Raw genomic sequence first — 263,090 nt, 5'->3', positions numbered from 1 at the left:
AATAACAAATTGTAGCAAAAAATATATTTTTTACATGAAAATAAAAAATTTTTTTGTTTTCAAAAAATCATGAAAAATTTTAAATGACAGAAATTGTTTAGATTTATTATTTTATCGCAAATCCTTATGTAATAGGAACAAAATGAGACTTTGATCAGAAAAATCGATTGATTTTTTTCGAATTTATTCACAATTAAGTGAATTCGCTCATTTTCACAAAATATTTGTTTTATGTTGGATATACATAAAATTGAGTAATTAATGCTCTTCTTTTGAATGATTGAATTTTGAAAACATTTTCCCCACGCTATGTACAAATTTTCACATATATACTGCGTTTCAATCGGCTCAATAGTTTCGGAGTTATATTAACAAATTGAAGCAAAAAAAAATATTTTACGTGAAAATCAAAATTTTTATTTGTTTTAATAAAAACATGAAAAATCGAAAACTGCAGAAATTGTTCAAATTGATTACTTTATCCCAAATCCACATGTAATTTGAACAAAATGAGATATCGATCATAAAATACGATTGATTATTTTCGAATTTATTCACAATTAAGTGAATTCGCTCATTTTCACAAAATTTTTGTTTTTTGTTTGATATACATAAAATTGAGAAGTTAATGTTCTTCTTTTGAATGATTGAATTTTGAAAGCATTTTCCATGTGCTATGTACAAATTTTCACATATATATTGCGTTTCAATCGACTCGGTAGTTTCGAAGTTATAATAACAAATTGAAAAAAAAAATATATTTTTTACATGAAAATAAAAATTTTTTTTGTTTTCAAAAAATCATGAAAAATCGAAAACGGCAGAAATTGTCATGATTTATTATTTTATCGCAAATCCTTATGTAATAGGAACAAAATGAGACATCGATCATAAAAATCGATTGATTATTTTCGAATTTATTTGCAATTAAGTGAATTCGCTCATTTTCACAAAATGTTTGTTGATATACATAAAATTGGGAAGTTGATATTCTTCTTTCGATTCGAATGATGCTTTCAAAATATTCAATATTGTCACATATTGATGTATGTGATGTAAAAATCTTACTTGTTTAAGTTTCCTTATATCTTATTTTTATTACAAACTTTAAAAGTAAACAATTGTTATATGATTTATTTATGTCATGTTTTAATAAATATTATACAACCCGTAATAATAGTTAATAATTTATTTATTTATAAAATATGTACTTAAAATATAATAATATTCGTACTCGAACACATAAATCTTGTTTTCATTGAATTAATTGATATAAAAAAATGTTTGATTTAATAAAACATAAAGTGATTTATACTAAATAAATTAAAACATAAACAGTTTTAAAACTTACAACAAATGTAATGTAATGTAATGCAATTTAATTTATTTTATTTACGGTAGGTTCAGGTATTTATAAATTTATTTATGTTTCAATAAAATGTTTAGTTAACATGTCCTTGGTCTTGAACTTTACGGATGGTTAGATGAGAGTAGATTTGAACAATAAAATAATCTGAAACAACACAAAAAATAATAATAATAATATTGTACATAAAACTAAAACAAATAAAAAAATAAAAAAAATCACATAATAATTTTATACTTTTATAAATAAACTACAATGTGTATTAAACGTAACAAGAATAAATTCATGTTATTGACGTTTCAATAACGTGGCATTTTTTTTTATAAAAAAAAAATGTCTCAGACAATTAGACAGTTATGGTCAGTAGTAGTGGATTTGAAAACTTAAATATAACTAGACATATTATCTAATAGAGATAAATGTCAGTAAAGAATTACACAACAAAAAAAGGGAATGAATGATTTAATAAGACCTGAAATAAAAGTGATACTACTTTAAACATAGACTAATTCGCATTGCCAACTTATTCATTCAATCTATCAGTTACCTCACTCTGTCATTTTACCGACTTACCTATTTATTTATTTATCTCTACTGACTGACTACGTGATCATTTGACATATAGTTTATTCTAATTGAAATTAAAGACATGAATTTATGTACTGTATGTCGTAATGTATTTAGATGGTTTTTTTTATAAAATTTAATTTACAACAGCATTTTTGTGTTAATTTTTTCTTGTTTAATTACTGTTTTTTTTCTTTAATTCTTCACATTAAAAATGTATGGATGATAATGATACAAAATGTGATTGTTTAGAAATCATTTACCGGATTTTTTTTTATTTAACTTAGAAATATTTAATTGTTATTACATAAGACGGAATTAAATTTTGGTAAGAACACTTTGAATACAAATGTTTAATAGAATACAATCAATCAAATCATTAATCATTCAATATTGTTAACAAAAGACAACCGCAATGATTATGAGCAGCCAAATTAAGGGCGGTGATGTTCTGAGAATAAAGCATAATACAGATATTTTTAACTACAATAGTTTTAATCTTAAGGATAATTATAATGTTTAATACACATAGAGAAAAGGCATACACAGAAAAAACTATTTCTTAAACCGTTTCAATTCAAATATATATCACATATTGAACTGGTTTCAATTATTTTATTTTATTCATGTGCTCAAAATCAAAATTTTCTAATATTTTGAGTTTTGAATTTGATAATTTTGACAATTGAATATACAATTTTCGTTATTGGTTGAATTTTAGTTCAGTTCAATATATGATAAATGTTTGAATTGAAATATAATTTTTTCTGTGTAGTTACTATATAGTTGCACCAAATATACTATGCTCTTTGTAACCATTAATAACTTAATTGTTAAATACATTTTACTTCAATAATAATATGGTTTCACCGATAATGCTTTGGTTTATATTTTATAATTACTTAAATGAGTGTCGCTATATGTTTGGCAATGTGATTGATTTTGAACCATCAATTCTATATGCAACTTAATTACGATAACTAACAATAATTTTGTCATATTTATAGTCTTATAGTCTACAAAATCACAAATACTCTATAATATGTATGGTCATGTGGCTACAACTATAACATTGTCATGTAGGTTTAAAATTAATCATATTATTAATGAGATAGAATCATAATAAGGTTGGATTCAACCACAATACAATTGTGCAACTACCATAATATGATGACATCTGCATGACATAACCATATTATGATTGAGTTCAAATCATATAATTTCGAATATTCTACTTTTGATCCGCTTTCATATACAATATATCGAAAACTATGTGCTTTGTATTTGTCCAGGTAAATCGATATTTACCAACTATCAATTTTTCCAATATTTCTCAAATTTGAAGAAAAATAAAAAAAAACAAATAAGAAAGTATGGTCGGACAAGCCCGACCATATAATACCCTACACTAAGTAAAAGAGCAAAAACATTTTTCTTTTAAAATTTCAATAATTTATATTATTGAGTGATTTTCGGAAGTGGGCCTTATATGGGGGCTATGACCAATTATGGACCGATCACCATGAAATTAAGTCGTGTGATTTATGTCTATATGAAAGTTTTTTGTGTTGTATTTTGTGTATATACCAACATTTTTAAGATATTTATGCAGTTAAAGTGATTTTCGGAAGCGGGTCTATATGGGAGCTATGAGTAATTATGGACCGATCGTAACAAAATTTGGTGACATGGATTTTGTATATATAAAAGTTATTTGGAGCGCAATTTGTGGAGATACATTTATAAATTAAACATTTATGACCGATTATGTCCAATTTCGGAAAGACATTTGTATGGGGGCTAGGTGAAATAATGGACCGATTTCAGCCAGTTTCAATAGGCTTGGTCCTTGGGCCGAAAAAACAATATGCACCAAATTTGATCGAAATATCTCCAAAATTGCGACCTGTACTCTTCGCACAAAGTTTACATGGACAGCCAGCCAGCCAGCCGACCAGACGGACGGACGGACGGACATCGTTTAATCGACTCAGAAAGTGATTCTAAGTCGATCGGTATACTTTAAGGTGGGTGTTAGACTAATAGTTTTGGGCGTTACAAACATCTGCACAAACGCATAATACCCTCCCCACTATGGTGGTGTAGGGTATAAATATCAATTTATATATTTGCCATATTTTCAAAATAAGTTCTTTGATTATTCATTAAGCTAATGCAAAAATTCACAACTGCCCGACCTTGTCCCATTTTTTGCTAGAGGTAAAATTTTTAAAAAAAATACGACGATATTTACCAACTATACATTTTTTAATATTTCTCAACTTTGATGGAAAATAAAAAAAAAACTATCAATTTCTATATTTGCCATATTTTCAAAATAAGTTCTTTGCTAATTCCTTTACCTAATGCAAAAATTTCCAGCTGCTTGTTCTTCCACAAATGATATATGGGCAATTCCACGAGAATCGCTACCACGACTGAAAACACAAAAACCCTTGAAACTTTTTTTCAAGATGATTTGAATAGAAGAAAATAATAAAATATTACTATGTGAAAGTATTTACATATTACAACATTTTAAAGACAAAAATAAAAGTTTAAATTAATTATAAATTAGTCTAAAATTGCTGCGAAAACTAGGCTCCCAATTATCTTGTAGTATGAAATGAATTTGACTCTGATTGTTTTTTGCTATTGCCAAATTGTTTATTGAAACCGAATGTATATTTTCTATTCACTATTTTAGTTTTTGTATACATATATTAACAGAATATATATTGTCTTATTATAAGACAAAAATCTGTCACGTACGGTATGTCACGTACGATATTAAATTTTATTTATTATAAAATCATCCAAAGATTGTTTTTATTTAAATATGACAGATTGTAAAGGAGTTCCGTTTAATGTCATGTACGATATACCCTTATTTCGCTCAATATTTTGGATAACAATATTTCGAAAGAACTTTTTATTATTTTAAAATATAGTGAATGGTACATAAAGACCAAACTATTTTTCAGATACTCTTATTTTTGCATAATCTATTCCACTCTATAGGCGTACAAATGTCGCGTACGTATGGAATTGACAGGGAAAAAACCAACAAAATATTTATTTTTTAATCTTTTCTGGAATAATTTTAAATCATAAAAGCCTTTAAAAATAAACATAAAAAATTAAAAAATTTTAAAAAATATAAATAATATAAATTTCAACTTTGCTAACCCATAAGTAGGCACCTGAAAGGTGTAGAACCATTTTCAAACACTCATTTCACAGGCCGATCAATTATCTATCATATGCTTTTTAATTTTTTTAATTATCTCATTTGGTTCAAAAGTTATGATTTTTGCAACGAAAAAACTCAAATGGCACGACTGTGCGTCTGGAGTCCAGAGTACGGAAATAAACAAATCGAAACATTTGCTTTCGTTTTGTTTTGTTCTTTGCAGTGACTAAAACAAAAACCAAACAAAAACAATGAGAATGATTGTTCCATTTTGTTTTGTATTGTTTTTGCTCATGAGCGCAAACAAGGACAGTATTGAAACATTCTGATAAAAAACGTTTGGTAATTGATTTACTCATTATAATAGAGAACACAGTACAAAAAAAAACAAAACGAATAAAAAATACGTTTCTCTATCTGTTTTGTACTCAAATGTACGATTGTAACGGTAAATTAAATAATGAAGATGAGTGAAAAGCTAATCGTTTCGTTTTCTCTCTTTGTCACATGAAAAGTTTTTGTTTTGTTTTTGCTCATGTACAATACAATATAAAAATTTTGATTTGTTTTGTACATTTTGCAAACGTTTGCGAAACTTGCATACGGTACAGGTTCACTGTTATGGTCTGATCAGATTTCAACAGCTCATAATATTTGCTCCCACCAAATACAGAAAATTACCTTAGAGCATTGGATATTTGGTTTTGGTGTCGATTCGACTGGTTGACCGGGCTTCACATACGATCTCTTGCGCTTCGGGTAATTTTAAAATTTTCATTTAAAGTGTTCTAGCATCATTTCGGACATGTTAAATCGTATTTCAAGGTCTTTCGGCTTCAATTCCCTGTTTTTTGATGAAGTCAGCTGCTTGCAAACATTTTGAAATTGCTGCTAGAGTAACTCCCAATGATTTTGCAAGCTTGTTGAGTTTTAAAACAATCCTTATGGAGTAATGCCTCCAATTCTTGGTCTTAAAACTTTATTGGCTGGCCTGGACGATCTTTGTTTTCCTTGTCAAAATCTCCACTTCTGAATCGAACAAACCATCTATCGCTCGTTGAAACCGAGCAAACGATGTGCTTCAGCAAGACTATTTTTTTAAATTAAAGAAGTAAAGCTAAACTTCCCACAAAAACTTTGTTATTTACACTATAATGTTCAATAACTAAGTGAGAATAAATGACAGATATATAACCTTTAAAATGACATATAAGTTATTAAAAACCTACTGAAATTAAATTGAAAAATTAGAATTTTTCCATTAAATGCTTATGCATTTAAAAAAATATTCTTAAATCTTAAAATATAAAATGGTACTCAATTAAAATCCTAACTTACATAGATTTTAAAGCCATAAACAGTTTTTAAATTTTTCATTACATTCTAAGATTCTGAGATAAAATAAAAATAAGTTTTAAGTGAAAACCTAAAAATTTAAATGTCTCGAATTTGTATTCAATATGGCAGAAATTTATACAATAAAGATATTTTGCACGAGGAGCCCAATTTTGGGTGTCGAGTAGTGTTATGGATCGTGTAACCATATTATGATTACACATGATTATATTAAGATTACCAATAAACAAAATAATTATAACAATGTATTAAATTATTGTTAAATGAATCCTATTATGATATTAAATTTTGGCAATGTTATATCACATACAATATAATTTGACAGCTACCATAAATTCCAATCATAGTATGTAGCTATTCTATTATGCTCACCACAACCATGTTTATTTTTTGCGAATATGAACCTATGTACATATTAGTTAGAAGGGATTTGATTATTTTTATATTTGTTTGAAATAATACCAAAATATTATTAAAATAAATTTTAATTCATAGAAACTGATTTCAATCTAACCCCACTTCCTTATTTTATTTTATTATTTTATGATTATAGTAAATAAACGTAATTTCCCTCCAAAATTAATCAACCGCAAAATATTAATTGGCTTAAACGATGGAATATTTTCTTCGCTGGAACCTGAAAAAGAAGAGACTTTTAAAAACAAATATATTAATCAAAATTTAGTAAACAATATTATTGTATTAACAAAAAACAAAGCAGACGAAGTAATAAAAAAAATAAAAATAAAACATTATGATTTGTTTATTATATTCTGCGTTCTTTCTACTTCTTTATTTAATTCTAAATAATAAATATTTTAATTTCATTATTTAGCCGCAAAATATTAAATTTTTAATATTCTGCGGCTAAATTAAATAATTAATTTTAAATTAAAAAAAAAGAATAATACAATACAAGTATTAGATTCAAATCATTTGAAATAAATTCCCAAAAAAAAACACAAAGGTAAATGTACTTTTTGTACACAAAATAATTCCAACAAACAAATACATACATTTCCGGTTTATAAATTTAAAGAACAAAATTAAACAAACTACACTTAAACAGTATTAAGCTCACAACAACAAAAAAAAACAGAACAATGTTTTAAATAAAACAAATTCCCTTTCTAATTTGAATATTCAACGAATATTTTTGCTGTGGTTTTAAGTTTAAGTTCAAACTTTTCTTTTACATAAACAAACATTTTTTTATTTATACATCTAAACAAATCTATACTAATATTGATTTAAGACACCAAATGTTTATATTAGCGGTGTTATCTATTCCTGATAAATTTCCCTTGCAAACATACCAGGTCTAGTATAATTACACATTCATGGTAAATTTAGTTCATGTACCAAGTTTAGTATAAATGCTATGGGTTTGCAACAAAATATATGAAACTGTGATTCAGCTCTTTACTTCAACAAATTTGCAGGATTAAATATCATTACAAAAAGCCATTGTTTATACGCTTCAAAAAAGGGTTTTAACAAAATGTATAGTATCTGCTACCCTTGCAAATATACTAAATAAAAATAGTGATTATAACTATTATATTTTCGATTTTAGCATAAACAATATTGAAAAATTTGCTTTGAAGAAATGTAAAATTTAAACAATTGAGTCCTTACAGTGGGCTCATATTAATCATCTCAAGTGTGAAAATCATTTTGTAGTTCTTCACTTTCCATTATTAGAGATTTTAGCGCATCTTGGATAATACTAAGAAGAAACTAGGAATAAAATATAGTCGGTCAATTCCCTACACCAAGTATATGGTCAAATTTAGTAGCTTAATTGCTGTGCATATAAAACATATTTGAATTAAATTTTATCTCGAGTGATTTCCGGAAGTGAGCTTTATGTAGGAGTTATAACTAGTTATAGACCCATCGGGATTACACGATTTCAAATCAAACAAGTAAGAGATCTATATTCGACTCTGCCGAATCTTATATACCATTCACCAAGTTATATTTTAAAATAAACGTTTTTAGGTTTTTCGAAATTTTTTTTTTAATATTTTTTAAAAGTTTTTTTCCATTTTTTTTTTTTTTTTGTAAAAACAATTTTTGACAAAAAAAAATTTTAATGAAAAAAAAATTCGGGTTAAAAGATAGTTTTCCCGATTTTGACCCATTGTAGGTCCAACTTACTATAGCCGTATATACACATCGTTGCAATGGACTTTGAAATATCTATCATTAGATATCCATATTTTCTATATTAATGATTTAGTAATTCAGATATAGATCAAAAATAGGCCAACAATCGAGGTTGTTCCGGTTTTTTCCTTTGTAAGCTGATCTTGTCGATTTTAAACAGCAACCGAGCCGGAAGAATTCATGATATATTGATGTATGATTCATGTACATATGTAAGTTATTTGGGGGCTACGGAAAGTTGATTTCAACATACAGACGGATAGACGGACATGGTTAATCGACTTCGCAAATGAAAAATATAGAAATTACAAACGGAATGACAAACGGTGTCAAATCGATAACGTATGGAGTCAATACAGCAATTGATACAGTTCGTGTACGACTTGTGTTACTTTTTTCGCCAGATATATTGGTTGTATGACTTAAAAATGAGGGATTTAAAATAGATGGCGTATCTTTTGAATGCGATTTTTGTTTTTAATAACTTATATAACATTTTGAAGGGTACATAACTGTCATTTATTCTCACTTACTTATTGAACATTACATTGTTAACAACAAAGTTTTTTTGCTTCGAAAATGTCGAATTTTGTATCAACGAATAGTCGCATTCTAGAAGTTTTGATTTACTTTTTTAATTTAAAAAAAGTGCCGCTGAAGCAAACCGATTGCTCACCAAAGCTTATAGTGATTGTGCTGGCCCAGGCCAGCCAAAAAAGTTTGAATTGGAGACATTACTCCGTGAAGATTGTTGTAAAACTCAAAAAGAGCTTGAAAAATCAGTGCAGCAATTTCAAAAAGTTTGCGAGCAGCAGGATTAATCCAAAAGCCGAATACGAATTGAAGTCGAGAGACCTTGAAAGACGATTTTGCATGTCCGAAATGATGATTGAACGCTTTCAAAGAAAATTAATTTTTGCACCCAATAATTACTTGCGATGAAAATTAAATTCATTACAATAACCTAAAGCGTAAGAGGTCGTATGTGAAGCGCGGCCAACCAGCCGAATCGACACCAAAACCAAATATCCAGTGCGCTAAGGTAATTGTCAGTATTTGGTGGGACCCAATCTATTGTGAACAGCTGAAATCTGACCTGCGCATTGGTCGTAATATTCCATCATGACAACGCTTGGCCACATTTTGCAATACCTGTTAAAAAGTATTTAAAATGAAGTGGTTGGGAAGTTATGTCTCACCCGCTTTATAGTCCAGACCATGCTCCGTTCGAATGCTATTTGTTTTGATCGATGCAGAACGATCTCTCTGGAATACGCTTCAGTTTGGAACAGCGTATCCGATATTGGCTTGTAATTACTATAATAAATTAGCTCTTGTAAGGTCTTACAAACGACTTCGGATAAATTAATGCGCAGTACATTACGACAAGTGGTATAGCTCTCTGCTTTGGTCACTTATATTACGGCAGTACTTTTCCATTTATTAAGCCAAATTTAATTCAATATAATATCGCTCAACTTGTTTGTATTGATGTATAAATATCATATTGAGAATATTTGTGGTTTGTGGTTTAGAATTTATAAAAAACTTCCAGTTGCTTTGGATTTAAAAATTAAATAAATACGGAATATTATTTTTATTTAAAATTTCCATTAAAAACATGGGTAAGGTGGCCATAATCGAACAGAGTCGTATAATGATTGGTTTCTATGCTTGATGTCAAATTATACTATAGTAGTAATAATCATAATATTATTAATGTTACCATTTATTTATTGCTGTACTAGGGTTCCTACACGGGAAAAATTGCACGGGAATTCCCGGCAATATTTTTTTTTTTAATTTTCGGAAAATGTTTGTAGGGAATTTTCGGGAATTTCTTCAAAAGTTTTCTTCTAAAAGATACAATATTCAGATACGCTTCGATGGCCAAATTTTTGCTAATTGAATTGTTTTATAATATCCATAGATTTGTTCGGTTCTAGCAACAGATAATCAGTTGGCAATGAAGTATTACTGTTGAAATAACCGAATTATATAATATATATAATAAAGGAATTACAACTTTTAAGGATATTTAATAAGAATTATTCATATTTAGAGAAAATAATAACGATAATAGTGGTTCAAATTTGTTTATCTACAATCAGATTTCATAATTTTTCTAACTACGCATGTTTTATAGATTTAACATGGTTGAAATTCTTAAGTTTTTTAATTAAACAAAGAATTTATTGATTTAATACTGATTAAAACTACGATTGTGACAATACCGATCAAATGTCACTATTAAATTAGAAACCCTTATAAAGACTGGACCAACATTCTACAACCAAATTTAGTTATTTTATACTTCTTTTAAAACCCTGGTGAAATTATACGTCAATTTATTGGAAAAAAAAATTCTGGTTTTTGGTTTAATTAAGTGTTAAAAAATTCACGGGAACCAAACGATTTTTTAATTTCCTCCCGGGAAAGAAAAAAGTCTGGGAAATTATTAGGGTTCCTAATTTACTCTTATTATGGTTGTCCAATCATATTATAATAGTAGCACAACTATAATATGATTTAAGTCTACCGTTATATAGATATATAACAATATGATAGGTTATACACAGAGAAAACAGATTCGTGATAGCAACCGAATTTGTTTCCAATCGAATGATTCTACCTTAGTGATCGAATTTTACAGTTGTGGCTATAAAATTTTGGAAGAGGAAAAATTATATGTGTGCAACCGAACCATTCGATTGGCAACAAATTCGGTTGCTATCACGAATCTGTTTTCTCTGTGTAGGCAACGTCGACCGGATGGACATTTTGTTCTAATTTTTTTGTTTACTGATTTGCCCATTTTTTATATTAAATCTTTGTGATCAACAGAAAATTGCACAGTGGCTGCATTTGAGTTTTTTCGTTGCAAAAATCATAACTTTTGAACCAAATGAGATAATTAAAAAATTTAAGAGGCATATAATAGATAATTGATCAGCCTATGAAATGAGTATTTGAAAAGGGTTCTACGCCTTTCAGATGCCTACTTATGGGTTAGCAAATTTAAAATTTGTGGAAAAATCTATTTTATAGGAAGATAAAATATTTGTTATGTTTCTTTTTTAGGATTTAAAATTATTCCAGAAAAGATCAAAACAAATTTTTTTTAGTTTCTTTTGGTTGGGTTTTCACGAAACTTGTTGTTTCAAAATTTTACCTCTAGCTGGAAATTTTTGCATTAGGTAAAGGAATAATCAAAGAACTTATTTTTGAAAATATGGCAAATATTGAAATTGATAGTCTTTTCTTATTTTCCATCAAAGTTGAGAAATATTGAAAAAATGGATAGTTGGTATAAATATCGATTTACCTGGACAAATACAAAGGAAACAGTACAATTTTTCTTTATTATTTTCTAAATAAATAGATCTATCAAGTTTTCTATACATTGTATCAGAAAGCAGACCAAATTACCTTAAAATGGCATTCCCACGACAGCCGGTTCTACGCACCGGAATGACCGAGATCACTCTGCCAATGGCTGTCAACACAGAAATCTCTGCTGCTACAACAACAATCTAAAAATGGGGTTTTTTTTTTGAAAACAGAAAATCAGTCAACTTTGAAGGTCTATATCTTCTGAACAAAAAATCTGATTGTAATAAGAGTAGCATATTTGAAATCGATGGACAGTTTTCTGTAAAATAGGTTTATTAAATATTTTTTAGGGGCCACTATAGGCGGTATCGTGCCTTGAACTAACCAACTGACATGTCATGACAGAAGGATGGACATAGCTAGATCATCTTGGAATTTTATAAGCACCCAAAATATATACTTTTGCGATCAATATGTCAATGTGTTCCACATTATATTTCAAACAAACCATTGGCAAAACTGATTCACTGCACTGAAAACTCCTTATATTTGCATTTTACTAATGGGAAAGTTTGTTACTGATTCATCTCTGACTTTAATAAGTTTAAATTATAGTTTTCTTATATAAAAATTCATTGTGTTCTTGTACTTTAATCAACCACGCTCTAAATTTAACAACCACACCATTATGATCAGATCAATCAAATAAATCCATAATTATTTGTAAACAACACTGTGGGATTCCCAAAACACATAGTGCAGCATGTTGGGGTATCTACTGGATAATCATATGTTGAGCTCTAAACACATGACACTAACTAGAATGCATCTAAAGAGTCACGGGCAAATTGGAAACCAGTTGTTAAAGTGAGGTAAATCCCAAGAAACAAATCAAAAGCAAACACACAGCAGCAAAACTTGTATTCTTAAGATACAAATGATACAAAACGAGTGCGTAAGCAAAGATTAAACAAAATTGTTCTTAAAAAATGATTCATACAGCAAAACATTATTGAATTAGTTTTATTTTTATGAAAACAACATGACCAGGGAATTTCCCAAAATAACATACGGAACATTAAACAAGTAGTGGCCACTAGTAGCGCCGGTAGATACAATTTAAGCCAAGATTTAGCCCGAAAGTCTACAGTTTCTTGTTAACTAATTAATAATCAAAAAGAAAAACTACAAATTAAATTGATTGCGTAGATTGGTTTTAAACATTAATGATGTTGTTTTGTTTATCTTTTGTGGTTTGCGGTTAAAATTATATAAATAATCTATAAAAAGTTTCCAAAATTTATGTTAAAATGGAAAAATTTCTAAGTAAATTGTTTGTTTTTAAATTTTCTTAATTTTATGCATGTTATTAAATACAAATTTTAATGTTTTTGTTATTATTATTAACAAAGTTCATTCAACTTTTTTTTATATACTTATATTTTGGAGGAATATGTATTTGAATGTTTTTATTTTTTTTTTAATTTTATTTCCCAAAACACAATCTTATTTATATAAATTTAGAAAGAAACAAAAACCTGTCAACTCCTCCATTTACACAACTCCAACTTGTTGTTTGTGTATAGAACTGTTTGCAGGAAGTAAAAAATAAATTGTATTTATGGGAAAAACAGATTTGGTGATTTAAAAATAATTCCAATTATAATTAATATCGCTTTTACATACATAGCATTAAAAGCTTGTGTTGAAGCCGCAATAAACCAAACACAAAGTCTCATAAATTGCTAAAAATAAAACAATAAAAAGAAAATCTGTAGTTTAAAGGGAATTGTGGGACCTTTTTAAAAAAAAAATAACGTTCAGAGAAGCGATAAAAATGTAAAAAAATTAGCAATTTGAAAACAGTGCAAAATGTTATCACCTGGTATCAGCTGGTTCCAGTAATATGGCATTAGAAAACAAACAAAAGAAAATTTCAAAATAAACAAGCTGTGCCGAATCTTATATACCCTTCACCAAATTATACTTCAAAATTTTAAATATTTTTAGGTAAACAAAAATTTAATTTTTTTTCAGTTGTTTTTTTTAATTTTTGTAAAAAAAAATTTTTTCGATTGTTATTTTTTTTTTTAAAAAAAATTTTTTTTTTTGTTTTTTCAATTTTTTTTTGTGAAAAAAAAATTCGGGTTAAATTTTTTTTTCCGATTTTGACCCATTGTAGGCCCAAGTTACTATGGTCTTATATACGTCGTTGCAAATGTCTTTGAAATATCTATCATTAGATATCCATATTGTCCATATTAATGTCTTAGTAATCCAGATATAGATCAAAAATAGGTAAAAAATCGAGGTTGTATTGGTTTTTTCCTCATATCTCAGCCATTTGTGTACCGATTTTGCTGATTTTAAATAGCAAAATTCTCGAAAGCATGTCTGACAGAATTATTAAAGATTTAGATCCCGAAGATATCTGGGGTCTTCAAAAAATTGATTTCAACAGACGGACAGACAGACGGACATGGCTTAATCGACTCCGATATCTGTAAGGATCCAGAATATATATACTTTATAGGGTCGGAAATGAAAAATGTAGAAATTACAAACGGAATGACAAACTTATATATGTATACCCTTCTCACGAAGATGAAGGGTATAAAAAGAGAGACAAATAAAAAAAGTTCCTGCGATTTATCGCACGAAAAGTATATTTTATTATATTTAAAGTTTGTAGATTTCAAATAACTCAACTTCTGAAATAAAAACAATTGTATTTGAATAATTGAATGCATCAATCCATAAAGATTGTTGTCAAACTCAACAAGAGATTGCAAAGTCATTGGGAGCTACTTAATCAGCAATTTCAAAACTTTTGATCAGCAGCAGGATTCATCGAAATGCAGTGAAATTTGGTACCATACGAATTGAAGCCGAGAGACATTGTAAGTTGATTACATACACAGAGAAAACATATTCGTGATAGCAACCGAATGATTCGGTTGAACACATCGAATTTTTCAGTTCTATCAACAGAAAGTCAGTTGATAGAGAAGAATTTCGGTTGAAGCAACCAAACTTTTGTCACCCTTTCTGTAGCCACAACTGTAAAATTCGATCACTAAGGTAGAATCATTCGATTGGCAACAAATTCGGTTGCTATCACGAATATGTTTTCTCTGTGTATAAATTCGTCTTTCAAGGTCTCTGGTTAAACGATATAAAAGAAAATCATTTTTGCACCGAATTATTACATGTGATGAAAAAATTATCCATTACGATAACCCGAAGCGTAAGAGATCGAATGTAAAGACCGGTCAACCAGCCGAATCGACACCAAAGCCAAATATCTATGGCGATAAGGCAATTCTCTGTATTTGGTGAGAGCAGAAATGTGCTATCTATTATGAGCTGCTGAAAGCTGACCAGACCATCTGACTGATTCGTTGGAAGCGAGCATTGACAATACTCGGCCACATGTTGAAATACCTATTAAAACTATTTAGAATGAAGTGGTTGGGAAGCTTTGCCTCACCCGTTTTATAGTCCAGACCATGCACTGTCCGACTACTATTTCTTGTGATCGATGCAGAACGCTCTCTCTGGGATACGCTTCACTTCAGAATAGAGTATCCGATATTGGCTTGATTAGTTCTTGGCCTCAAAAGATGAGCAGTTCTTTTGGCTCGAAATCCATATTTCGAGTCAAAATGTATTGGCTAACAATTGCCAATACATTGAATAAATTTATATTGTACAAATGTTTCAAAATAAAAGCTAAACATTTTAAAAAATCTCTCATTTTTATGTTAAATACCAATAAAATTATTATTAGTATTAATAGTTATTTCGGTAATGGTAGCTTAGTTGTAACGGTGGTTGAACTGAAGGGTATTTTGGGGGTAACGGTAGCTAAGCGGTAACGGTAACCAACCTTGATTTTATATTTGAACATCTTGGAAGCAACGAAAATTCTAAAATAAGGGTCACTGTAATATAAAGGATCTTCCCATAGGGACTTCCAAACTTTGACCATTGATAGCGGTCATATTGTTGAAGCTACATCTGTCAGATTGGCTATCATTTATTCAGTTTGTTTTTTCAAATCACCATGGAAGGATATAGCGTTGAACAACACGTGTAAATTATAAAATTGTTTGATCAAAATGGGTAATATGTTCCGTGTTTTTCATTGATGAAAAGTGTTAATAAAAAAATTTTGAATTTATTTTTTGTTATTTTTCGTTTCGGTTTTTGATTTATATAATTTTCTTTCAGACAGCCTCAGCTTAAAATATAGCAAACTTTCTAATGTGAAAGAAATAATAAGAAACAATTTTGTTATCAGTGCAATTTATTTAAATAATGTTTCAAAACAAGATTTAGCTTCGTTAAAGTAAAATATACAAACTTTTTGTAAAAATTTATCGTTAAGGTGACATAAGGCTCCCAATTAACGTTTTCAGTTAGTTTTCGAAATATTCAGTTCTTTTTTTCATATGGTAACAGAAATATAAAAGCCAATACTTGGTCAAAGCAACGAGGATCCCAAATTTAGTGGGACAAAATTCTACAAATTTCTGATTTGCGAGCTATGACCATTATTTATATCTGATCAAATATAAAAATTTTACTTTTTTCTAAAATTAAATAAAATATTAATGTTTACCAGCATGCCACGACCACAATTTCTAATATTTCGACCAAATATTTTGGCTACCTAAGTTTTGACATGTTTACATGTTTAAAATCGATGACAACAAAAAATGTATATTTTGAAAATTCACTATTACAAAACCCAGCTGTACGTGCTCATGAAAAACTCCTAAATTCCAAATTTCAGACATAGCGGTCCAAAACTTTGGCTGAAATTAATTATGGCTTAAAAAGTAGGTCAAAATACCTACTGTGCATGGTTATCTCACATAAAGGTAATGTGAACTGGTCACCGAGATCGTGTGAATTGACCCCGCTAGGCTTTTTCTTGTGGAGTTTTCTTCTGTCGCAGGTATATGCGAATAGGCCACAAACCACAGCGGCCCTCAATTCCAACATAACCCATACCATCGGTCAAATTCAGCCTAATTTATGCTCCAGATGTTATATTCTATACATAATTTCATTGATAGGCTTTCCAAAAGAATAAAAAATTTCGATGTTTTATTTCAAATTTAATGATAGGAAGCGCTCAATGAAATACCCTTTATGTATTAGTTTGTAAAATGTTGAGGTTCGGACAACAAAATCAGTCTTACACGTTTTATTAGTATTTATAAAGGAATTTGTAGCAAATTAAATTTTATTACACAATTCTGAACAAAAATAAATACTGTGTTCAAATGCAGAATAAAATTATAAATTTTTTTTAATTTGTATTGTATTATTTTTAAATATATTTTCTTAAGCGTTTTAATTTGGCAAATATGAATTTAAAATTTAAATTTTATTTCACATTGATATCAGTATTTGAATACATACATATGTGATTTTGTTGTTGTTTTTTTTTGTTTATTTAAACCATAAAACTCTTCTTTTGTTCCAATGGAATGGAAAATGTATGTCAACAGATGTCAAAAACAGGACCCAACACTTGTTGTTGTTTTAGTTGTCATGGCCAATGGCAACAGGGCAAGAGATTTTACACAATGTTTGGGTGTTGACCAACCAAAAAAAGAGGAAGGGGTCGCATCAAAGGGTTAACAAAGTGTGTCTGCATTTTCACCGGGCCAGATGGTTTAAGTTTAAACTGACTCAACGGTTTTAAGGGGGTTTTTTAAGCAAAATAAAAAGAATGCATGATGGTTGGTGATGATGATAATGATAATGATGATAATGATTATTATTGCTTTAGTTTTAAAATTTATGTGAATTGATATTAAAGTTACCCATCCCCCTTTTTATTTCTTTGTTTATAAAATAATATTACGTTTATGAAAACGGTAGTAAGTAGTAGAGTAGTGTTTTTCAATATTCTCATTTGTATGTATTGTAGTTTTTGAAAATGATAAAGTGTCATTGTCGGTTTTATTGAGTGTTGTTTGTTTATTTATTATTTAATATAAGGTTATGAAATTTTAAATACGATTTTATAATAAACTCAAACAATTGTTTCAAGAGAGTTGACAATTTTCTTATTTAAAAGGTAAATGAAATAAAAGAAGATTTTACAGGAATCTTATAAAAATAATAGGAAGACAGAAACTTTTTTATATACCAGGAATTTTAATTTATAACGAGAATCACATTAAATTAAATTTTTAATTCTTAACATTGATATATTCAAAATCTACAATAGATCATATTTATTTATTTCAAACTTAAACTATTTATTAGCTTTTGGCACGTGTCATCAAACATTCAAACATTTACTTCCCTTAAATTATTTCTTAATTACAAACACGCTTTTTCTAAAATCCAATAAATTCTTAATTGCTTCTAATCTTGTCTACAAGTTAATATTTAATTAGGCCTTGATAATTTATGGTTAAAACAATTTCAATTATATGTTAAATAGTCTTGTGTTAAAAATTATAAAATAATTTTAAAAAATTGTTAATGAAACAAACAAACTACATATTAATTACTGCAACAATCTAATCGAAAAAGGTTAAATAAAGTTTTTACCCTATAATTTATTTCATTATTTAATTAATATTTATTTTAATAATAGTTTATAGCATGGAATACATATGTAAATAGAAGCGTTACTGAGAGACAAAAACCCTAAGTCTTGCAACAACAAAATACAGGAAAATCAATGTATTTTGTTGTTGTGTCAGCCATAACATTTGGAGGGAGAGTAAATATTTTTAATATACAATATTTTACTCTCACTTATGGTTTATAGTTTTATTGGTAACAAAAATTTTCGAAATTTAAAAGTCTACGAAAAATGGAAATTATTTTTAAAGCTGTGGTCGGAATTCATAGCCACCAGAGGCCAAATCACACAAATGTTAGTGTTTACCAGTATGCCACGCCCACAATTTCTTATATTTTGACAAACATTTTTTGAGACACATTTTCTATAAGTTGCCTTAACAGACGTAGTACACAGCTTTTTAAAAATAATTTTTGGAAGCAGAGAATCCAAATCCATATAAAAACGGCACCATATAATATTGTCCAACTCAAGTTTCTGACATCGATAACCATTATATTCTCAAATTTCACATTTTTAAAATTTTTTTAAATTTCGTTGAATTTCGTTCGATTCTAATAAATGCTAAATGGGAATTAAAAACGCTAGAGTTTTACATGTGTTTTGTTATTGTAACAAAAAAAAACACATTTAAAATTTCCACTCAAAGTACTCGCATGTAAGCATATACAATTTTGTGAAAATGAGCGAATTCACTTAGTTGTGAAAACAATCAATCGATTTTTATAATCGATATCTCATTTTGTTCCTATTACAAGTGGCTTTGCGATAAAGCAATAAATCTGAACAATTTCTGCCGTTTTCAATTTTTCATGATTTTTTTAAAGCAAAAAAAAAATATATTTTCACTTAAAAAATATACTTTTTTCTTCAATTTGTTATTATAACTCCAAAACTACTGAGCCGATTTAAACGCAATATATATATGAAGATTTGTACATAGCATGGGGAAAATGTTTTTAAACTTCAATCAATCGAATAAAGAACATTAACTACTCAATTTTATGTATATCCAACAAAAAACTAAAATTTTGTGAAAATGAGCGAATTCACTTAATTGTGAATACATTCGTAAGGAATCAATCGATTTTTATGATCGATATCTCATTTTGTTGCTATTATAATATGTGGCTTTGCGATAAAGCAATAAATCTAAACAATTTCTGACGTTTTCAATTTTTCATGATTTTTTTAAAGCAAAAAAAATATATATTTTCACTTAAAAAATATACTTTTTTCTTCAATTTGTTATTATAACTCCGAAACTACTGAGCCGATTGAAATGCAATATATATATGAAGATTTGTACATAGCATGGGGAAAATGTTTTCAAATTTCAATCAATCGAATGAATAACATTAACAACTCAATTTTATGTATATCTAACAAAAAACTAAAATTTTTTGAAAATGGGCTAATTCACTTAATTGTGAATACATTCGTAAGGAATCAATCGATTTTTATGATCGATATCTCATTTTATTGCTATTATATGTGGCTTTGCGATAAAGCAATAAATCTGATAAATTTTTGACGTTTTCGATTTTTCATGGATTTTTAAAACAAAAAAATTCTATTTTCACGTATAAAATTACTGATCCAATTGAAATGTAATATTTATGTGAAAATTTGTATGTAACATTTGGAAAATGTTTTCAAAATTCAATTATTCGAAAGAAGAACACTAACTATTCAATTTTATGTATATCAAACAAAAAACTAAAATTTTGTGAAAATGAGCGAATTCACTTAATTGTGAATAAATTCGAAAAGCATTACTTGATTTATACGATTGATATCTCATTTCGTTGATATTATATGTGGCTTTGCGATAAAGTAATAAATATGAACAATTTCTTACGTTTTCGATTTTTCATGATTTCTTACGTTTTCGATTTTTCATGAATTTTTTAAAACAAAACAATTTTATTTTCACTTAAAAAATATATTTTTAGCTTCAATTTGTTATTATAACTCCGAAACTACTGAGCCGATTAACACGCAATATATAAACTAATTAAAAGTTATATAAATCTCAATTTCTAAGTTTATTTTAATAATATCGGACTAAATTGTTTTGAGTTTTTATTAATTGTGTGGAGGAACAATACATCAAAATTGTGTAGCGGTTTGAAAAACCTCTAAAATTAATTAGTGTTTTGGGTCAGTAGTTGTACATATTCCGAATTGAAATCTACAAATTTTGAGGAAATGTTGTACCGTTACCGCTAAAATACCATTACTGATATAATCATAAATACCAGGTCATTCTTCAAAGGACCCTAAACATACCAATTATCCTCTTGCTCATTAAAATGTTTTATAAAAATTGGACAATTAGTTATAAAAATATACACAAAAACGTAAATACATTTCTTTAAATGCATCCCTAAATTTCAATTATCTCAAGAACCCATGTTGCCATTCTGAATTTTATGATGATAATATGATGTTTGTATGCTTAAGTTTTTTTCGCAGAATCTTTCATATTTATAACTATTGTATTTAAAGTTGTATATTCCTAAAACCCCAATAGAATTCTTAATGTTCTCTATTTCAACTTGAAAAGCAAAAAAATAAAAAATACAAATTAAATGGAAAGTACCTTTGTCTACTGCATTCGCATTAATTTCCTATCATATCATTTATCATTAAGTACATCAGTGTTTTGTGCAAGGCCAGTAATAGTTTTTTTTAAATTTTATCCAAATAAGACAGGAGAAATCAGTTTCTAATTTGTATTCTTAGCTATTTTCGTTCTGAACAATTAAATTTATTTTATAAACCAAACTATTATATTTTTTTTTCTTTTAAACGTTATTGTTTACTAACTAGTTTGAATGAATTAAGTAGTTGGTTTTTTCGTGTTAAAAACTACTTAAAATTGTATATTCCTAAAACCCAACTAGAATTTGTTAATGTTCTCAATTTTAGCAAGAAAAAGCGAAAAAATTACCAATTAAACAGTTATTACACAGGGCAACAAGATCGAAAAAAATTTTAGAGGCTTTTTAAACCACTACACAATTTTGATGTATTGTGGTTCCAGTAATTCTATGGAGAATTATTTTTTAAAAAAATATTAAACGAATTTTTTTAGATGTTTGTCCATAATTAATATTAATGATTACTCCAAAACGGTTAACCCGATATTATTGAAGTAAACATAGAAAAATTGCAATTTGCATAGCCTTTAATCTGTTTATATTTTGAGTTTTAATCGGCTCAATAATTCGGCTCAATAATAACAAATTTTAGCAAAAAATATATTTTTTACGTGAAAATATAATTTTTTTGTTTTAAAAAAAATCATGAAAAATCGAAAACGGCAGAAATTGTTTAGACGTGGCAAAGCCACGTTTAGTAGGAAAAAATGAGATATCGATCATAAAAATCGTTTAATTCTTTACGAATTTATTCACAATTAAGTGAATTCGCTAATTTTCATAAATTTTTTTTTTTTTTTTTGTTATACTTAAAATTGAATAGTTAATGTTCTTCTTTTGAAAGATTGAAGTTTGAAAACATTCTCCCCATGCTATTTACAAATTTTCACATCTATGCTGCGTTTCAATCGGCTCATTAGTTTCGAAGTTATAATAACAAATTTAAGCAAAAAATATATTTTTTTCGTGAAAATAGAAAATTTTTTTGTTTTAAAAAACTCATGAAAAAATGAAAACCCCAGAAATTGTTCAGCTTTATTACTTTATTGCAAAGCCACATATAATAGCAACAAAATTAGATATCGATCATAAAAATTGTTTAATTGTTTACTAATTTATTCATAATTAAGTGAATTCGCTCATTTTCTAAAAAATTTAGTTTTTTGTGGGATATACATAAAATTGAGTGGTTAAAGTTCTTCTTTCGATTGATTGAATATTGAAAGCATTTTCCCTATGCTATGTATAAATTTTCACATGTATATTGCGTTTCAATCGGCTCACTAGTTTTGGAGTTATAATAAGAAATTGAAGCAAAATATGTATTTTTTAGGTGAAAATAACAATTTTTTTTTTTAAAAAAATCATGAAAAATCGAAAACGGCAGAAATTGTTCAGATTTGTAGCTTTATCGCAAAGCCACATGTAATAGAAACAAAATGAGATATCGGTCATAAAAATCGATGAATTCTTTTCGAATTTATTCACAAATAAGTGAATTCGCTCATTTTTTTGTAACAAAAACAAAACATATATAAAATTTACACTCAAAGTACATGGACTAAAGGTTAGCTAAATCTCAACTTCTCTAAGTTTATTTTAATAACATCGGACTAACCTTTTTTGAGTTATCATTAATTATGTGGAGAAACGTCTAACAAAATTTATAATTTTACTTAAACATTTTTTTTAAAAAAATCTATCCATAGAATTCAAAAAGTTTACAATTTTTGTACTTAGGTAGCCATGATGCATCAAATCTATATAGTGATTACTCAAGCCTTTATTTTGCTGTTGACCTGTGTTATCTTCCTTGACAGTAGTTTGCAAATTCACATTAATTTCCACAAAACTTTATAATTTATCATTAATTTTGATATATATTTGCTGTAATTTACAAAATCACACTAATTATTTGCAATTACAAATTGAAACCACAGAAAAAAAAACATTAACAGAATTTCCCATTTGCCTGGCTAGGATTACTAAAACAATATCTCAACACAATTGACAGTAACTTAAATCATTTACACATTCATTCATTCATTAATAACAGTTGGGTACATTAAATGATTAAACATCATATGATTAAATTATTAAGAATTTAATTGATACATTTCACTTAAATTTTTTAATAACACCAACGAGGTAATTAATAATTTGAAAAGTCCCCTTTTGAAGTTTGACAAATATGAATCATACGTTAGAAAAACGTCAAATTATAAAACAAAATAGTAGGTTTTTGTTGGACCACAGTACTTTGCCAAAACAGCAGACAAGCGTCTGCATGGTTGCAGACGTCAAATTTAAATGATGCTGATGCTTCTTACAAATCGGATACCAAACCAGCAACTTCAACTGACATACGTTATTTACAATATTATTGTATTCAAACATACATTTGTATATAGAGACAGACGTATTCATATTAGGAAATGATAAATGTTTATTAAGTTTAATGTTATTAAATAAATATAAAAGTTTATAATGATGCTACTATAACAATCATCTCAAGAGTGGATTATAAAAAAAAAACAAACAAATAAAATATTCAAACACACCCAACAAAAACTGTTATTAACACAGTTTTTTGTTTGTATTTCTTTTGTTTTGGTTTTATTTTTTGTTCAATATTTTAATTCTTGTTTAATTTCTTTATTGATTATGCAAAATTTGAAATTTAATGTGTTTAATTTATTTCAAATTTTTTCAAAGATTATAAAATATTTCTTATTATTGGTGTTTTTCGCTTATTTATCACGTGTGTTAGAACCAGATTTTTGTTAAAACAGCAAAAAATAATACAATAATTTGTTTTATTTTTGTATACGACAATCATATGAAAAATAAGGTTGTTAAACGTTTTTTTTTGCCAAATTTCTACTGACGTCAAGACGGTTTTCTCAAGAAACGAGGAAAGTTTTTTTCAATGGAATTTTATTTAAAAGTTCAGATTTATTGAGTAGTTTTAGTTGGATAGGGAATCCCCTTCTCAGGAAGTATCTTACTAAATTGCTATATAAATCGTAAAGTAATGTATTTCTTTTCCATATTGATGATTTACCACTCCAAATAAAGCCAGTTTTTGTTAAAGAATACAACAAATTATTCACAAATTATATTCAAATTCAAATCTCAAGGTTGGCTACAGAATCGAATCGGCTAAAAGTTAACGGTAACACTAACCCCAATTTACACGAAATCTGGTTATGCCGTAACTAATAGTTATACTGTCGGTTAAAATAATTTTTATATGAAAACTGTCAGTATAACTATTAGTTAAAACATAACCAGACTTCGTGTTACTGGGGGTAATTTGTATTCTTTCGGCAACTGTAGCTTAGCGGTAAAGGTATTTTGTTTTATTTCGGTAACGGTAATTTCGGTCTGACTAAAATGGCTGAGATATTAGGAAAAAACCAGGATAACCTCTATTTTTTATCTGTATCTAGATTACTAATCATTAAATTTGTTTTCACTAAAAAATTTAACAAATAATTTTGATATGAAAATTAAAAAAAAATATTTTGAAAAAAAAACTTAATAAAAATATTTCGGGTGTGCGGAATCTTATGTATGTAAGTAAACAAACCCAAAAAAAAATTTTGGTGAAAAATAATTAGGGGTAAAAAATACCGCTGTGTGTTAATTTTGTTCCTAGTTCCAATAAAACTTTATAGAATTTCTAAAAGAATCACAATATTGCTCTTCAGAACGGGTTCTAGAAATAGTTGTGATATCACTAGTTCTATTAATGTTATTAAAGAATCTGAAGTCTGGTTATAGTCATTCTAGAACTAAGAATTTTTGAACAAGTTCTATGAATTTTCAAGGGTATATTACAATATTACAAATTAAAAACTACAAACAATTTAATTTAAATAATTCTAATATATATTTTTACGTTTATACCTTTTAAAAACGGTGGTTTATTACCTTTAATTAAACCGGATACTTTTGATTGCAAATAAAAGCAGTTTAGTAGTTTAAGATTTGTAACAACTCTTTTTTTATTTAAATAGTCACTATTTTAATACACACAAATATATTATACTAAGGTGACCCATACATCCTCTTTTTTAGAGGACAATCATCTATTTTAACTGGATGTCATCTATAAAATGTGTGTCCTCTATATGTCATCTTACATTACAATTATGCATACATTTCGAATCTTTTAAATTAAATTGCAAATTATTTAATGGCAAAATTTTTACAAAAACTTAAAAAAAAATAATTTTTCCCCTTTTAAATGCACCTCAAATCTTCAATGTCGTTGCGCCACCAGTTAAAGTTATTCTATCATCCTAATAATATACTTCTAGTGGGGGACGGCCTGTACCCTGAAATGTTTCTTCGTCCATACAATCTTGGAGCACTATAATATACATACATATGCATATGTGAACGTAAATTTTTCTGTAAAAAATGTTGAATTCAAATAAATTTTTTACTTTTTTCTTTATGTCATCTATTTTCATTTTCAAAATCTGGTCGCCTTAATTATACACTTTCTAATACACTGGTAATGCAGTTGATGTTCACTCACTGCAACTTGCTGTTCCTATTTATATACACAGTGCCATATTGTGGAAGCATCATAAATTATCTAAAGGACAAAATTAGAAGGCTCCATTTCTAGAGCTATCGGCAGCTTTGACATCTAATGTGGGCAGCACTGTGCTGCCAAGTATCCACTTATAACAATATACACAAAAGCCGTTGGATGTGGAAACCGGTGTAACAATACTTACTGTTTGTCACAACATACCAAAAATGCGAAACATTTTTAACCAATTTACTATTTATTTATTACAATATTTAAAATATTAATTACAATAAAAAGTAACTTTTATTTTTTCACAATTTTGTTTAACACTATTTATAAATTTTAGACAAAATGCTAAATGAATGTGCTTAGATACAAAACTCTCAATGAAGAATATTGGTTTGAGACAAACTTAATTCGAATACTAAAGTATCGAAAACAAAGAACATAGATTCATATACATTTAAAATTTGTTGACTGACTTTTGGACTGAATTTATAATTAACAATATTTATGGGTCAATGTTCTTAAAAACGCAGACTTAACAAAAGTTTGTATAAAAATTGTTTTAAGTAAATATAAAAATGAATATAGTATAATAAATAAATAATATTGGTCAACTTCTGCAGCTTCTATTTCATTCTTGAAATTGCTGAACCGGCGTTTTCGCTTGACTCTTTATACAATGATATTTCTTGAAGGACTAAATGCTAATAAAAATACTTCATTTATAATATTTTTTATTCTTTTTTTCTTTATTTTTAGTATTGTTTAAACTAAAAGTTTAAAATTAAAACGTTAATACCATATTTATGCAAAATGTTTTAGTTTAATACAATGAATGAATTAAATATAACATTTTGTTAAAAGTTGTTCATTTCTAGCTGTCGTATTCATATTTTTTTCTTTATTAAATCAATATTTATTATTATTGTTGTTATTTATTAATTATACCATAAACTAGTTTAAAAAAACATACAAAAAAATAGTTAGTTTTTTTTTTCTTAAAGTAGCTACAACTAAAAAATCCTCCACATGCTATATTCTAAATTCTTAATACTAAATACATAGATATTTTATGAATATGAATTTTCTTAGGAGTAAAACCACACACCTGTTCTCGAAATGAGAAAAAAATGTTGTTTATTATTTTCTATTGCTAGAAAAAATAATAAAAAGGGAAGTTAATAACAATTTATTATCTGTAAAATGGCACATATTACATGTTGTAGAGACTATTAACTAACACAATTTACTAACTTAGATATTTAGTTAGTTAGTTGTGACTTAAATGACTAACTATAGTATTGGTAGTATGTATATAATATTATTAATACGGATATTTAGTTTTGAAAATCAAGGTCTTACACACTGAAAAAGTGCGTTATGAAAATGTCATTTGCGATAGTTCAAACAAATGTTCATGTTATTGATCACGTTCTCCTACACTTTCACTTTATGTTAATGCCAGCCAGCAATAGAAAAGTAATAAACAAATTACGAAATAGAATTGTATTAATTACTAAGAAATATTTATTGTAATTTTTCTACTAACGAGGCTGTAGACTAAACTGAACTGAAATGGCACTTATTGTTATAAATGTAACGAAATATTTGTTTCAATTGTTTGCTTAAAATCAAAGATTTCCAAAGGTTTTACTTAGAATATTTAGTTTTATTATAATTTGTACATCATACTAAAATTTAATATCCAAGAGTTTTTTTTACAGTGAATATTTTTACTTAGATCCTGTTGCCAACGAATGTAAAACCATTTGACAGATAATAATCTAGGGTTTGGAAAAATGTAGCATTACAGAAGAGAACAACATATTTTCATTGTTGAAATTTTTGGGGCAAAATTCTGATTTTTTGAGCAAATGTAATTGTTGAAAAACAAATGCATCATACTGACTGCTGCTCGATATCACAACAATATAACAGAGTTTTTCCTGCTTAAATTGGATGATATTGATGTAGATCAGACGAGTATTCAGGAGGGTGAAAAAAATTAATCCCCCCAAAACCGAATAGTTTTAAATAAAAAAGGAAAATAAATTTACTTTATTAACCCCCGCCAAAAAATGTTGACCTGAATCCGTGCCTTCGTTGATCAGAATAGGCCTAATAGATCACACAGTTGTTTAGAAACTTATAATTTTGGAAATAATTTTGAATTTCCCGAATCTTAAATGAACACTGCTCCTGACTCCTGTCAGAATTTGAAAGTTTGTGTTTGACTGCCATTGATATAAAATGGAAAAAAGTTAATTTCATGTGGACAATATGAATTATTTTTGCGGGAAAAAAACATCACTCAAACCAAGGCTAAGCTTTATAAATACTATGGAAACTCTGCACCATCGATTTCAATGGTAAAAAGCGATGCCCAAGGTTTTGGCCGCCCAGTTGGGGTCTCTACAACCGAAAGATTTTATTGGCCGATCGGAGATTGAAAGTGCGAGTGATTGTGGAAGCCATATGCATCTTATGGCTCAGTGGTTGAATGATCACTTGGGTATGAGAAAGCTTTCCGTAATCGATAATGAAAGGTACATACATGTTCACTTTTCATGGCAAAAATTAAAGAATTTGAATACGGATTGCTCGCTCATCCGCCATATTCTCGGGATTTAGTCCCGAGTAACTTCCCAAATTTTGTAGACCTCTGGTCCACAAAACTAAAACAAAATCACCAAAAATTCAGTTCTTATCCGAACAAATGACAAAGGTTGTTTCGCTATGTTAAGCGAATAGGCTGAGCTGAGTAATATGCACTTGATCTTCAATGCAAATAACTCAGCCAGTCACTCCTTAGATGACAGGCGAAAATCATATAATCCTGATATTATGTTCATCGCACAGTATTTTTTGCAACTGGTATTCGAATCATACATATTGATTCAAACCTTAACCTTTCCTCCATTTTTTTTTTCAAACTATCGATATATGCAAGGGATTTCAACAGCCATCATTCATCCTGGAAGTATATAACTGGCTATGTAGAGTGAATGGGCTGAGCTAAGTAACGTGCAAATGACTGCAGGCACTTCCACTCAGGCGAAGATCATATAATCCTGATATCATGTTCATCGCACTGTATTTATGTATTCCAAATTATTGATTCAATTGCATGTGCTATTCATCTCTTAAAATTTCAAAGTTATAGGAATTTGAAAATTAAAATTTAAAAATTTTGCCATACCTTGGTGCCCTTTTTTAAAAATAGGCCGTAATTTTGGACCGAATGGACTCTAATTTTTGTTGTTAGTTAGACAACTAAATTACCAATAATATGTAAAAGATATCAGAGCATTATCAATTACGGATCCAAAAATAAACGATTTTCAATTTAAAAATTTAAAAAATAGTAGATTTTTGCAGTTTTTTGGGAGAAAATGTAACTTAACTCTTTTTTTATTAAAAAAAAACTTTCTTTAAGAACGTATACAAATTTTATGTTTTTCTGTAAGGTATCTTTACGTAAAACATTTTGATATAAAAAACATTTCCTATTTTTTTAATGTGTCGCCCCTACGCCCTACGACCTTCGGAATTTGACATATTTTTTATCAAAATTTTAACTTTGGATCACATGTTCTAAAATGCCAAAGCTGGGATCAGAAAATTTAAATTAGTTTTGGAAACCCTTGTGTATTCCCTATTTATCTCCAAAGTATTTTCCCAGCCCCAAAGGAAAAGTCTACATTTCTAGGGGCAAAAATGTAAAAAATTAAATTTTTGGGATTTTCGCTGTTTAAAAATTGTACATGTCGAAGGTACTTTGAGCTCCATAGCGCCGCCGCAGGAGCATTTGTAGGATCCATTTTAATAACTTAAACTCGACTTCTCCTTGTCTACGCCCATGTCAAATTTCATACTGATCGGATAAGCTGTTTAGAAATGCCAGATTTATTTCCAAAAAATTTCGATTCTGCCCCACTGTGTGTTGTGAAGTTCGCGTGAAGTAGTTTTTTATAAATAGGGTTTGTTGAATACGTCTTACTTCAACAGACCTTCAATTAGACATTTATTTCCAGGCCTTTTAATAGAAGTTCTTATGTATACATTTTATGAGGCATTACGAGGCAGGTCTCCCCACTTACAGGCCTTTAATGGAAGACCTTCTTAAGAAGGCATTCTATCAGCACTCTAACAGAGGCGAGTATTCAAGCAAATTGAAACGATTTTTCAGTCCGGCTGGGTATTCATGTGTCTGTAAATTACGGACTTTAGGAAGGCGTCTTTACTGTAATTTTTCCCCGCTGGGAAAGGATAAAAAGGTGGTATTCAGTATTTGAAATATATAGAAATGTTGGGCTCATGGTATACATACTCGTATTACAAATATATGTTGAGGTAAGTGACTGAACTAGTTCGTTCAAAAATGAGAAATTGTGAATTCCATATTTCTATTCAGCATTTCTTAAATACATAGAAATGTTGGGCTCAAGGAATACATACTCGTATAACAAATATATGTTGAGGGAATTTCGTAATTGAGTGAACTAGTTCGTTCAAAAACTCCACAAGACTAGTTTAGTTCATATTTAGCAATCACTTCTGTTCCCTACTTTCATTACACTTTCCATAGGATTAAAATTATTAATGATTATTATTGTTTGTATTAATTAAAAAGCTCTTAATTCAATTTCACACGACTCATCAATCTCTATCCATTCATCCTTCTTTCCATTTTGTAGCCGTTAAAAGTGATGACAAGTAAATGTGTTAAATCTTTTGTTTATTGTTTGTAACATTTAAATGAATGGATATGATGCATGTGGTGTTTTAAAATATATTTTTTAATTAATTGTTGTTATTGAATGATTTTTAAATACGAAATGAATGAAATGAAACAGAAATTGTATTTAAAAGTAATGAATAAAACTTCTTAATAACTTAATTACAATTTTTACTAGACACTATTATGCAATTTAATTTTCACGTAATTTTTAGTTGTCGTTGTGGATTTTAATCGTAAGAATCTTTACAGTTTACAACTTTTTGTAATTGTTTGAAAAAGTATTTAATAATAATAATGATAATGATAAAGTACACAAACATATTAACAATTAATCTTAATTAATAAATCTACATATTACTTAAACTCTGGCAGTAATTAAGACACTTTTTTATATTATTTTTAAGTGTATATTTTTTTATTTTGTTAACAATGTTGTGGTTATTTGAATTATAGTTTTTAAGAAAACAAAATCTCAGACAGTTTAATGTTTTTGTTTATTTTTTATAATTTATTTTTAATTTAAGTGTTTAAGGGTTTTTTTCATAATAAATTTTCTTTAGCCTTCCTTTCTCTTTAGTTAATTTTAAAATTTGTATGGTGTTTTCTTTTTGGCCTTGTTAATAAAAACTTCCTTTTTTTTTGTAAAATTTTCCATTAATATTTTTATTATAGTTTTAAAAATATAATCTTTATACTTTGGTTTTAATTATGATCTCATAAAATCTTTTCTTTTTTTAAAGGTTTGTATTTAAAAAATAAAAAAAATATTGATTCGGTGATTGGCAAATTTTGGTGCTTGTTTTAAACTATATTTAAAACAAACAAATGTTTAAGGAAGATAATCAAGTTTAACTTGTAAGAAGATGATGTTCATTAATTGAGTAACGCAAACTGATCAGTTGCAATGATCATAATTTATTTACACCCTTCTTTACAAAGCACCAGAGTGCTTGGATTTGATAGTTGTTTGGAGGCAAACAATTAGATTTTAATTATTACAAAATTCGTTTTTTATTATCTCATTAGGTAACCAGTAAATGATGTAAAACTATTAATTGATTTATAAGGACTTTCTACAAGATATCTTAGAAATAATGTACGAAACTGATATAATATATACAATTTACATTAAAAATAAAATTTCATCATCAACATTTTTTTTTCTCCAGAAGTACTTTTTCAATTCGTTGCCCCTTTGTGTTTTATTTGCTCACTCTTGTTGTCAATTGGAATTTCATGATTTATATATGATACCAAATATTGACAAGCAATTTATACCTGTTAAACTTCACTTTAAATTTATAAACTGGTAACATAAATAATGCTAAATTTACAAAGTATTTTTTTTGCTCATGTGATCTTTATTTGTAAATGTTTTGAACTTGTGTTTGAGGAATGAACTTTTACATTTTGCTTTGTTGCCAGTTAACAGGAATGTTATGAATTTCTTCGTTTTCTAATACAAATCATTTCATTAGAAATAAATAAATCTATTCTTTAGAAAGCTTTATATTAAGATACGCTCTATCTGGGAACTGAGTAAATTAACTTTAATGATAAAAAATTAGTCACAATTTTACAAATCACACTCAAGTTTTTATAATTTATTTTTATACCCTAAACCACCATAGTGGGGAGGGTATAATGCGTTTGTGCAGATGTTTGTAACGCCCAAAAATGTTAGTTTAACACCCACCTTAAAGGTCGACTTAGAATCACTTTCTGAGTCGATTAAACGATGTCCGTCCGTCCGTCTGGCTGGTCGGCTGTCCATGTAAACCTTGTGCACAGAGTACAGGTCGCAATTTTGAAGATATTTCGATAAAATTTGGTATATATAATTTTTTCGGCCCAAGGACGGATCCTATTGAAATTGGCTGAAATCGGTCCATTATTTCACCTAGCCCCCATACAATGTCCTCTCGAAATTGGATTTTATCGGTCATAAATGTTTAATTTATAAATGTATCTCCACAAATTCCCCTCCAGATAAGTTTTATACATACAAAATTCATGTCACCAAATTTTGTTACGATCGGTCCATAATTAGTCATAGCTCCCATATAGACCCGTTTCCGAAACTCACTTTAACGTGCATAAATCGCTTAAAAATGTTAGTATACACACAAAATTCAACATAGTTAACTTTCATATAGACATAAATCACACGACCTAATATCATGGTGATCGGTCCATAATTGGTCATAGCTCCCATATAAGGCCCACTTCCGAAAATCACTTAAAAATATAAATTATTGAAATTTTAAAAGAAAAATGTTTTTGCTCTTTTACTTAGTGTAGGCTATTATATGGTCCACCTTGACCGACCATACTTTCTTACTTGTTGTAAATAACTTTCGTAATGAGCATTATATAGGAACTATGACTAATAACGGACCGATCGCCAGATTACGAAGGGACAATTGACTCTCCAATGGATTACCACTGATGGATAAAACAGATAAAAGCTATTAAATTTGATCTGCTTAAAAATGTGTTAAAATGCCGGAGGATAAATAAATATATCATCGAGTCATTCGATATTTTAATATTTTAAACAACAAGTAGTGAAAAGAAAACAAGTTAAACAAATTAATGATAACTGTTAGAGTTATGTGGAAATGCATACGAATACAGTAAACAAGTGTAACTCTAGAGAAAAATACTTTCAAGGAATATAATGATTGTATAAATTGACTTTTTTCACTTTGAAAATTGAGAACATTAAGAACTACGATCATATTCTAGGAATAAACAACTTTAAGTATTTATGAACACGAAACATTCTACGAAAAAACCTAAGCATACAAAAAATTATTGAATTCATTTATTGCATTTAATATAAAATGGATATAACATTGTTTTGTATAAATACGAAAAAGGGCAAATATAGATAAAACTTTAGATAAAATAAATGCAATTACCGTTACCGTTGAATATTTGCAGACACACATTAGTATATAAATTCTGGATCCTCATAAGATTCTAAGACGATATTGGTCACTAGGCTAACGATGCGATTAAGATCTTCAGTGATCAGAAATCTTTTTCAAAGCTTTATAATCATGTGAGATGCATATTATAATTCCAAATTGGAGAAAAAATCTAAATTTAAATTATTTAGAATTAGAATTTCAATAAACCCCATCAAAATCTGGAATAAACCGGATTTGTTTTAAAAAAAAAATCCACTATATTATTAAATTCAATGTGACAGCAATTAATTTAATTTGTTAAACAAAAAATTCTAATAATTTAAAGCAATTTACTCTTAATTTGTTGTTGGTTTGTTAATAATTCTAAATAATTTCTTAAAAATCAGCATTTAGCATTAAGCTAAAAGGAGAATAGTAACAAATTCTACCGCAATTTATTCATCAAATTATAGCATGTATTAATTGTTGCAGCAGCAGCAACAAACCAACCATTTTTGCTTTTGTTTCAACCTACCATTGAATATTTACTTAGAACATAATACAACACTTAACTAAACTTTAACAAAAATCTACAGAAAACAATTGTGTAATGGAAAAAGTGTTTGACCTTCAATTAAATGAATTTGAAAAAATAAAATATACTATACTATAGTATAGTATAGTTAGTATAAATATAAAAAAAAAATCATTTTTATTTAGTAGCATTTTGTTTTTTTAGCCAATATTAAGTTATGGGTTGCTTGATTATACAATTATGACTATTCTATTCTGTCTGACTGTTGACTAGTTAGATACTTAGATACTCAATTGGTATTACTGCGTTTAAATACCACAAGTACTTTGTTTTTAGCCATTAATAAATAAAAAAACACGGCAACAAATTGAAAATTAGCAAAAAATAAAGATAAAATGTTTCTATTTAAACCAACTGTTTAATTGCCTAGGGAAAAGAGGGGAAATTCTCAACACTGAGTGACTAACTGATTCAACATTGACCAGCCCAAACATGAAATCATAGAGACATGCAATTTGGACTATACGTTCCCCTCTTGCAGTCTAGATCCACTAAGACGGGATTTAAATCGAAAGTTTATAGCCCTGACAGACATGTGGTTTCTATACCACGATATGTAGGGGGTAAATTATATCGTCTAAACTAATATAGATACAAACACAATTAAAAATGCATCTTTATTTATTTAAAACACTAATATACTAGTATTTGGTACTTTTTTTAAGTTCGAACCTGCCTGTATAAACCAATAAATCTATATATATAAAAATGAAATGGTCCATGTATGTAATGGCATCACGTGAGAACGGCTGGAGCGATTTGGCTGATTTTTTTTTATTCGATTCGAAATTTTCAGGAGATGGTTTGTGAAGAAAAAAAAATTTTAAAATTCCAGGTAAAACTCGGAATTTTTTTTTTGAGTCCAGTCAACTATAATAAAAAAGCTCCCTAAAGTAGAAATTTAGATATTTTATTTTTGTAAATAAATAAGAACAGGCAGTGATATGTGTGTTGGAGAAACTTGGAGACTAACATTAGTAAATGCTACCGGGCGATGCCGGTGCAGTCAACTACTATAGAAATAAATTCCAAATCGTATTCTTTACTTATTAAAAAATAAGAAGGGATTTTTGAAAATTCGAATGCGTAGGGGGTAAATTCGGTAACTGTATATCTTCTAAACCAATATATATACGAACAAAACATAAAACTCATCTTTATCTACTTATAAAACCAACAGACAGCTGTTTGGTACTTTTTTGAAACTCGAACCTTTTACGTGAGAAAACGGGTAAAAACTGTATTTTGGTACTTTTTTACTTCGCCATGTATCTGGGGTTGAGAAATAAATTTCAAAACGTATTCTTTACTTAAAAAATAACAAATAACATTCGAACAATTAAGGGGTAGAAATTTTATTTATTTTTGGTACTTTTTTCATAAAATATGTTTTCTATATAGACATAGATTTTATTATGAGTGACCTCCACGATACAGAAATTTATTAAAATAAAATGTGTAGCATTTCAATGGGAACAGAAAAGTACCAAAGGGGTAAAAATGGGAAAATATTCGAAATTATACAGCTAATTTTTATCAAATTTTAAATATTGGTTTCTGCACTAACAGGATATTATTTGAAACAAGAGTGTGAAGGTGTAGATTGGTACGAATTCGGGTAAACAGTTTGGTACTTTTTTAAAATATGAAATATCTGTGACACAAACAAATTTCCGCAAAATGAAGTATTTTGAGAATTCAAACTTGGAGGGTGTTTAAGATTGAAAAGGCAAATTGGTAATGCTTCTCCTAATACTAAAACGTTTTTAATATTTTAAATTACTTGGTATATTCGAACTTTTTAGGAAAAATAGCGGGTAAAAACTGTATTTTGATACTTTTTACTACGTATCTGTTAAACCAATAAATGTAGAAATAAATTTAAAATCTTTATTTAGTAAAAAATAACAAATAAAAGTTCGATATTTTTTTTAAATTGGAACAAGTAAGAGTGCTATATTCGGCTGTGCCGAATCTTATATACCCTTCACCAAATTATACTTAAAAATTTTAACTATTTTTAGGTAAACAAAATTTAATTTTTTTTCCAGTTGTTTTTTAATTTTTTGGAAAAAAAATTTTTCGATTGTTATTTAAAATTTTAAAATTTTTTTTTTTAAATTTAAAATTTTTTTTTTGTTTTTTCAATTTTTTTTGTGAAAAAAAAATTCGGGTTAAAATTTTTTTTTCCGATTTTGACCCATCTATCATTAGATATCCATATTGCCTATATTAATGTCTTAGTAATCCAGATATAGGTCAAAAATAGGTCAAAAATCGAGGTTGTCTTGGTTTTTTCGTCATATCTCAGCCATTTGTGGACCGATTTTGCTGATTTTAAATAGCAAAATTCTCGAAAGCATGTCTGACAAAATTATTGAAGATTTGGATCCCGAAGATATCTGGGTCTTCAGAAAATTGATTTCAACAGACAGACGGACAGACAGACAGACGGACATGGCTTAATCGACTCCGCTATCTATAAGGATCCAGAATATATATACTTTATAGGGTCGGAAATGAAAAATGTAGAAATTACAAACGGAATGACAAACTTATATATACCCTTCTCACGAAGGTGAAGGGTATAAAAATTGAGAGGTAAAATTTTTATTTATTTTTGATACTTTTTTTCATAAAATAGTTTCTCTAGATATTGACACAGACATATCAATATTTTATTATGACTTCCTGGACGATATTGATTTTTAACGATTTTATTTTAAAAAAAAATTATCATTTCAATGGGGAAAAAAAGTACCAAAAATTAATAAAAACAGCAAAATACATTTTATTCGAATTATAAAGCCAATATTGATACAATTTTAAACATTGGTTAAAGCAGTCAGACAACAATTAACTAGCATGATATTATTTGGAACTGCATTATGAAAGTGTAGATTGGTACAAATTCGGGTTAACAGCTTGGTACTTTTTTAAAATAAGCTAAGTTATTGAAAATAATAAATAAAATGAAATAAATAAAAATAAAATATGAAGACAGATTTGAATCGCTTGAGACATATCTGTGACACAAAACAATGTCAAAATTGGTCAAAATTTCAGCCAATTTTGATAAAATTTTAAACATTGGTTCCTGCAGCCATACAAAAATTAACTAACAGAGTGATATTTGGAACAAGAGTGTGTCTGTGACACAAACAAATTTCCACAAAATGAAGTATTTTGAAAACTCAAACTTGGTGGGAGTTTAAGATTGAAAAGGGAAATTGGTACTGTTTCTGCTAATAGTACTCTTTTAATATTTCAAATTATTAAACTTGTGGCCACAAAACTTAGCGGAAGTGCATCAGAGTGAAGTTAGAATCAAACATAGGGTGGACTAATGGTACTTTTCGTTCTTTTAATGGTACTTTTTGAATTTTTTATAATAAGGGACCTAAAAATATGAAACGGAGCATACATATATGCTTCTAAGTGAAAGGGGATAATTCTTGGTACTTTTTCTTATTCTTCTTTATAATCTAAAAAGGAAGATCAGAACAGCCAGAAGACATCATAACTGTTTATAGATTATGTATTTTAGATAATCGTAGGCAAATATTTTTACACTTTCAAATGGATTTTTAAAAAATCCATTCATAGTTTTACTACAAAGCGAACCGATTTTGCTAGTATTTAATATATGTATTTTACATCTTTTCGCTAATCAAGTGTTTTCTATTTTCCCTGTTTTCCTAATTATGATTGTGATTGCATGTGAGAGCAACAGATTTATTCTCGTACTTACAGTGTGAACTTTATTAAGAATGAAAAAATATATATTGAATAATAGCAATTTGTTGCTGTTTTTTTTTCTCTATATTTCGCCTAAAGAATAGGAATTCATTGTTGAGTTAAAAACGCTAAGTACAAAAAAAAAATCAGCTAATAAATAATTTCAAATTGAATTTATTTTCATAATTATTTATTGTTGTAGAGTTTTTATTTAATTTTTTTATTTTTGCTTCTTTTGTTTGCTGTACAACTTTAAACAGAATAATTACAAAGAAGTGAAAGTATCTTGTGGGGGATTTATAACTATAGTCGTATGTTTTAAGAGTTTTACAAAATAATTGCTTAGAAAACCACATAACAGCTATCATATGATCTAATTGTTTTAGATCATATGATTTACTTGTTAACTTGGGAATATTTAATTAAAATTAATAATGATTGTATTCCTTCCTTTTCAATTATAACTTATAATTAATAATGTTAGAATTTTTCTGCGGCATTCTATTAAATATCTAAAGATGTCCGCTTATGTCAATTGATTATGTGTTAAGTGCATTTATTAGTAATTATAAGTACTTACAAATGAATTGTTTTTGTATTAAATGAAATTCATTGAAATAATTATAGGGCATGTTAGATTTTAATAGATTAACAGATCAAACCACTAGAATGAAATGTGTTTTTTTTTAATTTTCCCTGTAATGCGGATTTTAAATTTATCTATATATATTAAAGAGGAACGTTACTGAGTGCCGGAGTGACAAATGCCAAAAGGTAGAGACAATTTCGCCTATTAGTTCCCCTCACACTATGTACTTCTAACAAGAAAGGATTTTTGAAAATTCAAAAGCTTAGGGGATAATATAGATACAAAAAAATTTAAAATGCATCTTTATCCAATTGTATTTCATAAGTTTCTAATTGTATTCCAGAAACTTTTAATGGAATTTCAGAAATTTCTAATTATATTTCAGAATTTTCCAATTGTATAATTGGAAATTTCTAAAATTCAATTGGAATTTTCTGAAATACAATTGGAAATGGTGTAGTTCAAAAATTAACAGACATGTGTTTGGTATTTAGTAATTTTTTGCTACCAATAAACATAGCAACAAAATTTTGAATCGTATTATTTACTTATTAATAAATAACAAAAATATAAGTTTGGTCCTTTTTGGAAATTCGAACAAAGGTTTTTTAGGGCAACATTATTTAAAACAAGTAAGAGTGCTATATTCGGCTGTGCCGAATCTTATATACCCTTCACCAAATTATACTTCAAAATAAATATTTTAAATATTTTTAGGTAAACAAAATTTATTTTTTTTCCAAAGTTGTTTTTTTTTCATTTTTTGGAAAAAAATAATTTTCTAATTGTTATTTTAAATTTTTTTTTTTTTAAATTTTAAAATTTTTTTTTTGTTTTTTTAAATTTTTTTTTTTGGTTAAAAAAAATATTCGGGTTCAAATTTTTTTTTCCGATTTTGCCGTATACGTCGTTGCAAATGTCTTCGAAATATCTATCATTAGATATCCATATTGTCTATGTTAATGTCTTAGTAATCCAGATATAGGTAAAAAATCGAGGTTGTCCTGGTTTTTTGCTCATATCTCAGCCATTTGTGGACCGATTTTGCTGATTTTAAATAGCAAACTTCTCGAAAGCATGTCTGACAGAATTATTGAAGATTTGGATCCCGAGGATATCTGGGGTCTTCAGAAAATTTATGTCAACAGACAGACGGACAGACGGACATGGCTTAATCGACTCCGCTATATATAAGGATCCAGAATATATATACTTTATAGGGTCGGAAATGAAAAATGTAGAAATTACAAACGGAATGACAAACTTATATACATATACCCTTCTCACGAAGGTGAAGGGTATAAAAACAAGTTATGATGGGCTTACCAAACCACAATTTGTTCAGAACATAATACGAAGAAGGGTAAAAGGCTGAATAATGTCATCATTAATACCAGAAAAGAAAACGCCATTAGTTTCACTAATAAATTTACCATGGAAAACAAAAGACTTTAGATACAAACTTTCATTAACTAATAAGTACAAAACAAAGGATTTAAGATGGAAACTCGAAAATAGTGATTTCATACAAATTTTAAATTTAATTTAAATAAAAACTCTCAGCATTCTAATGAATTTATAAGTTGATGTTTATTTTTTTTTTTAATAAAAAATTTATTTTGATATTAATAAATAAATGTTGCCTTTAGGCAATCATTATTTCAATTGATGTCTATTTTTATTAACTCGATGATACCAAATGTGTTCAATGAACTTTGTATTGTTTAATTAGCCATAAGTTGTTTATGAACACAACATAAATACATTCTAACATATTCAGATAAAAAGATATTTGTTATTGATCATAAAAATTCAAAGTTTTTTTTATTTGTATAACAAGTAAATTTAGCATAGTGACCAAGTAATTAGAAAGAACAAACAAAAAACACTTTTAAATTGAGCTGATTTTAAGGTGTGACCAAAGGAAATAATTGTTACTGGCTAAAAGCAATTTAAGGTAAATTGTTTAAATAAAATTCAAAATCAATTTCAATAATAAAGAGGATATTTGCTAAATAGTGCAAACAATTCAATGGCAATAAATAAATAAATATTAACAATGAAAATCTTATGAATGAAATAAAACTGTAAGAATTGTTGCGTGTTGTTTGGTTTCGTTATTTGAATCCCTTTCTGTCTGAGTAACAGAGTGATTGGCTGGGAAAAATAAAACGGTGTGTAGTCTTGGGTTTCTATTGACATTCACTCCAAGTTGTTTACCTCGTTTCGCAGCATACACGTAACGTAGCAAATGTTTTGTGTTTTCTTAACTGAACTTGGAATGAAATTACTTATCAGCAGTAGCAGTTGTTGTCTTAATGTTGTACAACTAATTTTTTTTTTAATTTATTTTAATTATTTTCAATTAAAAACAACTTCCATATTTTTTTTTTGTATTTTTTTCATTTCATAAATATGCAACTAAATGCTACTAATATAAATATTTAAAACATTTCTCAGTTAAATTACAGAAGAAAGATTAAAAACAATAACAACAATTTGTTTTATAAAATCAAAGAAAATGCAACATGTTTCTAAGCAACTTGTTTTATCTAAATTGTAATAAAATTCCAACACCAGATGTTTAAAAACGCCTGCATTTAAAATAAACTAACTAATCGCAGTCTTTGTCGAACTCGTCTAGAATCACGTGTTATTTTTTAATTTTTTTTTTTTTTAAATTTATACAATTTGTTGTTATTATTTTTCTCTTTTTATAAGCAAAATATTGCAAAATATGAAATCATAAACAATTTGAATACATTAAGCTGATTTTATGCAATAATAATACAACTAATAATTATTATTTATTTACCTGCCATTAATTTTATTTCAATATTGTTTGTTGTTTTTGTTGTATTATTTGTTTACCAACAAAACAACAACAAAACAAAAAACGAGAAAGTTTAAATTTACATATTGTATTCGAAATTTTATATATAATTCATTAAGATTTTGTGTTAAAGTTACAAAATTCAAACAAATTTTAGTACTTTGTTAATGAATTTTGTAAGTTTGTAGAGTTTGTTTTAAAAAAAAATATTGACAAAGAATGATCTCAGACAAAATGTAAACATAATTTAAGGTATTAGTTTAAACATTTTTAGATTTTACACAAAATTAAACAACAAGTTTTTTAATACTCTTTCTATGTTATTTTCAATTTGTAGATAAATAAACCTACAGCTAAAGTTGTCTGAGTATCCCAAAACACCTTCATTAAAATTGAATTTCACTTAAGAAAATAATAGTTTTGTTTTGAAGGAATAACATTCTCTTTTTCATAGAAAAGTTGTTGCAAGAATAAAATTAAGATAAGGTTATTAATATATTGTCACCTTAAATGCAAACGGACGTCTACACTTTTATGTTTTTTATGATTATAATTTTTATTGCAGCAAAAATTCCCTTCGATTTTCTTTATATGTATTTCAATATTTTACACTAAACTTACAACAAATTATTTAGTATTCATCCCAAAATGGATAATGTTTATGTTTTCCAGCTTCACTGTTAAAAAATAGACATAAAATATTAAAAAAAATTTAACAATTTTAAAATAATTCTTAAACCTATTGGATTTTATTAACATAACGCAGATTTTTATTCATGTCCCCAAACGTCAATTCCCAATTAAAAGCATTTAAATTGCTTTCAATTCGGGATTTTTGTATAGATTTTGGTATTACTATATTGCCACGCTGTATTTGATAACGTATTAGGATTTGGGCAGGAGTTTTATGGTAACTATCGTCCATATCAACAATCTGAAATGTATTATAAATTAAAACGAATGTACACTATATGATTATATAAAATCGTGTGGAAGTCTTGACGTGAATCTGAATTTAAAAAAAAATTCCATAGAAAAAGAGAGAAGCTATATTTGTTTGATAAAAAATAAATTATAATTCCGCCGCATTCCTAAAATTCATATAATCGATCAGTTTTGACTTCATGTCAGTAACTAAAACCATGTCAGAATCAGCTGGTTCCAGTAATAAAGCAAAAACAAACAAAAGAAAATGTCAAAATGGTTGTGGTTTGGAAAGAGGGGCTAATATATATCACACTCGTTGTCTATTGAAAATTCTATTTTTTTTCTCTCGCTCTGCAAACAACAACCATTGAAATGTCGTACGCCAATATACCATACACCACCATAGTGGGGAGGGTATAATGCGTTTGTGCAGATGTTTGTAACGCCCAAAAACACCCACCTTAAAGTATACCGATCGACTTAGAATCACTTAAGATGTTTCGATCAAATTTGGTACATATTATTTTTTCGGCTCAAGGACCAAGCCTATTGAAACTGGCTGAAATCGGTCCATTATTTCACCTAGCCCCCATACAAATGTCCTTCCAAAATTGGACTTTATCGGTCATAAATATTTAATTTATATAAGTATCTCCACAGATTCCACTCCAAATAACTTTTATATATACAAAATTCATGTCACGAAATTTTGTTACGATCGGTCCATAATTAGTCATAGCTCCCATATAGACCCGCTTCCGAAAATCACTTTAACGTGCATAAATCGCTTAAAAATGTTAGCAAACACACAAAATTCAACATAAATAACTTTCGTATAGACATAAATCATACGACTTAATTTCATGGTGATCGGTCCATAATTGGTCATAGCTCCCATATAAGGCCCACTTCCGAAAATCACTCAAAAATACAAATTATTGAAATTTTAAAAGAAAAATGTTTTTGCTCTTTTACTTAGTGTAGTGTATTAGAACTGTCATTTGTTTCGTATCTGTATAATCAGTGCCCACCTCTTTTGATTCCAGCAAACGTTCTTCACCTTTAACAGCATATGGCCTCGTCTCCGAGGAACCCCAGGGACTATAGGCCATAAATACAATATCCCTGCAGCGACAAAATTCCATTAATCTTTTTTGATTCAGAAACGGGTGGCATTCACATTGCAATACAGCTCTATTGAAATTTGAAATGCCAATTGTTTTGGTTAGACCTAGATCTTGTAATTCTTCCATAGCTTTCCAGGTTTCTACGTAATCAATATCGGAAAATTTCGTATGACCTTGAGTGTCACGAGGCAATAAGATTTTGCCTTCTTGATAGGCGGTGGGCCAGTGCATAAGATAAAGATCCAAATAGCTAAGTTGTAAAACATTTAAGGACAGACGTATAGCTTGGGACACTAAGTCAGGCTGGTGGTAGGTATTCCAGAGTTTGGTAGTTATGAAAATATCACATCTGTAACATAGTTTAAATAGGATTAAAACTACATTGATGATATTTAAATGATGAACCTTTTTACTACTTTTTCCTGCAACATTTGTTTGATGGCTTGACCCACAAATTTCTCATTTTGATAAACAAAAGCGCTATCAATCAATCGATAGATTGCCGTTGTTACAGCAAATTTTACTTCATCTTTCAAAATCTTTGTTGTAATGAAACAAATTTAACTTTTTGTTATAATTTTAAGCTAAAATACAACTTACTCCCCAAGTTCCTAGTCCAATTACCGGAATTTTATGGCCACTACTTAAAGTTTTTGTAGGAATTTTGGGATTTTCAATGCAGGTTCTGGTAGAACTTTAAATTGAAGATCATTATTCGTTTTAAATTAATGACATAAAACTTACTATTTGCTGTCATGTAGTAAAAGCTTAGAAAGGGAGTTACAAAGGCATTTGTAGAAACTTTTCATTGCTGTATAACAAGGCGTATTAACAAGGTGAGTGCGTCCCGGCAACAAATACAACAATGGAAAAACAACAGGCAATTTGTTTTTGTTAAAATGTACGGTAAATGTCAAAATCAAGGCGAATTAAAATATTACTATGTTATTTACAATAACAAATGTAAACATAAACAAAGTTTGACACATAGTGTACATAAAACCACAGCGAATTAAGAAACAGCTGATTTTATACACTCACCTTGTTAATACGCCTTGCTGTATAACAAATTTGGTTTTATTTAACAATTTGTAAATAACAATAATTTCGTAAATTTATCAAAATAAACTATTTTATGATTTGTTTACAATTTTCTATTTGTAATTCACATAATTTTGATAACTTGTTTCCACTGAAAACAATCGATTAATAACTTAATGTCAACCTTTCACGCAAATTCATTGATGATTAACGCCTATTATTTATTAGAACCGTTAATTGCCCTACATGTGTAACTCATTATCACATTCATACGTCATTCTGAAACAGTTTAAAAAATGATTATAATAAATGTAACATTATAATTAAAAGGGATTCCCCTGATTTAATTAGATTCAACAATTTTAACTAGGCCTTTTAATCGTATTCAATAATATTCCACTTCAAAATCATACAAGTCATTCGATTTTTATTTAAATGTTTTGCAAAAAATTTCCGTTAAACTGTAAAATGTCTTAATTAAAATATTTAGATAAAATTACTACTTGTCAATTTTAAGATGCCTTTATTTAAAAAAAAAAATCAAAAACAAAAACATACTCATTAGATATGTGCAATAAATTATAAATCAATTAAATGCTATTTCACAATAGTTTGAAATTGTTAACAAAATATTTTATAAATACGAGGTTGGTAAGCAAAAGAATTTGAGATTTTTTTATAAAACGAAACGACAGAATCATGTTGGATCAATAGCAAAAATTTTGACACCCTGCATCTCACTTTGTATTATAACAGGGTGGTCACGATTATTTTGCAATCGGATAACTGCACCCTTTCCAATTGTACTTCAAAAGTTTCTAATTATATTTCAGAAAATTCTAATTAAAAAAAAAATTCCAATTGTATTTCAGAAATTTCCAATTGTATGGAATGCTATGGAAGAATTACAAGACCTAGGTGTAACCAAAATAATTGGCATTTCAAATTTCAATAGAGCTCAAATAGAACGTTTGTGGAAAGTAGCGCGTATTAAACCAACTGTGTTGCAATGTGAATGTCATCCGTTACTGAATCAAAAAAGATTAATGGAATTTTTTCGGTGCAGGGATATTGTATTTATGGCTTATAGTCCCTTGGGTTCCTCGGAGACGAGGCCATATACTGTTAAAGGTGAAAAACGTTTGTTGGAATCAAAAGAGGTGGGCACTGATTACACAGATACGAAACAAATGACAATGGATATTTTGACTTTCTACAACTATTTTTCAATGGTTGTGGTTTGCAGAGCTAGAGAAAAAATACAATTTTCAATAGGACACAAATGTGATATACATATATTTGTCATTCTTTCCAAACCACAACCATTTTGACATTTTCTTCTGTTTGTTTTCTATTGCCATATTACTGGAACCAGCTGATTCATATCTGTATAATCTGTGAAGGTGGTTTTCTGATATATGGTTTTAGTAATTAAATTGACTAATGTCAAAACTAATCAATTATATGATTGATGGGTATACATCTGACATAAAATGTACATATGTTTTATCAAACAAATCTAGCTTCTCTCTAATTCTATGCATTTTTTTTTAAATTCAGATTCACGACGAGTCTTCCAGACGATTTTTTTATATAATCAGATAGAGTTCGGATATTCTAATATATAATACATTTCGTTAATAAAAACTCCTGCCCAAATCCTAATACGTTATCAAATACAGCGTGTCAATATAGTAATACCAAAATCTATTCAGAAATCCCGAATTGAAAGCAATTTTAATGTTTTTGATTGGGAATTGACGTTTGGGGACTTGAATATTTTGGATGACATGAATAAAAATCTGCGTTATGGTAATAAAATCTAGTAGGTTTAAGAATTATTTTAAAATTTTTAAATTTGCTTTACAAATTTATTTTCTATATTTTAACATTGAAGCTGTAAAACATAAACATTATCCATTTTGGAATGAATACTGAATAATTTATTTATGAGTGTAAGTTTAGTGTAAAATATTTAAATACATATGAAGAAAATCGTAGCGGAATGTTTGCAGCAATAAAAGGATTTAATCTATACAAATTGATGTTGTAAAATGTTGGTACTAATATAATATTTATTGTGATATATTATATGTTCTAGTTATTCCAATTCGATGCCTTGATATAGTCCAGCAGATTAAACATCTGATATCAGTCAAGTTCTGAATTAAGTATATTAAATAATCTATTTGATAATTCACATAAAAAGTGATATCCTCGAAAGTCTCCCTGCACCATTTACATGTACATATTGTAATTTTTTCATATCCCAAAGTTTCCTACATTCGTTTCGTCCCACTCTTTTCATCAATTTGTTCTTGACTACTTATCCCTTGACAAATATTTATCATAACAATTAATGACGTCTTTTGTCAAGACAAAGTTGTCCGAGCAAAAGCACTAACAAAATGTCCAATAACAATGGAGACTGATCATTTTTTACCATGACAACGTCGAAATGCATTTATCATGCCAAAAATGTTTAATTATAGTCCTTATAAAATACATACACAAATGCTGAATTTGTGGCTAATGGAAGGATTCAAAATTTTATAGTGCAAAACTTTAGATGGTTTGATAAAAAAGTGCTTGCTTCAATCTTAATTCATCTTTATCAACTATCATTCCATTGTTAGGAACAAAAAGAAATGATTTAGAGAATCCAATCAACAAATTAGATTTTTCTGTGTGTGATCAGTAATACATGTCTGGCTGTAAACATCTCGTGACCACCAGTTAATATTTGCTTAAAATAGATACCAGAATAATGGAAAAAAAAAACCTGTAACTTATCTAAGAAAATTGACGTTAAAGCTAGAGGTAGCAAAAACATCCAGATGAAGTAATTGGATATGGACCATCGATCAAGAAGAGCTCTGGCAATGAAAAGAAAGCTTAGTTTACCATATTGGGCTCGGCTGAAAAATTTATACAGTGAACTAGAATGAAGAATGCAGAGGACAATCCAACTTCTTTAAGATTGAAACAAATTAACAGCATAGCGTTTCTATTTTAATATTAGAGTATTCAATAACCGAAACCGGAAACCGATCAAACGTTTCAAATCGACCGCTTTCTAATATTTTGGAAGATAATTTTTGTTCAAGCAGAAAACCAAACTTCAACCAGATTTTTCAGCTAGATCTGTATTCTAAATTGATGATGAAAAAATAAAATGTTTCACTTGTCTCCACAATTTGTATTTGTCAACACCATGCAAATAGTTCAAATCTGGAAGAAATAGCAAGGTTTGCTACCGATTTGTAAAGTTTAAACCGTATTTTAATGGTATTTTTCGGTAACGGTTTTTTACCGGTTACGTTGTTTGCTGTTATTTCTGTAACGGCATCTTAGCGGTAACGGTAATTTCGTTTTGACTTAAATAATTAAGTCAAACACGTTTGCGTGTTCAAACTTTAAAAACTAAAAAAGTGTCTTCTGAAAAATTACATTTTTCGAGTTATGACAACGTTGCAGCAAATGAGCGATATTTGTTTTTTCATTATTGAAAATTATTTGTAGAATAGCGGTAACGGTAATTGAAGTTATTTCGGTAAGCGTAGCTAAGCTATAACGGTAATCAAACTGAAACAGTATTTTAGAGGTAACGGTATCTTGCGATAACGGCAGCCAATCTTGAGAAATAGTAATATCCGTTTTCATGTATTATTTGTTTCATATATGATGCAATATTAAACAACTAGTGTATGATCTCGTATATTCTTGGGTGATTAGGTCTTAAAGTTCGATCAGTATTATAAATATGTCGAATTTCAAGATCTTCATGAAGCTTCAGAGAAAATAATGCAAATAATGGAACCAAAGAAAACAAGTAAGAGTGTTATATTCGGTTGTGCCGAATCTTATATACACATCATCATTATGTGGATTTGGCCTTCATGTGGACTTGAATCAGTTATGGTCCGAACTGAAAAGAATTTGATAGAGTGATTGATTTCTTAAAACTTAACACTTACTTCGTAATAAATTAAACAGTCGGCCGGACTAAAGCATGAACGTATTGGTCATGGCACCATCCTACAAAAAATAGGCAGGCCAATCATGGGGCAAGAAACGGAATACATAGTACCTACATCTAATTTTAATAGAACTTTTATGATCAGTATACCGTCAAGGGATGATTGCGCCGCGAATTATGTCCTAATGTGATTTCAATCTACATGGATGGTTGAAAGACAGAAAGGGACACAGACTCGGGAATTTTCTCCGATGATCTATACGTTTTGTTGTCTCTTCGATTACCCGATACCTGCATGGTTTTCAGGCAGAGATCTATGCTATCGATACAGCCGCAAGAAGAATCCGGGAACTGAATCTCGAAAATTCAACTATACATATCTACTTGGACAGCGTGCATCAATCAAGGCTCTTAACTTCAATGTTATTTGGTCGAAATGTCTTCTCAATTGTATCCAATCACTGGCACAAATACATAGTACTTAGAACTAATTTGTGCCAAATTGTATCAGGATTGCCGCATAATCAACATATCTATAGCTGTTCAAACAGTATTCCGGGGTATATTTGTATGGGGGTTAGGTCCGATAAAGCCCATTTTCAATTCCAAACAAACCTTATCAAAACAGAGTATTCAGTTTCAGTTAGCTTGCTCCTTTCCTAGGGGCCCTATCGTATTTTCAACAGACGGACGGACATAGCTAGATCATCTTAAAATTTCAGAATTACCCGAAATATATATTTTTTTGTTTGTGTACGATGAATATTTCGATGTATTACAAACAGAATGACAAAATCAATATACCCCCATCCTTGGTGGGTATAAAAATTTTGGTGAAAAAAAATTGGAGAATTTAGTTTAGGAAAAAAATGTTTGGTAACACAAAAAATTTTGGTGAAAAATCTTATATCTTAGCCAGTTGTGGGCCCATTTTCTCGATTTTAAATAGCAACCTACGTTGGAATATAGCAGATATATTGATGTATCACTCATGTATGTTAGTTATTTGGGGGCTTCGGAAAGTTGATTTAAACTAATGTACACGATCCAGAGTATATCGTCCCATCAATAAAACAATAGTGTATAAGCATATACACCATTATTTTTTTATTGCATAATAAGAATCTACATAACTGATCCTATATGTGGTCAAAATTTGGTGAAATTCTACTTCCATAAAGTCAAAAGATCAATTTAAATATTAATTTTGTTCTAGATGTCTACTAACACAAAAAATTTAAACTCAATTATTTCGAAATAGCAAAAAAAATTTACACTATTGTTTTATTAAGGGGACAATATACTTTATTGGGTCGCATATGAAAACTGTGGAAATTATAAACGAAATAAACAAAATGTTGGTAAATAAGTTATTTGTTTCAAGATTTATGGATCGTTTTAGATGAATTATCAATAGTTTCTAGAAATTTCAAAATCCATTTGGGGATTTTCTACATTTGATTACATGGAAGTTGTTATAACAGCAATACATACAAATCCAGAGTTAAACATTTTGATATTGGGTCTTCTTAAAGAACAACAAATTGTAATTAGTTGTTAATAGTATTAATTAACATTGAATAATAGGTGCTATTGTTTAGAATAGTGAAAGTAATTACTATTTATTAATTAATTACAAATAATTTTAACGGATTTAAAACATCAATTATGATTTCATTTGCTTTAAACAAACACCATAATTTGTGATCATTTAATCACATAAATATTCCACTAAATAAATTCGTGAACAAATTTAAAATTCAAATTCAAGCGCACACTTAAGCAAACATAAATAAATCTTTTGTTTGAGGAGATTTTGAAAAAAAAAAAAAAAAATTTATAAAACTACGGGTGTTTTACTCGTACTAGCAATAATTTATTAAAACTATAGCTTAAATAAAGTTGTTCTTATGCAATAGAACGAACTGTTAATAAATTATTTAAAACTAAAGTTTAATTTTATAGTTTGCCATTAAACTTATTAACATATAATTGCAATTTAAATTAAAGCAACAGCAGGCAACCAGCAACAACTAACTACAAACCTAAAACTGTTAAATAATCTGAAAAAAAAAAAAAATGATTTAATGAAAATGAAAACGGGCGTGAGTGTTTGTGAAAAAAACCTAGAATATTTGAATAGTTTAAGCAAAATCCTCACCGGAATCATTGACTTTATGAAAAAAAAGTAACTTTACAAGCAACCACATCTGTCTGAATAAATATTTTATTTAATTTTAATTTTTTTTCTATTTTATTAAATTACAACAAATAAACACTTGTTTCCCGCCATTAGAACATGATATTTAAACAAACTAACAAACAAACAAAAAATATATCCATGAATTATAGAAACTGAAACAATTCTATAAACAAAACCCAGATGGCAAACTACAATCACCCATTTACCAGATATTTACTACTCACTGATTTCAAATGTTATACAGAATAAATTCAGAATAAAACTTAAAGGGAAGGAAGGACGCCAACGAGGACAGACGTCTGTATGTTCGTTTCTAACAGGGTTTTAGAACTTAATTTTTTATAGAAACTATTGCACAATTGTAGTTAGAACAACATGCGCTAGATGTATTGAGATATCATGCAACATTTTTATTTTATTTTATTTTTTTCTAAATTCTATTTCCCTCTAAATAATATTTTATTGAAGGAATATTAGCAACAAATTTATTGTAATATTAACAATAATTGAAAAAAAAATTCCAGAAAATCACGATTTATTGTTTTATTTAACAATGAATTTAATGTTAGAACTTTTCTTTTAATTTTTACATTTACAATTTTAACTGATTGATAAAAAAATATTGCATAAATACAATGTATTTTAAATTAAAGCAGCAAAAACTGAAACTTCAAGCTAAAGTAAGTCATGAAAATTTAGTTGTAATTCCGTTCCAATACTACCGTAATATTTGCATAAATACAACAACAACAACAAAATTGACGTCATATCAAGAATGGGGTCTTTCAAATCGCACACGTTTTGTAAAACAAAAGACTTAAGCTTAACGTATTTATGTATGCTTTGTTTTTTTCGTTGTTTTTTACTGTTTTATTTACAACCGGCTTTTGCATAAAATGGAGTTTATTTTTATTACTCTACATACATTGTTGCTTTATACATTTGATGCTGTAACACTTCATTTACTTGTAACATATTAAGGAAATTTACTAAACGTTTCTATTAAGTCTGTCCTTCCGTCTGTCTTTTATATTAAAAGTTCAAAGTCCAAACGTTTTGAAGCGTTATAGCTTGTATTTATTGGTTTTGACATTTATACGAGTCTTGCAATTGATTGGTTTATGTTAGAACTTTCAGCATAAGTATCTATCAAATGACTTGTCAAATAGACACATATATTTGACATTTATGTTCATGCATAATTGTAGAAATTTATTCGCTTTCATGTTTCAAACAAAAATCAATTACTATTTTATTTTAAATAAAAATGTTAACTGGAAATACAACAGCAATACAAATCAAATCTGTAAAGTTTATTGCTAATAACTCATACAATCTGTTTAAAGTTGATGCGATTTTTATGATATTTTGAAAACTAGAGATACTTTAGTGACTCCTCAAACAGAACTTCAAGTCTGTAGCTTGAATTTTTTTTTTGTTCAATTAAATCATGAACATTTTCAATCTTGGGTTAGTTTGATTAAGTAGTTAATTTAATACAACGTTTAATAACAAATGTTATAACAATAAAATGTTATAATTTACGGTCTTGGTTTATAAAATTTTTATTTTGGAAATAATTTGGTAGCTCGTAAACGATTGAACATATCTTAATGAAATTTCACATAGTCATGGACTCCTGGTTGCAATGGGGGCTAGTAGGCGGCCCCCCAAATTTGCGCACATCTCGCCTAAAAAATATTAGAAATCTCTAAAAATTCAGTTTTTATCCAAATGTCAAGAAATTTTCTATTTAACCACAAATGTGGGTTATTTCTTTTAGTTCAAGAGATATTAAGCATGAAAAAATTTTATAAAATTTTTTAATGAAACACAGGTTTTTTGTTAAAAAATCATTTTGTTTTTTTTAACATTGTCTCCTTTGAGATCTATACACTTTGTCCAACGTTTCTCCAATTTATTTTATCCCTTCCTAGAAATAAGATTTGTCAAGATCATGAAAATATGTATTTTTTTGTGAGATGATTTCATCGTTGGAGTCAAATCTCTTTCTGCAGAGCCATTTCTTCAGGTTTTGAAACAAGAAATATTCACTCCTTGCTAAATCCGTGAATGAGGGAACAATTTGTAATCGAATTCATGCTCTGGTGAAAAATAACTTTATCTTAGGCAAATGCGGTCGTTTCTTTTTCAAATCCTCATTAAATCGACCCAATAAGTTTTCATAATATTCGCAATTGATTGTTTTACCCTTTTTAAGATGGTCAATGTTTTACTTTATTGGCTGACAAATCCACCTTGGTCTCTGGTGTGTTGTGGTGGATCCACGATTACGAAACGGCGCAAAAACTCGTCCATATTGCAATTGAACAATGCCATAAACTACTGCGAAATTGTCACACGATTGCATTTTTGATCAATTGTGAGCAAACGCAGCAGCCATCTTGCGGAAAGCTTTCTCATACCAAATTCAGAACCATTGAGTCATGTGAGATGCCTATGGCTTCACAATCTCTCGCACTTTCAATCTCCGATCGAGCAACACCATATGGTGAGTTTTTTCAATTGTTTCGGGTTGTAAGGCCACAACGAAATTCAGTAAATAATTCAGTCATAATATTTATCAAGCTTAAACTTGGTTTGAGTGGTGTTTTTTTTCGGAAAACAAAATAATATTTAATGAGCATACGAAATTCAAATTTTTAATTTTCTCAAGTGACGCGGTAGTCTGCTATCTATGGCTGTCAAACACAAACAAAATGACGCAGCTTATTCAAATTTTTACAGGAGTCAACTGACAGATGCCTGTTGACAGGAGCAGTGTTATCCTTATAGTTAAGAAATAGGAAGTTCAAAAATTACACTAAAAAACTTGGCCAATTTTAAAGAAAAATTTTAGATTTATCTAAAAATTTCTAAATAAAAACAAGTAAGAAAGTATGGTCGGTCAAGCCCGACCATATTATACCCTACACTAAATAAAATATCAATAATTTATATTCGTGACTGATTTTCGGAAGTGGGCCTTATATGGGAGCTATGACCAATTATGGACCGATCACCATGAAATTAGGTCGAGTCATTTATGTCTATATGGAAGTTATTTATGTTGAATTTTGTTTGTATACCAACATTTTTAAGAGATTTATGCTTTCATGTGATTTTCGGAAGCAGGTCTATATGGGAGCTATGACTAATTATGGACTGATCATAGCAAAATTTGGTGACATGAATTTCGTATATATAAAACATATTTGAAGCGAAATTTGTGTAGATTCTTATATAAATTAAACATTTATGACCGATAAAGTCCAATTTCGGAAGGACATTTGTATGGGGGCTAGGTGAAATAATGGACCGATTTCAGCCAGTTTCAATAGGCTCGCTCCTTGGGCCGAAAAAACTATATGTACCAAATTTTATCGAAATATCTTCAAAATTGCGACCTGTACTCTGAGCACAAGGTTTACATGGACAGCCAGCCTACCAGCCAGCCAGACGGACGGACGGACATCGCTTAATCGATTCAGAAAGTGATTATAAGTTGATCGGATCGGTATACTTTAAGGTATACCCCACTATAGTGGTGTAGGGTATAAAAATATTACTTTTGAAAGACCCTATCTATAGTTTGAATACACTAACCCCCATTAACACGATGTCTGTTAAAATAATTTTTGTATGAAAACTGTCGGTATAACTTTAGGTTAAAACATAACTAAGTATACATTGCGATAATGGCAGTAAAAGTTAATAATAAATCACACTTTATGGAAAAACTAAATCTTTGGAACATATCTTCCACATTTTAGGAATTTCGTCATTTATCCGTTCCAATTTTACACTAATTCGCATTTTAAATTTTTCTTCACGGAAAAACTAAAAAAATCATTAAATTTCAGGTTTACAATTTATATATATAGGATACAATTTATTCTTCAAAATTTTGCATTTTGAATACCAAACAAACATTATCAACAAAGATTACTTGTGGAAAATTTCAGCCAGCTTTCAACAGACATACAAACGGACGAACAGAGCTACATCGTCTTAGAATCTTATGAGGACCCAGACATATATACCTTTTGGTTTTACTACGATATGTTACAAACGTAATGATAAAATCAACATATCAACATACCCCCATCATTTTTGGTGGTGGGTATTAAAACGTTATCTTTTATCTTTTTAGTGTGAGAATATTATAATTTCAAATAACCGTTTAAATTAAAGTGGACCCCTTATTTTCAGTCCCTGTTATAAAGCCATTTGAGTATACAATAGCTTTCTCATTTAGCACATATAAAATTACTTTACATCTAAGAAGCTTTCCGGAATCAATCCATAAACAAATAATTTAAATTCCTAAATGTGTTATTTCCTCCATAAATATTTGGATTAGTTAAGGTGACACATTAAAGGTTTTTATCACTTGAATTTGTAAAAAACCTCATCCTGTATGAGTCTATTTTTAGAATTATAAAAAACAAAAACTAGACTACTGGAATTTCCAAATTACATACGTAATTTTATTATTGTTATTATGTAAATTGTTCTTATTTTTTTTTTGTTAGAAAAAAAAACAACAATAAAATGTGTACAAGAATTCAAATTAATTAACACTTTGACAGTTAAATAAAAAGTTATTGAAATAATTATAAGTACAGCAATACGAAATATCAAATATTTTGTAAAGAGGAACAGAGCTTTAATTTTGCATGACAAAACACAACCATTTGTGACATTGTCTTTGATTTGACAATTTGAGTAGTCACAACATAGCAGATCATGAAATATTCGAGTATATCATTCTTCTACAACATATTTAGTGGATTCAGTGTGAATCCACTAAATGTGTTGTTTAGGATTTTAGTATGCTATCCGCATTAAAAATGAAAATCTGTATTCTATAGAAACTAGTGATCCTCGAATTATTTCCTTGAGTGCACTCGTTCAAAACCAGTGTAAATCTATTTATTACTCTAAGTAAGACCATAAAAATATAAACTGTATTACAATTTATCGTTAACGTAATAACAATCTCAGTACCGTACAGATGTATGTTTTTTTTTGCAACTTTTTTTTATTGGGTTTTTTCTTGTAAGAGCGCGTGGTTTACATTATTCACGCGTTAATAGTCTATATTATATTTATGATAATTATTGTTATACTTTATCCGTTATGAGAATAAAGTGAAAATGTTCTGAACAATTAAGTATGTATAGAATGATTAATCAGCTAAACAAAAGTACAATTTGTTATATAAAATGCTACTACTTGGAACAAGTATTTATTAAAAAATATTAATAAATATGTTCTATAATAATGTTGTTTATAAATTTTGAAATGTTTACGGAAATCTTTGAAATGTCTATTCAAAACATTTATATTTTAATAAGGATCTAATTATTAAGCATGAAATTACTCAGTTTTTATTAAATAATTATGTCTATTTATTAGTTATTAAGTCATTTTTTTTTTATTTTAAATATAAAATTAAATTTAAAATTTGATTTCTACCATGTCAAAAAAAAATCAATAAAACCAAAACACTAAACATATATTAAGAAAGTAAATGTAATGCTTGAGTAGCTTAGCGAATTCAAATTTATTTTTAAATCTACAAAAATTCTTCAATTTTTATTATTTATAGTTAAATATTAAAATTGTTTGTATTTATTAGATAACAATGGATGTTGGTTAGCACGTTTTTTCTCAGTTTCGATTACGTGTATATTTGATGTTCTAAAATTAGAAAATATTTGCATGTTGTCAAAAACCATATTGTGGGTTAATGTCGTACGGCTTAGTGGCCTTAATTATATTTACGAAAATAATGCTAATTTATGTTTAATTACATAAAACAATGATTTATTGTGCACGATTGGTTTTCAATAACGGTAACGTAACAGTTAACGATCAGAGCTTGATATTTAAAATAATAATCAATATTTGGTGGGAAATATGTGTGATTATTGGCCTTTATCCTCTAGGACCTCTTAGATTTTTCATATAAAAATCGATATTTGGTGGGAAATATGAGTGATCACAGATTATTGTCCTTTATCCTATAGGACCTCTTATTAACGATCTATGAGTAATTTTAGATTTTTCATATAAAAATTGATATTTGGTGGGAAATATGAGTGATCACAGAATTTTGTCCTTTTTCCTCTAGGACCTCTTATTAACGATCTATGAGTTATCTTAGATTTTTCATATAAAATTCGATTTTTGGTGGGAAATATGAGTGATCACAGAATATTGTCCTTTATTCTCTAGGACCTCTTACTAACGATCTATGAGTGATTTTAGATTTTTCTTATAAAAATCGATATTTGGTGGGAAATATGATTGATCACAGATTATTGTCCTTTTTCCTGTAGGACCTCTTATTAACAATCTATGAGTGATTTTAAATTTTTCATATTAAAATCGATTTTTGGTGGGAAATATGAGTGATCACAGATTATTGTCCTTTTTCATCTAGGAGCTCTTATAAGTGATTTATGAGTGATTTTAGATTTTTCATATAAAAATCGATATTTGGTGGGAAATATGAGTGATCACAGATTATTGCCCTTTTTCCTCTATTACCTCTTATTTGCAATCTACGAGTGATTTTAGATTTTTCATATAAAAATCGATATTTGGTGGGAAATATGAGTGATCACAGATTATTGACCTTTTTCCTCTAGGACCTCTTATTAACGATCTATCAGTGATTTAGATTTTTTATATAAAAATCGATATTTGGTGGGAAATATGAGTGATCACAGATTATTGTCCTTTACCCTCTAGGACCTCTTACTAACGATCTATGAGTGATTTTAGATTTTTCTTATAAAAATCGATATTTGGTGGGAAATATGAGTGATCACAGATTATTGTCCTTTTTCCTCTAGGACCTCTTATTAACGATCTATGAGTGAATTAAAAGTGATTTGGTGGGAAATATGAGTGATCACAGATTATTGTCCTTTATTCTCTAGGACCTCTTATTAACGTTCACGAAAAATCACTTTGTAATGAATAAAAGTTGTTATTGATAACTGAGTGATTTTCATAATTAGTTTTAAAATAAGTTTTCTGTCCGTGCTTCTGAATCATCATACCCTAAGCAATTAAAAATGTGTTTTTAAACAATAATTAATCAATTAATAAGTAGTCATTCATCTAATTAGAATGTTTTTTATTATTTTTTTTTTATTTAATATTAATCATAATAAGCATCATTCTCATTTAGCATTAGTTGTAGTAAATCAGTTTAAAATCAAACAAATCTAAAATATTAATAACAAATTCTGTTAACACTGAAACACACAAAAAACGTTTAAGATATTGAAAAAATAAAAAAAAAACTTTCAGTTACCGTTTTGAAATAAAATATTACTCATATTATGATTCCTTATGATTGACACATTCTATTTTAAACTTTACTTTTCTATTGTTTTGTTTATTACTGGATATCTAAACAATTTAACTGTATATTTGAGTTGTATTATGATTATTTGCAATTGAAACAAAATAATTATTTCAAACATTTTTAACTCGAAACAACAATGACTACAAAAAAGGTAAAAAAATAATTGGCCTTCATTTCGAATAATTTTTTTTGTTTAATTTTACTTGTATTTTATTATTAGAAATGCAAACAATTTGCGCAAAAAAAAACAAATCAATCATAAATTTGTTTAAATTAATATTTAATAAAGAATATTTTACAATAATTTTTTTTTATACACTATAAGGTCAAAAAAGGTTATTGTTTAAAATTCACTATTTGAATAGAAAAAAAAAATTGAAATAATTAAAAAAATATAATCAAATATAAGTGAGTCTATTTATCTATGGTTTGGTTTTCGTAATTGATATAAGGATATCCGTTTATAAAAAATGTATATTCATACATTCGTACATATTTATGTAAGTATGTACATACTTATGTATATATTGTACATATGTTTATTTATACTTACACATGTGTAAACAATAAAATATTATTAGTTAAACAATAAATACAAGTTTTATTTGTTAAAAGTTGTACGAAATAAAAAAAAAAAACTGTGTATTTTTATAACAATTGTGAAACCATTAATTTGATTTATGATCCATGATCAATAAACTTTAATTATAATAATCATCATAAAGAAACACTCTTTTCACATTTGTTGAAACAGCAAAAAAATAATAAAATAATAATAAAAAATTTAGAATATTTTACGATTTCCTACGTATTTTTTATTTCATTTTTTTATACAGTTGTATAAAAAAACAACAACAAATTATAATAAGGTGTTAACAATTTTTATGAAAAAAGCTTCATTTTTCATATAAAACACAACAATTCAAACATATAAAAAAATGTATGTATTTGTTTTTATTGATAAATGAAACGTTTAAATAAATCACATAAATAAATTATTGTATTCTAAGTGGCTGCTAATTATGTTTATAAGATAATAAAAAATACAAATTTCGTTTAATTAATTATAATATTATTCTCATTTGATATGCTGCTTATCAAACAAAAACTGGCCAAAATTATAATCCCATTAAATTTCTTCTGTGTTTTTTTTATTTTAAATTAGAATTCATTATAAATACATAAATTGTAGTAGTTTTAAAATAACACGTAAGAAGAATTTTGTATAAAATTAAGATAATCATGTTTTGTTTTATTTTTAAATCAATTTAAATGCAAAATTGTTCATAAATTATATTTATTTGTTGTCTTTCTTCCAAAAAGGAATTTATAAATTGCTAATTTGAAATCAAGTTTCATTTTAAATTATTTTAAATAAAAATGTAGCATAATTTAGGGCTTTTGTAAATAATGTTGAAATATTGATTTAGTTTAACGGTTTGATTGAGAAAAGCTTTATTTATTTAATCACAGCTTTTAGGTATTAAAAATATAAATAAAAAACAGCTATGTAGTGTAAAAATAAATAATGAGGGTATTCATTTAAAAAAAATGGAAAATTACATTCTGATTTTTTTTAACTTTTACACAACAAACATCAGCTGACGATGTTAAAGTTGATAAGAGTCTCAAAAGATCGAGGCTTTTCAGCTAATGTCCGATGACGTCAAATCTTCCTCTAACTTCTTGTCTCTTCGGTTGTTAACAAATGTGTTGAGATGTTAAGAGATGAAGTGATTTTAGGAAATGGTAACAGACCTCTTCCAATATACTGTATCATTTGCTTTAGATTTTTCATCCAACTCCTTCTCTTTATCGTTGTTCAAAGCTGGACTTAATGCAGCCTTATTTACAGTCTTCGAGGCTAATTCATCTATAAGGGAGGGAGTGGACGCCATAGCAAAATCATCTGTTGTTATAATAGAGCCTAAACTTAATTTGGGCACAAAAAAAAATTGGAGAAAAGTTGAAAAATAAAATGATTTTTCCGATTAATATATGTATTTATGACTGCTCAAACAGTATTCCGGGGGGTCATTTATATGGGGGCTAGATGAAATCAAGTACCGATTTTGTCCATTTTCAATACCAAACCAATACCAATATATTAAGGTAACGATATGTACTCTGTTCAACGTTTCTCATCCAAATAGGTATTCGTTTGTGAGATGATTTCATGGTTCAATTCAAATCTCTTTCCGCCGAGATATTTATTTCTTCAGATTTGGAAACTATAAACGAGAATAAATAGGGCGGATGGGAGAGCAATTCTTAATGAAGTTTGGCCACGGAAACTGCAATATGTGTGCATCCGATTGTGAGCCAAGCTTTCTCATACCCAAGTGATCAATGTGAGATACCTATGGCTTCCACAGTCTCTCGCACTTTCAGTCTACGATCGGCCAACACCATATTTTTTCAATTGTTTCGGGTGTAGAGAACTCAACTGGGCGTCCAGAACCTTCAGCATCCTCCGTGCTTGTACGTCCACAATGAAATTCAGTAAACCACTTGTTTACCATTGAAATTGATGGTGCAGAGTTCACATAGTATTAGATTAACCGTTAATCGGTTAACCGTTTAATTTTGGTCGGTTAACTGTTAAAATAATTCAGAACTTCAGATTTCCAAATAACAAATAAACCGATTAATTTGTGTCGATTAACCGAAATTTCTTTTTTTTCACTTTAACATACTTTTTTTGTATTTATTTTTCCATTTTAATTCAAAGTACAATTACATATTTTTTCGAACGTCCAAGAAACATATTTTGTGAGTATAACAACTGACATTTAATTTGCATGTATTTGTCGGATGAGAACATGATAATAGACGAAACTGGAGACAATACTGAAACGAGTTTTTATAAGAACTGATCGAAATTATTAAAAAGTATGGATATTCTTTACCATGCATTACTTACGATTTATCCAACATATACAATCAGCGAGAGATTTTTTTCCAAGTCGAGTTTTATTAAAACAAAAGAAAATTATTTACTTTTTGGTCGAATTGTTGTTTTGTTTATAGGGTTTTGTTCTTTTTATTAATAAAATACTGAAATAAGTACAGACAATTCGTGGTTTTATTTTCAGTTTAAAATTTAAATTATTTAAAACAAGTAAGAAAGTATGATCGGTCAAGCCCGAATACCCTACACTAAGTAAAAGAGCAAAAACATTTTTCTTTCAAAATTTCAATAATTTATATTTTTGAGGGATTTTCGGAAGTGGGCCTTATATGGGGGCTGTGACCAAATGAAATTAGGTCGTGTGATTTATGTCTATATGAAAGTTAACTATGTTGGATTTTGTGTGTATACCAACATTTTTAAGCGATTTATGCACGTTAAAGTGATTTTCGGAAGCGGGTCTATATGGGAGCTATGACTAATTATGGACTGATCGTAACAAAATTTGGTGACATGAATTCTGTATATATAAAACATTTATAAATTAAACATTTATGACCGATAAAGTCCAATTTCGGGAGGAGATTTGTATGGGGGCTAGGTGAAATAATGGACCGATTTCAGCCAGTTTCAATAGGATTGGCCCTTGAGCCGAAACAATAATATATACCAAATTTCATAGAAATATTTTCAAAATTGCGACCTGTACTCTGCGCACAAGGTTTACATGGACAGCCAGCCAGCCAACCAGACGGACGGACATCGTTTAATCGACTCAAAAAGTGATTCTAAGTCGATCGGTCTTTAAGGTGGGTGTTACTAATATTTTTGGGCGTTACAAACATCTGCACAAACGCATTATAGCCTCCCCACTATGGTGGTGTAGGGTATAATAACTTAGACTAGCAGAACCCGGTGCACTTCGCTACCCCTACCCTAGTAAAATTAAAAAAATATGAATGGAAATACGAAAATAACACATACAAAATTTGAGAATCTCTCAATTACAGTTCACTTGATATTCGAAAATAACTAACTAATTTTGTATGGGAGATACCACTCCACTGCTCTGATCCCACACATTTTTAAACCTTTTATGTAAATATCAAGCTTTACTTTCCTTTATAAGGGAGGGGTCATTCCTACTAAGCTTTAGCTAAACTTCGAACAGGGATCAGGAATAAATTCGTTTTTAGCTAACCTCCTTAGAATGGTAATAAATTGATTGATACAGAGTTTAAATTCTTTTAGAATTATAGTTCTCCAGATATTCAAAATTAATTATTTACTTTGCGCCATAACCACTAATGCAATCCAGACCATTTTCAGCCAATCTGTGTAAAATGGTAAGAGAACTATGCGGACAAAGTTTGAAGAACCTTGCAATTAATACTTTGTATGGGAGGTGACTCACATCCTTTTCCGACCTCTCCCATTTTGGGTGCTATGCCCTCTAATCTAATTCCGTCTATATTCAGCTAAACTCCGCACAGTAATAAGAAATTAATTCGCTAAAAGTTTAAACACTTTTACAATTATAGTTCTACAGATATTCGAAATTAATTATATACTTTGTATTCCAATCCCGAACAATTTCAGCGAAACTATGAAAATTTATAAAATAGCCATTTAGACTAAGTTTTAAGAATCTTGCAATTATATATCACAAAATATTTAGAAATAACTATTTACTTTGTATGGGAGGCGACTCACCATTTTTTCCGACCCGTCCCATTTTTCATTGAACTTCATGCAGTGATAAACCGTTGAAAATCGTCACAATTATAAAATAATTATTTACTTATCTACAATTACATATTTACCCCCATATGCATAAACAGTCAAAGGTTTATTAAACAAATTTTGTTTTATAAACCTTTGATAAATTTAAAAATTGATTATGCATATGGGAGTTAAGGTAGGATCACACGATTGCCGCAATGCACCAATTATTGGTCTATTTTATACGTCAATCGTGTGATTTCACAACTTATTGGCTCATATGTCAAACCACAACAATATTGTGCTTATTTGGCCCAATCAAATGCAACCCTGGTACGGCAATCATGTGAATGCTTGATAGGCAACATGCACCAATAAAAAAGTTAAAAATACACCAATATTTATTGTGTTCTAGTGCGGCAATCAAAGAAGACAATTAGCGCCAATATTAATTTTTGTAAATGAAATATTGTTTTTGTGAGCCACTCTCTGACCCACATGCATCTTTTAACATTTCTTTATTAATTTTTTTATATGATAATTAAGGCCGACGCAATTTTCTTTTTTTATTTAACAAATATTTTTTTCAAAAATAGATTGGTTTTACATTTATGTAAACAAAACAAAATTTAACATCTAGCACAACAGCTGTTTCTCTGAGTTGCCGTAAACTAGAACAATCGTGTGACTGAAATGCGACAATTATTGCCACTAAATCGCTTTGCGCCAATTTACGACAATCAAATTTATATAAAATGAAGCAATCATGTGAATGCAGAGAATTTGATTGGGACAATTTCTTTATTGGGCCCCAATTCAGCACAATAAAATTTGTATTAAATTGGTTCATTGCGGCAATCGTTAAAGGGTTATAACTCCTAAAAAACTGAACCGATTTCAATAATATATTCTGCACTTCTATGAATAAATCCCTTTAAAATGGTATATTTTTTGTCCAAATTTAATGTATAATGTGAGCGTAAAAGGGGTCTAAAGAAATCCACTTGCCTATTAATATTATGATATGGGATATTCTTTATCATGCATTACTTACGATTTCTCCAACATTAAAACTAAAGAAAATTATTTACTTTTTGGTCGAATTGTTATGTTTTGTTCTTTTTATTAATAAAATACTGAAATAAGTACAGAAAATTCGTGGTTTTATTTTCAGTTTAAAATTTAAATAGAAATTATTCGGTTAATCGAATAATTTAAAATTAATCGATTAAATCTAAACCCCGATAAGTTATTTGTTCGATTAACCTATTAAATCAGAAACCCGATTAATTGAATAGCCTAGTTTTAAAGCAAAAAATAATGCGTAATGAGCACACGAAATTCACTTTTTTCCATTTTCTTCTCAAGACACGCGGTAGTCTGCTATCAATGGCTGTCAAATACAAACTAAATCATGCAGCTGGTTCAAATTTTGACAGGAGTCAACTGACAGATTCCTGTTAAAAGAGCAGTGCCTTTCAGTTAAGAAGTGGGGATTTCGAAAAGTCACAGACAAATTGACAAGCCCTCGTACGTAATATCTATTAACAGTCTCAATATTTTAATTTACATTTGAAAGAGGTTTGTTTACTCGAAAGTAAAAGGAGCAAATCATGTGGATTTGATTTACTGAACACCAAACTAGGGGAATTCGTTTTAAGCCTCCGTTAGTCGCAACTGATCTGGTTGATACAGGGAAAACAAATTTATTATAAATTTTTGTAAACACCCTAAATTTTAAGTTATTTTTTGATAAAAATATATTTTTACTGCAATTTTATTTTTATTACTCTTTGAAATACTTTGAATTAATATTGTTTTTATGTTTTCGAAATAAAAAGTGAAGAAATTATTTTCAAATGCGCCTTTTATATAGATATCAATTTGATACAGTGTGACTAGTCTCAATTGAAAATGATTGCGACTAACGGAGGGTTAAAAACAGTTTACAGGGGCGTTTAACCAGTAGTGTAAAAAAAACAAATTATTTTTTTTTTATAAATTTTTATATATTTTTTTCTCAATATGTCAATATATATTTTATTTTCATTACATTTTGTTTTGTTTTTTTTTTGTATTTTAATTTAATTAAACTTATATTAGGATGCAGAATAAAACTGCATTATTATTTTTTTATAATTTGTTTTTATATATAAGCCAACTATATACTCGTATGTATGTATATTATACGTTTTAATTTATTTATTTATATTTTTGTTATTTTTTTTATCATATATATTTATGTATATGTATATCATAATAATAATAAGTGTGTTTAATGATTTTTATTTAAAGTATTTTGAGTAATTCGTGTTGATTTAAATTGTTGTTATATATAAATATTGTTTTTTTTTATTATTATTATTAATATAAATTAATTGTTTTCCTTTATTAATTTAATTTACACTAAGGTACGTTTACTGTGTTTTTTTTTTAGATATATGTACTTTTATTAGAGTTTATTTGCAAAAGATTTTAAACAATTATACAAAATATTATAAATTAATAATTTTTAAAACAAAAAAAATGAAAAGTTTAATAGTTTACAATATTTATAATTAAGTTAATGATGATTTAATAAGAAATGTTTAGGTGTAGTTTAAAAAGTATTTAACAATTTAAATAAAGAAAAATAATTATATATAATATATGTATGTATGTATAATGTATGTTTGTAATGTAGAGTATGTAAAACATAAAAAGCGTTTAATTACTATGTATGCATATGCTTTTATTTAAATTTTTTAACCTTTTTCAAGAATGAAGCACAATTTGTAATTTATAATTTTGTATTGACTTTTTTTTTAATGTTTATAAATAACGAAAACTAAGACACTTTTTTAATGATTTTTTTTATTTATTTTTGTTTTGTGAGAGCTATTATTTTGAGTTTTTAAATATGATTTTGTGTAAGATTTATTTTGAAGCTAAAGCTACTAATATGACATGAGTTTAGCACAACTTTTTTTTATATAAAACATATTTTATTTAAAAAGTTTGTTTATTTGTATGCATTTTTTATTATAAAATCTTTATTTTTTAAAAAAGTTAACAAAAATGTTTGTATTTTAAAGATTTTGTCCAGGAATGTTAACTTTATTTGTTTTGTTTGCTCAAGAAAAATAAATTGTTTCCAAAAAAAAATAAAAACCTAATATGAAACCAACGTGTTATAATAGTAAAACTTATTTGTTTTGATTATATACAATTTCTTATTTTGTTAAAAATAAACAAATTTTTAATAAAATTATTATTATTATAAACAAAATTAATTAAATTTACAAAATTTATTGTTTTGCGGTGTTTTAAATATAATTTAAAATTATTTTGTACAAATTAGTTATAGTTTTAGTTCAAAATTAACATTAGAAAAAATATTTTATACTTTTAATGAATAGAAGACTTGTATAACGTTAATCACATTCTGTTTTGTAACTATAACTGTAAAATTTACTCTAAATTTTTTACTAGATACTGAAAATTTAACCAGAACCTGGATTCGTTTGGAAAGGAATCTCTTTTCGAATTACAATTCGAAAATTATCGAATCGAATTGATCGATTGTTACCGCTTCTGTTTTAAAGCTCATTAATAATTTATTTTTTAATGAAGTTTTGTTCAGTCTTCGAAAAGAATTTCGAATATTTTTTCTCAAATTATTATTGGAACTTGATAGGGTGTTTTGAAAAAAGCATAACAAAAAGAACATACGACAGCGACGCCCATAGTTTGGCTGAATTTGCAATCTCACTTTCATTTTCACTTTTTTGAATTATTTAAAAAATCCTCGGATTTAAAACTGAATTCAAGTGCGAGTTAATCTTGGGGGATATTGATCTTGCTTTAAAGCATGTCAATAAAAGTAAAAGGTATTTTTTATTTTCAAATGAATTTTAGTCTAGTTTTCGAAATATTGAAAATATTTTCTCAAATTATTATTGGAATTCAAACGGTCTTGAGGTGGTTAATTCGCGATTTGAAAGATATACCACAGCGATTCTCATAATTAGGCTGAATTTCAAGTTTCTCTTTAGTTTTCACTTTCGAATTACTCTAAAGTTCTCGGATTTATGTCTATAAAGACATGTTTTAAATCCAAGAAAATTAAATAGTTGTTCTACTGAATCTATGAGTGAAGTTTTCCTTTTTTAGAAAATAGAAAGATATTTGAAATGGGTCTGCCATAACAATACTGCATCTAAAAACCTTTTTGGATTTATAATGATGAATTTTTCTAACGATTTCTTTAGAATTTCTACTTAATAAGAAATACACTCAATAAAAGATTATGTACAATGATTGTTTATTCACACATATTCGAACATATTCAGGGGGGTTACTGCGTAACTCAATCCGAAATCGGAAATGTTAGAAATTGTGTACTAAATACATTGTAATTCGAAACTATTTCCTTTCGATTCGAATTAGGGAGTAACGCCCCAGATTACCTTGAAAAGCAACACATTTTTAAAGATAATTAAGATACAAATTTAAGGAAATGTATTGAAGTTATATTTTAAACAATCCCCCGCTATAGAATTTCATTGTGATCAAAAGTAGAATTTCGTATTTTGCTTGCAATTTGCAACTACTACTTTCAGTTTTCTGAGTGGAATTGATATTTTTTTGTAATAAGATCTTCGAAATGATTTGAAATATAAGGACTTATGCGAAGAGCATCAAGAAACCCATTGCATTACTACATCTCCCCAACGCAGCAAATCGAGTCTCACTCGCTAAATTAAAACATGTCAATAAAGAAAACGATCTATGATGCAGTTATTTTCCTTGATGCTGATACTCTAGCCTTTGAAATATTAAAAAAAATCTTCCAAATGATTTTCAACTAATATGGAAATCTGCTGCATTTCTTATCCATTTATTCATTCTGTCACAGAATTTCATTCGGGGTTGTCATAGAATTCAATCATTGTCGGAAAACGATATAAAAGATACATTTAACTAATGAATTCCAATGTAATTTTTAATTTAATCGAAAAAGATTTTAATTCTAAATCGAATATAAAACCAATATCGTACGATTTCACGAGACTAATGTACTTTTTCTGTCGTTTTCAAACAATTCCGACAACTATTGGATTCTATAACACCCCCGATTACAATTGAAAGAGGAATTAATTCCATATTTTGATTTTTTAATACAAAAAAGTCACCCTTTTTGCCATAACTTTTTCCTCTTATCTTAGAAAATGTAACACATGTTCCTTTCAACATATCCATTATTTTTTCTAGTAATATTGACTTAAACTTATTATAAATCTTAAGTTTTATAGTTACAAAACAGTGCAATAATGGTTGTGTATTTTTTTTTCAATAATAACAAAATCTTAAAAAATTCTTTACTTTTGCATTTAATTTAAATTATATATAGTTTCTTTCTAACCTTAAAAACACATTAATATTTTTTATTTTTTGAAATTCAACAATTTATAGTTTAAATTTAAATCATAAATGTTTTCCTTACTAAATTTGTTTACTCAAAATTACTTAAATTAACTTAGAATTAAGAATAAGAAGTATGTGTTTGTTTATCTTAAAATTTAAAGCGTAAATTTTAATTTTAGTGTACATAATTGTTAAAGTTTTGGTTTTTTTTCTTAAGATTTGTTTTGTTTTTATTATAAATTAAAATCTAAAAAACTTAATAATAAAATTAATCATAAAAAACAACTACAAATATATAATATATTTTTGTTTTTTCTTTTTTTTAATGTTTTTGTTGTATTTGTCTTCTTAGCTAATGAGTTGAAAATGTTAGATTTTAAACTTTAAATTTTAAAGTTTTTTTTGTTTAGTATGTATGCCATGTTTTAAGTTTAAATATTTATTTCTCTTCAATTAAAAAGAAGTAATAAAGTCATATTTATGTATGTATGTAAGTCATTTTTAGCTATTGAATAGTAATAATAATAAAATAAATTGAATTTCAGTTCAAAAATTGCACTTGGAAATATAAATGTTTTAAAAAAAAAAAAACAAACAAAACAATATCAAATGAGTTTAATTACTTGTAGTATTGAAAATTTATAATTTACATGATTTGTATGAAACAAAAAAATAATTTAAATGATTTAAATGAATCAAATATGTTTGAAAGAAAATCTTTGTAGAACTCAGTTTTTATAGGAAACTAGAGAATTTTTAGTCTAAATATAATTTGTTGTCTAGTTAAAGACTGTTTGAAGCAGTCACCCGTATTTTGAAACAGTAACAGCAATTTATAATGATGATGCAACATATTGATGAAAATATAAATTCGTTCATACAAATTGATGAAAATGTTCATTAACTGAAACATGTTTATATTTTAAAACCTGCTAGCAACAGTTAAAGCTATTATGTGTTATGAAATTTAAAATTAAAATTTAAAAATTTGGTGACTCACATTTTTGTGTAAGTTAAGATAACGCTTGTTACTTTATAAAAAGACAACATTTTGAAATCAAAGGTTCGAAAGAATTCATTTTTAATTCAATTTTCAAAATCAAATTAAATGTTATATCTTAACCATTCCGTTAATGAATTCATTACGAATTAATTCATAGGCTTAATTGCTTAGTACTCCAAACATATCATTCCTTTGAGAAATAATTGTTTATTGAATCATTCAAGTTTTTTTTAATTCAAAAAAGCTTTAAAAATGTGTTTAAATTTTTCTTCATCTTTTCAATTAATTTTGAAATGATTAAAAGCTAAACATAAACAAATCGAATAAAGAATAAATATTTGAATTCAATTTGTATTAAATTTGAATTAACAAAACTGAATCATTTAAAGGTTGAATGAATTTTATTATAAATTAATTCCATAATGAATGAATTCTATTAAAATAAGCCTTTCAATACATTTTTTTTGTAGGCAATGATTTTATAGAATTAGTTGTAATGAATTAAGCCAATATTCAATTAATTAATTCGAAGCTCTGTTCAAAATATTGAAAATTCAGCTGTTTTAAACTAATTTACTTAAATTTTGAATGTTAAGTTCCCCAAAAAAAATGTTATGAAAAAAGAAATAAATAACGAATTTTGAAAAACAACTTAAATAACAAAATATGCCTGTGTATGTATATAAAAATATTCCCACGACCAGCGTTGAAATCCCCAACAATTTGAGTAGATTCAATGTAATTGATTGTTTTGATGATTATGATGAGAATGTGTGTTGTTATCTTGCTGTTGTTGCTGCTGTTGTTGTTGTGTTGCCATCATATTCATTTGCTCAGCTGTTTCCGTATCTAAGGATGTTGATTGCTGCTGCTGTTGTTGCCCATTTTGGGCGCACTGCTAGAACCAGGGTCTAGGATTTGCAGCATCATATGGTTTGGGCATACCCAAAGATGAAGATCTATACGCTGAAGGTGGTGGTTGACCATAACCAGCTGCGGCTGCTGCAGCCGCTGCAGTGGCAGGACCACTCAACAGTGATGGATTAAATATCATGCGTGTATGATAGTCATCACGTCTCAAATATTGTTGATACAATTGACTATTGGCAGCATCCAATTGTGAGGCAGCATTCATGAAATACGGCGAGGCTCTGGTCGAGGGATGTGCTGCTAGAAAACTGTAGGGATTTGGTGTGGCGGCTGGATTTAAAGCCGCTTGGGTTTTATCCATAACACTGGCCGAAGCAGAGGCGGAAGCATCATTGGCTGTTGTACTTCTGCTGTGGGCAGGTGCAGGTGGCATATAGTAGGGATTGGAGGCATCTCTAAATTGATCTAAATAACTGGAACCCGTTTGTTCGCCATACAAACCCAGAGTACTGGCCGTGTGGCCAAAATTAAAAGCACTTCCTGGTACCATGCCGGCGGCAGTTTTCAGCGAGATGGCATCTAAGGCGGATGCGGCTGATGATGAAGTGGTCGATGAGGAGTTATTGTTGACATTTGTACTGGAGTTTTGAGAGCCTACAGTAGCTTGTGAAGAATTCGAGGTGGACAGGGGCGAACCAACGCCGGTTGATTTGAGGCCGGCATATAGTTGGAAACTTTGTAGCGCTTGCAACTGATGGGCTGTGGAAACAGAGGCGGCAGCGGGATTCTGAGAGTTTGGATTGCTGTATTGCGAGGAGTGTAGACTTTGTTGTTGTTGCTGCTGCTGATGGGCAGCCTGGGACTGATGATGTTGGTGTTGTTGTGATTGATGCTGCTGCTGTTGCTGTTGCTGCAATTGTTGAGCCTGTTGTTGGGCTTGTTGTTGAGCCTGCTGCTGTTGAGCTTTGGCAGCTGCAGCTGCTTGTTCAGCTGCTATAGTTGAAGCCTTTTTCTTACGTCCTCTCTTAGCAGGCGGTGGTTTTTGAGGCTCCACATGTTGTTGTTGCTGCTGCTGTTGTTGCTGTTGCTGTTGAGCTTGCTGTGCCGCATTTGCCTGCGCATTATTACCTGCTAAACTGTGTAAATAACTGGAAGCCGATGGCATTTGATGTGGATTACCATAAATACTGGCCCCGGCAGAACTGGCTGTATTGCCAGCAGCTTGCATCGAATTCAGATAAAGTTGTGAAGCCGCAGAAGTTAATCCTTTAGAGGCTGTAGCCGCCGTTGCTGAATTGTATGTGTGGGCTGCTGGTGGCATAGTTTTATCATAATAGTTACTGGCAGCTGATTGGCCCGTCAGACCCATAAGCGAGGGATCTCCCAAAGGATGTAGAAGAGAAGCAGCTGGATTATTGTAGGTTTGCGCTGGGGGTGGTGGCGGTGTGGGTTTATTATAGGCCGACAAATGATGAGTGTGCGAGAGATGATGAGAGGCTGTCATTGCATTTAGTAGAGGATTATTGGCGGCTGATACCGTATTAGATGTTGCAGTCTCATGGGTGTTTACTGAAGAATTGTTGGATGCAGAACCTGAGCTTTTATCGTTAGTGGAAGTGTGTTGTTGAGTTTGTGGCTGCTGATGTTGTTGCTGTTGGCCATAAGTGTGGGTCAATTGCTGATGTTGTTGCTGTTGTTGTGCAGTTTGTTGCTGTTGTGGGTTTTGTGCTAATTTACTATTGCTATTGTATAAACTATGTTGTTGTTGTTGCTGCTGCTGCTGTTGTTGTTGGTGCATTGTATGATGTTGCTGATGTGCCATGTAGGTGTTGTCCGTGTTAGACATATTTAAAGGTTGTTGTATTGCAGATTCTGTGGATTTTTGTTGCTGCTGTTGTTGTTGTTGCTGCTGCTGCTGTTGATTATGTTGCTGCATTATATTGCTAGCTGAACTACTAGAGGAGCCATAGCCCATGGGGGTTTTATTCATCATATCTAGAGTAGATTTGTTTTGATGCTGTTGCAATGTTTGATTTTGTTGCAGAGTCTGCTGTTGTTCTGTAGGTTGCTGTTGTTGTTGATGTTGCTGCATTAAATGTGAGGCCAAATGTTTATTTTGCTCTTGATGTAGAGTCTTGTGTGTCTGTTGCTGTTGCGGCTGTTGTGTTTGCTGTTGCTGCTGCTGCTGCGGTGTTTGTTGTTGTTGTTGCATTTGACACGATTGTGTATCTTTGGTATAGTCTTTAGGAAAACCCAATGATGCAGCATGATTGTACATGGCAAACGCCTTCTCGGGTGCTATATTACCCAAATGTTTGCCAAACGCCATGGAACCCAAGAAAGAGTCAAACATTTGAGAGTATTTACTCAATTGTTGCTGTTGCTGCTGTGGATCTTGTTGAGTTGAAGCGGCTTGAGTTTGTTGTGGTTGCTGCTGTTGTTGGGATTGTGTCGATTGTTGTTGCAGTTGCTGCTGTTGTTGTTGCGATTGCTGCAACTGCTGCTGCTGCTGTTGTTGCTGAGTTTGTGTTGGCGGTTGACTTAACAAAGCCGAAAGGGTTGATTGTTGCTGGTGCTGTTGTGGTTGCTGTGGGGCAGGCTGATGTTGTTGAGCCGTTTGCTGAGTTGTTGCTTTATTTTGTTGCGTTATTTGCTGCTGTTGTTGTGGTTGTTGCTGCTGCGGCTGTGGTTGTTGCTGCTGCTGTTGTGGTTGTTGCGTTGACGCTTGTGGCTCTTCACATTTCTGTAACTTTCTACTTGTTCCTCCACTATAATCCATTCCCAATATATCGTCACCTGGCCTTTTAAGTGGATTTACCACAGGTTGCTGAGTTTTTTGGGCATGCGCCTGTTGATGCATGTGCTGCATAAATGCAGCCATATCTCCGGAATTCGAACACGATCCCAAACTACTTGGAGCATTCGCTTGCAGGTTGTAACTTTGCGCAGCTGGTGATGCTGCTGCTGATGAGGATGAATTGGAGGAGAGACTGTTATTATTGGTCTTATTTTCTTGATTTAATTCATCGATTGAGGATGTCGTGACAGCTGCTTGTTTACTAGCAGTCTCCGCTTGATATTGGGCATATGTGGGATATGACGGTTTTGGTATTAGTGATTGCTGCTGTGTTAGATTCGTTAAAATATTGTGTTGTTGTTGTTGCGGTTGTGTTTGCTGTGGCGCTTGATTTGTTGCCGTTGACAATGTTGTATCCCTCCAATCATTGGATTTTACTTCTGTTGTGGTTTTACTATTGTTATTGTTCAGCATAGAGGGGTTGTAAAGATTGTGTAAGGTATCATTAGTTTGTTGCTGTGTTTCATTAGCATGATGCTGCTGTTGATGTTGTTGATGTTGCTGTTGCTGCTGTGGCTGTTGCAATTGCTGTGCCACCTTAGAAGGTGGTGGAACGTATGAATTGCTATTAGAATTTAAGTTTTGTCCAAGACTTCCGTTATTATCTACAGACATTTGTGATGAGTACATTCCTGTTGTTTGTTGCTGCTGCTGCTGTTGCTCTTCTAATGTAGCAACTTGTGGTTGCAGAGCATTGGTGGTGCTGTTATTTGGCTCTCCATAACCCATAGCATTTGATGCAGTAGTAGTGTTGTGATAATTTGGGGTTGCATTTGCCAAAGACGATTGACTGTATGTGGGGGGTTGAGGCTGTGGTACAATTGGCTGTTGTTGCTGCTGCTGTTGGGATCCCACACTGGGTGGTTGCTGTTGATACGGTGACATTACTGGTTGCTGATATGGTGAATGTTGCTGTGGCTGTTCGGCTGGGGAATTAGCCAAAGGTGTGGGCGGTTGTGTGGCCGCTGATGAAACTGGTGAATCGATACAAGCCAAAGGACTGTGTTGCTGTTGATTCAAGGGAGAGTGAACACTGGAAGCTGCCGAACCGGCAACAGGAGTATGAGCCGCGGGACTGTGGGCATGATTGGCGGTTGTATAAGGCGATTGTTGCGGCTGTTGATATGGTGAATTTGGTGGATGATACGGACTTTGGTGCGGCTGTGGTGTGGTATGAGGCGTTGTGTACGGAGAATTTTGCGGTTGCTGATAGGGTGAGTGTGGATTTGGCGTGCTAGGACTCATTGAACTATTATAGTCGGATTCTTGTGATCTTGGTTGTTTATATTGATCGTATAAATTTGGCAAAGGTGAAGTAGAAGAGTATACCGGGGTCTTAGAAGCTTCCGATCCGGAAGGATTGTAGCTATTAGCTCCTCCATAGGGAGAAGTACCACTTAATTCAGGAGTCGAAACATTTGGTGAAGATGCTGACGAGTATATGTGTTGTGAGTACTGGGGATAAGGTGAAGGCATCTCTCTTGGACTACAACTTTTGTCGGGACTACTCTTTGTGGTGGTGTCCTGATAGAAATTAACTTTAATGGTGCCATTCAAGGGATATGGTGAAGCCGGTTTAGTGATTTCATCCGGTTTCGGTGACACCATAATGGGCGAGGCACCTATAGGTGAAGCTCCAATTGGTGAGGTATAAGAGCCGGCATTGTAGGAGCCATAACGATCCTCTATTGTTATGCGTGGCGAATCAGGATCTTGTGAAAAACTAGAACGTTCTGATATAGTGCTGCCTGTGCTAGCTTTACGTTGTCTTGGAGCTGAAGGTAACGAGAAGGTTTCTCCTATCAAAGAGCTAGATGTGGGACTTTTTGCTGCCGTAGCATTATTTGAGACAGAAGACACGGAACTCTTTTCTTGTGACTTCTCCGAAGAGCTTTCATTACTTTCGGGTTGTTGTTGCTTCTCTTCCTCTTCCGATTTTTTGGCCTTTTTGGGAGCTCCAAAAGCTTTGAACCAGGCACTTAAGTTTGGCTTTTCTTTAGCTGCATCAGCTGATGACGGAGCTGCAGTGTTATTATTATCCAAAGCTTTTTCATTGGCAGTTGTTCCTATTGCTGTTGCCGGGTTGTTTGTAGATGTTAAAGTAGCAGGATTCAATGAAGACAATGTTGCTGATAGAGTCTCAAAAGGTCGAGACTTTTCAGCTAATATCGATGACTTCAAATCTTCCTCTAACTTCTTGTCTTTTTCTTCGGTTGTCAACAAATGTGGTGCGCTGTTAAGAGCTGAACAGATTTTAGGAAATGGTAACAGACCTTCCAATACTGTATCTTTTGCTTTAGATTTTTCATCCAACTCCTTCTCCTTATCGTTGTTCAAAGCTGGACTTAATGCAGCCTTGTTCACAGTCTTCGAGGCTAATTCATCTATAAAAGAGGGCGTGGAACCCATAGCAAAATCATCAGTTGTTATCACAGTGCCTAAACTTAATTTGGGCACATTATCCGCAGTTTCCACAATTAAAGAGTTTTTGACCTCTTTAGTTTTGGCTGCTACTGGGCCTAATGGAAACAATTCATCGGGTTTGTTCACATTTTGTATAAGATTTCCCTTGGCTTTGCCGGGTTGTAAGCGGTCTATAGTGCGTAATAAATTATCTTTTCTTCTGGTATTTGAAGCAGCTTGTAGTTTTTCCTTCAAGGACTTTCTCTTGTCCTCCTTTGCCATTTGCTTTTTGATGTGAGGTGGTGGCGGTGGATGTAACAATAGCTGGGTGGTGGTGGGTTCTTTTGGCTTTGGCATGGTTACCGTAGTCAAAGAAGGAGCTATTGTTGTGGGTGGAGGTATTAAGAGAGGAGTGTTTGCAACTGCTACCGAACTCAATGAAGCTATAGAAGGCGCATTTATTGTGGACGAATTCGAGGAAGCATTTACCGAAGTACTGCCTACCGAATTGCCAGATGTGGTTGAATGTGGGGGTGATGTATTAAGTCTAGCTGCTGCCGCGACTGGCAACAATTCACTTATGATGTCTTTCTTTGGTAAATTTGAGTCAGATGAAGAATTGTTATCAGCGACTAGTTCATCAAAGGCCTCTTGTAGTTTTACTGGCATTAAGTCATCTTTGGCATTCGAAGGACCATCCAATTTACTAGTTATAGCCGGGTCAAAATCATCCATCATATAACGTGAGGGCGAGTTGGATGCTGAAGAAAATTCGGAGAACCTGGGAGTATGTTCTAACCAGCGATTGATATCCTTGAGGGTCTGTTCAGTTTCCACGTCTAAGGCTTCTAGATTGGCAGAAGTAGTAGCGGAGTTCTTTTGAGTAATCAAATTATTTGCCGCATTATTTTTAGTTGACTTTTTATTGTTGTTTTGATTTGCGGTAGCCTTCTTCTGCAGAGCTTTTTTGGGTGGTGGAGGAGCTTGAGGTTTCTCTTTTTCTTTTTCCTTTTCTTTCTCCTTTTCCTTTTCTTTCTCTTTCTCCTTTTCTTTTTCCTTTTCCTTCTCTTCCATTTTTGGAGGCTCTTTTATTTCCACTATTTCTTTTATAACCTCACAAATCGGCACAGACTGTGGAGTTGCCACTGGGGAGAGCGGTGGTGAAATCTCTATTAATGCTGCGGCTTTAAGTTTCTCTTTCTTTTTGGGTGGTAATTTGTCATTGCTCACAGATTTCTTGTCTTTTATAGCAGGCGCTGTTAATGGAGGTAACTTGAATGATTTTTCTTTATCTTCTTCCTCCACCACTTCGGCCATTATTACATCTTCAGGTTCGGCTGGCTTCTCTATGGGTTTTTCTGCTACAATTGTTTTCTTTATCTCAGGTTTTGGCTCCTCAACCATTTTTACAGGTTCTGGTTTAGGTTCGGGTATTTCCAAAGCCTTTTCCAAATTCTTTTTAGCTTTTTTATTATCTCGAGATTTTCTACCTCTTGTTGGCTCAGTTGCAGGTTTCTCGGGAGTTTTGTCCGAGGCTTCTGAAACAGCCTTACTAGATGAGTCCCGTTTCCTGGAGTTCTGGGATTTTGTGGTCGCTTTTGTTTCGGCAGCCACGTTTTGTTGATTGAGTAAAGCTCTGCTTCTGCGATATTTTATAAGTTCATACTTATCGAGAAACGGTAATAACATATCCAACTCTGCCTGTTCGGCAGCTGCTGCCGCAGCAGCTTTCTCTTTCTCTGTCTGTTTTTTCTTATCACTAGATGATGTTGTAGTCGTGTTAGCAGTGGAAGAAGATGAAGTAGATCTTTTGCGTTTGTTTTCTTTTTCCTTTTTATTGGTTTTATTTGTTTTTGGTGTTGTTTTCTTTTTTGTTACAGGTTCGGGTGAGGGCTCTCTGGATTCCTCGGTTGTATGACTAGAAGTGGATTTTAAATCTTCATTATCGGATTGATGGGATTGTTGTTGTTGCAAATTGTTTAAAGAAGTGCTTTGCACTTTCTTAACGGTTGTCAAAAGTTCAGAGAGATCTTCATTAAGGGCACTTTTTGAGTATTTTTTATGTAAATCTACTTTGAAGGGCGACATACTACGGCTGTCTTCGTCTAGTATGTCTTCTTCCAATTCCGAGGCAGAAGCATTTAAGGCAGCTATAGCGGGTGGTGGCAAATCCTTGCTTGTGACCAAAGAGGATTTCCTCTTGTTTGGAGGTTTGACGGGTGCGGGAGGTGGTGGTGGGTCTTCTTCCGGTTCTTCGGGCTCTGATTTTATAACTTTTTCTTCGTCTGCTTCTGTGGAAGATTCTTCCTGTTCGGATTCCGTGATTTCGGCCTTTGATTTGAATTTTCCCGTCGTCTTAAGGGAATCTTTCGTTTTGGTTTTACTTTTGGAATTGTCTTTTTTCTTTTTACCAGCACCTTTTTTCTTCTGATTTGCCGATTTTCCTGATTTGTTCTCTTTTGCTTTAGATTTACCCTTCTTCGTAGACTTTAATTCAAAATTCTCATCGTCTTCATCGTCTGGCTCTTCTTCAGATTCTGCATTCATGAAATCATCCTCATCCTCGGACATTTCCATATCATCCTCTTCCACCTTTTGCTTAGATTTACTTGCCTTCTTTGATGACTTTTTAGATTTTGCATTCGATTTGGAATTTTTCTTCTCATGCTTAGATTTTTTGTCCTTCTTTGAAGAGGACTCTTTGTATGTTTTTGACTTTTTCGAAGAATTTCGACTCTCTTCCAAATCCTGTATGTCCTCAATATCTTCGTCATCATCTTTGAATTCATACTGATCCTCCTCCTCACTCTGCCTATCATCTTTACGTTGTGTTTTTGATTTTCTCTTGCGCTTTTTATCCTTATCTTTTCGTTTCCTTTTGGCATTTGAGGTTTTGTGATCACTTTCTTCTTCTTCCAGCTTCTCATCATCGCCACTATCTTTGCCCTCCAGATCTTCATCATCGCTGCTCATGACCTCTTTTGTTTTATCTTTCTTGCTATGTTTCTTTTTGTCTGTGGACTTCTGTGTGGTTTTCTTGTTGGCCATTTCTTGATTTTCTTTGTCTTTAGCCTTTTTATTAAAATATTTTTCACGGAAAACATTCATTTTTGCATCGGCCGCCGGATAACTTAAATTCGGATCATCTTCATCGTCGTCCGACAAATGATCAAAGTATTTTTTGGTGGCTTTGTCAAAGGCTTCTTGGAGTTTATTCACCATTTCGGTGTATTCTAAAAGAAATGAGATTAGACTTGTTGAGTGATTATTGAAATTTCATATAAAATAGTTTCAACTTACCATTGTCGTTGCCATTGTATAAACGACAATTGTTAACAATCAGTTTAAAATCATTGCGAAAATCACTAAATTTCTGATATTCGCCATTATCGAGTTTATCTTCCATTTTTAAAAGGTCCATAGGTCTGAAATGTTGACAAATTTATATAATGACGAAAACTGCTAGTATGTACAAGAAAATATTTAAGAATTAAAATTTCAGAAGACTCCGAATGAAATAACTATATTTAAAAAATATAATTTTTAAAAAGTTTCTTCGTAGACAAAACATTATTTTACAATCTTTAGATTTCATTTAACTAATGATTTAATTAAGATAAATAATCTAAGCTCTAATACCAAATATTATCGAAATCAGAAGATGGACCTTTTTCATTTCGTGTCTAATACTTTTGTGTTTTAAAATCGTATATGTGTGATTGTAGTTGCTTACCTCCTTATAATGGAATAGTATCTGGGTGCAATATCCTCTTCAACGGGATCCATAAATGGCCAAGCGTCACGATGATTCTTAACATACACCAGTACCTTGTGCATGCCAATTTGTAGAACTTCTTCGGTCTCGGTAAAGCTAAGAACATTTGGTGTGATGGATTTTTTGTTCAAACAATAATTGTTGTAGAAAGTATTATGTTGGTGGTTGTGTTGGGATGATGATTTTGATTTTGTTGGTGGTGGCATGTGGTGATGATTGTGGTGGTATTGGTGTTGTTGTTTTTGATATTTATGATAAGAGGTTGATGATTTTTTATGTACATAAGAAGAATCAGAGGATATAGTGGAGGAATGGTGGTTTTGGTGATTGTGTTGGGAGAAATGTGCATTATTATTAGTATTATTAGTATTAGTAGTTGAAGAATGGAAATAATTATCATTAGAGGTAGTGTTGTTGTTGGTGTGATTGGTAGTACTAGTGGGAGTAGTAGTAGTGCTGTTGTTGTTGTTGTAAGTGTGATTGTTAGTATTGTGTTTTAAATAACGTTTGGTTGGTGGTATGGCGGCAACTGTAGTTGTTGCTGCTGTTGTTTCATTAACATTTTTATTTTTATTCTTATTATTTTTATTATTATTATAATTGTTACTGTTGTTATGATTATTGATCGTGACATAGTGTTGTTGTTCTTGGTCTTGTTGTTGTTGTAGTTGATACTGGTTGCTGTTGTTGCTACATATTACATTTCTACACGGATTTTTTGATTTTTTTTTGTTTGTATTTTATTTTTATTTGATTTTATGGTGTGGATGAAGGGATGGTTGTTTTATTTTGATAGAGGAACATATATTGTAGTTTTTTCAATTGTTATACATTTGTTTTTGATGATTTTTTTATAAAATGTGGAATAAAAATTCAAGAGGGAAGGAGCATAAAATACAATTGGTATTTTTAAAAATGATCGATTATTTACAAATGGATTTTTAAATATTAATCTCAAAGAATATTAAATATAAAAGCAGCATGCACATTACATTAGCAAAAGCTATATGTTGTTTAAATGATTTGAGGCAAAATAAAAAATTATATGAAAAAAAAGGCAGTTTAACCAAAATTTTTAAACCAAACTCAAATGTGAATACAAACTAGCTTTATTACAGCCAAAGAGATTTTCAATTGAAATAATCATTCGTGTAAGATTAAATTTTTCTATAGAAACTTAAAATTATGGTACTTTGAAATTTCTTTTGGAAAATCTAAAATATTTACCATAAAACTCCAAAATGTACTATACAGAATTACTATTAGCTCAGAATTCAAGGTGTAAGGAGTGAGATCGAAAAAACCTTAACACACGTTTTTCCTTAAAACTTTTAACCCAAGTATTATTTGTTTTTTTTTATCAAGTTACCTTTGTAAAGCATGTCAGTTATTATGTTTAATGTCAATTATGTTCATTTGTCGTTAATCTGATTAAAAAGAGTGACGAGAAAAAAGAGCGTACAAAAATTATTAAATATTTTCAACAAAACCCAACTTGGTCCTACAAAAAGTTGGCCAAACAATCAAAGGCCTGCCGCCAAACTGATTCCAATGTTATTGTTTTTAACAAACTCAAACTGCGAAGCGTTTTGCTTGTCTGCAGGATACATCCAGAATCTCTGGCGGGAATCGAACCTGCAACCCTCAGATTAATAGTCCTGCACACTATCGACTAGTCTATCTGGGCACATTAAACAGTATCGGGAGAACATGTCCTTTGAAAGAAAACCTGATGCAGGTAGAAGGAATGGTCCACATAATGTTTCAAAAGAGCTCCCAGCACATCCGGTAGGAAAGCAGCCCGGTTAGCTCAGTACTTGGACTATTTGGTAAGAAAAGTTAAAGCCAATGCAGGAACTCTGCTAAAAATTTAGAAGCCAAAGACAGAGCACGGAAATTGAAGTCAAATTGTATAAAAAATATACCTGCAGTATAATGGATGGCGACAAAACGTATGTATTTTTCGTACGTATTTTTCGCAGCTTCCCGGTCAATATTTTTATGTCGGGCTGAAGCTAGAGGGAATGTTGTAGAAAAGTTTAGAACCCAAAAGCAGAAAATGTTCCCAAAATGTTCTTGGTATGGCAAGCAATATGCAGTTGCGGCAAACATTTGTTACAAATACCGAAATTTACATCAAGGAATGTTTACAAAGGGGATGCATCCTTCCATTCATAAGAATTCTGAATGTGTCAACTGATTTTCGGCCTGATTTGGCATCCTGTCACTATGGTAAACAAGGTCTCGATCTCACTCCTTACTAAGGATTAAGATTATTAAGATGTAGTTGGTAAGATTCCAAACACCCGAATACGGCAGTTGAACTTGTTTTTTCCCATTATCCTACTGGAGTATATAGAGTAAACGCATCCTTAGTCAGTCCGTCACTTAATTTGGTTGGCAACATTTAATTTACATTTCAAATACCTAATGCCAACGACAAATGTTAAAGAAATTATAAAACCATTGGACATGCATTTGATTGTGAAACCTAGCAAATATCGTTAAAAGCCAATAGAGAGGAAAGAAACACAAGCAACGCAAAACATAAACAATTAAATTACCATGATTAGGTGGTTGATAGAGGAGGAGTGAAAAAGTTGTAATTTGTATAAAAACTAAAACTACATACATAGAAAAACAAATCAATCTTTATAATAAAAACGAAAAAAAAATACAAATAAAAACTCACTCATCAGCACTTTTATCCGAATTTTGTGATGACGTTATATTCGATTTGGCCGGTGTTATGTCATCACGATCACGTTCAGCTTCCTGCTTTACAGAGGCGGCCGCTGCTGCAGTAGTTGAGGTCTTCTTTTTAGGGCCGCCAGAACCTTTTCCACCGGAATTTGTGTTGTCCGTGGATTTTTGTTTTCTATTCGCCATTGTGGAATTCTTTGTTTTATTTGTATCTTTGTTGTTTAATTGTTGTTGTTGTGTTGTGGCGGCCGAGGATGTGGAAGATGATGTAGCTGAAGTTGAGGTGGCTGTAGTGGAATCTTGTAAAGTGGTTGGTATGAAAATATTACCCGTTAATGAAGATAGAGAATTGTTTGTTTGACGTCCCGGCAATTTCATATTTGTAGCTGGTGCCATATCATAAACTGCCGAACAATCTTTTTCCTTTTTTATGGCTACGCCGGCCGAGCTCAGTTGCAAATCGACGTGATTGTGATGCTCCTGTCCAGCTGTATCCAATTCGTTAGTGGTGTTATTGTGTTGGTTATTGTTGTTGTGATTGTTGTGTAAATGTAAGAGACTTTCTGTGGGTACTACACCGATAGCACGACAGAAATTTTCCTTATCTTCTGGACTTAATACTGGTTCTTCTTCATCGATAGTTTGATATTTGTTGGCCTTAGAAGAACGTGTGGGCAATTGTGGTTTATCTTGTTGTTGTGGTGTATGGGGATGTGGCTGCTGTTGCGCTTGAGATTGTTGCTGTTGTTGTTGTTGTTGATTTGTTGTATTAGTTTCAGTTGGTTGAGTTGTTGTATTTGTATTTGTTGCTGTTATTGTCGTTAGCTCGTTTTGATGTTTATCTGAGTGCTTGTGTTTCCTGCGATGTTCTTTAGACTTTTTCTTTTGCTTTTTCTGTGATTTCTTCTTTTTATGATGATGATGGTGGTGGTGATGAGATTTTCTATTTGATTTTTGATTTAGTTCTTCTACAAGTTTTTCGTCGCCTTCTTCGTCTCCTGCGACTAGAGTTCTTGTGTCTTGAGTAGCTGGTGCTATTGTTGTGTTGTCGTCAATATTTTGATTATCGTTATGGTTTTGTTGTAAAGCTTTATATTTGTTTATTATGTGCTGTTGTTCTTCCTCGTCGTCGTCTTCTTCTGCTTCTGGCAATTCGTGTAAATTGTCAGCCGGTTCTAATTTGATATTTTTTAAAAGATTTAAATGTTCATCCGTTAATAACGTGGAGGTATCGTCTATTGGCCTTTTATGTTGATCTTCCAAATCGAAATGTCTTTCTTGTTGATAATTTCGATTTCGTCGATATTCGTTATCCTGATCGTTATCTTCGGCCTCGTCTTCTTCCTCTTCTTCGTCGTCGTCTTCGGGTGTTAAACAAAATGTTTCACGATGTCCCAGGAAATCACTTGAGTTGGTTGTTATAGTGCGTCGCAATGAACTGGCATAGGTCGAAATGCCACTAGCAGTTGAAGTTGATTGGGAACTGAATTGTGGTTTGTTGGAAAAGAAATTGGAGTAGAATGTTTTTATTTGGTATAAAATAGGGTTCATTTATGATATTCAAAAGTCAATGTTAACATGCAATTAGTGTTTGATGGTGAATGAGTTAAGAAAAGCATATGAAATGCGGTATTTTTGGATGAATTTAAAAATGTTGAATGTGTTGTATAGCAACTGATTGCCTATGTTTAAACAAAATGTGTGCAGAAAAACCTCCAGAAGTCCCCAAATAGTTTACGGACAGATCTGTCAGATTAAAATGCTGTATTTCACAAAAATTAAATTTTTCACAAAAAAGCTTTTTCACTAAAAATGTGAATACTTTTTTTTTACAAAAACAGCTTTTTGATCAAAATAGTGTCCCTTTCAAAATATTTTTGCTCAAAAAGCTTTTTCTACTCTCTGAAAAGTTAAGTTCTCAATAATTGTACTAAATACCCGATTCTTTATTTACAATTCTTGGAAATCCATAAAATACATATATTGTGAAAGAATGAATTCAATACCCTATAAATAAGCAAAATAAACATGGGGCCAAATTAGAGCATTAGAATTTTTTTATTTGAGGTTATGGAATTCGATATCGAGCAAGAAATTTAGTACATTTTATTATAATTTCGATACGATTGTTCATTCCAACACGAATGCGATAATTTGGACCCAGTATTTATTTTTTCCCTTCTGCAACTAGTGTTTCCTAAGATAAAATCTCTTGAATATAGTCCCTCGATATGGAAATTCGTGTAGAAAAAAATTTAAATAAAAATTTGTAGCAAATTTGTATGAATGTTGTAAATGTTACAATTTAAATTCAAAATCAAACCAATTAAAATGCACATAAATGAATTTTTGCACAAAACTATAAATAAAACTTAATAAAGAAATAAAAATAATTATAAATAAAGCATGCTTACATAATTTGTTAAAAACCAAATGTTTTGAAACTGTAGAATCAATCAATCCAATCATAAGCCGAAACAAGATGAGGTTAAGAACACAATTTGAAAATTAATTAATAATTTTTTTTTTATAATAAATATATTTTTTGTTTGTTTGCGGTAAGACAAAGAAATACAAATTAAACGCCGGCCACTCTTGTTGGTAGGTATTTAAGCCACTTTTAGTTGATACTAGGAGTAGATGTTGCCAAAAATTAATCTGAATAAAAGCCAACTTATTTGTTTAATAATTAACTAATTATATATATATATAACTGAATAAATGTTAGCTAAAATTAAATTTTGTTTTATTTTTGAATGAAATGTGATTTTGTGATTAATAATTTTGTTTAATATTTTATTTGCAGGTGGCGGCATGGCATGTATTCTTTTTCTTAATGAAAATTATAAGGAAAAACTGATAAAAAGTAAAGCCAAATAAAACTGATCGAAAAAATGCATTTCAGATGATATGAAGATAATTGAAAAAAGTGCGTTAAGTGATTTAAAAAAAAAATTAATTAATTAATGTAATGTTTGTATGGTGGTTTGGTTAAATGTGTATGAAATTATGTATTTTCTTTGTAGTACACAATTTTGTCTTAGTTTTTTCTTTCTTTTGAGTGTTTGGCTTTAATTTGATGTTTTTCTAGGGGAGTTTATTTTGTCGTTCTAACCATCTGCGTGCTCTAGTTTGAGAGCTTGTTGTTGCTGCTGCTGCTGTTGAAGCGTTTAATGGTAACAATGATGTCTTAGCAGGCTGCGGTTGTTCGAAAGAATAACGTTGACGTTCTCTTTGCTGGCGTTCTAGACGTTCTTGTTCTTGACGGGCTTTCAGCTCGACCAGATTACGAATACGACTCGAGTTGCGCACTTGAAAGAGTCTGGAATAGAAATAAAGGTAATTATTTAGGGAATATACATATATTTCGAATTTTAATTTTAGATGAGTTAAAAAAAAATTATAAAAATTATACCTATTTCAATATTTTGAATATTTTTAATAAAATAATCCAATATTTTATATATATAACTATGTATTTCAATATTTTTAATACAAAAAAAAATATTTCAATATTTTAAGTAAAATATTTCAATATTTTGAATAATTAAAAAAAAATATTTTGAATATTTTAAACAACATATTATTAAATTATTAAATAAATAAATAAATATTTCAACATTTTTAATATAAAAATAATTTTAATAAATTTAAAAAAATATATTTTATTTCAATTTGAGATTTTAAACATTTTTTATTTCAATATTTTTAAAATATAAATAAGATTCCAACTTCTTTTATAAAAAAAAAATATTTCGATATTTTTAATATAAAAAAATATTTCAATATTTTACTTAAAATTTAAATTTTCAATATATTTAAAATAAAAATTTTTGTAATATAAAAATATTTCAAAAATTTAATAAATAAAAAAATATTTCAATATTTTAAATAAATATTTTTTATTTCTAAATTTTTAATATAAAAAAATATATATTTTTAATAAAAAAAATATATCAGTATTTTGATATTTTTAATGTATATGTACAGGGCATACTAAGAAAGATGACTGCATCACTACAACAAATACAAAAACAACAGGTACTTTGTTTTTGTTAAAAGGTAGGTGAACTGTCAAAGTAACATGAATGTAATGAATGAAAGTAACACAATTATATATAGGCATATTAATTGCCTGAGTGTTACTTCTTTTTAAAAAAAAAAAAAAAAAAAAAAAAGTTTATTTTTCGCCACAACAACCACAAGTGAATTGACAGTTCAAACTGAATAAAAAAAAATAATCAGCTGTTTCATCACAGTCACCTTTCTAAGTGTGCCCTGGTATATGTATGTATAAATAAGATTTCAATATTTTGTATATAAAATAAAAATATTTCGAATATTTTATCATATTAGTTTCAAATTCAATTTTATTGTTTTTTGCTATAAAAATGATACGGAATGAAACAAAATGGAATATGAAATCAATTGAAATTCATCACAACTAAATCGTTTTTGAGATTGATTTCAGTTTTAAAAATGATCGTTTTTCATCACTCGTGCCACATTATTTTATTTCAATATTGGCAATAACAAAATGTTGGGATAATAAAAAAAAATATTGAAGAAAAAACGTTTTCAAAAATTCAATTATATCTCAGCAAAGCTCAAACCGATTTAATAAATTACAATAACGAATTGCTGAATTTATATAGTAAAATTTTCGAAACTATATCAGATATATATAAATAAAACATATAGACAAAAGACTTTGAAAACTTGATTTCAACAAAAACAAACAATACTTACTTTCTCCTTCTTAAACGTTCACGTTCACGAAAAAGTTGTGGCAACTTTGGTAGAAAATTCTCATCTAATATCTGATAGAGTTCCTTTTCCTTGGCATTCGTGGATGCTTTAAATTTCGTGGCCAAATTCTGCCAATCCTCTTCGGTAAAGCAGATCACTTGCCACACCGAATTCGATTTGAAACTATTCGAAGCGGCCGGTTTATCTTCACGATACAGACGGGTGCCGTAAAAATACCAATAGCCGGAATTTTTCGAATCGTAACCCAACGGCTCGACACGTAAACTATCCGATTCTAAATTGTTTAAAATGACTTGTACATCGGCCGAATCGAGACGAAAGTGACAGAGATCGTAGAGAATTAAAAGACGTTTGCGTACGGGTAAAGATTGAAAATCAATATCGGTATCAAAATGATTTTCGGTATTATGAAGACGACACTGTTGGCGTAGGAAACGCCGTAAAAACATTTGATAATTACTATGGGTTATTTCTTTTGCTACCGAACGTAAAGCATCGCAACCCTTTAATAAGCGTACAATAAGTTCAGGCACTAAAGCAATATGATGTTCATCGTCTGTTGTTGTACCATCGGATAATAAAGCGGATTCTAAATCCTGCAAACATACACAACACACACATACAACAGAAACAAACATTTAACGGATTTAAATCATTTGATAGTTGGTTAATAACAATTATGATATACAACATACCTCAATATCAATATCGGGCAAATCAAATGCTGAACTAAACAATGAACAAAAATGTGAAATACACGGTATCTCCCACCATGATTGTATATCTGCAATAATATTTAAATTTGTTTAGTCATAGTCATAGTATTTCTTTGCATGATCTAATTAATTAAATGTTTACTTACCCAAAAGTCCTATGAAAGTAGAAACCATTTATGTTTACTTTCACAATGTATTTATTGCTGTTTTTATTTAGCTGTGAGTGTGTGTTTTGAGTTTTGAACGAATGTTGAAAAAAGGCCCCTCGATTTAATTTGCTGCTTGAATTATTAATCCTTCAACAGTTCCTTATAAGTTAAATTGAAAATTTATTTTGTTTTAACAAATTATCTTTGGTTAATTTTCCTAAACTTATTGGTCTGCATTTAATGCATTTTTCAGCAATTATTGTTGTTCTTTTTTAAGAATTAACTGAAAATATACATGTATAAAGAAAATTATGTCAGTAAAGTTGTTGAAAATATAATTATATATTACTTTGATAACTTATTTCAATAAAAAAAGTAAGTACATATTTATTTAAGTAAAATATTTATTTAAGGCCGGGTAACTTATCAACCTTTTAAACATACAAAAAAAAGTGATTTTTTCTTTGATTAAGCTTTATAAAATTTTGATATTGATATTTAAATGTGTTAATAGTTTTGCCTACACGAAATGAAATAGTGAATAATATAGAATTTGTTGTTTCTTTTAAAACAATATTCAAAAACTTCAGTATTACCGTCTAGGCCAGTTTTACTATTATTCGCTAATTTGTTTGTTTGCGTTAACGAATTGGAATTAAGTAAAAATTGAAAACATAAAAAGATCTTATTTATTTAGGGCCATTATTACAACTTGTCTTTATGTTTGTAATAGTAAAAGTTAACTTTAAATGCACCTTTTTCTATTGCTTAATGTTACATTTTACTATTACGAACATAAAGGTCAGTTGTAATAATGACCCTTAGTATATTGTGTTATTAAAAATACATACTTTGACTTAATAGTAATTAAAAAAAAGTCATTAAAAAATGCATCTGTTGGCATCGAAAAATCGGAATATTTTTTCTCTATTCAAAATATTTTTGATGGGGCTTAAAATGAAAACGAAAATAGAAAATCCAATGCGTATTAAACAGGTGAAAACGTCTAGGCAACAAAATCAACATTCTTTAGTAGTCAAATGATTGGCAATATCAAAACCAGATATTTCACATAAAAAAAACTAAAAAAATGTTTTTTTTGTCATATGTACATTGGTTTTTCGGAGAATTCTATTTAATACACAATTTTATGTATTTAACTCGAATTATTTGCAAAATTAGTTGTTCAAAATAAATTTAAAAATAAATATTTTTGACAACAATTATAATCAAATTATAAACAAATAAGAAAATCTGAATTTCATTTCGATTTTATTTCCGTTTTAAAAGGAAATTCATCAGCTGATTACGTGACTCTGTGACGTGACTTTTTACGGTTTAAAAAGATTTTTGTCAAAGTAACATTGTCTGTTTAAAAATCTCAAAATGCATAATATAATGATCAATAAATAGGTGCATTCTAAATATCAATATCAACACAAAAATATAGAATTGCTACAGAGATTAGTTTTTTCAATAGAACTAAATATGGCAGACCAAAAAAACGATCTGTTCAATGAGATTTGTAAATTAAAAATAAAACAAACTGTGCCAAATCTCATAGGTATAAAGGGTATTTTCACTACGGACTTCCGAACTTTGACATTTAATATCGGGCATATTGTTGAAGCTACATCTATCGAATTTATTTAGTTTGTTTTGCCGAATAAATACGGTTTCAGCTTTACAATATACATACATACATATGTATGCAATATTATTTTACTATAAAAAATTAGATTGCAAATAAATTTGCTTCAGATCAGAAAAATGGGTCAAAAGTATTTCCAAATATAAAATACTATTAAAATGGAAGTTTATTGGAGACCACGAATGATATCTATGTAGGTATATATTCTTTATACAATTACTCCATAAAATAAAATACTTATGCCTTAATCAGTAGGAATCATTTTTGAAACCTAAAACTTTTTCTTTCGCAAACTAACTGTGTGAGGTTATTTGTTAGTTTTTACAACATAATAGAAACCGCTCCTTTTTTAAACGGAAAAAACGGATAACTGGCTTCCAGGTGAAGTTTTTGAATAGAACACAAAAATTAACTTTTACTGCCATTTTTTAGAAACGAACATGTTTCCACCCGTTAATAGTTTACAAGAGCAGAAAAAAGAAAATATTTTTGCCAGAAAAATAAAACGCCATATGTTTAACATGTGGGAAAGATTTTTGACCGAGACGAAGGTTTTGGACGACTGCCTGAATACCATAACATGTTGAAAATATATACTTCATGAAGCCCACTCTGTAGCAGTAACAATCTGGGCCAAGGACTGTGAACTCAGCTGTTACTGTTACAACAACAATAGTGTATCTTTTCAAAACAGCAATTCCTTTTTAATACTTTTTTACTTTACAAACACAAATATTGATCATAATTTTTTTAAGAAATCATGAAATAAATCAAATATGAACGAAATATTTATTCTGCTAACCCCCAGTAACACGAAGTCTGGTTATGTGTTAACTAATAGTTAAACTGACAGTTTTCATACAAAAATAATTTTAACCGACAGTATAACTATTAGTTAACGCATAACCAGGCTTCGTGTTAATGGGGGTAAGCTTTCTTTTAATATTTAACTACCTACATACCTACATATATAATTGCTTTAAGAAAATTCCAATTGTTAAAAACAAAAATCTAAAATATTTAAACATCATTTAACACCCCACATTCAAAAAAAAAAATAGAAGAAAAACAAAATTGTATGATGTAAAAGAATTTGGCGCAAAATATTTATGTATTAATCTTATTAATTGGATAAAGCGCGGGAAAAAATATAATTATCAATAGGTATGAGTATTGTGTCGTTGAAACGTACACAATCAAACAGGTGGGAGGAGGGGTGACAAAGATTGAAGGGGTTACAAATTTATACAAACACAAAATAAGAAAACATATGGCAAACACAAGCGCACACACTCGCGCATACATAACAATAATAAACAAAACAATGCTGCACTTCAACAATAATTTATAATGTCAACTTAAACTATTTAAAAAATAGTTGTAAAATCTTTAAAACATTTAATACAAAAAATATCCTAAAGATATACAAAGAAACCAAATGCAAACTATAAAACATAAAAACATGTGTTTATCATAGTGGCGTTAAGAAAAAAAAAATAGATTGTTTTGATTTTTTTCTTTTATCATACAAAAACAGTACGGTATTTTTTTGTTATTCTCTACTCTCTCCTTAGAAGAGCAAGACCATATATATAAAACTCTAATAGGCATCTCTTTCAGTTGGAAAAAGAAAGAGTAGAAAATATTAGTACATCATACTTGCTCGATGATTATAAACAACCAAAACAGAGGAGCAAAACCATTTACAAGTTAAAGAGCAAACGGTTGGACAGCAGTACACAAAAAACATATGTTTGCATAAGTTATTAATAGGCGTGAAGAGAGAAACTGTTGTGTATAATGGAAAATGGAAAAAAATTGGTATATTTTCGTTTCCCGTTTGTTGAAAAAAAAATCGAAGTGAAATTTTTCTGCAATCAATTATTTTTTCCGTTTTATTGCAACTGAAATGTAAAAAACTATTAGATCTTTTTGATTTTATTTTAGATATTTTATGGAGACTTTTCGCACTTTACTTTGTAGTTTATTTTAACACTTGATTTTCGTACCATTTTTGGTTTCTTAAATAATGTCTATTTTTTTACATTTATATATGTAAATAACAGTGTTGTTAACTTAGGCGTCTTTTTTAAAGAATTTTAATCGTTTTTCATCACCAGCACACCCATAGAAACGTTTTTAATAATATAATAGCCTAGTTTTCTTGTTAGAGAAACAATAAGGCAATAGTCGAGTTGAGTTGTATAATAGAATATAAATAAATCTTAAATATTTTTTATAATCAGGTATATGATGGAAATTGAGGAGGCAGCTTTTAAAACTTATCTGCAGCTCGGCTCAGGTGCATTGAAAAATTCAAATCAATATTATTCTATTAAGCCATTAAAAACCAACACCATTCTTAATTAATTTATTTATACGGTCAAGGAACATAAAAGCTAGAAGCCATTGTACTTTGTATAAGGGCCTAACTTTTGGCCATTTTGTCTGTAGCATCAAATAAGTGTTATCAGCCAAATGAATCTGTTCCGCGACATATTTTCGGAAACAATTGAAGAGCGAGTGTCTTCGCAAAAATGCCAATAAATATCCTACCTTGGCATAGAACGATATCGACTGTAAAGCAAAATACCCAAGAATTTTTTCAAATCTTCTCCATTGAAGGAGAAATAGTGCTCGTTAGCTTGCGAAGCATAAATAATGCAAGTTTGCTCAACGATTAAATTAACAACATTTTCCCCATTCAGGTCTGACATCAGTGAAAAAAAAAAATAGTTTGAGACATTTGAACATCGCATGGTCTTATTGTCAAAATAGGATTTTTACGCTTGATTTTGAGGACATTATGTATGCCGCACTGCTTCCACAAAATACCTGGTACATACATAATTTGGCATTCGATCAACAACAATATGCTCAGCAACACCTTCCTATTCATCTGTATTACAATCCGGATCGCTATATCAATATTGTGGTTATCATCTTTTTCCAAAAAATAAAGAGCGCTATTCGTTTTTAAATCATTTAGATTAAAAAAGGAACAAATCAAGATCCGCGTAACAGTTTATATTTTCATAATTTTTTTTTCTGTTAATATTCACATTTTCTGTATTGCCGGCTTTCGGGCGGGTGAAGGGTCTTTTAACTCTGGGGTGTATCGAACACCGGCTTCGCTAAAATCACTTTTTCTGTATATCAAAATTTTCTGAAATACTGTCATATAAAATCAAGAAGGAATTTTTGGTTCACAATATTAATAAACTGTACCATATTATATATCATATTAAAGGTATTGTGAAGCACTATTCAATGATACCCATAACGATCAGTTTGTTTTCCAAATATATGAGAAATATACTATTATATGTATTGACTTTAAATTCATATAACTCTTAAACTAAGAGAGAACAGGGAAAAATATTAACGTTTTTGTGCTTCTAATTATGAGAGCTATCAACACCAAAGAAATTATAAAAATGCAAGCTGTTTCGCTGATCTTGATTTATACCAAGAGATTTTTTTCACACAAGTTATTTCAACTGCCGAATAGTATACATAAATAAAGTAATTTATAAAATCGATGAAGTAATTCACACAAATTATATCACATTCCATATATAATATTAAAGCGATTTCATGTTAAAGTGACGTTTTTAATGTGCCAGCACATATTGACATCACACTTTTCTACCTTCTTACTTCTTGCCCTCTCTGTATGTCTAAAAGGTTGCTGACTTTTTCGTCCACTTCTTCAACGGGCTGTTTTTTCTTCTTCTTCTTCAATACACACACTCCTCTTTTAGCAGTAAGAAAAAATTTATATTGCGTTTAAATTTTTTTCGTTTTATTCTTTACACTCACTACAACTTCACTTAAAAACTAAAATAATATTTTTTATTCTGCTTTCTTTACGAACTATTGATTTTCTTAAAAAACATTCAGAATTTATGTGTATTTTCAATATTTAAAAAATTTCATCTTTCAATTTTAATGATTTTTTTCTCTTCTTTTTTTTGCTCCTCTAAATTGGTTTCATACGTGTGTGTGTCGGATTCTTTTTTCTTAATTTTTATTTGCCACAAAAATTCACTATTTTTCACTTTAATTTATTACTATTTTTAACGACCACACAACCGAATTCGCGTAGAACAATTTGTAAACTGAAGAAATTTTCTAGTTGTTTGGAAAGATTTTCAATTTTCATGGTAAATATAGTGTGTTGGAGTGGGACAATTGCATAACATATGGACAATGCTGTCCTTGTTTTACTTGCTAAAGAGAGAAACACATGGTTGCTAAATTGTGTGCAAAAACCAATTAATTGAATTTTGTGTGGTTGATGTCTTTGATAAATAATCATTCACAATACATGTGTATTTTTTTAAAAATTTCGTTCGTTCGCTGTGTGTGGAATTTTTTTCCTGAAAAAATTCCCATATTCTTTTTTTTTTAAAGTTCGCATAAATACCACGAACTCGGTTATCTAGGAAGAAAAACTCTGGTGGCTTAGACGACGGACGGAGGGGAGGAGAGAGGGAGAAAAAGAAGAAGAAAAAAGAAGAAAAAAAAAGGATCCTTCTTCCTTCCTTCCCGCCAAAAAACCAACAACAAACACACACAACCAAACCACACACAACAACAAAAAAAAACAAGACGGACCGGGAGAGGAGAAAAGAAGAGAACGGGTTGGGTGTTGGGTGGGGATTTGGGTGGATTTTGGGTCGGTCGAAAATACGGACGTGTTCTTTCTTCCGTCCGTATTTTTTTTTCAAATTTTTTGTGGTGAATAAAAATCGTGGTGAATAAAAATCGTGGTGAATAAAAGAAATCGTGGTGAATTCTCAGAAATTCACCACAAATACCGTTATGTCAAATTTTTCATAGTCCCCGTTGCAAATATTTAGTTGTTTAGTTGTTAGCAAGGCAAATTTATTTACAGGTATACCCAATTCTACAACAAATACAACTTTTCCAAAAACAACATGTACTTTGTTTTTGTAAAATTATTTGCTAGCTGTCAAACAGCTAAACAACAGCAGACTGCAAAAATCAAAAACAGGGGTGAAAATAAATAAATACGTGAAATTTACTTTCAATAACTACTCCATTCACTTTTATATTATCAATTATTAACTTTTCTACTACTTTATATTTTTTATTGAAAGAAACTAAAACGTTAATTTAAATTAATAAAGAAATGTAAACAAACTTTGACAGCTAGAAGTGAAAAAACAAATCGAGCAAAAAATAGTCAGCTGGCTTTTCGACGTCACGTTATTAGATACGTTGTTAGTAGTGTGTATCTAACGGTATTTGTGGTGAATTTCAGAAAATTCACCACGATTTTTTTAATCACCACGATTTGTTTAATCACCACGATTTTTATTCACCACACTTTTATTTTTTGTTGCCCCATCCGTCGACACTCGCCCTGCGAGTAACGTCGTTGGCTTACCTCTCTGCTGCCCGCCCGCACTTTCTTTCTTTAAAAAAATAATATGGGCGGGCATTCATTCATTTTCTTCAGCAATTTCGTTGGAATGATTGATTCTCGTTTGTTGTCAGGAATGTAATTATTAAAAAAATGCTGAGCGATGATGTGGCTGCAAAATTGAGTTGGCGTGGAACGAACAGTAAGCCCAGTATTCAGGAATTCAATAGCGGAGTTCAGTATTAAGTGCGAATGGTATTGCATCATTGCAAATGCAAAATTGTAAATGTTTTTGTGTGTATTTTGTTATTGGATTACGGTAAAATTTTGCAATGATGCAATGATTCGCACTTAACAGTGAATACCGCTAATATAACGAAAATTATAACAAGTATTTTTTTTATAACATGATTTTCTGAATTCTAATTATTTTCTTTTTAAAGGTGTCTGCCATTCAAAATTTCCGAAAGCTGATGATGCAGGAATAAATAAGGTATTACAACAACATTTTCTTCATGCTGGGACCGTCTCAGAAAGAGTGACTGACCGAACCAAAAATATTGATGAAGCCAAGAAAGAAAATTGACGATTTGGCTGAGAAATAACTTTATTATTTAATAATTTTTCTATTGCATAATTATTTCCATTATTCATATATATATATATATATATATATATATATATATATATATATATATATATATATATATATATATATATATATATATATATTACAGTCACAGCCGATTTTTTTTTTAGATTTCAAAGAGTGCCGGGTGGAATATTATGACACTAGGCCTAAATGTTAAGTGCTGAAAATTTGAGCCAAATCGGGCAACGATTTCTGGACGCGCATCGAGGTCAAAGTTCAGATATATGCAAAATTTTACTGTTAATATGGAATAAATATGTGAAACTCGTTAACTTTCTGCATTGTTTTCTAGAAATATGTAGATTTATTTATATTAATGAATATTACATTAAAAAAAATTTTGCAAATTAACCCTGTATCTCCTTTGGTTCAAAATGACCCAAAAACTGTATTATCGCCAAAATTAGAGAAAAATGCAATATTTTCAGTTTTTGAAAAAATTTTGCTACTAAATAAATACTTTTGCAATTGAATGCAAAAGAATCGAAATATGTACGTAATTATCGTTAGAATGAGACATAAATGACAAAATTTGATTAAAAAATTTTAAAGTTATTACAAATTCGCCAGACCATTAACGTGTTTCAGGCCACTTGAACAAAAAATTTAGGAAAAAAATTCAGATATTTCGAGAAAAATTTAAATAAAAGCTCATTTTTACTTAAAATGTGTCCATATTTACTTGTATATGAGTTTTTGTCTTCGTAGGATACCGTTAACCTATTCGCAGGTATGGCCAAAAAAAATAATTTTTTTTAACGGCTGTTTCAAAACTCCCTTTTCAAATTTTTAAAAATTTTGTTAAACAAATTTCAGATTTTTTCGATCATCACATTGGGGTTTATTGAGATCAAAATAGGGAATAAAAATATGAAAAAATTATGTCAATACCTCTTACAGTTTTTCCGTACCTGCGATTTAAATTTTGCGATTTTCAAGAAAAACTAATTTTTTGTCCATATTTAGGCGAATGAGCCCAATTTCCTTACTGTTATAAATTTTAAGTAAAACTTATTTTTTAATGTAATATTCATTAATATAAATAAATCTACATATTTCTAGAAAACAATGCAGAAAGTTAACGAGTTTCACCTATTTATTCCATATTAACAGTAAAATTTTGCATATATCTGAACTTTGACCTCGATGCGCGTCCAGAAATCGTTGCCCGATTTGGCTCAAATTTTCAGCACTTAACATTTAGGCCTAGTGTCACAATATTCCACCCGGCACTCTTCAAAATTTTAACTAAAAATTTTTTCCATACAACTGATTGTCACTCTAATATAAGACCATAGTAAGTTCGACCTACAATGGGTCAAAATCGGGAAAAAAAATTTTAAAACGAATTTTTTTTTTCAAAAAAAAAAAATTTAAAAAACAAAAAAAAAATTTTAAAATTTAAAAAAAATAAAAAATAAAAATTTAAAATAACCGAAAAAATTTTTTTCCAAAAATTGAAAAAAACAACTGGAAAATAAATTAAATTTTGTTTACCTAAAAATATTTAAAATTTTGAAGTATAATTTGGTGAAGGGTATATAAGATTCGGCACAGCCGAATATAGCACTCTTACTTGTTTTTACTTAAACTTTACTTATTTTTAGGCATTTTAAGATCAATTAAAATCTTCTTTACGATCGTTCCAAGACTCTTCTATAATGAAAGAAACACGAACTTCATGAATTCATACGCAAACGAATAAAAATGACCAGCGACAAAATGAAAGCCAGATACGATCGAGCAGCAAATTCTGAAAGATTTAACGAAGGCCAGCTTGTACTGTATAATCCACAATTTAAGAAAGGACTGTCTCCCAAACTACAAACCATTTGGGATGGACCATACAAGGTGATTAATAAATTAAACGATGTGGTCTACAGAATACAGAAAGAAAAGAGCCCGAGATCTAAAATGAAGGAAGGTCGTACATCTAGCTGCCTATGTTTTTGAATTTAAATAAAACGGTTTCAACGGCTGGTTTAAAGTTACATAATGCCTCTCAAACAGCAGTGCTTCTCAAATTATAACATTATCTGTGGGTATTTTTATTAATTAACATTGCTGTGGAACACACAACATTGAATAAAAGCTTTGAGTTGAGCATTGTTTGTAAGTATGTATGGCAACACTAAATGATAATGATTAACATCGAAAGCTCTATCCATAGGGTAACATAGAGACGAGACGGAATTATCAAAAACCTAAGTCTGTTGTCAAAAACCTATCTCTTGCAACAACAAAATACATGCTAGACAATGTATTTTGTTGTTGTATCATAAATTTTATTTGTTGTATTTTTGTTTGACAAATCGGAGTGTCTCGTATCTATGTATAATTCTCTATCTATCTAGAATTCGAATATTCTAGTTTGAAGATCATTGTAGAAATAGAGATTTCTAGATGGTAATGCAGTGTATATAAATTGGCCGTGAGAACACCAAATGAATGAGTCTAATAATTTATAATAATTAGACTCTAATTTGAAAAATCATTAAGTAAAGACATCAACTACCAGTGTATACTTGTACATTATAAAAAGTGTGTGTATTTCAGCGAATTTATAAAAGTGTATTATAAAAACATTGAGGGACTATTTTAAACTTTTGCTGTTGTACATTTTAAATAAAGAGTTGTTACAAATTTTATACAACTAAACGGCTTTTATTTGCAATCAAAAGTATCCGGTTTATTTAAAGGAAATAAACCCCCGTTTTTAAAAGGTAAAAACGTAATGAACAATTTTGAAATTAAAACTCATAAGAACTCATTTCACGAAATTACAAACTGATTTACCAATAATTTTAATGGTTATATAATAAATATAAGTAAAACATATTTTTTTAAATAAAATTCAAAATTTTCTAATACTACTACATACTATTTTTGAATACTTTCTTATCGACAATTTGTTAATACAGTTTAATACAGCTCTGCTTTAGCCTACCTCCACTATACAACCTTGCTACTTATTATCTCAAAAACAGGGAAGTATTTTTTAGTAATCAACTAAATAATTTATTTCGTACGCAGAAGCCGGAGGAAAACGACGTTAGTAATAGATAACGCGGAAGAAAGTAATTTTCACACAATATTAAGGGAAAAACAACAAAAAAAGTTTTACTAATTTTTCTCTATACAATAAATGGAAAAATTGAATTAATACTTGTTAAATATAATCAAATAAATAAAAACTAAGCAAGTGAAAACTAACTAACGAATAATATAAAGAGATAAACGAATAAAATAGTTGATATATGTATCAATAAAGTGTTTACAAGTGTTAAAAAATGTATTAACGACTTTTATACTGAATTTTTTTGCTAACGGGTGTGACAAATACAACAACAAAACGCAAAAATTTAACAATAAAAAAAAAGAACAATCCCCTCATATACTATAAAACAAAACATAAATTAAAACAAAATCTGCTAAAGTGTTGTTGGTTTTTTTAGCAACACAACAATAAAAAATAAAGTTAAAACAAAAAAAAAAAGTATATTTTTAAATAAAAGAAGCACCAAGGCAAAACGAAATAAGTTATTTTTTTGTTTTTGCATTCATTCATTTAGCGAAAGGTAATAATAATATAGAAAAAATTAAGTGAAATATTAAAGTAGTTGTATTATTTTTGTTGTTGTAGCTGCTGCTACTGCTAAACCAGTTTGCAAAGTTTTGCTGTAAAGTAACAAAAACAACTGCAGTAGCATAAAAAATAAAAGAAATTTTTACTAATTACACTTGTACTTGCTAAAAAAAAGATAAAAACAGCAACAACAAACCAAAAAAAAGTAAATACATATGAAATTTTAAAAGGAAAATGTGTTGTTGTAAATTACATACAAAAAAAGATGTTATAAAAATCATATAAAAGAAAGTGGATGTTGTCTTCGCTATATTTATAAAAAGATATTTTTGTACATATTTGATTGACTTTTTTTTGCAAGATAGATGCCTTAATTAAGAAAAAGAGAGAAAATTTAACAAGAAATTGATACTTGTACCAACTGAGTGTTGCCAATTATTTTTTATTTCTTTTATGATTATCCTAATGAATGTTGAAATAACAAGCCCCCTCTCTCCTACCACAAAAACACCACCAAAAGTGTTGGTAAGTTTTGAAATGTCATCAAAATAGCAATAGCAAAAAAGCTGGAAAATTAGATAGAAATTTAAAAGTGTAGAAAAATATTGTGTAGAAAAATAATTTATAATTTTTTTAAATTAATGCAGGATAATTTTAAATGTAAAAAATCCTGCCATATGCATTAGATAAATATATAAAAGAGTGTTACGAAATGTGTGTACACTTAAAGTTTAATAAATAAAAAAAAGTTTAGAAAAGGTTACGCAAAAGTATTTACATAAGATTTAAACATCATAAAGTTAAAAAAGGAGTTTTAAACTACATATTGCATAAAATAAATAAATACCTATTAGATGTCAAAAGATTTTTTAAATTTACAAGAAATCAAAGTGTCAACAAATAGTAGTAATACCTACTATATTTATATAATAATTAACATATTAGTGATTCAGATTCGAAGGTTCAAGGAAAAAATAAATGTTTAGAACAAATCTAGTTTATCGGCGCCAAGGAAAAGAAAACTTGATAAATAAAAATAAAATTTTGTCTCCGGTCCATATTCCGAGTTATGCGCCCCTAAAGTTAAAACACAATTTTTTCATATCTATGATATTTGTTATCAGACCGAAAAATTTTATATATCTATCGATAGTTTTTTGAAATAGGTATACTTAGGTTGAAAACATTTGGTAAAAAATTCCCCATTTTTGATTTAGATATTACAGTAATAAGGGAGAGTATTATTACTGACTAAATTGTAGACAAGACTTATAGCAAAAACTTGTTTTCTAAACGCTGGCATACGGCATTTGAAGGGTTTTAAACTCTTTCGTTTAACTCGGTAATAAGAATGTTAATGTGACCGTATGATATTTTAAAAAATAAATATGTACCAATGTTTTGAAATCTGAGCATAATATCTCGTATAAAAGGTATTTTAAAAAGCTATCAAATGATGTATACATTGACCAAATCAGATAAAAGACTACAAAAATACACCATATTGAACATTCGAACTTAGGAAGCCCATATCATGGTAACTATCAAAACAAACTATACCGTCATATTGAGACAAAATTTGGTAACAATCCGGGGAGTCGTTCATAAACTAGAGTTTAGCCAAATATTTTATATGATTTGCTTTGTCACCTCAATTTTTCGCAAAAAATTATTATTATAATTAATTTTTGTATCATAAATTTAATATTAAATAAACTTAAAACAATTACTTTCTTTTTAAGTATTTCTGTTGTGTTATTATTAAGCTTATCTAGTGTTTAATCTCTTGTCATTGGTAACAAATAATCACTGTTTTTATTATAAAATTAGTTAGAAATCCGTAAATTGTTTTTCATCATTATTAATTTTTTGTCGTTGTGATTGATAAGATTTCAGTCCATCTAGTTCAGTCTTTTTATATGTATGTTTGATAAGGCAAACATTTATAAAAACATATGGCAGATATAAAATTAATCATAACTTAAAATAAATAAATAAAATATGGCAAATTAATTTGCAATATTGGTTATGAAATGCCAATCTTCTCAACACCTTTTCCTCCAAAAGATGTATGGATTGAAATGACTTCAGCTGGAACCGACATATAATATGTTAAAGACTTCTTAGGATTACATTTCAAATGTAAAAAGCGCAGCGAAAATGTGCATAGACTTTTTTTAAAGAAAAAGGTATGTGTTTGTAGGGATATCCCTGTAGTCAGCCTAGAATCATATGTGTCTATGGCAACACTCTTTCTATATCGGCAATTTCACTAGTTAAAGCGTCAGTAGAGCTACGCTAGTGACTAACGCGTCAATAGTTTGTTTTTTTTAAGATGTGCAGTCAATAGGTATAGAAAATAATACCTAGATTTTCAATGACAAGCTATTGTTCAATGGCAATAGAAGATTACATTGGCTGGGATACATCCGGTCAATAGTCTCTAGTAAATTACTACTAATTCACTTTAAAGTCACCTAAATAAGATTAGTTGTTTTTGTAAAATTTTCCAAAATTTTTAATTTTTTCAAATATTAAATTTTTGATTTTTTGCAAAATTATTTTTTCGGAAATTTTGATTTTTTTTCTATAAAATTGGAGATTTTTTGAAAAATATTAAATTTTTTGTAAATTTTTGATTTTAGATTGTGCAAAAATTAATGATTATTTGTGAAATTGTAAATATTACTTTCAATTTGTTAATTTAATATTTAAGCATGGATTTACATCAAATTAATATTCTTCATTAATTAGTCAAGTTCACAAAAAAAAAAAATTATAACCTGATCTTTAAAAAAAAATTAATAATAACTTATTTTCTATTTCTCTCCACCACTAACTAAAATGTTCTCTTATAAATCACTTTCTCAGTGATATAAAACAAAATCGATTTTTAAATGATAATGGTTGCCAATTTACCACTGAAATGCAAGTGGGGGAGTTATTTTCGGTTTCTGGTTAATAATGGATGATCATGAATTGCTAGTAATCGATTTTCGATTATTAAAATATTCGTTCCGGCGCGAACATCCAATTGTCATGAGAACGTTGACTTATGTAAAATTTTAATATTTTTCACTATTAAATTTAGTTTTTGTATTGCAAAAGAGTAAAAATTAGCAGCAAATTTTTATGATCTTAACTTTTTTGTACATTTTTTACAAATTCAGTCGAATATTCGCGTAAGGAGCTTTGTTTCGCACAGTTTTATTTATTATATGTTTTTTTTTAACTGTACGATCTCAATTACCTTAATCTAGCATCAGTCAAAATAATAATTCATACATTTTTCTAATCTTTATTAACGGTTTCAAACCAATTTTTACCTCTAAATAATTTGAAAGTCCTAATTGCAAGTAATCTTATACACTTATCTTATTCGTTTTGGATTTGAATCCGGATTTATCTTGTTAATTTTCTCTTAAATAGACCCAATATTTTCATATTATAAATCATTTGAACAAAAATTCGGTCTTTTTAATTCCCTTATTTGTAAATAGTTGGCATACTGTGGCAACTCTTATGTATCCCTTGTTATGATGCAAAAAAATGTAAAAAAAAACACATCAGATTTCTTTTTTCACTCTTTTATTTATATTTTGATTTTTGCTGCATTTTTTTCATTTTCATTTTAAGATGTAAAAAATTAAAATGAAAATATAATTTTTTGTATGTATTTCATTTCTCATGGAATTTAATTTACTCACAAAGAAAGAAAAACTTATAAATACAAACATACAAAATATACTCACATACACATTTAGTATCATTTTAACCCCCATTATAAAGTAAATGAAAAACAACAAAAAAAATCAAAAAACAACTGCCATGGCTGCATCAGCAAGTGCAGTTTTACTTGTATTATTTTACTACAACAGTTAATTACATAAATACAAAGAGTAAAATAAGTAAACATACACTTGTTTGTATGTATGTATGTATTACACCAAACCGCTATTATTTTCTCTGGCTTATTTGTATTAATGAGTTTGTAATTGTTGTTGTTTCGTTTTATATTTCGTTTTATTTAAGAGAATGTCTTTAAGTCAAGGACATTTTAATAAGATTCTTAAAAAATGTTCATATAATTAATTTTTTTATTATTTTCATATACATACATATTTGTATATTAATTCTCTTAATTACTTAGTTTATGAGTATTTTATAAATGCGAGCTTCTTTTTTTTATGCACATATCATTTAAATATTTTTAAAATTACTTATTTTTATTGCTATTTTTAAATATTCATACATATCTTAGCAGAATTCCCATTTTTATGTTAAAACAGCTGTTTGCCATTTAACTGTCATTATCTGTGTTTATGTTTAACTTGAGTTGTTTTAGATTTGACAATTTAAAATGAAAAAAAAAAATCAATATTTGTCTGGGATTTTATTCACTTGTACTTTTTATTATTTGTTTTGGGGGAAATAAAACCATAACTCGAGCATTTGCGGAATAATTGTATAAATATACAAAAATAAATAAATATATCAACATTTTTGGTGCCATAAGTGTTGTTTTTTTTAATTTTGCTACAGTTATTTTAGGTTTTGTTTAAACAATGTGTTAAATTGCAAAGTAATGGTTTAATTGGCCATATTTCTAAAAGGATTTTTAGCAATGTTTTTTTGAAATTAGCTAACACCGTTGTTGGGTTTGAAAAACGTATGTCAGAATAACATTTTACTAAATTGTTTATATTTTTTAAAAAGTTTTTACTCAAATAGAGGGGAGGGTTCTGCTAAATACTTATACTCTTAGTTCGGATTATACAAATGACTTTTAAAAACATGAAATTAATAGGTACGACCTGATTTGACATCATCGGTTGTAAAAAATTTTATAACTTTTCTAATAAAAGTTCTGGTAAATAAATTATTGGGCTGATATTACAATTATTTCAACAATTACATTATATTACCCCACAAAACACTCATTTATTTAGTGTACGCTCTCTTCTTTAGTTCAAGTACACGCCATAATTGACCCACATATCATTAGCCAAAATTCAAAATCAAAAACAAAGTCATACATTTTACATACATAATAAAAAATAAAAACATTTGAATTAATTTTGTTTTTAGTTAAATGCTAGTACACGCGTTTTAAGAAAGAAATAGAAATATTGTATAATATTAAATATCACTATACTATAGACCCAAATACACTTTATAGATACAAACAGTTTTTTTTTTTATTTTGGCCAGCAAACTCGTCTGGTCATCATAATGACGTTGATGATTCATGGCTTTTTCACTTGAATAGAATAAAAATTTCTTTGGCATAATGGTTTGCTTATTATTTTGCTATTTTCGTATATGTATTTCTGTTGATTTTTGGCTACTACGAATTTAAATAAAATAATCCTCTCTTAATAATATACAGTTTGATGTTTAATATTAGCAATAAATACATGTATTTTTAATAAACGCAATAGAATTATGGTAAAGAAACAGGTTTTTTAATGTCAAATGTTAAAGAAAGGGGTTGAAAATATTTGGTATCTTGGCTTAAAATCATGGTAGATTTATGTTTGTACAAAATTTCCAAATTTATTTTTGTATGTAACACTTTTGTCAGTAAGAATGACTCATTTTCATGTCGCACATGTTTTACTTGCACCATCCAATCCATCCCTTTTTGTTATTTTTATTTCATTTATTTTTTGTTGAAACATGTTTGTATTTTTTTTTATGCAGAAGAAAAATTGCAAAAATTTGTTTTATTCATTTCGTTTTCATTTCAAGAATTTACTAGCAAAAATGTTGATTTTTTTCAGTACTTAATATAAATTTTAGTTGAGTGACTAAAAGGGGTTTCAAAAATTCGTTTATTCGAATTAATACAACTGCAAGAAAAATTTATACAAATTATAGGATTATTACTTTAATTTTGGGACAGGGTAATAGATACCCCAAATGTGACATCATGGTCAGTCAAAAGTTTTTAATTGTATAGATAAGCTCATGATGTTTTGTCATGCGATTACTTTTAAATTAGTTTCGGATTAGACTGTTTCTTTTTAGCAAATATTGGATTTATTTCGTTTTTGGTATAAACACCACTTTTGTTTGGACTCTGATTTTTAGTGATTAAGATGCATTCTAAAGTTCCTTTAAAATCATTTATTTTTAAATTTATTGGGTTTGTTTCGGTTTCAGTTTAGAAACCGCTTTCGGTTGAACTCTGATTTTTAGTATTCAAATCCAGCAAATTATAGCTGCTGTTCTAATGCATTAGAATTCACATTAAAAATTCCGAAATTATGATAAACATTAAGGCTATTCATTACATTTAAGGATGGTCATCTGTGTGTTCAAATAAGTTTTCTGTGGGTCTTTGATAACTTAAGGATCTACATAGACCCCTTTCACACTAGGCAATTTAGTTGCGCAAGTCTCTTGTGTTTGTAGATGACAGAGGTAATGTCGGGTTAAGGAGAAGAAAATTTAGCATGCTGTTTTGTTGTTGCGCAACTAAATTGCCTAGTGTGAAAGGGGTCTTAATTTTGAATTTTTATAGCCAAAAACCCAATTTTTTTTTAAAAACGTTATTGAATATAGATAATTTGAATTTTCATTAAAAAATTAAATTTTTAGTAAAACACGTTTTTTTCATAATAATTTCAATTTTAAATCCCAGATAAATTTCAAAAAATTTTGGATTTCAATTAAAAACCTGATTTTTAATAAACACCGTTTTTATACCCTTCACCATGAGTGGCAGATTGTACATTTTTCATTTGCGACCCCACAAAGTATATATGTATATTCTGTATCGTTATAGATAGCGAAGTCGATATAGCCATGTCGTCAGTCTATACCTCTGTCCGTCTGTATGTTGAAATCAACTTTCCGTAGCCCTCAAATAACTTACAAACATGATTGATATATCAGTATATCGGGAATTCTACCGGCTCAGTTGCTATTTAAAATCGGGAAAGTCGGCCCACAAATGGCTGAGATATAAGGAAACCGAGATTTTTGGCCTATTTTTGATGTATAGCTTGATTACTAAGGCATTAATATAGACAATATTGATGTCTAATGATAGATACAGTGCACTCGCGATAATATGAACTAATTAAAACCAGGCCAGTTCACTTTTGCAAGATTGTTCATATTTGCGAATGGCATCTACTTCCCAACAGCTGAAGACTATTTAAAAGCAAACAGCTTGGGAAATCCCCAAATTATTATGCAGTCGAGTTATTATTTAGCCTCTAACCTGTTGAAATAAATTTAAACTCTGTGTAGATAGCTAGGTTTTAAAAAAAATCTGTTCGTATTTTAAAGCTTTTGTACACTAAGTTCATATTTTTAGAGTAGCCAATGGAAGTAAAAAAGTGTTCATATTTTGGGGTGTTTATATTGTTACGTAATTGTACTTGAATTCAAATATAACGATTTTAACGGCTGATTTAAAGTTGCATAATGCTTTCAAATAGCAGTGCCCAAACTTTAACATATCTGTGGGCATTATTAACTTTTCAGTTGACCATTGATCGTAAGTATGGCAACGCTGTTTTCTGCGACCGTATATTCGAATTCGAATATTCAGTTAAAGAACATTGTATAAATAGAGCTTTCTAGATGGTAATGCAGTGTTATAAATAGTGACAGAGGTTGCAGTCGTGAGTGAGTTTATCAGAGAAAACATCAACTGAGTGCCTTAATGTAAATTATAAAGTGTGTCTTTATTTCTGCGAATTTATAAACGTGTATAAAAAACACTGAGTGACTATTTAATTCTGTTGTTGTACATTTTAAATAAATAAAGAAAGAGTTGTTACAATTTTCAAACTACTAAACGGCTTTTATTTGCAATCAAAAGTATCCGGTTTATTTAAAGGAAATAAACAAACGTTTTGGAAAATTTAAAACTTAACAATATATTAAAGTGTTTGTTAAGCTGAGAAGCTGGGTGAAGGGGGAATAGGCTGGATGAATTGGAAGTTGTTCAAACTCTCTGAGCCGAAACAAAATCGTTTAGATTTTGTACTCAGAATAATTTAAAAAACAATATGAAACGAAAAGGAAGGAATAAAACAAATGAATAAGGAATTTTCTAATTATTTATTAAATTATTTGGAAGGTGGATTCTTACCATAAGGAACAATAGGATTAGGATAGCGATGTGAACAGGTTAAAGTTAGATTTGTATCTCTCTCAAAAAGAAGTATTTATGACTATTGACGTTTAATTGAGAACTTATGACAATTGGAAGTATACTGCAACACATAGCATTCTGCATTTATATATATTAAGGAAAAATAGGAATTGCAGGGAACTGAGGAAAATCGCTAAGTGTTGTTTTTGGCGTAAACAGTGTTCATATTATCGCGAGTGCACTGTATTTCAAAGTACATTGCAAAGATGTTCATAATAAGGCTATAGTAATTTGGTCAAAATCGGGAAAAAATTTTATTAATCCAAATTTGTTGTTACCAAAAAAATTTGTTTGTCATAATTTTGTTTTCACTAATAAATTAAAAAATTTAAAAAAAAATTAAAAAAAAATTTTAATTTAAAGTATTATTTAGTGAACGGTATAGCCGAATATAGCCTTCTTATTTAATTTAATACAAATTGAGATTTTCAAGAGATCAGATTTTCATGCAAAAATCGCATTTTCCCGAAATATTTTTTTAAAATATTTGTTCTAACAAATATAACTAGCCTACATTGATTAGATTAGATTTAAATTTAGAATAAACTCCTATCTTTAGTCTCAACTATTTTTGAAGTCATTGTCAATCTGTTGACATTAGAGAAAGCGGTTTGTTTTCAAATTATTCTCAATTTTATATCAATAAAACCTAACCTGTTTATTTTACAAAAAATATATTTTTTCAATAAAACTTGTCGTGCCCATGTTAATTAATTGATTAGGTTTGAATTGAGAATAATCTTCTCTTTATTATCTTAAACATTAATCAAGTCATTCCAAACTGTTTGTTTTTAAACAAGATTTTTTCCATAAATAAAATGGCCTCGAACTTTGACAATCCATTGATTAGATTTAAGAAGTTCAAAAACTGAATACAATCTATATATATAAAAATGAAATGGTCTATGTATGTAATGGCATCACGTGAGAACGGCAGGAGCTATTTGGCTGATTTTTTTTTATTCGATTCGATTTTCAGGAGATGGTTTGTAAAGAAAAAAAATTCTAAAACACCGGGTAAAACTAGGAAATTTTTTTTTTGAGTCCAGTCAACTGTAATAAAAAAGCTCCCTAAAGTATGCAGTAATTTTATTTGCAAATAAATAAGAACAGGCAGGTGTATTTCATTGTAATTCATTGATTAGATTTAAGAAGTTCAAAAACTGAATACAATCTATATATATAAAAATGAAATGGTCTATGTATGTAATGGCATCACGTGAGAACGGCTGGAGCTATTTGGCTGATTTTTTTTTATTCGATTCGATTTTCAGGAGATGGTTTGTAAAGAAAAAAAATTCTAAAACACCGGGTAAAACTAGGAAATTTTTTTTTTGAGTCCAGTCAACTGTAATAAAAAAGCTCCCTAAAGTATGCAGTAATTTTATTTGCAAATAAATAAGAACAGGCAGGTGTATGTGGGTTGGAGAAACTTGAAAAACTAACTACCGGGCGAAGCCGGGGCCGCCAACTAATTTTAAAATAAAAACAACTGCGAATATGAAAAATTTTAATAATATTCGATTTATTATTTATTCCTTTTCCCACAATGTCAAATGGAGCCCTCTTTAAATAACCTTCTTATAAACTTTTATACAAATTAACTGTTGAAGAAATAAGCCTAAATCAATTTTTTTATTAAAATAAATTTTAATTTTTAAGTTATTTTTCTATAAAAAAAATTTATTTTATGTTTTGCCCATAAAAAATCTTAAAAATTTGTGTAGCATCCCCAGCTCTAACTCTCCTATTTTTTTCTCTATTAATTAAGCAGATTATCTTTATAAATCATTCACATAAAATGATCACACCCAAAAAGACTTGTTGTATTTACCTGCTAACACAAATTTCATAAAAAAAAATAATAATAAAAGTGTCAAGATTAAACAACAGAAAATTGAAAAAAATATAATAAAAACGATGAAGCAGAGTATTTCACACACCCTACTAACCCGTAGAAAAACACACATGTTGCGACTTTAACTATTAACAATTTGCAAATCAATCAGGCAAATATGCATATTTATAGTTTTTATTTAATAGAGGAAAATAAAACAATTTTAAATAAATATTTATTGACATTTGATAATAGCTGTATAATATAGATTTGAAACTAAATTGTTATATCAAATTTAACTGAAAGATGAAGGAGGAAAAGAAGGAGGCATAACAAAAAAAAATTATATTAAAATGTCTACTGAAGTAGAACAATGGTTTTACAAACGTACTTTCAAACATATGGCAGGAGATAGCAAATACACTTGAAATAATGATTCAATCACAATTCTTACTTAATTGATACTGATTAGAATTAGCTAAGTTAATAAGTGTGATATTACATACATATCTACTTTAAAGTAATTGAGCAAGGAACAACCACTTATTACTGAGTAATGATGCAGGTAATGTAAGGACATTCTTCATTGTGATATTTCCATTATTATTTTCAGTTTAAATTATAGAATAAATAATTCATTATTGCACCAAAAGAGAGTAACTTGTTCTTCTTATGGATTTAACACCTAACGTTTTTCAGAACTCTTAGATTTTTGATCATCAGGTTCTCTCCAATCTGATCGCTTCCAAATATAATTTCTTCCAGTGTAGTTGTGATTTCTTATACATATTTGATTTGATATTGTTTCCATTAAATAAACATAAGATTGCTTGCATATTATTGTTAATATAAAAATAGTTGACTTTTATAATAATGTATGTATGAATTTGTTGTCGAAAGATAAGGTAGAAGAGACTATTATTGCCCAACAACAATAATGAAGAAGTCTACTTACTATATAATATAATATATACATAAATATACATTGTATTTGTTTAAAGTATTATGGAAATATACAACTCGATCAACACTCGAACGAGCAACACTTGTTCAATGTATAAACACACTACTGCTATTTAAGTATTTGTCGTTGAACTAAATTTTTATGAATTTAAAAGAAAGTTTTTTTCTTTTTTACTATTTTTAAAGAAAAGATTAATTTTTCATATACACAAACTAAACAAAAATGGTGATAAAGAAATAGTTAAGTGAAGGTTTTATGATGTATTTAATCTAGAAAAACGCAGTTTAAAGAAAATGCATTGCAATAAATTGTGGCAAAGAAACCTACATATAAATAAATACCCAAAAATATTCTAGGTAAAAGTAATACATACCCCAGCAAGTACTTGACATTTTTATGAAGAACATTATTACTATTTATATAGGTATGCCATTAAAATATGAAAAGACTTTACAATAAACTACAAAATTTATATGACAACCACGCAATTTTTAAAGATTTTAAAGAAATTATCTAGAACTTTAAAAAATATAAAAAATAACTTTAAAAAGGTTTTATTAATGGAAAAATAATTAATTTTTGTCCATAATGAAACTAAATTTTTAGGCCTGAGGTTAATAAATGTAAAGGAACCAACGATTTATAGCTTTTGCGTTATTGATATTTCAGAGGGGATACAAATCGTATTTCCTTATCTTCCCAAGCTGAAATTACAATATTCTATACCACTACAATACAGTAACTACAAAATAATGACTCTTATATATTTTATACATCAAAAGTGTTATGAAATATAATAATAATACAATCAGTGGATAAGAGTGCGGCAAGTCTGAAAACTCCCAGCAGTTAAGCAAGTAGTCAATGTATCCCTTATAGACAGTAAATGTCACTAATGTCTTATCACTTGGCTGACTCCAATATATATATTTTGGGTCATTTGACACGTATGTGTTTTTTGTAGTGCAGAGAAAAGACAATTGGACAACTGGTTTTATACAAATTTTGTTGATATAATTCTCATACAGTTTATTTTTAATTTTGCTTAAGTATACTGATATCCCATGTACCATAGCGTGAATTCAGTAGTCACTTTATTGTCTCTTAGTAACCTACAGTGAAGTCACCTTAAATCTTTATTTTGTACTGCACTTTAGGAAGTAGTTACTTTAGCCACCAGAAGCAATCTATTGGAGAGTTGTCGGAGGAAGGTTTGTTTACAAGCAATCCTTTATTGGACATTCTGTGATATGTCTTTTTAGATGACTATTTGTGGTCTATTAGCACCTGTACATGTTAAAATAACTAGTTATGTAGCTGATCAAGTAACCAGTTACGTAGCTAGTAAAGTAACTGACGCTATCTAACCGGTATGTGAATCCAATGTGTTGACTACTTTGGACCAGCTATCGGACAGTCTTATTGTAATCAAAAAGGGTCAATTAGGACATGCACGTGTTAAAATAACTAGTCATGTGGCTATTGAAGTAACTAGTTCCCATCCTAAATGATGGGTAAAATGACTAGTTCGGGACTGTCTCCTAGAACTGCTGGGCTTCTACAAAAATGTGAACGATTATTTGGCTTTATTTTGTCTAATGTCATGACTTTGTCTGTCTGGATTATCTGTTTCGTTCTTCTTTTTTTGTGAAATTCGATTTATTGTTTATCTATCTTCTATATATATAAAAATGAAATGGTCCATGTATGTAATGTCATCACGTGAGAACGGCTGAAGCGATTTGGCAGATTTTTTTTATTCGATTCGAAATTTTCAGGAGTAAAGAAAATTCAAAAATTGCGGGTGAAACTCTGAAATTTTTTTTTGTGAGTCCAGTCATCTGTAATAAAAAAGCTCCCTAAAGTATGCAGTACAAATTTAGATATTTTATTTGCAAATAAATAAGAACAGGCTGGTGTGAGTGGGTTGGAGAAACTTGAAGAACTAACATTAGCAAATGCTAACGGGCGAAGCCGGGGCGATCAACAAGTTTGATATCAAATTGAGAATGATTTGAAAATAAACCACTTTCTCGAATGTCAACAGTTTTTTTTTTAAATATTCTAATTATATATATTGTTTTGCAATTATAGTCCTATTAATGAAGAAATTTTAAAAGGAAAACTATCTTCCGTGAAAATTTTGTGAGTTGTTGAATCGAATCGTAACCGCGTTTTTCAGACCAAAACCGAACAAAGTATTTCTGGATCCTTTTATACCCTTCACCATGAATGGTATTTTTGTCATTTCGTTTGTAATTTTCACATTTTTCATTTCCGACCCCATAAATTATACATATATATTCTTTAACAAAAGCTTAGACGAAAGCAAGTTTTCTATATAAAGGAATTCGATTTCAATCGACTTTGAATGACTATTTTTGATCGCTTTGCTTTTCTTTCAAGGTCGGAAAAAAATGTTTTCAGAATAAATTTCATTAAACCAGACTGCTATTATGGCCTTGGCAATATTGTTATACAGCAGTGGTCGGCATGGATTAAATGACATGTTATTATTTCTCTGTCTTAATGCGATGGCCATCTATTGATTATTTTTTCTGGTTCTTATTTGATAATTTGTACGAACTTTGGTGACATTTGTGTTGTTTACACGAAATTAACTGATTATGATCGCGCCCTGATGGCTATGAGTGCCGACCATTGTTATACACTGATAAAAACACCCCACTTTACAATACTGAAGTCATACTTGACGTTTAATGCCATTTTACAAATTTAAACACTTGATACTTCAACTTATATTAAAGCTATTCATAATCTTAAAATTTATTTATCTCTTGAATAACAACTTTTTCAAAATCTCTTGTATCTTATTAATCACTAAAGAAATATTTATAAATTTACATATTTAGTTTGCCTTCCGAATAGCTTACATTTGTTTTACATCATTTTTATAATAATTATTCATATATTTAGTAGTTGTATGTATTCGTATATGGTTAACAAAAAATATATCTTAATAACTTCTCCTACACAATACAACAACATCACAGAACAGATTATAATAAAAACCGCCACAAAGATAAATCTCATCTCAATCATAACATGTCTAAAATAGATATAAAAATACATACAATGAACACAAATTATTAATAATAAGTGCGCAAAAAATGTGATTAATACCCGTAACAAGCAACGGCAGCAAAAACCGCAAAAATTATTATAAAATGTATGGAAAAATGTTTAAATTTATATTTATAAATAAATGACAATTTTTATTATACATATTTGCTATGTACTCTACTCTTAGCAATTAATAGTGGTGCTTTACTTGGTTTCTTATGGTAGATGGAAATAGAAATGGAATATATCGAGTATAAAGTTCAATTACTAAATAACTTATACAGTAATAGTAACTTATTGTAACCACTACAAATTTGAATTAAAGAAGTACTTTTTAAATAATCAAATTTATACTACAGGGTGTCCGAAATGTTGAATTTTGTACCAACGAATCGTCTTATGTGGGAAGTTTTGCTTTACTTCTTTAATTTGATTATATTGAATGTCGGTTTTAATGATCGAGAGATGGTTTGTTCAGTACAGAAGGGGTGATTTAAACACGGAATACAAATATCGTTCAGTTTGAAGACCAAGAATTGAAGGCATTACTCCATGAAGATTGTTGTCAAACTCGACAAGAGCTTGAAAAATCATTGAGATATACTCAATCAGCAATTTCAAAGCGCGTGCAAGCAACAGGATTCATCCAAAAGCATGGCAATTGGGTACCATTAGAATTAAAGCTGAGAGACCTTGAAAGGCGATTTTGTATGTCTGAAATGCTCCATCAATGCTATAAAATCAAATAATTTTTGCACCGAATCATTACTTGCTTTTCATCGCAAGTAATGATTCGGTGCATTACGATAACCCGAAGTGTAAGAGATTGTATGTGAAGTCCGGTCAACTATCCGAATCAATACCAAAACCAAATATCCATGGCGCTAAGGTAATGCTCTGTATTTGGTGGGACCAAAAGTTTCCTATCTAGTATGCGCTGCTGAAATCTGGCCATACCATCACAGGGAACATGTACTGAACGCAACTGATTCGTTTGAAGCGAGCATTGGCCGAGAATATGCGGCCAGACATGAAACCGTAATATTCCATCATGATAACGTTAGGCCACATGCTGCAATACCTGGTAAAAAGTATTTAGAATGAGATGGGATGGTAGTCCAGACCGGGCCCTGTCCGACTACTATTTGTTTCGATCGATGTAGAACGCACTCTGTGGGATACGCTTCACTTCAGAACAGAGTATCCGAAGTTGTCTTGATTCGTTCGTGTCCTCAAAAGATGAGCAGTTTTTTTGGTTTGGAATCCATATGTTGCCAGAAATATGGGAAAAGGTCATAGCTCCCAATGACCAATACTTTGAATAAATTTATATCGTACAAATGTTTCAAAATAAAAGCTAAAAATTCTAAACAATCCCGCATTTTTAAGCCATACATCCAATATATGTATATATTCTGGGTCCTCATAAGATTCTAAGTCGTTCTAGCTATGTCCGTCAGTTCGTCTGTCCGTTTGTCTGTTGAAAACACGATAGGCCCCAAATGAGAGGAGAGGAAAAAATACTGCCTGTTGATTGGTATTGAAAATGGGTAATATCCGTCCATGATTTCATCTAGCCCCCCCCGGAGTACAGTTTAAGCAGTCATAAATAAATCCTGATACAATTTTTGCACAAATTAGTTCTAAGTTCTGACATTATACTGTAAAGTATGGCGAAAATCGGGCAACATTTGTTCCTAGTAACCCCCCCCATACAAGATCCCACTTAGAAAATATCTTGAACATTCATAATTGTCTTATAATAGTTAATATCGTTATGAAATTTGACATAAACAAGTTTTATATAAACCAAAATCTTTCTCACAACTTTTGTGACAATCGGTCCATAATTGACCCTATCCCCCATATGAATCCTATATAAGAATTATATTTTATTGTCACATTTTGATTGTGGGTATACAAGATTCGGAATAGTTATTCCGCTGAGTAGCTAAAAATAACAAAAATTAGTGCTTTTACCAAATTCTGTTGTCGTAACCATTTGTTTCTTGGTAACCTTTCTAATGTATGTAAGTAATTTAAAAATTCGACTTTGACCATTATTTTAACACTTTTTTACCAGATTTATAGAAAAAATCATATAAGGAAGCGCTTTAAATTTAATCGATTTCTAAGAGGAGCCACAATTAATTTAAAAAAAAATACAACAAATGATTTAACGCCCTTACACAGTATGTAAAAAATAGAAATAAATAATTAAAAACAAAAAAAACATATGGAGGAGGAAGGTCCAAACACTTTGTGTTTGATATCACCCAACAACAACAACACATACAAATGACGTCATTTATCAACAGAAATTTTGAAGCAAAAGAAAAAAATAAATTAAATAGAAAATAAAAGACAAATAATGGTGGTAGTTTAACAACAATTACATTTAAAATAACATTTTTGTTGGGTGTTTTTGTTTGCTATTTTTGTTTTTGGACACACGCACTAAAATTTAACAAATAAAACAAAATATATTGTATAAAAATAAGAAATAATGATTATTAAACCACTTTCAGAGAGTTTATTGTACGAGAAAAACTAACCAATCCAAGTCAATGAACCTTATTTAGTTTCATTAGTTTACGTTACTGTTTTATTTCTCTAATATTTTTTTTTCTTAATTGTTTAATATTGTATTGTATGTGTATAAACAAAATGTGCTCTGGTTTTATTTTGGTTAATTTATATTGATTTTTCTTGAACAACATTGAATAAGACAGCTACAAAATTTGTTGATTTTTTTATCAAGGAAATGAAAATTAATACCCGGTCTCTAGTATTGGTTAGTGGTAGAAATAATTTCGTTGTTTTGTATAATTATAGGAATTCTGGTTGTAATTTTTGTAGACAAACACTTGTCTCCCTTATATACAGTAATTGTCACTAATGTCTTATCACTTGGCTGACTCCAATATATATTTTGGGTCATTTGACACATATGTGCTCTTTGTAGTGCAGAGAGAAGTCAATTAGTTACTTTATACATCCCTGCTAATCTAGCGTGTAGCCAATTGCCACTTAAGTGTCTCTAAGTAATCTAGAGTGCAGTCACTTTAAACGTTTTGTGATTAATACGTACAAATTGGTTTTATACAAATTGTGTTGAAATAATTCTCATACAGTTTATTTTTATTCTTGCTTAAGTATACTGATATCCCATTTAACATAACGTGAACTCAATAGTCACTTTAGTGTCTCTTAGTAACCTATAGTGAAGTCACTTTAAACCAGAGTACGAAAACAAAAAAAACATTTCGCAAACGTTTGCAAAATGTACAAAACAAATCAAAATTTTTATATTGTATTGTACATGAGCAAAAACAAAACAAAAACGTTTCAAGTGACAAAGAGAGAAAACGAAACGATTAGCTTTTCACTCAACTGCATTATTTAATTTACCGTTACAATCGTACATTTGAGTACAAAACAGATAGAGAAACGTATTTTTTTTTCGTTTTGTTTGTTTTTTGTACTGTGTTCAATGAGTAAATCAATTACCAAACGTTTGTTAAACGTTTTTTATCAAAATGTTTCAATATTGTTCTTACTCTTTTCTTTTCTAGCTGAGTACGTTTATATTAATGTACAGTTTGCGCTCATGAGCAAAAACAATACCAAACAAAATGGGACAATCATTCTCATTGTTTATGTTTGGTTTTGGTTTTACTCACTGCAAAGAACAAAACAAAACGATAGTAAACGTTTCGATTTGTTTATTTCCGTACTCTGCTTTAAACCTTTATTTTGTACTGCACTTTAGGAAGTAGTTATTTTAGCCACCAGAAGCAATCTATTGGAGAGTGGACCGTCTGTGATATGTCGTTTTAGATGACTATTTGTGGTCAATAAGCATCCGTACATGTTAAAATAACTAGTTATGTAGCTGATCAAGTAACCGGTATGTGAATCCAATGCGTTGACTACTTTGGTCCAGCTATCGGACAGTCTCATTGTAATCAAAAAGGGTCAATTGAACCCCTGCTTAGGACATGCACGTGTTAAAATAACTAATCACGAAGCTATTGAAGTAAATAGTTCCTACCCTAAATTATGGGTAAAATCACTAGTTCGGGAATGTCTCCCATAACTGCTGGGATATTTAGTGAAAGATATTGCATGAGTCCATCATATAACTAAATACAAAATGTAAAAACCTTAAATATTAAAGAAATTACTTTTTTCCCTCGCCCTTCTTGTTCACCCCAACCAAAACTTGGCCGGCCAATTGGTTATTGACTCTTGTAAACACAAGCAACACACAAAATTTCATTGTCCCCAATTAATAACGAATTAATTTATGAAATTTATACAAATATGTTTGAGTGTTTAAATGAATGTATACATTGTATATCAATATTGCAATTAATATTGTTTGGAAAAAAATCAAAAAAAAAAACCAAACCACTAACATTCGTGCTAATTATAACAAAAGCCATAGATAGTTATTAATAAATATTGCGAAAAAAAAATAAAAAAAAAATAAATCACTAAACAATATTCAAACAATTTGCTCAACAGAAATATTTCTTCCAGGCACGCATGTCATAACTCCTCATTTTACTATCATTCACATGTTATAACTCACTCAATGCCATCACACATATAAAACACTATAAAACAACCTCCGACCGACCGACCATCCGTCCCTCCCGACACCACATTAAAGAAATCAACTTTTGTCATGATTTCTTTATTTTTTTCAATATTTTTTTTTTTTATAGTAAATCATGGATTAAAGTGCTTTAAGGCAGGGTTTAATATTCAGCACCAAAATAAATAGCCCTATGTAACGACTGAACTGAAAAAAGTTTAAGTCTTCAATTTCAACAATTTGCTTACTGAAAACAGTTGACTGTGCACACACATTACAACAGCAAGCAGCAATCGATTTTGTTTTTTTCCAGCAGCCAAACGAATCAGCAGCCGCCATGTTTCAGTTTTCAACTCTACCGCACTGATTACACGACTTCAGCAGCAAAAACAATTCTGTGTGTGCTGCTTACGCATTGTCAGTTTCGAGTTTTGTTTTTCGTACTACGCAGCGTAACAAAAACTGCTAGCTCGACTGAATAGTACGACTGGCTAGTTTGGCTGGTTGTATAAAATGTGTGTACAACAACACACACTTTATGAAGCTAGGTTGAATCGTATGATTTTTTGGTTTTTGTGTTTACATATCACAGAGGAAATTTAAATGTTATTATTGTTAATAGAAATAAATAGGAAATTCTTATATTTATTATATCTTAATTAAAAATACTAAAAAATAAATTTAATAAAATTATTAATTAATAAATTTAGAATAAAAAATTATTGATATTTTTTTATTATATTTTATATTGACTAACACAGTACAACATTTTTCAGTCCATTGCTTTGGGACTCAATTCTGACAATTGCACGTGAAAGTAGCCCCAAAAATAAGGACTTCTGTATCATTAGTTTTGTCAAGTTGGCTGCCATAATAATTTAATGGCCATACGAATTTTTTTCCTCAAGGTGGATTTTTATCACTTTTTCTATATTTTAGCACGGTTATATCTCGTATACCGTACGGAATATCTCTTTTGTGGCTGAAGCAAAGTTGTATATATTGAATAGTAGAAGAAAAGTACGGAACATACCTACCCGAAAAAGTTGCATCCAGTGCCTTAAAAATCATAAAAATTAAAATTTTTACCAATTTTTCACCTTTTTTGCTCAATAACTGGATTACAAATCCAATTATGGACCGAACACCATGAAATTAGGTCGTGTGATTTGTGTTTATATGAAAGTTATTTATCATGAATTTTTCTTGTATACCATAATTTTTAACAGATTTATTCACTTTAAAGTGATTTTCGGAAGCGGGTCTTATATGGGAGCTATGAATAATTATGGACCGATCATAAACAAATTTGGTACATATAATTTTCTCGGCACAGGGACGAAGCCTGTTGATGTTGGCTGAAATCGGTTCATTATTTCACCTAGCCCCCATACAAATGTCCTCCCGAAATTGGACTTTATCGGTCATAAATGTTTAATTTATATATGTATCTACACAAAATTTCGCTCCAAATAAGTTTTATATATGCAAAATTCATGTCACCAAATTTTATTATGATCGGTCCATAATTATTCATAGCTCCCATATAAGACCCGCTTCCGAAAATCACTTTAAAGTGAATAAATCTGTTAAAAATTATGGTATTCAAGAAAAATTCATGATAAATAACTTTCATATAAACACAAATCACACGACCTAATTTCATGGTGTTCGGTCCATAATTGGATTTGTTATCCAGTTATTGAGCAAAAAAGGTGAAAAATTGGTAAAAATGTTCATTTTTGCGATTTTTAAGGCACTGGATGCAACTTTTTCGGGTAGGTATGTTCCGTACTTTTCTTCTACTATTCAATATAACCGTGCTAAAATATAGAAAAAGTGATAAAAATCCACCTTGAGGAAAAAAATTCGTATGGCCATTAAATTATTATGGCAGCCAACTTGACAAAATAGCCCCTTATTTTTGGAGCTACTTTCACGTGCAATTGTCAGAATTGAGTCCCAAAGCAATGGACTGAAAAATGTTGTACTGTGTTAGTCAATATAAAATATAATAAAAAAATATCAATAATTTTTTTTATTCTAAATTTATTAATTAATAATTTTATTAAATTTATTTTTTAGTATTTTTAATTAAGATATAATAAATATAAGAATTTCCTATTTATTTCTATTAACAATAATAACATTTAAATTTCCTCTGTGATATGTAAACACAAAAACCAAAAAATCATACGATTCAACCTAGCTTCATAAAGTGTGTGTTGTTGTACACACATTTTATACAACCAGCCAAACTAGCCAGTCGTACTATTCAGTCGAGCTAGCAGTTTTTGTTACGCTGCGTAGTACGAAAAACAAAACTCGAAACTGACAATGCGTAAGCAGCACACACAGAAATGTTTTTGCTGCTGAAGTCGTGTAATCAGTTCGGTAGAGTTGAAAACTGAAACATGGCGGCTGCTGATTCGTTTGGCTGCTGAAAAAAAACAAAATCTATTGCTGCTTGCTGTTGTAATGTGTGTGCACAGTCAACTGTTTTCAGTAACCATGTGATCAAAAACTGAAACTAGTTACTTTTTTTTAAGCATGAGACTGTAAAAAGTCAACTATTCAGTAAAATGCGACTGCTTTTAGTAGTTCTTCGAAACCCTGCTTTAAGGTGTAAACGATTGTATTTCTCGTGATACATTGATGTGTGGTGAATAGTTCGAGTGAAAAAGTGAGGAAAAAATTCCAAGATTTATTATGTTGTGGTATTAACAGTTTCTTAGTTAAAAGATTTAGAAATTTAGTATTTTGAAAGAAGCTTAATAGTATTGAATGGAATTGTAATTGCTGGAATTCTTGTTTATGAAGTGCTGATATGTCATAAAGACGTCTTACGTAAAATAAGGTCTTACCTAGAGTGATCAAATATTCGAATATTCCAAAAACCGGTTTTCGAATAATTCGAAATAGCGTAATTTTTAAAAACCGGTTTTCGGTTTTTTCAATCAAAAACCGGTTCGAATAACCGGTTTTTAATTTTTTTTTCAATTTATGTATTAATTTATATTAAGCTTAAATATTTTTTTTATTAAAACTAATTAAAAAATCATTCAGTCTTTTAAAAATTTATTTAACTTAAATTTTAAAAAAAAAATTTAAATAATTCGAAAATTTTTTTTTCCAAAAAGTGAAAAAAACAATATTGAAAAAAAAATTTTTGTCTACCTAAAAATATTTAAAATTTGTATTTTGAAGTATAATTTGGTGAAGGGTATATAAGATTCGGCTCTCTTACTTGTTATACCCTTCACCTTCGTGAGAAGGGTATATATAAGTTTGCCATTCCGTTTGTAATTTCTAAATTTTTCATTTCCGACCCTATAAAGTATATACAGTGGTGGCCACCAATTTAAGACAAATACTTGAATTTTTTTCATCAACTGAATTTTAAGTGCGATAGAGCCAAAATAAAAGGACCTCTAAGGGTATGAAATTTATTATTAATGTTTCTAGTTTCTGAAAAATGTTTGGAAAAATCGGTAAAACATATATGAACAAATTTATGTGGAAATACGTTGACCCACCTCAGCGAACATCCGCTGTTAATAACATGATATGAGCGAAACTAATGGAACTAAAAATACGAAATTTGGTCCGAATATTTTATAATAATAAAAATATAATGATATAAATGTGAGGAAATATGTTTATTTAAAAAAAAAATTTTTTGGTCAAGTTGTAGAAAAATTTTATGTGTTCGTGGTGAATATGTATGAATTGACACAGTCGAATAAAACACACTTGTGTGTTAAAACAGTCCTCATGCATACATATTTGTGGAAATATTTGAAAAAATAATTGACAATCACGTGGAATTTAGCAACCAATTTTTGTCTTAAATTCCTGGCCACCACTGTATATTCTGGATCCTTATAGATAGCGGAGTCGATTAAACCATGTCCGTCTGTCTGTTGAAATCAATTTTCTGAAGACCCCAGATATCTTCGGGATCCAAATCTTCAATAATTCTGTCAGACATGCTTTCGAGAAGTTTGCTATTTAAAATCAGCAAAATCGGTCCACATATGGCTGAGATATGAGGAAAAAACCAGGACAACCTCGATTTTTGACCTATTTTTTACCTATATCTGGATTACTAAGACATTAACATAGACAATATGGATATCTAATGATAGATATTTCGAAGACATTTGCAACGACGTATATAAGACCATAGTAAGACCTACAATGGGTCAAAATCGGAAAAAAAATTTTGAACCCGATTTTTTTTTTCACCAAAAAAATTGAGAAAACAAAAAAAAAAAAATTTTTTGAAAAAAACAAAAAAATTTTTTGAAAAAAACAAAAAAATTTTAAAATTTAAAAAAAAAAATTAAATAACTATTAGAAAATTTTTGATTAAAAAAGTAACAGAAATAACATGTTCACTTATAGTTGGAGTTGCATTGTATAAAAGATTTACTTTATTTTAACTTTTTGAAAATTTGTTCAAGTAATCAAAATCTGTTTTTAAGTCGCTAGTTGTTGCAATACTAGTTTTTTGTGTGGATTTCGAACTTCTTTTATTGTTAAACTGAGTTATACGAAGCTAAATCAAACACACGCCAGAACGAGACGCAAAATTTTCGAAGGCAAAAAACAAAAATGAGCCTGAAATAATGACAATGACGCGCGACTAGTCCTTGATGTATAACTTGAGAAAAAGTGTTGTTTAAAGTAACCGCTAATTATTAAAAGTAATCGCAGAAGCTTAAAATAAATAAAAAAAAATCGATTTTGTCGAATAATTATTATAATTCGAGACAAAAAACCGTATTGTCGAATAATCTTACTAGTCTTACTACAGGCTGTCACTATTGACATTTTCTTTCTAAACTCATTTCCAATTTGATATCAAATGTTTGACATTTGTGACTGATTACATAACGATTTGTAGAGTCAACATTATTCGACGTAATGCCCTGTAGCTCCCCACTTTACATTTTGTACACCATTAATCTTGTTTTTTCATCTTGAACGGGGAAGCATTTTTCAGGGAACAATTTTTACAGATTGATTAGACATTTTGCAATAAAATATAACTTTTATGTCCGTAATTTCAACAAATAGATAACTGAGGTGTAAAATACACAGCAGATACATTTACCTAAAAGGTAACTTGACATTAATTTCAAACCATTATCTACGGGTAAAAATTACCAAATGTGATTACTCTATAAGTAACCAAGCACTGATAGATATTGTTACGAAATTGTACTTGAATTCAAATATAACGATTTTAACGGCTGATTTAAAAGTTGCATAATGCTTTCAAATAGCAGTGCCTCTCAAACTGTAACATATCTGTGGGCATTATAAACATTGAATAAAAGCTTTCAGTTGACCATTGATCGTAAGTATGGCAACGCTGTTTGCTTCGAGCGTATATTCGAATTCGAATATTCAGTTAAAGAACATTGTAGAAAGTACACCACAGATGGCGTATGTATTAGAAAGCTCTAGAATATACGAGCTTTGACAGTTAAAGAGCAATCTAGAGTTGGCAGTTTGGCAGTTTTTTCAGAGACGCTATTCAAATAAACATCAACTGAGTGCCTTAAAGTGTGCTGTATTTTTCAAGTGAATTCGTGTACATTATAAAGTGTGTCTGTATTTCTGCGAATTTATAAACGTGTATAAGAAACACTGAGTGACTATTTAATTCTGTTGTTGTACATTTTAAATAAATAAAGAGTTGTTACAATTTTTAAACTATTAAACGGCTTTTATTTGCAATCAATAGTATCCGGTTTATTTAAAGGATACTATTAAAATAAACCAACGTTTTGAAAAGGTTAAAACGTAACAATATCTATTTGTTGGAATTACGGGCATTAGTATTATATTAATTATATTTAAAATATGTTTCTTCTTTAAAATTCCAAAATTTTTTTTTCCTTTACACAAAAAATTAAACCTAATATTCGGTCGGACTCCAATGATTTTTGAATTATATTTTTTTTTTCAATAATTAGGGATGTTTTCTCAAATTACTCGCAATTTAATAAAAGTTTTTAAATTAATTGTGTTGTCCAACTGAAAATAAACTTAATTTTGCAAAATTTCACTTTGTGTGTTTGCTGAACTGTGAACAGCCCAATTATAGCCAGGCGTTACATTAGCTAAGGTAAAGTGATGTTATATGATGTCCATTTATTTATTTTATTTTTTTTGTCCCTTTTGATCTATCAAAATTAAAATAACAAAAAAAAAATTGCTATTATGAAACGTAACATCCAATAAATTAAAAACCCCATCAAAACATAATAAAATTCATATTAAATTAAGTTTGTTTTCTATTAAAGCGAATGTATAAAAAAATAATACAACACAACAATGTATAACAATTTAAAGGTTCGTTAACTTTTGATCCGTTAAAAAAAATATATTCATATGTATTGAAATGTTAAATTCAATAAAATTGAAAATAAACATGGGAATCAACACAAAAAAAAAATATAAAAATTTCACTTGGCTGGCAAATCAAAAAGATAAAAAAGTGCTTTAGTTAATTTTTATAAGACACACTACTACTCACTTTATTTATTCGTTTAATAAAAGCAAAAAATTTGTTAAGTTTATTTTATGTTTTCAATTTAAAACTAATAATAAACGTCATGCAAAATTGAATTCAATGTCTTTTGATCCGAAAAAGTAAATGCCGACAACCAGACAGACAGACGCATGTATTTTACGACGTGTTAATAAATGGTGCAACAAATGGGTGGTTGAGAGTGAGAGGTTTACCATCTAGTTAATTAAAAAAATATGTTGTAATTTTTAAAATTGGGGTTTGTTTGTAAAAATCAAGGTTGGCTACCGTTACCGAAATAATCAAAAATACCGCTATGGATATTTAAAAAAATCAATTAAAATTATGAAAATGCAATTTCTTGTTTTCCACAGAAATGTAAGAAATTCAAGGTCTCTCGGCTTCAATTCGTATGTTACCAAATTTCTCTGCTCTTGGATGAATCCTCTTGCTTGATGAATTGCTGTTTGAGTATCTACACGCAGAGAGAAAATATAGTTGTTCATGTTTCCTGTAACCGTTTCAACATTGTTACAAGTTTTTTTTAAACAATATTACTGTTATAGTAACTATTTAAATGATTGTGGTAACCATAATATGGTTAATTTACAATTCACATGATTGTATCTACCATATACATATATAGTTACAGTAAACAAGTATATGTTTGTGACAACCATTTATATGATGAAGGACTTGCCCTATTATGTTGCTCTTGGCTTATGGATATCACAATCTGAGAAGAACATATGATAAAATTATTCATCATAAATATGGTTGTCACAAACATATACTTGTTACTTTAACTATATGTATATATGGTTGATACAATCATGTGAATTGTAACCCCTATATCAGAAAAATATTTTATTTTCTCATATTGATGGTGAGTATACAAGATTCGGAACAGCCGAATATAACACTTTTACTAGTTACTACTAAAAATTTCAATAAGTTGGCAGCAACCAAATCAGGAGAACTTTCGATTAAATATAAATTATCAATGTAAAATGATGAACGAGAAAATTTTGTTGCCAATTTAAATTTATTTACCAAATATATCTCTTAATATAAATATGAAGCTAATTTTACAAAAAAAAAAATAAAATTGGAATAAAATATTCTATATTTTTAGCTCCTTTATGCGCCGCTGGGTTTGGTCATAAATACTTGGCATCACTGTTTACTTTATGTCACCACTGTCACAGTTGCAAAAAAGTGTAGTACTCGAAGCTGTATACGAAAGTAGCATGAACTAGGTAAATATTATGAAATTTATTTATTAAGCTGCATATAAATCAACTCATTTTTAATATAAATACTTTAAAGACATATTTAATATAATATAACTTAATAAAATAAACAAAAAACTAACTAAAATTTCTTTCATAAATTTCTCTACCAACAATGTTATCGCCTAAAATGAACTTTGTATTAACCATAACGTCAAAGAGTCAGTTAATTTATTTCTTTGATTTTGATTTTAACTTTAATCACTTATTATCAGTTGTGTTATTTGTTTATTTATTTATTTTTAATTATTTACTTTCTTAATTTGTGTTTTCGCAAGAGATAACTAACTATGACTTTAAGGCAATCACATTTAGTTTGATCATTTGTACAAACAAGTATTAAGTATTTAAATTAAAATATCATGTATGTACATACTCCTTTTTGGTTAAAACAAGTAAAAGTGATATAATGAAAGTTTATTTTTAAACTTTTCTTTATGCAAGTTTTAAAACAACAAACATACGTACCTACCTACCTATTTAGATAAATATTCCAGCCAAATATATTTATACCCACATTTTTACACAAATAACTGCTAGTAACAAAAAACGGCAAAAAAAATCAGGCTAATAATAATTCACTTGAAAAATTTATTGCAATTGGTATCAATTGCTTTTTTAAGTAGCGAAATAAAGAGAAAAACTTGCAACTGAAATAAATAAGCAGCGAGGGGGAAAAAAGCAAAAGCTAATTATGAAAATTGTAGGCAATAAAATTTAAAAAAAAAATAAAAAAGTTAACTGAAAATTTTAAACGTACAGAAATTTAAGTAGAAGTGTTTTGTGGTTAAAACTTAAACTAAATATAAATGTAAAGATTTCTATCAAATTGTTTAAAACAACACAATAACAAAATTAATGCGCTCTAATAATTTTCTCTTGTTTTTGTGTGTGTTTAAACATTTGTTTTTTTTGTTTGAAAAATCTTACTTAAACCTAAAAAATTAAGTTATGATTTTTGTTTTGCTTTGCTTTTGTGTCTAAACATACATAATTATTATCTTTTGTGTTGTATTTTTAACAAAAACAAAATTCTATTGCAATTAAACTAATTATCACATTATGTAAAACATAAAATTGTAGCTGTAGTTAAAAATTATATAAAATTTATTATTAAGTCAATTATTGTAATGAGTTTTGGCCTTCATTAATGAACAACAACATTTAAATTTCCAAAAACAAACAACCAAAAAATAAATAAAAAAAGAAATCTAAATCAATTTAAATAAATTGCGATGTTGCAATGCATAGAAACTTTGTAAATTACATCATGCATATTGAGGGAAATTTAATTGGTTTTTTTTTACAATTAAGATGTTTGAATGCCTTCTATTTATTTGAAAACGGATTTTAAAACTAGTAGGCGACACTATAAATAAGTGCCTTTCGAATTTTGTGCCATTTAAGAAGTTATCATAGCTGCCAGTTTGGCGTATAGTAGGTAGTTTAGCGATTTAATGTTTTTTTTTGTATTATTAAATTTGAAAATGTGGAATTTTGTATCAACGAATCATCATATGCGGGAAGTTTTGCTTTACTTCTATAATTTGAAAAGAGTGCTGCTGAAGAACACCGATTGCTCGCTAAAGCTTATGGTGAATGTGTTCCATCGGTTTCAACGTGCGTGAGATGGTTTGTACGGTTCAGAATTGGTGATTTTGACACGGATGACAAAGATTCAAAAAAGCTGGAAGATCTAGAATTGGAGGCATTACTCCATGAATATTGTTGTAAAACTCAACAAGAGAAGCTACCAAATCATTGGGAACTTCTCAAGCAGCAATTTCAATTGAAAATGTTTGCGAGCATTAGGGGTACCGCAAGGCTCCGTCCTTTCTCCTTCTTTATTTCTTCTCTTTCTAAACGACCTTCTACGTCAAACTTCCAACCCTATCTACACTTTTGGAGATGACAGCAACATTTGCCATTCATATTCATTCAATTATAGACCAAGTCTGGCGGAGATTGGAGCAATGACGAGCAAAACATGAATGACACTTTAACCAAGATCTTGTGACAATCTTTGAATGGGGTTGTGCGAATAGATTCGCTTTTAATGCACCCAAGACTCAATGTTTTATGTTAACACACAAACGCACAACAGATAATGTTGCTCCATCTGTTTTTATGGGTGGTGTAAATTTTGAGGAATCAGAATCTCTTGATGTTCTGGGCATGAGTATTCAGTGCGATGTCCGCTGGACAAACCACATTTTTCAAGTATCGGAAGAAGCATTCAAGTGCCTTGGATTTCTAAAACGGTATAGGAAATGCATCACTCCATCGCCTTACTATTTACACCACTTATATGCGACCCAAAATGGAATACAACTCTCATGTGGAGTTACTCGACGGCGTACAGGAGAGGGCGAAGGTGCTTATCGGTGACAGTAGGGTATCTGGCTCTATTGATTCACTGAACATCGTGGGTTATGTTTCGCAGTTCTACCGATACTACAATGGTATGTGCTCTGCTGAAATTAGGGAACTTGTTTCCGAAACCCATATTTTTGTACACAAAACAAGTTCTTGGGCAAGGCTCATCAATTAGTTATCGACTGGACAGTGGATCGCACAAAACATTACAGGGATAATTGTTTCTTTAGCCGTATTTTCCGCATGTGGAATAAGCTACCTCCTGAAGTCTTTCCTGTCACTTTCAATATAGGGAAATTCAAATCAAATGTCCACAAACACTACTCCCTACACAATGCTTTGTATGAGTTCTTGTCCGAAAAAAAATTTTTTTGTACCGAATCATTACTTGCGATTATAAATGAATCCATTACGATTACCGGAATCGTAAGAGATCGTATGAGAAGCCCGGCCAACCAGACGAATCGACACCCAAATCCAAATATCCATGGCACTAAGATAATGCTCTGTATTTGGTGGGAGCAAAAAGGTCCTATCTATTATGAGCTGCTGAAATTTGTCCAGATCATCACAGGGAACCTGTACCTCTCGTTTAAAAAGAGCATTGGCCGCAAAACGAATAGAAAATACGGCCAGATATAAGACCGTAATATTTCATCATGACAACGCTTAGTCACATGTTGCTATAGCTGTAAAAAACTATTTAGAAAGAAGTGGTTGGGAAGTTTTGCCTCACCCGCTTTATAGTCCACACCGTGCCCCGTCTATCTACTATTTGTTTCAATCGATGCAGAATGCTCACTCTGGGATACGCTTCACTTCAGAGTATCCGAAATTGTCTTGATTCGTTCTTGGCCTCAAAAGATGAGCAGTTGTTTTAGATAGAAAACCATTTGTTGCCAGAAAGATGGGAAAAGGTCATTGCAATACTTTGAATAATTTATATTGTACAAATGTTTAAAATATTTAAGTCATACAGCCCAATTATGAATAAAAAATTCCCCGGGAGTTTTTTCCCATTGAATTTGAATAGGAAAAATGGGAAAAGGGAATTTTTATTCAAAATTAGACATGTCTGAAATACAATTGGAAACTTCCTCAAGGCAATTGGAAATTTCTTAAATGCAATTATACATTTCTGAAATACTACATTTAGTATTTATTTGTATGATTATATGACAACCATTACTAAACTACTTCTAAGTAATGTATATGGTATATATTTGTCTTTGCGATTTATGTTAACCACTAATGACTTGCCATTCCTAAATTATTGCTGTATAGAGGTTCAAATGCCAGACTGATTTTCAAAATATTAGAGAAATAAAACTATTTATGAATGTTATTTTTAATTAAATACATATTTTTATCCATTTATAGTTCGGTTTTTACTACTTCAAATGATTTTATTACTAATTAAATTCGATAAACCGAATTTTCGTTTTTGAAACGAATTCATAAGTTTTGGGGTTCTGTTAACCGAATCCACACAATTTAATCGTTTTACATTCGAGTAAACAAGTCCGTTACAATGAACAAAACCGAGCGATTTAAAGAACAACAATTTGGCAATTATGTATTCGTTTTTGAAAATCCCACATTTTGAAATCACTCGATTTATAGAGAACAGGGTCGTTTTTTTCACTTTAATTAACTGAAAAAGAGGCGGCATTTTTTTGCCGTTTTAAACTAAATAAATTTTATAAAATTCTCTATATTTAAAGCAAATATTTACTCCCCTTTCTTTGCCTCTAAATATTTGACTCCTCTTATCATCACAGTAAAAAGTGCGTGTGTATTGCGATTTCACTTTTATCAAAAATAAATATTTCAATGACATACAAGTGAAAATACAATTTTTTCAGCAAAAAAAAAGAGCTCTGCAAAAACTAAAATTAAATAAAAATGAAATAATTTTTAAATACATATATGTACCACTCGTTTTTGTTGTTGTTGTATTACAATATAATAAATATCTGTACAAGTATCTGTCTATATGCTAAATAAAAAAAAATTGCACTTATTTTCAAGTCAATCATATTATTCATGTTGTTGTTGCAATGCTTGTGGCTGTTACGTGGTGTTGTTGTTGTTGTTGTTATTGTGTTATATTTTATGTGGCGTATAAATTCATACTACACTTGACACTGAAGTAGATATTTTCATTGCTGCCGCTGAGGCTGCGGCTGCTGTTGCTGTTGCGGCAAGTGTGGATGGCAAAAACCATAAACCAAACTACACACACACACAATTTGATCGTTTTTACAATGCAAAATTGAGACTGAGAGAAGATATTTCAAATAATAACGACAACTGCAGCAGCACAGCAGCACCATCAGCAGAATATATCGAATTAATAAAAAAATAAATATGTGTGTTGGCAGACGTTATCGCATTTTCTTGACAAGTGAATATTACAAATTTATTTATTTAATTTTTTTGTTTTATATTTTTAAAGAGCAAATTGTGTGTTTTTTTGTTCGCAATATAAAATGGAGTGACCAAGCGAAATTGAAAAAAATATTGTAAGTCTTCTTTTTCTTTTGTAACACATAAGGATTCCCTAAAGAGTAAAAATGTTTGAAAAAAAAATTAAATATAAAAATTACTTGTGTCACACCCTTCAAATTAACATAAGAGGAGTTTTATGTAGATTAAATGTTTCTTTTTTTTTTTTTTTGCATATTTATGGTTATTAAAGAAATTTTCTTGGAAAACTAGAAAGAAGCTGGAAAATTTATTCTTCTTACAGGTTATAGAATTAAGACAAATTAATGGGTTGGCCATGGGCTATACACAAAACGTTACAAACAAGTTGTTAGTAAAAATTACAAGATTTTATGTTGATACTTTAAAATTCCATCATATGTAAATCATTGATTGGCACTTATAGCTGCCAGGGGCCGAACATACTCGTTTATTTACCATAATCATAACAGATGTCAAAGAAGTTCATACAAATTATTCAATGTGAAAAACAAATCACAATCTAAGCTGAATATATTACTCTGTTCCATGTTCTCCTTATGCCCGCCACTGATCTCAATCAATAGAAAATGTCTTAGTTCAGAATTTATTGTTTGTATAACTTCAATATGAGGGATTTACTATAGATGGCGTATCTTTTGAACTCAGTTTTTGTTTTTAATATCTTATATGTCATTTTGAAGGGTACACATCTGTCATTTATTCCCACTTTGTTATTGAACATTATAGTTTAAACAACAACGTTTTTTTTGCTTCGAAAATGTTGAATTTTGTACCACCGAATCGTCATATGCGGGAAGTTTTGCTTTATTTCCGATTGCTCACCAAAGCTTATGGTCAATGTGTTCCATAGGTTTCAACGTGCGGAAGATGGTTTGAGCGGTTCAGAAGTGGTGATTTTAACACGGAAGACAATGATCGCCCAGCACCGCCAAAAAAGTTTGAAACCCAAGAATTGGAGGCATTACTCCATGAAGATTATTGTCAAACTCAACAAGAGCTTGCTAAAATCATTGGGAGCTACTCAAGCAGCAATTTGCTGCAGCAGGATTCATCCAAAAGCAGGAAAATTGGGTACCATACGAACTAAAGCCGAGAGACCTTGACAGACGATTTTACATGTCTGAAAAGATGCTTGAACGCTATAAAAGAAAATCATTTTTGCACCGAATCATTACATGCGATGATAAATGAATCCATTACGATTACCCGAAGCGTAAGAGATCGTATGAGAAGCCCGGCCAACCAGCCGAATCGACATCAAAGCCAAATATCCATGGCGCTAAGGTAATGCTCTGTATTTGGTGGCAGCAAATGGGTTCTATTTATTATGAGCTGTTGAAATCTTGCCAGACCATCACAGTAACGACCATCAGTAACGAACGCAACTGATTAGTTTGAAGTGATCATTGGCCGAAAAACGACCAGAATATGCGGCCAAACATGAAACCGTAATATTCCATCATGACAATGCTCGGCCACATGTTGCAATATCTGTTAAAAAGTATTTATAATGAAGTGGATGGGAAGTTTTGCCTTACCCGCTTTATAGTACAGACCATGCCACGTCCGACTACTATTTGTTTCGACCGATCTCTCTGGGATACGCTACACCTTAGAAGAGAGCTTCCGATATTGGCTAGATTTGTCCTTAGCCCCAAAAGATGATCATTTCTTTTGGCTCTGAATCCAAATGTTGCCAGAAACATGAGCAAATGTCATAGCTAACAAGGGCCAATACTTTGAATAATTTTATATTGCACAAATGTTTCAATATAAAGCTAAAAATTTTAAAAAAAATACCGCATTTTTAAGTCATAGAAATTTTGTTCAACCAAAAACTTTTTTAAACAAATATTTATCAAATAATTTTTCCTCACAAAAAAATGTTTACCCAAATATTTTTTTACATCCAAAGATTTTTTTCCAAAAAATGTTTCACCCAAAAAATTGTTCAACAAAATAGTTTTCAATCTTTATCTTCCGCACAGTCGATTATAGCTTCTCTTAATCCGAATATCCTTAGAAGTTTTATTCTTAAGCATCTTAAAATTTCAATTTTAAACAAACGTTTTTGTTGTTTTGGTTGTGATAACTGAATTTATTAAATGATTTTTAATTGCTAATATTGAAAAAAACTATATATATAGGTCCTGATTCAGAAACATGAAAATCACTGTTTTTAAAAAAATTTTTAAAGTTTTTCAAACAAACATTTTAAAATTGTTTTCCATATGTGCTTCAGAATCAGGTCAATAATCGAATCATCCGATTAGAATGAAATCCAACAAATCTGAAATCCAAGAAATACTAGAAAATGCAATTTTCTTGGTTTAAAAAAGCATTTGTCTGTTTTTCTCACACAGAGAAAATAGTTTTGGTTGTGATAACCGAATTTATTGCTTATCAAATAATCGAATTTTTCAGTTGTAGCTGAAACAGTTTAGATGGAGTGACAAAAATTCAGTTATTTACATCGTAATTCTTCTCTGCCATCTTTAAAATCTATGGATATTAGAGTTGGGTTGTTCATGAACGAACAATCATAACGTATGTGTTTTATCTTCGCAGAAATAATACTGTAACTTAAACTTTAAAATAATCCAATTTTGAAAACAATAACTCCAGATCAAACAATATTTATCAACCATAATATTACAATTATGGTAATTTTTTGTAATTCAAACTACTTTTTCGTATAGTCTGGTTATGTAATTTAAATAAATTTTCAATATTTTAAAAGTTACATAAAGACCCCCATACTAAAGAATAATTTAAAATTAATTACTCGTATTTTTTTTAACTTAAATCAAATCTAATAATAGAATTTATTAAAATTAAAAAAAGTAGTAGTAATATTATATTAAGCTTAAAACAATACAAAAGTAATAATAATAATAATAAAAAAAAATAAAAATACACTTCCCTACGTGCATAGAATATTTTCCATTCTACATATTTTTTGTTTGTTTGTTCTCTCTCAATAGTAAAAGTATAAAATTACAAACTGTGAAAATATTTCTGCCATTTAATAAAATGAAAATACAACAACTACACTAAAATGACATCATCGTGAAAATTTTATAAAACCAACCAACAAACAGCTAACAAATGGACAGACAGTCTGACTGACAGACAGGCACCAGCACCACATACATATGTGGCAAGTGTTGTTGTCGCTGGGGTGGTGTTTATATTTAATTAATAAGCATAAAACCACCAAACCCATGATTTTCCACTATTTAAATGTAATATTTTCATTAAATTTTTAGACTTGTCTATAAAATTTTAATTGATCAATAGTTAGTTTCTTGCTTGTATTTTTCTTTTTGATCGATAATGTTAAGGAAGTTATTTAAATTCAGTATCCCCTCCTTGAGTTAACCTACAATGCATTTTACATACATAAAAATCATTTAATATTTTATTACCTTGTCTAGTTTTTGTATGTTTTTATTTTTTATTTTTATTTCTGTTAAAAATAAAACAAATTGAGGCAGGTTCTGTGTTATAAAATAGAAACTAACTTGTGCCACTTTTAATATGAAAACACCTTTAAGTATAATTCACGTTAAACCCATCAACAACAACGCAACAAAGCTATAAAATGATAAAAAAAAGTTCATAAACTATTGGCTTATGTAATAAATAATTTCTTTAAAATCTTATAAATTATTTACAAAAAAACTCTGCTGATAAAGATAATAATAATTCAAAACAGCAGTAGTACCATCAAACATACTTGTTGCCACGACAAGAATTTCACTCGGCCAAAGACTTAATCGAGCTAAGGAAATGATTTTCCCCAGGAAAAGACTCTAGAACAACATTGGAAGTCTGTCTCGTGATTATGTGATAGAACATCGTTGTTTTAAAAGAGGAAATTAGAAATGAAATAGCTAATATTAAGAAAAGTTAAGGAAAATTATCTTAAACAGTTCCAGTTGATCATTAGCTTTGACTTTATCAACTTTGCTTTACTGTATGACCGATACATGAGAAAAATATTTGGTTTATCAAAAAATTTATGAATGACTTGAATTAATAAGTCTCTTAATGCGAAATGCCTAATGTTTTTCCAAAATATTGCTTAGTCTAGACAAGTGATCCGCACTTACATATATCCAAGGGCCGAACGCGATCATCTATTATTATATACACAGCAGGAATGTGAGCGAAACTCTCTTTTCGCCAAAAAAAAAACAAACAAATTGGAGATAATGCTATACATCTAAGAAGCCTTTCTAAAATGCTTCAGAATATACACTCTCTGAATGCTTATCTTTATAGTGTGATTAAGTGACAAAAATTCAAGTTTTTATTGGAATGAAATACTTTTAAAAGTGCTGCAGCTCTAGATTTCCAAAAGGAAATTATAGATAAAATTCTGGATAAATTTTAGAGGTATTTCGTATTGCGATCACAGTGAAAAATAGATAATTGCCTGTAATCTCTCGAGTCATATTTGATACTGATAAGGTTTCAATAACTATACAAGACAATATTTCTCCCGGCCTCCTAACAATTAAAAACCAAGATTAACTGACTAGTTCATTTCATTGTGAAACCTTGAAAGAAACAACCTTGTGGATACTGACAATAAGGTCTAGGATTGTCAAGTGGGCGAGGTTCTTTCTCCACTTATAAGATCAATCGCCATTGATGAATTTTGCAACCTTTTGAGTGAACAAGATTGTGACGTAATCGGTTATGTTCATCTAGAGAAAAGTAATGATGATATTCCAAAGACTCCAAACAGGCCAAAGGATTTCATGAAATATTAAAAACCAAGAGTAGAATAGAACTTCATTTTATTGTGAGATGAAGCCGATCCATAAAGGAAGCAACCTTGCGCTGACTGACAGTTCGTCGTTGATGAATTTTGGAAAAAAAAATTTCGAATTTTAAAAAAAAAAAATTTTTTAATTTAATTTTTTTTTTAATATTTAGCAAAAAAAAAATTTTTGGTGAAAAAAATTCGGGTTAAATTTTTTTCCGATTTTGACCCATTGTAGGTCCAACTTACTATGGTCTTATATACGTCGTTGCAAATGTCTTCGAAATATCTATCATTAGATATCCATATTGTCTATGTTAATGTCTTAGTAATCCAGATATAGGTAAAAAATAGGTCAGAAATCGAGTTTGTCCTGGTTTTTTCCTTATATCTCAGCCATTTGTGAACCGATTTTCTCGATTTTAAATAGCAACCGAGCTATTTGGGCGCTTCGGAAAGTTGATTTCAACAGACAGATGGACATGGCTTAATCGACTTCGCTATCTATAAGGATCCAGAATATATATACTTTATAGGGTCGGAACATTATATTGTAGAAATTACAAACGGGTATAAAAACAACGATCGTATATGTGATTATTTTGAGTAATTTTTTTGTTTGCGTTTTTGTCTAGTTTCCGCTCTATGTGTATTTCTCTATGATTTAAACTTAAGGTAGGGTCACTCACACATGACAAATATTTGACGAAAAAGACGTAACCACTAAATTAAGTCTTTTATTTATTTGAAAAACTTATTTTACTTAGGTTGATTCAAAACAAAATATTTAGTTTTATTTTATTTGATGCTGTTTGATCTTACAAAACACTTGTAAGAGTAAACACGTCAAACAAATTTATGCGAAAAAAGTGGTTACGGTTTTTTGAGGAAATATTTGCCATGTGTGACCTACCTTTAGTAACTTAGTAAAAATTTTAAAATTCTTATGGAATGTTACGATAAGTGGGAGGGAGTAAATAATTCTATTTCTTTCTACAACTTCAGTAAGTCAACAGCTAATACTTCCTTCCCATTTACGATATGCTGGACTTATCTTTGCTACAAAATTCTATGACAAAGCTGACAAATCTCCAAATTGACTTAAACAAAAAGAAAATGTTGTTTCCCTTAACCCAATACTAAACATATGTATGAACATATGACGATGATGATGGTGATGGTGATGTGTAATATGTATTAAGCTTAAGTGGAACTCAACCATAAATTTATTTTTGCTGCTGTCATATATTGCGGCATGCAAACACACATCAGCAAACACCAAACGATGATCTTCATCAGCAACATAATCGTCACCAAAAATATAAAAACAAACAAAACAGAAATAAAAAACTAAAAAAAAAAATTTACTGTCAAAAATTTGTCAAATTTCATTTAAAAGTTTGACTGACTAACTTGTTTTTCCAAATAGAATGAATGGAATACCTATAACGTGCTGTTGTTGGCTTTAATGTTTGTAGATCCAATGGTGTCTGGCATACTGACATGTGTTTCAGCGAGTGTTTGCTCTAAAACGGTTTGTTTATACTTTGTATAATATACTACTTTTTTTTCCATTATTTTATTTATTTATACTACAATTTTGAGTTTTTGTTACTTTTTTGTTTGTTTTTAGTAGAAATTTTGTTTAAGTAGGTTAGTACTTTAAAATTGTCTGATTCGTTTGGTTTTAGTTCGTTTGGCACTTTTTAACGTAGCGGAACTGTTTTGTGTCTGTCGGCTCTTTATACGCCTTTGTGTCATTCATTAGTGTTTTAATTATTTCCGAATTTTATGTGAAATTAAAGTTCAGTTTTTGTCAGTTTTTAAATATGTAATTGTAAATCAATGGTTTTCCATACATGTCAGTGATAGTAGTGTCCATTAGTGTTGTGTTTTGTTTATCTATAAATAGAGATATCAAAACAAATTACTTGAACATACATATAAAACAAATAATTAACTTTCAATTTTATTTTACTTTCAATTTAAAATTTCTTTTTTGTTTCTATTTAAAACAAATTTGTTATGGTGTCTTGAATTGATTTGTTATTAAAAAAAATAGTGAAATTATCTTAAAACAAATTTTGTAATATAAAAGAAAAATCACACCTTCCATTCCATTCCATTCACATATATTTCTTCGAAATTGTAGTTATATCGATATTATGTTGTTGGTTTTAGTTCGTTGATTCTGCGGAAATTCAATACTTTTCAGGTAATTCATTCATCCATGTGTTATTGTTGTTAAATATTATTAAGTATTTATTAAAATACTTACTATACAATATTCATTTGATACATAGATCATAAGTCAAGCATTAAATTTTTGAGAAAACAATTTGACGTAGTTTTTCTATGGTGTTAATTTGTGAAGTCTGTGTTATATTTGCATTTATAATAGATAAATTCTTCATAATGCAATGATCAACGATATAAATTGAGTTGAATTAATAATATAACAATAACAATTATTCATATAAATAGTTTTTTTTTGTCGAATATTAGCGATTTTTCACACCTACAGTATCTGGAATAATTATATTGCCAAAAATCTCATTATAATTATCCGGTTCGATACAATTTTTCAACGTGTGATTTTTACACGGAAAACAAAGATCGCCCAGGCCAGCCAAAAAAGTTTGAAGACCAAGAATTTTGGAGGCAATACTCCATGAAGATTGTTGTCAAACTCAACAAGAGTTTGCAAAATCATTGGAAGCTACTCAAGCAGCAATTTCAGGATTCATCCAAAAACTGGGAAATTGGGTACCATGCGAAGCCGAGAGATATTGAAAGACGATTCTGCATATCCGAAATGATGCTTGAACGCTATAAAAGAAAATAATGTTTACACCAAATAATTGCTTGCGATGAGATCGTAAGATATCGTATGTGATGCCCGGCCAACCAGCCGAATCGTCAACTAAGCCAAAAGGTTCCTATCTATAATGAAGTGCTGAAATCTGGCCAGACAGTCACAGGGAAACTGTATCGAACGCAACTGATTCGTTTGATGCCGAAAACCGCCCAGAATATGCGGCCAAACATGAAACCATAATATTCCATCATGACAACGCTCAGCCACATGTTGCAATACCTGTTAAAAAGTATTTAGCTTTATAGTCCAGACCTTGCCCCGTCCGGCTACTATTTGTTTCGATTGATGCAAACCGCTTTCTTTACTTTGGAGCAGAGTACCGCATTTTACAATTTATAAGATACTAGTTGACCGCCCGGCTTCAATTTTCTTTAACCTGTCTGTTCTTATTTATTTGCAAATAAAATACCTAAATTTTTACTGCATACTTTAGGGAGTTTTTTTTTATTACAGTTGACTGTACTCAAAAAAAGTGTCCGAGTTTTACCCGGAATTTTTGATTTTTTTTTCTTTACAAACCATCTCCTGAAAATTTCGAATCGAATAAAAAAAAATCAGAAAAATCGCTCCGGCCGTTCTCACGTGTAGCCATTACATACATGGAACATTTCATTTTTATATACGTATGTAGTATATAGATAAAAGCTTGTCGCAACATTTTCTGATGTTGAGCTTTATTGTTAAATCCTTGAACATTGAAAGTTAAATAAAAGCTTGCTAAAAAAGGCTTAGAGCTTTTGAGGATTTAAGACTTTTCTGAGTCTAAGTTAAATGTTGTTATTTTTACCTGCAAAGCTTATAACACTCAAGATTCGAATTCGTTTTAAAAACGAAAACGTTACACGGATCCGTTTTACAGTACAGGGGCCTAATAAACAAGTTTGGCTACCGTTAACACTAATCCCAGCTACGCTGAAAATACCCTTTCAGCTCAACTACCGTTAGCGCTAAAATACCGTTACCGAAATAACTGCAATTACCTGTTTACCCTAAAATACTGTTACCGAAATAATCGAAAATACCGTTTCCGTTTTTCTAAAAATCAATTTTTGGTTTGTGTAATTGTGCAGGAATATAAAATAACTTGTTCTAGAACGGGTGTAATCAGAACCACTTCAGATACTTTAATAATTGGGAAACAAATATTTTATTTTCGAATTCTCTATTATGCATATAATACAATTGACGTTAAATTTATTCATAAATCTATTAAATATATTTTCGGTAAATATTAGTCTTATAATGCTAATTCTATAAATCAATTAAAATTTCTTCATCTGCTTTTCTATTTCAACAAAAAAAAATCACGAATGAAAGAACTAGTTCTAGAGCTGTAGAACTAGTTTTTAGGGTTGCAATTTCATACATAAATCATTGATTAAAGAACTGGTTCCAGAATCGTTCCAATTCCAGTTCTGAAGGTTAAAATATCAAACAAAAATCGTTTTTCGCAACTCTAAACTTGAATGAGAACTGGCTATATGCATTCATTATAGAACTAGTTCTAGAGCTAATACAGTTTTTCCTGGGTGAGTTTATTTAAATTCACAGAAGTAAATTTAAGTCGGACCGAAATTACCTTTATCATTTAAACTAATTAGCGTTACCGTTTCGAATCGGTAGCCATCATTAACCATCTAACCCGCAAGAATGCTTCAAGGTATGCATTACAAAACACCAATTATCTCAAAAAGTAATTATATTTTTATTTTTTAAATGTAACTGTGACTTTAGTTACAGCTTTGTTAACATTTCTCTCGAATCTCGAAATGCATTCTAACTTTTACTTTTTGTTCTATCAGCTGTTTTGTGAGTGATGTCATAATTTTATCACGTGAAATATTGTGTGTGATTTTAGTTTTAATCAAAGTTTTACTAACTTTTAGTCGACCGATCTATTCTAAATTTTTTTTTATTAATTCTTTTTCATTAGTTTTGCAATAAAATCGTATCATAATTATTGATTTTTACATCTAAACCGGCAACAATGCCCTGAGGCACTCTCTTCATCTTTTTGCACCTGGTTCCTAATCCTAAACTTAATTTGCAAATTAGATTCTGATGGATGCTATGGGTTTATTGGGTCATAATTACCCTAAAAAAATTAATCGACAACTTTTTTTAACTTTTTAAAGTTTGCGTGTTAGAGGGTTAATAATAAATGATCTAAGATGACAAAAAATAACAAATCTGAATCTGAATTTCTGCAATAAATAAATTTACTTTTAATTCTCACTGACTCCAGTTATACTCATATTTTATTGAAATTAACATGTAAATTTCCTAATGGATGCATTCCTTAGTCACGCAATTTTACTCATTGGCCTTTCAGAACTTTGTCATGAATTATGTTCATTTTTTATTTTAATACTTTCACAGTTTTAAAGTTAATAGCAAAATGAACTTGAAACTTAACTGATTCCACTATAAATAAGAAACCAAAGGTGATAAATTTTAAATACAAACTAGACTAGACTGTTAAATTTTTAAATTGCTAACATTTCTTAGAATTTAACATATTTTGAATTTCATTTCTTTCTCCAATTATAACTATGATGATGCAAATATAACGCTATAATTTCACTTAAAAGAAACACTATACACTTGACACTCAATTATAATTGTTTAAATAAATTTCTTTTTTTTTCTTTACTTCTTAGTCATTTGGTTGAAAATAATATCACTTCTCAGAAATCATAATTAACCTTGTGTAGATATAGTTTTTATCAAAAATATCAATTAAATAAGTTGATATTGTTTTTTTTTACTTAATATTTTCCATAACTGCTTTTCTAAAGTCAAAATTGATGATCACTTGCTATTAAATCTTCTATATTATTCATTCATCTTACTAAAATGATGTCAATATGATTATAAATATTATATCATTTTATTTTATTTGTTATTATTAATATTAATAAACAGATTTTGTTTTTCGATCATCTCTCTAAATATGACTCATCATTAATTTGATATTGTTTGATAATTTCTTAATATTTTGTTTGTTTGAAATAATATAAAAAAAACCTTTTCAATAACATATAATTTGAAATTGTAAATATTGACTCAATAACAGGGTAGTATTATGTATTTATTTTAATAATTGTTTTTTTTTTTTAAACTAAAAGCTTAAGATAGCAATTTGCGGGCATAAATATAAGTAGTACATCTATAAAATAAAATATCATATTGATTTTTTTTATATTATTTACTTGTCATCGTTGTAAAATTTTATTTGTTTTTTACTTAAAATATATGTAATTCTGTTCAAAAAACTATACTATATGTATTAATAAATAAAATACATAAAAAACACACACAAAATTTCAAGGGCTTAAATAAATAACATACATACATATATGTATGTATTTGACGCTTGACTGAAGTTTGGATACTTTACAGTGGAAAAAACAGCTATAGAAAATAAAATACTACCTATTGGGGGAAGGAATTCTTAAAAACATGTTTCGTTACATACTAGTATTAATAAATGAATAAGTAAATATTATTATTTTTTTGAGCGATTAATATATTGCTAAAAATATGGCATATTTATTTTCAAACTCCATTTTCTCAAATTCCAAAATTATATCAGCTATCCCATTACTAGTGCATCATTACGGACCCCTGGACTACTAAACCTATATAGTGTGGTACATGTACCATTTCAAAAATTAGCATTTTTACAAAGATCCTCTCAAGATTTTTTTTTCAAAAATCATATTTTTCAACTCAATTTTCTCAAATCCCAAAATTATTTGCATCCTTTGGGCTACCAAACCTATATAGCGTGTTACGTGTAGCATTCCAAAAATGGCAATTTGTACCAATGATCTTCTCAAGAATTTTTTTCAAAAATCATATTTTTTTCATACTCAATTTTCTCAAATTCTAAAATTATTTCAGCTATCCCACAAATAGTGCATCATTATTGACTCCTTGGACTACCAAACCCATATAGTGTCTTACGTGCACCATTCCAAAATGTTCATTTTTGCCAATGATCCTCTAAATAATTGTTTTAAAAATCACTTTTTTCAAACTCAATATTCTCAAATCCCAAAATTATTTCAGCTATCCCACTAATACTACATCATTAGGGACCCCTTGGCCACGAAACCTATATAGTGTGTTACGTGTACCATTCCGAAAATCACCATTTTTTCCAATGATCCTATCAAGATTTTTTTTTAAAAATCATATTTTTTTCGAACTCAATTTTCTCAAATTCCAAAATTATTTCAGCTATCCCACAAATAGTGCATCATTAACGACCCCTTGGACTACCAATCCTATATAGTGTATTACGTGTAGCATTCCAAAAATGGCCATTTTTACCAATGATCCTCTAAAGAATTTTCCAAAATCATATTTTTTTCATACTCAATTTTCTCAAATCCTAAAAATATTTCAGCTATCCCACTAATATTACATTATTAGGGCCCCTTGGACTACCAAATCTATATAGTGTGTTACGTGTCCCATTCCAAAAATTGCCATTTTTACCAATGATCCTCTAGAATTTATTTTCGAAACAGCCATCCAAATTTGTAAATTCTAAAATATTTTAGACCTCGGATTACCACCTCAATATTGTTTTGTTCATGGACGTGGTTCCCTTCTCTTGTATTAACCTTCTAAATATACTACCTCTTCAATACTATCACTGCCTCAAGGCATGCATTACAAAACACCAATTATCTCAAAAAGTGATTATAATTTTTAATTTTTCAAATTTAACGGTGACTTTAGTTACAGGTTTGTTAAAATTTCCCTCGAAGGTCGAAATGCATTCTGACTTTTAGTTTTTGCTGTTTTGTGAGTGATGTCATAATTTTAGCACGTGAAATTTTGTATCTGATTTTTACTAACTTATAGTCGCCCGATCTCGATTCGAAATATTTTAAAAGAAAAGAAGATAAAAAATGAATTTATAAATGTTAAAAAATTAACAAAAAGTGTGTTGAAACTAAGGGGTGCCTCTGGGCACTGTTGTGGGTTGCGGCTAAATTTATCGGCATGTTATATTTCATAGTTCTTTACTTTTTTTGTTATATAAAAAAAAAAATATAGCAATGGCGATAGAAACCGCAGACGGATTAAATAATCCGCCTTGACTCATGATCAGTTGGTAGTCCACAAGAAGATCCACAGCCAGAAAGTTCAAAAGTAGGCGAAAAAGCAAAACATCCAGTTAATGTAATGACGTCCGTTATGACAATATCGACAGTGTGTTTGCTCAAAATGCGATCTTCATTTGCTGCTCAAATGCCAAAATTAGTTTTTATGAGTATGATCGTAGAAAGTAAAACATATTTTCTTACTTTTTGTATCTTTTACATTAGTTTTTCAATAAAATCGTATCATAATTAATATTTACATCTTATTGTTTTTTACACCAAACAATGTCCTGAGGCACTCTTCACCTTTTTGCACCTGGTTCCTAAACTTAATTTGCAAACTAGTTTCTGATGGCTGTTCTGAGTTTATTGGGTCATAATTATCCTACACAAAATTATTCGACATTTTTAAAGTTTGCGGTTGAAGGGTTAAGAACTTAAATCGCCCTGTTTTATTTAAATAAACATACTGGTTCTCTCCCATATTAAAAGTTTTGGTTGTGATAAATTTAACAACAAAATTTTTTATTTTTTTTTAAAAATTTTTGTTTAATTTTTTTTTAAAAGATTTTTTAATTTAGTAATAAAAAACGTTATGGCCAAAAATTTTTGTCAAAATTTATTTTTTTAATTTTTAAAAATTATTTTTTTGATAAAAAATAAATTTCGGGTTAAAAAATATTTTTCCAGATTTTGACTCATTGTAGGTCCGTCTAACTATCATCCATATTGTCTATATTAATGAATTAAGGTAGGGTCTCACATGACAAATATTTGACGAAAAAGACGTAACCACTAAATAAAATACATTTGAATTCTTTTATTTATTCGAAAAACTAATTTTACTTAGGATGATTCAAAACAAAAAATTTAGTTTTATTTTATTTGATGCTGTTTGATCTTACAAAAAACTTGTAAGAGTAAACACGTCAAACAAATTTGTGCTAAAAAAGTGGTTACGCTTTTTTGAGCAAATATTTGCCATGTGTGATCCTACCTTTAGTAATCCAGATATAGATAAAAAGTAGGTCAAAAATCGAGGTTGTCCTGTTTATTCTCTTATATCTCAGTCATTTGTGGGCCGATTATCTCGATTTTAAATAGCAACCGAACCGGGTCTAAAGCGGATACATTGATGTATGAATTATGTACGTATGTATGTAAGTTATTTGGTTAGCCCCCAACATACAGATGGACATGTCAAATGAAAAACGTAGAAATCACAAACGCAATGACAAACTCACTGTGAAGTATAATAAAATGATTAAGTCTAAATTCAATATTTTATCTTTGCGGAAATAATACTGTAACTTTAAGAAGAAAATTCCCGAAATTTCCCAACAAAATTTTCCCGGAACTTTGTAAAAAAATATTCCCGGGAATTCCCGGATGAGACTAATTTGGTTTTACATTATCAAAATTAAACAAAGTCTCTAATTATACCCAAGTTATGGCTATAAAAACTCTATATACAAGTTCCAACAAAGGGGATCCTTCCCTACATTTTTAAGGTTTAGGGTATTTGTATACACATGTGGTTGGCAGTTTTCTGCTATTTATTTATTAAGCTTTAAATGTCAGACACACACTCACAGAACAGATAAACAACCATAACGAGAAGTCGTTTTTTTGTAATTCAATAATTTATATATAGTTAAATAATATTTTTTTCAAAACTTCTATCTATTCAATACAAAAAAGACCTTTGCTGTTATTCGATCTATGTATTTGATTATTTTCAGTTGTATAAAACAAAAATTAAATTAAAATTAATTTATCAGATAAATGTTCTTTGAAATTATATTACCATTGTGTTATTCTTCTTTTTTTTTTTTTTTGTTAATTTTGCGCTTCATTAATTTGTTATTTCTAGGTTGGCTGGCTACATCTCTCTTCTAGTTTTATTATAAAAATCGTGCCATTATCATTAAATGCCAATGAAAAAAAGCCTACAATTCCATCACAAATTCATGTTGATCGATTGATGAAGTTCAATATCTAAACCATAGAAACAAATCATTAAAAATAATCTATTAATTAATGATGGATTTGTTTAGGAATTAAACATTTATAAGTTTTTGGGATATTTTTTTTGGCATTTAGGTCTATCTACTTAAGAATTTAGAAATCTTTATCTCTAATGTTTTTTTGTTTTGATGTTCATAAAACCTTTTTAATTGCATTTAACAAATTAACATAATTTTTAATTTTTATTGTTTGTACCTGTATTGTTTTTTATTATATTTATTATTTTAATTTGTTATGTAAATATTTGTAAAAAGATATTTCATGTTTTTTAAAGAAAATAAACAGAATAATATTTATTTATTATTTATTAAATTCTGTAAAGTCAATAAACTTAAGAGCTTTTGTTTTCTTGTGTTTAAAATCACAACGTGCCTTTTTTTAAAAACTTCACTCGTATAATTTTACACTCATAATTCGTTTGACGGGATTTAATTGAATAAATACATAACAAATTATTTCAAAAATATACGAGTAAAAGAAAGTTTAAAATTCTGCAGTAAATTTTTAGTAAAACATATGTATGTATTTACCACTAGAATGATTGATTAGTCTTTTGTAAATCCATTAAATTTTAGAGTTTTTAGAAAAAAAATTCAATATGGAACCTTAATATGTTATGAATAATAATTCAGTTGTTAAAGATTTTTTGCAAGCATTTTGCGAAATAGAAGAAAGCTCAGTGAGCTAATTTAAATTATCATTCTTTGCATTTTACCACCTAAAACTAATTAAAATATGTCTGCCAACCTGTTAATATCCCGTTACTCGAGTCTCTCTTGTATAATTTCTTGTATTTTTAACAGCCACTAGAAGAAGAAAACATTCAACATTTTATGTTAGACACATCTCAGGTCATGTACATATGTATGTACGTACATACATATTTTGTATATACAAAAAAACAAACACACAAATAATGTTAAATCTATGTACTGCATGTGTATGTAAATATTAAAGAAACAAATTGAAGATACAACAAAGACAATTCAAGTTTTAGTATGTTTTTTTTTATTATTATTCTGTTATTTTTTTCACTTTGTTTTTTTGTTAAAATTTTTAATTGAGTTTGGGCTCATGCAACATGTTAAGATTCTTTGGTTTTTTTAACAAGAATTTGTTATATACGTTTAAAAGAAATTAGACACGCAAAAGTCTAAATAGTTTATTAGAATTAATAAAAAATTCCTTTTTTTTAGAATTTGCTCTTTTTCTTGCTGGATATTTGTTATAAATACAGCGTTAAGATTGTTAAATAATGGAAAAAAAATTGAGTATTTAAACAAAACTTTATAGGTATTATTTTCTTTTTCAAATTGTAATTTGTAATTTCTACATTTTTCATTTCCGACCCTATATCGATTAAGCCATGCCCGTCTGTCTGTCTGTTGAAATCAATTTTCAGAAGACCCCAGATATCTTCGGGATCCAAATCTTCAATAATTCTGTCAAGAAGATATTGCTATTTAAAATCAGCAAAATCGGTCCATAATTAACGGTGATATGAGCAAAAAACCGGGACAACCTCGATTTTTGACCTATTTTTGATCTATATCTGGATTACTAAGTCATTAATATAGACAATATGGATATCTAATGATAGATATTTCAAAGTCCATTGCAACGATGTAGATAAGGCTATTATAGTAAGTTGGACCTACAATGGTTCAAAATCGGGAAAAATATTTTTTAACCCGAATTTTTTTTTCATCAAAAAATTTTTTTTGTCATACATTTTTTTCCAAAAAAAAATAAATTTAAAAACTAAAAAAAAAAATTTGGAATAAACTTTTTTTAAAAAACAATTTCAAAAAAAAAAATTTTGAAAAACAATTAAAAAAAAATTAAATTTTGTTTACCTAAAAATATTTAAAAAAATTTATTTTTAAGTATAATTTGGTGAAGGGTATATAAGATTCGGCACAGCCGAATATAGCTCTCTTACTTGTTAATATATAAAAAACTACTTTTGCCAATATAAATTATGTTCTAACTACATATTTATTTTCATAATTATATTTTGTTTTATGTTTACTTTAAAAAGAATAACTATAAATCATAATCCTAATTAAAATTCCAATTTACAATTTGCCAATAACTATTATTAATTAAAAATGACGTTTAGATCAAATATCATTTTCTTTATAATAGTTTGCAGGGTTAGTAATTAGCATAGACACGCCTCTGGTTATGGATCGTGACAATATTTTAATCTTACCTCTCATCTCTTCACCACTACACCACTAAACTTAACACAGCTGAAGTGAAAAATAAATAGTAATAGAAAAAATTATATGATAAAATAGTTTGTTTTTAAATAATGAGTATTTTTCTTAACAGCATTCTATTGTGTTGTATTATTTAAATAAAATTAAATAATTTTATTGTCATTCATTAAACGTAGTAAACAGATTTATTATTGCTTTTTCGAAGGTGGCTATTATTTGTTGGGTGTACAGTGGTTGTATTGGTGAAATTAAAAATTGTTTAAACCTGCTAAACATAATTGCTCGATGTTTGAGTTAACTAATTACAATATGCATTACTAAGTAATGAGTGGTCATTATTGCACTAAATATGTACTTATATTCTACATACTATAGATAGGTCAATTGTAAAAAATTTTAAATATTTTAGCAACTATTTTTTTAACAATAGATTTCTATATTTTTTCTTTTAACATTTAAGACACCACTGTTATTATTGTGATGAAAACAGTTTAAATCAATTTATATTTACACAAACAGTACATGTTTTGGCACGTTTTACAACAAAACCTAAAACTAAAGTAATCTATTATTTATGTAAAAAAAAAATCGAAAACAAACTAGACAATTTACGGTGATTTATTATAATCGCATTTTCTTAAGTGAGACGAGAACAATTGGAAAAGAAATTAGTTTTACCAAGAAATTTGTTAAATTGCACTGTTAGTTTGTGGGTGTTGTGCAAAAAACTTTTTCTTTTTTTTAATTTTCAAATTGATGATGGCTTCTTTTAATCTTTTAATAGAACATTTGTGTATTTTATACAAACATTTCAATCCTTTTTTTGTAGATATTGTATGTGTGCGTAGTTTACAAAATTGTATATTTTAATGTCAATTTTACATAGTTATTTTGTTGTAGTTGATTCGTTTTCTTTTACAAAGTTTATTGTTAAAAACAGAACCTTGTCCCAAACAATGTAATTTTTGCATGGGTATGTATGAATGTATGTTTATTTGAAAATTTTGTTGACCTCGTTGTTATTGTTGTTGTTACTCTTTCTCTTTGTCTCTCGCTCTGACTGTGGCTTAGCTAACTGCACTTGTTTTAGTGGCCCCCTGAATAGCAAAGTTCGGCTGGGCAAAAAAGTAGGTATTTTTATATAAATTGTTGTAATAGCTAATTTTCTAAAGTTTCCTAAGAATTACAAGTGTAATCTATTATAGTTTGTGCTACTTAAAGCTTGTAATGTAGCATTGTGAGGTCCTCAAAATCCTGCTTCGGTGGGCCACTAAACTAAATGTTTTTGTTTATTTCGCTTTCCTTTTCTTTCTAGTTGCCACTTTAAACACATACAGTCCATTTGTTTGATTGTTATTGCAGCTATTTGCAACATAATATGAACAATATTTTAAATCTTATAGCTACCAGTAGAAGACCTACATTTCTACATAATTCTTTTTTTTCATTTCTTTATTTTACAATTTAAGTTTGCATGATTTGCTTTCCAACTGAAAAAAAAAACCAACTTGCCATAATAAAAGGGTTAATTGGTGTTAAGTAGTGAAAACAACAATAGATATTTTATTATTTTTCTTTTTTTTTACATAAAATCACTATTCATCAAGGATTTTTAGTTGCCACAATGAACATTAAATCTAGAAAGTTTTTATCAAAGCAAGGACTTATTTGTTTTTCGTTTTCAGAGTAGATAAAAATCTTTAATACACATACTACTGTGAGAAAATCCTTTAAACAAAGTTTAAACAGCTTATACTTTCACTAATTTGTTAGCAACACACAAATTTAACCAATATAATTGTAACAAAAACCTTTAAATAGTAAATTTGTTGGAAATTAAAAGAATAAATAAAAATTGAGTCGGCTTGTTATTTCATGTTAAAATTTACTGAAAATCTTTTTATTTCTTTAACATGTTTGGTAAGTAAGGCTGTTATTAAGATATGAAAGTGCAAATTTTGAAAACGTTTTGAAAACTATTTGTCAAAATCATAAAATGAATAATAAATGTTAAGAAGCGCTGTAAACTTATTTGCGACTAACGGAGTGAAAATGTATAACGACTATTTATACCCTACACCACCATAGTGGGGAGGGTATAATGCGTTTGTGCAGATGTTTGTAAAGCCCAAAAATATTAGTCTAACACTCTTCACTTTCTGAGTCGATTGGCTGGCTGTCCTTGAAAACCTTGTGCGCATAGTACAGGTCGCAATTTTGAAGATATTTCGATGAAATTTGGTACATATTATTTTTTCGGCTCAAAGACCAAGCCTATTGAAACTGGCTGAAATCGGTCCATTATTTCACCTAGTCCCCATACAAATGTCCTCCCGAAATTGGACTTTATCGGTTATAAATGTTTAATTTATATATGTATATCCACAAATTCCGCTCCAAATAAGTTTTATATACACAAAATTCATGTCACCAAATTTTGTTACGATCGTTTCATAATTAGTCATAGCTCCCATATAGACCCGCTTCCGAAAATCACTTAAACGTGTATAAATCGCTTAAAAATGTGGGTATACTCACAAAATTCAACATAGTAAACTTTCATATGGACACAAATCACACGACCTAATTTCATGGTGATCGGTCCATAATTGATCATAGCCCCCATATAAGGCACACTACCGAAAATCACTCAAAAATATAAATTATTGAAATTTTAAAAGAAAAATGTTTTTGCTCTTTTACTTAGTGTAGGGTATTATATGGTCGGGCTTGACCGATTTGACCGATTTTTCGTTCAATCGGCTTGACCGATTTTTTGTGCTCTTCAATTCTCTTTTAACAAGAGCCTAATATCTTTCCACTTGCCTCTTAGCACCAGGCAGTTTGGTACAAATCCCATATTATTGTTCCTGTTCCACTTTCCTTATCATAGCGACTTTTGTAAACATTTCTTGATGTAAATTTCGGTATTTATTAGGGTATTCATTCGACTAATGATCGTTCGATTAATCGAATAATTTCTTACGAATAATTATTCGAACAATTTAAAAATGGCCATTATCGAATAACGAATAATTCGAACAATTTTATGTAGAATAATCGAATAAAACGAATAGTAATTAAATTTATTAAATTGCTTAAAATTTTTCATAATTTCAAATTTAAATAAGTAATAATAATTCACAAAAATTGTATTGTTTCTGAAATTCGACAAATAACTAAAGACAAAGGGACTTTCGATCACTGTAGATGAGTGTTCCGATAGCTCCTTCTATAAATATATAAATATTACTGCAAGAAATCTTTCAAAATTTTTAACTTAGGACTTGAAGCAATGAAAATAAAAGGTACGGAATAAAATATTTGTTATTTAGCTGGCGAAATATTGGAAGAATCGCAATTAATAATAAAACTTTTAACTTAGATTAAAGTGGAGTTGTTGAATGTGATGGATAATGTGATTTTGAAACGGTCGTCGAAAGTGATATTGCGGATGACATTTATAATGATTACATTGAAGGTGAAGATGAAGGCCATGATCTTAAAATATATGTATATAAGTGATGTTATTAACCGCGTACGTAAGTGTTGTAAAATATTTAATAAATCGAACGATAAACACAAATATTGCAAACTAAAGTTTTGTTGCAAGAAAAGCATGGAGTTCGTCTTATACATGATTTTGAACATCGTTGAACATCTTTGTCTAACGTGGTAATAAACTTTAGAAATAGTGAATAATTAATTTACTAAAGAATTAGTTACTCAATTCAAAACCCGAATTAATGAACGACATAAATAGTTCTTAACACGTTTATGTTGTATTTGAATTCAGGATCATGTCCAGAAGAATTAGTTACTCAATTCAAAACCCGAATTAATGAACGACATAAATAGTTCTTAACACGTTTATGTTGTATTTGAATTCAGGATCATGTCAAATTTTTTAAACCATAGCTCCAAAACGGATACTAATCTACAAAACAATTGTCTAGTTTTGTAGATTGTTTGGGAGTTAATCTGATCAGAATATTTCTGTTGAAAATTTAATGATGTACTGATTGTTAACTTTAACGTTATTTTTTGTTTTTCTTTAACAATAAAATATTAAAAAACCGACATCAAAACTTCATTCTTTACTTTTTTAAAAAAATTTAAATTATTCGAATAATTCGATTAATTTTAAACGTGTGATCGAATTATTCGAACAAGTTAAAATCTCTTATTCGAATTATTCGTTTTATTCGAACAAAAGAAAAATCGAATAATTCGAATACCCTAGTATTTATAGAGCACTTTGTAACAAATGTTTGGCTTCTTTTGCCGCAACTGCATATTGCTGCCATACCACGAACTTTTTGGGGAAATTTTCTGCTTTTGGGTCTTAAACTTTTCTACAACATTCCCTCGAGCATCAGCAACATAAAACAAGTAAGAAAGTATGATCATATTTCATGTCTGGCCGCATATTCTGATCGTTTTTCGGCCAATGCTTGCTTCAAACGAATCAGTTGTGATCGGTACAGGTTCCCTGTGATGCTCTGGTCAGATTTCAGCAGCACACAATACAAAGAATTACCTTAGCGACATGGATATTTGGCTTTGGTGTCGATTAGGCTGGTTGGCCAGTCCCTCGACCTCTTACTCTTCGGGTTATTGTAATGGGTTAATTTTTCATCGGAAGTAATGATTCGGTGCAAAAATGAGTTTCTTTCTTTTGGATGAATCCTGCTGCTTGCAAACGTTTTGATATTGCTGATTGATTTTGAAAGCTCTTGTTGAATTCGACAACAATCTTCATGGAGTAATGCCTCCAATTCTTGGTTTTCAAACTTTTTTTCCTGACCTGGCGACCTTTGTCTTCCGTATAAAAATCACTACTTCTGAACCGAACAAACCATCTATCGCACGTTGAAAACGATGGAACACATTGACTTTAAGCTCTGATGAGCAAACGGTGTGCTTCGGCGACACTTTTTTTCAAATTAAAGAAGTAAAGCAAAACTTCCGGCATATGACATTTTCGAAGCAAAAAAAAACTTTGTTGTTGACAGATATGTACCCTTCAAAATGACATATAGTAAGTTATTAAAAACAAAAATCGCGTTCAGAAGATATGACATCTATTGTAAATCCCGCATTTTTATGTCATACACCCAATATTAAAATCGAAAATTATATTAAATATACTAATTTTGAAAAATATATTGTAATTTAAAGTAATTTTCTTAAACAATTTCAATTAAATTCCGCTTTAAAATATAGCTTATCAAATTTAAAATAAAAAATCTGCATAAAATGATCGTTAAGATCATTAAAATCATGTCTCAAGGTTGTCATCACACTATCTTATACATTTCCATCTATTAATAACAATAATTTATTAAATTTATTTATAATCTCCCACTAAATCGAATATCATTTCCTCGACTTTATGACAACTAATGCGATTATGAAAATTAATCGGTTTTATTTGTATTCAAAGAACATCATCATTATATTTTTTTGAGGTTTAATAAAATAAATTCAATTAAATTCGACTTAACAAAAAAATAATTCAAATATATCCACCATTAAGCACGCGTGAGTATGTGTGGCAACACTTAATGCATACTTCACGTGTATTCCCAGCTAACAATGTAGATAGTAAATGCTTAATGTCAGTTATAAAAGTTAAATAACAGAAAATTTATGTTATGTTCATCCTCTAATGCGCCTAGGAAGCTGGCTAGTTCTTTCGTTTGCAGAAAAAAGATTTACCCACTGTTAACTCTTTGAGGTTTGGTGGTCACTTTACTAACCACCTTTTCTAAAGTATTTAAAACATAGTTTATTGGCATCTATTGGCATTATTTTTAATGCCAACCGCTACGGTGGTTAATAAACTAACCACCTCATTCCACAAAACAAATTGGAATGGGGTGGTTTTTTATGTTTTGAGTTATTTTTTATAATAAACTAACCTTGATTAAAGTAAAAATTCAATTGTTTTGATGTTTAACTAATACACATAAAACCGTGGCTGATAGGGTTAACTATTGTAGGGTCAATTGACATCTCACCGTCCCCAATTTATAGAATATCTGACTCTAATCTACCTGCAAGTGAAAGTTTTGCCACCTCCTAGAACACATACATTAAGCCATTTCAGCATCAATTCAACAACTTTTCTTTGATTATAAGGCATAAATTTATGTTTACTGGGCTGTGTTTGTGGTGAATAATATTTAATGCAATACCAAAATAAATCTCAAACTCAATACAAAATGTACATGTAAATATAAATAAATAAATTGCAAAAAAAAAAATAAAAAAATTATATTGAATGTGCTTGTTGACCATTTGCAGTTAAATAGCGACAAACGATGGACAGACGACAATGTTTTTATTATTTATTTATATATTTTATCAACCAGCAGACAAGACACTTTGAGGTGTAGAATATTTATTCTATTTTTGAATAAATTAAATTTCATTTTATTTATTTTTCTACAAATTTTTGTTGCTGCTGCTGTGCGTTAACCAAATGTAGTCAAACGATAAAATTTTGTAAAATACGTTACTTTTTTTTTTGGTTGCAAGGAATTTAAATTGTTTATTTCGTGTTTATTATTTATTTATTATTAAAGTGGTCATGATGATCATAATAAAACAATGGGTGAAAATTTATTGTAATCGATACAATTGAGATGAAATATAAAACAAAGCGGTAACATTAATGAATTGTTAGCAAATTAACATATTTTAGCTGCACTCGTAAAAGTAAATATTTATTTTGTAGATTAACTTAATTTAGGTTATTTTGAGTAATAAACAAATCACAAATTGTATGAAAGTGATTTGATTTTGTACATAATAATGTATTACATTTTTTAAATCTTGGTTCTTTAGTGATGATACGTATTCGTAAAAATTCAATCACCCCTATCGGCAATAACATGTGCAATTTATGTTATGAAGTATCCACTTCCCTCGAAGGGAAAATTGCTATCGTGATATTCCCATGAACTTTTCATTCACAATAGTAACAACTGTTTATTGTTTACAAAATTCCATCTAAAAACTTCACAACATCGGGAATTTTTTTCACGTGAACAAACTTGATGAACGAAAAGTGGGAAAAGGGAACATATGTGAAGTATTAATTCGCGATAGGGGTGAATATGAAAGCATCTTAATAATTCCTTTAAAAACTTAAAATATCAATTTATATTAAGACGACCTACTGGAAATGTTAATTTATCTGTTTTAAATAAACAGTTTTAATTCATCTTCTAGTGTCAAAATATATGGATATTATGGAATCATTCGATGGGCAACAAATACTGTAACATTAATTCTTGAGATTTCCACACAAATTTTATTAGAAATTCCCCTGAAAATTGTTGAGATTAGGAACCCTACAGCATATCTATCTCTAGTTATTAAAAATTGTTCATATATATGAGGGTAATTGTTAGATTCCTACCGAAAACGTTGTTTTTTTTATTCCGTAACCGAACCGAAACTAATATTCGGCCAAATCCGAAACAAACTTCTAAAGTCCGAAATCTTCAAAAAACAAAAAAAAAATTATTTAATTTTGAGAGCATGTTTTAACTAATTTTTAATTTATCTTGTTTTTCATTTTGAATTAAAAAGTTTTTTTGAAGGAACAGTTCTTAGACATTTTGCAATAAAAATATTTTTTTGTATTCTATTAATTGTATTCAAAACTTGTTTCTCTTGGGTGTATAACTTAAAAATGCGGGACATTTCCCAATATTTAGCTTTTATTTTGAAACATTTACTATATTAATTTATTGAAAGTATTGGCGATTGTTAGCTATAACCATTTTTCATCTTTCTGGTAACATATGGATTTCGAGCCAAAAGAACTGCTAATCTTTTGGGGCCAATAACAAATCAAGCCAATATCGGATACTCTGTTCCAAAGTGAAGCGTATCCCAGAGAGAACATTCAGCATCGATCGAAACAAATAGTAGTCGGACGGGTAAGGTCTGGGCTATAAGGAGGGTGAGGCAAAGCTTAGTAATAACTTTATTCAAAATAGATTTTAACAGGTATTGCAACATGTGACCGAGTGTGGTTATGATGGGATGTTGTTGTTTCATGTCTGGTCGAATATTCTGTGGATTTTTCGGCAAATTATCGCTTTCAACGAGTCAGTTGCGTTCGGTATAGGTTCCATGTGATGATAGGGCCCATTTGCTCCCACCAAATACAGAGCATTACCTTAGCACCATGGATATTTGGCTTTGGTGTAGATTCGGCTGGTTGTCCGGGCTTCACATACGATCTCTTTATCTTCGGGTTATTGTATTGGATCACTTTTTCATAGCAAGTAATGATTCGGTGCAAAAATTATAGCATTTCAGACATGCAAAATTGTCTTTCAAAGTGTCTCGTGTGGTACCCAATTTCAATGCTTTTGGATTAATCCTCCTGCTTGCAAACGTTTTGAGTAGCTCCCAATGATTTTGCAAGCTCTTGTTGAGTTTTACAACAATCTTCATGGAGTAATGCCTCCAATTCTTGGTCTTCAAACCTTTTTGGCTGGCCTGGTTGATCTTTGTCTTTTTTGTCAAAATCACCACTTGTGAATCTCGCAAGCCATCTTTCGCACGTTAAAACCGTTGGAACACATTCACCATAAGATTGGATGAGCAACCGTTGTGCTTCAACGGCACTTTTTTTTCAAATTAAAGAAAAACATCCCGCATATGACGATTCATTGGTACAAAATTCGACTCAAAACAAAAACTTTGTTGTTTACACTATATTGTTCAATAACTAAGTGAGAATAAATTACATATATGTGCCCTTCAAAATGACATATACGTTACCGATACCGAGTTCAAAAGATACGCCATCTTTTTTAAATCCCGCATTTTCCCCAATATATTAAGATGACCTAGTTTGTTTGTCATTCTGTAAGTAATTTTGAAATTTTGAAATTTTTGACTGGATCGTTATAGATAGAGAAGTTGGTGTGGGCGAAAATCAGCTCACAAAATCACGACAACCTCAGTTTGTCACGTATTTTTATACCCATTTTTGTCATTCCGTTTGCAATTTCTACATTTTTCATTTGCGATCCCACAAAGTATATATATTCTGGATCGTTATAGATAGCGAAGTATGTTGAAATCAACTTTCCGTAGCCCCTAAATAACTTACATACATGTTTCATAATGCCAAAGTAAGTCGGACCTACAATTGGTCAAAATCGGAAAAAATATTTTTCCCAGAATTTTTTTCACCAAACAAATTTTTTTTATTATAAAATTTTTTTCACAAATAAATTTAAAAAATTAAAAAAAAACCTAATAAATTTAAAAAAAATTCTTTACCTAAAAATATTTAAATAATTTTTTTAAGTATAATTTGTTGAAGGGTATATAAGATTCGGCACAGCCTTGTTGAAATATATGATAACTTAGCATCAATGATAATTAAACATTTATGATTTTTTCAATAAATTAATAAAAAAAGATATTAGTTATTGATAAATTACATTTTCATTTTATTTTTTGAAAGTAGATTGGAAACAGACTAAAAATAATTGCATTTTCTGAAGAATTTTAATGCATTTTGAGTTTTTACTCTCATACGAGATGAAATACTGTGAAATGGCATTTCAAAATATCTCAAAACATGTAAATTTTTCTACAAACTAAAAACAAATGTGTTTCCCTAGTAAACACATCTACAGAGCAGCAAAAATAATTTTTTTGCAAAATACATTCTTGCAATAAAAGATACCAGTACATATGTATAATTCTAGGAGTAGTTAGATACAAATTTGCAAATTCTTTTCATGGAACAGTCTAATATTCCAAAATCTTAAGTGATCATTTGAAAAAACGTGTTGAAAACCGAAATTTTTAAATTACAAATATGTATTTTCTACAGTGTAGAGCTTTAAATCTAGCCGCAACAAAAGAAATAATTGCCTCTTGCAACTCTTCTCATCCTCACTGGTGGGTTGGTGGGTGGCATTTACAAAATAGAAACAAAAATGTAGGTTTGTATGTTTCTTTTTTATTTTTTTTCCATGTAAATGCACTCATGTGTGGATATTTATTTCTCTTTTTTGTTTTTCAAAAGAAAAAGTATGTGTATGAATGAGATTTGTAAAGTAAGCGGTTTTTATTTGGTTTTTCCTTTTAAGAGCAGAAATAAAAAACATGAAAAACAAATAGCAAGATATGTTAAATTTTTGCACCAAATTGTATGCAACTATTTATTATACATTTGCAAATGTTATATAATTCAAATATTATTGATTTAAATTTCTTTCTTTTTTTTCTGCTAAACCTACAAACAATGTTAGATTTAATATAAAATTACAAACACACGTTCAATCAAACATGCGGAAGTTATAAAAAAAACATGGTGGGAAAAATATGTCATGTCTGTTCTCTTCTCTTCTCATTTTGTTTTGTTTAACAAATTCTAAAGCATTCAATACTTTTTAACAAAAAAATTTGATCGTTTTGTGTCATTTGTTTAAATAAGGTCTAAATACAAAAACTAAATGCAAATTAAAATCAATAACAAAAAAAAAAATAACAAATTTTTTTCTATTTCAAAGGTCAGTTACAATATTAAAAACATTTATTTTGTTTATAAATTGTTGTTTTGTTTTATGTTTGTTGTATCCATTTGTATTTGTATTTTAAATTTATTGTTTTATTTTTTGATTTTTAAATACATAGTAATGTTGTTTTAATATGCAAAAACTTTAACAAAATAATCGTACTTAACAACTAAAAACAATAACTATACATACATATTTCCATATAAATTTCTATAAAAGGAAAATCAAGTGTAAAAATATGTTTGTCGCAACCAACCAAAAAAAAAACAACCACAATAAATTAAAAAAAAAGATACAAAATGACGTATGTTTGTACGAATATGCTTCCAAAGACATTCATATTCACACTTAAGATACCGAGCAAAACCATATTTCAGCGATTCCCAATTTTATGTTCGAGTTCCAACGATACATACACTATAAGTATTCGGGTTTTGATTCTGTACAAAGTGAACACAGACAGATTCGTAGTAAGGAATAAGATCGAAAAAATCTTAACACTAAACATACAGTTTTTTTTTTATTTGATTGAAATTATTATTACAATTTACAAAAAAATATTATTTTTACAGTTCTAATCAATTGTGATGAATTTATGAAGCTTTTCCGAAAACCCTTCCATTAAGATTTTTATAGAGCTTTTTGTCACTTTGTTCGAACAGGTTGTCCATCTGCGTTTAAAATCTACCACACTTTTGGACACTTTTTTGTGCTCTTCCATTCTCTTTTAACAATAGCCCAATATCTCTCCACTTGCCTTAGCTCCAAGCAGTTTGTTGGATTTGCTTCTCTTGATATAAATACCACATTATTGTTCTTGTACCACTCAATACCTTGTTTACCATAGTGATAGGATGCCAAATCAGCCAAAAATAAGTGGACACATTAAGAAAAATATTGACCCGGAAGCTGCGAAAAATTTTCCAGAACATAGGTTTCTTCATCCATTATGCAGCAGGTATATTTTTTATAAAATTTTACTTTAATTTTCGTGCTCTATCTTTTTAGCAGAGTTCATCTCAGGAACTTTTTGAGCCTTGTATGTTTTTAAACGTAAATTGGCTTTAACTTTTCGTACCAAATAGTACGAGTACAGAGCTAACCGGACTGCTTTCCTACCGGATGTGTTGGGAGCTCTTTTGAAAATTATTTCTATTTATTGGCTTTAGAAACATCGTGTGGATCATTCCTTCTACATGAGCCAGGGTTTCTATCAACGGACAAGTTCTCCCGATATTGTTTAATAACATTGGAATCAGACCTTTGATTTTTTGTACAACTTTTTGTAGGACCAAGTTGAGGTTTGTTGAAAATCTATATATATAAAAATGAAATGGTATGTAATGTCACCACGTGAGAACGGCTGGAGCGATTTGGCTGATTTGTTTTATTCGATTCGAAATTTTCAGGAGATGGTTTGTAAAGCAAAAAAAATTCAAAAATTCCGGGTAAAACTCGAAAATTCTTTTTTTTGTGAGTCCAGTCAACTGTAATAAAAAAGCTCCCTAAAATATGCAGTACAAATTTAGATATTTTATTTGCAAATAAATAAGAACAGGTTGGTGGGTTGGAGAAACTTGAAGAACTAACATTAGTAAATGCTACCGGGCGAAGCCGGGGCGATCAACTAGTATTTAATAATTTTAGTACGCTCTTTTTTCTAGTCACTCACTTTAATCAGATTAACAACAAATGCACATAATTGACATTAAACATAATAACTGACATACTTTACAAAGGTAACTTAATCAAAAAAATCAAATAATACTTGGGTTAAATTTTGTTGCCAATCAACTGATTCGGTTGCACACATAGAATTTGTCGGTTCTATCAACAGGAAGTCGATCAAAAAACGCGCGTTTAATAGTTAAGTTAGTAGCAAAATACAACAAATGTAAACAAATAATTTAGGTATGACATTTCAGTATTGTTTAGGTAGGGCTGTAAGGCGTCTCAAATGGAATTTTCAATTAAACACCTTTTAAGAACCCCTGATTAGATTCTCAAAGGTACAAGTCTAAATGAATGTCTTTCTGTCCAATGTACATAAGAACAATAAGCTATACTAAAGATACATTTTATTTTTTTTAAACTCGTATTACATGTTGTTGTCTTTTAACTAGAATGCGTAGGTTGTTTATAGTAAATTATATATTTATGTATTCGCACATACTATTTAAACATGTGGATGGATAGATGGTCGACGTACTACATAAAATCGAGAAAGAGACACAGATGAATAAAGGTAGTACTTTGTAAACAAAAAGGCTTGATTTATTTGCTTATTTTTTGCAGATTCAACCTTTTGTTTTTTGTCAGCGTTGTCGTCGTCGCTTTTTTTATTTTTTTTTGATTATTTTCAAGGTAACACAGTTTGTTATAGTGGCCTTAATGAAATCCTTAGATAATATGGACAATTTTCAACCGTAGACTATTTAAAAAAATACAACAAGCAAAGTTTTAATTAACTTGTAGATGTTTAATATACATATATTTGAATGATGTCAAATTGTATGAATATTTAATCAAATTGTACTTAGCAGTTGTATTGCAAATTTTAAGATTTAAAGTAGGTTTAAATTGATTTAAATTCTGGAATAAAGCACGGAAAATCGTAATCTTTAGAAATTTTAATTTAAACATAATTTTTGTGAAAGTTTTCCTAAATCGGTTGGCAAAAACCAGACATTTTGGTACAAATAATATATTATTGTGCTTGTACCACTTAAGACCTTGCTCACCATAGTGACAGGGTACCAAATCAGGCCAAAAATAAGTGGACACATTAAGAAGTCTTATGAATGGAAGCATCCTGTTTTGTAAACATTCCTTTATGTAAATTTCGGTATATATAGAGCCATTTATAACAAATGTTTGGCTTGCCATGCCACTTGCCATACCAAGAACTTTTTGGGAAAATTTTCTGCTTTTGGGTCCTAAAATTTTCTACAGCATTAACTCGAGCATCAGCAACATACAAAATTTGGAACATTTTTCCAGAACATACATTTCGTCATCCATTATGCAGCAGGTATATTTTTTTATAAAATTTGACTTCAATTTCCGTGCTCTGTCTTTGGGCCTATACATTTTTAGCAGAGTGCCTGTCAGGAATTTTTTGAGCATTGTATGTTTTTAAACCTGCATTGGCTTTAACTTTTCGTACCAAATAGTCCCAACATTTCCTAGCGGAAAGCCAGGACCAGGTTTTCTATCAACGGACAAGTTCTCCCGATACTGTTTAATTACATTGGAATCAGTTTGACGGTAGACCTTTGATTGATTGGCCAACTTTTTGTAGCACTATGTTGGGTTTTGTTGAAAATATTTAATAATTTTAGTACGCACTTTTTTTTGGTCACTCATTTTAATGAGATTAACAACAAATGAATTGTTAATCCTTATATCTGGATTAGATATTTCATAGACCTTTCCAATGACAATATAACGCTATAGAAATTTAGACAATGGGTTAAAATCGGAAAAAATATTTTTTAACCCGAATTTTTAACCATTTTTTTTTAAAAATTCGCCACTTGTTTTCCAATAATTTCTTCTATTCGCTGGGATTATTATGATTCCTCTTCCACAGCTACTGAGTATCAATTTAATGATGACCATTGTCTCCGTTATCATCTGAAGAACAAAATGACGAAGATTTGGTTTTGGCTATCGGTGAACTAATATTCGGATTATTGACAAGATCCTTGGATTTTACTTTGCACCGGGCAAAGGCTTTATGAAATGTTTATAATTTTGTTTGTAGGCGGGTTATAATATGCTTCATGACGAGGAATTAAAGAGCAGTTAGGAGATTTTGGCGTTACTTTAAAGAAGTACTACTACCTTTTATCAGAAAAGTAGTGTCTGCAGTTACCTTGTAACCGGCTGAGTACGTTCGTTCTTGCCAGCAACTCTAGAAGAAGTCTCTTCTTTGTGCGTTATTTAAGGGGCCAAAGTTTAGATCGAATTTTTTTATGTTTTCCATATTTAATACATTGACAAAGAAAAACCAATAACTGATTTGTAGCGATTTAATGAAATTCTGAACTTTAGTTTTTAAAGAACTTTTGGTTAAAATTTACTTATTAATACATAATAAATTATATGAAAAATGCTGGCCAATTATTTTCTAAACCCCTTAATAAAACTTAAAATCATAATAAAATTATGCAAAAATATATTTGCAAACTTTGAAATTAAAAACTTTACCATAATTCATAATTCTCTTTGAAAGACTTTTTTTTATTTTTTTCCATGTTGTCTTAGTCACTTGCTACAAAAATAATACTCATTAAGATTCTTGGTTTTATAGTGAAATCATAATTTAAATATCTTTAAAATTAAGAAAATAAAAAAAAAACTTTGACAAATTGGTTTTTTAGTTGTACGCCGGCAGATTGTATGTAAGTGTGACACTTGAAGTATCCAAATATTTATTTCCTTTTAAAATATTTATGTATTTTTAAACATTTCTACTTTAAACTGTATGCGTTTTTAAGAACATAATACACACACTCTTACACACAATTAACTAATTGTATTTTATTTTTTCTACTAATTTCAGATACAAAACAACAGCAACAACAGCAATAATAAAAAAGATTTGTAAACACAACGAATTAAACGAAAATATTAACAAATAAACAAACAAACAAATAAACAACTTCATTTCGAGATACACACAGAAACACAGCAATCTTTACAGATGCAAACAGTTTTTACATTTTCGAAAATACTTCATCAGCAGCAGCAACAGCAACAACATCATCATCCACAACAAACAAAAAAGTGACGTTATAAGTATCTTGAAGATTAACTAAAAACATGTTTAAAAAAAGTACTTAAAATAGCAAAACTTAACAGAGAGATACGCGGAGCGAATTACTAAAGACAAGAGGAGCTAAGAGGTGGCTGTTGAAGTTGTTTGAAAAAAAGCAAAAATTCAAACAACGACTAGTATATTCTTTACAAGCAGGCACACATAGCCAGTCATACATCCATCCATCCATCTATCTATCTACTAGAAAAATAAACAATTAAGTGTTATTTTTATAATAAGAAAGAAAAAAATACCACACTCTCTCTCTGCACACACGCCAGAAATAAAACAAATGATAAGAAATTGGGTGCTAAAATGCATTAAAGATACAAGATAAATTGTTTAAATACGTTGTTGGATCAAGGCATTTAGGCAGATTTAAAACAGCAAATAGAACAACAGCCGCACACCCAGCCCCTGTCCCCCATTAAGCAGTAGTGGAAACCACAGAACCATTACAACACTCCGAACAATATCGATTTCATGAGTGTGTTTGAATGCATGTTTTGTATTTTTTAAATATAAAACGAAACAAAAGGAACTTTATTTTTTCTGTTACAATAGAAGTTTTTTTTTTTCAACTCACTCAGGCTGCTGAGATGAGAAACAGAAATCAAAGTCTGACTGTTTGATTAACGTACATTGTAAGCCACTATACAAAATCGTTAACGGCGTTTAAATATAGAAACATTTTGAAATATTTACAGTACAAAATTGAAATCAAAACATAAAACAACTTTACTCTTTGAAAATTGTATATCGTCTTGGTGGTTTAGCTTGGATTGCTCTGTACATATTTGTTTTTTCACAACAATAAAGATGATGGGACGTTATTGAACTAAGAGTTTTTTGTTATTTTCCATTTCCTACATAGACAAGTTTTTGCATGCTTCAACTATACTTGTCTGCGATAACGAAACGAAGAAAAAAATACATAATACTAAATAAAAATATAAAACAACAGAAAAAATACAAACGTTGCCATGTAAAGTTACAACAATTGTAAAAAATAACTTTTGCCTATAACTGAAGAACAATAACGATTCCTTTTTCAAACACAAAACACAAACAAATCTACATAAATTGAAACAAAAGAAGAGTTGGGAGGCAAGGCAGTCTTTCTTCTGAGCTTTTTAAAATTATTGGAAATTATTTGTTACTCTCCATATCAAGCGCCATAATAACTCATTGTTTATTCTAAACAGCCAGATAGAACAACAGCAACAAAAATAATTATAATATAAAAAATTATTTAAAAATACTTGTTAGCTTCCCATCAACCCAAAATAAAACGTGACCGTCCGGTGACAATTTGTAGAGAGCCAAGCAAGTAAGAATACACCCAAAAATATCATATAAAATATTTAAATGCATTCGTAAATAGAAACATTTAACAACATGGATACTAGTAGTAATGTAACAACACCATTAAGCCCAGACACCTGCACAAGTACGAGTTCTACATCGTCGGCTCCTCAATACAGTGAAGATATACGAAGGCCCTTGAACGCATTGGAATTACTACCTCGCCAGGGTTCTGGATCTTCAAATAAAACTTGCGAAGTAGATTTAGGAGATGAAGAACGTGATACATTTTCACCCGTCAGTAGCATTAATAATAGTCCCAGCGAGGATCATAATGTAGGCAGTACTTCTAATATAATTAGTGCAGATCCTTGTTCCTCTTCGTCTTCGAAGGATAATAAACATTTTGAAGGTCCCCTGCCACCACTTAAATTAAAACTCAACAATTCTCTAACGAATAATTTGCATCCCACACCGTCTAAGGAAGAAAAACAAAGACAAAACGAGGAAATTGTTATACTAGAAACATCATCGATTTCATCTGAGACTGGTTCTTGGGAATCGGTGTTTCCTCAGGCGCAAACAACCACAGTTGCCAACAATACTATACCACAAGCAGATGTAGATTTAACCAATTACTGTGTAGGTTTGTTGGAGAAGAATTTTGCCGCCAAAGATAATTGTAAAACGCATAAAGAAGAACCTTCTTCTTCCTACTCGCATTTAGCTATTAAAAATAAGGATTTGGAGTGTTTAGAGCCGCTGGCAAGAGAACGCACTTACTCTGCTGGTCACTCGGTAACTGCAGATACTAGTTCTCTGCTAAAAGGCAGTAGTACTTCTTCACTGCAACGCGATATTCTGTTAAATAAGGTGGAAAATCCCATGACTGCCTCTCAGAATAGTGCTTGCTTCATTGATGCTTCTTCGCTGTGCGATGAAGATGAAGTGGAGCCCTTTAAGCCGTCGACACAAACACATGTTAAAGCAGATGATGACTCGCCAACGAAAAAATTAGAAACATTCCATAAAGCCTTTGCCCGGTGCAAAGTGAAATCCAAGGATCTTGCCGATGATCCGAACATTAGTTCACCGCCAGCCAGACCCAAATCTTCATCATCATGTTCTTCAGATGATAACGAAGACAATGGCCATAAAAATGATACTCAGTTGTCGAATGAATCGGTTAGCAATTTGTCGGATGAGGAGAAGCTGTGGAAAAGGGATCATAATAATCCCAGTGAAACGGAGAATAAATTATTGGAACATCATAAAAATGGCCTGATCAATGTCAATGATGATCCTACCGAGGCCTCAGTGTCATTAGCTCACGATGTGGACTCATCGGATTCCTCCGATCTGTTTAAAATGCGTCATCCTTTGGCCGAAAGAAAATTTACAAACTTCTCTTATCATACACAGAATCCAGCACAGTACACAGCTTTACCGCTACAACACACCAAGCTACTTAACACCCACATGGCGTCGTCGAATCAACACAATCAAACGGGAGCTCACAGTGATGTTAGTTATACCACTGACTATTCTTCGTCTAGTCCGGCTCCTAGTTTGGTGTGGTCCGAGCATGAACACCGATCTAGTCATACAGCCCAGCAACAGCAACCGTCACGACTTCATCTAGAGGATTATGAAATTACAAAACTCAAGCCACACTTATTGCCGGATACTCCCCACAACTCCATAGTGCATATAGAACCCAATACATCCTCTAATACTTCTTCAATACATCGCGACTATACATTGTCATCGTCATCATTTTCACATCATCGCGATTCTGGAGCCTACTGCAGTGACGCCACCGATTCGCCCGTACCCATGCCCAGAACTCCAAAACGTTCAAAGTTTGATGAAGCCAATCCCATTATTTCGGGAGGTTCTTGCATAGCGGACTACCAACCGAAAAAATGTGACAGTCCCTCCCTGAAAAGACAAATAGAAACTTGTCCTATTGTATCGGGTGGATTTACATCGCTGGATTTCGAACCTACCCGACCTGTAGGTGATGAGTACGACGAAGAGGTCGAATTACGGCATAAACCAAAGCCTAGAAAACCTTTGTCAGGTATAGCATCTTGGGTGGTGGATATGGGCGATTGCCAAAAAGAAAGGCGTAAGAGCACTAGTTCAACTTCTAGCTTAGAGACTTCGCATAGTAAATTTAGAGAGAGGACTGATTCTAATAGTTCGAATAAAAGTGGTTGTAATTTTTTCATTTCCCTAGATGATATGGATAAAAAACCGAAAGAAAAGAAACCTAACACTGAATCCCAAATGAGTAAATCGTTTAATGGTCCTACGAACTCAAAGTTTTTTGTTAATCTATCGACTAGTGAATATAAAGCAAAAGAAGATAATGATTTGCCTAATCGGAAACCTGTAGTGAAGCCGGAAGAAACTTCGGACAACAATTCGCATAACAACATATTTAGTATGTTTATTGATTTTGGAAATGGTGATAAAAATGGAAAAATTAAACCACGGAAAGAACCCTTCAGTTTAGCTCAACGTTTAAGTAGTTCTTTGACCACCCAAAATCAAAAGAAACTTGAAGCTGAAAGTCTAAAGTCTGCTGCCAGTTCCACTGAGACTTTAATGTCCAAATCTAATCAGCTTAAAAATCCCACAGAAACCGAAATAGCTAATACGGGAGAATCGAAATCCTTGGATTTTAAAGTCAATTTAGATCCTCCCATTACAGTAGCGGCTATACGAAGAATATCCATGCAGCAGAGAGCTCAACATGAAGCAAATAAAAGACACTCGTGGAGCAACAACAGCAATAATCCTAATGGTAATGTAGAATATAAACGCTCTATTAGTTTAACCAACAATAACGACGGTAAGGATAATGGTAGCAAGGGTCTTATGAGTATAATAGATAAATTGCCAATTATCTCGAAAACATCTTCACTGTCTATCGACAGCTCACTGTCACCCTATGATGATTACACTGGTTCGAAATCAGAACTTAGCACCAGTTCGGGTGGTGAGAGAGAAGAAGAGGGAAGTGGCGGAGCCATTGCTAATCGTATTAAGAAACGTAGAAGAGATGTACAAATAAATGAAACCTTTGATAAATCCAGTTTGGCTTCCATAACGGATGGTATTCTATCTAAAGATCTTTCGCCCATCTCCACTACCGATACAGATGACCTAACTTTCCAACAAGATGAAGAACAAGCAGCCCGTGAAGCTGAAGAATCGTTAAAAAATCTGCAATCCGCAGCGTCATCCTCATCTCAAATACCCATATCGACTCAAAATCTAGCCTCTTCATCGTCCTCCTCCTGTCGCATGTCTAACATTATAATGGAAACGATAGTTGAAGCCAAAGAAACATCTTCACCAAAGAAAATTCCCTCGAATCTAACAATGGATTCACTGCAAGCCACCATTGAAAAGCAAAAAATGTTGCTAGAAACAGTAAACGAGCACGCCGAGGCCGAAAAGGCTGCTAACAACAACACGGCAACAACGTTTGTCAAGCTCTCCGACATGGATAAACCAGTGAAGTTGGATTTAAAATCTCCCGAACGCATGAGCACAAGTGTGGGTGGCAATCACCGACAAATTAATCGTTTATATCGTGACGATAATCGAGCCAGACCACATTCCTGGACCATGTCACGATCTACCGGCAATACATTTCAAAATTTTACCAATTCGGTGGAAAATCTGCGAAGTTTATCGAGGCTATTCCCCAACTTCTCCAAAGAAATATCGAATTCTCTACCCAACGATATGGCTTTGGATCACATGGATTATATTCAAACTGATTTAAGTGCTGACTCAAGTTTAGCTTCTAGCATTAGTAGATCGGGAATGGATGAGTCATCTATATCATGTCGCCAGCCCAGAAGACTGGGTGAAGATTTGCTAAAGATGTTTTTGCAAGAAATCGCCACAGATATGATAGTTGAAGTACACGGACGGCGCATTAAGGCTCATAAATGTATATTACGTTCTCGTTGTCAATATTTTGCTGCCATGTTGGCGGGCAATCAATCGACTAGCGTGGTATCTCTACAGGGATATTCCTATTCAGCTGTACATTTTGCTTTATGTCACATCTATTCGGGTGCATCACATCCACCCGATGGCATTAGTCTTATGGAATTGGCTGCATTGGCTGATCTGTTGGGTCTAGAAGGTTTAAAAGAAGTCACTGCTCATGCTTTGAAAACGAATTATTGCCATAATTTCCACAAGCCTTGTTCAGGTTGTATTGATGGCATTTTACAAGTACTGCCGGTGGCATTAAATCATGCCTTGGATGATTTGTATCGCAAATGTTTAAGATGGACTTGCCGCCATTATTTGAAGGTGTGGCCAACTAGGCAGTTTGCTCAATTGCCCGGAGATATTTTGGGTAGATGTCGCCAACAAATTGTTGCATATTTGGTGAGTACGATTTCTTAATTTAAAAGTATACCTTGCTGAAGGGCCGAATATAGCTCTCTATAAAAGATTGTTATTTTATACAATTTATAAGAACATTTTTTTCCATTTTTATTTATTTTCTCAAGACCTCCGAATCTGTATTGGATTGCGTACTGGATTGCGACAATTTATTAGCACAACTGGCTACATATCGGTGGGGAGGTGTTTGCGAAAATTTAGTACGCGACATCTTAGATGCTGCCTACACTTACATAGCTGAACACTTTGCAAGCTTAATAGCCAGCGATTCATTCCTCTCCCTGGGTCATGATCGCAGTTGTCATATACCACGTTTGGAAGGCGTACTACTAAGGACTGCTTCCTCTCTAACTCCCGATCAAGCCTGTCGCAGTTATCAACGCATAACTCGTCTTAATACTGTGCTGCAAGCTAAAGTCATTCAAATGCCGGCTGGTCTGGGAGAATTGGCCAAAGAACTACAAGGTCTTCAAGAGGAAGATCTTGACTGGGATGTCGAGTATATACGTCTAGTAAGTTCGTTATTATCTGCAGTGGAACAATGTCTCATTAGACAATGCTCGCGGGCGATGAGAGTAACAGCATGGCAGAGAATGGACCTGGATTTAAGAAAGAAAATACAAACCTTAGCCAGATTAACAGAACCTTTAGATCTGAAACGAGGCAAGCCGGTATCTAAAGCATTTTCATTTGGTGGCAGTACTAGAAATCAAGATCTGCAACAAGTTAAATTGGCCATACAAGCTCATTCGAAAAAAGCCTTGGCCGGCGATACCCAGTTGTATAAGGCCACACAGACTCACGATGCAGTGCAGACAACCGAAAGAGGTGTACAAGCTAATCACGATATAAGAGAAGGAACAAGTAAGTTTATAGTAGTTTATGACACGACAAAAATTCTCTTCAGATTTCGATAATAATTGGTATACATGTTTTTCGTGGCCGTATTCAATTTAAAGGTCTTCAGAATTTCGAAATTCGCTTAAGATTTGTTTTTAATAGGTTCAAAGTTCATATTTAAATAAATAAAGTAAAACTGTTAATAACTTTAAAATTTTTAGTCAGATTTTATAAAATTTAAATTTTTAACCTTTAAAAAAAAGAAAAACCAAAGCGAATTTGAAATTTTTGAGCAACATTGTCGATTTTACTATGAATAAATGATAACATATCTCTCAATTCTAATTAAATTACCTTTTTATTAACCCATAACATTTTCTTTTAACTTGTAGGTCGTGTTTTAAAATCAAATTCTCGTGCTCATGTTCCACAATCTCTACGAGGAATTTCTCAAAGTACGGTCACCACAGAACGTAATAGTGCGAATACAAACTCCGCCACACACCGCAGAACTAAATCAGAGGCTACAAAACCCACAACAAATGCAACCAAAACCATTGAACCAAAGAAACCCGTCGAATCGAGAGCGGCAGATTCTACCACTAAACCCAAACCTCAACCTCTTAAGTTGGCCGATGTAAGACCCCGTTATTTGGAACCCAAGAAAACCCCCACAACACAGGGTCCTGTTCGTAGTAGCACTAGTTCGAGTATACCAGCGAGTCTGGCAAAGAAACAGAACAATTACCAGCAATCTTCAAGTGAGAGTTCAAGACATTCAAGTCCAGCAGCTCGTAAACATCTCAATGGCAAAGTGGCTGCAATCAAATCGACCAATAACATGTCCTTGGACAGTTTGGCTTCAACTTCCTGTCGCCCGGCAAGAAGTAAAACTAACAAGTCTTCCGATACTGAACGATTCTCCGACATTGGTGTAGATTCATTAAATGAAAGCATGAAAAGTTCAGTGATTACCAACAAAACAGCATCTCGAGAATCACTAACCTCTACTCGATTGGCCCGGCCAAAGAATATCAAAGCAGACACCAGCACTAATCAAAATCAAAAAAACAAAACAGTCAATGGCACAACAAAACCCTCAAGACCTACAAGTCTAGGTCCACGAGCACCTAAATATCTACAACAAAGAATTACTTCCACTGGTTCCAGTCCCTCATCGGTTACCACCACCAAATCGGCCCACAGTCGTCTGTCATCAGTTTCCTCGAATCAATCGTCAAGAGATTTATATAAACGCTCCATATCGGTACCGGGTAAGAACGATAACCCACCAGTAACAAAACACAGTTTCCTCTCGGCGAAATCTCGTGAAATCTTGGCTAGGCGGGCCGAAAAGGAAAAGAGTAAACAACAAGAAGTTCTGAAAAAATCGCAAGAGAGTCAAAATTCCAAAGAGGAGTCAAGTAAACATTTCAGCGGACATCCGGTAATGCGCTCAGCTTCCCACTCCTCGGTTGTAAACAATCGTAATGGCCAACCTTCAAATATACCCACACGCAGACCGAATACTTTGCACTTGAAGAAAACCCATGCTGTCGCTGTAAATAAAACCAATTTTAATCAACAACAGCCAACTAATAACAAAAACCGCACATTACAAAATTCCAATGAGATTTATCAAACTGCACAGGCTGTTAAACAAAAGATCGAATTGCTCATAAAAACTTCCAATCATACTGCGAACAATGAAAATAACGATATCGATAATCATCATCAGCAGCAGCAGCAACCATCAATTGTGGTGGCTTCAAAATTAGAACGTTCGAGTACATTCTGCAAAGATTCCGCCGATGTCGATATCAACGAATTACAGATAATCGAATAAATGTGAAGAGGTAGCAGACGATGATTTAAAACGAAGTGATGAAGAACTGTTTAAGAACCTTAATACGGTTAAATTGGATGAAAACTCTTAAATTAAATGAGGTAACAAATTAAATTTAAGGTTATTCGAGGATAGTTGGAACATTTTGTTAGATTTTTTCAATATTGAATTTACAATAAAAAAATGGATTCGACAAATTGTTGAATATAACAGCTTAGGTCAACTGCTCAATATAGCTGTTTTGGTCGATTGTTCTATACTGAGTCCTCTGTTAAAATATGCCCATATAGATACAAATCAATTCAAAAATACCTGAGCACTTACTATGTGAAATTTTATTAACAAAATAAAAAGTCTGTAAGTCCGTGTGTCTGATGAAATAGACGAATTCCCCAACTAATCAATTTGTTAAGACATTTTTTTATTTCAGTGATTGCCGTTATTATTGAATCTCATATTTATTCTATTTTTTTCTCCTTTTCAGATTATTTAAAATACTACCGTATTTGGGTTATTGGATTCTTTAAATTTGGCTTCTCATATTCTTAAACAGCAACTCTAGTCAAAATGTAATTAGTTGCTTGTTAAAATTAAAAGTAATAAAACTAAAAAACTTAGCAAGCTTTAGTATGACACCTTAGAAACACAAACAAGGGTTAAAAAAACACAAAAAAACCAATTAAAAAAAACATAACAGTTGCCGAACATTTAAAAAAAAAACTAAAGCACAATATTAAAAAATACAAACAAAAAAAGGAAAAACAAATAAACAATATTAAGTTTAAAGCTAAAGCAGAAAAAACAAACCCGCCCCTTTATAGGAAATAATAATTATTACCAAACTTACATACATACATTAATTACTTAAAATTTAATATGAATTAAAAAAAATTGTCAGTCGAAATTCAAAATAAATGTTTGTAAGAAATTTACAAATTCTATACTACTATAAAGCAACAAAAGAATTAAGTTTGTTTTTTAGCACATAAGTTAATAAATAATACAATACAAAACATAATATATAATATACATACATAGAAAACCATTTGGTGATATTATTTAGGTTTAAAACTTTGAAACAAAACAAAAGAAATATTTAACAAAACAATTACATTTTTGGTTTAATAATTTTAAATTTGGTATTTTGTGTAAAAAAAAACAAATAACAAACATGAGAGAAATACAGGAGTTTCAATAGCAATAGAATGATCTCTTTAAAGCTTTTTTATAGTTGAAGCTATCCTTTTACTCCTCTCTTACACTCTCACTTGGCCACCACCACAGTTTCATGTTGGTTTTCAAATTGGCTTAAATATTTTGAATAAAAATTGCTTTGCATGTTAAAATAAAATAAGATTAATAACTGCCTTCGGGTTTAAAACTATTAAACTCTCCTCTTTTTCTATCTAAGCTTTTACTGAAAATCTCCTTTCGTTTTTTTTTGTTTTTATTAGTATTTAATTCTGTTTTTTAACAATGGCGTCCGTTTTGTTTTTTTATACATATTTTTTTATATAAAGCATGCTTGTTTTTTGTGATTTTATATAATGTTTTTTTTAAAAAGATATTTTTTATAATGCAAATATTTTTATAACAGCTTTAAGCTCTCTCTTTCTCATACATTTACTTCCCACTCCTTTAAACTATTTCTCCTTATCTCTTTATATATTGTGGTTAATAATAAATATAATTTTTGATTTAACATTATAGTTTATATTTAAAAAAAAATTAAAAGTAATTTGAAATATTTTGTTAAAACAAAATATTTTTTTATTATTAAAAATATATAACTTTTTTTAAATATCTATAATGTTGTAATCAAATTATTTTTTATTTATTTTTAACTTAACAATTCTAGTTTTGTTGTAATTTTTTATTTTATTATGTATTGTTTTTCTCTAAAAGGTTTCTGCGAAACGACTTATTAATTTTAAACTTAAATTTCTTTTAAAATAAATCAAAATTTGTGTCTTTAGTTTGAAGTGATTTAAAATTATACCTACAATATACATATAATTTTTTTATTATTATTTTTATATATAAATTTTATAATTTTTATATTCATTATTTATATAATTATATAAGTGTGTATATGTTTAAGTACTATTCTTTAATAATATAAATATATTATAATTATGAATTTAATATCGTTTTTTCTCTACTATATACTCTATCTATACTTATACTATTATATATTTTAATATCTCTCGGCTTTTTTTAAATAAAACATAATTAAGCAAAACATAAAATTTTCAAAATAAATCTAAAAAAACAAAAACAAACAAAAATTATGTATGAATACAAATAAAGAAAACAAGAAAATAAAAAATATATTTAGCAAAAAACGAATGGTGTTTTATTATATAAGACTTATTTCATCACTTTATTATAAGTGATGAAATATTGAAAAATTCTGCAAAAATATTTTGAACATACATACACATTTAAGAAAAGAACAAAAAACACTTGTTAGGAATAATAAAACACTATATATGAGAATAATCAACATTTTTGGAGAATCATTGAAACTGAATTCGGATGGCTTGCTTGTATTGCTTTTAAGTTTCGAAATGTAAAAAATCAGTGACACATATCGGACGATAGGAAACGAAAATCTGTGAATATCTTATGTTAGTTAACTTTCATCTCTTATTGCACTGCTACACGTTAAATACATACAGTGGTGGCCAGCTATTTAAGACAAATACTTTAATGTTTTTTCATCAACTGAATTTTAAGTGCGATAGAGCCAAAACAAAAGGACCTAAAGATATGAAATTTATTATTATAAATATTGAATATGAATATGTATGAATTGGCACAGTTGAATAAAACACACTTGTGTGTTAAAAGAGTCCTCATGCTTTCATATTTGTGGAAATATTTGAAAAAATAATTGAGAATCACATGGAATGTAGCAAACAATTTTTGTCTTAATTACCTGGCCACCACTGTATATATTGACCGCGTTCCAGTATCGCGATATTTATTGAACGTGTAGCATGCATTTATTATCATTTAAAAAAGCTAAAACTCAAAATATACCACAAGAATTTTTCATTAATTTGATACAGTTTCTAACTTACAGATTATGTTTATATCCCGTAAACAATTGCGGTAATACTTTTTGCTGGAAAATTTACCGAGTATCAAAATTTTTCAGTTTTTTTAAATGATCAAGTGCAGGAATTTAACACGACATTCTCAAATGAATTACTGTAAATTTTTCCAAAATGAATATTTTTCACGAATGCTATTTGCGTAAACACAATTTATTTGTAAATGACACCTCCGAGTCGTTTGGGCATTACAAAATTTCAAAATGAAAAAATTTTATGAACTTTTTTAAAAATTTGGCGAAATTTAAAAAAAAAATTATTTAGTCGTGATATGAGAACATCGCAAAATACCTCTAAAAAATTGTGATAGATAAAATTTATATTTTGAACAAAAATATGTGTATCTCCAAGCACTTTTTGCTTTCTTATTACAATTAAAATTTTATCAATATTTTTTTCTCATGAAAATATTTGGGTTTTCTGAGTGGAATCAACCGATAAGCTACCGTTACCCCTAAAATACCCTTTAAGCCTTTAATCTATAGCAGAGCTGTAAATGAATTATTCTTTTTTGATTTTATCTCATGAATTAGCTAAATTTTGAGTTAATTCTTATCACAACAAAAAAGAATTGAATGAAATTTGAATCAATTCAAACGAATTTGGCAGAAATATTTCAATTCATTTCCAATTCTAATGAATTTGTTAAAGTGAAATGCAATTCAATTCAAATGAATTGCAATTCACTTTGAAAAATTCATTTGAATTAGAAACGAATTCTACAAATTCATTTAAGTTGGAAATTTCATTCAATTTTTTTTTTGTGTAAATGATTCGCGAATTAATTCAAAAATTAATGATTCATTTACAGCTCTGATCTATAGATAATTTATATTATAAAAATAATAATTTTTGATTTCAATAATTGAGTGTATTGAAATCTACCAAATTTAAAATAATTTGTTTTTAATAATTTAATTTAGAAGGAAACTGTCATTATCATTAACATACCCTTACCTAAATAACAGTAAATAGAGTTACCACTAAGCTACCGTTATCGAAATTACTGCAATTACTGTTACCGAAATAATCAAAAATATTGATACCTTTTAACAGTTTGAATTGTTAGCCTTTCATTACACACAGTTGCATTTCCCGCCCAGAATGTTTTTTCTCCATCATTAGGTCTTTATAGAATTTCTGGCCGCTTTCGAAACATTTCGTGAAACGGGTTTAATTAAAATAGCTATTAAATCTTTCTTATATATGAATTACATTCGGATTATCAGAAGAAATTATTAAGAAAAATCAGTTTGTTACCTTTTTATAGAAAAGCTCGTTAATGATACAATTGTTTTCCAATTTATCTTAAATTAAGAAAGAAAACATCTCTAAAAACTCTTGATTTAATGCAAATTTCAAAAGCAAGTACATACTTTTTATTTTAAATTTTTATTGTATTTTTAAAATAATGGAAAAAAGCTATAGCCATACAATTAATAAATGAAAAGAATTTCTCAATTATATATATTAAAATTATTTCTTAAATACATAAAATGTTTTACAATTTAATTTGTAAATTTGTTTTACATAAAAGAAAAGTTAAAATGAAATGAAGAAAAAAAAACTAAAAAAAATTAATAAAATAAAAATAAATTAGGTTGTAGTAGTTTGCTGTGTTGTTGTCTGCTGCTGTTGTTGTTTAGCCTCTAAATTGGATTGAACCCAAGTATTAAACACATTACGACAATGTATTACTACACATTCATTGCTGCAATACTCATCTTCCCAGTCCGGGTTAATGATGGCACGTTTATTACAATTTTCTCGCGTACACTTTTGTACCGCACCAGCTTCAGTTAATAAACTTATTTGCTCATCGGAAGGTGCACCTGAATTTACACTGGCACTTGTTGCTGGAGTGGGGTTAGTAGTATTTGCTATATTATTGTTATTAATTACTTCGGTATTTTGCTGAGCGTTTGTACTAGTTGCTGCTGGTGTTGGTGTTACTTGTTGGGATGTAGATTGTGGTTGGACATTCGTGTCAGTTGGTATTGTTTCGTTTGCATTTGTGGCTAGTTGTTCTTGTTTCAATTGTTGCTGCTGCTGATAGATTCTCATTTGTTTTAAATATTCGATCTTTGCTAATTCATTCTTTTTATTATACACGCCTTTATGCACGGGATCTAAAGCATCCCACATGGAGGCCACAATTTTTGATAATTCTTGAAATGAACATGAGGGATTTTGCTGCTTAATAGCACTTACAGTATCGCGAAAGAACAGAGCATATGCAGACAAGGGCTTGGCTGGTTCATTTTGATCCAAAGGTACCATTTGTTTGCGAGCAGCCATAGTCGTTGGTCCAGTAGTAGTTGCTGGTGTTGTATTTCCTCCTGGTGGAACATTGTTCAATGTGTTTGTATTTGGCTGTATTACTGAATTGTTCATTGAATTGTTTGCCGTGACGTTAAATGATTCTTCATTAGCCGTATGGTATTCATCTGACGTATTATGAAGACTAATCATACGTTTTGTCTAGAAAGTGAAGAAACAAAAGAACACACAATAAACTTAATAATAGACTGAGAATAGAGAAAGAAAGAATTGATAATAATTTTATGTTTTGTGGCGGTATTTAATTAAACATATGTTGAAAATAAACTCACTAACAGCTTCTTCATTGGTTTCGCAGTTTAAACAAACTAAATTGGAATTTAAATGTATTTAGAGCTTTAACTTGCTGCATAGATTTAATAAATTGATAAGAGTTTAAATACAGTACATACGCAAATTATAATAGTGATTGTATTAAAGGGAATGGTGAATGATTAATAATTTGAAAGGGTGGTGAAATAAAATACCTAGAGACGAAGGCGGATTAAATCAAATTGTCATTTTTAAGTAATTAAAAATATATATAATTGAAGTGGAACTAATTGGTTTTTGTGTACATACAAAATACAAAGTGGAATATTTTTTTAAATGATTAGTTCAATTGCAATGATAATTCAATGAAAGTTATTATAATAATACTATAGTGATTTGTTGGTTAAAGATGAAGCCAAAATTGTTAAAATTGTTTTTTATTTCTAATAGCCAAATATGAATGGGTATTACAAGTATTTACATTGGGAAATATACATACCAACCTAAAGTACTTCAAATTTTTTTTAATTTTCGAAAATTCATTGCAATTTAATGATATATAAGAAATCTTTAAAATTAATATTTCTAAATCTACACTACATAAATTTAGCCCAACTATTAACAAATTTTGTTTACAAATGGCTAAAGGATTCACTCACTCCATACAACACTGCTGTAATTAGGTAAGCTTGTTCAATAAATGTAAATAACCACAAAGTAATACAATCATATTTTATTTCAATAACTTAAAATGTCCTTCCTACCGATGTTGGAGTATGCTGTTGTTGCTGATACATATAGGAGGAATTATTAACTGGTTGTCCTGATACAAAGCTAGAAGTCGAGGATGTAGCATCTCCCATGTCAAAAATATCATCACCAAATGATGGCGTATGAAATTGTGTATTCATTACTGAATGAATATTCACTTATTGCTTTTTATCTGCTTTTAAAAGTACAACTTATAAATGCTGTACATTATTTATATAAATCACAGATACAATTCTATATATTTTTTAGTTTATTTTTCACTTTATTATTTGACATTTGTTTTGACGTCGTATTCTTAATGATAAAGAGTAACACCAAAACTTGGCAGCACTTTACAAATGTCATTCTCAAAGAAAACAAACACACCACCCAGTCGAGAAGTGTCAAACATTTTAACGGTAAATAAATATAAACACGTGAAAAAACTTGTTTTTTTTAATTCAAAAAATATTTTAAAAATAATTAAATAAATTTTTACTTAAAAATAGTGTACATGTGAATAGTGTAGATGTGAAACGTTAATAGAAAATTATTCTGTAATTGATGTTAAATTGTATAAAAACAGGCTGTTAATTTTAATAGTTTTATTCGGTTCGAATTAAAAATGTGGAATGTTTAAATTTTTGACATACATATTGGTTACCAGAGTACATCGTTTCTGTATTGTATATGAGAAACATTTCATTGGAAATATTTATAAACTTCTTGTTAACATAGGACGAGATTAGTAAATTGTTACTGTGTATGTACTGTAAAACTTTGATAACCCTTTAATACGGATTATTCGGTAATCCGGACATCAGTTTTCATTACACTGTGTACTCTATAAACCGGATTGCATACAAACTGTAGTGTTAATCTCTATTAATTTTAATTCCAAAAATATATTTTTTTTTGCAAAAACAAACTATTTTCTACGCAATTGCATGTTTTTTAATAAAACATGGAAAAGCATCGTTCTTCTGAAGTTCAGTGTTTGTGTAAGATGCATTCAGAAAAGAGACCACACAAAACTTTATCTTTGTTAAATTTGTTCTTTTTAAATGCAATCATTAGATATTTTTGTTAAAAAGCTTTTTTAATACAAGAACAATATTTTGAAATTTTTATTCGGTAGTCCGGATATTTTGATAATCTGGATTAGGGTCTGCAATCAATTATCCGGATTATCAAGGTTTTACTGTATTCAGTTTGAACATTACCTAAGTCATACTGTTAAAAACTGAATGAATACTAGAATTTTAAAATTTTTTCGATTCGAAAACTTCTCACATGTTATAGAAACGGGGTACAGTACTATTTTTCATTCGAAATTATTGTTTTATTTATACCTTGTTAGAAAGAAAATTTTTTCTAAAAGATAAGATTTATTTCAAATGTTTAGAAAATATTATTTAAATAGGGAATTTAAGATATCGGAAAAAGTACCATTGTTTACCCAATTTTGCAACTTTCAATTGATTTCCGGCACGGGTTCTATTCACCATAAGTGGCAAGGGTAGATATTAGTTTGTCATCCATTTGTAATTTCTACATTTGGATATCCATGTCCGTCTGTCTGTTAAAATCAACTTTCCGAGGCCCACAAATGGTGGACATATACGAAAAATAAAATCTCCTTGATTTTTTATCTACATATCTATGGATTATGTTATTAACATAGACCATTTCAGACATTTTCAACGACGTATAATTAACGTCATACTACAAAGTTTGTCAGAATCAGAAAAAATATTTTTTAACCAGGGGGGTTACTGCGTAACTCAATCCGAAAATGTTTGCTAAATACACTGTAATTCGAAAAGATTTCCTTTCGAATCGAATTAGGGAGTAACCCATCAGAATTATTTTTCACCAAATTTGTTCTTCTAAATTTTTTAAAAAAAAAAATGTTTTTTTCAATTTGTTTCTTAAAGTGTACTTTGGTGAAGGGTATATTAGCTTCAGCACAGCCGAATATGTTTATTTTACTTGTTTTTAAATGTTATCTTAAGATTTAAATTTGTAGTTTCACATAGCAGCCATTCATAATTTGAAAATTTTGTATATAAAACAAAAACAAATTTCTAAAATTTTTGAAATTTTGTTTTTGCTTTCCATATAAATATCACTTTGGTAACGTGATTTACAAAATTAGGGCCTTATTCTTGAAATTATCACAATTTATCACAATATAATAATTTATAAAACTAAATTTCCATACATAATTTGTTTTATAAACCATTGATAAATTTAAAAATTGATTATCAATAAGACCTTTAGTGTTTCGGGACAAACAAGTATGTGTTGGAATGATTCTTGAAGTACATTCAAATTGTTCTGAATAGTTAAGGAACTTTTTGGCTTAATTTGCTTCAAAAGACTTACATAATATCGTCCCCTCAATAAAACAATAGTGTATAAGCATATACACCATTATGTTTTTATTGCGTAATAAGAATCTACATAACTAATTCTATATTTGGTCAAAATTTGGTGAAATTCTACTTCCACGAAGTGGGTCAAAGTATCAATTGAAATATTACTTTTGTTCTAGATGTCTACTAACACAAAAATTTTAAACTCAATTATTTCGAAATGGCAAACAAATTATACACTATTGTTTTATTAAGGGGACGATATGTGAGTCTATTGACTTCAGAAAATAACAATATTTCAAAAAATAGAAGTGCAGACTGCCCATTTTTAGAACGTAGTTTTCAGAAAAATTAAATCATATAATAACTGTTTTAGTCAAAAAAATACATTTTTCCAAATAACCGGATTGAAGAAATCTAGCGAAATAAAAGGATTACAATATTGTTCCACAAAAAGGGTTCTATAAGTGTATGCGACTGGTGATATACCAGGAATTCTACATTTTTCTCTATAAATCAATTTCCGATTCATTAAAATTCGTTATAATGTTTAAATTCTTTATTTATTTTCGTATTTTAGAGTAGTACTTAATATTTATTATTTATTACATAACATTAATGTGTTAAATTTACATAATGGTTTTGATTATTCAATGATTATTTTTGTTTAATACACTTTTAAACCATAATTGACAACTCCTAGAGATATTTAATGTTGTAATTTTAAATACACATTTTTTTATAGAAATTTTACATTAAAATTTATAATAATTTCATATCACATTTTCCTAAATAATTTATACATAATAAAAAATACATATATTGCAAAAACTAATTTTAATTAAAAAAAAAAAACATAACATACATACAAATAAACTCTACATATAAATATAAATATTGATTTTGGACTAAGTTTACTAAAAAGACACAAAATAGTTTGCTATACGAATCTTAATTGCTAACTTTATAAACTACATACTACATTTTATCCTTAGGGATAATATACTTTTTGATCATTTATTGCGTTTTTGTGATTCAAGATAGGTGGCGGTGAATGTGAGTAAACGGTGTCTTTGCTTCAGATTACGTGCGCGTACATGAACGGAATTAACTTCCTCAGTATAACTGCCAGGGAACCAACCGACGGCACCATCACGTATTCGTTCACCTTTATACCAACCTATACAAAGAAATGGGGATTATGAAATATTTCAAAAAAATTATTTTTAAAAAGGTCAACTTACCATCTGGCAATTTACGTGTGACATTCACTACATCTCCTTCATCTAAATTTAAGACATCTGGTTCATTATTTTCATAGGCATGTTTAGCTATGACCTGAGGACAATCCCATTGCTCGTATAACTTCTCACCAGGAGTTTCTGATTCTGGCGGACGCATAGCTTGTAGCCATCTTTCTTGCTCCGACACTGAGGGACAGGACAACAGCTATAGGCAACAAATTGTTTTATTAGCTTATAAATATTTTACGATCAATTTGAAATTTCAATCTTACCAACTCCACTGTTTTACGTTCATGATTCTCTAGCAAAGTCATTAAAATTAAGTTCTTACTAGTTTGACTATTCAAATCTTTGGTTGGCAATTGTGGCAGTGAGTCTCCCGAAGTTATTGTCAACATATTACGCGGACAATAGTCAAATACCGAAAACTGTTCTTCTGCTTTACGTTTTGTCAATACCAACAAATCCGAAAAGAGAAAGGCAAATATTGTGGTCTTTGAAAACTTCTTGCCAAATGTCAACTTGGCATCGTCTCCACGCCATATGAGATGTGTTAGCTCTCCCTTTTTAACTAAATAACGTGGCTTAGTGCCGGGAGCTAAAACACCAGCTGGAGCTATTGCCAATGGCCGTATCACGGATGGATTAAATTCCAGTTGCCTTGAGATCCTTTCAATCTCAAACGCCTGTTCACTCTTGTTAGCCGCCTCATTACACTGTGTTACAATTTTATTCATTATGGCCAAACACATTTTCCAATTCTCATATTCGTCATCGTTTGGATGACATTTACTAAAAACGGCATCTATTAACAGTGGCAGTCTTGTTATTCTCTGCATAGGTAACATTAAGAATGAATGCAAATTCAGGCCACAGCAGGCCGGACTTGACTCGAGTAATTCCAAATTTTGTGCAAATAGACCTTTGCCTTCACGCAAATGTTTCAGTGTACGATCCATGCGTCCTTGATGCTCGCAGAATCCCACATAGACGTGAAAATGCTTTTCGGCTATCGCATAGATGCGTTTACTTAAACCTATTAACATTATATTGTCCTGCCAGCAGGACTCCAATTCTGTGAGGAGCTTCTCTGAGCATTCATGTACCGGCACTATGTGAGCGAACAAAGATTTGCGATCTCGCGAGCTGACAACGTTTTGATCCCGGAATACGGGATGATTCATGTAATGAGCACGCAAGAGGTTTAATGATTTAAGGTAACTGGCTTCCGAAGTAATAACTTCAAATTTGGCCTCCATTAAAGCTCGTTCTCGTGGGGTCATTGTGGCTGGAAATAAAAAAAAATAATTTTAATAATTACTTGATCAGCTAATTGCTAATTGATCTCAAATAGTCAGTTTTAAGGACATCATAGACAGTCCAATAACCGAATAAATTACTTTTGGTGGGTAAAATGTTACATGGGATGTCAGTATACTTAAGCAAAAATAAAATAAACTGAATGAGAATTATATCAACACAATTTGTATAAAGCCAGTTTGTACAAATTACAAAAAAGTGCAGTGCGAAATAAACGTTAAAGGGACTATACTCAAGATTACTTAGTTGTCTTCACGGTAGATTACCTGGGATGTATAAAGTAACTAATTGACTTTTATCTGCACTACAAAGGGCATATTTAGAGTTAGGTATGGCTGTCAAAGAGTCGGTCTACTTTGGTCTATTATTAAAATAATAATATTGTATCCGTAGTCTTGTCGAAAATTTTAATTTCCTCCATTAGAATTCTTGCTAATACCAAGTTTTCAGTAAGTAAAAATCTTTTATTTTTCCACATAAACAATTTGTAAATCTTTAAAATTGATTAAATTGTAACAAGAAAACATAATTAAAGAGCATCCGTTGTATATTAATTTCACAAGCACGTACTTTTATTTGATTCAAGCCTCTACAATTACGAAATCTTGATTAAAACAATGAGTAAAACTAACCAAATTAATGCAATGTACAGTATTCAAAAACCACTTAATTTCAAAATATTGATGTTTTCCATTTCAAAATACTTACGTATTATATACGAGTTAATAACTTCCGGTATTTGACTCCATAATGTTCGTTCCGGACCACCTTTCGGTTCTACTAACTGCAAAGCTGATGGTCTTGAAGACTTGCGACATCCTTCCTTAGCATTGCCATTCTTAAGACGTTCTCCGATTTCCTCATAGCCATCTGTGGAACTCTCATCTTGCATATCTCGTGAAATGGCTTCTAGTTTGGCAGCACTATAGATCTGATACAAAGGCTCATTGCTAAACATACTATGAGACATTTCATCCGCTGGTCCAGCTTCATTGCTGGTTGAAACACCCGAACTGCCACTGCTGCTGGCCACAGATATGCCACTTGTTTGGTACAAACCTGCCTCCTCATACCAAGTAGAACCAGCAGCAAAACTGCTGCCCGAACTACCATTTTGACTATTTAATATTTGAGAATCATCATGAACCAGATTGGTAGTGCCATTTTTGAACACACCACATTCGGCATACCAAGAAGTATTGCTTTGACGTTTTGGTTTCGTGTCGTTTTCTGGAGGCGGTGGTGGTGGCGGCTCATGAGGCCTAATACCAATTGTAGTGCGTCTTCTTTGTGAATTTGCCAGTTTGGATTCCTTTTTTGATTTGCGAGCCAGAGTTGACAACTTCTGTGACTCTGCTGAAGGTGTAGACGTGGTGGTAGGCAGTTCGCCAGATAAGGCTTTTTCTGAAAATCCAGAATCCAACTGTCCATTATTTTCTTCATTTGCCGGATCCTCAATGTAGAAGGTACTTCTTGTTGGCGTTAGTGTTGACAATTGTTTATTGTCAAAACCTACCAAACTTTTACGTATACGTGACTTTAAACTTTTACCAGTTTTGGATTTTCTCGGTGTGGTAGAAGCATTTATGGGTTCTGGTTTGGACACTGTACTTTGTGCCAATATTAAATTTTTCTCTGAAGTACTTAACTCTTTGGTTTCTGGTACTTGCAATGAAGACGATGGCTGTGGTTGTTTCCCCTCATATGTTGAACCTGCATAGAATTGCGATGAACTATCATAGATTTTCTGCTGACTACCGCCATGTTTAGAACTATTTGGAGATTTCTTATTCACTATGAAATTCTTAAACTTCTTAACAAATGAATACATTTGATTAGACGATGATGGAGGATCTGGCAATTTAGTGGTTCTTATGTCTACACCACTATCATTATGGGAATTCTTGAAGTGCTCACCATCCTCATAGTAATCGGTATCGGAATCGAATGAATCGTCTGATATGTGTTGCCCCAGTGCATGTGCTGAATATGACATCTTTTTTCCACGCTTGGACACACGTACCGAGTCTTGATTTCTTTGTAAACTACTCGTACGAGACTGCTCGAGCAATGAGTGTCGTTTGGTGTGGGCTAGGGGTGAAAGTTGTTCGTAATAATGATCGGGATCATCTAAAAGGAGAAAAAAAAGAAAGTGTTTGGAGATTTAAAATTAGTTTGGTTTATTATATTAATATTGTGTTTAAAGAAAGTAACAAACGTATTCAAAATGAAAAAAGTGTGCTAACTAACGAATGGGAAAAGAGTCAGCACTCGATAGTTATTAACCTGAAATTTGTCCATTTTTTAATAGTACTGATCCTAGTGTTATTTTTAGAAGAAAACCGCGATACAAATTCATAAATTGTTATTTTACAAAACACTAAAAGCGTGATTTGATTCAGTGCTCTTTTCTGCGGTCATATTTTATAACTTTTAATATAACTTTTCACAAGCCACGGGACTTTTCCTGAATTCTTTTTCATGTTAATGCTATAAATCTTGTTCTTGTATTGTTGGGTGTATGATTTCATTATTCGGGATTTACAATAGATGGCATATCTTTTGAATGCAGTTTTCGTTTTTAATAACTTCATGTCACTTTGAAGGTTACATATCTGTCATGTATTCTAACTTAGATATTGAACATTATAGTGTCGAATTTTGTGTAAACAAAGCGTCATATGCGGCAAGTTTTTCTATACTTCTTCAATTTGTAAAAAAATCGAATGTATTTCATCGGTTTCAACATGCGAGAGATGATTTGTGTGGTTCAGAAGCCAAAAAAGTTTGAAGACCAAGAATTGGAGGCATTACTTCATGAATATTGTTGTAAAACTCAACATGAACTTTCAAAATCATTGGTAGATACTCCAGCAGCAATTTCAAAACGTTAAGCCAAATATCCATGGCACCAAGGTAATTCTCTGTATTTGGTGGGACCAAAAGGGACCTATCTATTACGGGCTGCTAAAATCTGGCCAGACCATCACATGAAATCTGTACCGATAGCAACTGATTCGTTTAAAGTGAGTATTGGCCGAAAAAAGCCCAGAATATGCGGCCAGACATAAAACCGTAATATTCCAACATGACAACTCCAGGCCACATGTTGCAATACCTATTAAAAACTATTTAGAAAGAAGTGGTTTGAAAGTTTTGCCTCACCCGCCTTATAGTTCAGACCTTGCACCATCCGACTAGTATTTGTTTCGATCGGAGCAGAACGCTCTCTCTGGGATACACATAACTTCAGAACAGAGTTCCGATATTGGCTTGATTCGTTCTTGGCCTCAAAATATGAGCAGTTCTTTTGACGCGAAATCCATATGTTGCCAGGAAGATGGGAAAAGGACATAGCTAACAATGGCCAATAATTTGAATAAATTTATATTATACAACTGTTTAAAAATAAAAGCTAAATATTTTAAAAATCCCTTATTTTTGCGTAATAGAAATATTTTAATCAAAGTCACATAAAATCGTGACAAAAGAAATTGTTCCATTATCAAGTTATTTTCAGCGATTTTCAGAAAATAAATTTTTCTTTCTGGAAAATCTCTCGTTTGCAGAACAGGGTGTATGACAAATCTACTATCCTATTCTATAACCAAATTCCAGTAAACAAGACAGTTCCAATGTACAAAGTCGTTGAAATTGCAGAATATCAATTTGTCGTTTTTTATGAATTTTTTACATGGAAACATCCCCCAAAATTATAAATCGAGTGATTTCAATAACGAGCGATTTTCAAAAACGAATAGTTAAAAAATTTATGTTCTGCAAATCGCCCGATTGTGCACATTGAAACAGGTTTGGTTTCTCGAAAGTAAAACGAATAAATAAAGTGAATTCGATTTACAGAACTCTAAAATAGGTGAATTCGTTTATAAACGAAATCGGATTCGATTTACAGAACAAGGAGGTTTACAATATTTTGGCTTGTTAAGAAAAATATTTTATAATATTGCTAAATTAAAAGAAATTTTAACAAATCTTAAGGTTGTTTTCTTTTTTCAAAAAGTACCACGATTTCACTTCTTCCCCTACCCAACATCACCACAATGTTGCCAACCTTCCTAGCCAGAAAATAGATAGTAACAGTCTATTTAAATCAGCATAAGAACAAAAAAAATTAGCAAAAAGCTGTTTTAATATACCAACCTACAAATGTGCTCATCACCATGCCCTCACGCCTTTCATCCACTTCGGCTATGGTGGCACGTATAAATGTCAAATGTATTCGCTGACGTTGGTGTTGGCGTACATTTCGCGTTTCGTTGCCTGGTTTTTGTACAGAATCGAACTTCTCTTTTAATTCCTCGAGGCAAGTGTTCTCATAAACAGGCTCTTGTTTAGCTGAGTTATTGTCTGCATCCTCTCCAACTTCGCCATTCAAGTATACACAACTTGAAGGACAAGTTATTGACACTTCACCCACTGCACGAGGTCGTCGTTTACGCGGTAACGTACGTAAAGTATTTGTATTGTAATTAAATGTTGTTGTTGTTGTGGTAGTTTCCATGTTTTATGTTTGAAAATTCTTTTCGTATCTACATTGTTTCTTTGTGGATTTTATTTATTGAGTTTAAAACCAGTAACAGTTTTTTACAACATGGTCCATTTTGTATTTATTTTTTTTATTTAGCTTTTGGTTTGTTTTATCGATTGCATTGCTGTTGTTGTTGTTGTTATTGTGCACTGCATGATGAGTCATGCATTCACATTCATTTGCTGTTATAAATTCTTGGACAAATTTTTGTTTGTTTTATTATTTCTTAATTGATAACAATTAACATGAACTGTATTGTTCAAATTTTCCTTTCTTTAGTTTATTAAGAACAGCCCCTACATTTCAAGTAATAAATGTAATTTATATCTATCTATTTGATTTTTGATTAACTTGTAAAGAGAGAATTGGGCGTATGTTTTTATTGTTATTTCATCTTTTTTTAGTTTTTTCTTTTGTTATAAATATTTTTTATGCAACCCTCATATTTGTATTTAATAGTTTGTTGGATCAATCAAATTAAATTCAATTCGATACATTTGTTTTAGTCATTCATGCTATTTTATGTTATGAACGACTGAACAAACGAACGTTCGATCAATCGACCAGCTGTAGACCGGTTAGTTTGTTTTTGTTGTTGTTAACAACTGTTTTTGTTGTTGTTGTTTTTGCTTTTTCACTTTTTGAATTTTTAACTTGAAAACATTATTAAATACAAACTGGACACTTGTTCTTGCCATTTAAAGTGAGCTTTTTTTAAAGAAACATTTTGTTTTATAATTTTTATATAAATATATAGTATACATTGCAATATACACTTAAAGAAATTCTAGTTGGACTTCAATGTCAAAAAGCAGTTAGGGATTTAACAAAAGTTAACCCAAATAATTGATGGAAAACAATTAATGGAAAATACTCTGCATTGATGAATAAGTTGGCTACTAAACATAACCACTGGTTACCCAATAAACTACTTGCAAGGCCTGTATCATTACGAGGGGGTCAATTTTCAGTAAAATTTTTAGAAATACTTGGGTTTTCATCTTGGAAATAAATGATAGCTACGAAAGTGCCGCTGAAGCACACCGATTGCTCACCAAAGCTTATGGTGAATCTGTATCATCGGTTTCAACGTGCGAGAGATTGTTTGTGCGTTTTGGAAGTGGTGATATTGACACGGAAGACTATGATCCACCAAGCCAGCCAAAAAAGTTAGAAGACAAAGAATTGGAGGCATTACTCCATGATGATTGTTGTAAAACTCAACAAGAGCTTGCAAAACCGTTGGGATTTATTCAAGCAACAATTTCAAAACGTTTGCGAGCAGCGAGATTCATCCAAAAGCAGGGATGAATTGATGTTTGAACGCTATAAATGAAACTAATTCTTGCACCGAATCATTACTTTCGATGAAAAATGGATTCATTACGATAACCCGAAGGGTAAGAGCTTGTACGTGAAGCTCGGCTTACCAGCCGAATCGACACCAAAGCCAAATATCCATGGCGCAAAGGTAATGCTTTGTATTTGGTGGTAGTAAATGGGTCCCATATATTATGAGTTGCTGAAATCGAGTCAGACCATCACATGGAACCTGTTTCTTTTGAAGCGAGCATTGGCTGAAAGACGAATATGCTGCCAGACATGAAACCGTAATATTCCATTATGACAAATCTAGGTCACATATTCCAATACCTGTTAAAAGTGTTTAGAATGAAGTGGTTGGGAAGTTTTGCTTCACTATTTGTTTTGATCGATGCTGAACGCTCTCTCTGGGATACACTTCACTTTGGAACAGAGTATCCGAAATTGACTTGATTCATTCGTGGCCTCCATACGGTTAAAAAAAATGTTTTACATTTTTTTTCCGAAATCGAAAATTTTTTTTTTACTTATTTTCAAAATGGGCCCAATAGGACTATCCTTGATGCAAATTTCATCCCGATCGGAAGACATCGATTTCAAAAGTTGGTTTACTTGACATGGAATCCCCATATACATATATAAAAGTATAGATTATTTCAAAGCCCAAAAGATTTTCTTTTCATACAGTATTTAATTTATAGAATTTGAAATTTACGATAATTTTCTCCGAATTTTATTTCAAGTGTATACGTTTGTTGACGTTTCATAAGATTTAAACTTAAAAAAAGTTGTTAAAAAACTATTATTGGAGATGTTATAATACTATTTGTTATTATGTTTGTTTTTTTTAATACTTAACATGTTTTGTCTACATCATTCTAAATCTCCATATAAAGCACTCGAAATCTATTCTACTCTAATTTATGCTTCAATAAAATTGACTCAACTCTCCGCTCTGTGGTTTCCCATTGCGGAAGTTTTGTTTTCTAGTAACAAAAAAACCTGTTTTCACAAACGATCCGCACACATTGGGTGGCAATATATATTTTTTGGCTATAAGCTTTTTTTGTTTTATTACATACCTACAATAATTTGTAATGATCTTTTACTTTTGTATGTACCAGAGAAATACGATCAAAAAATCCAATAAATTTAAAACATTTCAGGTAGAATTTTTCAAAGAATTATTGCTGAGAGGATGTTTTGAATTAAGTCATGCTTTTGTTAAAGTCTAAAAATAAAACTTTTTTAATAATGAACGATTAAAATATGCAATTATCAGCTTCTTTTTGGAGAAGCAGTTAAAAAAGAAACCAAAATATTTAAAAAAAAACTCAAAAATATCCATTATGTTTCTTTTTAAATTTCATAATTTGAGATAAATTTGGTGAATGTCCAATGTACAATAAAAAAAATGTAATGTTTTTTCTAAAAATACATATTTATCTGCATGTACATTCATAAGTATCTCCATTATTTGCTTTATATGCACTTTTGTTTACTAAAAATAATAGCAGTTGGAATTCATATATTAATATGCTGAACATTGACATGTGAGTGATGTGCAAATTAATCTCTGTTACAAGTCTGTTTATGCAAAATGACACTTAAATTAATGGCAAAAATAAAAAAAAATTTATAAAATACATTCCTAAATTTTAGCTGGTAGAAAGGCATAATTTGGCTTAAAAATTAAAGTTTTATCGAAAATAATAAGAAAATTGCTGTAATAATAAACATTAAGATTTTCTTTAAGTATTTGCCATTGTCTAAATATCTAGAAGTTAAACAATGAGAAATTACTACAAAAAAGCTGCAAAAAAACAGATAAAGAAAGAAAGTCTAAACAATAAAAACTAATTACCAGTCATAATAATAAAATACTACTAAATACATTACATTTCCCTGCCCCCTTTTTTATTTAGTTTTTTTTTTTGTTTGATCACTTGCCTGCGATCAAGTTGTTGTCTTTTGTCTTGACCAACACAATTATTGCATTTAAGTAAAGCACAGTATCTATTCACTTCATCCATTTTACTCTATTATATGGTGATTTTTTTTTATTCATATAAAAAAAGAAATAAATAAAAAAAAAACATTTTTATAAACTTGTCTTGTATTGCTATAAATGTCTACAATACGAGTCAATAATTTAAAAAACAAGGTTAAATAAATAAGATCATGAACTTTGGGTCTACAACAATCTATATGTACAAATGTAGTATATGCATTTTAAAATCAACATTATAATCTTTATATATTCGCTAAACAAACAAATAAATAGTACCTTTTTGGTAGAAATAAATTTAAACCATGAAGAATGCCCTCAAATGAAATATTGTTATTGTAAAAGAAGTGAATTTATTTATAATTTCAATATTATTTAAATTTAAAAAAAGACAAATCAAGTTTATTTGTATTTGTTGGTTTATTTTTGCCATCTTTTTTCCTACAATTTAGATAAAATGGTTACTAATCTTGAAATTATTGTTTTTTTTTTAAATAAATATTAGTCATTTAGAGACTACACCATTTCCAATTGTATTTCAGAAGTTTCTAATTGTATTTCAGAAATTTCCAATTGAATTTCAGAATTTTCCATTTGTATTCCAGAAATTTCTAATTGCATTTCAAAAGTTTCCATTTGTATTTCAGAATTTTTAATTTATACTTAAAAAGTTTCTAATTGTATTTCAGAATTTTCCAATTGTTTTTCAGAAATTTCCATTGGTATTGTTATTAGAACTTCCTGAAATACAAATGGAAACTTCTGAAATACATATAGAAATTTTTTAAGTATAAATCATGATACAATCATTACAAGGTAGAAACTAGAGTGTCCAAAAAACCGGCAAATTTGAAAAACCGGTTTCCGGTTTAACCGAAAAAGTGTGTTTTTGAAAATTCCGGTTTTGATTAGTGTCTTTTAAAAAAAATGATTAAACGGTTTCGGTTTTTGTCTTCAAAAAACCGGTTAACCGGTTTATACACAATTTTTATTTAATATGAAAAAGGTCTCATTAAATTTATTTTTATTTTTGGACTCAAATAGGAAATGTGTTAAGAATTGTGTACTAAATCTTCGGAAATTTTGAATTTTTGAATTCTTACGGCTCTATTTTTATGCAATGCTATAATTTTCTATAACATAAATCAATATTTTTAAAAATGGTATCAAAGTTTTTCATATATATGTTTGAAAGAGCTTTAGAAAATATATTTCATTAAAACCGGTTAACCCGTCTTACAAAAACCGGTTTGATAAAAAACCGAAAAGTTAAAAAAACCGAAATCGGTGGAGTTTACAAAGATGAAAAAAACCGGTTGACCGGGTTTCGGTTTAGGTTTTGGATACTCTAGTAGACAACGTCAAACTATGAATATAATTCTTTACTTTTTTGTTGTTGTTGAGATATTAAATGTATTTTACACTTTTATTAAGAAATGAACTCAAATATATTTAAAAAAATAAAGTTTTTCTTCATCAATTTCCAAAAAGAAATATTTAAAAATAATTTTTTTCAATAAAACTTGAAATAAATAATTTTTCTTCTTCGACATTTCATTTTGATTTTTTTTTTTTGAATTTACAGGAATTCTATAATTGAGAACGTATTTGCTTATGATTCTACCTTATATTGTTGTGTCATGGTATAGAGTAACTTCGGGTATTGTGGACTATGCGTCTAATGTGGACCAGTGTCTTTTTTCAGAAACTATTGAAGGTATGATAAAACTGATTTGTCGTACATTTTACAATTTGTTTGAAACGACAATTGCACATTTGCTTTCATGAGTAATTGATATGTTGGCTATTTATTCTTGTATTGAAATTAATGCGCGTGCTCAACATTTTTTTCGGCTCAAGTAAGAAACAAAATTTGGTACAGTTACTTTGTAGAATTTAATGTTTGGTTGTTTTATATAGTTAAAGTGGACACGTAGTTTTGCATATATTTGGTAAGAATTTAAGCACATTTAGATTATTAGGTAAAAATATTTTTTTACCACTGTAACCCAAGTTCGTGTAATGTGGACCACTTAAATTTCTTGATTATGTACTACTGGTCCATATTACCCGACAAAAACTATGTACTTTGTAAGCAATCTATCTAAGCCAAGAACGCGACTTTTTAGTTTGTATTAATACAAATATATTGAAATTAAATTTTTTAATCATTCATGATTAGCTGGTTCATGAATTTTATGTATTAAATACTAGTCCACATTACCCTCATATAGTGGTCCATATTACCCTCCAATTTTTTTAATGCTGGTTTTTGGGTTCCTTACAATATTTTCACATAATTTTTTTATCCTTTGACGGAAAAAATTTTCAACTGCAAAAACAATTAGGGAATATATTAGCTAATATATTGCTTCACAACTTTTTTAATATCCATATATATTGTGGCCAAAATTTAGAAGAAACAAAACGGTAGTCCACATTACCCGAAGTTACTCTAAATTAAAAATTTTGAAATACGTTTGGAAAATTCTTAAATACAATTGGAAAATTCTGATATACAAATGGAAGTTTCTGAAATATAATTACAAATTTCTGAAATACATTGGAAGTGGTGTTGACATTGTTGGTTGGTAATCTTTCTTATTGTTTATATTCATTTAGAAATTATAATAAAAATTCTGAGACTACCTTTGTTTTTTAAATCTAATTAAAAAACTTGAGTTATTCTCTTAGAATATATTATTATGATGATTAAATAAAGTTCAAATGATTCAGAGAGAGTCAACTGCTAGATAAAATAATAATTAATTTGCTAATTTTATTAAATGCAGTTTTAAATCACGTACATACATACAAAAACAAAAGTTTTTAACCTTGGATCTGCCGATTTTGAACACATACCCTACTACAGTAGGATTTATCGTCACAAAAATATTTTAATATGATGTTTGGTAAATTTAACACCTTTTTAAGATTATATAACAATATTAACAATTTAGGGCGGAGATCATTTTCAAAAGTGAATCTGAAAATTGCAATTGCTTATTCTTACAAACATTCGAAAACGACTATGGTAAACGATTCGAGAACGATATCAATAAAGCTACCTTTACACGATCACATTTTACGGCACACTTTTGAAAAAGTATCCAAGTCAAACGTACCCATCAAAACGAATTCACTATAAGGTGAATTCCAACAAGAGATTTCAACTTGGTTGAATAATTCGATTATATGTTTAAAATTAGAAATTTTTTTAAATTGGAATAATTAAAATTTTTTAAATTATAAGAAGTTTTTTCTTTGTCAAGTCCTATGTAAAGTTGTATCGTCTAAAATCAATATTAATAACATCACTTATATACATTTTAAGATCATATCACATTCACCATCACTTTCGATATTACTTTCTTCTGAGTTAACATTTCTATCAGTATTTACTGCAAATTGTATGGGAAAACATAATAAATTCATTCGTTTCAGAATTATGAAAAATTTAAAAAAAAAATATGAAAAATTAGAAGAAATATTTTTATTCGTTTGAATCGATTATTCTTCATAAAATTGTACGAATTATTCGTTATTCAAAAATAGTGATTTTTAAATTCTTCGAATAATTATTCGTAAGAAATAGAGTGAAAAACCCGGTTTTATTTTATTATATTTGTTTATTTAACCTTTAACACAAATTTGTATTAAAACAAGTAAGAAAGTATGATCGGCCAAGCCCGATCATATAATACCCTACACTATGTAAAAGAGCAAAAACATTTTTCTTTTAAAATTTCAATAATTTATATTTTTGAGTGATTTTCGGAAGTGGGCCTTATATGGGAGCTATGACCAATTATGGACCGATCACCATGAAATTAGGTCGTGTGATTTATGACTAAATTAAAGTTAACTATGTTGAATTTTGTGTGTATACCAACATTTTTAAGCGATTTATGAACGTTAAAGTGATTTTCGGAAGCGGGTCTATATGGGAGCTATGACTAATTATGGACCGATCGTAACAAAATTTGGTGACATGAATTTTGTGTATATAAAACTTATTTGGAGCGGAATTTGTGGAGATACATTTATAAATTAAACATTTATGACCGATAAAGTCCAATTTCGGAAGGACATTTGTATGGGGGCTAGGTGAAATAATGGACCGATTTCACCCAGTTTCAATAGGCTTGGTCCTTGAAAAATTTAAAAAATAATATGTACCAAGTTTCATCGAAATATCTTCAAAATTGCGACCTGTACTCTGCGCACAAGGTTTACATGGACAGCCAGCCAGCCGACCAGACGGACGGACGGACATCGTTTAATCGACTCAGAAAGTGATTCTAAGTCGATCGGTATACTTTAAGGTGGGTGTTAGACTAATATTTTTGGGCGTTACAAACATCTGCACAAACGCATAATACCCTCCTCACTATGGTGGTGAAGGGTATAAAAATTGGTTTCGAATGATTTGAAGGTAATGAATGGATTGGAAAATGATATATTGAATCTTCACCTTAATTTTTTAATATTTAACACTTAAAACAGTGATCTGAATTTAAAACAGAAAATATATTTCTATTTTTTAAATGTCGCTGAAGTTATTTAAGAAAATATAAAATATTGAAGCGGAAGTTCTGCTTATTAAAAAGATAAAGGGAGAGCTAATTCTAGAATGTTTTTATTTTTATTTGATGATCGCATGATGATATTGCTTTCTGTCGCGTGTTTACCTATTGACTAATAACCGGATTTGTAACAAGAAAATCTAACGAAACCCGAATAAAGACCTAATTTTAATTAAAATAATGCCCAGTGTTTTAAGAGAATCCTGTAGATAAATGCAAAAGCAATGAGAAATAAATTTAAAAATATGGATTTGATAAAAGTCAAGCGTCTTACTATTTAATAAGAAGTGAAAAAGTTGTTAAAAAAAGTAAAATTTTGAATCTGTTTTAGGTTAATATTATATTATGTACTAAAATATTTTTTATTGACTGGGAAAATAGTGCTACTAAATCTCTGTTTGAAAAACCAACCGGTTCCGAATATTTTTTTTAACTTTTTTTTATTAGCTTTGTCTGGTTTATATACTTAAAATTTATTCTTAAATCTTTCACTCTGATTAAAATTTGTTGTAAAATAAATTGTCTGATCCAAGACCAATTTCAACTGCTTACGGCATAAAGTATTTTCTTTTATCGAACAATTTAATTAAGAATATTATAGATAATCTTCATGATGTCCAAAATAATCAGCATTTTAATAATATTTTTTATTTGGAAATACTTTTGACACATTCTAAAATTCTGGAGTATATTAACTAAGAGTTTAATGGTTAATTAAAAAATAGTTTTGATTATTATTTCTACTAAAAAAATTTGAAAAACTAGATCCCGAAAAACGATAATAAAAACCGGCTTTTTGGGAAATTAAATTTTTCGAATAACAATTTTCTAAACAAAGTCGGAGTTTTGAATACTATAGTAAGGCGTTAACACCTTGAAGAGGTCCATTCTGTCTTGAACAACTGAGACGCGTTTATGAAGCTTCTCAGCAGTAGAGAAAGGCAAATCAGAAAAATTATGATGACTTCTCTTAGATTTGTGAACATAATAGATAAGAACTTAGTTCTCATCTCAGGGGTAGATTTTCCTAACGCGGCTTGAAATATGAGAGTAACAAAGCTCTATTTGTGACACAATTAGGGTTTTTAATTTCCCGACCTTTTTTATTCCCAGGAATCGGGAAATTTTTTTCTACATTCCCGGGTACCCGGCTATTCCCGAAATATATAATGATACTGTATATTAGGAATATTATATCCAAATTTCATATAAAAACTTAGTGATATAATTATTAAAAATCAGAGCTTCGAAGTAATTAATAAAATTTTAGCTTAATTCACTAAAATCTTTATCCGTAATTAAAGAATGTCAGCCTTTCATTCCATAAATCCATTCATAATATTGAATTTTTTAGATTCATTTCAAAGCCTTTTTTAAACTGAGTTAATTTTAAAGTTAATAATAGAATTTATTCAAACTTTGAATGATTAAATTTTTGTTTAATCAAATCATTAACAAAATTAATTGAAAAAATTGTCCTAAGCCTTTTTGTACTAGATTTGAATTGAAGAAAAATTTAATGATTTAATAAATTTTTGAAGCTATTTATGGATTTGAAGAAGAAATTTAAAGAAATTAGAATTATTCAATTAGGAAATAAAATCTATAAATAATGAATTCACTTTTTAAATTTTTATACGAAAAACCCCAAATAAATAATAAGCGGTCTATTATTGCCGAGATATAAGCAAAAAACTTTTTACTGTTTTTTGATGAAAAAAATAGAGTTCTAACTTGTTTCGTCAGTTTATAATTTCCAGGATTCCCGACTAAAAATCCCGGGAATCGGGTAGTGAAAAATTGGCAAAATTCCCGGGATATTTGTGCCGGGAATTCCCGGGATAAAAACCCTAGACACAATCTATGAAAGTGAAATTTGGGAACGTACTCATCACTTAAATGGTTTAAAAGAGTTAGAAAAAAATACATTCATCCATGACTTTCACATCTAGTGGACAATTTATAAATTAATCAAATAAATAACTTAAACGTTTAGGCTGGATTAGTTTCTAAAATGAGCAAAAATCAAGCTAATGACCTGACTAGTTCTGTGTCAGTAGGAAGATGGGTCACTGTACGGTTAAAACTAAATAAATAATTCGAAATTTCTTCAAGTGCATAAAATGCGAATTGAAGTTGAATTCATACTGTGCAATTATAAAAGTAATTGATGAATATTTTTATAGTTTCTGCCTCTTTTAAGATTAATTGCTAAAAGTACTCGTATATGAATAATTTCCATAGTTGTGTTTTTTTTCTTCTACAAATATTTCAAATATTTTTGAGCAATTCATTTAATATTTAATATTGAAAATACGAAAACTTGTATCTTTGATTTAAGTAGGTGTTTTAATGAATATGTACAATGAACTCTATGAACAAAAAGTCTATAAAGTGTGTGTAGTAGAAATGTTTTTATTGTGTAAATTGTAGCGTATAGATGGTATTTGAGTTTTTTTTTTTTTTTTTTTGTATTTTCCAAACTATTTATGCGGAAGCCCATTAACGCTATGTGATCACTGATCAGACACATATGTATTGTATGTTTGTGCCTCTTTTTGTGTTTAAGCTTTTGCCATCACAGTCAATGGGGAAATTTTTACGTGTTGTTCATTAGTTAGTTTAGTTAGTTTCGTTGTCTTTTCTTCTATTTTTGTTGTGCGATTTAGCTATTGTTGATTTTGGAAATGCTGTTGTTGCTTTTTCCATAAACAACAGACATAATAATGCAATTTTTCAATTGCATAAATTTCAACCTAAAATTAAAATTTGCAATTTTTTTTTCAGTTTTTTTACATTTTTGTCTATGTGTTTTCGTCTTGTATTTTATTTTTTATTCAAACAACCTTTAACAGCGCTTAAATTTTTGTTATTTCATTTTTTTCAGTGCCTTTAAAGAAACCAAAATCATCTATCTGCCTCATTCATTAGTTTTATTTTAAACGATTTTTTTATAGGTAATTTATTGTTATTTTTTGGAGCTTCTTTTTGTATTATTATTTTTTTTTTTTATTTCATTTAGTGGCTGTTTGGTTGGTTTAAACGAAAAAAAAGTTAGATAGGTACATATTATAAAGTTTTCAAGGTTTAAACAAAATTTTACTAGTTTTACAGTGTACGAGTGGATATGTACAGGTTTCATTTGGTTTTAAGCTTGTGTTTTATGTATCATTTTTTTTATTTTTATTTTCAAATTTGCGCTAAACAATGAATTTCGTCATCGTGTTCAGTGGTTCACGCTGGTGATCAACAAACAATAACAATAACAACAGCAGCAGCAACAACTTTTTCGAGTAACTATGGCAACAACTTTTGTTTAAATGACGGACGACTCCTCTATAATTTGCAGACGATCGAGTTACATTTTATTTCTATGATCATTTACTATTTGTTTTATAATTAACAACATCCAAAACAATTACAAAAACGTTCATTGTCATTTGTTTTAACTTTTGTTTTGTTAAACTATAACATTTACTTTTTTTTTTGCATATTTCCATATTTTTTTTTAATAAAACATTTCATTTCATTTTCTAATTTACTTTATTTATTTCGGTTTCACTATATCGTTATTTGGCATATATTCAAAATAATTTTTCAAAATTTTTAATACAATTTCTCTTTGTGTTTTGCATACAAAATACTTTATGTAAAATATTCAAAAATTTATTTCAAAACAAATAACTGCACTCTTTATTTCAATTATTAACAACGTCTACAACAATCCGTAATTCATACACGTCCGTTCATTGAAATACTTTACTCACAACTGAATATTTTACTCAAAATACATATCTCTGTATGATTTTCGTTTGTATAATTTTTGTAGTTATTGTTGGTTTTTTCACTCGTAATTGCAGTTTTTTTTTTTGTTATACAAAATGATCCCCCATATACAATGAAAAAATAATAATAAAAAAACATCATCATACTAGTTGTTCTACAAGTTTTTTTTTTAAACATTTTTGTTTTTGTAGTTTTATTATTATTTTTCATTATAGAAATCGCTAAACATTATTCTCTATTAAAGCTGTTGATATGGCCAGACTTGCCAGATACTACTTTTTTGAATATACCGTATGTAATAATCGGTATAAATTTCAAAACTTTTTTTATCATTTGAAATTCATAATAAAATTTTTGAATAAATCACGTTCCTTTCAAAAGTTCAAAGGTCAATTCTTGAGATATAAAATTCAAAAGCCTATATCTCAAACCATCTGTATATTACAGATTTTTAAATTGGACACTCTTTTAGTTGTTTGAATATGAATTTTACATTTTGAATATGAATTTTTTAATGAAATTTTTTGAAGAACAGTTTTTGAGATATGTGACTTTGAACTTTATATGGTCATATGTATATCTCAAAAACCATTGATCTCCTTATTATTCAAACCACTTGTACCCGATACAAAATGGAATACAACTCTCATGTATGGACCGGTGCTTCGAAGTATATTTTGTGGAATAAGCTACCTGTCAAAATATTTCCTGTCCCTTTCAATGAAGGAAAATTAAAATTAAATGTCCACAAACACTACTCCCTCTATCCTCCTTCAATAACATATTTTCTAAGTTCCACAAAATGCATTGCATGAGTAGGGGTCATCCCCTGAGAACTGGTCCAACCAAACAAAATAGCTGTGGAACTAATACAGGTTTTCCTTTGAACTTTATATATCGGATATTAAGTAAGTCATTATATGTATAACTACTTTTAAGTAATGCAGACTGCGTGTAACCAATATAGCTTGATAAAATTTGCCAGTTTATAGATTTGTTTCGGTTTGTTTCGAATTAGGCCGAATAATGATTTTTATGCCGAATGTTAGGTTCGGTTTCAGCATGAAAAAACCGATCTCGGTTGAGCTGTAAAAAGGTTGCTTTTGGTGCATTGACTAATTGTATGTGAAAGTCAGGTAGTTGTGTAATTTATAACTGGAACTATTTTTAAATTATAGGATTATCAAGTAAAATAAATTGAGGTCCAATACGAACTTTCTTTTATTTACATGGCTGGCTTTGCAGCAGCGCATCATCCCAACCGAATTGTCCAAAATCTTGTAAACGGTTTCTAGATCTATTTCACAAATGGATTGGACAATATTCCTCTCAAGAGTCTTGATAGTTCCTGGATTATCCGACCACAAAATATCGATTGTTTCATGACTCTGTAACAAGATGCACCATCCTGTTGAAACCAAAGATCATGCAAGATCATGTCTTCTTCCCATAAAAGGCGGTAATCATGGCTCTGTAACGCTCACGATAGATCGAAATGGCGTTTCATAGCTTGGGAGACACAACAAGTTTTATAAGAGTAAAATTAAACTTTTCAATCCGTGGAGAAATGATACTGGCTGAGAGTCAAGAATTTGATCATTTTTGGCACTATGGTTTTGAAAATGCAACACTTGAACTTCGGAACTTTTTTTGTTTATTATTTAATATCCCTAGAAAAGTGAATTGGCACTTTTAAGACACTCTGTGACTTTTTATACACAATAATATTCCTAAAGGGAAGGAAACTGACAAAAAGCTAGCAAAGTATCACTGGTTATTAAGGAGTAATCAAATATTATAATTCTAACACTACATGAAAATGTCCTGAGACTTTAACATGACATTATCATTGGAGGGAGTAAGCTAACACCGATCAGACATACCCTGAAACATTGTTTTTATAACCAATGATTTCAAAACAAAGGATAGTAATTTAAATAATAAAATATTAGAATATATACCCAAAATTTGGAGGTCTATATTATTAAGATTAAAATGTATGGGTCACCATTAAAAATAATAAATGCAGACCAAATTTGATTCAAAATAGTTTTGGCACTATTGATCGCATATTGCCACGTTTTTGACACAATTTTTTATAAAATTCCCACCACTGCATTATGTATTATGTATTATGTGATTTATCTTTAAGTCTGGCTACTGTTTTCAACAGAATAAAATTTGCTTTGTTAAAATAACAAGAAATAATCTTTTTACTTTTGGGGAGTATAAATAAACAAGCTCTTTATTAGTACATTCATGATTTACGTCACATTTGAGTTTATTTCTCTTTAGTGAAACTTATTGGAGACAGACTCCCTTTGTGAGGCCCCACGAAATGAGATGTGCTCTTATAAGGCAGAGTATAAATAATATGACTGTTAATAACCATAACTTAACAGAAGCTTTTAAGTAAAGCTTGGCTTTAAGTATGACAATGTTATATGTAAGCTAAGTAAAGCTTTTCTTAAAGCTGTTAATACAAAGCGTTACTTTTTTAAGAGAATTTAAATAAATTCGAAAAAAGTGTGTGTCTTGGCTGTTTACGATTTTACAGCAAAAGCTTATTTTACATTGCTGTTATATTTTTGGACTAAAGGTACGTTCACATTGATCAAATATTTGACGAAAAAACTTAAACAGTATATTCAACACATGTTCACACACATAAAAAAAAATAATGATCTAATTAATATTGTGATATATTCTAAACTGAAGTTTGTTTATTGAAATAAATGTTGGTTCAATGGAAAGAGAAATATCGATTTTAAGCTTTTTTCGTCAAATGTTTCAACAATGTGAACGTAAGTTAATAATTTAGTTATTTTTTTTTAATGTAAGTTTTTTTTGCTCTAAACCTGGAAACCGGTTCAAATATTTTAGCACTGCTTTGTCATTGGAACGTGCCCTTTTTTAAACAACACACCCCATGTTTTAAATACGAGTATTTATTTCATTAATAATGAAATTTCATTAAATATGTAAATAACTGACATATTAGGCAAATATTTGTTATATTTTTTTTTTCAATCCAAGAAATTGAGCTGTCATTGTATAGAGTATTTATATATAGCACAAAATAACCCCTAGACTTTTATTTTTAGCAACAATTATTAGTAAAATCCTAATAAAAATACAGCACTATCTAATGAATCCATCTTTTAGGAAAAACTCATTTTGAAATAAAGAGAAAAAATTTTCTTTTATACAGAAAAAAAGAATAAATAAAATAAATTTAAATAATTCCGGTAAAAGTATAATATAAGTAATATCGATTAATCAAGAATAGTCGAATTTGCCAGCATTGTAAAGGAAAATCTTCTTTTTCACTGACATTACAACACATTTTTCCAATGAATTAACAGATGAAGGTTTTTTACACAATTTTGTAAAGACTTTAACACTATTATTATATTAAATATTTAAACAAATACAAGTACTCACCATCTTCTATGCAACTTTTTGATTTTCTTTGACGTTTATCTCGAACTCTTCTGGACCAATCCGGACTTTTATGGGCCTTTGAACGTTCACGCACACTATAACAACAAAACATAGCAATTAATTAAATAAATTAAATATTTTTATTAATAAAACTAAGTCTTACATATATTCAAAATGTGTCTCTAAATAAAAAGTAGTCATTTTGTAAGGAATTAAAAAATTATATTTTTCCACGTTACTTAACAAAATCTCAAATGTAACTATTGATTTAATTTCGTCTGAAGTTTTGTAAAAGGTATGAATTTTGTGTACAATACAAAAAATAACAATTGTTATCAGTTCAAATAAATAATAAACAATTTTCTAGGTTAGTGGGGTACGGTTGCTCTATAAATGTAAACAAAAACTACAATAGCGGTAAAAGACAGATAAACATTTAGTTATCTAAGTAACCGATAACCAACAAAAAATATTTTTCAAATGCATGAATGAAAATGCCAAGGAGTAAAATTATAATCAGTTGTATTTAGCTGGAATACAAAGGGGTACATTTTAAGGTTTTATCAAAAATTTATTGCAATTTTTTTTAACAAATTTTGATATTTATGTACTATGTATTTCGTTTGAGGGGTTTGAAGTTAAAGTTTCAATCAGATTTAGAAATTGAAATTAAGTTTCGACCGAAATGAAATATACATCGTGCATGCTGTTTGTACAAAAAGTTTTTGAGACTGCCTAGCTAGTGGATAACGCCCTCGATCCTTGTCATCGTACGGTCTGCACCGACGAGCATCTGACTACTGCAAACGCGAATGTGCGTCTCTATCCTGGAATATCAAAATAATATTTCGGTCAACCGACTTTTTGTGGAATGAAATTGAAGACATAAATTTTGGTGGTTTTTTGTTAGAGGAAAGTAATTTCTAAAGAGATAGTCCAATATTAATGAAATCACCACAGGGTTTAGAAGATGTGTAGTTGAGTTTATGTTTTGAATTGGGACTTTGAAAACCAAGGGGAACCTCGGGTATATGAAACATTAGAAATGAAGTCAAATTTGTGTTATCGATCCGATTTGAAAGACTTTAATTCGTTATTATCTGTTATAGTTTACGAGATCCAAATTTTTATCTATAAGATATAAGTTCATATTATATATTCGGTTTATGACTTAAAAATACAGGATTTACAATAGATGACGTATCTTTAGAAAGCTGTTTTTGTTTTTAATAACTTTGAAGGGTACATATCTGTCATTTATTCGCACTTAGTTATTGAAGATTATAGTGTAAACAACAAAGTTTTTTTTTCATCGAAAATTACGAATTTTGGACCAACGTATCGTCACATGAGGGAAGTTTTGCTTTACTTCTTTAATTTAAAAAAAGTGTCGCTGAAGCGAGAGATGATTTGTGCGGTTTAGAAGTGATGATTTTGACACGGAAGACAAAGATCGACCAGGTCAGCCAAACAAGTTTAAAGACAGAGAATTGGAAGCATTAATCCATGAAGTTTGTTGTAAAACTCAACAAGACCTTGCAAAATCATTGGGAGCTACTCAAGCAGCAATTTCAAAACGTTTGCGAGCAGCAGAATCCAAAAGCAATGAAATTGGGTACCATACGAATTGAAGCCGAAAGACGATTTTGCATGTCCGAAGTGATGCTTGAACGCTATAAAAGAAAATATTTTTTGCACCGATTCATTACTTGCGAATGAAAAATTACGATAACGCGAAGCCTAAAAGATCAAATGTGAAGCTGGGCCAACCAGCCGAATCTCTACCAGAGCCAAATATCCATGGCGCTAAGGTAATTCTTTGCATTTGGTAGGAGCAAAAAGGTCCTATCTATTATGAGCTGCTGAAATCTTGATTTATTTCAAGCGAGAATTGGCCGAAAAATTACCAGAATATGCGGCCAGAGAGGAAACTGTAATATTCCATCATGACAGCACTCGGAAAAATGTTACAACCCCTGTTAAAAAGTATTTAGAATGAAGTGGTTGGGAAATTTTGCATCTGCCGCTTTCTAGAGCAGACCTTGCAAAACGCTTTCTATTGGATACGCTTCACTTTGGAACAGTGTATCCGATATTGGCTTGATTTGTTCTAGGAATCAAAAGATGAGCCGCTCTTTTGGCTCGGAATCCACATGTTGCCAGAAAGATGGCAAAACGTCAATGCCAATATTTTGAATAAATTTATATTGTATAAGTGTTCAAAATAAAAACTAATAATTTTAAAATATCCCGAATTTTTAAGTCATATACCCAATATAAAAGTAAAGGAAATTGTTTTAGTAATTAAACAATTAATGGACGATTTGTTCAGGGTCCCTTGGATCCACTTTTCGGGTTTGGGGACAAATTTCCATTTTTCACCCCCATAATTCCGCGGTTGCCATTTTGGTATATCAATCAGCCCGTCAAATATGATATATTTCGATCACTATGTTCGGTTATTAGCCGTCTAGTCGATTTTAATAGAGCTGCGATTTATTGTCATTGAACTTTTCTTTGTGGCAGGCCTTTAAAAAATTATGATATCCAGTTGATTCAGAAACCATTAACAAAATCTGGAAGATATGGGTTAACAGAATGGGCTACTGCAAATACATTCAAGGCAACTATATGAATGAAATTTAAATAATACAAATGTTGTCAAAAGAATTTGAATTTATGTGCTGTTTTTCTATAGCGGACGAGTACTTTGAGTGGAAATTTAACACGTATTTTGTTATTGTAACAAAAACAAAATACATGTAAAACGTCCACTCAAAGCACTCGTTCGCTTTGAGTGCACATTAGTTAATTTTGCTTCATATTCAAAAATACACTGGTATTGTGATTCATTCTTAATAAACAATTTTGAGAACCTTGGCCCCTGTTTTGACCCCCTTACAACTCTTAGTAGTGAGCTTACAAAACTAAAAAATAAAATACTGCAAGTATGTACGCGTATTTCCTTTGTTTCTATTTCAATAGCGTCTCTATCTCGAAAGCCTTATCAAAATTACAAAATCAATATTATACTTTCACATAAAATACAAAAACAAAACAACTGATAAGATACAATACAAAACACCAAAGATAAATACCAAAAATAAATAAAATGTTTACCCCTCATACTTACATGATAAATTGCGGTTTACTCTCTGCATCAGCATTCTCATTGTCTGTAACATCGGTCCACTCGTCACTTGTATCTGTTGCGCGACCTATTGAACCGCCATAGCCATTTACACTATTCACATCTGACGCCGATTTGTTTATTTCAATATGGGCATTCATGTGATAGATACGTTTACTTGCATAGTGCAGACTAGAAGCTAATGAGTCCTCGTAGAGACTATTTGTTTTATTCTCCGATGAAATGGTCAGTGTGGAACCACTACTGCTGCCACCACTATGATGGCCGATAGTGTTGACACGTTTAAAATGTGAAATACTTTCGTAGCAATTCGATGATAATGACAGACTATCGGAATGTATAGTTCTTAATGATGAAGGAGAGTTATGTAATTTATTGCCCACACATTGCAACGACTCGTAGCAGTGGTTGCCTTTAATTGTGTCGTAAATATTTTCCTCGCCTCCGTAATAATGGGATTCATGACAGGTGGATGTAAGAGATTCTTCTTCTTCGGTATTTTGCAGTCTGGGTAATGGAGGTTTAGGTGCTGATCTATTGGGTATGGGTGATTTTGGTAGAATTCTTTTGGGTTTTGGTAAATCTGGTAGTTCATCTGTAACTTTACGTGCACCTGTAGTGTTTGCTGTTGTTGTTGTCATCGTCACTTGTGGAGTATATTCCTCATAACCATCGAAATTTGTTGGCTTAGGCGAATTAGCTGTAACGCTTTTGGGAGTTAGTGTTAAATTTTCAGGATTTTCAATGGGTTCATAACCATCTAATTCTGGTATGGAATTTATTACAATTTCTGTCGTTTGAATGGAGTCAAATTGATCGTAATCGTTTTTAGCTTCTTCTACAGTTTGATAAATATCCTCTTCTATGACTGGTGGTGGTGGTGAGTTGTTGGAAGTAATAGTTTCTTGTTGAGATGTGTTGAGTTCACAGTTTTTGTATGATTGTTCAGTCTTAAGCTCAATTGTTTTGTCCACACATATCGGTTCATACAAGGGTTCCTCTTCGGTTTTCTTGGGAGGTGGTAAGGGTGGCAGAGGTTTGCTATTTGTTTTATTATTTTCATATTGCTGCAATTCCTTTTCGTGTTGTTGTTGTTGTTGCTGTTGTATTTCTTTCTGTTCCATTATCATTTGCTCTCCCTCTATGGCATTGACTAGGGTCACATTAACCGCCTGTATTACTGTGGATGGTTTCGTTGCAATCTCTTTGGCATAGGTTTGATGTAGAAATGATGAGTTGGGTTGCAAAGGTTGTCCATATTCATCCGATTCCAATAACGTTTCATTGTCCTGGCACAAATTTTGTAGCCTTTTATCTACTTGTTCTAAGGCATCCAATAGTTTGGCTTCGGGATTGAACATTATAGAATACACATCATCGGAAGGTTCAAAATCTGGTTTGGGTGTGGAAGAACTCATGGGAGTATATTCTCCACTGTTCAAACGCTTGGGGTTTGAACATATAACAGAATTGGTATAATAGTCTTTTGCTAACTCGGTGTTAATGGTTAGAGCTGGTGTGTCCTCTATTTTGGACACGTCTGTGGTGCTTAGACTAGATGCGCTTGTTTTTTGTTTTTTATTGCTATGCGAGAAAGGTGTTAAGAATCTTAATTTTTCATAGATTTTGGCATATTTATGTTTACGTTTCCCCTTATCCTCATCCTCTAGAGGTTCTGGGAAAGTGGGTACTTCGCTAGCTGTTTCCAATATTTTGGTATCATTTTCTGTGATCTGAGTTTCCTCATTTGATGAAGTAGCTGACTCATTTAATGACGATTTGGTTGGTTTATCTGTTCCATTGTTGGGAATAGTTTCATCACTCTCCTTTTGAATATTTGCAGTGTTTTCAATAACTGAGGTTTTGGTTTCTTGTTCTGCAGAGTAGCAGCTTATCTTTGTTTCCTTATCATCATTTGCCTTTGTGAAATTTTCCTCACTTAGATGTTTTATTGGGGACTTTTCCTCATTTAATGGTATCGTGTTATCTTTAAGGTCTTTGGGGGTTTCATTTATTTTTGGTGTTTCTGTATTCTTCTTTTGCTTATTTTTATGGATACTTTTATATATGACACTTTCTATTTTTGAAGGCCGAAGAGTTAAAAACTCATCTTGATTAGAGGGTTCCTCCGAACAGAGTTTTCTTATTAACTCATTATCCTTAGAGGTTTCTGCAACTGTAGTTGGATTTGTATTCTCTTTGTTAGCACCGCTTTCTTTAGGGGATTTAGTTGTTTCATTTTTCTCATTCTTAAAATTATTAACCTCGTTTTGTAACTCCTTGTTTTCCACCGGAGTTTTGGCTTCTTCCTGTACCATTTCCAAAGTTGAGGGTAAGGCTAATGTTTGAGGTTTTATTTCTGTTTTAGTTTCGGATTCATTGTTCAGCCTATTTGAATTTAAACGTGATGTAACTATTGTTTTATTTATGACCAGTTCATTGCTCTTTCTTAACACTTGAATACTTTTCAGCGGTACTTTGGGCTTCAGACCCCTCGATTCACTTTCAAATTTCTTGATATTTTTCTGAACTGTCGATGTGCCAGTGGAACGCATTGCTTGCGTACCATTTCCATCCTGTGCCCTTGAACTGGCCCGACTAACAGTGGGAGACTGATTGCGATTCAAAGAGCAGGTGTCAACCACTTTGTAGACATGACCTTTGTGAGTCATGAGCACTCCATTCTTACGTTTAATCTCCTCCAGCAGTGTCTTATCTTTTTGTATAATTTCATTGAACTGTTGAGTTAATTTTGCTACCAAACTGTTGGGGGGATTAACAGCCATGCCGGTGGCACCGCTAGCAGCTTCTCTGTTGGTGTGCATTTTGCGTGGCACATGATAAGAACGCGTGTGAGTTTTGAAACTGTATTTGCGAGCGGAAGAATTTCTTTTCACAACTGTTTTATGGCTATTAGCGCTGGCCGCAAGCGATGTTGTTGAAGATTCTCTACTAATGCTACTAGCGCTGACTAAAGTTTTTGGTGAATCTTTTCTTGTTGTTGCTCTACGACGACTGATTGCATGTTGTGGTGAATTTGCAGCCGTAGTAAGTGTTGGTGTTGACGTTTCACTGCTGTGGTTGGCATTGCCAACTTCAGTCATATTTTGGCCAATTGCCGTTGGCAGAGAGACAGGTCTATCTTTTGGTTTGTGTTGGTGCTGCTGTTGTGTTTGCATTTTGTGTTCGTTAATAATGATGTCGTTGTTAATTGTAGCGGAAGTGTCCGCGATAAGCTGATTGCTGTTATCACTTTTAATTGTATTGTTAATTAAAGCTGTGGCTGGAGTGAGTTCTACAGACTTTTTGCGTGAGAATTTATCGTGACGTTTTAACCAATCGAAACGTTCAGGTTTTTGGCCACCGGCCAATATAATACCATTACTTAACTTCTTTTGAGTGGAATGCTCACTTAGTTCCCTTAATTTAGAGGCCTGCTCTGCTGTTTTGTATTTGTAAAAGTTATCTTTTTCCAAATGTTTTTGTATGTCGATGTCTGATAAAGAAATTTCATCGAATTCTGGCGAATCTCTGGAACAGTCATGCAAACTTAAAGCTCTTAATTTGCGTGCTTTCAAAAGTTCTTTTTCGCTAAGTGGAGGGGGCGAGGAGCATGAAGTTGTTGACGTTGGTGGTGGTGGTTCTCCGGTGCTGTTGATGGCATTCACCAGACAACCCACCGATTTGGTAAATTGTTGCTGTTTAGAGCTTTTGGCTTTTAAGGCAGATTCCCTATTGGCAGTGATACGTTTATTCCAGAAATGCTTTAATGTTTGTACGCCTCGAAATTCTCGTAATGTATCGTCGTCGTTTTTGTGGCCCAGAGATTTTGTTGGTGTTGTTGTTGTTGCTTTCTGAGAACTCGTGTTATTTTGTTGTTTTAGTGTTGGGCACGTACAATTTGTGTCCGTACTAATTTGAGTTTGTTGCTGTCGTATTATCTTATCATTCGATCGATTATGATTGCATGCATTTGTTTGGTTATTATCACTTACTACACTATTTGTTTTAATACTATTAATATGGTTGTTGTTATTATTATTGCTATTATTGTTTTTATTTAATGTCGAATGTGAATTGTTTGAGGTGGTATTTTTCAACCAATTTAAAATTGTTTTTGTTTTATTAGTCTTTATTACAGGTGCAGCAGCAGTAGCACACTGTTCAATGGTATTTGTTGTTATTGTTGTTGTTTGCGTTTTATCTTCACAGTGTTTTTTGTTGTGGTTGTTGCTGACTTTAGCATCTGCCAAAATTTCTATTGGCATTGCAGCCATGCAATTCTCTGTTACAATATTGTCCAACATTTTTAATAATTTCTGCACGTTCTTTGATGTTGTTGCTGTTGTAGGTGTTACATGTGCATTTTGTAATGTTGTGGTTGCTGTTGGGGTTGCTAAACCCACAAATTAGTTGGCAACTTTTTGGAGACCTTAAAATAAACAGAGAAAAAAAGTGAAAGTTGTAATTAATGTTTTCGTCTAGAGTCAATAAAAGTTATACAGCATTTCATTGTAATTTTAATGTATTTTTACATACAAAAATATACACATGTGTGTGTATTTGTATTTGCATACATCTTTTTATCATACTTGTATATAATTTTCCGCCAGGAAAATCTGTTTTTAATGTGAAATTATATAATTTTTTATTTCATACATAGTTGCATACACAGAGAAAAGAGTTTTGGTTGTGATAACTGAATTTGTCGCTAATCGAATCATTTTCACTTTAAATGACCGAAGTTTTCTATTGTGGCTGACAAAAATTCGGATATGTCTAACGGGAATTTATTTAGCTAGAACCGATAAAACCTGTGAATATATTGAATTTCCTACAAATTTGGTTATCCCAACGAATCTGTTATCTCTGTGTATTAATGTTTAAAAAAAGTTATGAATGAGGGAGTATAAGTTAGGGAATAAGTTAGGCATTCCGAGTAAAACACCTAGAATGTTTGCTATTGAAATAAGGACCACCACACAGTGGTTTAGAAACGTTTTTTTTTTTTTAAATAATTCGGTATCTCGGGCTGATGGGGGCTAGTTGCGTAACCCCTCAAAATTGGTCACTTCGGATCTCAATTTTTTTTTTAAAAATTTAAATTTAAAATGTAAATAGCCCTTGAGATTATCTACAAAGGTAAGTTGAAGAAATATTTAGGTTTATTGATTTATTTTATCGCTATATTGACGATAAAATTCTAAATAAAATAAAAAAAGCTCGCTAGCAGTTATCTCGCCCCTATAAAGAGTTACACGGATCCAAATTAAGAATATGTAAAAAGGATCGTATTTTTTAAATTTTATTCCCAAAAAGGCCCATTTATTTTTTCTTTTCTGGAAACAAATTTTCTTCGGAACTATATAAAATTGTTATATGATCCGTAAAGAGAACTTAAGTGGACATAACACCCCCCCAGACCTATCCAAACGTGTCCAATTTTTTAAAAAAATTTTAGGTTAAAGTAAAAAATTCTAAAAAGGCAAAGCACCGATGCTCGAGAAAGTTCCACGTTTGTATAACCCTATATGTTTCTTAAATACTTACAAAGTTGTTTTACTATCAAACGGTAAATAATAATATAATTGATCAACCAATGAAATGAGTGTTTGAAAAGGTTTCTAGGCCTTTTAGGTGCCTACTTACGGATTGTGAGCAATATTTTGTGGAAAAATCAATTTTAAGGGAAGTAAAATAAAATATTTTTTAAAATTTTGATTTTTTTATGTTTTTTTTAAAGGCTTTTATGATTTATAATTATTCCAGAAAAGGTTTAAAAATAGGCAGAATATTCCAGAAATTATCGCAGATTTTGACGTTTGATAGAAGACAACATTTTAGACATTATGTTTGTTATCTTATTTAGGGAAGAACAAAATTTAAGACTGTCGCTACTTGTCATCAAACGATTTTATTAACAGAATTTTGTCGCTCTTTTTTTCTTCAACGAAAATATCTTGAACATTATCAGTAAAGACGATCAGCCCTGACACACATTCCCTACGGAATGGCTCGATCCCGTAGTTACTATTCAGAACGTTTTTGTTTTACCTTTAGAATCCGTTCAATTTTACATTAAGCGTTTGTCAAGACTTAAATATAAATAATTTAAAGTTTTTCTCAACTCCCCACAATTCCGGTTCAGTCTAATTTGACATGCAACCACATTAGAAATTCTTTCTTATCTCTAATTTCTATTCAAATATGTGAGAAATTATTTAGTTTTTTTTTTAAATATTAAAAACCCAAAAGGAAATGCACACAATAGAAAATTTGTTTCAATTAATGTGAAAACGTGACAAATGAAAGACTATTATTTTAAACCGGTAGAAAAAGAAAACCCATAATAACGTGCAAAAATTAGCAAAACAAAAAAAATAAAAAGTACATTTTTGTGTTCTTTAGTTAAAGAAATTCTTTTCTAAAAAATTTTGTTAAAAAATTCCCCTAACCACAGACTCATTATTAAACGCAATTTTATTAAACAAAAAGTAATTGTAACCACACACGTTTTAATGAAATTATGTGTGGAAAAATAAAAAATTGTTTGTTTTAGGCCGTAAAATAAGCACAAAAAAATCACATTTATCTACAAAATGAAGATATTCATGATTTAATTGTGTAAAGAGAAAACAATTTAATCAAATATTTTTTATTGTATCATTGGTTTAAAGTAATAATTGCTGTTTATAATATTTTGTTTGCAATTTTTTTCTTTATTTTAAATCGGCTTATTTGATATTTTCTTATCAACCAAGTATTTCCGGCCAAAATAAGCCCATCATCATCAGTTTATTAAGTGTTAAAGACATTTATATTTTAGTACTTTTACATTTCCGCATTTTATTTGAAATCGTATTTTGTAATGCCAATGCAAATGTTCATTCTAATGTAAAACTGTGTACAAAATTGAAGGACGACTTTGATTTTGTTTTAATATTTTATTAAAGGCCAATACAAACACATTTTTAGAAAATAAAATACCATGTTAATGTCAGTTAAGTTATTTTATACCCAACTGTTTTACAAGTAGTCAATGCATCCCTTATAAACAGCAATTTTATAATGATAATGTCTGACTAGGGTTTTTAATTTCCCGACCTTTTTTGATTCCCGGGAATCGGTAAATTTTTTTCTACATTCCCGGGTACCCGGCTATTCCCGAAATATATAATGATACTGTAAATTAGGAATATTATAGCCAAATTTCATATAAAAACTTAGTGATATAATTATTAAATATCAGAACTTCGAATTAATTAATAAAATTTGAGCTTAATTCACTAAAATCTTAATCCTTAATTAAAGAATGTCAGCCTTTCATTCCATAAATCCATTCCTAATATTTAATTTTGTTTAAAACTCAATTAATTTTAAAGTTAATTAATAACAGAATTTATTCAAACTTTGAATGATTAAATTTTTGTTTAATCAAATCATTTACAAAATTAATTGAAAAAATTGTCTTAAGCCTTTTTGTACTAGATTTGAATTGAAGAAAAATTTAATCATTTAATAAATTTTTGCAGCTACATATTTTGTTATGGATCTGAAGAAGAAATTTAAAGAAATTAGAATGATTCAATAAGAAATAAATTCTATAAATAATGAATTCACTTTATAAATTTTCATACGAAAAACCTCAAATAAATAATAATAATAAGCTGTCTATTACTGCCGAGATAGACACTTTATTGTCTCTAAGTAATCTAGGGTGAAGTCAAAACTTTTATTTTGTACTGTACTTTAGAAACTAGTTATTTTACCCACCAGAAGTAATCTATTGGAGAGTGAATTATCACTTAGTTTCTCTTTGAACGCTAAAGTGTATTATTTTATTTTTTTTTTTATTTTCTATCACTTTGAGGTAAAATTTTATAAATTTTTTAATTTTTCTTTAAAAGTCATGATTGTGTCCAAAGTTATATGTATTTGAATTTAACTAATTTAAAGAAGTCGATTTTTCGCTAGTTTTTTGGGAAAAAATACTTTTTTTCTTTTGAAGTTATCTAAAAAAATTCTAAGATGTATAAAGAATTTATAGTTTTTCAAAATCTAACTTTACACCAAATATTTTCAATAAACAAATATTTGAAAAATTTTGATACCGAGGGGACCAGGTCCATATAAAAAAATCCAATTTTTTTTTGTGAAAAATTAAATTTTAGGCCAAAAATTCTCAAATCGCTTAGTCGATATCAAAATATAGTAACCTATTTTGGATGGCTCAATATGTTCAAAATTATTTTGTTAAGAATTCGGATAACCCCGCCCTTGGTATGGATATTACAGCCAAAAAACTAAAAAATCTAATTTTTGGGATTTTTCAAAACTTTTTTGGGAATTGCGGGATTCCTGATAATAAATTTAAAAATTTGTTTTTATTTTTGAATTTTCAATAGAAAAATGTATATAACTGTATAATTTCATTAAAAAAGATTCATAAAAATTTTATTTGAATTTGAAAAATTTCTATCTTGGCAAAAACTCAATAAAAATAATTTTTTGTCATATTTTTAAAAAAAGTATTCTATGAATTTTTTAATTCCTAAAAGTTATATAGATTTTTGAAAAATACACAAAATCCCCGAACCATTGATATATAACTTGTCTACCTTATGTTTTTGACGTGGCAAAATAAATTCGAGTAAACTTAACATATCGCAGAGAATTTACCTAGCAATGGATTACTTTATTCTAAAAAAGTCGAAGAGTCGATTTTTTTTATTTTTAATTTTTTTTTTGGTAAAAATTTGTCTCATCAATGTTTTTTGCATTAAAATATGATCGCAAAATCGACTTTTAAAAAAACTAAAAAAGTCGAAAGTTCGACTTTTCAAAAATCGAAAAAGTCGAATGGCCCACTTTTTGTTTCAACTATAGAATCCTAGTGAAAACATAACTTGAAGAACCTGAACTGAACAATCTAAAAACATATACATAAGTCGTCATAGTGAATGTTTTTTTTAAGTAGCTTCTTGGTACTTTTAAGAACAACCATAAACAAATAAATTAAATACCTAAAAATATAAATTACATAACTTTGTTTTTAGCCTACTTACTACTTACTAACGTGTATATAATTTATATGTGTGTTAATTTAATAGTTTTACTTAATTATAGTTGTTGTGTACGCCAGAGCAATAAGAGTAATAATAACAATAACAATAGTGGTTACCAAACAATTTGTTTAATTGTTATAATGCCTTCTTTAAGTTTCGTTTTATTTTAGTTTATTTAGTTTAGTTTTTTCTTCTTTTGTTTGGTTTGTTGGCCAACCACGTGTTTATACGAGTAATTCGGCTTTTTATTGCCATTTTTTTGTTGTTGTCAGTTTACTCTAATGCAATAAATACTACATAATAATACAAAATAATGTTTGATTTTTTATTGTTTATTTGTTTAAATTAACAAAAAAAAACCGAAATGAAAAGAAACATCACACTCATCAGCCAAATTAACAACATTAAAAATACTGCCAATAGTTTGTTTCTCATTAGTATTCAGTAGCTGGTCTTAATTCATGGTTGCAATATTTGTTTTGGTGGTGTCCACACCTCTGGTTTTCTCAATGTTTTGTGTTTTTTATTTTTCAATTCGGACAATCCATAGACTAAACATTTTAATGTTTTGTATTGATTTTATTTAAATATGAACTTGAGGTTGAACTTAAGGTGTTTTTATGGGGTAAATTATTACGGTTTATTAGAATTTTTTAGTTATATTGAAAATAAAAATATGTTTCTTTTAAATTTTAAAACTAATAAAGCAACCTTCTAAATATTGAATTTGAATGAGCTGTAAATATGTTTATTCAAGTAAAAATTCATAAATTATTGTGACATTTAAAGATGGGAGGTGGGTTCCTAACCCAAACCCAAACCCTAATCAAGATTAGGAATTTATTTTCTTCTTAAAGTTACCCTATTAATTTTGCACAAATAAAACAGATTCATTCTGATTTGTTGCCAATCGAATGATATGATTATATCCAGAGATTTATTCGATACTAGCAACACAAAATCGGTCACCCCAACTAAAATTATTCAGCCACAACAGAAACATTCGGTAATTTAAACTAAATCATTTATAAATTCCGTTATCACAACTAAAATTTGTTGCCAGTGTAAAAAAATCAGACAAGTGTTTATTCAAACCAGGAAAATAAACTCTTCATTTGTTTATATTTAGATTCAAGTCAGAAACGGAAAATCCATTACCTTATGACATTAAATTAAAAAATACCGCTAAATATTGAATTATTTACATTAAATTGTATTGCATTATCCAGGATTATTGCATTATTCAGATGTCGATAAAAATATAAGGGAAAAAATCAGGACAACCTCCATTTTTGGCGTATTTCTGATCTATATCTGTATTAATAAGTCTTTAACAATATGGATATATAATGATAGATATTTCAAAGTTCTTTGCAAGGACGTATAGTTATATACGTAAGTAAGTCGGTCAAAATCGGAAAAACTATTTTTTAACCCGAATTTTTTTCCACAAAATTTTTTTTTTTTAAATATTGCAATAAAATTTTTGTCGTACACCATATCACTAATAAATTAAAATGTTTTAAAAAAATAATTTTGAAAAAAAAATTTAAATTTAAATTTTTTAAAATTTGAATATTATATTTTTTTGAATTAATTCGCGAATTATTTATGAATTAGCAAATTTTGAATTAATTCTTTTCACATAAAAAAAAGAATTGAAGGAAAATTAATAGCAATTCAAGTCCAACTCAAATGAATTCGCCAAATGAATGGCAATTCGTTTCCAATTCAAAGTGAATTGCAATTCATTTGAATTGAATTGATTTTGAATTAATTCAAATTAACTAAAAAAAAGTATTAGTAATTCATTTCCAACACATTTGAATTTATTGAATTGATTCTGTAAGTAAATCTACAGTAATTACAGTCGTTTTGTTATTCAACTAATTTTTATATGTAAAAGACAGCAAGAATTACTCTCGTTTTGTATATCACCTAGTATAGTCCAAAGACAAACAATTCTTAGATATAAAATTCCCATGATATACTGGAATTGTTAGGTAGCGGCAAAATAGGACTTGATTTATTTGGTATCGGCGAAAATCCTATCAAAATGGGAAAATTTTTTTTATTTGCTAAAAGAAACTTAAATTTTTATTTTTCATTTCACCTAGATCTGCTGTAGGGTTCTATAGCTGAAACAAAAAGTCGACTTTTCGACCTTTCGACTTTTTCCGTTTTTTAAAAAGTCGACTTTTCGAACTTTCGACTTTTGGTAGTTTATGAAAAGTCGACTTTTCGAACTTTCGACTTTTTAGTTAATCGACTTTTTTCGACTTTTTCGACTATTTTCGACATTTTTCAACTTTTTACCATTTCTTTTAAAAAATATATGGTTACTACATTTATTGATGCGCCTTTTGTAATGTTTAGCAATAAAAATGAAATTTATCAAGGCGATAATGTTAGAATAATGTTGTAAGAATTTTGTGTAGAGAAAAGCTTTATTTTATAAACATTTATTTATGTATTATTTACATATATTAGCATACACTACAAAAAATGCAAGTGCAATATTTTTTTTAACAATCTAAAAAGTCGACTTTTATCGACTATTTCGAATTTTATCGACTATTTTCGACTATTTGACTTTTGAGATAAAATAATCGATTGTTCGACTTTTTTCCGACCAAAAAGTCGATTTCGACTTTTCGACTTTTTTCAAGAAATAGTCGATTGTTCGAACAATCGACTTATAGAACCCTAATCTGCCGTTGAATTTGATTCATTTGAATTGCAATTCATTGTTCTAATTCATTTGAATGAATTTAAAATCAATTCATTTCAAACGAATTGGAAATGAATTGCAATTCACTTTAACAAATTCATTTGAATTGGAAACGAATTGCAACTTGAATTTTAAACGAAATTAGCTAATTCGTAACGAATTAAAATCAAAAAGAATGATTCATTTACAGCTCTGATTCGGCCCAGCAGAATATATCTCTCTTACTGTTTTTTCTTAAATGGCGGACTTTTGAGCTAAAATTATCTTTGATGGCTGACATCGTTGTGCGAACAAGAACATAACATGGACATGAGTTGTCTACACGAGAGTTCAAGAAATTGTTCGATGAGTGAACAAATTGATGATGGCTCGTCAAGACTGTAAATTCACACTTTTTTGAATTTTTGTTAAATTATGAGGAAAAATGGGAAGACATATTTTTAAGGGCCATGCGTTTATGCAATATCAAATGTAAATATAATAATGTTGTTCAAATAATTTCTCAAACGAAGGAGATTAAGTCCAATAATGCATGTATCTATTCCTTGTACTAATTTCAAATCAGTCTATATGCTTTTGTGGCCAACATTTAAATGCGAATTAATAGTTATTAGTTGCAGGAAACCTTTTAACTGCATATTAGAGTTAAATGCACCAATATATAGGTAACCTTAATAGCAATTACAAGACCTCAACAAAACGCACAAACGCACAGTTAACCATTTAGTGTAAAAGTCAATAACTAAGTATCTAGATGACAAAATAAATCCCCCAAAGAATTTCAACGACAACAATACAAAGTGGAAATACAAACATACATATCAATACCAACAATTTACAATACAATATACAATATAGTATTTAGTAGTTCTCTTACAAGGTATTGTTGAATTGATGAAGCTTTTTGTTTTATTATTTAAAATTCCATTAGCATTTGTGGCCAATAACATTCATTTTCATTTTTTGTTTAAAATTCAAACAAACTGGAAAAAAAAGTGTTTAATTAATTTGCATATGAAAGCATCAGACTGAAAAGGAAGAAGCAGAAGAAGATTCAATATTTATGTATGAGAAGAAGACGAGGAAGGCTGGGTTCACAACACAATAAAATACTATACAATTTAATCAAATCAATTGGAAGTGGTATTGAATTTATGCATATGGATGTATTAGCTAAATATGTTGTATCTATTTCCATATTTTATAAATAAAATAAAAATACTACCAATATATTGTATATAGTGTAATGACTGATTGACTGACTGGCTGGCTGATGAAGTGGAAGTCTCAAACACTATTTATATCTCCACTCAGTTTTTTTTTAAATTAATCATACGGTTTATATGGGATTGATGTGTGTTGTAGTAGCATTGTCTCCTCTCTTTATTAACAGGTGGTTTTTTTTAAATATTTATTTAATTTTCTTGCATATTTATAAACATTTTTGAATTGACATTCAACATTGATGCAAATTTCAGTTTTACTTTGTTTTTTGCAATATTTGTATACCCTTCATAAGTAGCAAGTGTAAGTTTGTTATTCCGTTTGTAATTTCCCCATTTTTCATTTGCGAAACTCATAAAGTATAAATATTCTTGGTCGTTATAGATTTCACCCAAATTTAAAATCGAAAAAATTGGTCCAAAAAAGCCTGAGATATAGCAAAAACGTGAACTACCTCAATTTTTTTCCACCAAAAATATTTGTTTCACCCTATTTTTTTAAAAATGTTTAGCTTTTAATTTGAAACATTTGTACAATATAAATTTATTAAAAGTATTGGCCATTGTTAGCTACGACCTTTTCCCATCTTTCTGGAAACATGTGGACTCCGAGCTAAAAGAACTACTCATCTTTTGAGGCCAAGATCGAATCAAGCCAATATCGGATACTCTGTTCCAAAGTGGAGCATATCCCAGATAGAACGTTCTGCATCGAAATAGAAACAAATAGTAGTCAGGCGGGGCACGGTCTGGACTAAAGCGGTTGAGGCAAAACTTCCCAACCACACCATTATATATTCTTTTTAACAGGTATTTCAACATGTGGTCGAGCGTTTTCATGATGGAATATTATTTCCGGCCGCATATTCTGAGCGTTTTTCGGCCAATGCTCTCTTCAAACGAATCAGTTACGTACGATACAGATTCCCTGTAGTGGTCTGGTTAGATTTCGGCAGCTCATAATAGATAGGACCCTTTTGAACCCACCAAATACTGAAAATTACCTTAGCGCCAAGGATGTTTGGCTTTGGTATCGATTCATCTGGTTGAGCGCAGACGATTCATCTGGTTGCGCGCAGTGCTTCACATACGATCTCCTATGCTTCGGGTTAACGAAATGTATTAATTCTATAGCGTTCAAGAAGCTATTCTGACAATGCAAAATTGTTTTTCAAGGTCTCTCAGCTTCAATTCGTATGGTACCCAATTTCCCTACTTTTGGAAGAATCCTGCTGCTCGCAAAGATTTTGAAATTGTGGCTTGATTTTGATTTCTCAACGATTTTGCAAGCACATGTTGAGTTTGACAACAATCTTCATTAAGTAATGTCTACAATTCTCGCTCTTCAAACTTTATGGTGAAGGGTATATTAGATTCGGCACAGCCGAATATTGCACTCTTATCTTTACTAGGTCTGACTGTTATAGAGAAATTGTCATGACAGCGCAACATACTTATTTTTAATATTTATATGGCTGAAATGCATGAAGAATAAATCAAATAATAGTGTTTTATTTGAGTTACAAAGAAACATTTTAAAAGGAATTTCAATACATTGTTGACAACAAAAGATGACGTTTAAGGTGTCGATAAAATGAAAAATGGAGTTATTTTTTGTTGTATTATAAATAATACTAGAAATGGCTACCACATTTATAATATAAAGAAAATGTATAGCAACAAAATAAAAAAGAAATCTTAAAAATCAATCACAAATTTATAGTCAATAGAAGATGACAACTAGAGCCAAACCCCTAACTAAGTCTATTGTCAAAAACCTAATACATGAGAATGTATTGCCATGTAATTTGTTATTGTATAAGCTATACTCATTAGTTAAGCAAGTAGTCAATGTAACCCAGGCTGATTCCAATTTATATATTTTGGGTCATATGATACGTATGTGTTCTCTGTAGTGCAGAGAGAAGTCAATTGGTTACTTTATACATCCCTGCTAATCTAGCGTGTAGCCAATTGCCACTTAAGTGCCTCGAAGTAATCTAGAGTGTAGTCACTTTAAACGTTTTTGTGTGTAATTCGTACAAACTGGTTTTGTACAAATTGTATTGATATAATTCTCATACAGTTTATTTGCGTCTAGCTTAAGTATACTCACAATCCATGTAACATAGCGTAAAGTCAATTGTCACTTTAGTGTCTCCAAGTAATCTAGAGTGTAGTCACTTTAAATATACGTTATAAAATAGTTATTTTACCCAGCAGAAGTAATCTATTGGAGAGTTGTCAGAGGATGGGTTGTTTACAAGCAATTGGTTAATGGACTGTTAATGAGATGTCTTGTAAACTGACTATTTATGGTCAAATAGCACCCGTACATGTCAATATAACTAGCAAGTAAACTAACTGACTCTATGTAACCGGTATGTGTATCCAATGCGTTGGCTACTATGGACTAGCCATCAGACAGTTTCAATGTAATCAAAAGGGGTATTTTTTTTATTGACACTTCTCTCTCTTTCCCTTCTTTGTATTTATTCTATATTTATAGTAATATCCCAAATTAAATAAATATTGCATGATTAATCTTAACCGAACTCTCGATTATCGATTTAATTTCCAAACATTTAACTTCCCTAATTTCTATAAATAATAATATTTACGAAATTTCACAATTCGTTGAGAAAAAGTGCAAGTTTTCTAAATCTCACACCTTTTCCAACTGAAATTCATTTCTTGAAATTTCTTCAATTTGTCAGAAAGTTATAACAAAAAATGTAAATCATCTACACAAATTAGATTTCATTAGCATTCGTAATTTTTGTTGTTTAATTCTCTGTTTATTTACTGATTATTGATTTAATTTATTTAAATATATTATCTAATATTTCATTTAGAGTGGCTGCCTAAAACTTTCTCTTACAATAATGATGTTTGTTTTTTTTTTTTTAAAAAAGAAAATAAATATATAAAACTAACCTCAAATAAATATTCATTTATTAGTTATAATTTATTAAATTTAATTTTTTTTCATCATCATCTTTAACAAAACAAAACTGAAATAAATAAATAAAATGAAATGCATGTAAAGACATGTACGTAAATTTAAATCTTTAAGATAAATATTACCGTTAGGTTACATGATCGTAAAATCAGACCTATTTAATTGTTGGCATTGTGTTTGATTAATATAAAAAAAGTACAAAACAGCTTGACAACAATTATTATAAAATCAATAAAAATATTTGTTAACATGTTTAGTTTATGGTTAAATTTTAATTACCTTAACAATTTAACATAAAATGGATGTTAAAATAGTATTAACTTTAGGAGTATTAACCCAATTCAATCAATTAGTTAGTACTATTTTGTTGGTATCCGGTTTCCACTCCTTCTATTTGAAGCAGTTCTCCGTTAAAAGCTTTTTAATTTGCATTTAATTTCAGAATTTAAAGAATAATTTTAGTATTTTAAAAAATATTTATTTAAAATTGAATTTTATTTTGAAGTAAAGGGAACTGACACAGAACTGACACTTTGTATGAAAGTGACCTGTAACTAGGGAAGGTGAATATCCACACAGAATTTAGAATAATATTACTCAAGATTTTATTGACATCCGGATTCCGGATACATTAACTCGTTAGCCATCGAGGTCTAAAGTATATTTGAGAGTTTTCATAAAAAGTCCAATAGATGCCGTATCTTTTGAAGGCGGTTTTTGTTTTTAAGAACTTATGTGTCATTTTGAAGGGTACATATCTGTTATTTATTCTCATTTAGTTATTGAACTTTATAGTTTAAACAACAAAGTATTTTTTTTGCTTTGAAAATGTCGCATTTTGTACCAACAAAGCGTCATATGAGGGAAGTTTGGCTTTACTTCATTAATTTGAAAAAAAGTGCCGCCGAAGCACAACGAATGCCCACCAAAGCTTATGGCGAATGTGTTCCTTTGGTTGCAAAGTGCGAGAGATGGTTTGAGCGATGATTTTGACACGGAAGAAAAAAATCGCCCAGGAAAAAGTTTAAAGACCAAGTATTAGAGGCATTATTCAATGAAGATTATTGTAAAACTCAACAACAGCTTGCTAAATCATTGGGATCTACTCAAAACGCAATTTCAAAACGTTTCGTATCTTACGAATAGAAGACGAGAGACCTTGAAAGAAGTTAAAAAAATGTTGAACGTTCCAAGTGATGGTTGAATGCTATGAAAGAAAATCATTTTTGCACCGAATCATTACTTGTGATGAAAAAGAGATCGTATGTGAAGACCGACTAACCAGCCGAATCGACACCAAAGCCAAATATTTATGGCACTAGGTAATGCGCTGTATTTGGTGGTAGCTGAAATCTGACCAGATCATCACGTGGAACCTGTACCGAATGCAAAACGACCAGAATATGCAGTAATATTCCATCATGACAACGCTCGGCCACATGTTGCAATACCTGTTAAAAAGAATTTATAATGAAGTGGTCCGATTACTATTTCTATTTTCATCGGGAACATTTTGTTATAGTTTACATTAAGTGGCAGTGAAGTGGACTTTTTTTTGGAAGTAAATAAACCTATTATTGATAAGATGTACAAAGTAGAACATAATCTTTATGTAAATTGCAAATTTTTATTTTTTTGAAATTTGATTTTACCATCAACCAATGATTTGACAAAATTAATCATTTCATAAAAACAAACATCAGAGATTATTTTTTTTTAAAATAAAATTCTTCTTAACTGTTCCATTATCCAACTGTCACTCCCAGATAATTATGGTGTTTTCCAACACCATTCAAATTCCAGGCTTTCTAAAGTGAAAAAATGTCCCAATGTTTTTAAATTAAAACTAATTTGAGAGTTTTTGGACATTTTTAAATAGTTTAAAAGAGTTTTTGTAGATTATTTAAAATAAACAAGTGCCGAATCATATAATTATACTTCAAAATACAAATTTGAAATATTTTTAGGTAAACAAAATTTATTTTTTTTCAAAGTTTAATTTTTTATAAAAAAAAAATTGTTCGAATTGTTATTTTTTTCAAATTTTTTTTTAAATTTTTAAAAAACTTTTTTTTTGGTTTTTTCAATTTTTTTTTTGTGAAAAAAAATTCGGGTTAAAAAATATTTTTTCCGATATTTGTAGGTCCAACTTACTATGGTCTTATATACGTCGTTGCAAAGGTCTTTGAAATATCTATCATTAGATATCCATATTGTCTATATTAATGACTTAGTAACCCAGATATAGGTCAAAAATTGAGGTTGTCCTGGTTTTTTCCTCATATCTCAGACAGACGGACATTAGGTTGTCCCGAGATTTTTTTTTTGATTTCGCTAACGCAAGACCTCCTAAAATTTGCGTAATTGATAGTAGATTACCAAAATGATTTTAAAAATAAAATGAAACTATATCTTTAGGGCTCTACTGATCTTCAAAGTTTTGAAAAGTAGTTATTTTCATGATTATATTTCGCTATCCTTAAATTCGACACATATTATAAATATGCCAAGACTATATATAAAAACGACACTACAAATTTACCGGTTATAACGATTTTTTTATAAAAAAAAAATTCCGGAAAAAATTTTTTCCTGACTCAAAACATTCACTTTCAAATTATATACCAATTATTACGGTTAGTCGTTTATTATAAGTTTTATTTTATTGAACATTAATTGCAAGTATAAAATATATCAATAAAAAAATTTATATCTCGTTTTTTTTAAGCATACGGTTCAGGTTTGTAAAAACGTTTTCAAAAGTAGAGCCCTCAAGATGGCATGTAATTCGATTTTTTTTACTTTTACCGTAATCTGTGTAAAATTACGCAAATTTTGATACCTCTTGTGAAAGTGTAGCTCGAAAAAACATGTTTCTCATCCAAAGACGGGACAGCCTAACGGACATGGCTTAATCAACTCCGCTATCTATAAGGATCCAGAATATATATACTTTATAGGTTCCAACACCTGTGTATAAATTTCTTCATAACTGCCACAAAAGTACATGAATATGATCAATTTGCACGATATAAATCTGAGGGTTGCGGGTTCGATTCCAGCCAAAAACTCTGGTTGTATCTGCAGACAAGCAAAAAACAGTTTGTGTTTGATTTTAACAAAAAAATCGTATACAAGGTACCTCTTAGGAAATGGCTTAAACATTCATAATTATCTTATAATAATTAATATCGTGATGAAATTATATGAACCAAAATCTATATAACCTCTATATCAGACAAATATTTTAATGTTAATAAATAATAAATTAACATAAATTTCGACATATGTAAGTCATTTAAAATTTTTAGAAATTACTATATAAAATTCTGTATAGTTGGGACCATAACTGATTATATTGGTGGTGGGTATACAAAATGCGGCACAGCCGAATACCTCTTATAACCTTTATATGTTTTATGCTAATATTTCCTAATTTACTTCGTTGCTGTGTGTTACTGTGTTAAAAGAAATCTATATTTAATATACCAAGTTTATAGGACATTTATTTAAACAACTCACAGAAATACCTTCCCCCCTCAGTAACTTTTATACTAATTTTATGTATGAAAAAAGTTACTGCTGGTTTTAGGGGAGTTATAAATGTACAAATTTCAAGTTTCTATGGTATTTTTATACATATTTTTTTTTTTTTGGCAGAATGTAGTTTAAGAAAAGAACTAAAAAATAAAGTTCAATGTACCAATTGTATGTCCATATGTTGCCCTAATAGCCTACAGATATATCCTTACTTATTATTATTATTAATGAGGCTCTACGCACTGCGACCCAAAGGATCTTTTGTGCAGCCTATATTTATTTCATCCTAATAGATTTAGGCTACGTATAAAGCCAAGTATTCTATTAGGTGAGAGATCAATTACGTCCCCCGGGGCCATTAAGGTCCTTCCGAGCCATTTAGTTCTGCATATTGGGCAGTCGCATAGAACATGTTCAGATATATCCTTACTTAAAAGTATCTCTAGGCTAGTATAATAAGTAATATGTTGTGAATTTCAATACATCGGTTGAGATTTTTTGACGGTATGGCGTAATATGCAAATTTAAAGTATTTATTTAATACTAGAGGTATTCAAAACAAGATAACAAGATATTTATACATTGTAAAATTTTACAAAGTAAAAATATTTGAAAATATCTAATGACATTTTTCAAAAGTGAAGGATTGGAAATCAAAATTATTTATCTTTAAAATAACTTTACCAATTTATTCCAAAAAAAAATATTTATGCTTAAACAATAAATAGTACGGTATAAGTTCTACATTTTTATGCAAATTATTTGTTTAAATAAAGTATAAAACACTTACAGCACTCGCAAACAAGTTTGCAATTTTAATTCACTAATAATTTTGAAACAGATATTTTGTTTTCATTTGAAATTTGTGAAATATTTTATTGGCATTTTGCAAATTTAAAATCATTTATATTTATTTTATAACTTTGTGATTAATTATTTTGTATTTTATTTCAAAACACTGGCACACTTTTGTTTGTCTCCAACAGGAGCAGTTTGATTGATAAGAAATTACAAATTATATCATTCATTAGTTTATTTTTTCATTGTTTTGGTCACTTTGTATGTATTTACACCTTTATTATGATTGTTGTTGTCGTTGCATTCATTATTAAACGAAACTATAGCAACGAAATCGATAAATATTTCACTTGAATTTGAATTATTCCCGCAATTTTCTTTCTAGTTGCCGTGTGTGAGGCGGTGGCGTGTTGTGTGTGGTATGAAGTGTGTTGCTTACAACAAGTAGACGACTGACTGCTTGCATATGAAACTGATTGTATTGACAGTATAATTATATTTGTACGTACAATATTCTATATATTTTATTTTGTTTGTATCTTTTATACTAAATATATTTATTTATTTCATTTTATTTATAATGAAGCGAAAGCTCCGGCTGATACGCGACAATTGCGACGGCGTACTAAATTGTGTTTTGTGCTTGTACTCAGCTAGAGTTCTAGTTGCTGGCTGCACTTGTAAGACAAGAGTAGAGTAAGTAGTTCGTTCGTTCATATTATTATTATTATTGTTATTAATGGTTGACCTCTGAAGTACTAGTGTAGTGTGCTGCTACTACCGTTTTATACAAAAAAAAAGAAAAACAAAAAATCTTGTCAAAAGAAAGAACAAATAATATAAATATAGAAAAATAAACACAATAAGTATACGACGATTTTATGCGTATTTGTTCTTGGTAAATGTTTTATAAAACACGTAGGGCTTGATTAAAATTTTCTTGTTGCACATGATATTTTTGAAATATGTAAGTAAGAATTTTGAAACAATTTCTTGTTTTGAAATTTCGTAAGACATTTTGTTACTTTACAATGTAATGCGAGAGTGGTTCAAAAAGTCCGTGCCTTTTTGATTGAAACACTGATTTTTGGATAAAAAATTATTTTATTTTTCAAAACATAGTCTTTATTTACCTCTAGGTAGTTTGTCCAACGTTTCACCAATTTCTTTATCCCTTCATAAAAATAAGATTTGTCCAGGTCATCAGAATACGTATTTTTTGTGAGACATTTCTTCATGTTTGCAAAAAAGACATAGTTACTCGGGGAATAAGGGGGAAGAGGGAACACTTCTTAACCTAATTCATGGATTTTTGCATTGGAAACTGCACATGTGCACCTTTTGTGCACCCACCCTCGCGGAAAGCTTTTTCATACCCAAGTGATCATTCAAAATTAAAACCACTGAGCCATATGAGATGCCTATGGCTTTCACAATGTCTCGCACTTTCAATATCCGACCGGCCAATACAATATCGTGATTTTTTCCAATTGTTTCGGTTGTAGATACCTCAAGTGGGCGCCCAGAACGTTTGGGATTTTACGTGCTTGTAAGACCACAACGAAATTCGGTAAACCATTTGTCTGTCTCATCACTGTTAAATATCCACACAGAATTTAGAATAGTATTACTCCAGATTTTATCCGTTCGCCATCGAGGTCTATATAACACCAAAATATGGAATTTACAACAGATGGCGTATCTTTTTAACATGTTTTTTGTTTTAATTACATATCTGGGTACATATTTGTCATTTATTCTCACTTAGTTATTGAAAGTTTTTTTTTTTTGCTTCGAAAATGTCGAATTTTGTACCAACAAAACGTCATATGCGGGAAGTTTTTCTTTACTTCTTTAATTTGAAAAAGAGGGGCGCTGAAGCACACCGATTGCTCACCAAAGCTTATGGTGAATGTGTTTCATCGGTTTCAACGAGCGAGAGATGGTTTGTGCGGTTCAGAAGTGACTCGTTTGAAGCGATCATTGGCCGAAAAACATCCATAATATGCGGTCAGATATGAAACCGTAATATTCCATCATGGCATCGCTAGGCCACATTTCGCAATAACTGTTAGTATTTAGAATGATGTGGTTGGGAAGTTTTGCCTCACCCGCTTTATAGTCCAGACCGTGCTCCGTACGACTACAATTTGTATCGATCTATGCAGCACGCTCTTTCGGGGATACACTTCATTTTGGAACAGAGTATCCAAAATTTAGCTTGATTCATTCTTGGTCTCATAATATCGATCCCTTAGCGCCAAATTATCGTAAGCGACATTTTCTAAATTTGTTTTTTATTGCAAAAATTAAATTTTTATGGACCGATGTTTTAGCATTCTCAGAATATCAAAATTGAGGGTAAGATTTTATCGTAAGTCAATGTTTACATTTTACAGTAAACGAATTTTATCGTAAGCGACACATAGTGGTATAGAAAAAAAGAGGGAAATAAATCTGTAACTTCTAAATGGTTAGATTGGTTTGAATGAAATTTCACATGCGCAAAGAAGAAGTATTCTCGAGTTCAAGTTCTGAACGTGGACCTCATGGGCCCACCAGGGCCGCGACCAAGGGCCCTCAAAGTAGGACAACTCGGGTGTATTACATTTTTAAAATGATCCTATTTCTTCGTTTGTGTTCCGATTTCCAAAAAATTACACACATAAAATCTTTGCATCGAGTGCTACAAAAGACCTAGTCGTAGCTATCAATTGTCTCTTATAGATTAGGAGATATTCGCATTTGAAAATTAAATTTTCAACATTTTTACCCAACCTACCTCAGTTTTTTTTATAACAGCTTATACAAATATTTTCCGATTTTCTCCAGTTTTCCTTCATTGGACTAACAACATACGTATGTGTCAAATAAGAAAAGAACTGTTTAAAAATAATGACTAAGTCCAAAGTTATATGCATTTGAATTTAAAAAATGTTTAAAAGCCGATTTTTCGCTAATTTTTTTGGGAAAAAAGAACTTTTTTTCTTTTTAAGTTATCGCAAAAAATTTTCAGTGGATGTATAAGGAAATTATACTTTCTGAAAGCTAAGTTTTCATAAAATATTTCAAATGAAAAAAAAATTAAAAATTTTTGTTACCGAGGGGACCAGGTCCATTCAAAAAACACCTATTTTTTATGTTAAATTAAAATTTAGTGCAAAAATTCTCAAATCACATATTCGATATCAAAATATAATAACCGATTTTAGATGGCCCAATATGCTTTTAATTATTTTGTAAAGGATTCCGATAACTCCGACCCTGGTATTATAATTAAAAATTTCCATTTTTGGGATTTTTCAACACTTTTTTTTGGGAATTGCGGGATTGATGATAATAAATTTCAAAATTCGTTTTTAATTTTCTATTTTAAATAGAAAATTTTACATAAATGTGAAATTTTATTAAAAACAATTCATAAATAAATATTTTATTTCAATTCGAAAAATTTGTATCTATGCAAAAATTCAATAAAAAATATTTTTTGTCATATTTTTCAATAAAGTATTCCATGAATTTTTAATTGTCAAAAGTTATAAATATTTTTGAAAAATAGACAAATAGCTTGAATGGCTAAAATATGTATAAATTTCAAAGTAATCGAAAAAACCTTCTCCTGTAAAATTTCTGTTTTGTCGCTTACGATAATTTGGCGCTAAGGGCTCGATATGAGCAGTTCTTTTGGCACGAAATCTATATGTTGCCAGAAAGATGGGAAAAGGCAGCATTGAGCAGCTAGGCCTACGTAAAATTAATAATCTTTTAGTCAGTTCTCCCCTATAGAAAATTTACTGTATAACAGTTTTTTAAATACAAAATTTGTTTGAGTCTAACAGTATTTTAGCCATTAAGGTTGTAAAACTTTATCATATTCGCATGGATCATCCAATAAAGTTGTGATTCCCCAAAAAAAAAAATCAACTCAAATTTTAGAAATTTAAGATAACGGGAAGTATGTAAAATCTCTTTTGCCATCTAAGTATCTCTAAGATTTTGACCCAATTATAAGCAAAGCAGCCACCACACGGTTAGCGTTTCCCTGTTAAATTAACATTTTAAAAATAGTTTCTGGTTAATTTTTAATTAGACTCTAAATAACTTCCCAACCAACATACACACCACCCCTCGACCTTGTATCTAATTAAATTTGTTATTGTTTCGCTGTTTCTTTTTTACAATTTCTTTGCAACAAACATGGGTGTTAACTGTTTTTATTGTTATTATTGCATTGTTGTAACCTTTTAGTTTTAGTTTTCTGTTTTGCCTCTTTTCTTTTAGATTTATTTTCATGGTAATTAAACGGTTTTTGATGGTTTTTCTTGTTTTTAGCTTGTTTTTCATTTCTATTTTCATAATGTGAGAATTAATACTCGGTAGACTGAAATATTTTCTTGTTTTCACGATACAATTTCTTCATGAGCATAAATCTACACCTGTATCTGAGGCTTCTGTGTTTAAATCATAAATTTAATAAATTTTTTAAACAATTAGCTGGTATGTGAGGAAAAACTAAGAAAAGAAGGAGAAGAAATATCGTTTTGTGGCCAACAAATTTGTTATTCTTATTAACGTTTACATGGCTTTTACCCCTGGGTGGCTATAATGAAATTCAAAACCGTTAGTTTATTGGCTAAAGATAAAAGAAATTTTAACGTTTTAACTACTGATTTCAGTCTTCAACTTAATCACTAATCATCATCATCCACATCCACTTCATGACTGACTGAATGAATGGATTGAGATGAATGAAAAATGAGATTTCATTGAGTACTTTATCAACCATCGATTATTTATAATTTCTCTTGTTAAACATTTTAAGATATTTTTGAAAGTTTAACTACTAGTATTTTAAAAATTTATAACCATTAACTAAACTAATTGATTAAAGTAATGTTAAACGATTAAGGCGAAACTTGAGGTAGTTTCTTGAAAAATTTTCTTTTAAATTAGAAACATATTTATGTTTTTGTTTTTCATTTTTGGAGAAAACAAAACCAAATTTCTTTACACGTTTTGGTTTAATTGATATTTGAAATGGTTGATAAGAGATTTTGAAAGGTTTAGATTAAAGTGTGGCAAATATTTGTTTACAAATATGGTAATTTAAGGGACATTTCCAAATTTTGAAAGGCTATTTAAATGTTTGTCTGTCATTTACTTTAGCTTTCTTTAATTATCACCATACATATAGTTAAGTGACCTTCACACTATCTGAATTCTTTTGTAAGATGCACAACTGATTCAGAAAAGCTTTTCAGATGTAAAGAAATTATAAATTTGACAAGTAATTTCAATTTTAAATAATGAGACAGTCTAAATGTCTCATTATTTGAAATTGATATCTGAATATTTAATACAAATAGTGTAAAGATAGGTTTAGATAGATCATAAACCAATAAGCATTTTTACTTGAATTCAAGTTGAAAGCTAATGTAGTTCAAGCCTCGAATTATAGTCAAGCAATTGAATTACAGTTGTATTACACTTTATTTCAATAGCATTCTCCAGTAAAAAGTAAACATAAATCCAAGCCATATGGTTTTTGTTTGAAAAATATTTAATTTTTCAAGTTTAAAACATAATTACATTTGCATTCAAGTCAAATTCCAACAAAATGTTCAAGTGCTTGAATTTTTGGGGCTATGGTACTTATTGGGTAATTATTAAGAATATCTGGGTCGACCACCTTAAAATATACCGATTTAATCAGAATTTCTGAGTCGATGGCTGGTTGTCCATGTAAACTTGTCAGCAAAGAATAGGCCACATGTTTGAGGATATTTTGTATCCGCACAAATTTCATTAAAATAAAATCAATAAAATCTATATCAATAATATTGAATGTGATGTGTGTGAAACGCGGTTTTTGTTTTTAATAAATTATATGTCATTTTGAAGGACACAAATCTGTCATTTATTCTCACTAAGTTACTGAACATTATAAAGTAAACAACAAAGTTTTTTTTGCTTCGAAAATTCGAATTTTGTGCCAACAAAGCGTCATAGGCGGGAAGTTTTGCTTTACTTCTTTAATTTGAAAAAAATTGCCTCTAAAGAACACTGATTGTTCACAAAAGCTAATGCGTGAGATGGTTCGTTCGGTTTAGAAGTAGTGATTTTGAAAAAAAAAATACAAAGATCGCCCAGGCCAGCCAAAAAAGTTTGAAGAACAAGAATTGGAGGCATTACTCCAGGAAGATTATTATAAAGCTCATCAAGAGCATGCAAAATCATTGGGAGCTACTCAATCAGCAATTTCTAAACGTTTGCGAACAGCAGGATTCATCCAAAAGCAGGAAAATTGGGTACCATACGAATTGAAGCTGGGAGACCTTGAAACACGATTTTGCATGTCTGGAATGATGCTTCAACGCTATAAAAGAAAGTCATTTTTGCACCGAATCATTACTTGCGATGAAAAATGGATCCATTACGATAACCCGAAGCGTATGAGATCGTATATGAAGCCCGGCCAACAGCCGAATCGACAGCAAAGCCAAACATCCATGACGCTAAGGTAAACAGAGTAATTGAAACACAAAAAATAACAAAAATGTGTTTTCAATTACGAAAATTATCTATTCAATAATTTTTGTATTTGAAATTCAACCAATAACGAAAATTGTATATTCAATTGTCATAATAATCAAATTCAAAACTCAAAATTCAATAGAAAATATCAAGAAATTTTGTTTTTGAGCAAATGAATACTTGATTTAATTATGAAATAATTGAAACCAGTTCAAATATTTGAATTGAAACGGTTTAAGAAATAGTTTTTTCTGTGTAGTTGGGAAGTTTTGATTCGCCTCCTAATAGTCCAGACCTTGCCCCGTCCGATTACTATTTGTTTCGATGGATGCAAAACGCTCTCTCTTGGATACGTTTCACTTTGGAACAGAGTATCCGGTATTAGCTTGATTCGTTCTTGGCCCCAAAAGATGAGGAGTTCTTTATACTCGGAATCCATATGTTGTCAGAAAGATGGAAAAATGTCATAGCAAACAATGGCCAATACATAAATTTATATTTATATTGCATTTTTAAGTCATACACCCAATAATAAAAAAAATATTTCAAAAGTTTGAAATCCTGGATTTTATTCAATATTTTCCCCGAACTTACATGGCCTTAAATAACAAACCCATATATGTTTCACATCAGGAACAAAGATCTTGTTCTATCGGAACTATTACAAGTTCGAAGTGGAGTTCGAATCCACAACTATTGCTGCTTGTAATGGAAGGCGTTAGGAGTGAAATACAGAATGGAGAATATAAGTAGGAGAATGTAGTAGAAAATCAACAATCTGTGATCTTAAATCTACTACTACTGGACTTCCAGGAAAGTTGCTATTCACTGCTACTAAAATACTGGTAAAAATAATCAAGGGATATCAATTTGGTCGAACGAGGATTTTTTGATATAAATATAGACGGAAGAATAAACAAAGCTAGATAATCATTATGACCACCCAAGCCGTTGAATTAGTAGAATATTTCGTAGTTATTGGTCTTGGAGAATCTCCAATAAATGGTAACAAATGCAAATTGCAATAGAAATCTGAAAGCTCTTAGATTCCAGAATTCATTCTATGAATCCGACGCTTAACATCCGGAAACGAATTGAGATTAATCACTTAGGACGGCAGGCAATCGTGTCCAATGGGATTTAAATATTAAAAAACAGCTTATATTTTGGGGCTTACTGCTAAATGAAAATGTTCGAATTTGTATAGCCCAGTAGATTTACTAAAGTTTAACTAACATCACAATTATTCGTAACCTGATCACTCTCTGACTTTTTCATAACAATTGGTCAAATGTCAGCAGAAATAATACTGGTTGTCAGCAGTTCAACGGCTGAACTTCAGCCATGTCACAGTTATTTTCTGTACAATCGCCAATTAAAGTCAGAGAATGACAGTTGGATTTTCATATGCAAGGGAAAGAGTCAGCTAAGACATGGAATATTCTACTGAGTCGTTACCTAGAAAAAATAAATGCTATCCAGGAACAACCGACCTTTCGTTCGAAATAACTTTCGGGTTTAAGTTTTAAAAATATTTGTATTAAACTAACTAATCATTAATTTTTAATCCTGGTGGAATTTTTTTAAAAAAAAATATTTTTTTAGAAAATTAATTTTACCTTTTTTTAAATTATTTAAATAAATAAAATCCACGTTAATTGAAGATAAATGTTGATGATGATGCTTTTGTTTAGATTTTACCCACATTTATTTATTTTTTTATAAATTTTGGTTAAATCTTGTTGTTGGATGAAATTGGCAGAAGAGAAATCTATCTGTATTTTTTCAAAACACACACTTTTTCTAAACATTTCACTTAACTTGGCATTTCTTAAGAATCGCCATGTATTTTTCTGGTATTTTGCTCATAAAATGATGTTTTAAGTTTTAGTGGTAATAATTTTTTTCCTACATCTTTTTGCTGTTATTTCTTTCACTAGTTTTTTATTTTTCTAATTTGGCAAAGGTGACAAAGACAAACTTAGAGATTTTTTTTTATAAAATTTAAGAACATTGACTTGAAGATACGCAGTCAAAGATTCCCACCTTAAAAAGTAATAAAAGCCATTTACACACATTTACTTCACTCTCACACACCTTTTTTTATTATTAATTTAAATTTATTTATTTCCTTTTTGTTTTGTTTTAAATTTAAAGAAATTTCTTTTTTTTATAATATTTCATAAAAAACAAAATTCTTTTCATTATAATTAAAATGTTTATTTCAGCATTAATTTTTGTTATTATTTATTGTTAAGTGTATGAGATTATTTGCTGTCTATAATTAAAAATATTTAAACAAATCGTGGCTTCGCAAATATTCACGTCGTAATTTATGGTGTTGATTTGTTGGTCGTTTGATATCAGCGCTTAAACGCGTTTTATTCTATTTTGCTTTTAATTTTTTCATTAAAACGATAAATGCGACTCGTTTAACACACGTCTGAAAGAAAACTGAAAATAAAAATTCCAAGAGTAAGTTGTAGCTTGATTGCAAGAAACTCCTATTCCGAATATACGAAAAATATACAATAATAAAAGCTGAAGAAATATACAACAGACAACAAATAATACTCGTAGTAGCATTGATACCACCACGAAACATACATATTCACACACAAAAACCCATCTCAATTCAAAATATACATATTCGTACTAACAAACACACGATTTAATACAACAATTCAAGTTATTATTAAAGACTGAACACGAAAGAGTTGGCTTGATATGTTATTAATAAATGTAGATAATTTTGTATTTAAGTTTATCCAAAAAATTTTTGAAAGTAATGTAAAATGTAATTGGATACAAATCAAAAAATCCAATAAAAATTTAATATAAAGAGATAAACTGACTCGATTTTTAATTTTGGTTATATATAAATCTGTGACCATTTGTCAATTGTATCGGAATGGCTTAAATTTTCATTAGATTTTGATCTACCTTCGTAAGATTCCAATTAATTCTGTTAATTCGCAAAAAATAAATACTTAATTTTTTTAATTTTGAATTGGCAATGTTTTGCTTATTAAATCAAAAATTAAGTAAAGTTGTTAATTAAAACTTGAAGAAAACCCAATAATATTAAACAAAATTCAATTCCAAGGACACAGAAAAAACTATATTTCAATTCAAACATTTATCACATATTAAACTGGTTTCAATTATTTCATAATTGAATCAAGTATCTATTGAATTTTGAGTTTTGAATTTGATAGTTTTGATAATTGAATATACAATTTTCGTTATTGGCTGAACTTTAAATACAAAATTAATTGAATAGATAATTTTCATAATTCAAAAAAACAAAAAATAACAAAAATGTGTTTTCAATTACGAAAATTATCTATTCAATAATTTTTTGTATTTAAAGTTCAACCAATAACGAAAATTGTATATTCAATTATCAAAACTATCAAATTCAAAACTCAAAATTCAATAGAAAATATCAGAAAATTTTGTTCTTGAGCACATGAATACTTGATTCAATTATGAAATAATTGAAACCAGTTCAATATGTGATAAATGTTTGAATTGAAACGGTTTAAGAAATAGTTTTTTCTGTGGATGGTGGTTTTATAAATAATTCCACTTTCAATTCACGAGTTTTTGGAATAATTTGAATAATGAACTTGTTATTGGTCTAGTGGGGTTAAATCTTTTTTGTTGTATCTTCTTCTGTATTTGTTTTGGAGCTTTAAGCTTCTTTTAGAGAATGTCAAGTTCAAAAAACATCACATAAAACTAAGGAAAATAATTCTCGGGAATTTGTGAAAAACTCTAATTCTGAGCCAAAAGAACTGCTCATCTTTTGAAGCCAAGAACGAATCAAAGTGAAGCGTATCCCATAGAGAGAGCGTTCTGCTTCGATCGAAACAAACAGTAGTCGGAAGGGAAACATTCTGGACTATAAAGCGGGTGAGGCAAAACTTCCTAACCACTTCATTATAAATAGTTTTTAGCAGCTATTGCTACATGTGGCCGAGCATTGTCATGATGGAATATTACGGTTTCATGTCCGGCTGCATATTCTGAGTGTTTTTGGGCCAATGATGGCTTGAAGCGAATCAGTTTCGTTCGGTACAGGTTCCCTGTGATGGTCCGTTTTGAAATTGCAGCTTGAATAGCTCCCAATGATTTTGCAAGCTCTTGTTGAGTTTTATACCAATCTTCTAGGAGTAATGCCTTCAATTCTTGGTTTTCTAACATTTTTAGCTGGCCTGAGCGATCCTTGTCTACCGTGTTAAACAGGCGCGGATCCACGGGGAGAGAAAAAAGGAAATTTCCCACCACAAAAGTAATATTTCTAGAACTAAATATACAATTTTTATATACAAAACAGGAAAAATATTCTAGAAATTACTCTATTTTCCCCTCCCAAACCATTGAGCTATATCTGTACCTGGTGTCAAAATCACCATTTCTGAACCGCACAAACCATGAAATCGATGAAACACGTTCACCATAAGCTTTTGTGAGCAATCGGTTCGTTGGTACAAAATTCATTATTTTCGAAGCAAAAAAAACTTTGTTGTTTACATTATAATATACTCTTCAATATGACATTTGTATGTATATCGTAACTGAAATGCTAAAGTGTTACGCCCTTTTTAAAAAATTCAATTGCATTTTTAATGGATATTCATACAGCGACTTTATTGAAGACAGAAAATCAGATTTATAACTAAAGCACTTTAAATTTTATTATGGTTTTTGTCTTTCATGTAAAACTTAAAAAAGTGTTGATAGGTCCTTTTGTATTTAAGGTGACGATATGTTGTGAATATATAGTTGTTAAAACTGTCAGTACAAACAACATTTTAAGAGACGGTATGACTTTAAGTTAACTTATAAACAGATATCGTGATAATGAGAGTTATAAAAAATTCTTGTTATATGACAAAATAATGGTTTAAAATGGTTGTAATAACTAGGAGAAAAAAGCCAATGATATGTTTTCTTTAAAAAATTAGGTTGTAAACTTTTTTCTTTGTACAATCTTTAGAAGAAGCTAAAAACCTGTTGTTGTTATTATTTTTGCTGATGAGAGTGAGAGCTCTTTTGTATTCACACATCTAAACATACTCACACGTCCATGTGAAGATACAAATATCTTTATAATTTTGTGCTCAATGAAAACAAAACAAAAATAAAAACTTTTTTTTTAAACTTCAAGTTTAACTTTTATAACTCCCTCTTGGTTCCATGTAGTTGTTGTTGTTGTTATTATTATTAGCATTACTTTTACTGTAAAGATATTACTATTTTTTTCCAGATTCCTGCTATTCTACACTTCTTTGTTTATTAGCCACAGTCACCATAATAGACAGATAGATACATAGATACAAAGATACATAGCAGTACGTAAGTACTCTCTCATAGAATAATAGACTTTGCCAATTTTCATGTCTACTTGCATTTCTTTTTTAAAGTTTTTCAATTGCATTTCTTTTTTGGTTTTTGTATTTTCTATGCATCCGACTCGCACCATTCGTGTCTTCTTCACATTTTTATTTTATATTTTTTTTTTTTTTTAATTTTTGTACTTCTTGATGTTGTTCGTCTCCATTGAAGACCAACTTAAATATACAATTAGTGTCTTGGTTGCTTAGATTTTTTTTTTCATTTTATTTTCTAGTTCTGCTCTGCTTTCTCTATAGAAGTGCGCTTTATGCTTTATACTCCACTCCACTCCATTCCACTCCACAAGTACGATCGTCGTACGTACTTTATGTTTTAATCTAATTCTATTTAATTCTAGGTTCGTTTTTCGTTCTTCATTCAACATGTTGCTGCTGGTTTGTGTTGCTATTGCATTCCTTCATGCAACGAAATGTATGTATTTTTAGCACTTCTCTAGCCATAGCGCTATAAAATTAACTAATATAGTGAGTGCTGCAGTTGCTTTTTGGTTTCTTTTCTTTTTTTTTTTCCTGCGTTGCATTGTTATTATTTAGTAAACTGTAAATCATAATTTGTTAACTTTTCTTTAATTTATAGTTAGTTGTTGGTGCAAACTAAAACAAAATGTTAAAAGAATAAGTGCAGCATAGAATAACTAACAAACAAATTATCTACTCAAAGATGTAAACTGTAATCTACAAATTGCAGTTTATCGTCCAATTGAATGAAACTGGCATAGTAGGGCTAAAGAAAAAGCTTAGCCAAATTAATTGGATTTGTTGCCACACAGTGTTCTATTTCCAATTATTCGTTTTAGTTCATAGTACTAAAAGATTAAAGAACAAACATTGGGAAAATCATGTAATAACAGAGACATAACAGTTATAAGAAATATCACTGTCCAACAGCATTTTTGGAACAGAATAGCGACCCTATAATTCTGAAAGGGCATGTTGAGTAGAACATTTTTGTAGAATAAACTTATAGTCCAGCTGGTCTGAATTATTTTTTACAGTGGGTCAAAGTTTTAATTTTTTGATCGAAGGGAGCATTATACTAACTGAAAATAATGTTGTAAGTTAATATCTGAGAGAATTCTTATGGTCAGAGTTATATTGTGGAATTTTATGGGGATCATTTTTGTGGAAGATATTAACCCTCTAGCTTCTTTCTTTAGGGTTCAGTTTAAGCATTTTTTTGAGAAAATCACAAAAAGTCCTTTCAAAAACGACATTTAAGGATTCAAATATTCTACGAAAATTTTTGCCGGAAAATTTCAGTGGGGGTCACCAAAGATACCAAAGTTGTATATAAATCTCCTTACGCTAACTCATACTAGGCAACTTAAAAACATATAAATCGAAAATAAAAATTATGAGCAACAAAAAATTTGTTATTTTTGGTCTCTGTGTAATAATGTTTTTTTTATATTTTTGATAATTTTAAAGAGAACACAGCATTTGACTTTCATATACAGAATAACCACGTTATCTGCTTGTTGAAATCATATGACATTTCCGTACTACTATTCATTCCATTTTAGAACATTTTTATAACCTTCACCATGAGCGGCAAGGGTGCATATATAAGTTTGTCATTCCGTTTGTAATTTCTACATTTTTTCATTTGCGACCCCACAAAATATATACAGTCAGAATCAAAATTTAGTATACAGCACGCATTTTCATCTATAAAGCTAAATATTTTAATTATAGAAAGATATATATAAGTTTGATTAAACTTAAAACTAAATTTAGAGTTTAATCTTTTATTATTTTAAAAAACTTTATTAAAATCGATTTCTTGGAAAATTTATGAGAAAAAGAAAAAAATACCTAAAAACAAGTCAAAATTTAGTATATAGTTGATGGGTAGCGCTCTATTTTATATCACCAAAAGCCGAAAATAAAAAGTTTATATTTTGTTGTTCCCCATTCATGAGAATGGCTGAGATATAAGGAAAAAACCAGAACAACTCCGATTTTTGGCCTATTTTTGATCAATATTACTGGATTACTAAGTCATTAATATAGACAATATGGATATCTAATGATATATATTCCAAAGTACATTGCAACGATCGGGAAAAATATTTTTTAACTCGATTTTTTTAAACCAAAAACATTTGTTTGTCATAAATTTTTTTCACTAAAAAACCATCACTCCAATAAATGCTAAGCTTGTTAAATACTGTGCACCATCAATTTCAAAGGTAAAAAAGTGATTTAGTTAATTTCGTTGTGGCCGTACAGGCACGGAAGTTGCTGGACGCCCAGTTGAGGTATATACACCCGAAACAATTGAAAAAAACATGATTTGGTGGTGGGCGATCGATGATTGAAAGTGCAACAGATTGTGGAAGCCATAGGCATCTCACATGGCTAATGAGTTATCATGAGCCTACGAAACGCTCCCTCTTCCGCCCTATTCTTACGATTTAGCGCCGAGTGACTATTTCTTGTTTTCAAACCATAAGAAATGTCTCGGCGGAAAGAGATGAAATTACCTCACAAAAAACGATGAAATCATCTCACGAAAAATACTCATTTTGATGAACTCGACTAATCTTAACATATATTTGTTTACTGTAACCATATATATGGTTGATACAATCATGTGAATCATAAATTAACCATATTATGGTTACCACAATCATGTAAATAGTTACTGTGACTATAATATTTTTAAAAATCTTGTAACACTATTTAAATGGTTTCAGTAACCATTATTACCTTAGAGCCATGGATATTTTGTCTTGGTCTCGTTTCGGCTGGTTTGCAGGGCTTCACATACGATCTCTTACGCAGCGGGTTATTGTAACGGATCCACTTTTCATCGCAAGTAATGATTCGGTGCAAGAATGATTTTCGTTTATAGCGTTCAAACAGCATTTTACAAAATCGTCGTTCAAGGTCTGTCAGCTTCAATTCATATGGTACCCAATTTCCCTTTTGGGATGAATACTGCTGCTTGCAAACGTTTCGGAAATGCTGATTGAGTAGCTCCCAATGATTTAGCAAGCTCTTGTTGAGTTTGACAACAAACTTCATGGAGTAATGCCTCCAATTCTATGTTGTTTACACTATAATGTTCAATAACTAAGTGAGAATAAACAAGTAAGAGAGCTATATTCGGCTGTGCCGAATCTTATATACCCTTCACCAAATTATACTTTAAAATACATTTTTTTTAAATATTTTTAGGTAAACTAAATTTATTTTTTTTAATTGTTTTTCAAAAATTTTTGAAATTGTTTTTTAATTTTTTTTAAAAAAAGTTTTTTCCAAATTTTTTTAAAATTTTTTTTTTTTTAGTTTTTAATTTTTTTTTTTTGGAAAAAAAATGTATGACAAAAAAAATTTTTTGATGAAAAAAAATTTGGGTTAAAAAATATTTTTTGCGATTTTGACCTATTGTAGGTCCAACTTACTATAGCCTTATCTACATCGTTGCAATAGACTTTGAAATATCTATCATTAGATATCCATATTGTCTATATTAATGACTTAATAATCCAGATATAGATCAAAAATAGGTCAAAAATCGAGGTTGTCCCGGTTTTTTGCTCATATCTCCGTTATTTATGGACCGATTTTGCTGATATCTGGGGTCTTCAGAAAATTGATTTCAACAGACAGACAGACGGACATGGCTTAATCGACTCCGCTATCTATAAGGATCCAGAATATATATACTTTATAGGGTCGGAAATGAAAAATGTAGAAATTACAAACGGAATGACAAACTTATATATACCCTTCTCATGAAGGTGAAGGGTATAATGACAGATATTTACCCTTCAAAATAACATATATGTTATTAAAAACAAAAACCGCGTTCAAAAGATACGCCATCTATTGTAAATCTCGAATTTTTAAGTTGAACTGAATTATCTATCACTAATTTGGACTAAGTTCTAGGGTTTTCTCTCTATAATAAAATAAAACATCAAATAACAGTTTTTAACAAACAAACACAAAATATTTAACAAAATAGCAATTAAATACAAGTGCTAATTTTCAAATCTACTCAAATACTGAAACGCATTAAAGAAATTAATTCATTTCTCAAAATAAAATTGAATACAAACAAGTATTTGTTGTTCAAAATTATACACAATTTTAATATTCGTTCTTTTTTTTTCTTCTTTTTGCCTACATTATTGGACTTTGGTCGCTTTATTTTTCCAAGACACACTCTCTGTAGAATGACCCTTTTTTAATTTCGTACAATACATTATGCAGCATAATGTTGCATGTACAGCACATAAGTATTTCTTTTAATTATAAAAATAAATAAATAAAACTATTCACATAAATGTGCTTTGGCAATTAAGTAAATATTGTAATAATTTTGTACTCACAGTGCGATCACAGAGTATCACTTCTGCGCTACTTAGATCGTTTTCAATTGTAATTTAACATTGTTGGGGAAATAATGTAGGGGGTGGCAGCAAAGAGAAAAACCAAATTCCTAGCAAGAACATATTAATGCAACTTTATTTGTTCATAGGCAATTTAAAAGAAGTATGAGGAGTAGTATAATAGTTTATTATTTATTAAAGATTAGTTTGCAAAAGAAAAATAACTGAAAAAAGAATTGAATTGAAGTTTATAATGCTGCTATTTACAAAGACATGTTCATTCATTCATTAATTCTTTCATTTATTTATCCATACAGACGGATGCGTTACAATTTATAGTTTTATATGTAGAGATACAACTACATTTCATACATTTGTTTACAGATAAACAGAGGAGATACATGTTCCAAGATCTTCATCATCTGTTGTGGTATTACAGTCCATATACTTGTAGATATTTACTGCTGCTGCTACCAGAGTGGATTATTGAGTTGCAGTGCTGTTTTATGCAAACACACCCGATATTTGTTAATGTTCTGTTTTCTGTTTCGTAAAATCCGCTTGTTTATGGATCCAGTTCGTTTTAATTTTCCACAGAATTTCTTTAATGTGTAAATGTTTGATGTAGTCGTATGTACGGTTGGTTGGTTGAATCCATTTGTTCATTGTCGAGATGCTGAGTGGCAAAGTGTTTATTCTTTTATTTAAACTTAAACTTATTATAGTGTATAGCAAGAAATTTTGCATCCAACCGTTTTGGAATTTAGCGCAATTTATATGGTGATTAATTGATTTTTGTCTAAAACAAATTTAAATTACGAAAGTTCAACTTCTATTGCCAGTAAACAAAATTGTGTAACCTTGCGCAGTCTGTTGTTTATTTTAACATTTTTGGTCATGAGGTAAGAAATGTTTGGATTGAGTTTTCCACATATTTAAAAATCTCTTATTATTTTTCTATTAGGAACTTTGTAAATTTCCTGTTCCTGATGACATGAATTTCTTAAAATTTGGGCAAATTTCTGCAGGACAATTGTGTTAATACTTCCACGATATTTCATTACTATTTATTGAGAAATTTCAATCAAAGAAATTTCAATTTAATTCAAGATGTTGGAAACATAGAGAATAGACATAGAGCGGAAACTCTCCTGCCAAAGACCTAACTCAGTTGCCAAAAACCTAAGTGGTGAGAATGTATTAGAAGAAAAAACTATGTGAAAACAAAAACAACACTCGTATGTGTGATTATTTGGAGTAATTTTTTTGTTTTAGTCTTTTTCTAGTTTCCGCTCTATGGTTGGAAACCTAGTAATCGTTAACGAGTTACCGAATTATTGCCAAAACAAAATGCTTTATAGCCAGTATTTGTCACCCTCGAAACACCTTCGTTACTGTGTCAATAACAACCCCCCCCCCTTGTAAAATTCTTAAATCAGTTCTAGAATCAATGACTTGAATAAATCCATTGCAAAGACATGAGATATTTGTATTGTAATTGCATTTTTTTGCGATTTTAATTGTTTGATAACTTATTCCAAGCAATCTATAAACAAGCTTTTTTAATAGGTTCCATGAAGTTGTTTCGGAACTAGTTTGTGTTCTTTAAAACTATTAAATTATTAAAATTGAGAACATTAAACATGCTATTGAAAAAATTGCAAACAATTGAGAATTTAAATTTTAAATTGAGAAAATTACAAATAAAATTGAGAACTTTTTTTTTTACCTCCCTGGAACAGTGACTGGAATCTTCTATCCAGGCCACCTGCTTTCCGGATCTGACATTATCTTTAATTTTGTTAACTTTGGCTACACGTTTATTTTTATTAATTTGTGAATTCATGGAAATTTGTGGCATATGAATGCCACTTGACCAAAATAAATCCAATTTACATAGTAAATTTATTTAAAAAAATTTATTTATGTTTCTCAATTTTATACAACCTTGTTTTTTTACAATTGGGGTATTCACACGATGTGCTATCAAGTCTTATTTTGTCATAAAGTACTAAAGTTTTACAATAGTTTTAAAAATATCATAACTAAACAATGTAAATCTAATTCGAAAGGCAAAAACTCTTCATCGAGCCCTTGCAACGACGTATATAACGCCATAGTAAGTCGAACCTATAATGGGTCAAAATCGGGAAAATTATTTTTTAACCAAAAAAAATTTTTCACTAATAAATTTAAATTTAAAAAAAAAATTTTTTTCACTAAATAATTAGAATTTTTTTTTTTTAAATTTTAAATGAAAATTTTGAAAAAAAAAATTTTAATTTAATAAAGTTGGTGAAGGGTATATAAGATTACTTGTTTTTGGCATTTTTATTAAAAATATTTATAATTTTTTTCCTTTTATCAGCTGACTCAAATTTGAAATAGCACACTAACTTATGAGGATTGCAGTCATATTTTTTCGTTTTATTATTTTATGACATACGACTTTATGACTACCGTGTGAATACCCTAAATAAAAGAAAGAACAATTTTCCATAAAATTTTGGAGCAGTCTATTGAATAGACACCCACACTTTGGTCAATTTGTTTATTTTCATAAACAAAAATAAATATTTTGAACTTATGCTAATTAAACAATCACTCACACTCATTTATAAGAGTTCAAATAATCGTACACATGGAAATAAATCTAGACAAGAATTCTAGATTTTAATTTTTATCAAATAACAACAAGAATAACACTGTCCAACAAATTGAGACTTTTTGATTGGAACAGAATAGCGACCCTGTAATTCTGAAAGGGGATTTTTAATAGATCCTATTGTAGAATAAAGTCCAGCTGGTCTAAGTTTTTTTTTACAGTGGTTCAAAATTTTAATTTTTTGATGGAAGGAAGCATTATACTAAATGAAAACAAGTAAGAGAGTATGGTCGGTCAAGCCTGACCATATAATACCCTACACTAAGTAAAAGAGCAAAAACATTTTTCTTTTAAAATTTCAATAATTTATATTTTTGAGTGATTTTCGGAAGTGGACCTTATATGGGGGCTATGACCAATTATGGACCGATCACCATGAAATTGATCGTGTGATTTGTGTCTATATGAAAGTTTACTGTGTTGAATTTTGTGGGTATACCAACATTTTTAAGCGATTTATGCACGTTAAAGTGATTTTCGGAAGCGGGTCTATATGGGAGCTATGACTAATTACGGACCGATCGTAACAAAATTTGGTGACATGAATTTTGTATATATAAATCTTATTTGGAGCGCAATTTGTGCAGATATATTTATAAATTAAACATTTATGACCGATAAAGTCCAATTTTGGAAGGACATTTGTATGGGGGCTAGGTGAAATAATAGACCGATTTCAGCCAGTTTCAATAGGCTTGGTCCATGAGTAGAAAAAATAATATGTACCCAATTTGATCGAAATATCTTCAAAATTGCGACCTGTACTCTGCGCACAAGGTTTACATGGACAGCTAGCCAGCCAGCCGACCAGACGGACGGACCGACGGACGGACCGACGGACATCGTTTAATCGACTCAGAAAGTGATTCTAAGTCGATCGGTATACTTTAAGGTGTGTGTTAGACTAATATTTTTGGGCGTTACAAACATCTGCACAAACGCATTATACCCTCCCCACTATGGTGGTGGTCTGCGAGAATTTTTATTGTCAGAGTTATATTGTGGAATTTTATGGGGATAATTTTTGTGGAAGATCTTAACCCTTCTTAATTCCTCTCTTTAGGGGTAAATTTAACAATTTTTTTTTCGAGAAAATCAAAAAACGTCCTTTAAAAAAGGACATATAAGGATAAAAATATTTTACGAAAATTTTTGTCGGAAAATTTTACCAAAGATACAAAAGTTGTAAATAAAGCTCTTTACGCTTAAAAATTGCCAAAAATCCATATTTGATTTGAATGAGCTGAAATTTAAAATATAAATAGTCCTTAAGGAGATCTACAAAAAAACATACACACATATGGAAGTTATCTCCTTTAGTTCAAAACATATTTAGGTTCATTTATTTATTTTTTTTTCTGCTTGCTCGATTTTTTTTTGATTTTTACGAAGGTTCGAAATTTTTTCTTAAAAAATATCATCTATTTTGCGATAAAATTCTGAATAAAAACAAAACAATATGCCAACAGTTATCTCGTGCATCAAAAGTTGGAACATGTAAAAATGGCCAGCTGTACTATAAGCCCTTTCAGAATTATAGGTTCGCTATTCTGTTCCAATAAAAAAATCTCAATTTGTTGGACAGTGTAATTAAACATGTGTTTTATTGAATGAAATAAAAAACCTGCAAAAATGTTGACATACGCTAGAGTAAACATCATACTAACACTAGATACTTTATATAAATTTACTTGGAAGTACTAACATTTATCTTTAAATTAAATTAAATTAGTATGACAGTAATTATTTCTACTAAATATCTAAATAACTACTGCTTGGAATGTTGTTTTTACGTTTCTCTGTGCAAGTATTAGTGAGTATGAGTTTGTTTTATTAATTTTAGTAGTAAAATTTTGTTTAACAAAGTTTAAAAGCCACTGGTAGTCTTTACTTAAAAGCTTTAGTTTACATTCATGTCTTACATTTGTTTGTTATTGTCCCCCAGCAAAGCTTTTTTAACTTTAAAAACAATCGAACAAAAAAATTGGTTTTGTTTCAAACAAGTGTGTTGTTTTGTTGCTTCGTTTACTTACAACTTGTTTCAAACTATAAAAACCCGTTTTGCATCCAAAAGATATTTTTGTAGCTTTTTGTGTTTAATTCGAGAGGGAAGGGGTTTGTTTGTTTGCTTGTTTTTGTGTATAGAGTAAGAGTAAAATCATTATTGAAGAATTTGTGTTGTTTACCTTTCGTTTCTTGAGCGTGTGTGTAAACAAACAAAACATAAGGTAAAAGTAATAGTAAAATATGTATTTCGATACACACTTTTCTATACAGGTAAATATGTGTGTTTTTGTGCACAAATTAAGAACAAGCTTTAGTTAATTACAGAGATCTGTAAAAAAATTTTATGGAATATTAGAAAAAAAAACTTAGTTTTAAATGAATTTAGTTAAAGCTTGGCAACAAATGTTGAAGAATAAGACCAACAAGTTAATTGTTTCCCCAGCAATCACATTTTTATACTACAGATCCAATTAGCCAATAGATTAGTAAATTAGAAAATAAATCTTAGTCAAAACCAGGTTTTTAAAACATTCACTTTTATGGAGCATTCTAATGCATTTTAATTAAGCGAAATGGAAATAGTAATTGGCAAAAAACAGTTATAGGCCAGGAAATTCCGAAAATGTGTGTCATCTCCTTTTAATAAATTCAAATAAACTTAAAAATTTAAATATATATTTTGAATAACTATCACTCATTGTTGTAGTGATTGATTAATCATTAATTAAGCTTAAACTTAATGAAGTTTTAAACTTTTTATTTTTAAAAATTCATTGCAATTTTTGTTAGTAGACTGTTTGTTGTTGCAAATTTTATGTTGACATCATGAAAAATTCAATACTTGTTTCCATAATCAATACAACAAAGCTGTCATAGTCATCACCTTGATATGTTTTTGTTTAGTGTTTCACAAAATTCAACAATTTTTTATTTTTTTTTTAAATTTAGCACAAACAAAAAATAGTTTTAAACGTGTTAATAAAACATAATTGAATGTAGTAAATACCTAGCAACTTTTTATAATTTCAATTACAATTTTTTTTTTAGAAATTTTTCTGTATTTTGTCTGAATTTTAAAATTGAGAGTTTTTGCCCATAAATTGTGTTGTTTTTTTCGTTTAGCTGCGTCATTAGTTTATATGGCAAACACGTTTACACCTCATAAACTAGTTTTTACCATGTTTTATAGCACTACTTTTCAAAAATAGTTTGAAAAGAAAAAAACTTTGAAATTCTTAAAGCATTAAATACACTGGAAGGAAAATATGATTGCAGTTGAAAGTTAGCGATTGTTCCTAAAAGGTGATTTTGATTGCATCACATTCTAATTTTTTTGAATGCCTGATTATTGTTTGTCACTTGTTTGACACAAGCAAAATATAGTACCGTGCCACATTGCTGTGTTTTCATATAAGAAATGGACAAAAATAGTTTTAGTATGCTGTTGTCATTCAGACAGAATCAAAATATTTGGAATTAAATTCCCCATTTCTTACTGGCTGATCGGATTGATATGAAATTGCACATAGGAGGAGTATTAGAGTTCTAATGGATGGCGTTGTCAGTTTACAAAATGGCATTACAAATGACAACTGACAGCTATCATTTTCTGTTGCCAACCAGAAATGGTGGTTGCCGTCTGAGTTCGGTTGCCATCCATAATCGACCCATTAGTTTGGCAAGCGGTTCTTCTAATTTCAAAAATTTTAATATATTCGACAACCATGAGTACTCTTCGTTACCTGGAAAAAAGTTTCTTACGGAACTTATAAAGTTTTTATATAGTATTTCTTATAAAGGCAACTCAACTAGAATTGTTTTCAATTAGGAAATACCTAAAATTTAATTAGAGGAAATTCAGAAAAATTTGGAGCGAAATTTTGAATTTAGGCAAAGTATTCTAAAATCCATAACCTGGGATTATATAGAGCTATACATAGAGCGGAAACTAGAAAAAAATCATTACTAATACATTCTCACCACTTCCGTTTTTTGAAGTGGTGGTCTTTGACAGGAGAGTTGCCGACCTATGTGTATTTATCTATGGTTAATATTGTAGTTTAAGATACAATGATTTACCAATCACATCTCAAATGTGGCGTTTAAGAGCAAAATTTCAAAAAATATCAAAATTAGCAGTTTTTGTTGTTTTTTGTTTACCAAGTCGTATTGGACTTAATAATGCGGAATTTATAGATTGAAGTATCTTTAGAATGCGGTTTTTGATAACATATATTTGATTTTTAAGGATACATATCTGTCATTTATTCTCAGTAGTTATTGAACATTATAGTGTGAACAACAAAGCCTTTTTTACTTCGAAATAGTCAAATTTTGTGCCAACAAAGCGTCATATGCTGGAAGTTTTGCTTTATTTCCTTAATTTAAAAAAAAGTACCGCTGAAGCACACCGATTGCTCACAAAAGCGATTTTGCTCGTCTGAAATGCTGCTTGGACGCTCTAAAAGAGAATATTTTTTGCACCGAATCATTACTTGCAATGAAAAATAGATCCGAAGAGTAAGAGCTCGTATGTGAAGCCCATCCAAACAGCCGAATCGACACCAAAATCAAATATTCATGACTCTAAGGTAATGCTGTGTATTTGGTGGGAGCTAAAGGGTCCTATCTATTATGAGCTGCTGAAATCCGATCAGACAATCACTTGGAATCTGTACCGAATGCAATTGATTCGATTGAAGCGAAAAATAACCCAGAATATGCGGCCAGACATGAAACTGTAATATTCCATCATGACAACGATCGTCCAAATGTTACCTGTTAAAAAGTATTTAGAATAAAGTGTTCGGAAAGTTTAGCATCAACCGCTTTATAGTCCAGACCGTGGCCCGTCCGACTACAATTTGTTTCCATCGATGCAGAATGCTCTGGGATACGCTTCACTTTGAAACAGAGTATCCGAAATTGGCTAGGAATACATATGCTGCCAGAAAGATGGAAAAAGGTCATAGCTACCAATTACCAATACCTTGAATAAATTTATATTGTACAAATATTTCAAAATAAAAGCTAAAAATTTGAAAAATCCTGCATTTTTAAGTTATACACCCAATAAATATATTATCAAATTTCAATTTGTAGTACGGTCCTCCCAAATTTAACGAACTTCGGAGTTAGCCTTTTTGTTCTCAATTCCCAAAGCAAGGAATAAACAATGGAAAGGCTTATCGATGCCATTATGTTTGAAATATAACTTCGATGAAATGTCCGCCGCTGCATCCATGACTCTGGAGAATAAATGAGGCTGAATTTGCCCGATGATATCGGCTTTGAAGACCTCTGTGTTTTATGACTTATTCTCCTAGACCTATGACTTAAGAAAACCTCTCAAGAAAAAGTCTAACGGGTTCAAATCGCACAATTTCGGTGGGCAGTTCACATCACCTCCATGATTGATGACCATGCCCTGAAATCACTCGATTGTCCAATGTGATATGAGCTGCGTGCACGCAGCGCATGTCTTTGGTGTTCATCGATTTATAGCTCTCGCCTTTGAGGGTGTCGTTCTCAAGGAAATATGTATCGGTGATGCTGCCAGTTGAAAATCCACACTACGCAGTGACTTTTTTCGGGATTCATTGGATGCTCTTGGATCTTATGTGAATTGGTATCGTCCCAAATTCGACAATATTGTTTGCTGACATACCCATTCATGCTGAAATGGTGAAGCGCATGGAATGTATCCCGAACAGAACACCCATTTTGATTAAACAATTTTAAGCACTTGTACGTGTTGTTGAACACTATGTTCGTCCATAGTAATTAAGTACAACACACAGTATAAAGGACAGCCAATTCGACAGATGTAGCTTCGACTAACGCTTTATAATACATAAAGATTCTTTCCAACAACCTCAATTTTCGGTCCAAATAAATTACTCCCAGAACATGATATTGAAATGTTTTGTAATGTCTCAACATTATACATTTTCGAGTGATATCAAACACAGGTATTTCAGATTTAAGAAACATATGAAAATTTCATATCTACATTTTTCCAAGTGTACTTTGCAAATACAATTAACCCTTTTTTCCAGTGTCTATGCTGAATTTTCACGTATCATTAGTAATAGATTTGTTTTTCGTGAATAATTTCCATTGTATTTTGTTGTTGTTGTTTATGGGAAATTACCATAAACATTAACATAAAATTTATGTTTGTGTTTCTTTTTTTCTTCTTACAAATTTGTGTTGCACATTCATACTTCCATATGATGTAATTTTCAACATTTATACACATACTTGCCATATAATGTAGCACATACACAACTCAAACTAACTGCTACGCTTTTATCTTGAAACAACATCTTTAGTTGTTGCATATTTTTGTTTAAAAAAAATACATATTTTTCAATCTTAATTTATGTGATTTTTTGTTGGTGTTGGCATCAAGAAATCTGTTTTTAATTTTAAGGTTTATTACTAAGTTTTGTTTACAAACCTGGTTTAGAAATTAAATAAATTAATATTACTCAAATGGAGTTCATACAGAACTTGTAATGTACTGGTACATACTTAAATATATTCAGCTTTTTGAAAGAATTTCGGAAATTGTCCATGAATTTAAAGGTTGATGTAAACAGTATAGAATTTGCTCTATTCGGAAACTCGGTATAAAATATTGAAAAATTTTACTTTGGATTTTGAAAGAAAATATTTATTTTGCTAAAATAAATTTTTCAAATAGTGGAATTATGTGATGTGCCTGAATGTAGAACAATGCTTAACTACTATATATAAATGTTTGCATTTAAAGCCTTCTCTAAAACCATAGCGATATAGACATTCAAATGAATGACCATAATTTAGGGGAAAAAAGGAGCTTATCTACAATATAAACATTTAAATTTATAATGACGCACATTGTTTTCCATAAACCTTGTTTAATTTATTTCTACGTGTTCATTTAAATAAAAAAAATAAAGAAAATGTTTCAAGACGAAGAGTAATGCTCAAACGATATTCATTGACATTTAAATAGAATTATAGCAACACAAATAAATAAATAAATAAATATTTCTTTGTTAGCTAAATCTAATCAGAGTTTAATTTTAAAACTCTTTGTTTTCTTAAAGATTTATTTTGAGAAAAAATTAACTGCTTTTTATGGTGGATTATAAAACTAAAATTTATAACATAAATGACCTTTTAGTTATTTTTAGCTGTTTAATTTCGTGGTTAATTTCAAAAAATATTGCTTTAATTAAATTTAAAGACAAATTTGAATTTGCATGTTAATTTTTTTATTTAAACCCCCAGGGTCTGCGTGTTGCGAAATACAACTCTAGCAACAAACAAATGCAACTCTAATGTTATTGTTTACAAATTTTTTGTAAACAATGCTGCTTCTTCAGACAATCTCTTACAAAAACATACACACATTTTTTAAATAACTGTTTTTAGTGTTTTTTTTTATTTCTCTGAATTTATTATTATTATTGTAGTTGTTGTTACAAATAAATTCTCACACATTGTTTTAACTTTAGTTTTTTTTTTGTTTTGTTTTGGATCACGAAGATGAATGTCTTTGTTGACATCAAAATCGTGTTTGTCATGTGTATTGTAGACCTAAATTGTGCAAAAAAAAAATATATAAAATAATAATAAAATTATTTTATAAAAAAAATTTAAACAATTGTTTACAGACTTGCTTGTCTACACGCCAATCGTTGTGATTTTTATGAAAAAAATACAAAAAATGTCCTAAAGAGAAATTTCTTTTATTTTATTTATAAGTGAAATTGTTTAAACATTTCATAAATTTCAAATAAAATTCACCTAAATTTTTTGTAACCCGTCTCTATCCACACTGTGGTAAATTTGTGTTTTTAATATTTGTTTATTTTTTCGTAAACTCATAAAATAAATAAATGCAAAACAGTCAGTCGTTATTGATTTAATTTTTTTTTATGTTAATTTTAAATTTTGCAGTGGTAAGTTTTGTATTTGTAATCAAAAACTTAAAAATACCAAAATAAAAAAACGCCCAGGGGAATATTTGGATATTATGTTCAATACCCATCTCCCAAGATAGAGATTCATAGGTTTTCACTATATAAATCACAAGAACCTGGGGGATTCAATGGCTTTATAAATTATTGTTACGAAATTGCACTTGAATTGAAATATAACGATTTTAACGGCTGATTTAAAAGTAGCAGAATGCTTTCAAATAGCAGTGCTGTAATAGCAAACTGTAACATATCTGTGGGCATTATTAACATTGAATAAAAGCTTTCAGCTGACCATTGATCGTAAGTATGGCAACGCTGTTTGCTGCGACCGTATATTCGAATTCGAATATTCAGTTAAAGAACATTGAAGAAAGTACACCACAGATGGCGTATGTATTAGAAAGCTCTAGACAGTTAAAGAGCAATCTAGAGTGCAGATGGCAGTGTTATAAATAGTGGCAGAGGTTGCAGTCGTTAGTGAGTTTATCAGAGACGCTATTCGAATAAACATGAACTGAGTACCTTAAAGTTTGCTGTATTTTTCAAGTGAATTCATGTACACTATATAGTGTGTCTGTATTTCTGCGAATTTATAAACGAGAATAAAAAAAGCATTGAGTGACTATTTAATTCTGTTGTTGTTGTTCATTTTAAATAAATAAAGAGTTGTTACAAATTTTAAACTACTAAACGGTTTTTATTTGCAATCAAAAGTATCCGGTTTATTTAAAGGAAATAAACCAGCGTTTTAAAATGGTTAACGATATATAAGCTCTGCTCTACCTTTTCCTGTTACCCATTAACCCTCTAACCCGCAAGAATGCCTCAAGGCATGCATTACAAAACACCAATTATCTCAAAAAGTAATTATATATTTTTTAAATTTAACTGTGACTTTAGTTACAGCTTTGTTAACATTTCCCTCGAAGCTCGAAATTCATTCCGACTTTTAGTTTTTGTTCTGTCAGCTGTTTTGTGAGTGATGGCATAATTTTAGGACGTGCAATTTTGTGTGTGATTTTTTTTTTTGAATCAAAGTTTTACTAACTTTTAGTTGCCCGATCTATTCGAAATATTTTTTATTAGTTTTCCAATAAAATCGTCTCATAATTATTGTTTTTTACACCTAACCCGGCAACAATGCCTTGATTCACTCTTCACCTTTTTATATTTGGTTCCTAAACTTAATTTGCAAATTCGTTTCTGATGGCTGTTCTGAGTTTATTGGATCTTAATTACCCTAAAAATAATTATTCGTCAAATTTTTTTTTAGCTTTTTAGAGTTTGCGGATTAAAGGGTTAAGCATTTTTAATGGAATTCAAGCAAGTGTAATTCAAGTCTTCAATTATAGTCAAGCAATTGTATTACAGTGGTATTACACCTTACTTCAATTGCATTCTCCAGTTTTTGTTTGAAAAATATTTAATTTTTTCAAATATTTTTCAAGTTTAAAACAAAATTACATTTGCATTTAAGTCAAATTCCAACAAAATGGTCAAGTGCTTGAATTTGGTGCTTATTAGTTGTTTGGAAAAGGTTAAATGTTGTTGTTATTCCAAAAGCCAAGATGTCATGAGAAAGTTAATCCTACAATTTTTATGGTTGAAAACCCATTGTACAGTTTAGTTCTACAATATAAAACGGAAGCTGGAGGGCTCTTCAACATTCGACAGCATGCATACCAATAAACTCTGCTCTATCTTTCTGTGTCTATTGGTTGGAGAAGTTTAAAAGTTGTTATCGATGAAAAAAGGCTGACATCTCGCCTTTTTTCATCGATAACAACTTTTAAACTACTCCAACCAGATATCCTACATATTTTTACTGTTGAAAACTCATTGATTCACATATAAAGCCGAATCTGGAGGACTGAAGGTTAGTTCAATGGCGACAGCACTGTTGAGGTTGTAAGAACAATTGAGTGATCACTTGAATTCAAACAATATATGAAGGCAGCTTTCTAGTGTCCGAATGAAAGCGGTTTTTACAGACCGAAACCGAACCGAATCTAATATTCGGCATAATCCGAACCTTTTTAAATATATTTTTTAATTTCCAAAAAAAATTTATTTTAATAAGTAAATTTAGGTGCTTTGCTGCCATACCTTGTGAATCTTGTTTTTTCATCCTGAACTGAAAAGTTTTTTTGAGGGAACAGTTTTAGAATAAGATATAAGCTTTTGTATTCTATTAACTTATATTCAATACTTCTTTCTCCTTTGAAATTCTATAATCCAACTTTTCCTTAATAAAAGTTTCGATATTAGGCCGATTTATGACCTAATGCGAATATCTGACTCTAAAGCATTCCTAGATATGAACTATTGCAATACAAGTAGCAGCTGGTTAGCCACCATGCTGATTTCGAAAGTTATCACTGCATGTCTTGTTAACAGTGACAAGTGAAACACCCCAAAAGTGATATCTCCTCTACTGTGGCTGATTGTTATTAACTCGATTCTTGTCGAATTGGAACTTTTCACGACTCTGTAAGAATCAGTAGGAGATCACATGAATTCAATATACGATGGCAGCTTTTCTAGATATAGAATGGATTCAGCAACATAGTAACTATAACAATTCAACGGGCTGTAGAAAATCTACGCCAAATATACAACAGCAGCTGGATAATGACCATACTGATATCGATAGTTATCACTGCATGTCTTCGGAACTGCGAGAAGTCGAAACAAGTTAGACATAGACCACACCAAGGTAATCTCTTCTCTACTGTGACTGATTGTTGTTAACTCGATTCTTGTAGAATAGGAACTCTTCAGCACTCTGTATGAACGCTATAAGAATTATTGAGAGATCACTTGAATTCAAACAAAATACGAATGGCAGCATTCCTATTATATAGAAATGAGATTTAAAAATGTAACATCTATCACAGTTTAATGGGCTCCAGAAAAGCTGAAGTAGCAGCTGTATACTGATTATGCTGAACCTGAGAGATACCACTGCATGTCATGGAAACAGACTCGGGACATTTTTACCATGGATATAAGCTAAGTATACAAGCAGACTTGTACTTACCTTCTTGGAAGAAGTATTAAGAATTTTATCCCGAGATCATCACAGAAAACACCAGATCCAAACACAGGTCATCATGGAACTATTACTGTGTATTTTAATCATATTACCCACTCCTAATACTTATACTTCCCTTCAACAGATATTGCCGCCACTGCCGGGAATTTTCAGCTCTTCATTTATTTAGATATAGATTTCGGAACGAAAAGGGTGAGGGAACTTTGAGGTTAAGAACTATGAGATGCAATCCTTTGATAGTTTTTTAGTTAAAACTCTGGACATTTTTACTAAATCATCTTTAACCTAAATCAATCATCAAATCATCTTTAACCAACCAAATTTTGACATCAGTAATCTTTAGTACCAGCAATACTACTCCACGATTCAGTTGTTACATTAAAAATTTCCCGTCTACCGACATGCTATAGTTGGACATTTGACCGATATTCACAATATATTCCTTTATTAATTCTAATATTTCTACTTTACATTGGCAATCAATAAAACTGAACTGAATCTGTCAAAAAAAGTGTATTTTTAAGCCAATTTACTTCATATCCTCAAGTTTGACAATCCTGTACATTTACTGTGTGATCTTTTTAGGTAACTGAATGCGACAGATTAGATCTAGTTCTCAATTGTATTTCCACTTGATCTAGTTTATCCGATCACATTGAGTGCAGTGGTCTTATCGTAACGGAATCATGTCGTTTCTACTTGATTGTTTGATTTTTAATACCAAACTGGTTTAAGAATGACAAGCACACGGACTTAGATCGACTTAGAATTTAATAAGTACCCAGAATGTATGATTATTTATATCTCGAACAGTTACTGTAACTGGTAGTGGAGGGTACAAACATTATATAAAATTGCTGCCCATAATATCTTTAAATTATTAAAGGGCATCCAATTGTTTCATTTTATTTTATCACCACTTAACTCTCGTTTCAAGCACCATTTCCTGGAGTAAACAAATTTCCATAGAAGATGATCATGAGTACGTATCGTTTATTTAAAAACCACAACAAGAAATAAAAACAAATAGCAGGCAAATTTATCATAAAATTTAATTTTGTGTAATACTCTTGGTATCATGTTTATATTGAAAATGATTCATAAGTGGTCATAATACATTCATGTGTGTTTATTTATAATTTGTATTTGTTTTTAATCACACTAATATTGAGAAATTATTTAATTATACACGTTCAAATTGTGATTTAGTTGTGTAATACAATATAAAGGAGAAATTATAAGATAAGAATTATCAATAGAAAAGAAAGACTGTTTAGAATATCCCAAACTTTTTCTACTAGCTTTAGTGATCGTCTGCAATATATTGGGTGTATGTCTAAAAAATGCGGGAATTACAATAGATGTCGTATCTTTTGAACGCGGTTTTTGTTTTTAATAACTTATATGTCATTTTGAAGGGTACATACATATCTGTCATTTATTCTTTTTTAGTTATTGAACTTTATAGTGGAAACAACAAAGTTTATTTTTGATTCGAAAATGTCGAATTTTGTGCCAACAAAGCGTCATGTATGGGAAGTTTACCTTTACTTCTTCAATTCGAATGTGCGGCTGAAACACACCGATTGCTCAAAAAAGCTTATGGTGAATGTGTTCCATCGGTTTCAACGTGCGAGAGATGGAAGACAAAGGTAGCACAGGCCATACAAAAAAGTTTGAAGACCAAGAATTGGAAGCATTACTCCATGAAGATTTTTGTCATACTCAACAAGAGCTTGCAAAATCATTGGGAGCTACCCAAATGGCAATTTCAAAACGTTTGCGAGCAGCAGGATTCATCCAAAAGCAGGGAAATTGGGTACCATACGAATTGAAGTCAAAAGACCTTGAAAGACGATTTTGTATGTCTGAAATATTGCTTGAACATAAAAGAAAATCATTGATTGCGATGAAAAATGGATTCATTACGATAACCCGAAGCGTTAGAGATCGTATGTGAAGCCGGCCAACCAGCAGAATCGACACCAAAGCCAAATATCCATGCTGCTATTGTAATTCTCTGTATTTGGTGAGAGCAAAAGAGTCCCATCTATTATGAGTTGTTGAAATCTATCTCAGGGAACCTGTAACGAACCCAACTGATTAGTTTGAAACAAGCATTGGGCGAAAAATGCCCAAAATATGGGGCCAGATATGAAACCGTAACATTCAAACTTGTTAAAAATTATTTAGAAAGAAGTGGTTGGGAAGTTTTGCCTTTCAGCCCAGACCATGCCCTGTCCGACTACTATTTGTTTCGATCGATGCAGAACTTTCCATCTCGGATACGCTTCACTTTGGAATAGAGTATCTGAAAATAGCTTGATTCGTTTTTGGCCTCAAAAGATTAGCAGTTCTTTTGGCTAGGAATCCATATGTTGTCAGAAAGATGGGAAAAGGTCATAGCTAACAATGGCCAATACATTGAATAAATTTATATTGTGCAAATGTTTCAAAATAAAAGCTAAACATTTTAAAAAATCCCCCATTTTTAAAATTTGATGTAATGTGTTTAATCGGTTTCAACATGAGAGAGCTGGTTTGTGCGGTCCAGAAGTGTTGATTTTGACACAGAAGAGAAATATCGCCTAGGCCAGCCAAACAAGTTTGAAGACCATGAAGATTGTTGTAAAACTCAACAAGAGCTTGCAAAATCATTGGGAGCTACTCAAGCAGCAATTTCAAAACATTTGTGAGCAGCAGGATTCACCCAAAAGCAGGGAAATTGGGTACCATACGAATTGAAGCCGAGAGACCTTGAAATATGATTTGATTTGATAATGTTCGAACGTTATAAAACAAAATTACTTGCGATGAAGAATGGATGCGTTACGATAATCCGAAGCGTGAGAGATCGTAAGTGAAGTGCGGCCAACCAGCCGAATCAACAGCCAAATATAGGTACATGGAACTATTCTGAAGTATTGATGTATTTGGTGAGAGCAAAAGGGTCCTATCTAGTATGAGCTGCTAAAATCTGACCAGACCAGCACAGTGAACCTGTACTGAACGGAACTGATTCGTTTGAAGCGAATATGCTTAAAAACTATTTAGAAAGAAGTGATTGGGAAGTTTTGCTTCATCCGCCTTATAGTCCAGACCTTGTCCCGTCCGAATGTTTCGATCCATTCAGAATGTTCTTTCTTGGATACGCTCCACTTCAGGACAAAGTATACACTAACCCGAAGCGAAAGAGATCGTATGTGAAGCACGACCAACCAGCAGAATCGACACCGAAGTCAAATATCCATGGTGCTAAGGTAATTCTCTGTATTTGGTTCAATTGCATCGATCGACTTTTATTTTCTTCAGAATAGAGTATACGAAATTGGCTTTCGTTCTTGGCCTCAAAAGACGAGCAGTTTTTTTGGCTCGGAATCCATATGTTGCCAGAAAGATGGGAAAAAGTCATAGCTAACAATGGCTTGGGAGAGTAAATTTTAATAAATTTATATTGTACAAATGTTTCAAAATAAAAAATAAAAAATTTGAAAAAATTCCGGCATTTTTAAAAAATAGCTTTATTGGAATTTTTGATATTAATTTAAAAACTTCATTAAAATGTCTAAAGTCTTAATACAAAAAAATTACTTCTTTGTCTACTGTTTTTAAAAGTATCTAGTTTATGGACAATTGAAAAAAAATCTATTATTTATTGCACAATGACCCAAATTCTTATCAATCACTTGAGGATAAACAAATATTATTTATTTACATTTTAATGCATTGAATAACAATAAGTGTACGGTATCACTGTAGGTCGACCTTGTGGTCATTAAAATTTCCAATTTCTTTGTTTACATTAAAAGATACGTAAGTTATTTGAACATTAGAATGTTGTTATCCAAGTTATTTATTTACTTAAGTATAAATTTGAAATAAAACAGTTGTGGCTACTTACATTTTGTTGATTTTAATCCAATATTTTTGCAGATAAATAGATATTTAAACTATGTTTTTAATTATTTTAAACACTTTTTTAGTTTAATTAAAAATTTTTAATTAAAATTTGTAACATTTCCTCTTTCAAATTACACACATAATTAATTTAACATTTTTTTATTAGTTTTAACCATTAAATTTTAGATGACTTTCTCATTTGTAATGAAGAAGAACCACAATTTAAAAAAATACAATAATTTAAAACTAATTATATTTTAGATTGAAAAAAAAACTATTTGGTTACACTCAAACTATTTCCTTTGATGAAAAGGTTTACAAAAAAATTTCAATAAAATTTTTCAATTTATATACAGTAGTTTTTGTTTAATCAGCACTTTTATTAATTTTCAATATTATTTTTTTTAATTACTACATTCACAATTTTTTCTTTTCTTTCTTTTTGTTTTATCTAAATATTTACTTTCTTAAAAGCTTTTTATACATAATATTTTTACACAGAAATTTCTTTGCAAATATGCCAACGCAAATATCTAGTCATTCTTAATCTTCTAACAAACTCAACTCTCAAGTTAATTTAAAATAATTTATTTAAATGAAAAAAAATCCAAATAAAAACCTCATTATGGAGGGAACTTTACACGAACGCGATCGCCATCAGACTAAAAAACTTAAGCACTTTAAAAAAATACTGAGAAAAAAAGTACAATACAATAAACAACAACAAAATCGATAAATAAACGAAGCAAACAACAATAAAAACTTAAGAAAAAAGAAAAAAAATAATAATAAAAACACAAAAAACCCAACTTCATAGCCATAGTAGAGTAAAACTGTAAAAAAGGCACGATCCCCAGCAGCAGCAACATCGTCATCATAGTACTTTAGTTACTCAGCTGTGTGAGTTAAAAATTAAAAGTTTCATTATGCCCTGCTCCATTGTAGTCGCTCAATTTTGTATCTCGTTAAATGTCCCGTCACAGCTCATTTGAAAAATAATAATAATCTTGCAGAAAGAAACCCACAAACCCAGTAAGTAGTAAATTTTCTAAAGCAATGCATTTGTAGCTTTTGCAGCCTCTTTATCGGTTATATTGTTGCAATAATGCGCCAACTGCTCAAATACACTTTAAAATTTGTTTGCCACATATGAGTGTTAATTGCAATTAAACAAAACAGCACACACTTCCACTCAAACTCATTAAAATTCGTTCTCTGAAATTATGTTTAATAAGATAAACAAACAAATCAAACTAAATAAATTTAATAAAAGCTCGCTCCCTCTCTTTTATAAATATTTATATGCAATATGATGAAAACAAAAATTGTGTTTCGTGTTGTTTCGTTTATATTTAATTTAATATTTTAGCTCACAATTTTTAAATATTTATTTTAGCAGCGAGTTGTTGCAGCTCTTCAAAATAGCATAGTTTGCACAAATATTAGCTGCTGCTATAGCATATGCCAGCCGTTACTCGCAACTGATCTAGTTGATACAGGCAAAATTTTTTTTATTGTAAATTTTTTTAAATACCCTAAGTTTTAACCTTTAACTGATGACGTGAAAATTTTTGACATAGTCACAGATGTGGTGTAAATTTTACACCTTATAATTTTTGCAAAAAATGTTACTTAAAAAAATTTTTCGTTAATATTTTCTTTTTAACAATAAGATCAATTTTAATTTAAAAAAATTAAAAAAGAAAACAAAACGATATTTGAAACAAAAAACCAGGCACTTTATTTCGTAAGACTTTTTGATAAAACTTTAAAAAAATTAAGAGAGGGTGTAAAATTTTAAGGTTAAGCTATTTTTTGATAAAAAATATATTTATACTGAAATTTTATTTTTATTATTCTTTTAAATACTTTGAATTTAATATTATTTTTATGTTTTCGAAATAAAAAGTGAAGAAATTATTTTCAAACGCGCCTTTCTTTTATTGATATCAATTTGATACATTGTGACCAGTCTCGATTGAAAATGATTGCAACTAACGGAGGGTTAAGCATAAACTAATACTTACTTGTATGCAATTAAAATATAAGTAGCAAAACTACTGATTATATGTTGTCTATTCCCAGCAAAAACTCTACCCATAGGATCTTTCGTGCAGCCTGAAATTTTTCAACCCAATAGATTTAGGCTACGTATGAAGCCAATTATTCTATTTGGTAAGAGATTAGTTATTTCCCCCGGGGGAAGTGATAACTACTAATTGTGTGTATGACTTAGAAATGTGGAATTTTTTAAAATTTTTAGCTTCAAACGAATCAGTTGAGTTCGGAACAGATTCCCTGTGATGGCCTTGCAAGATTTCAGCAGCTCATAATTGATAGGAACCTTTTACTCCCACCAAATACAGAGCATTACCTTAGCGTCATGTATATTTGGCTTTGGTGTCGTGTATGTAGTTTTCATCACAAGCAATGATTCGGTGCAAAAATGATTTTCTTTTATAGCGTTCAAACATCATTTCGGACATACAAACTCATCTTTCAAGGTCTCTCGCCTTTAGGTCGTATGGTACTCAATTTCCCTGCTTTTGGATAAATCCTGTTGTTCGCAAACGTTTTCAAATTGCTGCTTCAGTTGCTCCCAATAATTTTGCAAGCTCTTGTTGAGTTTTACAACAATATTTATGGAGTAGTGCATCCAATTCATGGTCTACAAACTTTTTTCGTTGGCCTAGGCGATCTTTGTCTTACGCGTCGAAATTACTTCTGAACCGAACGGAAACACATTCACCATAAGCTTTGGCGGTGTGCTTCAGTGTCACTTTTTTCAAATAAAAGAAGTAAAGCAAAACTTCCAAAGCAAAAAAAAAAAACTTTGTTGTTTACACTGTTCAAAACTAAGTAAGAATAAATTACAGATATGTACGCTTCCAAATGACATATGTATAAATTATTAAATACAAAAACTGCGTTCAAAAGATACGTCATCTATTGAAAATCCCGCATTTTTAAGTCATACACCCAATATATTCTTTAAAACCTACTGTCTAATTTGCTGCTACGTGGGCGTAGCCAAGGAGTATTCGAGTTTATGTTATTAAAATGGGCGTTACAAATGCTCCAGAGGCGGCGGTATGGGCGCTCAAAGTAGGGTACCTTCGACGTGCCATTTTTTTGTTTCCCATTCGATTTTAACGATTTTTACATGGAGAGCGCTTGGATAGGTCTTGAAAAACCATGCTTGCATGTGCTATTTATCTCTTATAATTTATAGACATTTCAAAATTAAAATTTTAAAATTTTGCCATTCCTTGGTCCGCTTTTTTAAAAATATAGGGTGTATTTGGACCGAATGTTAGTTAGACAACTAAATTACCAATAGTATACAAAAGATTTCAGAGCAATATCAATTATGGATCCAAAAATAAACGATTTTAATTTCAAAAAATTCTAAAAATAGCAGATTTTGACTGTTTTTTGGACGAAAAGGTGACTTAACTCTTTTTTTATTAAAAAAATAATTTCTTTACCCCCTGTCTATACCTGATAAATTTTTATCATGATAAACGTCAAAATCGTTGTCATGATAAAAAATTATCCAGTATAGTCTCCATTTATTAGTATTATTGCTTCGTTATGACAAAATTGTTAGTGCTTTTGCACAGACAACTTTGTCTTGACAACAAACGTCATTAATTGTTATGATAATTATTTGTCTGGTATAGCCAGGGGGTTAGGAACATATAACAATTTTATGTTTTTCTGTAAGGTATCTTTACGGAGAAAATATAAAAAACATGTCTTATTTTTCGAATATGTCGCCCTTCGGAGTTTGACCCATTTTTTTTATCAAAATTTCAACTTTGGGCCACATGTTCTAAAATTCCAAAGCTGGGATCAGAAAACGGAAAGCAGCTTTGGAAACCCTGATGTGTTTCCTATTTATCCCCAAAGTATTTTCCCAGCCCGAAGGAAGTTCACATTTCCTTT

The 263,090-nt window shown here is 29.9% G+C and overlaps 5 protein-coding genes across 11 annotated transcripts; 1 reads left to right on the top strand and 4 right to left on the bottom strand.

Annotated features, from left to right (window-relative positions):
• Positions 1-41,974: 41,974 nt before the first annotated feature.
• Positions 41,975-52,883, bottom strand: LOC135954029 (aldo-keto reductase family 1 member B1-like). The gene is made up of 5 exons (XM_065504075.1): positions 52,771-52,883; positions 43,890-43,983; positions 43,695-43,828; positions 43,194-43,638; positions 41,975-42,169 (listed from the first exon to the last, which is right to left on the bottom strand). The coding sequence occupies exons 1-5, from the start codon at positions 52,881-52,883 to the stop codon at positions 41,975-41,977; spliced, it is 981 nt and encodes a 326-aa protein (XP_065360147.1).
• Positions 52,884-69,526: 16,643 nt separating this feature from the next.
• dikar lies at positions 69,527-92,944 on the bottom strand. 4 transcript variants are annotated; one of them, XM_065502797.1, is made up of 10 exons: positions 92,488-92,944; positions 87,182-87,467; positions 87,015-87,103; positions 86,299-86,915; positions 84,665-84,871; positions 81,879-83,032; positions 81,539-81,821; positions 78,805-79,551; positions 78,372-78,496; positions 69,527-78,304 (listed from the first exon to the last, which is right to left on the bottom strand). In XM_065502797.1, exons 2-10 carry the CDS (start codon positions 87,207-87,209, stop codon positions 69,840-69,842), a joined length of 11,715 nt encoding a protein of 3,904 aa, XP_065358869.1. In that variant the 5' UTR covers positions 87,210-87,467; positions 92,488-92,944; the 3' UTR covers positions 69,527-69,839. The 4 variants fall into 4 exon arrangements, with proteins under 4 accessions (XP_065358869.1, XP_065358867.1, XP_065358868.1 ...); XM_065502795.1 differs by having other exon boundaries at positions 81,539-83,032; XM_065502796.1 differs by having other exon boundaries at positions 81,539-83,032; positions 92,496-92,944.
• Positions 92,945-97,903: 4,959 nt separating this feature from the next.
• Positions 97,904-171,999, top strand: LOC135953691 (uncharacterized). Its single transcript, XM_065503664.1, has 6 exons — positions 97,904-98,457; positions 124,806-124,929; positions 161,986-167,967; positions 168,093-168,849; positions 169,218-170,772; positions 171,156-171,999. The coding sequence occupies exons 3-5, from the start codon at positions 163,639-163,641 to the stop codon at positions 170,669-170,671; spliced, it is 6,540 nt and encodes a 2,179-aa protein (XP_065359736.1). The 5' UTR covers positions 97,904-98,457; positions 124,806-124,929; positions 161,986-163,638; the 3' UTR covers positions 170,672-170,772; positions 171,156-171,999.
• Positions 172,000-175,129: 3,130 nt separating this feature from the next.
• On the bottom strand, positions 175,130-177,329 carry LOC135955077 (TOX high mobility group box family member 4). 2 transcript variants are annotated; one of them, XM_065505370.1, is made up of 2 exons: positions 177,147-177,329; positions 175,130-176,271 (listed from the first exon to the last, which is right to left on the bottom strand). In XM_065505370.1, exons 1-2 carry the CDS (start codon positions 177,291-177,293, stop codon positions 175,387-175,389), a joined length of 1,032 nt encoding a protein of 343 aa, XP_065361442.1. In that variant the 5' UTR covers positions 177,294-177,329; the 3' UTR covers positions 175,130-175,386. The 2 variants fall into 2 exon arrangements, with proteins under 2 accessions (XP_065361442.1, XP_065361443.1); XM_065505371.1 differs by lacking the exon at positions 177,147-177,329 and adding an exon at positions 176,403-176,432.
• A 2,722-nt stretch (positions 177,330-180,051) lies between these two features.
• On the bottom strand, positions 180,052-209,353 carry Exn (Ephexin). 3 transcript variants are annotated; one of them, XM_065504800.1, is made up of 6 exons: positions 204,904-209,353; positions 201,771-201,865; positions 182,783-184,204; positions 181,027-182,042; positions 180,755-180,959; positions 180,052-180,690 (listed from the first exon to the last, which is right to left on the bottom strand). In XM_065504800.1, exons 1-6 carry the CDS (start codon positions 209,226-209,228, stop codon positions 180,524-180,526), a joined length of 7,230 nt encoding a protein of 2,409 aa, XP_065360872.1. In that variant the 5' UTR covers positions 209,229-209,353; the 3' UTR covers positions 180,052-180,523. The 3 variants fall into 3 exon arrangements, with proteins under 3 accessions (XP_065360872.1, XP_065360875.1, XP_065360874.1); XM_065504803.1 differs by lacking the exon at positions 204,904-209,353 and adding an exon at positions 201,934-201,986; XM_065504802.1 differs by lacking the exons at positions 201,771-201,865; positions 204,904-209,353 and adding an exon at positions 186,236-186,790.
• Between the last annotated feature and the right edge of the window lie 53,737 nt (positions 209,354-263,090).

Source organism: Calliphora vicina, chromosome 3, assembly GCF_958450345.1.
Source record: "Calliphora vicina chromosome 3, idCalVici1.1, whole genome shotgun sequence".
Lineage (NCBI taxonomy): Eukaryota > Metazoa > Arthropoda > Insecta > Diptera > Calliphoridae > Calliphora > Calliphora vicina.
The sequence above is the reverse complement of the archived record's forward strand: the minus strand, read 5'-3'. Positions and strand labels throughout refer to the sequence as shown.

What these genes read in the sequence shown, in the direction of transcription:
- LOC135954029 (XM_065504075.1), bottom strand. Translation starts at nt 52,883, where the DNA reads ATGCAATCGTGTGACAATTTCGCAGTAGTTTATGGCATTGTTCAATTG. An exon ending in ACAACACACCAGAGACCAAG is followed by an intron (nt 43,984 to 52,770) that starts GTGGATTTGTCA and finishes TTCAATTTAAAG; the next exon opens with TTCTACCAGAACCTGCATTG. An exon ending in TTGGACTAGGAACTTGGGGA is followed by an intron (nt 43,829 to 43,889) that starts GTAAGTTGTATT and finishes ATTACAACAAAG; the next exon opens with ATTTTGAAAGATGAAGTAAA.
- dikar (XM_065502795.1), bottom strand. Translation starts at nt 87,209, where the DNA reads ATGGTTTCTACTTTCATAGGACTTTTGG. An exon ending in TACTTTCATAGGACTTTTGG is followed by an intron (nt 87,104 to 87,181) that starts GTAAGTAAACAT and finishes ATATTATTGCAG; the next exon opens with ATATACAATCATGGTGGGAG. An exon ending in TCGGATAAAAGTGCTGATGA is followed by an intron (nt 79,552 to 81,538) that starts GTGAGTTTTTAT and finishes AAATCCGTGTAG; the next exon opens with AAATGTAATATGTAGCAACA.
- LOC135953691 (XM_065503664.1), top strand. Translation starts at nt 163,639, where the DNA reads ATGGATACTAGTAGTAATGTAACAACACCATTAAGCCCAGACACCTGC. An exon ending in AACAAATTGTTGCATATTTG is followed by an intron (nt 167,968 to 168,092) that starts GTGAGTACGATT and finishes TATTTTCTCAAG; the next exon opens with ACCTCCGAATCTGTATTGGA. An exon ending in CGATATAAGAGAAGGAACAA is followed by an intron (nt 168,850 to 169,217) that starts GTAAGTTTATAG and finishes TTTAACTTGTAG; the next exon opens with GTCGTGTTTTAAAATCAAAT.
- LOC135955077 (XM_065505370.1), bottom strand. Translation starts at nt 177,293, where the DNA reads ATGAATACACAATTTCATACGCCATCATTTGGTGATGATATTTTTGAC. An exon ending in AACAGCATACTCCAACATCG is followed by an intron (nt 176,272 to 177,146) that starts GTAGGAAGGACA and finishes TTCACTTTCTAG; the next exon opens with ACAAAACGTATGATTAGTCT.
- Exn (XM_065504800.1), bottom strand. Translation starts at nt 209,228, where the DNA reads ATGTTGGACAATATTGTAACAGAGAATTGCATGGCTGCAATGCCAATA. An exon ending in AAAAAGTTGCATAGAAGATG is followed by an intron (nt 184,205 to 201,770) that starts GTGAGTACTTGT and finishes TTCTCCTTTTAG; the next exon opens with ATGATCCCGATCATTATTAC. An exon ending in AACGTAAAACAGTGGAGTTG is followed by an intron (nt 180,960 to 181,026) that starts GTAAGATTGAAA and finishes TGTTGCCTATAG; the next exon opens with CTGTTGTCCTGTCCCTCAGT.